This window comes from Leopardus geoffroyi, chromosome A2, assembly GCF_018350155.1.
Source record: "Leopardus geoffroyi isolate Oge1 chromosome A2, O.geoffroyi_Oge1_pat1.0, whole genome shotgun sequence".
In the NCBI taxonomy this organism is placed as follows: Eukaryota; Metazoa; Chordata; class Mammalia; order Carnivora; family Felidae; genus Leopardus; species Leopardus geoffroyi.
Window position 1 is genome coordinate 56,761,538 of NC_059331.1, and position 243,793 is coordinate 57,005,330.

At 48.2% G+C, this 243,793-nt stretch overlaps 4 protein-coding genes and 1 long non-coding RNA gene across 20 annotated transcripts in view; 3 read left to right on the top strand and 2 right to left on the bottom strand.

The window, feature by feature from the left end:
• IQSEC1 (IQ motif and Sec7 domain ArfGEF 1) overlaps positions 1–30,497 on the top strand; it is a 470,459-nt gene extending 439,962 nt beyond the window's left edge. For 6 of the 12 annotated variants that reach the window (XM_045493960.1, XM_045493965.1, XM_045493963.1 and 3 more), the window contains 11 exons: positions 2,466–2,627; positions 5,409–5,531; positions 7,066–7,232; positions 11,913–12,052; positions 12,545–12,574; positions 14,101–14,226; positions 15,442–15,541; positions 18,078–18,239; positions 19,084–19,260; positions 24,679–24,728; positions 26,025–27,839. In XM_045493960.1, the coding sequence (XP_045349916.1) occupies positions 2,466–2,627; positions 5,409–5,531; positions 7,066–7,232; positions 11,913–12,052; positions 12,545–12,574; positions 14,101–14,226; positions 15,442–15,541; positions 18,078–18,239; positions 19,084–19,260; positions 24,679–24,728; positions 26,025–26,588 (1,801 nt within the window). In that variant the 3' untranslated portion in view covers positions 26,589–27,839. Of the gene's footprint in view, positions 1–2,465; positions 2,628–5,408; positions 5,532–7,065; positions 7,233–11,912; positions 12,053–12,544; positions 12,575–14,100; positions 14,227–15,441; positions 15,542–18,077; positions 18,240–19,083; positions 19,261–24,678; positions 24,729–26,024; positions 27,840–28,224 lie in introns of those variants that run through there. The other 6 variants (XM_045493967.1, XM_045493971.1, XM_045493970.1 and 3 more) reach the window with 4 other exon arrangements.
• Positions 30,498–58,961: 28,464 nt separating this feature from the next.
• ACAD9 (acyl-CoA dehydrogenase family member 9) lies at positions 58,962–107,035 on the top strand. Of its 2 annotated transcripts, XM_045493980.1 has the most exons (18): positions 58,962–59,202; positions 65,108–65,201; positions 83,824–83,925; positions 87,932–88,038; positions 88,987–89,087; positions 90,157–90,235; positions 91,238–91,412; positions 93,984–94,057; positions 97,502–97,577; positions 99,138–99,208; positions 99,467–99,586; positions 100,714–100,842; positions 102,767–102,846; positions 103,577–103,703; positions 103,919–103,996; positions 104,459–104,587; positions 105,223–105,295; positions 106,148–107,035. In XM_045493980.1, exons 1-18 carry the CDS (start codon positions 59,053–59,055, stop codon positions 106,246–106,248), a joined length of 1,866 nt encoding a protein of 621 aa, XP_045349936.1. In that variant the 5' UTR covers positions 58,962–59,052; the 3' UTR covers positions 106,249–107,035. The 2 variants fall into 2 exon arrangements, with proteins under 2 accessions (XP_045349936.1, XP_045349937.1); XM_045493981.1 differs by lacking the exon at positions 65,108–65,201 and having other exon boundaries at positions 59,110–59,202.
• On the bottom strand, positions 104,731–184,497 carry CFAP92 (cilia and flagella associated protein 92 (putative)). Of its 4 annotated transcripts, XM_045493976.1 has the most exons (17): positions 183,953–184,497; positions 173,755–174,009; positions 172,847–173,138; positions 171,588–171,778; positions 170,800–171,004; positions 168,585–168,716; positions 167,576–167,651; positions 166,130–166,251; positions 161,766–161,909; positions 157,616–157,800; positions 135,799–136,703; positions 130,279–130,473; positions 128,041–128,338; positions 109,468–109,632; positions 108,702–108,914; positions 108,470–108,611; positions 104,731–104,843 (listed from the first exon to the last, which is right to left on the bottom strand). In XM_045493976.1, the coding sequence occupies exons 3-17, from the start codon at positions 173,103–173,105 to the stop codon at positions 104,806–104,808; spliced, it is 3,270 nt and encodes a 1,089-aa protein (XP_045349932.1). In that variant the 5' UTR covers positions 173,106–173,138; positions 173,755–174,009; positions 183,953–184,497; the 3' UTR covers positions 104,731–104,805. The 4 variants fall into 4 exon arrangements, with proteins under 4 accessions (XP_045349932.1, XP_045349933.1, XP_045349934.1 ...); XM_045493977.1 differs by lacking the exon at positions 183,953–184,497 and having other exon boundaries at positions 167,576–167,648; positions 173,755–175,463; XM_045493978.1 differs by lacking the exons at positions 104,731–104,843; positions 108,470–108,611; positions 108,702–108,914; ... (1 more) ...; positions 135,799–136,703; positions 183,953–184,497 and having other exon boundaries at positions 173,755–175,467.
• On the top strand, positions 183,606–225,580 carry EFCC1 (EF-hand and coiled-coil domain containing 1). Its single transcript, XM_045496376.1, has 9 exons — positions 183,606–183,632; positions 184,411–185,385; positions 186,731–187,014; positions 215,624–215,781; positions 217,527–217,665; positions 218,856–219,021; positions 220,844–220,984; positions 222,738–222,807; positions 223,632–225,580. Exons 1-9 carry the CDS (start codon positions 183,606–183,608, stop codon positions 223,766–223,768), a joined length of 2,097 nt encoding a protein of 698 aa, XP_045352332.1. The 3' UTR covers positions 223,769–225,580.
• LOC123606054 lies at positions 193,194–210,603 on the bottom strand. Its single transcript, XR_006716070.1, has 3 exons — positions 209,323–210,603; positions 206,871–206,960; positions 193,194–195,785 (listed from the first exon to the last, which is right to left on the bottom strand). It is a non-coding gene; the product is annotated as an uncharacterized LOC123606054 (long non-coding RNA).
• Positions 225,581–243,793: the final 18,213 nt, after the last annotated feature.

The following is a 243,793-nucleotide window of genomic DNA, read 5'->3' on the forward strand; positions in this document are numbered from 1 at the left end:
TTGAGCTGTGTCTGAACACTGGCTGCTCTCCCCACCTCCTGCACTGTAGTCTGGATGCCTGTGGGAGCCTCCTCACTGGGCTCCCACTTTGGACCTAGCCTGGCTCTTTACAGAGCAGACAGAGGGAGCTTCTCAAGCATGGACATCAGATCCCATCATTGCCCTATTCTTAATATACTGGGGCTTCTCACCCCACTCAGAGGAAAACCAGATTCCCCCTGTGGCCTGCACAGTGCTGTGGGGTCTGGCCCACCCTCCCTGCTGCTCTTCTGCCCCTCCCCTCACGCCCCCACTCTCAGCCACCCTCAAGCAGCTTCCTGGTCCTCAATCCTGCAAAACCCATGGCTACCTCAGGGCCTTTGCATGCACTATTGCCTCCACCTAGGAAGCTCCTTAATAACTTAGGTGCCCAATGTCACCTGCTCAGAGAAGTCCTCTGATTCACCCTCAGGAGAACTTCCCTACACCCTCCTGCCATCATTCTGTCCCTTTGTCCTTGAGACCAAGGGTTAGGGCCTGCCTTTGTGCTAGGCATTCGTTCACGACCAGCCCTGTTCACCACTATCATCCTGAGCTGGGCCTAGTGAAAAGTAGACTCTCTGTCCTTAATCTTTGAAGAATCCGCATTCCCCTGGCCCCTTGTAAGACTCTCCCTCCAGAGGGCATTCCGCTTTCCCTCTGCATTCTGCTCCTCCCCGGGTAGAGGAGCCCAAATCTTGGAAGTCTGACATGCTGTGTGATGTTGGCAGGCTGGGCCTGGATCTGGGCCCCATATTGGGGATTCAGGGGAGGGACCAGGCAGGCCCCAGGGTGGGTGGCTGATGCAGGGTGCCTGAGCGAGGAGGTCCAGCCCAGCTCTCCAGTCATTGCCACACGGGAGCACAGGCCCAGGAGTGCCAGACAGCCTGATTTTTCAAGAGAAGCCAGAAATCTGGATTCTGTGTTGAGCTTTCCCAATTTCTAAATGCTGGCGACTAACTAGAATTCTTTCCGCTAATGTCGCATGAGCTCAAGAAAGCCCATCTGCGGGCTTGCCGCGGTGACCCCTTGCCACAGGGCTGGGGTCCTGTAGGCGCTGGCGTGGAGCAGGGCTGTGAGGGAGCATGGCCTGCCCTGACCACAGCATGAGCAGCTGAGTGGCTGGGGAGGCCTGGGACGGGAGCAGTTCTAGGTTGGATACAGCAGAGTCATGGGGAGGAATGGGGTATGTGGCAGGGGGTGGAGATGGGGTCCCACCAGGGGTGGGGGAGCAATGCTACTCTGTCACCACTTCTGTGCTGGGCCCAGCTGGCCAGCAGCTGCTCCCTGCCAAAACTCCTGAAGGCGATGTTAGGGTGTGTGGTCATCCTGGGGTAAAAATAGCAAGGTCACCTTGCAGCAGGAAGTTTGCTTTCGCTGGCAGGTGGAAATACGGTATCTGCCGGACGCTGCCGTCAGCCAGGAGCTGCATGGTTTACGGGGACAGGTGGACACTGACTCTCACCTTCCAGGCTCCTGGGGGACAGCAGTACACGGATCTCTACCTGCTGGAGCAAGGGAGGGGACGGCTCCCAGTTAGCGGGTAGCCCTGCTGACCTCACCCCTGCACGGTGCCAGGTACACCACAGCGGTTCCACAGCTTCTCGGGCCCGTCTGAGGCTCGGGGGTTGTCAGAGGACACCTGCTTTCCGAGGGTCACACATGCGGCCCTGTCACACCACCCTGTGAGGTCAGCCAAGCCTGTCCTGGGCCTCCTGCCCAGCCCCTGAGGGGGCTCCCTCCACCACAGCCCACCAGGGCCCCATGGCTCCCAGTGCAGGTGGACACACTCAGCCCTGCAGGGCCAGCCCAGCCCTTCCCGGAAACTCCCTTTGCCCAGGAGGGGTCAATGCTGCACCTTTGCTTCCTCTCCCATAAGTTGGAGCTAGTCACGAGAACCTTCCACGGTGCTTACCGCACAGATCATTCCAGGCACCTGACTCTGTTCAAACTCAGGAAGTCCTTACAAGGGTGGTTGAGGCCCCTGGTGAGGTGACGGGGCTGTCAGGCTCCTAAACAGCCCAGGTTACAAGAGTACTGACTGGCAGGGGGAGTGTGAGAAGTAAGTTAATATGTGTAGGTGCTTGGACGTCGGTGTTCAGAGTAAGTGCTCAGCGCCTATTAGAGACTATTTACTCTCGGTGGGTGGAGGGCAGGCCAGCATATGCTGGGCAGGAGGTTCCAGTCTGCCTGGCTGTGAAGTACAGGGCAGTGCAGAGTGGTAGGGGGGTGGGGAGGGTCCCTGCTCCAGCACCCGTGCCCACACTCCTGCCAGTGGCCCAGTCCCAGCCCATGCCCGGTGCACAGTCTGGGCACTCCCGGGTTCCCCCATATTGCAGGCTCTGGGCAGAACAGGATAGGGCACTTAGGGTACCCAAGGAGGAGAGAGGCAAGCCAGGAGGGGCTGGGACACCCAGGGCTAAGCCTTTCTCTTGTCCCATCCCCAGGAAGCCTGAGAAGGGCGTCCAGTACCTCATCGAACGTGGCTTTGTGCCTGACACGCCAGTGGGGGTGGCCCACTTCCTGCTGCAGCGCAAGGGCCTCAGCAGGCAGATGATCGGCGAGTTCCTGGGCAACCGACAGAAACAGTTCAACCGAGATGTGCTGGAGTGAGTTCCATGGCTGGGGGGGGTGGGGGCAGGGACCTGCGGTGCACGCAGCGTCAGATTCGCCTGCTTGCTGGAGCATACACTCAATCCTCCCCTTATCTCTTTATTGCTCTGAGACACAAACGGACGCCCCCCACGGGTTCATACATCACACCCTGCCACATACGTGTGTGCTTGCACCCTCCAGCACCGTATGTCACACACGGACCCCACGGGTCCCCTGGCACACACCCTCAGCACCTCCATCCCTCTCCAGCAGAGCTGAGCCACTGCAGGGCTGGGGGGTTGGAGGTCTGGGCTCCCTTCCCCAGCCTGGCTACCAGCTGTCCCAACACGCCCTCAGGGCGAGGGGTGGGGAGCCCAGAGAGACCCCCAGTGCCTCCCTCCCCTGCCTCTTTCCTGCCTCTCCTGGCTGCGAGATCTCAGGGTGAGAGTCCAACCATGGCTGACAGCCAGAGCCCTCCCAGCTACTTGGAACTCTGCAGAAAGCCGGGTTTCCAGCTCCCTGGAAACTGCTGACAGTTTGAAAAGCTCGGATCCCAAATCTCTCCATTCCTCCTTGAGACTGCCCTGAGTAGACAGGTACCCTGCGCTTGGACCTTTGGGTCTGTTGTAGTGCAGTTACTGTGCACAAGCCCTGTGTCTTCCCCTCACACACAGGGGTCGGGGGATGCCAGGTCTCGCTAACTCCCTCTCTCAGAGGAGGAGCCAAAGCTGCAGAATAGCATGGCACAGGGTGGCTCAGGGCCTGGGGGAGCACCTCCAGCCCATTGAGGATTTTCCTGACCAAGCAGCTGCACAGAGATGTAGGCCAGGAGCAGAAATCAGAGCAGGGTAAAGAGCGGACCGTTAGTAACAAGGGCAGCGCCCTGCATCCGTCCAGCTCTGCCCCCATGGGATGAAAGAACAAAGCAAGGGGGGCGGGCTCGGGCCTGCTGGGGCGAGGCGCCTCTGCAATAAGGAAGAGCCTGGCCATGCGTGTTCCCGCCATCTCTACACTTCCCTGGGAGGAGGCAGGCATCTGCCCGGGGCCTCTTTTTTGGCTCAGGGAGGGGCTGGCCTCGGTGCTCCCCCCATCCCCACACACACACCCGGACTCACGTACACACGTTTGTCCTCATTCGGGCACACGGACGCCCACTTGTACACACAGGTAGATGCGCAGGCACACAGGATGCAGTGAGCCAGGCCTTTGGTGGCAGCTGGCTGTGCCTGGCACCGGGAATGCCCACCTGGGCTGCTTTCTCCCTGCTTGGCATTTGTGTTCCCCCATCAGGAAAAGCCTGCTTCATTGTTAGTGTGGCTAGTGCCCCTCTCTCCCTTTAACCCAGCCTCAGGAAGCAGTCCAGGGGAAAGCAGATGAGGTCCTTAGAGAATTGGGCCTAAGGCTGTCTTGGGCCAGCCCCCCATCCCCTGCCCCCGTTCCTGCATTCCCCCCCACACACCCCAAGCTGGCTGCTGGTGGTAGGAAATCCAGGCATTGTTCTTCCCCATCAGAAAATAGCAGCAGCCTGAGGAAGTAGCAATCCTAACCCCACCCCCCACCCCCCACCCCAGGCGTCCAGCTCAGATGCTAGTCAGCAAAATTACTCCGTGTGGCCCCATCCCCCTCCCCCACCTGCTCTGCCCCAGCCTCCGAGGATGCTGCCCCCAGAGCCGTGAGCACTCAGAGAAGTTGGGGGCAGCACAGTTTATGCCCAAGCCCATGGCACCCAACAGAGGGAGGGTGGCCCTGGAAGCGCGGACTAGGCCCCCCATGGCCGAGGCCTCTGCAGCCACACCTGGGGTGGCCATGGCTTTGTTGCAAATGGATACACTGGACACCAGAGCCTGCTGAGTGGGTCCCTGGTGCAGACCCCGCCTTCTCTGTTCAGGAAACGGAGCATGCTGTGCTGGGGGGCAGCGCTGGGATGAGTGGAATGAACCAAAACCCGGTTACCAGCGCCTTCTGTCAGCTCCGCCTCCACTCGGCGGATTGGCAGATGAGGATGGCAGAGGTTCTCCAAGATGCCCCTCGAAAATCCCCGGCAAAACCCAGGCACCTCGCCCCAAACCCTCCACGTGGGAGGACCGGCTCAGGGCAGAGTCACTGCCCGGCGAGTTAGCACCCTGGGCCTCCGCTTCCTCCTGGAGAAGATGGGCACGTGCTCCTGGCATCCCTCGCGGACAGCCCAAGCAGACCGGAGCAGTAACGTCTCGCTTTGTGCCCTGTGGACCGCACACCCCGAGAGCCGATTGTTTGTGCCCCAGCGGCCTTTATCAGGAGCAGCCATAGGCTCTGTCTGGCTCCTCTGTAGAAAATCACACACGTACGAGGCGCCCGGGTGGCGCAGTTGGTTAAGTGTCTGACCCTTGATTTCATCTCGGGTCATGATCTTGCAGTTGTGTGAGTTCAAGCCCCATGTCAGGCCCTGCGCTGGCAGCACGGAGCCTGCTTGCGATTCTCTCTCTCCGTTGCTCTCTGCCCCTCCCCTACTCACGCTGTCTCTGTCTCTCTCAAATAATTTTTAGAAAAAAGAAAAAATTACACACATAGATATAAGCACTAATGTCTTCCCATAGTTTCAGGGGGGTCTTTGGGCTACATAATCTGAAGTGTTTGCTGATTGGAGGAAGCCGGGCGGAGGACCCTCCTGGACAAGAGGCGGCCAGCCGGCCCGGCTCCAGGCAGCTCAGCACCTGCCCCTGCACTGACTCCCTTTGCGCTCCGCCCCTAGCAGGAAGGCCGGCAGAGGCCCTGCGGGCAGCAAGCGCTGACGTGGCCTTGGTGTCTCTTTCCAGCTGCGTGGTAGACGAGATGGATTTCTCCGCCATGGAGCTGGACGAAGCTCTCCGGAAGTTCCAGGCACACATCCGGGTCCAAGGGGAGGCTCAGAAGGTGGAGCGGCTCATCGAGGCGTTCAGGTCGGGGGAGAGGCAGGGCGTGGGTGGGTGTGGGCAAGAGGAAGGTTGCTGGTCGTGAGGCCCAGGGCCGGGGCCCGAATCCCCCTTCACCCCCTCCCCTAAGCAGGGTCAGGTGGCCTTGCCCTTGCCTGGGGAGATGAGGCAGTGGCCCCTTCTGCATGCCAGGGGCTGTGCTGGTTATTGCCAGAAGCAGACTTTTGGACAGTCCGTCTCCCTCCAGGTCCTCATGAGCGTCACTCACTCATGAGCCTGTGTCCCCATCGTCCGCCCATTCACAGAGGGCAGCCAGTCTCACACAGTGACCCAGAGCACAAGCTGCAGAGCCACACGGCCTGGCTGTAGCACCCGCTCCACTGCTTACTAGCTGTGTGACTTTGCACTAGTGACTTCATCTCTCTGTGCCTCATGTCCTTGCCTATAGAGTGGGGATAACGAAAGCACCTACCCTGGACAGAGTGGAAGGACTGAACCCCTTTGGACGTGTGGGCACGCTTAGCCCATGCCTAGCCTGACAGAGCCCACAGTCAAGGGCAGCTACGACCCTACAGTCATTCATCCTGGGACTGTGTGCACAGTGACTGGGTGGGATCCTCTGTGCCCTTGCTGGATATGGGACACATGAGTCAGCCACTGACCCAGCCCTCCAGGCTCAGCACCACTGGTGGGGCCAAGGTGGGGAATGAGGACACAATAGGAGGACAACTCTGGGGCCCTGAGGGGGGGGTTGTTCACGCACTTCCTTCCAGAAGGCCTTCTTGGAGGTGGTGGCACTAATGGAAAAGGCAGGATTGAAGCCCACGTCATCTGAGCTGTGATAGCCACTGCCTTAGTCCTGGCACCCCATGGTTCCTCTTCTCTGATCTGCCCCCCTCACCCAGCTCCCCCTGAAGTCCCCAGTGGATGGGAGCCTCTTGGAGTTTGGGGCAGGGGCGCACATTTGAGGCAATGGGAACAATAAGCAGAATACATTAGTGAGGCTGTTGCTTCAGCTGCTGTATCAAAGATGCTCCAGCAGCCGTGGCTGAAACAAGATGGAAGTGCATCTCCCTCTGAGCTGGCATGAAGGAGGCCCAAGCCGGGCTCCCTTCATCTCAGGGTCCCAGGGAGCAGGGCCAACACCCACCACCACAGGGGAGAGGAGTGGGCTCTGCCTTTTAAGGTACAGCCTCGAAGATGCCCACATCCCATCTGCTCTTATCCCATTGGCCAGAACTTAATCACCTTCTGGGCTGCATCCAATCCCGAGGGAGACTGGAGCATGCAGTCCTCGTCCTAAGAAGGCATTGCCAGCCTAAATACAGGTGGGAGATGTAACCAGTGTGAGAAGGAGAGAGTGGATAGAGCGGCCCTCTGCCTGGCAGGTGTTATTTACCCCCGTTTACCAGATGCAGAAACTGAGGCTTATAAGGCAGCACCCGGCCTCAGCCATTAGGTGCCAGGGCCTAAGTGATGGTGGCTGCCGTGCATGAGGGCTAGACCCACTCCCTGCCCTGACTGAAGTGGTCCTGACCCTGCTCCCTCTCCTGGCCCCCAGCCAGCGGTACTGCATCTGCAACCCTGGGGTGGTTCGGCAGTTCCGGAACCCAGACACCATTTTCATCCTGGCCTTTGCCATCATCCTGCTCAACACAGACATGTACAGCCCCAACGTCAAACCTGAGCGGAAAATGAAGCTGGAGGACTTCGTCAAGAACCTGCGAGGTGAGTGGCCCCGGGACCCAGGCTGTGGCATACAGTCGTCCCACACTCTGCACACACACCCGGCTGGGCATGGGGCCAAGACGGGAGTGCTCTGGGCGCAGGGCAGCGCAAGGGAGCTGGGCTCCAGCGCACCCAGCCATCGCACACAGGGGCCTTGGGCAAGCACTGGCTCCACAGACACGGCACAAGTCATCCTGAAGAGGGCAGACTCCTGTCACGCTCCGTGACACACACTGGGAGCATGGACGGAGTGACCTACACCCGGGTCTTGTGCTGTGATGGTTTTAGCTTGTTTTGCAAAGAGGCACAGGGATTTGACAGGTGGGCAAGCTCAGCCCAGCTCGGGAGGGCCAGGCCAGACATGGTCCACAGAGGCCGATGGGGTGATGTGAGGGAGCACAGTTGGGAACAGGGCAGGAGGGGGGAAGCCAGGCAGGGGAGGGGCCGGGCAGAGAGTCTGTGCCACCATCACTGCTGTGCCCTCTCCTACACTCCGTGTTCCTCATGAAACTGACTTGACTTTTTTTTATGTTTATTTTATTTTTGAGAGAGAGAGAGACAGAGTGGGAGCGGGGGAGGGACAGAGAGAGAGAGAGAGAGACACACACACACACACACACACACACACACAGAATCTAAAGCAGGCTCCAGGCTTCCAAGCTGTCAGCACAGAGCCCGACATGGGGCTCGAACCCACGAATCGTGAGATCATGACCTGAGCCGAAGTCAGACACAACTGACTGAGCCTGACTGACCCAGGCATCCCCTGACTTGCCTTTTGTGTGTATTTTTAAGAGGAACCTTATATAAGCACACTGTAAACAGGAAGACCGTATCATTTGCCACACGTAGGCAGCCATTGTAAAAATGAATTCAGTGGACAAAAACACCAGGCCGGGGCAAGTGGCCCATGTTAGACAGGTGCTAACGGTAGGCAGCAGGAAGGAAGGCCTTCCTGGTGTCATTGCAGAGGAAAGGAATTGGAAAGGAGACGGCTGTCTCCCAAGTGGCACCATGTTAGCTGACAGTATGTCCTCGTTTACCTGGAGTCCCTGCAAGGAGGAGGAGGGACTATGTCCTTTTCCTTGGGAAACACCAAGCTGCAGCAGGCTGAGATCCCCTTAGGGTGTCATATTTTTTTAAAAAAAGGAAAAAAGTTGGTCTGAATCAGGTCCAACTTTGTCAGCTTGTTGAGCTATTTTTTTTCCTATCCAGTTCTTTAAGTCTTCTGAACTGATGACAAAACTTTAAGTTTTTGATCTTTGTTGCGCCATTTAAATTTCCTATAAAACCACCGCTCTGTCGTCCCCTTTCCTGGGGCAGGAAGGCCCTCCCCTCCCCCCGCCAGGGTTTGAACTGTCCTGATGCGCCCCCTGGTGGTGGGTACCCTGCAACAGGCCAGCTAATGGGGTGCCCATCCAGAAGAGTGCCAAGCTGCCCGCTTTTCCCAGCTGGGCTCCAGGACCTGATCAGTCAGGGAAGCCAAGGGGTAGGGCTTGGTTCAGACCAACCAGACAGCCATCCCCTGCCCAGAGCACTCATGGTTGTGTGGCCCTCTGCTAGATCTCAGGGGTGCTGTGGACCCCAAGGAATTCAGGTCTTAGCTACAGTTCCCAGGAAGCTAAGGAATCTGGGAATTTTCTTAATGGCAATTCAGCACCAGAGCGCGAGAGAGCAACCAGCAGATGCTTTGATGGGATAGGGGCTGTCTCTCCTCACAGGGCTGAGCCTGATTCTGGTCTTCACAGGGTTCCCCGTGGCCTTAGCGTGTAGGCCTGTGCTCCCTCGCTGCCCAGAGAGCAGGCTGTGTGCTGCATGCTGTTGGTGACCCCATGTGCTGCAGTTTAAAGGTCTTTGCGATATGACTCTGATTTTTTTTTCTGCCTTTAGACCTCACCCACATAATTGGGACTCCCCTGTATGGGGAACAACAGGAGGAGCCTGAAATGATTAGCCCAGAGGAGAGAAGGCTCGGGGAGGGAAGGGTTGCTCAGTCAGATTCTGCCAGTCGGCCACCCTCACATCAGTGACTTTGTCGTTTGTATCCGGCCTTGCACCCGACTATCCCAGCAGTCTGGGGGAGTTATCATCCCACTTCTCAGGAGATCAAGCTGTCGGCTGTCTCCCAAGCCTGGACCGTTCCCTCCAAATCCCATCTTTTCAAGCCAGGAACTCAGGAGTGTTCTGTTCAGTCTTCCTTGTGTTCAGAAGGGTAGCCAAGGCAGAGGGAAGGGATCTGCCCAAGGTCACGTCCACGGGGGCAGGACTCTGGTCTCCCACAGCCTGGCTGGTGCTCCGTACCAGGCAGACGTCCAGCTTGGTGTTTGTAGAGGAGACCTTCCCCCCTGCACACACTGGGTGCATTTTCTCTGGAATTCCTCACTCTGGTTCCCCTGGGGAGACCCTCAGTAGGAGTGCCTTTGGGGGGTTGGAGGGTAAGCGGGGGAGGAATCGCTCACCAGCATGGCAGCCAGACGAGCAATGATTTTCTTTTATTGATGTTTGTTTTTAAGTTTTCTAGATTGATTTCTTTTAATGGCTATTATCCTCACATAGTTTCAAAAAAAAAAAAAAAAACACAGAGTAAGACAAGCTAGCAATCACATTCTTTGGTATTTACCCAAAGGAATTGAAAACCCCGTACATCCACACAAAATCCTGCACAGGATGTTTATAGCAGTTTTATTCATAGTTGCCAAAACTTGGCAGCAGTCGAGAGATGTCATTTGGTGGGGGAACGGATACATAAACGGTAGTCCATGCACACAATGGAATATTATTCAGCACTAAAAAGAAAAGAAGCCATGAGAAAACAGGGAGGAACCTTAAAAATGCATACCACCAAGTGAAGGAAGCCAGTCTTAAATAGTTGCATACCATAGGAGGCCAGCCATATGACCTTCTGGAAAAGGCAAAACTATGGAGACATAAGAGATCAGTGGTCACCAGGGGTTGGAGGGAGGAGGAGCGGAGGAGGTGGAGCACGGAGGAGTTTTCGGGCAGTGACACTATTCCACCTGACTCCGTGGTGTTGGAGACGTGTCGGTAAACGTTTATTATCGAACGCACAACACCAAGAGTGAATCCCAATGTAAATTATGGATTTTGGGTGATAATAGTGTGTCAGTGTGGGTTCACTGTTTCTAATATATGACTCTGGTGTGGGAAGTTGGTAGTGGGTGGGGGCCGGTGTTACGGGGAAATCTCTGGGCTTTCCCCTGAATTTTGCTGTGAACTTAATTGCTCTAAAACACAGTTCTAAAAAATAGTCTGGTTTTAAAAAATGTGTGGGGTGCCTGGGTGGCTCAGTCAGTTGAGCGTCCGACTCTTGATATCAGCTCAGGTCATGATCCCGGGGTCATGGGATTGAGCCCTGTGTTGGGCTCTGCTTAGGATTCTCTCCCTCTCTCTCTATCCCTCCCTTCCCTCTGCCACTCTCCCCCGCTCTCACACTCTCTCTGTAAAATAAAAAAAAAAAAAAAAAATTATGAACGGTGGGTAGCAGAGCCCCTCCCACCCCTACCTGTGTGCCCAAGGCCACACCCTCCCCCTTACAGTTCCGTGTCGGTTCCCTGTGGTCGTCCTCATTTTCCTGGCAGCTGTGTGGTATTCCATTGCACCCGTGCAGGAATGGCTTAACCAGTCCCCTATTAATGGGTAAATGGGTGAATCCCAGTCTTCCGCTCTTTGGAAACCATGCTGCCATGAGTGACCTGGTCTGTGCATCATGGCCCATGGGATAAATTTGCCCCGGACGCAACCAGTGGCCCAGAAGGGCTTTAAGTGTATATTTGTGACCCTCCCACCAGCAGCGGTTGGGAGGCCCCTTCCCACAGCCTCACCAACTGCTCAGGTTACCAAACCTCTGGACCTCTCTGCCAGTCTGTGGTCTGAGGACTGGTGTGGGGTTGCGTTCCTCTCTTGAATGGGGCCGAGTTTTCCTCGCAGCAGTTTTTCAAGGTATAGCAGAAAGGGTGCATGCCTGTCGTCAGAACAACCCGGCTTCAAGGCCAGACCCCAGCTTTTGCGCACGTGACGTGGGACAACAGCTGGTGGCGCTGCTCAGGTGCACGGAGTTCTCACTTTCTGGGAACGCACCGCCGCTGCTCTGTCTTCCTCACGAGACCTCCGTGAAGTCACCCGTGCTCTTGGTGGCCCACTTCACAGAGGACCCCCAGCGCAGAGACTCGGTCCCACGGCTCGTGAGGGGCAAAGCAAGAACTTAGGCCCACGCCTGTGGGAGCCTGAAGCCACAAACACCAGCTTCACAGCCACCCCCAACCCCGGGCCCTTCCCCGAGCCTCGCTTTCCCAGCTGCGGGATGGAGACGGTCACACCCACCCAGCGGGGCTGTGGTCAGGATTAGCAAGCTGATGTTTATAAAGCCCTTGGAGCATGGCTGGAAGCTGGCACAGCCCTCTGCGTGCTGATCTGGGTGGCTATGCTGGCCTTGTCCTGGCGGAAGGATCCTAGGGCATTTCATAATTGACTGAAGGTGTTCAGTGGCTGTGGGTCTGGAAGGTCTTTGGTTCTGCTGAGGATTGATGAAAGGGATTGATATTCTGATTGGGTTTAGAAACTTGGCAAACCAGGGGTGAGCCTGGGGCCCCGAAGCTGAGCGGTGCCACAGCCACCCGGACCCTGGCCCACCCTGATGCCTGGCTACTGTCTCCTGCACAGGTGTGGACGATGGTGAGGACATTCCCCGGGAGATGCTAATTGGGATCTACGAGCGCATTCGCAAGCGGGAACTGAAAACCAACGAGGACCATGTGTCCCAGGTGCAGAAGGTGGAAAAGCTCATCGTGGGGAAAAAGCCGGTATGTGGTGGCCCTGCATCCCTGGCTCCCTCACTCCCACCCACCCCCCCTCCATGTGACCCCAGGCCTGCCCCACTGGCATTAGCTTTGGACAGGGGCCCTGATGCCATTTGGAACCTGGCTTCTTCGGGGCATAGTTGGGGGGGGGGGGGGCGGTTCCTTTAGGTTTAGGGTGGCTCCTGCCTGATATTGGGGAATAATAACCATTGGCCCTGGGTTATATTTAAAGAGAGCCTGAGGCTCTTAAGAAACCAGCCCAAGTTGCGCAGTGGTCCCTTGGTGGCCTGGGAATGCCCTTATCGGCCTTTCCAAGTTCTGGCAGCAAGGAGGTCTCCTGAGCTGTGTGTGGCATGTCTGGACAAAGGCTATGGGAACGTGCCTCTGGAGGGGTGCTTACCTACTCAGATGTCATCCCATTAGCTCTCTCAGGTCCCAGGTGCATGCTTTGGATCATTAATATCTTTTCTTGTTTGTTTAATGTTTCCCACATAGATTGGATCCCTGCATCACGGGCTTGGCTGTGTGAGTATCCCTCTGCTTTTACATCCTGGCTGATATCCCGCCCTGGGTTGGGGTTGGGGTGGGGGCGGGGAGGTCCACCATGTTCTGTGTTCACCTCCCTGCATCCCCTGGTTCCCAGATCCACAATTCTGGCTGCTTGAGTTCCTTTCCGGAGTGATAAGAAATTTGATTTTCATAGTTTTCCCAGCCTCGAACCTCTGCAGGCCCAGACTGCAGCCACTTGGGGAGGGTTGTGTACTGTCAGGCCAGGGCAGATGGTGTCCCTTCCTCTCACCCGGCCCGGTTGAGCGCAGAGGCCAAGGCTTGCCTCTGACCCGAGGCACTGTGCCCAAAACAGATGAGGCTGATGGGCCATTGCAGGCCTGCCCACCCAACCTGCCCTCTGCCGCCCACACTCCACTGTCACCACCTTGAGCAGGTCTGCCTGCCTGCTCACCCCAGGAGCAGCAAGGCTAGCCTTGCAGTCACGTGGCACTTTCCTTATGTGTCCGTCTTTACCCTTCACCGGGCAGCCTGCACTGCAAGAGTCAGCGTCACAAACCTGTCTGCTCCCCCCTCTTCCCACCTTGGCCTAGAGACAAACCACTAGACGCTGCCGCGGCCAGCCCTCACCCACCTCTCCGGCCCCACCGCCTGCCACCCTCTCCCCTTCACGCTTTTATTCCAAACGTTGCCCCTCCCTGAGCACGCCAGCCTGGGCCAAGCCCTTCCTCCCATCTTCCTGATGCGCTGAGCTCGGGCCTCCCACCACCAGGGCACGCATTGCAGAGTGAACCCTCCCTGCCAGCACATCCCTTTACTAACCTGCTGTCTCCTGCGTGAGCCTGGGTGCTCTCAGAGCCGCCACTGGGCCTCCCCAGTGACTTGTCACCGCAGCCCTTAGACACCATACAGGTTGTACCTGGCCTTGTGAGTGGCTCGGGCTTCGGCAGAGTGGGGGCTCACGTGAACCCATGGCAGGCGTGCTCCGCATGGAGGCCCAGGCCAGGCCCCACAGGGTGGTGTGGCTGCCGGCCCAGGAGTTGGGGCAGGGAGCCATCAGAAGCGTCGGGATTCTTTAGGAGGGGCCTGGAATCCTCTCTCGGCTCTGCACCTTCCCAGTTGTGTGGCTGAGGCAAGTTGCTCAACCTCTCTGTGCCTCAGTGTCCTCATCTCAAGTAGACACTCTGGAGAAATCTTTGCCGGGACTAACAGGCTTATGTGTGTGATGGGCACTTTGTGGGCACTGAGAAATCACGAATTCCTCACTGTGGGGGCTCCCGTGTGCACGTGATGCTCTAAGACGTCTGGGACCTGCCTGAAGGAAAGGAAAGGAGGTGTCACAAGAGGCAGGGACGCTTTCCACGGCCCTTCAAGAGAGCTCCTGAGGAAGAGCAGGGAAAGTTGCAAGGAGTCCAGACACGTCTGCTGTGTGCGGTTGGTGGGAGAAGGCGTTTTCGAAGGCCAGGCCCACAGGCTGGGTTCCCAGCGCACAGGGACTGCAGCGGAGGGGCCGGGGGCTGACGCAGCGCTTCCTCCCCATACAGGTGCTCTCTCTGCCCCACCGGCGGCTGGTCTGCTACTGCCGGCTCTTCGAGGTTCCAGACCCAAACAAGCCCCAGAAGCTCGGGCTGCACCAGCGAGAAATCTTCCTGTTTAACGACCTCCTGGTGGTATGTGGTTCCCCAGAGCGTGTCGTGGCTGGGACCCGTGGCTCGGGGCGGCCTTGAACTGCTCCTCCGGTCTCCCATCTGGCCTTGTGCGCCTGCGCTTGGGGAAAGGCACCCACGTGCGTGGGGTTGAGGTGAAGGGGATGGAGTCAGCCCCACGGTCTTGGGTTACAAGAGGCAGAATCTAACTCACAGCATGGCCGACGAAAACGGGGCTTCGTCAGCTTATGTAAAAGCCCGGAAGGGGGTGTGGGGCTTCAGCCCCAACTATTTCTAGAAGCTTACACAGCGTCAGCGGGACTCCTTTATTAGGCTCTCTGTCTCTCAGCTGCGTGGGCTCCCTTCTCAGGAGCTCTGTCCACAAAGAGAAAGTCAGTCTCGGCAGTTGCAGGCTTAATCCTGCCCCCTCCCTGCATCCCCGGCCACCAGGGGGATTTTCTTGGGAAGAGTCCGGGCAGAGGTCTCACTGGTTCCTGTGCCCATGCCTGAGCCTCTCACAGGGGCCAGGCAGGTGCAGTGTTGTCTCATTGGCTAAACCTGGGTCACTGCTCACCCCCAGGAGTGCCGGGTGGCAGAGAGGGGGTTCCCCAAAGGGAAACTGCGGAGCTCTTGCCCAAAAAAAGGTGGCATGGATGGTGGCCACCGGGGATAAAGATGCCCCTGGAGACAACGGGGGGAAACTGTCCCTTGGGTCTTTGTCTCTCCTGCATGCCCCGGGCTTTCTTGCTAGAGGCCCTTGTCCCTGACCCCTACCTGCCTGAGGACCAGCCACTTCTCTCTGACTGCTGAGGTTGGAATCTGGACCTGTGGGTTTCAAGTCTTTGTCAAGAGTCCCTGACCTCAAGCAGTGACTTCAAATTCCTGAGCCTCCGTTTCCTCCTCCAAAATCTCTCAGGCAGTCACAGAGCTCAGGTGGGGTCCTGGGTGTCCGAGCCCGGCCTGGTGCCTTTGGGGTCGTGTGCAGCATGGCGCCTGCCACCTCTCTGCTGAGGGGCTTCATCGCCAGCCAGGACGACAGCTGGGATTCACAGGAGCGGAAGCCAGCATCCATGTCAGGATGTGCCTGGACACACAGGCCTGCCCTGCCCCAGAGGTCTCCCGACCTCTGCACTGCCGAGAGGGTTTTGACGTTAGTCTCGGTCAGAATCCCGAGCACCCAGAGTTGCCCCTGAGAGGTGCAGGCGATACGACTCAGCCTCTGTCTCTGGCTGCCCCCAGGTGACCAAGATCTTCCAGAAAAAGAAGAACTCGGTGACGTACAGCTTCCGACAGTCCTTCTCCCTGTACGGCATGCAGGTTCTGCTCTTCGAGAACCAGTGTAAGTCCGTGCTGGGGGCCTGCCGCGGCCCGGCCACGAGTGTGCGTGCTGGAGAACTCGTCCACACGTGGCCGTGTGCCACGTGGCAGAAATGGTGTCACAACTCCCACCTTGTAGTCACGAAGTGCTGTGCTCCCCAAGGATCTCCCCCTGGGGATCTCCCCCAGCTCTCCCACGTGTGTTCCATATTCCTGCTTCGCCAGCAGAGACAAGGTTGCAGGCCAGGGGTCTGATGAGCAACAGTACCTGGGGAGAATTTGATAACATTGTACATGGTGGTGATCGCCTTTGCTCCTACGTCTTCTTACCGTGTGGTTAAGATTTTTTTTAATTCAGGGCGGAGTGGATTTATGCCAATAAAATGTTGCCCGGAAGACACCAAGTAAATGGCACAGGTGATGTGCAAACACAGGCAAACAAACAGGTGCAGGCAAGGCCTGGGGGGCTGTAGGACAGGAGCCTGGTCCTGAGCGGAGAGCCCGGGTGCAAATGCGTCAGGACCTAGCGGTCCCCGGGCCACATTCCCTTTGTCTGTAAAGTGGGGTGATAGCACCTACCTCAGGGACTTAGGTGTGTCCATACATGAAGTGCTTAGAGCAGGATTTATTCTTAGGTGTTATTGGAGTCTTCTCTGGGTATGAGTGGGCCATGGGGCCTGAGGACTTGGGGGAGGAGCTGACACCCCCACTGACTTTTTTCTGTTGACCTGGTCCTTCTCTGATACCCAAGCCCTTCCCTTTACCTCTCTCCCTCTTTGTCCCGTCCCTGTTGAAGGTCCCTGAGATGTAGGCTGAGCCAGGCCTCCTGAGATGGGGGGTGAGGGGGAGGTCCTGTTGCCCTGCCCATTCTGCACTGGCCCCAGGGGAGGACCGTTCCAGTCGAGCGTCATGATATCTCCAGCAGCAGGGAAGCCCTCATCCTCTCGGACAGGTTGCCAAGCTACCATCTGATCCGCTTTCAATCTGCAGGTTGAAAAAGAACCAGGGACCTGTGCCTGGGCCATCCCTGCCTTGCCTTGGTTTCTACCAGGGTGGAAGGTGGCCTCAGGGAGCATGGTGCCACCCCACATCGTCCTGACCGGCAGGCCCTCTCTCCGAAGGGGTGGCAGTGGTTGTGATGCTCCCAGCAGTGGGCCCGACCAGACTGAATCCGCAGGCAGAGGCTGTGCCCTCCTCGTTTTTACATTCCCAGGGCTCAGCCCTCAGCCCTGAACCCAAGGTCCTGGCATAAGCCCAAGAGTCAACACTGACATTTCTATGGGACATGCCTTCGTAGCAGGGATCTCAAAGTGGTAGCCGTGGGTCAGTCGCAGCCCGGTTATGTATTTGGTTTACACATTTTAAGAAATTTGTTGAGCTGATACTTAATATCTAAAATTACTAAAATTGGGGGCACCTGGGTGGCTCAGTCCGTTAAGCGTCCAACTTCATCTCAGGTCATAATCTCACAGTTCGTGAGTTTGAGCCCTGCATCGGGCTCTGTGGTGATGGCTCAGAGCCTGGAGCCTGCTTTGGATTCTGTCTCCCTCTCTCTCTCTTTGCCCCCTCCCCCCTCACACTCTGCCTCTCTCTCTCTCTCTCTCTCTCTCTCTCTCTCTCTCAAAAATAAATAAACATTAAAAAAATTTTAATTAAAAAATAAAATAACTAAAATTTTAGATATTTTTGAGTTTTCTTGAAAACCGAGAAGGTTTTTGCTAGGCCCACATTCCCACGTCATGTGGCTGTCATGGGCTGCACGCTCCTCCCCCCCACCCCACCCCCACTCACTCTGTTGCTCAGTCTCATCTGGTTTACTTCCTACATTTATGGGAACACACTAGGCATTTGAGTTCCCAGCCTTGACTTAGGTCTGAGCAAAAGTGGGATTGGTGTGTGGACCAAGAACCTCCAAACACCCAGTAGCTGATGCTTGATTCCCGCTGAGGAGAGAGGCGCTACCAGGGGACCAAAGCCACAGAGACTCTGTGAGCTCGGAGGTGGCACCAGGCAGGTCACAGGCCAGAAAGACAGAGCACTCAGCATAGAGTGCATTGGGTATGGGGCGCCCATGAAGCACCCAAGGGAACTGAGGGTCTGGAGGCCACTTGTGAGAGAACAGAGCTCAGTGTGCACTCAGAATTGCCCAGGAAGACCAGATAAGACTCCCCCCCCCCCCCCCCCCCAGCACAGGACACTGACTCTGACTCCCGGACTCCACCCCTGGCCATTCTCGAGCTTCAGGCAATGACCAAGGACCTTGACTTGAAGGGTCTAGGCTCCATGACCTTCAGGTTGAGGAAGGATGGGGGCCCTGACCTCTGTTCAGATTGGCCAAATCTGCCCCAGACTTCTGCATAGAACAACACAGACCCAAGTCAGGAGATGGGGATTTCCTGGCAGTCTCTCTGGTCTGCCCTGTGGATGCCTTTCCTCCCTGGTTAGACGTGTCTGCTGAGAGCCTGGACCCTTAGACTTAGCATTTTCTTGACCGGCAGAGAGAGTGCAGAGAGCACCCAGGGATCCATGGGTTCTTCTCCTCCCCTTCTCCTTTGTAGACTACCCCAATGGCATCCGGCTCACATCTGCTGTCCCCGGAGCAGACATCAAAGTGTTAATAAACTTTAACGCTCCCAATCCTCAAGACCGGAAGAAGTTCACCGACGACCTGCGGGAGTCCATCGCGGAAGTGCAGGAGATGGAGAAGCACAGGATAGAGTGTAAGTCCCAGGCCCCCTGGAGAGGAAGAGGCAGCAGCCCCGGTATCTCATGGGACTTGCTGGACGCGGCCGTTGGCTCCCATCTGGTGCCAGGGACTCTGGGGGCCCACAAAAGTGAGGTGCCCTGGTCTCACCTGGCCTTCCCACAGCCCTGTGACAGGGCAGCCCCCATACCCGGGCCAGAGGAGGTGGCGTGGGGAGGGCAGCAGAGGCCTCCGTGTGAGAGTGAGGGCTTCCGCGGCCCAGGCCCATCCTGCCTGTAGGACCACATGGCATGCCCTGAGAGAGCCTGGTTCCCCCATCGCCCCACGAGACGAGATTTCCCGGAGATCCAGAGCTGATCTCGTTGCACCTTGGTGTGCTTATTCTTCTTTCGTCTTCCACGTCAGGGAAGTCACCACCAAGCCCATCCTGTGGATTTCACTGGACTTGATTATCATCTTTTCTCTCCTGGCTCCAAGCCTCACTCCCTGGAGACACACAACTACCCCCACCTTTGGGCCCCACCCAAAGGGTGGGCAAGGTCGGGTTACCCCTTGCTCGTCCGCAGACCCAGGCCAGCCAGTCTCCTTCCCAGCCCTCAAGCCTGCAAAGTGACGGTCTTTCCTGCAGACCCCAAGGCCCGTGCCTCTCCAGCCTCCCTTTTAGAGTTTCCTTCTGGCTCCCTTTTGTCAAAGGCAGCATTCATACCTTCTCTTTCTTTCCCAACACAGCCGTGGGCCCTGACTTTTCCTCAGGCCCAACAGATGGCAGCTGGGCGCGATGCCAAGCCTGCACAGAGGGCCCAGGGCCTCCCCCTCAAGGCTGTGTTTCTCTCACTGGTCCCTCGCCCCCTCTGTTTCAGCGGAGCTCGAGAAGCAAAAAGGTGTCGTGCGGCCCAGCATGTCCCAGTGCTCCAGCCTCAAAAAGGAGTCTGGCAACGGGACGCTGAGCCGAGCCTGCCTGGATGACAGCTACGCCAGCGGTGAGGGCCTCAAGCGCAGCGCCCTCAGCAGCTCCTTGCGGGACCTCTCCGAAGCGGGTAAGAGTGGGCCAGGACCCCCTTCCTAGCCCAGCACACACAGGACTCAGACCGGGCAGCTGGGGCACACGTTGCGTGCCGGGAAAGGACCGCAGTGGCGGCTGGTGGCAGCAGGGCTCGGACGGAGTGCTGTTGGGTTTCCCGTGACTGTCCCCAGACCGTAGTAGCATCTGACCACACAGAGAGGGCGTCCCAAAAAGGCCAGAGGAAACAGGATCCGGTTGTCAAGGCAGAACAGCCAGGAGGTTACCCCTATTCTCCCTTTCTTCTTCTAGGGGTTTTATTTATTCTTTTATTTATTTTCCGGAAACTGCTCTCACACAGAGCGAGCCAGGCCCCACTGATGGATGTGTCCCTTGTCCTCTGTGCTGCCGCGTCCCTGTGTTTTATGCTGATGAATGAAATGGAGTGAAGCCCTCGAAACTGTGTTTGGAGACCCCCCTCTCCCACTGTCCCTGGTCTCATTTCCCTCACGGAGGTCTCCCTTCCTGGGAAACCCGGGCCCCCATCCGGCCCAGAGGCAGTGGCCGCAGCTGCCCCCTGGATGTCGGGGCAGTGGGGGGAGGGGGGGGAGCCCTGGCACAACCGTGGTTTTTGTTACTGTTTCTTTGTTTCTGTGTGTGTTTATTTGCTGCCAGCCTCTTAACCCCTAGCAAGCAGCACCCCTCAAGCCTCCCAGATTGCCCAGGGGAGGAGGTGTGTCTAGAGTGTCAGGGAGCTTTTGGGGGCAGCTCGCCCGGCCGGGTCCCCTGGGCCAGCCGCCTGTGAGTGTTGTTTAGCCTGCTTTGCCTGCAGTGCTGTCAGAGAAGCTGTGGAGGGACAGCCCCTGAAGCCCCCCAATCACGTCTCAACAGGCAGCTTCTCCTGGGAGGAGGCTCCAGCTACAATGGAGCAGAAGTTACAGGACATTGTCCCACAGAGGGCACGTGGCTCTGGGTGTCCCGGCTCTAGGAGCCTGATTGCAGGCCCTGGGTTGTCAGAAAAGACCCTCTCGGGCCAAGATCAGCCGCCTCCTCTCCAGGGGCCCGGCAGCCCCCTCCCCTTCTCGGGGCCTCACCCGCCCCATGCTGCCTCGGACATTACCTCGTGGCCAGCCCTGGGCCCCACTACTAAAAGAGCCCGCTCATGACTCCATCCCACACCTGCCCCACCGGCCACACTGCCTCCCTCCAGCTTACTCATTTCCCAGAAATTTTTTTCTTTTTTTTCTTTTTTTGAGTTGGAATTTTTTTGTCCTTATTTTGTCCTGTCATTTTCTTTTTCATAGTAAAAATCAGAAATCCATTGCCAGCATGAGGGTTCACCCAGGGTTTCTCAACCCCAGCACCATTGATGTTTTGTGCCAGATAATTCCGTGCTGTTGGAGGGTGCTGTCCTGTGCACTGCAGGATGTTTACCAGCATCCCAGGCCTCTACTTATGAGATGCCAAGAGTATCCTCCCCCCCGCCCCCCCGTGTCATAACAGACAATAATATCTCCAGAAATTTCCAGGGGTCCTCTGGGGGGCAAAAATCACCCCTAGTTGGCAAAGTGCCACGGGTTGAGAACCACTGGTTTTCCCTATGGCTTGTTAAACCCAGCTAAACGTAATTGGACAGCTCTGGGCCTCTGCAGGCTGGTAGCCGGGACCTCTGTTTGGGTTTGTGCAGTGGCGTTAGGCCTGGCCTCTCTGTTCCCTGATGCAGCACCTGGAGGGCGGATGGGTCCCGTCCAGTCCCTCAGGTAACAGTGGCTGTGTTGAAACCGAGGCTCCCAGCGTGGCCAGCCACACCTAGGACTCCAGCTCCTGGGGGTCAGATAGAGCTGCACCCCCAGGCCTGTGTGAGGGACAGAGCGCTGAGGTTCAGCTGCTTTCCTTCTATCGTTGCTGTTGCCGTTGTCATTTGGACATTCTGAACTAAGAAAAACTCTAGGGATTGAGTCTTCCCAGGAGACCATGTGAAGAATCCCCCGGGAAGGCAGCCCCCTGTCCCCAGGAAGCCTGGAGGGTGTGTTTGAGTCCTGGCAGCTGCCAAGGCCCCAGACTGGGAGCCCTCCACGTGCAGTCTCCAGAGGGAGACCGGCCAGTGTCGGCAGCCATCCAGGAAGATGCTGAGCTCAGCACCCGAAGACGTGCCCCGGGCTGGGTCAGAGTGAAGCTCTCCGGAGGCATCATCGCTCTCCCCACCGTGGCCCTCACTAAGAGGGCTGCTGGAGAAGAGGCAAGGCCTCGGGAATACTCTCTCCCTTCGGGAAAGCTAGCGCTCAGTTGTTGGCACGTCACTGCTCTGGGGGCGTCTGCCCTGGACCTACAATCACATGTCATTCTGGGTGACGACACACCTCAGACGTGGATCCCCCCACCCCCCCACCACCAATTCTCTCCACACGGTCTTCCTTCGTCCAGGATCCATGCTCATTTCAGTGGCACCAGAGCCCTGTCGGCCTGCGATCAAGGGCCTGCGTGGACCAGGGACACAGGTGTGACTGGGGCCTTAACCCCTGGCCCAGATCAGTCAAGTCATGATGGACGCTATCCCCAAGCCCCCAAGGTCCTCCTGCCTCTCCCAGCCAAGCTGCCCAACATCAGTCTCCAGAGAGAGGATGTCTCCCAGAGGCCATGGGACCTGTCTGCACCTGTCATTGCTCCGGGACCTAGCCAGAGACCTGCCATGTTCTGCCCCAGGGAACCCGGGAAGCCCTCTCAGGGGAGATTTGGTGGCTCCTGGTGGCCAGTGTCCAAAGCAGCACCTGCTCAGCCTCCAGCATTATTAAGGACCACAGGGTGGGACCCTGGGTTGAGAGCCCTTGCTGCATTCTGTGCCGATACCGAGAAGCAGGAGAAGACTGTGAAGAGCCATGCTGGGAACTCCTTCCAGATGTGGTTACTGATCCTGGCCACAGTTGGCCTGGCAGGGCCTGATCAGGTTCGGGAGAGGCACTGGGCGGGGCAGGGCTCACCTGTGGCTGGTGCAGGACCCCCCCCCCAAGAGAGAGGGAGCATAGCAGGAGATAGAGTGCAGGTGAGGGATAGTGTGGGTGCATGGGCGAGAGCCACTTTCCCAGCATGCTTCACCTCCATTAGCACATGATGTGCACCTGTGTGCACACACCCAGACACAGGTCTATAGTGAGCAGGTGTCTGTGGGGTGTGCCCATGACTAGGGGCTCTGGGACTGGACTGCAGACAGCAGTGAGGTAGGGATACCTCACATCTCATGCTTATTTGGGAAATTGAAAAGATGGATTCTGAGAAACTTAGCATCACTCAAAGACATCCAAGTTAAAACTGTCCTAAGTCTTGGCCCACTTGGGGGCAGGAGGAGGAGGGTTTTGTTGTACTTCAGGTCAGATACCACACAGAGCCCCCAAACCTAGCTCCAGGCCTGGCCTAAGTCCCCTTGAGAGAAGCACATCAGTTGGAAGACATTGCTGGGCACTGGTGGGGTGGGCTGGCCTTACTGTGTCCCTGGTTTTCAGTTAGGGGAGCCCTCTAGGCTTCGAGGGGCCAGAGAGCTGATTTTAAAACTGCAGAGACAGCAGAGATCTGACTTCAGCATTTCTGCATGGTGCCACAAGATCCCGAGTATCTGATGCTTACGTCTACCCTACTCAGAGGAAGGCACGTACCCATTTCACAGACGCAGAAACTGTGCTAAAGAATCAAAGGAGTGCCAGGTGGGGTTACCTCTTCAGCCAAAGAGCCTCATTCTGCTCTATGTCCCTGGACCACTGTGTTGGGACAAAAAGCAGGAAGGGAAGATGGCCAGCCTCTCTTCTCATACGAGCTGAAAGATGAGGATATGTGACGACGCTCATATTTCTTCCAGCTGGGAAAAAGGGCCAGGTCCTACGTGGTTCTCCCTGGTCCTCAGCAACTGGTGGAAAACACTCTTGCCCTAATCTTCTGTGTGGCCCTGTCCTGAGCGAGCTCTGAAGCCCTCTCACACATGCCAGAGTCAAGCAAAGTTCCCAGCTGGGACTCAGGTTTGGGGGTTGGCAGGCCAAGCAAAGGGACCGAATGTCCCCCGAGTCCACTGTTGTATGCCCAAGATCAAGGCTCCGCCCCAGTACACTCAGACGCCACGATGAGGCCTGAACCCACAGACCCACTCTCTATCCCGCACAGGGCCAGCTTCTTGGCCACAGAGAGGCATGTAGCAGCCTTTCCATCTTTCAGGCTCCTGGGCTCACTCAGCCTGCATTCCGCTCAGAAGGCAGCATGGCCAAGCTTCCCAGCCCCAGAGATGGACAGGCAGACCTGGGTGTGAGTCCCGCTCACTCACTGTGGAATTGGACAGTCGGTCCATGAGCCTCAGCCTCCACCTCCTCCTCCTCCTTGGCACAAAGGGACACCTGTACTGCATTGCTGCGGGGCTTGACCAAGAACAAATGTGTTCGGCTCGTGGCCAGGGCTGCACAGGTGGAAGCCTCCAGAACATCAAGTGGGCGGCCCCTTCTCTGTCCCCTCTTCCTATCTGCTTTCCTGAGGGCTGGACAGAGACCGGACCCCAAAGCTTGGGCACCCACCATTCTTGCCAGCCTCGGTGTCCTGCAGGAATCCATGGAGAGGGCTTCCAAAAGGACCCTGGAGGCCAGGCTGAGCCATAGGCCTCCAGAACCAAGAAGACACAGCCTTCTCGTAACACAGCCAACATATATTGAGTGCCTACTATATGCCATGTGCCGGGGGGTAGTAGAAAGCCATCGGCAGGCAGCGCTCACAGCTGAGGGAGCACTTGTGGCATCCGGAAGGGCGGTACCCGCAGAAGGGAAGCAGGACTCTGGGCTCTCCCAGCAGACCCTGACCCTGCCTCCTGCCCCTGGCCAGGGCACTGCACAAACCAAACAGTTGGCTCCAGAGGCACCAGCACATTTGAGCTCCCCAGAAGGAAAAGACAGGACACCAAGTTTAGTTTCCTCCTAACCATCAACCCCACCCTGCCTGCAAGGGGGGAGATGTATATGTATGTGTGAATATGCATATACATATGTATATGAAATCCACGCAGTCAGGGCCGCACAGGACCACATCTTGTTTGTTTTGAGCCATTGGAGAAGCTGCCCCTGTCCCATCCCCTGTTGGCAGGTGGCTGAAGCACAGGGTACCTGGCCCCCGCTGTGCACGCTCCCCAGCCCACCTGGAGGCATCCCCCCACCCCACCCCCCACCCCCCACCAACAGACTGCCAGTCCAGGAGAAGGGGTATCAAGTTGGGGCTGGTTGAAAACGAGTTTTTTTCTTTGAACTCCCCCTCCTTTTTTTTTCTTTTTTTCTTTTTTTCTTTTGAAACTCATTACTGCCCTCCCACGGGCTTCCCTACGGAGCCAGTCCTCCGACCCTCCCCCCGGCCTGCGGCAGTGGTGACCCAGGGCCAGGCAGGCGGCGGCCCGGCCTCGTGTCCGTGTCTAACCTCTGGTATTGCATGTTCTGGGCAGGGAAGCGAGGGCGTCGCAGCAGTGCGGGATCGCTAGAGAGCAATGTGGAAGTAAGTAGGAAGCGCCTGCGTCCAGCTGGCTGTCGTGTGTTGCCTCCCCAATCCTTGGTTTATATCTGTTGTCTTTTTTTTTTCGTTTTTTTTTTTTTCCCGTTTTGCTCTTCCTTCCTCCTACTGCACAGAGGCGCAGACACGCCCCGTCCCCCATGCCTGCCTCAGCCCCAGTGCATGCCAGCTTCCCCCCTCCTAGAATCGCCCGAGCCTCTCACTGCTTGTTTGGGCTGGACCCATGGGAGGTGGGGGTGGTTCTGGATTCCGTGTTTTAGTTCCCGCTTAACCCCGCCCCCTGTGGCCCCCCAAGCATGGTTAACATCCCGGCTTCCTGGCACTCCCCCGCCCCCACCCCGGGGCCCCCGCCTGCCGACACTGCTCCTGGGTGGGAAGCACCGCCCGCCAGGCATCTGTGCACCCTCCACCCGCACTGTCGGGGGCGGGAGGGTGGGTTTTGCCCATCTCTTGACTTCCATGCTCCGCCATCCCCATCGCTTCCTTCCTGGAGTTCCGATTGCTGTGTGTCTGCAGTCAGGACATCATGGAATTGCTTAGCCAGCTCGGGGGGAGGAAAGCCATGAGAGGAAGAAAAAATTCCGTGTGGATTTCATGAGATTTCATTCATCTGCCAACCATTTCTATATTACTGTTCACATCGTAACCTCAGCTTGCAGACCTTTTTGTTTCCTTCTTTTTCCTTGTTTGGTTTGCAGTAGGTAGCTGCAGTGAAATGCCTAGGCAGCCCCCCCGCCCCTCCAACAAGGACAAGGTTCCCCGAGCCCCCCGCCCCGGTCCCTACCACCAGCTTCCCAGAAAGCTCGGAGCCCCACACAGGCAGAGCAGATGGCGCAGTTTCAGCAGGAACGGGGTTCTTCTTCATGCACATCAGCCCAGCCTACTCCACGCAGCACATGGCGCTCACAGGCACCCCCGGGCCGGTCGTTCTGATCCGAAAGCTCAGGCCGCCTTCCGTATCAGGACGAGAGCAGAAGTCACACTTGTGCTGCTGCTGCTGCTGCTTTGACCAGACAGGAGCGTCCCTCATCCCCTACCCCATCCCCACTCCTCTCAGTGGAAGGCCACCCTGGGTCCCTGTGGCCCCCAGTCGCATGAGCGGAGGTGGCACTGACCCAGCCTCACCCAGCCCCGCCCTCTGCAGCCAGAGAGTTAACTAAGGCTTAGCAGTCAGTGGGTGAACTTTTTACATCAAAAAAAAAAAAAAAAAAAAAAAAAAATCATTCTGACATAAGTGCTGTAAGGTCTTTTAATTTTGATTTCTATGAATTTCCTTTTTAGGGGTCCATCATTAGCAGTCCTCACATGCGCCGGAGAGCTACATCAACACGAGAGTGTCCATCTCGCCCACACCAGACTATGCCTAACTCATCCTCCCTCCTGGGCTCCTTATTTGGGAGTAAGAGAGGGAAGCCCCCTCCCCAGGCCCACCCGCCCTCAGCCCCTCCCCAGCCACCCCCCCACCCACCGGGCCTGCCCCACGCGCAGCACTCTGGGGCCAGCCACCACCAGGGGCCTGCTGAGGGCCCGCCGCAGGCCCAGGTGCACGGGCACCACGCCCAGTACTGCCACGTGCAGCAGAACCCGCCCCCCTACCACCACCACCACCACTACCACCCCCCCCAGCACATCCAGCACGCACACCAGTACCACCACGGCCCCCACGGGGGGCACTCACCCTACGGGGCCCACGTGCACAGCCACCCACCGCTGCCCTCGGCCCACGCCGGCCACCCGGGCCACACGGGCCACGGCCACGCAGCGCACCACCATGGGCAGCCCCCCGCCCCGCCGCCCCCCACCAGCAGCAAGGCCAAACCCAGCGGCATCAGCACAATTGTGTAGACAGCCTGGGCGGGGTCCCAGACTGCCCCGGAACACCTGCACACCACACAGAGCCATGCCCGGGGGCGGCCGGCCTCAGACCAGACCCAGGGCACCTCTGTTTCCACCTCTCCCCTCTGCTCCCCGCGGCCTGGATGGAGCCCTCTGAGCCCACGGGGCTTGTGTTGCAGGGAACAAAGTTCACCATCTCACTTAGCGTTGGTGTCCTGGGTTCCATCCACTTGGACCCAAGGGGTGGGCCTCGGCCACCAACAGCCTTGAAAACGGCGCCACCGGCCACGTAGATGTTGAGCTGTCCCCCACCCCAAAGCAGCCCTCAGCTCTGCTCCCCAACTGTACACGCATATGAAAACCCAGCCTAGGAAAAGAAGAAACGAGACACAAAAACCAGAGACAGAACAAAACAAAACAAAAACAAAAACAAACCAAACTTGCTGCATTTATTGCTCTTTTATTGACAATGGGCAAAAAATTAAGTAGACCTGATATGGTTGATGAAAATACGTAAGTAAACTTTATATAATATAAATATATAAATATATAAATATATATATATATATACTGTATAGGTAGTATTTGTGTGTGAAAGGAAATGTCTCAGTCCACAAAATTAGCAATATAGACTTTCCAAGGAGCTCCACTTACCCGCTAGGAAGACAGTATCTTACATGAATGTGAGAGAGTAAACCAAAAACGTAAACGCTAGGAACAAACTCAGATACTTCCATATTTTCATAAAAAAAAAAGAGGAGAAGTCCCTCCAGGGACTGGCTAAAATCTTGACGCAATCATTACTAACTGTGCCAAGTAACATAGCATCTAACTGTTTAAAAAGTCCAATATTGCTTTGTATAAATCCTTATTTTATTAACAGAAAACTATCATAAGTAATCAGTATTATAAACTGCTCTGTTATTTCAGGTAAGCAAATAGATACAAATGCAGGAAACTCTACAGTAGCAACTCAGGACAACTGGTTAGGAGCTGGTTGTCTGAGGATATTGGTTCCACAGATTCTTAGACACTTTAATGGCTGCGATAACTGTGAATTTCCATGATCCATATTTCTTTTATATGCATATGATTTAATGCACACTCATTCAGAGTCCTCTCGGGGGGCACCCATCCACGGCAGAAGTGTTCATCTCCAACATGAGGGCGGCCAGCTCCCATACTCGCCTCCCCAACACCATAACTAACTCATCCTGTCTCCAACTGCCACAGGCACCACCCCCACCCCCACCCCCACCCCACCCCAGCGAGTTTCCGCCGGGAACCGCTCCAAACCCGAAGGCTGATTCTAGCATGTAGCAACCCAGGGCGGTGTGTGTGTTTCCCATTTTGTTTTCTGAGCGGTAGCCGCGATCATCGTGATTCCATGTGGCCATGTGCTAGCACAACCCCTGTGTCCTCACCGTGGCCCCTCCGACCCCCACCTCCCGGCCGACGAGTGCCGGCCCTCGCCAGCGAAGCCCCCGCTGCCTTCTCATGGTCCAGTTAGCTGCCAGGGCATCACATGACTCTCAGCTGTGCTCTTGTCGCTTCCGTGTTGTGGTGACACCATCCGCTCCCCCGGGGCCGGGCGCCGCACGCGTCCGGTTCTGTGACTGAGTCACCCACGGGCCGTACTTTGTAGTTTCAGCCTTTCGAGCCACTGCAGCCGCCAGTGCTGTGCTCCTAAGCCGTGGGACCGGAGGACTGCCCCGCGGCCCCTGCCCCGGCGGAGAGCCCTTTCAGAAAGGGCGAAGCTAGTGCTGGACTCCGCGGGCCACAGGCTCCGCACGCCGTGGACGGCGTGGTGCGCCGTGGCCAGACGGCAGGACGACCGAGGGGAGCCCACCTGGCGGGCCGGCCGGGGGCCCCGCCCGTTTCCCTCCCCACCCGCCCCTTTGTCATATCATCGAGGCCACCATACCAGCAAATCTGCAAACCGAGCACTTTGTTAATCTCCACAGAGAGCAAAATACAGCAATCTAGAGTTTAGCCTTTTTTTTTTTGTTTTTGTTTTGGAAGAAGTGTGACTTTAACCTGCCCACCTTTATCTTCCCATCGTGTCGTGTTTCTCTCCCGGGCACCTGCTCGGAAGGAGGGACGTGTACAAAGCACGGGTGCGTCTGATCTGGTCCAGGCCAGGCTGGTGGGAGGCTCCCCGCTTCCACCGGCTCCTAGATTCCTTGGTTTTCCTGCAGAATCAGGCTCCCCGAGGCGTTCTCTGTCTTGCGGTTTAAAGGTTGTTGTTCTGACCAGGAGAAGTCAAATTGTACTGCATGCCATCTGGCGTCAGTCGTGTGAGGCCACACTCTATGTATTGTGTATTTGCAAACTATATCAGTGTTACTGTTGACAAATAGTTGAAGTAAAGTGATAACATATTAAATATGTCGGCCTTTCTTCACCCTCTGTACCGATAGTAGAGTCTACCTGTAAACTCGAGGTTGTTCCAGAAAAGATACAGGCTCTTTGGCACAAGGTTGCCCTTTCTGAAGGGGTGACCACCGATGAAAAAGGGTGGACAGCAAAGCCGATGGGGTCGGGTTGGGGGGCGCTGTCTCCATCGCCGTCCTTCGTGCACCACGGGCCACTCAGAATCCTTACTTCCAAAACTGCCATCCGTGTGTCCTGAAGCGTGGTCTGGCGGCCACACGGCCGGATCTAGCGAAAGGGGGTTCTCGAACCAATTCCCTTACTCCCCATGTGTCCAACTTTGTATAGCGTGTTGGGCTCAGGTCAGCGAGGCTTCATCATTCTTTGTTTGAGTTACACGCTTACCGTGGGAAGCGTCTCCAGGGAGTGTTTCCAAGGAGGCTGGAGCCATGCTGCCCGGAATCTCGTTTGGGAAGCAAAAACTGCCGACAGATTGCTTTCCCGCGCCCCACCCCCACCCCCTGGGTGGCGCTCTCATGGGACTGTTCTTTCTAGACCCCAGCCTGCCACAGGGTCAGCGCTGTGGGGGCCTGCCATCCACCCCCCACCCCGGGGATAGGCAGCAGGACGCCGAGCAGGACGTTTGTGTCCTCCTTCCCCACTGTCAGGACACACTTGGGACCTTTCTCTCAAGTTGTGCAAATTGTTCCAGTGAAACGGTCATTTCCGACATGAACAGGAGTAGAGGAAGCGGCAGGTAGCATCACAAAAATCTTTTCTGGGACAACAATTAAATCATGTGTTTGTATTTTTTTTTAAGTTTACGAATGAATTGTACAACAATGTAAAAATAAAGTTCATCCTAATATGATGTGCACATCTTGCTTAAAAATGTCTTCAGTCACCCAGCGTAGAGCGATGTTTCCATCACGCGCTGCATGCCGAAGAAGCCTCTTGTTTGTCTTTAAAACGAGCTGAAAAGACAGCAGATATGTAAACACGACCCTAGGTGTTGACTCAGCACTCCCTGCAAAGCTGGGTCTCTACGGGTAAGCATGCATCTTACGGTTTCGTTGTAAAATACCATCACTCTTCCTGCCTGAAAACTGAGGAATTTTGTAAAGTATCTCCAATAACAACAATAATCCAGGAAACAGATTTCGAGACGGATCAGTGCCAAGTGGGGGGTGGTGGAAAGGGACAGGTGGGAGGAGGGGCGTGTGCCTCTTTCTTACCCACGAAGGGGCACACGTTAGCCTAACCGCGGTCGCATCGAGGTCCCGCACAGGACCCGTCTCCTCTTGGGAACTGTCGTCCACCTTCTAGTTGTTTTAAACGGTTAGCATCAGGTCTTGGCTGCAGACCTTCCAAAGACTTCGAGAGACACCTCCCTCGCCAGAGGCCCGGCACCCGCTGTGTAACTTTGGGCAGGAAAGGAGTGCTTTTGTTTTAATACGCATTCTGTTTGTGAGTAGTAACAGACTCTATTGATGTAAAACCATAGCTGTGATCATGTGGAGAAATCAAATAAATCCTTTAAAACTCTTGGGTTTTTACTGTTTCTGAAAAGCCCAGCTGTTTCCCTATTGAGCAGACACAGCTCTCCAGGTGACCAGCATGGCCCATCCTCATCATGACTGCTGTGGGCAATAGCTCTCCTGGAAGGTGTGGGTCTGGCTTTCATCGAGGGTGCTGGTATATGAGACTTAAAGGTACATGTCACAACATAGGCACGGATGGTGTCAAAGGTATTTAATTTTTTTAATGTCTATTTTTTTTTTTTTTTGAGAGAGACAGAGCTTGAGTGGGGGAGGGGCAGAGACAGGGGAGACACAGAATCCAAAGCAGGCTCCAGGCTCTGAGCTGTCAGCCCAGAGCCCGAAGTGGGGCTCGAACCCACAAACCGTGAGATCATGACCTGATCCAAAGTCTGACACTTAACTGACTGAGCCACCCAGGTGCCCCATCAAAGGTAGATATAATTTCTAGCAACCTGCAGCCAATTTGAGGGCTTCCATTGAGTTAAAGAGGAGATGGGTCCTTTGGAGTGTTGAGATGGACTGGGAATGACGTGGGGGAACCAGTCCTCAAATGGTTGAGGAGAGGTTATTTTACAAGGTCAAAGCAGCCCATTCTCCCATGTGGTGATTAATGCGATGTGCAAAAACCAGGAAGGTGAGGGGCACCTGGGTGGCTTAGTTGGTTGAGCATCTCACTCTTGACTTTGGCTCAGGTCATGATCCCAGGGCCGTGGGATTGAGCCCCATCAGGCTTCACCCTGAGCGTGGAGCCTGCTTGGGATTCTCTCTCCGTCTGCCCCTCTCCCCTGCTCACATGCGCTCGCTCTCTCTCTCTCTCTCTTTAAAAAAAATTTTTTTTTCAACGTTTATTTATTTTTGGGACAGAGAGAGATAGAGCATGAACGGGGGAGGGTCAGAGAGAGAGGGAGACACAGAATCAGAAACAGGCTCCAGGCTCTGAGCCATCAACCCAGAGCCTGATGCGGGGCTCGAACTCAAGGACCGCGAGATCATGACCTGGCTGAAGTCGGACGCTTAACCGACTGCGCCACCCAGGCGCCCCTCTCTCTCTCTCTTTAAAATAAAAAATAAAAACAAGAAAAGGAACCCAGGAAGGTGAATTCTGCTTTACCTGTGAGAATGTGATTGGCCTGTGCGATTTCTCCTTTCCTGGAACCAAATTCAGCTCCAGGGAATGCTACCTTAAAGTTTCCGTTTCATTCCATAAAGTGAAGCAAAACCGGTAGATCTAATTTGTGGACGACAAGAAAAAAGGTTAATCTCAGTGACGGAAACTAGCTGTGGCCTGCCCTTCATAGAGAAGTGAATTGTGATCGGAAGATGTTCTCAGATTTCTGCAGCTGGGCCGTCATTCCTTTCCCAGCTGGTGAGAGGCTCTTCAGCAGGTGAGGCTGGTTACTGAAAATCCTGAGACACTGAGCTCTGGTTTTGTCTGGTGCCACCATTCACGGGGCTGCACTCGCCAGCTGCTTGGTGTAGGTGAGCGGCTAGGCCAGTGCTTCGAGGTGATGATTCTCGGTTTTGTGTTGTCTCCCCCGCCCCCACCGACAGACTGTGAGCCCTGTGGGGGCCAGGGCTGCATCTGATGCACTTCTCTGTGTCCGAGGACTGTCAGATGTCAAAGCGCATCTGAAAACAAACTGATGGTTACAAGGAGGAGTGGGGTGGCAGGGGGGGTGGGTGGTGGTCACAGCAAAACCACTGGCTGATCCTAGCGTATCATCATCATGGGGTACCCGAGGGGGCTCAGACGGTTAAGCATCCAACTCTTGATTTCGTCTCAGGTCATGATCTCACAGTCTGTGAGTTCGAGCCCCACATCAGGCTCTGTGCTGACAGCTCAGAGCCTGGAGCCCGCTTCGGATTCTGTGTCTCCCTCTCTCTCTGCCCCTCCCCTGTTCACTCTCTGTCTCTCTCTGTCTCAAAAATAAATTTAAAAAAAAACATTAAAAACGTTTTGGAAAAAAAATAAAAAGTTCCTTTGTGTGGCCTTCGCGAGGCCTGCGTGATCTGGCCCCATCACCCTCACTTTCCCCTTGCTCTCCAGCCTTTCAGATGCCCAGACAGCCTGTGTCTCCTCCTGCCACTGGGCCTGTGTAGGCGTGTTCTCTCCTTTCCCCCAAAGGTGGGATGCTTTTCCTCGCATCTTTGTTTAGTCAGCTCCCGTTTCATCTAAGGAACTTTTTAGTTCAGCCATTGCTCCCGGTGAGATGCGTTTCCCATAGTTGTATATTCAATGGTGTGATCGTTTTGCGACAGCATAGGTCACGAGATCAGGACAGTGGGTACTCTTGCGCCCTGCCATAATCTCAACCCGAGGCTTGAGCAGAATGGCCATACATGTTTGTTGAATGAATAGATGAACACCATAGGACCAAAGATGAAATTTAGTGCTAAAACACATGAGGCAAGTTAGCGGCTGAGAATGAGCTCAGGGGCCTGGGGAAGTGGTGTGGGGCCCGAGGGCTGGGGAGAGGCCGACTGGGCCTACGGGCATGCCTCATTACTTCCAGGAGCACTTGAGGCAGCAGTTGGAGGCTATTATGTTTTAGACCTTGGGAAATGTGTTTTAACATTTAGAGCATTTGGAAGGAATAGATCCATACAAAGCAGGGGAAAACATCACCCACAATCCTACCACCGGCTTCTCCACACATGTATTCTCAGCTACCTGGTTCAGATCTTCTACGTGTGTCCCAAAGGGTTTGTTAAGTGTTATTTGGTGCCCGCCATGACAAACAGTTCACCATCAAAAAACGTGTAGGAAATGCCAGATTAGACAAAGTTAAACTGGCCTTTTACTACAGGACTTCTCAGAGCCTTTGAAAGGATGATGTGCGTTGTGAATCTCTGAAAGCTAGACAGTCTGTGCCACGTTTCCCAGGCTTACTGCGGAGCTGTTGCATTCTACGGCATACGGTTTAGTACAAGTTTGTATGTGTAAATTGTATTCTTTTTTCCCCTTAGTGCGAAAGACTCGACCAGTTTATAACGTCTGCATGACGGCCCATCGTATGGATGTCCCATGATGTACTTGACAGACAGATAGTGTTATTTTGGTGAACAAGGAACAAACAGAAGAAAATAATAGTTTCTGAGTGGATTTGGTGAGTGGCTTCTGGTGATTCTGGTAAGGATTTGAGACCTGGATCAGACCCCTGAATCTAGCTTCAGTGCTGGGTTCCTGGGGTGAACGTCGGCACCGTTTTGGTAACTGGGTAGCCACGTGGCAGCTAAGATGCCGCTCCAATCAGTATATTGAAGTCAGTGCTCACTTCCCAAGGGGATCCATCCCACTTCTCAGCACAGAATGGGCTGTAATAAAGATTTATTGGCCGGCTGATGGTAGGCATGTCGTGAGGGCTGATTCCCCCCATTTCTAATGTGCAGCTTCATGTTAAGGCATTTCTCGAATCTTTTCTTCCTTTCCTGTTATTTGCAACCGTGCTCTACCCCTACCTCCAGTGTGACCAGTGTTACTCCTCATCTCCCATGGAGTTAGCAGGGAGGAAACCGTTCCACGATAAAAATGCCAGCGGGTAATCCCGGCCACCTCAGTTGAGATTTCGCCCTACATCCTTTAAGAACTGTTCAGGAAAAGGGGCGCCTGGGTGGCTCGGTCGGTTAAGCATCCAACTTCGGCTCAGGTCGTGATCTCACGGTCCGTGGGCTGGAGCCCCACATCGGGTTCAGGGCTGACAGCTCAGAGCCTGGAGCCTGCTTCGGATTCTGCGTCTCCCTTTCTTTCTGGACCTCCCCCACTTGCGCTCTGTCTGTCTGTCTCTCTCTCTCAAAAATAAATGAACATTAAACAAAATTTTTAACAAGAACTGTTCAGGGGACACCTGGGTGGCTCTGTTGGTTAAGCATCTGACTTTGGCTCAGGTCATGATCTCACAGCTTATGAGTTCAAGCCCCACGTCAGGCTCTGTGCTGGTAGCTCAGGGACTGGAGCCTGCTTCAGATTCTCTTTCTCTCTCTCTCTCTCTCTCTCTCTCTCTCTCTTTACCCCTCCCCTGCTCACTCTCTGTCTCTCAAAAATAAATTTAAAATTTAAAAAAAAAAAGAACTGTTCAGGAAAAGAATAAATAAAGTCACTTGTAGCTCAGACCTACCATTTACCAGGGAAGTTTACTGACGTTTCAATGAAAGGTCAGTGGGAAAATAAACATCTTCGACTAGAAGAGCTGACATCAAGCCCCAAATCAAAATATATAAATCCAGGCGGAGACTGTATGGGAAAGAGAAACTGGTACCATCCTAATGGCGGTAAAAACAGGCCACATCTAGGGCTCATGCCCATCAGGAGAGAGACCACCTTGCTTGGAGAAATGCTGAGGGAAGGCTTGAGACCTGGTGGAGTCAAAAGGAAGAGATATGGAAAGGTTTGGACCCAGAGGCGACAGAAGACACTGCTGGAGAACAGGGGGCACCTTAGAAGTAGATTTCCCTTGGAGGCGTGGCAGTGAAGGAAAAGAAGGAGCTAAGAGAAGAGCCCTCTTCAAGCAAGATGCTGTCAAAGAATCAGAAGACGTCAAAAAAAAAAAAGTGTCTTATTAAAGGAAATGCAATTCAAACACATAAAGCATGCAAAGTACTTTCAGAAGAAAACTTGGAAAACTGTTCAGCAAATAAAAATACACAATACATACAATCCGGATAAAAAGCCAAAAGCAGGGGAAAATTGTAACAGCATCCCCATCACTAGTTAGGTATAAACAAGCAGCATCACATGAAGGAGGATTGCAAACCGTAGCGTCCCGAGCTCAGAATAAAAATGGACAAGTACCATGTGCAATGGGAGCTCACTGAAGTCAGGGAGAAAACTGAAGAAAAACACAAAATTGTCTCACATGCCCAAAGGAGAGCAGATACAACAAAGTATGGAAACAGACACCAAGGATGGCAATAAAAGGACTCAAGAAAATGAAACTGTAGGGAGGCGTTAGAGATCAGAGGGGAAGCATAAATTCAGCAGATGGAAAAAAGAGTGGTTAACACTCATATAAGTGAAATCCTAGAAGAAAAACAAAATAATGAAATAGACCTAAGATGTAAGACTATAAGTGAAGACGATGTCCTGTAATAAAAACCTGAGACTTCATCCTGAAAGATTCCACTGTGTCCTTGGGAAAAAGCAAACCCAGAGTTACCAGTTCTGAAAGACATATCACGGGAAAACTTAGTGAACTTTGAAGATAAAGAAGAAAGTCGCTGGATCTTCAGGCCATAAAATCAGGTCAGATAAAAAGAAAGGAAAATCGTATTGGTCTCAGGTTTCTCAAAATAACATGTAAGTCAAGATAACAGAGAAGCAACATTTAAAAATTTTTTTTTTCAACGTTTATTTATATTTGGGACAGAGAGAGACAGAGCATGAACGGGGGAGGGGCAGAGAGAGAGGGAGACACAGAATCGGAAACAGGCTCCAGGCTCTGAGCCATCAGCCCAGAGCCCGACGCAGGGCTGGAACTCAAGGACCGCGAGATCGTGACCTGGCTGAAGTCGGACGCCTAACCGACTGCGCCACCCAGGCGCCCCGAGAAGCAACATTTTAAAAAGACTCGAGGAAAGGTGTGAGGCAGGGATTTGGTATCCAGCCAGGCTGGCTTTCAGGTTCCAGGGTCTAGACAAGTAGCTTCAAACTGGTTTTGAACATACAAGAGTGAGTATACTATTTATGAGTCCTTTCAGGAGGGATCTTTTAGGACAAACCATCCATCCGAGAGATTTGACAAATTTGGGCAAAAGGACTGATAATGAGCACTGGATTCACTTAAATGTAGATCTAAAACATAATGGATAAGGATGAATGAATACCACACCATGTCACATGCCAAGACAAGTAGACATAACACAGTGTTTTAATGGGAGGAGAAAGGAGAGAGAAGAAAAGTAGAATAAACTTATTCACTGCTGTCTTGTTAAAGCATGAGACTTAGACGATATTATTGAAACCTGGTGAAGCCAAATATAAAAGTAGGAAAAAAAGGGACTGAGAACATTATTTGAAGGTGTTATTATAAGGATAATCCCTAGAACAAAAATGTGAGCCTTCCTAAAAATAAGCCCAAAACAAAGCAAAAAGGGTGGGGGGCAGGGAGAGAAGAGACTAGACCTTAGCGCAAAGGATACACAGTAAGTGTAACAGGATACACCCAGAAACTGTAAAACATAAGAAGCACAGAACAAGTACCAAAAGTATCACTTGTATCAAGAAATGTAAATATGCTTAGATCCCTGATAAGATTTTAAGATTGGCTCCTGTGCCACTCAGCTATTACCATGATAATTCTGTGTGGCCAATAACCCCAAAAGTCAGCAGCGTTAAACAATAAATATTTTTTCCTCACCCGAGCATCTGCAGATTGGAATTTCCTCTGATCTAGCCTGAGCTCGGCTCTGAGCTTCAGGCTGGGTCTAGGTCTGCTCCATGTGTCCCTCATTCTCCTTGGACCAGTGCCTATTTGAGGCATGTCCTGGCCACAGCAAAAGGATAGAGTACAAGAAGGCAAGCCCAACGGTGCTCACATTTCCAAACTTTGCTCATGCAATGTCCACTAAAACCCAATTGACCATATCAACTCCATGCCCAGTCCCAAAGTCAAAGGGTTGGAAATTATACCCTGCCTTTCATGAAGTCAAGGTAAGGGTATAGAACACCACTATAGTCAATCTATCCCAGATCACAGAGCAAAGCCCAACAAACTCTATGCCAATCCACTCTAGGCACACCCAACATAAACATTCAGAAAGACTAAACATGAAGCAATGGATATGCACAGGCAAATGCAAGCCAAAAATGGCATGGGGGAGAAATTACAATCTTGGTATCTGACAAGGTGGAATTCAGCCTCAAAAACAATAAATGAGATGAAGTGACTTAATGCTAAAAGCTACAATTCCCGGTGAACACATGATAGGTAAGAGTATCTATGCATCAAATAACACAACAGCAACCCACAAAAAGCAAAAACTGTAGAGATGCAAGAATAAATAAAAACATATTAATAACCGGTTAACCCACCTTTCTAAATCCAAGACAAGTTAGGAGGACAAAGATAAAAGTTTCCTCCAGACAGGTACGGAACTTCATATCCTGATAGCAGAGAAAAATGCCTTCTTTTCAAGCACAAATGGAACATTCATGAAAGTTGGCCTTCTATTAAGCCACAGAGAAAACTTCAATATATTCCATAAGGTAGAAATGATACAAACATATTCTCTAATCACAATGCAGTAAAACCAGAAATTAACTGTATAATCAAAGAGTCCCTTCCAACTGGAAATGTAATTAATTCTCTATTAGATTACTCTTGGATCGAAAGACAAATACAAACTAAAACTGTAGGATTTCTTTAAATATGATAAAACCTTTATTTGAATCAAGGGGAAATTCCATTGGCAAAAAATGAAAGAATGAAAAGAAACATCAAGCTCAAAATTAGGAAGGGAACAAAGGAAACTAAGCAGAAAGAGCAAATAATAGAAAAATATTAGAAAACTGTCACAGTAGATAAACTGAGAGTTGACCAAGTCAAGCTGAAAAGAAAGCACAAACACACCAAAGAAGAGGGAAGCAACTATTGAAAAAAAGGAAACTTTTTAAATCTGAATTCCAGTGTTGTTAACATCAGTGTTATATTAGTTTCAGGGGTACAATATAGTGATCAAGCAGTTCTGTACATCACCCAGTAACCCATTCCCTCCCCCCCCCCCCCCATCTCCCCTCAGGTAGCCATCAGTTCTCTATAGTTAAGAGTCTGTTTCTTGGTTTTTTCTCCTTCACTCATTCGTTTTGTTTCTTAAATTCTTCATAGGATTGAAATAATATGGTGTTTGTCTTTCTCTGACTTATTTCACTTAACATTATACTCTCTAGATCCATCTATGTTGTTCCAAATGACAAGATTTCATCCTTTTTGTGGCTGAACAATATTCCATTATATATACATACCACATCTTCTTTAGCCATTCATCCATCCATGGACATTTGGGCTCTTTCCATAATTTGACTATGGTAAATAATGCTGCAATAAACACAGAGGTGCATTAGTGTTTTCATATTCTTTGGGTAAATACCCAGTAGTATGATTACTGGATCATAGAGTAGATCTAGTTTTAATTTTTTGAGTTTTAGTTTTCCGCAGTGGCTGTACCACCTTGCATTCCCACCAACGGTGCATGAAGGTTCCTTTTTCTCCACATCCTGGCCAACACTTGTTGCTTCTTGAGTTTTTTATTTTAGCCATTCTGACAGATGTGAGGTGGTATCTCATTGTGCATTTCCCTGATGATTAGTGATGATGAGCATCTTTTCATGTGTCTGTTGGCCATCTGGATGTCTTCTTTGGAGAAATGTCTGTTCATGTCTTTTGCCTATTTTTTAGTTGGATTATTTGTGGGGTCTTTTTGTTTTGTTTTGTTTTGTTTTGTTTTGTTTTGTTTTGTTTTTTGGTGTTGAGTTATATAAGTTCTTCATTTATTTTGGATACTAACCCCTTATCGGATACATCATTTGCAAATAGCTTCTCCCATTCAGTATGTTGTCTTTTAGTTTTGTTGACTGTTTCCTTTGCCATGCAGAAGGTTTTTATTTTGATGTAGTCCCAATAGTTTTGTTTTTTGGTTTTGTTTTTTGTTTGGTTTTTGGTTTTTTGTTTTGGGGTTTTTTTGTTGTTGTTGTTGTCGTTGTTGTTTTTGCTTTTGTTTTTCTTGCCTCAGGAGACATATCTAGAAAGATGCTGTTATAACCAATGTCAGAGACGTGACTGCCTGGGCTCTTTTCTAGGATTTTTATGGTTTTGAGTCTCACATTTCAGTGCTTAATCCATTTTGAGTTTATCTTTGCATATGGTATACACATACTGTGTATGGTCCAGTTTCACTCTTATGCATATAGCTGTCCAGTTTTCCCAGCACCACTTGTTAAAGAGATTATCTTTTTCCTATTGGATATTCTTGCCTTCTTTGTCGAAGTTAATTGACCATATAACCATGGGTTTATATTTGGGCTTTCTCTTCTGTTCCATTGATCTATGCATCTGTTTTTGCACCACTACCATACCGGTCAGATTACTATGGCTTTGTAGTATAACTTGAAATCTGGACTTGCGATAGCTCAGGTTTTCTTTTTCTTTTTCAAGTTACTTTGGCCATGTGGCGTCTTTTGTGGCTCCATACACATTTTAAGGTTGTTTTCTCTAGCTCTGTGAAAAAAATGCTGCTGGCATTTTGATAGGGATTGAATTAAATCTGTAGATTGTTTGGGGCAGTATGGACATTCTAACAATATGTGTTCTTGTAGTCCATGAGCATGGAATTTCTTTCCATTTGTATTGTCTTCAGTTTCTTTCATCAGTGTTTTATAGTTTTCAGAGTATAGGTCTTTCATCACTTGGGTTAAGTTTATTTCTAGGCATTTTATTATTTTGGGTGCAATTGTAAATGGGATTGTTTTCTTAATTTCTCTTTCTGCTGCTTCATTATCCGTGTATTGAAAGGCGATGGATTTCTGTACAGTGGTTTTATATCCTGCAACCTTACTGAATTCATTTAGCAGTTCTAGTAGTTTTTTGGGTGGAGTCTTTAGGGTTTTCTATATACAGTTTCATGTCATCTGCAAGTAGTGAAAATTTGACTTCTTCCTTACCAATCTGGATGCCTTTTATTCCTTTTCTTGTCTGATTGCTGTTGCTGTGGCTAGGCCTTCCAGTACTATGCTGAATTAAAGTGGTGAGAGTGGACATCCTTGTCTTGTTCCTGACTTAGAGGGAAAGATCTGTTTTTTTCATCTTTGAGTGTGATGTTGGTTGTGGGCTTTTCACCTAAGGCCTTTACAGTGTTGAGGTATGTTCCCTCTAAACCTACTTTGCTGAGGGTTTGGTTTTTTTTTATCATGAATGGATGTTGTACTTCATCAAATGCTTTTTCTGCATCTATTGAAATGATCATACGGCTTTTATGAAATGAAGGATGTTTTTTGATATGATGCTACTTTGAACAACTTTCATGCAAATACTTCTGAAAAACCCAGATAAAATTGATAATTAGCCAAAACTGACCTCAGGAGAGAGAGAAATCTTATGCAGACACATTCCCATAAGAGAAATAGAAAAAGTAACAACCTGCTGGGCCCATAAGGTTTCATAGAGGAATTATTCCAAACCTTCAAATATCAGATGATCTCAGTGCTACTTAAGCTATTTCAGATTATAGCAGGAAAACTTCCAAATTCTTTTTAAGAAGTTAACTCTAGCAATGTTTCCTAAACCTGAGAAAAGTTGCATAAATATAAGACCATCTATGCAAAACTGTGAGTGAAATAATGGCAAACCTCCAATGGCAGGTTAAATGTAAGCTAATGTACTTCATGACCAAGTAGGGGTTTACTTCAGGAATGCAAGGATGATTCAATATCAGGAAAATCACTAACACAATCTATAATTTTAATTGAAATGAGAATAAAAATCATATCACCTCGAGATGCCTGGGTGGCTCGGTTGGTTAAGCATCTGGCTTTGGCTCAGGTCATGATCTCCCGGTTCATGGGTTCAAGCCCCGCATCGGGCTCTGTGCTGACAGCTCAGAGCCTGGAGCCTGCTTCAGATTCTGTGTCTCCCCCTCTGTCTGCCTTTACTACACTCATTCATTCTCTCTCTCTCTCTCTCTCTCTCTCTCTCTCTCTCTCAAAAAAAAATGATCCCAAGGTTGTGGGATCAAGCCCCACATCAGTCCTCATGCTGAGTGTGGAGCCTGCTTAAGATTATCTCTCTCTTCGGGTGCCCCCCTCACCCGCTTACGCTCGCTCTCTCTATAAATTAATTAATGGCAACGATGTATGTTTCTCAGTAGGTTAAGGGTTGGCTGGGCAATTCTTCTGGTCCCAAGGCCCAGTCTCATTGGAGAAATGGTTGTGACCCACCAAACGGTGGTGAATTGTGCTGGTTACTCCAGGCCCCAGCTGGCCCAGTCACTGGGCTGAGGCTGGCAGGCAGGAAATCCCCCGCTAGGGCGCTGGCCCACGATGGGGGACTAGAGGTCAGAATTCACACTCAGAGAAACTGCTCCTTCTGGGGTCAGGCAGGCCAAAGCAGCTGCAGTGCAAAAAAAGCGATGGATGTGCAACACAACCCTTCCTCCCACAGCTGCCCCGCTCCAGTGTCCTCTACTGCTGAAGACGGGCTCCATTATCACAGAATAAGGACTGAAGAATAGATTTGGAGCACCTTCCTACATGCATTTGGACTTCGGCACAGCAAAACAGCTCCGTGTTTCCGCCTCCTAAGATTTACAACCACACTTCAGAGACGTGGAGTTTCTCACCTTCTCCCCAGAGTGAGGAGCTGCACAGTAGAAGCGGTCCTCGGATCCATCGTGAGCCGTCTTAATGACCCTCAAATTGTCAAAGCTTCACGGGAAATTCTGTTCCCTAAAGGCAGAATTGTAAAGTTCACCTCCAACAACTTGTAAATAAAGTGGAAAAAACAAAAACAAAAACGGGAAGGAGGAGAGTGAAGACAGGAACAGCATACGCAAACAAACACCCACAGATGGCAAGGAAAGAGAAAATGCACAAAGCTAACTGCAATCCTCAGTTCTGAAATTGATCGGGAGGCTGTGTTTGGCATCCATGGCTTCCTTCTTCCATTGCCGATTCCATGCGTCCCCTGCCCTCGGGCCAAATTTCAGCTGGCCAGAGTGGACTGACAAGCCATCGTTCTTAGACGGTGGGAGTCTTCCAAGTGTCCTGCCTGTTTTGGTTGCCATGGCTTCTCATTAACCATTGCTTTTGGGTGTGGAAGCACTAAGAGGCGCCCCCAGAGAACCCCGTGGTTGCAGACCTTCTTGCCCCATTGTGTAGCAGCAACCCAATGCCCCCTTGGTAATTGGGGTCAATCCCTCCAGCAAGTGGAATAAACCCTTTTGCTTCCTGTTGTTGTTGTTGTTGTTTAATTCTATGGGGGGGGGGGCTTTTTTTTTTTTTGGTTTAATTCTGTTTGGGGGGGGGCATATAAAGTACCTGGTTCAAAAGTCAAAACCACATAAGAAGGCATTTTAAGGAAATCATGCTTCGATCTCCACTCCTTCTAGCCTTATTTCACTCCTCACTGCTCCACAGGTAACCATGTTTACTAGTTTCTAGATGTATCATTCCAGTGTTCCGTTGTGCAAAATTAAGCCAAGACACATAATTTCCCAGTCTTGCCTCCGCAGAAGACAGCACACTGTGCACAGTTCTGTGTCTTGCATTTTCACTCATAATCGCTCCATTATTATCACTTTATTGACAGTTCCACATCCACCCTCCTCGCCTTGCTCTGTGACAATAGACCTGGGTTCTACATTTGCCACCTGGCCTGATGGTGAGCTTTGTCGATAGAGGGCGCTGGAGGGACACTGCCAGAGGAAGGAGATTTCTTCCAGGTTCTGGTGAGTTTCTTGTTTGCACGGCAGGTAACTCAGTTTTCCCTGTTTGCAGGTTGCAGCTGACAATGCCCTGCGATGTGATAGGAAGTACGCAGCGTTACCTTTTGCCAAATGGTTTACCCTGAATCTTGCCAAACATTTAGACTTAACTTCTAATACGGCAATAATAGGGGATAGAAGGGTTAGATGTAACCATGATGGGAAAAGAATTAGGTCTAAAATGTGTGGAAAATTAAAAAAAAATTTTTTTTTGTTAATGTGTATTTATTTTTGAGGCAGAGAGAGACAGAGCATGAGCATGGGAGGGGCAGAGAGAGAGGGAGACAGAATCTGAAGCATAACATATGGGGAAAATTTTTTTTAATGGGGGGCCACGGGGCTAGAGTCTTCAAAAAGTCGATGTTGCCCTATCCTTCCTTCTTCCGCCTTCCAGGGAAATACAATCCAAGGGTCATTAACAGGGGCCAAGCAAGACAGGTGTTCAGGGGCTCCTTGGTGGCTCAGTCGGTTAATCGTCTGACTCTTGATTTCAGCTCAGGTCTTGATCTTGTGGTTCTTGAGATGGAGCCCTGCATCAGGCTCCACACTGAAGCACAGAGCCTGCTTGGGATTCATTCTCTCTCTCTCTCTCTCTCTCTCTCTCTCTCTCTTTCAAGATAAATAAACTTAAAAAAAAAAAAAAAAAAAAAAGACAGGTGTCCAGCCAGGCTTGGGGAAGGAGACTGGAGGCCTGGAGCGAGGTGAGGAGGGCATCCACGTGGCGGGGGAGGGGGCGTGCAGCCACCTGATGAGCATGTTAACAGATGAGTTGGATCAAAACATAGGAGAGGAGAATAAAGCGGCAGCAGCAGTGAACATTGGTTGCATGGAGGGAGACTGACAAGCAAATCAGTCTTAAGGAAAATGGGAGCCAGGCCTCTCATTGTCAGAGAAGGGAGTTACAAATATGGAAAGAGAGAAATCAAGAATGAACCCCACAGGGATGGACTGAAATTGGACAATTGGAGTGTATTTGTTATTTTTTTTAAGTTTTATTGATTTAAGTCATCTCTACACCAACATGGGGCTCGAACTCACAACCCAGAGATCAAGAATCACATGCTTTTCCACCTCAGCCAGCCAGGCACCCTTGTGTTAGCTATTTGTTGTTGCATAAGAATTACCTTAAAACTTAGCAGCTTCAAACAATACATATTTTTGATCCCCCAGTTTCTGTGGGTCAGAAATGCAGGAACCGCTTAGCCTGTGGTCCTGGCCCCTGGTTTCTCACAAGGTTGCAGTCACAGTGCCAGCCAGGGCCACACTCATCTCGAGGCTTGACTAGAGCTTTCGAGCTCACTTATGTGGCTGTTGGCCAGGGGACTCTGCTCTTCACCATGTGGCTTTCTCCATAGCACAGCTCCCAGCACGGCAGCTGGCTCCCCCTACAGTGGGTGATCTAAGAACCGAAGCAGTGCCACATTGCCTTCTAAGACCTAGTCTCAGTGACACAGGGTCACTTCTGCCTTATCTTGTTCATTAGAAGCCATCACTAAGTGCAACCCATATGCAACGGATGGAAATCACACTGGGGTAAGAATGGGGACCATCCTGAAGGCTGCCTGTCAATGTCTGCCCTCTAGTCTGCAATGATTCCTGTGGGTCCCACATGCAAAATATGCTCACCCTTCTTCCCCAAATCTCATCCCAGTGTAGCACCTGCTCAAAGTCCAGGATCTTGCCATCTGAGTGCAGATAAGGCTCTTCAAACGCAGTTCCTTTGACTCATGAACTGAAGACACAAATTATCAGCCCCTCCCCACCCCACCCCTTAAAGTACACACACCAACGCACAAATGGTGAGATATAGGCGTAGGATAACTGTTGTAGACCTATTCATAAAGGGGGAAAATGGGAGGCACACCGCAGTCAGTGGTCCAAGGCAGTTTGAAATGCAGCCAAGAAAATATTGGGAGCTTACTGACTGGGATTCAGTTCTATTCCTGCCCAGGAGTGACTCTCCATGGCTCTTTGCTCCTCCCTCTGGGGCATCTTTCCTTTTTCGTGAAAGGTAGTATGTGTTTGCAGCTGTGTGATTTGCTCCACCTGTTTTCTTCCAGTAGACTTCTGGATGCCCAACAGCCTCTCTTCATTTCTTACAGTCTCTGTGCCTTTCAGACAAGGGCATGAATCCCAGGAGGCAGGGTCATCAAGGACCATCTTAGAGACTGGCTACCATTCGGCGTGAACTCAAGGTTTTCAATATAGAAAGATAAATGATAGGAATAAATACAGATGTAAATAGGTTAGAAATACGTATATTCCCTGTGTCCACTGACAAGAATTGGGAACAGTGAGACTTCAGTAGCCGCAAGTGCACTTAGTGCCCAGATCTTGGCTTCTAAATCCTATTCTCTATGAACAGGAGCCAGGGCTCCAAGGGGTAATGACTGATTCCAGGACGAGGGCAGGGAAAATACAAGATGAGTCTGGAGCACTTCGTTGTGCCAGAAAGTAAGGACATGCTCAAAATGACACAGGAGCCAGCTCAAAAGGGCTCCTACTGCACAAATATGGGATAATTTGAGTTTTAAAATAAGTAATTATAGTAATGATTATAAAAATCATTGGATGCAATAGGAAACTGTATTATCAAGTTAAAAATTAATTAATTAAACATCTGATAAGGATTGGGATATTTACATGGTCCAAAGTACCAGGGGCACCTGGCTGGCTCAATCAGTGGAGCATGTGACTCTTGATCTCAGGGTTGTGAGTTCAAGTCCCGCATTGAGTGTAGCGATTACTTTTAAAAGAATGTACTTTCCTACTACCCTTATGTTTATTTCAGCATTATTTACAGTAGCCAAGATACGAAAGCAATCCGAGTGCCCATCCATAGATGAATGGATAAAGAAAATGTGGCATATATGTGTGTGTGTGTGTGTGTGTGTATATGTGTGTGTGTGTATGTGTGTGTGTGTGTGTGTGTGTGTGTGTATATATATATACACACACACATACACAAAATACAACGGAGTACTACTCAGCCATTAAAAAAAACATTGAAATCTTTCCATTTGCAACAACATGAATGGATCTAGAGGGTATCTTACTAAGCATAGTACTTTCCCACAACATACTTATTAGTTCCAACGGGAAAAAGACCAACCTTTCCGTGAGTAAGCCTGGCAGGTGCCACCTCAATCATGCGCCAGCCAGGAAAATGCAACGAGAAGAACACAGCGTTGTTTCTGTGATATTCTTGTCAAAGCTGCTTGTTCTGACTCTAATGATGAGGTGTCAGATGAAGCCACTTTGAGGGACATTCTACAAAATCGCTGGCCTGTAGGCTTTAAAAATATGGAAGTAAAACAATCGAAGGTATGAAAGTAAAGGAACGACTGGGGCGTTTTTCTAGAGTGAAGGAACTAAATGCAACCCGTGGTTTGGGGCTTCATTCTTTTTGCTGGGAAGGTCTTGCTGGGATGGTAGGAAAAAGCCTGAAGGAGGTCCGAGGATTATTAGATCGTGGTACCGCATCAAAGTTAGCATCCTTATTTTGGTGCGTATGTCATGGCTCAGCGCCTCTCGTGAGCCTGGAGTCAGGATGTCAGCAGGAGCTGGAGGCTCCGAAGCCTTGAGTGGGGCTGGAGGACCCACTCCTGAGCTTGCTGTGGGCAGGGGGAGGCTTCTCTTCCTCACTCGCCAGGTGAGGGCTTTCTATAGGGCCGGGTGTCATGACACAGCTTCCCCCAGCGCATGTGATAACTCTTGATAACTTGGGCAGGGCGAGAGAGCCCAAGATAGAAGCTGAAGTGCCTCCAGTGTAATCTGGGAAGTAATTTACCAGCACTACTGATCACACAGCCATGCAGGAAGGGGTTACACGCGGCTGTGAAGTTGGGGATCATCGGGGGCCATCCTTGAAGGCTCCTGCCACACCCCCATTCACTCTGCTCTCCTTTCAGGGGCAAACATTTTAATGAGTTGAAAATCAGCTTTAAATTAGATGGAGTTATCGATTATTCTCCTTTCAGTAATAAAGCCTATTAGACCAGCAGGGAAATTGCTTGGGCACGGGAAAGGATCCTATTTTCCAAGTTAAAGGAAAGAATGGCAGAGAGGAAGAGCATGGCACCTGTTAGAATGACTCCTTTGGATGCTGTTGATGCTGTGGAAGCATCTCCCCCTATGCCAGGCACTCTGCTGCCTGCTTTCATCCATACCGTAGTTTTGTATTCTCATATCACTCTTGTCCAAGAGGAGGAAAGTGGCTCGGACGGCTTGTCACTTGCGCACGGTGACACCGTTAGTAAGCACAGGAGCAGGCACAGAAAACTACTTCTGTCTGGGTCCTCCTAGTTGTGTGGTCTTTCTTTTCCTCCCAAACCTTCAGATTCACAGATTCTCCTAGGGGCAGAACCAGCGGCAGGCAACGCTTTTTTGTTTATCGCATGGACTTGTTTATCCAAGTTCATTGGCTTGAATGTCCCACTCACCTTGGTGAGACGGCCAGAATAAAATGTTTGCATTAGAGTGTGGGAAATGCTACAATAACCTAGCAGGTTATTTTGTAATCCTGCCCTCAAGAATTCTCATTGGCAGAAATCCCAGTAAAGTGATTAATAGTGACAAGCATGATTTGTTTAGATCTATTTAGTCTCGTTAACTTATTTTGAATAATTCATGCACATGATAGAAACTTCAAAAGGAACAACAACAAAAATCAAATGGTGAAATAGTCTTCTTTATTCCTCCTTCTTCCCAGCCTGCCAAATCTCTCCCCCAAGACAACTATTGTTTCCAGCTTATTGGGATTCCTTCCAGAGCTATTCTTGCATATAATGCATGTGTGGTTGAGAATTCCTCTTGTTAGGTAGCTTCATATATACATATATATATACATACATGCACATATATATATACACACATATATGCGTATTTATACACATATATATGTCTATGTACATGTATATAAATATATAGGCAGATGTATATTTTATTCTGATATAAAATCTATGAAGATCAGAAAGTTCTTGCCAGAATATTCAGAGAGAGGCACCAGGCTTCAATGCAAGCAAGCATTCACATTATGCTTGGGGATCTTATTGATAGAACGGAGCTTTCAATTATTTTCATGGATGGAGACAGATACAGAGCCCTACACTTTCCTTAGTTACACATGTTTGAATCTTCTTAAATGTCGAGGGCTTACTCTCTAGGACTGTTGAATGGTAACCCACCTAGGGGTTCCCCTCACACTCTCCTGTACTGGATCCCCTGTTTCCTGAGTGTCATGTCCTTTTTCGTGGTCTGTTCCTCGCTTTGATGGAGCATATCCTCCAGTAGCTTCCTGAAAAAGGATGACACATGGGAGATCAATTATTTGAACCTTTGCACGTCTGAAAATGGCTTTTTTTTTGGGGGGGGGGCACCTGGGTGGCTTAGTTGGTTAAGCACCTGACTCTTGATTTCGGCTCAGGTCATGACCTCAATGGTTTGTGAGTTTGAGCCCCGTGTTGGGCCCTGCACTGACAGTGCAGAGCCTGCTTGGGATTCTGTCTCCCTCTCTCTCTGCCCGCCTCCTCAAAATAAATAAATACACAAGAAAGAAAGAAAGAAAGAAAGAAAGAGAGAGAGAGAGAAAGAAAGAAAGAAAGAAAGAAAGAAAGAAAGAAAGAAAGAAAGAAAGAAAGAAAGAAAGAAAAAGAAAATGCCTTTTTTTCCCCTTACTTTACTGAGAAATTAACTTTCAGATTACTGCCAGGATCAGGGAGAGGCAGTTGCCCAAGCAGATTTGGAAAAGGCCCAATTTGACTCTTCCCAAACACCTTTTACCCAACCCTCCATATTATAGCCATTCCTTACCCCCATTTCAGGAGATACTGGACTTTCCAGTTCCTGAGCTTTTGAGAAATCTGTGGTATAAAGATTGCTTCTCAGCTGTCTCCACTGCCAGCTTAGGGTTTGGCTACCTGTGAAGTCACTTATGACTTGTCCATCTGCTTTCCAGCTTCCAGATTGTTAGTGTATTGTCTCCTCTCCTGTTCTCTTCAAGACGAAGGATTTATCTCCAGTGCTGTTGTTGTGAAAACACTTATTCCGGTTTTACTGGGAAGGGAGCAAATATAGATGGACGTGTGCAACCCGCCCCTTGCCCAGAACTCCAGCCTGATGTTTTGATTTGTGTATTTTGAGTTTTGAGTTTTGTGCGTTGAAAAAGATGGCTAGGATGTATTTGCTATATTCCTGCCTTTCCTTTTTCCACAAAGGATTTTGTAGTGGGAGTGTTATTTTGGACAGTGTTTAGATCTTGTTCCTCAAAAATGTTTCTGACCCCATTATGGTATATTGTTGGTAAACTTAGGACTCATCAGAGACATTCGGGTAGTTCTTTTGCTCCAAAAGTCGAACTTTAGAGCGTGCTGAGAAGCACCTAGCTGCTTCTGTGTGTTAAGAAACACATTGCCAGCCAGGACACCGTTGGGTTTTTCAAGGTATTTGCATTTCTCACTGTTCAGAAACCAAGTATTCATGCTTTTCGGTTGTTCATAGTATTTCCTTGGGTCCTGTAGCCTTGCCTGGCATCAAAGCCATAGCAAGGGAAAGGTGTTTTGGTTTTTTTTAATGGCTATTTATTTTTGAGAGAGAGAGAGACAGAGCGTGAGCAGGGGAGGAGCAGAGAGAGAGGGAGACAGAATCTGAAGCAGGCTCCAGGCTCCGAGCTGGCAGCATAGAGCTGACGTGGGGCCCGAGCCACCGCACCGTGACATCACGACCGGAGCCGAAGTCAGACGCCCCACCGACTGAGCCACCCAGGCGCCCCAGTAACAAGGGAAAGGTTTTGAAGGAGAAACAACACTGCATCACCTTTGGGTCTACAATCCATCCTTTACCCCACAGTCCTCCTTACTTTTTGAGTTAAAACCCATTTCACACATTTGGAACTCAGGCTAACTTCATTATCCTTAACACCCATAAGGTGATCATGTTTTACAACACCCGATAATGTAAGTTTACAATTAGCTTTTACTCCCCTAGAAATCATTTTGGTAAGAGGCGCCTGGCTGGCTCAGTCGGTGGAGCGTGAGATTCTTCTTGACCTTGGGGTCGTGACTTCGAGCCCCACATTGGGGGTCGAGTTTATGTAATAAAGAAACTTTTTCTTTTTGAATTTTGGGATCCACAGAAAAAATATTGGTGACTGAATACTGCTTTCTCTCCCTGGCTGAATTCATACACTTAACTGGGCTTTGTGTTCAAGGCAGGGAGGTATGTACTCATTCACGTGTGGTAGACACTGAGAAGACACAAGTCTTCATTCTAGGGAATATTTCTTGGTAGATGGCACCCCAAATGGCCTTTTCACTGTGACCTGGAAGTCAGACCCAGATGTCTGACACCTTTGGCTGGACGTCCTGAAACCCACTGTTACAATGCCATTTGCAGGTGAAAGCTCAGAGCAGAGCTGTTTGCACGGGTGCTGGCCACTTACAGTTGATAGACCACAATCTGGCCAGCCGTTGAGTGTTGGATGTTCAGGAAAACAGGGGGAAAAAAACTATTAATTACAACGTATTACAGGGGAAAATGTAAAATTGGCTCCTCAGATGAGTTTCATGGAGTTCTCTCTCCTATAAAATACAGCTGGGTTGGGGTGCCTGGGTGGCGCAGTCAGTTAAGCGTCCGACTTCAGCCAGGTCACGATCTCGCGGTCCGTGAGTTCGAGCCCCGCGTCGGGCTCTGGGCTGATGGCTCAGAGCCTGGAGCCTGTTTCCGATTCTGTGTCTCCCTCTCTTTCTGCCCCTCCCCCGTTCATGCTCTGTCTCTCTCTGTCCCAAAAATAAATGAACATTGAAAAAAAAAAATTTTAAATACAGCTGGAGGAAAAATGAATCCAAATAAATGCCAAGTTCTATTAAGTGATTAAGAGAAGTAATTGTCTTTAAAAGGGAACAGATACAGTTCCCTTTTCCAATAACTTTTTATTTAATGCCAAATCTCCGCAGTCCTATACTCTGCATTTACAACCTCCAGGAACAACTGGGAGGAGTTTTTCACACACGTCATTCCTTTGATGGTGTGTGAATATACACTCCAGATCCTTCTAGGAGGCAGACAGGGTAGAAATGATAAATGAACGAACGTGGAGGACAGAGCTGATTATCAATTCTCTGCATCGAAAATCACATCGTCTGCTAGGTATTTTATGGAGCTTTAACGTGGAGCAAACTTTATTCTTTATCAACTCGTGCTGAGTGAGAATTGAAAGCTTTTTGTTTTTTTGGTTTTTTTTGTTTTTTTTAATATATGAAATTTATTGTCAAATTGGTTTCCATACAATACCCAGTGCTCATCCCAAAAGGTGCCCTCCTCAATACCCATCACCCACCCCCCCTCCCTCCCACCCCCCATCAACCCTCACTTTGTTCTCAGTTTTTAAGAGTCTCTTATGCTTTGGCTCTCTCCCACTCTAACCTCTTTTTTTTTTTCCTTCCCCTCCCCCATGGGTTTCTGTTAAGTTTCTCAGGATCCACATAAGAGTGAAACCATATGGTATCTGTCTTTCTCTGTATGGCTCATTTCACTTAGCATCACACTCTCCAGTTCCATCCACGTTGCTACAAAAGGCCATATTTCATTTTTTCTCATTGCCACGTAGTATTCCATTGTGTATATAAACCATAATTTCTTTATCCATTCATCAGTTGATGGACATTTAGGCTCTTTCCATAATTTGGCTATTGTTGAGAGTGCTGCTATAAACATTGGGGTACAAGTGCCCCTATGCATCAGTACTCCTGTATCCCTTGGGTAAATTCCCAGCAGTGCTATTGCTGAGTCATAGGGTAGGTCTATTTTTAATTTTCTGAGGAACCTCCACACTGCTTTCCAGAGCGGCTGCACCAATTTGCATTCCCACCAACAGTGCAAGAGGGTTCCCGTTTCTCCACATCCTCTCCAGCATCTATAGTCTCCTGATTTGTTCATTTTGGCCACTCTGACTGGAGTGAGGTGATATCTGAGTGTGGTTTTGATTTGTATTTCCCTGATAAGGAGCGACGTTGAACATCTTTTCATGTGCCTGTTGGCCATCCGGATGTCTTCTTTAGAGAAGTGTCTATTCATGTTTTCTGCCCATTTCTTCACTGGGTTATTTGTTTTTCGGGTGTGGAGTTTGGGGAGCTCTTTATAGATTTTGGGTACTAGCCCTTTGTCCGATATGTCATTTGCAAATATCTTTTCCCATTCCGTTGGTTGCCTTTTAGTTTTGTTGGTTGTTTCCTTTGCTGTGCAGAAGCTTTTTATCTTCATAAGGTCCCAGTAATTCACTTTTGCTTTTAATTCCCTTGCCTTTGGGGATGTGTCGAGTAAGAGATTGCTACGGCTGAGGTCAGAGAGGTCTTTTCCTGCTTTCTCCTCTAAGGTTTTGATGGTTTCCTGTCTCACATTCAGGTCCTTTATCCATTTTGAGTTTATTTTTGTGAATGGTGTGAGAAAGTGGTCTAGTTTCAACCTTCTGCATGTTGCTGTCCAGTTCTCCCAGCACCATTTGTTAAAGAGACTGTCTTTTTTCCATTGGATGTTCTTTCCTGCTTTGTCAAAGATGAGTTGGCCATACGTTTGTGGGTCTAGTTCTGGGGTTTCTATTCTATTCCATTGGTCTATGTGTCTGTTTTTGTGCCAATACCATGCTGTCTTGATGATTACAGCTTTGTAGTGGAGGCTAAAGTCTGGGATTGTGATGCCTCCTGCTTTGGTCTTCTAACCCTAACCCTAACCCTAACACTAACCCTAACCCTAACCCTAACCCTAACTGATACATGAATTCAGCAAAGTTGCAGGATACAAAATCAATGTACAGAAATCAGTTGCATTCTTATACACTAACAATGAAGCAACAGAAAGACAAATAAAGAAACTGATCCCATTCACAATTGCACCAAGAAGCATAAAATACCTAGGAATAAATCTAACCAAAGATGTAAAAGATCTGTATGCTGAAAACTATAGAAAACTTATGAAGGTAATTGAAGAAGATTTAAAGAAATGGAAAGACATTCCCTGCTCATGGATTGGAAGAATAAATATTGTCAAAATGTCAATACTACCCAAAGCTATCTACACATTCAATGCAATCCCAATCAAAATTGCACCAGCATTCTTCTCGAAACTAGAACAAGCAATCCTAAAATTCATATGGAACCACAAAAGGCCCCGAATAGCCAAAGTAATTTTGAAGATGAAAGCTTTTTGAAAAGCAGGCACTGGTTTGGGAGCCTGAACAGCCTCTGCCTTCTGTGCTCAGTGGGTGAACCATTAAAATGAATTCCCCACATCGCACTTCATTATCTGGTTTGCAGTCCCACCGTCACTGGCTCAGAGGATTACACAAAATATTGTTAGTGCTGAGTGCTAACTGCCGTTGCTACAGCCCCAGGGTTTTCTGGGAAGAGGTTGGCTGTCGCCCTTGCTGACAGTGACCTGCTGTGTGTCCTGCTTCCACTGCCGCAGGCACCAGGGTGATGAGCTATGCTTTCCCAAATATGTTTCCCGGTATTTATTTGTTCGAGTTGAAGAGGAACACAGTGGTCCTCCCTTATCCACAAGGGATGTGTTCCGAGACATTTAGCGGATGCCTGAAACTGCAGATTGTACCAAACCCTATATGTATATGTGTGTGTGTGTGTGTATATATATATATATATATATATATATATATATATATATAGCTTTTTTCCATAGACATGCATGTCTGTGATAAAGTTTAATTTATCAATTAGGTACCCTAAGGGATTAACAACTATAGAGCAATTTTGGCAATATACTGTAATAGAAGTTATGTGGTCTCTCTCTCAAAATATCTTTTTTTATGTTTATTTTGAGAGAGAGAGAGCGCGCGAGCATGAGCGGGGCAGGGGCAGAAAAGGGGACAGAAGCTGAAGTGGGTTCTGTGTTGACAGCAGACGGCCCGACGCAGGGCTCAAACTCACAAACTCTGAGATCATGAGCCGAAGTTGGACACCCAATGGACTGAGCCACCCAGGCGCCCCTCAAGTTGTCTTCTTGTGACGATGTGAGATGGTAAGATGCCATGTGATGAGATGAAGTCGGGGGAACAACGTAGGCATTGTGCCGTAGCATTAGGCTACTAGTGACCTTCTGAATGTACATCAGAAGGAGGATCCGATGCTTCTGGACTGCAGTTGACCATGGGGAGCTGAAACCATAGAGAGCAAAACCGCGGATGGGGGTGCTGGGCGACGACAGTCCTCCATAATATAGTCCCTTTAGCCAGGACTGGTATTGCATTTTATGTGTAGTTTCCCACGAGTTAAGGTTTTTCCATGCTGGCTCTGCTTCCTCACCATCTTGAAATGCGATTTCACTCTCCTGGCTCTTGTGCAGATACAGAAGATCCCAGTGGGTTAATGTGAATACCTAGTTCTTACTTGCAGCAATTACTTCGAGAATTCTAACACTTTCGACACAGCTTTGTGTTACTTTACACAGTTTTCATGCTGTAATAGTGGGGGCCACATGCTCCAGAACTCGGACCTTAGGCTATTTTGGCTTTTGAAACACAAGAGAAAATCAAAAGTACTTTGGTTTCGTTGTTAATGCTCTTGATATTTCAGCTCTCCCGAGGTTTTGAAAGGCCATCATTAGGATCAAGTCTGAACTGGGGCACCTGGGTGGCTCAGTCAGCTAAGCGTCCGACTTCAGCTCAGGTCATGATCTTACAGTTTGTGGGTTCGAGCCCCGCGTCAGGCTCTGTGCTGACAGCTCAGAGCCTGGAGTCTGCTTCGGATTCTGTGTCTCCCTCTCTCTCTGCTCCTCCCCTGCTCACACGCTGTCTGTCTGTCTGTCTCTCTCTCTCTCTCTCAAAAATAAATAAATATAAAAAATTTTTAAATTTCCAGGTGCCTGGGTGGCTCAGTCGGTTAGGTGTCTGACTTCAGCTCAGGTCATGATCTCTCAGTTCATGAGTTCAAGCCCCACGTCAGGCTCTGTGCTGACAGCTCAGAGCCTGGAGCCTGCTTCGATTCTGTGTCTCCCTCCCTCTCTCTCTGCTCCTCCGCCACTCACGCTCTGTCACTCTCTCTCTCTCTCAGAAATAAAAAAAGATTTAAAAAAATTTTTAAAAAAGGATCAAGTCTGAACTTAAAAGCCCCTATTTTTGGACTTTTTTTCCTTTTTAGCTGGCTTGCTAGATTCTGAAATCTAGGGTGGGTGGAACGAGAAGAGAAGCCAATGTTAATCTATTTAATCTTATTTAAAAATACATCCTTTTTATTGACTTCATCATTTTATGAAGGAGGAAGAGACTGAGATCCTGTGATATGTCTTGCCTAAGGTGCGATGGCAGTGATGGAGTGGGAAGAACAGGATAACGTGTCTTGTCTGAAGATACGTTGCTAGGCAGAAAGATTCCTTAGACAAATCCAAAATATTGAGACTGGGGCGCCTGGGTGGCTCAGTCGGTTGAGCATCCGACTCTTGATTTCAGTTCAGGTCATGATTTCACAGCTTGTAAGTTCAAGCCCCATATCGGGCTCCAAGCTGACAGTGGGGAGCCGGCTTGGGATTCCCTGTCCCTCTCTCTCTCTCTCTCTCCCTCAAAATAAATACCCTTAAAAAAAAAAAAAAAAGAGCTTCAGAATATTCAGACTGATGGTTCCACCTGAGAAGGAATAGCACATGCATACGACGAGAACCTGGGTACCAGGTGCTGCACTTGCCCTCTAATGCAATCTTGACCTAAAGGTGCTGTCGCCTTGGATGAGTTGGCAGGGGTGGAGAGTGAGAGACGACCTGATGGGGCTCCTGACCTTATCTGTTAGACTCATTTGGCCATATTTCAGGTCAGTCAGTAATGGGGGAAAAGAGCACAAAGAGGGCTACGCGTCTCTCTTGACCTCGCCTCCCCTTCCATCTCAGGAAGACGGCAGAGGAAGAGGGACAAGAAGACGTGGGATCAGGAGCCAGTTGGAGAGGCCCCGAGTCTGGCTTTGCTATTTAGGGCTGTGCGACCTTTCAGTATGTTGTCACGCTTGTAAAATGGGCATAAAGTAACAACGCTGAACTCCCAGGCGGGTTTGGAGAATTCAATGACACAGCACAGGTGAAGTACATGAAACAGTGTCTGGCATAAAAAAGCGCTAAGGGGGCGCCTGGGTGGCTCAGTCAGTTGGACGTCCGACTTCAGCTCAGGTCACGATCTCGCGGTCCGTGAGTTCGAGCCCCGCGTCAGGCTCTGGGCTGATGGCTCAGAGCCTGGAGCCTGCTTCCGATTTTGTGTCTCCCTCTCTCTCTGCCCCTCCCTGGTTCATGCTCTGTCTCTCTCTGTCACAAAAAAAAAAAAAAAAAAAAAAAAGTGCTAAGTATTAGCTGCTACTATCACGGTCTTTGAGGCACTGTCTCCAGTGACCAAGACGGGGCTTAATAATACCAGTGTGGTTGCCTGGGACTCAATTAATGTGTCTGATGAATGTGATGGGCTCTTGGAATGATGGCTGTATTTACGCTGTAACTTACCCTACTTCAGTGTTTTCTTTGAAACTTGGGAGGTATTTTTGTCAACACTGGTTGCCATAACAAATAAACCCCGAAATGTCAGTGGCTTACTACAACGGCTATCTCTTGCTCGTGTTAACAGTTCAACATGGGTGTCCCTATTCTGTGGCTGGCTGTTCTCCATATGATTGATTCAAAGACCTAGGCCCCCTCCGTCTTGTGCTGCCGTCCCTGGGGCCCAGAGCCCCCAGCTTCCAGCTGGTAGAAGAGAGGATGCTTTCATTTCTTAAAACAACAGAAGTCACACATCACTTCCATTCACACTGGGTTGGTGCGAACGTCATTCTGGATGCAGGGGGCCGGGGGAACGTAGTCCCAGGCTGGCAGCTGCCTTGCACTGACAACTGGATGCTAAGGATGTGGCAGGCTTTTTGGGCCACTTTTTTGGCAAATGCACCGCTTCCAAGTCGTAGGCAATACGGTTGAGGCTCCGAGGCGAATCACACAGCCGGCAAGTGACAGAGTTGGGGCTCGGTCTCTCTTGAAGCCTCGTGTTGTTCTCACATCTTGCGTCTCTCCTCTACCTATACCACAGGCTGTGCTGTCAAGTCTAAGGGGCTTCCCCAAAATGTTTAACTGTGCCAGGCTCCTATCATTTACGAAACTATTGATTCCAAACCGTAGCAAAAGCTGTGGGCGTATGGGTTCTAAGACACAGTCTCAGTCCTGCAGTCACTATTAGGCCCTACTTATTTCTAAAAACCCTGTGTACCAAGGATCACAACATGTCTTGTATTAGTCTGTGAGGGCTGCTCTAATAAAAACCACACACTAAGAAGAAGTTCGGCCTCAAAATTGGAGTGTCAGCTCCTGCTTGAGTTTCCAAGTGGGTTGGCATGCCTACAGTTTGACTCGCCAGTCCCTACAATCATGGAAGTCAAGGCTTTGACATAAATCTCTCAACATATATTTTAAAGAAAGAAAAGAACCGCAGACCAGGTGGCTTAAACAATCCATGGTTTCGTAGTTCTGGAGGCTAGAAATCCAAGATCAAGGTGTCAGCAGGGTTGGTTCCTTCTGGGGGCTGAGAAGAAAATCTGCCCCAAGCTTGTATCCTAGCTTCTTGTGGGTTGCTGGCAATCTCTGGTGTTTCTTGGCTTATGGAAATGTCAACCCAGTCTCGGTCTCCATTCTCACATGGGGTTCTCCTAAGGGCACCAGTCATATTCGATTAGGGGGTCACACTGCTCTAGTGTGACTCATCCTAACTTAGCTAATTACAGCAGCAACAGAATACAACAGCAAGTCCTCTTTCCAAATAAGGTCATATTCTTCAGTACTAGAGGGTAGGACTTCAACAAATGAATCTTGGGGGTACACAATTCAACTCATAACACTCTATTATCTTTGTGGCTTTTAAACCAATGCCTTCCATATTTCTGTAAGAACTAATGTATCCCAAATGGGAACAAATATACATCAAAAAGGGAGTAGCCCCTACTAGGGGCGCCTGGGTGGCTCAGTCCGTTAAGCCTCTGATTTCCGCTCAGGCCATGATCTCCCGGTTCGTGGGAGCCTTCTATATATTTAGGAGCCTGCTCCGATTCTGTGCCTCTAAGTAACACAGGTTGCATTAGATACTTGCAAAGATTTTGCAACCGGAAAAGTTTTTGAGCTCTTTTCCCCTGATGTTGTGTCATCAAGTCAACCTTTTATTGGGCCGGGTCGGCAAAGCACGCTGAGACCGACTGCGATTTCCCACTCTTCTCCAGGAGTTCACAGGGTGGCGGCAGAAAGCGTTTTCCAATACTGTGTCAATGCCAGAATCAGGGTACAAGCACAAACAAGAAATGTTCCTGGAGGAGGCTGACTTAAAACCACGAGAGAATGCCCACTTGCCGCGGGTCAGGCAGGCATCGCTGCGCAAGGACCTGGGGTGCCACGGGGCTGCCGGCCCTCCTCCCTGGGCCCCATCGCCTTGCCCGTGCCAAGTGTACACACCCCTTCTCGGTTCCCTCTGGAGCTTCTCTTCCTCCGCCTGCCTTTTAAGTTGCTGTTTCCCAGGGAGAGTTTTGTAACTCAGGATTATATCCAGACCCCTTTCTGGCAGAACAAGCTTTTTATTTTCCTCTTGCAAAATAAGGATATGTAACATACACGAAAGCCATGAATCAAAAGGAATCCACCATTCACTTTTTTAAAAAACATTACGCCTACTGAGCTCCCCCCCAGAGATAAACCAATACTGTAAATTCCTCCCGCCCCATTTCCTTTTCTTTCGCTATGCGGCGTCCTCAGCGCCACAACTGGCGAGAGGGAATGGGCGTCCCTGATAAGTTTCCCCCGGCTGGCAGGGACACAACCACCCACCGGCATTTGAAAACAAACACTTCGCAGCAGCCCCTCGAAGCCGAGCACGAAGCCGCCAACACGGCAACAACCCCACCCCCTGCGACCTCCCCCTCCCCGGCGGAAGGCCGCGCAAGCGCAGAGGCGGCGGGCGGGGCGGTGCAGACCGGCGGCTGGGCTCAGGCCGGTGACGTCATCCGGCGGCGCGAGTCGCGTGCACGTGACCGGGGCTTCAAAAAGGAGGCCTCCGACGCGGGGGTGGCGCGGTCGACTTCAGCAGCATGAGTGCGGTGGCGCTCCTCTTGCGCAGGGCGGCGGCGGCGCGTGCCTGCCGGGCCCTGGTGGCCTTCGCAGCGAGCCGGCGCCTGCTGCGCACTAGTCCGCCGAGCCGGGCTTTCGCCAAGGAGCTCTTCCTGGGCAAAATCGAGAAGGTAACGCCGAGCCCTGGTCGACCCTTGAGCTCTTGCCTCTCGCTTTTTGCCCTTTAGCAGAAAAGAGGGGTCGGAGTGAGTGAGAGTCCCCATACCTGGCTGACCTATATACCCGTCGGGGCGGCGGGGGTGGAGGGGCGTGCTAAAGTTCCCAAGTTCCTGAGCCCCGCTGGAACCTTTCCAGGGAAGGGGAAGAGTCCCGGGGACGGGGTCCTGAGAATCCATCTGTGGTTGTGACATATGTTCCAGCTAATTCTTGTTAGCTCAATTTGGGAAACCCTAGGCGAGGTGGTCACTCGACTCGGCGTTCTGGCCCCGGAATGTGCGGTGGTTCCTATCTGATTCCTAAAACACAGCTCAGACCCTGGCGCTCTTCTGTCCTCTTCCAGGGGCCCCTTAGCTTTCACGGCTTGAGTTCCAGCGCGTCCCTCTGTCACTCAGGCTCCCAGGCTCCCCGGCAGTCTGGCTTCAAGTTGCCTTCCCTATCCCTTCCCTTCCATAGGTCGTACAACCCTGTCAGTAGTAACAGCTACATTATCAAGCACTCACTGTCCTCTTAGGGATTTGACCTTGGTCCTTGGTCCTGTAACTTTGAGCCTCAGTGCTTTCAGCCTGAAAGTGGAGCTAGTGATGTGTGCTGTCTCACACAGATGTGTTGTAAAGTGACATTTATAGTGTGTGGAAATGCTTTGTAAACTGTCAGGTACCGTGCTGATGCAAGAGGCAGCAGGGTAGGTAATTAATGCCGGCTTCACTCACCACTTGGATTAGTCACTTCACTTTCCCGTGCCTGAGTGTGCTAATCTACAAAATAGTAAAAGTAGTACTTGCCCACTCCTAAAAGTGCAGTGTAAAGCAGACATTTGTGTCAAATGCTTTGAGGTAGGCTGAAATGTTGGCGGATACTGTATTATTTAAAGTTACTCCCTGGTGTTTTCTTTTAGACTGTTCCTCTAATCAGGCATTACAGTTGCAGAAGCTGAAATTCAGAGTGGTTTGCCCTGCTAGGAAGTACAAACCCAGGTTTTAACATTTGAGAAACCATTTTTCCCAGAACCTGGGGCCCTTGGGCACTCAGCCCTGGGATGTCATGCCTTCCAGCACATGAGTGAAAAAACCCCGAATCTTTCATGCATCTCTTTCTCGAAGCCTCTTGCACCACCTCCCCTGTCTTCACACCCCCCTGTGAACTTTGCTTCTTGTTTCACTGAGAAAGTACATACAGTCGGGTGAGAACCTCCGCCACATTTACCCCTCTTCCCCACACATGCCCATACGGTCTACGCTCTTACTGTGGACGAACTATCTACTCTTGGCAAAGACCAACCTCATCACTAGACCCCCTGCCTTCTCACCTCCTCGGGGATTCATTGATCCAGTAATTCTCTCCTTTCTCATCTACATCAGTGATTGTTTCCTCTCTGCTGCGTCTTGCCCCCATACCATTCAGGCTTCTGTCCTTAACAATCTGCTAAAACTGCTCTCCTGCAAGATCAGTGGTGACCTCCCTGTTGTCAAATCTAGTGGTGGTTTCTCATCTTACTTGATCCATCTCTGGCATTTGACACAGTTCATCACTCCTGCCTTCTAAAAAAAAAAAAAAAAAATCTCTTCTGGCTTTTCTGTTTACTTCGTTGGCTAATGCTTCTCTGTCACTTTTCCTGGTTGTTTCTTGGCTCCTTACCCTGTAAACAGTGGCCAGTCTGACTAGCCCAGTCAGAGTTGGGAATTTTTTTTTTCTTTTTGTCTAGGTTTTTAATTTTAGTTCCAGTATAGTTAACATGCGGTGTTATGTTAGTTTCAAGTGTACAATACAGTGATTCAGCAGTTCTAATCATTACTCAGTTCTCATCATGGTAAATGTACACTTTAATTCCCATCACCTGTTGTAACCATCCCCCCTACCTACCTCCCCTGTAGTAACCATCTGTTTAGTCTCTGTAGTTCAGAGTCTTTTTCTCAGTTTGCGTCTTTCTCTTGTTTCCCTTTGCTCGTTTGTTTTGTTTCTTAAATTCCACATGAATGAAATCATATGGCATTTGTCTTTCTCTGGCTTATTTCACTTAGCATAATACTCTCTAGCTCCATCCATGTTGCCAGTGGCAAGATTTCATTTTCTTATGGGTGAATAATATTTCATTGTACACATATGCCACATCTTTTTCCATTCAACTATCGATGGGCACTTGGGCTGCTTCCATAAGTTGGCCATTGTAAGTAATGCTGCAATAAATACAGGGTTGTGTGTATCTTTTTGAATTAGTGTTTTTGTATATTTTGGGTAAATCCCCAGTAGTTCGATTACTGGATTGTAGGGTGGTCCTATTTTTAACCTTTTTTTTTTTTTTTTTAAAGTAATCTCTATACCAAATGTGGGCTTGAATTCATTACCCCAAGGTCACGAGTCAGATGCTCTACCGACAGAGTCAGCCAGGCTCCCCTAACTTTTTATTTTTTTATTTATTTATTTTTTAATTACAGTATAGTTAACATAACACTGTTATATTAGTTTAAGGTGTATCTTTTTTCTTTTTTTTTAATTGAAGTATAGTTGACACACAACGTTACATTAGTTGTAGGTATACAACATAGTGATTTGACAAGTCTATATTTAGGCTCGTCACAAGTGTAGCTGCCATCTGTCACCATACAACAGTGTTAGAATACCATTGACCATGTTCCCTTTGCTGTACCTTTCATCCCTGGAAACCTATACCTCCCACTCCTCTTCACCTATTTGGCCCATTCTCGTACCTCCTTCTCTGGCACCCTTTAGTTCTCTGTATTCATGGGTGTGTTTTTCAGAGTTGGAGTTTTCTGAGACTCCGTCTGTAGACTTCTCTTTTTATCCACAATTCTTCCTTTAATCTAATTTAGTATTGTGGCTTTAAATATTGTCAATATCCTGGGGCGCCTGGGTGGCTCAGTTGGTAAGCGTCAGACTTCAGCTCAGGTCATGATCTCACGGTTCGTGAGTTTGAGCCCTGCATCGGGCTCTGTGCTGACAGCTCAGAGCCTGGAGTCTGCTTCAGATTCTGTGTCTCCCTCTCTCTCTGCTCCTACCCCACTCACACTCTCTCTTACAAAAATAAACAAACATTAAAAAAAAAATTAAATACTGTCAATATCCTGGTGACTCAGATCTATTTCTCCAGCTCAGACTTCCTGAACTCTAGGCTCTTGATCTCTGCCTTTATACTCAAAAACTCCACTTAGATGTCTAATATGCACCTCAGATTTAGCGATTTAGCATACTAAAATTGAGTTCCTGGTCTTTCCACCCAATCTTATTCCTCCCACCAGTCCTCTTTATCATAGATGGTGGGGCCTCTGTTCCACTTGTTCAGGCCAAACGCCTGGAGTCTCCTTTGATGCCTCTTATTCTCGTAATCCGCATCTAAGCCAACAGCAAATCCTGTTTTCTCTACTTTCAGGATATATTTAGAATGTGACCACTTTTAAGCCCTTCCACTGCTACTGCCCTGATTCAGGCCAACCTCCTCTCACAGCATCATTGGGGTTTGAGCAGAAACATGGCATCTGAGATGCTAAGAATCTCAGAAGAGAGAAAAACCTTCAAGATCCTCTAGGCCTGTAGCTGTCACACTGCCCGCAGTTCGACCCTTGCTATTCAAGGAAGTGTCCCAGCGGCTACTGCAGGGATCAATGGAGAGTCGAATGGGAGGCGTGTGGGTGACCTCCCCATCCCCCACCACAGCAGCTTCGCTTTTACCTGTTTTTCATATTTGGCTTCTGTAGTAGATTTATTTGTTTGTTTTTGTGGGTTTTTTTTAACTTTTTTTTTTTTTTTCTTTCAACGTTTATTTTTGGGACAGAGAGAGACAGAGCATGAACAGGGGAGGGGCAGAGAGAGAGGGAGAGACAGAATCGGAAACAGGCTCCAGGCTCTGAGCCATCAGCTCAGAGCCTGACGCGGGGCTCGAACTCACGGACAGCGAGATCGTGACCTGGCTGAAGTCGGACGCTTAACCGACTGCGCCACCCAGGCGCCCCGGTAGTAGATTTATTTGAAAAACAGGTTCCACTGCTTTAAGAATGTTAAAACTGCTAAATAGAAATTAAGCCTAACATCTATAAGGCACCCCATTAGGTTTTTGAACTTTGCTATCAGAGATCTGTTCTTAAATGCACTTGAGATCTCTTTTCCTGTAGCAGTCCTACAAATCCACATCCAAAGGGTTTTGGTTATAGGTGCGGCCAGTTAGCTCAGGCTGTTCTCTTGCTCACTGGTACCAGCACTGAATAATCTTCCTCTAGCACAGCCTAATGCACAAGGCCCACAGGAACTAATGAGGCTGTGAAGGGCCTGGGTTGAGCCTCTAGATGCTCTGCTAAGCAACCGGTTTTGTTCTGAGACGATGAAAATCTCAGTGTATTTTCCTTCTAGACCATCTTGAGGGCAGAGTAAGGGATGGCCTGGGGGTGGGGGACAGGAATTCCTTTAAGTCTGCTGTCATTTTTGGATAGGGATCCACCACAAGCCTGGAATCATGGGTCCTGAGAGGAGAGAACAGACCTGGGAGCATGTTACTAGAGCGGACAGGCTTCAGTGGCTGATGAGCCACACGAGAGGCTGGAGGGGGAAGATTGATGACTCCTCTGCTTTGAAGACCTTTCTTGAACACTTGGTGGGAGGTGCCGTGAGGAGAGGCAGGGCTCCTGGAGGCTGGCAGCCTGTGATTGGCGACCTCACTTCTCAAGTCCCAAGTACTTGTGCTGTGCTGGCAGCTGAGGGGTAGCAGGAGCCCAGAAAGCCAGAGGGCCTAAGAGCACAGCAGGAGATTTTAGGCAATATATGGTGACGACCCAGTGAGGAATCCTAGACCGGCCAGAAACATTGGGCACTTGACAGTTTGAGACAGAGACTTGAAGCTCAGCTGTTTTCCAGGCTGTGAGGCCAGAGACCAGAGCAGAGCCAGTATCTCATATGGATAATCAGTTACTTTGGGTTCCAGGATACACCTTGTCTCTTGAGAGCCTCACCTTCTGAAGTGTCCTCTGTAACAGAAGAGAAACTGACACTGAGAAAGGCCAAGTCGCACATGTAAGTGGAAGAGTCGGAGTTGAATTCAGGCTGATTTGGCTCAACCTGCAGTGGCCCTCCCTACAGGTAGCAGGTGTTATCAAACAGGAGGGATGGAGGCCGGCGTACGCAGCCGGGTGAGAACCTGGCGGGATGCGTGGCCTTGTCACCACAGTGTGTTCTTGTCGGCGTAACATTTTTGAACTCACAAAATAACCAGTGTAGAATTTTACGTATCGGTAGAGAGCTTTCCCGTCTATTCCTTTTCACAATCCTCACGACACCATTGAGTAAATACTACCTGCATGTTATGGATGGCATACGAAGAGGTGAAGGGGGTTGGCCAAGACCACCCAGTTAGCAGGCTGCAAAGCAGGGAACAAAACCCAAGGCTTTGAAGTGTTGGGGCCCTTTGCTTTGTGGGACACTCCACATAACTTGTTGCTGATTGGGAAAGCTGATCCAAATCCAGAATAAACCTGCTCAAGTTGGAGGGAGGATCTCCATGGGTGGTGGAGTCCTGCGCACAACTCCTGTTCTAGAATTTGCATTCTGACTTCTTCAGTGAGTAAGGCCCCGCCTACTGGACACAGAATCTACCAACTGTTTCCTACCTCTGCCCTTTTTTTTTTTTTTTTTTTTTGAGAGCGAAGGGGGGAGGGTGGAGCAGAGAGAGAGAGAGAGAGCATGAGAATCTCCAGCAGGCTCCACACTCCGTGCAGAATCATGGCCTGAGCCAAAAGAGTCAGAGTCCAACCAACTGAGCCACCCCGGTGCCCTGTTTCCTCCCCTTTTGACTGATATTACCACTCTGGGAGGTTGTTAACCATTAAATTTTTAGTCAATGTTTATCATTTTTAGAAAGAAGTTTTCCCATTTCCAGAAGTTAGCCAAGATGAACTTAATGAAATCAATCAGTTTGTGGGACCTGTAGAAAAATTCTTCACTGAAGAGGGTATGTATGATCTTTATTGTTACTCATTTCCATTTTAAGGATGGTTGTTTAGATATTTACATTAGAAGCAATACTCATATGGGAGCTGTCTTGAATATCATTAATCATGGGGAAATAATATCTATTGATAATATTTTGCTTTGAGAATCATCCCAGTTTATAAATGCTATTTAATTACAAGGCATCTAGTTTAGTGCTTCTCAATGTTTCTGTGATGAAGGATCACATTTCCAAACTGTTGCAGACCAACACTTTCGTAAACTATAATAAAATGAACAACTAGAAAAATGAAAAGAAAAATAACCAAAGATCTATAGAATATAAATCCATTGATCATGTGCTTGGTTGTGTGGCAGTATAAAAATGCTGTAAATGTTTTTAAAGATTTACTCTCTATTAGCTCATTAGGAACCGGGAATAGTCCGGCAGCCTGCGGAGCTCAGGTTTTGACGGCCCCAGTACAGCCTGCGGGATGCCTCCCTTAGAGCTGGCAGCCAGCCCTGGGATGGAGCTGCGGCCCCTCGGTGGACAGAGCTCTCTGGGGAGCTCAGTGATGATTCACACACAGCCGGGACTACCTCTCTAGCACTGAGGACTCCAGAGTTCTTTTTGATGTGGGTTTTCTCTAGGGACATGTGCCCTGCTAGAAGATCAAAACTGGGAAATTTAAAAATTACTGTGTTCATTTATTACTTTATTTAAAATTATGAAAAGCCCATTACATGTTAACAGAAACAATATTTTAAATGACAAGTAATATTTCCTTTTTTAAATTATTTTTTAATTTTTTTTTTTTTTTTTTTTTTTTTTGAGAGTGAGAGCGCAAGCGGGAGAAAGGGGCAGAGGGGGAGAGAGAGAGGGAGAGAGGGGTAGAATCATAAGTAGGCTCAATGCTCAGCACAGAGCCCAGTGCAGGGCTTGATCCCACGACCCTGGTTTCATGACCTGAGCCAAAATCAAGAGTTGGACACACGGGGCGCCTGGGTGGCTCAGTTGATTGAGCGTCCTTCGGCTCAGGTCACAATCTTGCAGTTCATGAGTTCGAGCCCCGTGTCGAGCTCTGTGCTGACAGCTTGGAGCCTGGAGCCTGCTTCGGATTCTGTGTCTCCCCCTCTCTCTGCCCCTCCCCTGCTCACACTCTGTCTCTTTCTCAAAGATAAACATTATTAAAAAAAAAAAAGTTGGATGCTCAACTGACTGAGCCACCCAGGTGCCCCTAATATTTAATTCCAAACAAATAAACAAACAAAAATAGGAGTGGTATGGTTTTACAGTTTTGCAGATCTTTTAAATATTTGGCTTATTGTTATATGCAACAGATATCAGAATCTAACTGGAACCAGGATCCAGCTGGATTCCCAGAACTGTTTCTGCATTTAATCTATGATATATTTCGTGTAGTCCTTGGAAAACCCCACTGTATACTCATGACAGGAATAGAATTAAAAAGGCAAAGAAAATTTTACCATTGCTAAAATAGCTTTGGCCCTGTGGACTCCCTGGAAGCATGTTAGTCCTCCCCTCTCCACCCCCCCCTACACATTTTGAGAAATTTTGTATCACTAAGTGTTGTTACGTTGCTAGTTTTAAAAGTTGCTTAGTTGTGTATAAATATCTTTTATTTAGAAACACTTCTGTTTTTGGTTTAGTGATTATCTTCTTGTATCTTTTCTTAGTTCCTTGCTCTTTTACTTAAACTTTTACTATGTGATTTGTCAGGGTTTTCATAAGCTTTATGGAGGTGTAATTTGCACATATTTAAAGTGTAATGTCTGATAAATTCTGATATATATGTACTCCCAAGGGACCATCAACATAATTACGTTAATAAACCTATCCATTACCCCTCAATATTTTCTCCTGCCCTTTTCATCCCCTCCTGTCCCCAGGCAACCAGTGATCTGATGTCTGTAGTAGATAAGTTTGCGTTTCCTTGAGTTCTGTTTAAGTGGAATTCTACATTACATATGTTTTTGTCTAGCTGCTTTCAGTATAACTTTTCAGTTTTCGTCTGTGTTGTGTGTACTAATAGTTCATCCCTTTTAATGCCACGTAGTATTTCTTTGTGTGGATATACCGTAGTTTATTCATTCACCTATTAATTGACATTCATTATGCATCCAGACTTTAGCTATCACAAAAGGTGTTGTGAGTGTTTTTCTATGAGTCTGGTGCACATATGCTCACATTTCTCTTGGGAAAATACGAAGGTGTGGAATGTCTGGATTACAAGATAGGTTCACATTTAACTTTATCCACCAAACTGTTTTCCACTGTGGTTACCACTTAACATTCCCACTAGTGGAGTATTATACTTGCCGTTGCTCCAAATTTTCACTAACACTTCATATGGTCTGTCTTCTTTTTTTTTTTTTTTTTTTTTTTTCAACGTTTATTTATTTTTGGGACAGAGCGAGACAGAGCATGAACCGGGGAGGGGCAGAGAGAGAGGGAGACACAGAATCGGAAACAGGCTCCAGGCTCTGAGCCATCAGCCCAGAGCCTGACGCGGGGCTCGAACTCACGGACCGCAAGATCGTGACCTGGCTGAAGTCGGACGCTTAACCGACTGCGCCACCCAGGCGCCCCTTTATGGTCTGTCTTCTATTTTAGCCGCTTTAGTGGGTGTCTTGTGGTAACTATTGTGGCTATACTTTTCATTTGCCTGATCACTGATAATGTTAGGCATCTTATGTGCTTACCTGCAATCTGTGTATCTTTTTTGGTGAAATGTCTTTCAGATATTTTATACATTAAAAAAAAAAATGGGATTGTCTTACTGTTGAGTTATAAGAAGTCTTTATTCTCAGTGCTAGTTTTCTGCCCAATATCTGTTTAGCAAAATTTTTCTCCTTCTAGTCTGTGGTTTGACTTTTCATTTTATCTTTTTTTTTTTTTTAATTCATTTTTTTTTTTAACTTACATCCAAGTTAGTTAGCATATAGTGCAACAGTGATTTCAGGAGTAGATTCCTTAATGCCGCTTACCCATTTGGCCCATCCCCCCTCCCCCAACTCCTCCAGTAACCCTCTGTTCTCCATATTTAAGAGTTTCTTTTGTTTTGTCCCCCTCCCTGTTTTTATATTATTTTTGCTTCCCTTCCTTTGTGTTCATCTGTTCTGTGTCTTAAAGTCCTCCTATGAGTGAAGTCATGATATTTGGCTTTCTCTGACTAATTTTGCTTAGCATAATACTCTCTAGTTCCATCCACAAAGTTGCATATGGCAAGATTTCATTCTTTTTGATTGCTGAGTAATACTCCTTTGTATATATGTACCACATCTTCTTTATCCATTCATCCATCGATGGACATTTGGGTTCTTTCCATACTTTGGCTATTGTTGAGAGTGCTGCTATAAACATGGGGGTGCATGTGCCCCTTCCAAACAGCATCCCTGTATCCCTTGCATAAATACCTAGTAGTGCAATTGCTGGGTCATAGGGTAGTTCTATTTTTAATTTTTTGAAGAACCTCCATGCTGTTTTCCAGAGTGGCTGCCCCAGTTTGTGTTCCCACCAGCAGTGCAAGAGAGATCCTCCTTCTCCGCATCCTCGCCAACATCTGTTGTTGACTGAGTTGTTAATGTTAGCCATTCTGACAGGGGTGAGGTGGTCTCTCATTGTGGTTTTGATTTGTACTTCCCTGATGATGAGTGATGTTGAGCATTTTTTCATGTGTCACTTGGCCATTTGGATGTCTTCTTTGGAGAAGTGTCTATTCCTCTCTTTTGCCCATTTCTTCACTGGATTGTTTGTTTTTTGGGTGTTGAGTTTGACAAGTTCTTTAGAGATTTTGGATACTAACCCTTTATCTGATACGTCATTTGCAAATATCTTCTCCCATTCTGTCGGTTGCCTTTTAGTTTTGCTGATTGTTTCCTTCTCTGTGCAGAAGCTTTTTATTTTGATGAGGTCCCAATAGTTCATTTTTGCTTTGGTTTCCCTTGCCTCTGGAGACGTGTTGAGTAAGAAGTTGTTGCAGCCAAGATTGGCCTGCTTTCTCCTCAAAGATTTTGATGGCTTCCTGTCTTAACATTGAGGTCTTTCATCCATTTTGAGTTTATTTTTGTTATGGTGTAAGAAAGTGATCCAGGTTTGGGTCGTCTGGGTGGCTCAGTCGGTTAAGCGGCCAACTTCGGCTCAGGTCATGATCTCACGGTCCGTGAGTTCGAGCCCCACGTTGGGCTCTGTGCTGACAGCTCAGAGCCTGGAGCCTGTTTCAGATTCTGTGTCTCCCTCTCTCTGTACCCCTCCCCTGTTCATGCTCTGTCTCTCTCTGTCTCAAAAATAAATAAATGTTAAAAAAACAAAAATTAAAAAAAAAAAAAGAAAGAAAGTGGTCTAGGTTCATTTTTCTGCATGTTGCTGCCCAGTTTTCCCAGCACCACTTGCTGAAGAGACTATCTTTATTCCATTAGATACTCCTTCCTGCTTTGTCAAAGATTAGTTGGCCATACGTTTGTGGGTCCATTTCTGGGTTCTCTGTTCTGTTGCATTGATCTGAGTGTCTGTTCTTGTGCCAGTACCATACTGTCTTGATGATTACAGCTTTGTAATACAGCTTGAAGTCTGGGATTGTGACCCCTCCTGTGTTGGTTTTCTTTTTGAAGATTGCTTTGGCTCTTTGGGGTCTTTTCTGGTTCCATACAAATTTTAGGATTGTTTGCTCTAGTTCTAGGAAGAATGCTGGTGTTATTTTGATAGGGATGGCATTGAATATGTAGATTGCTTTAGGTAGTGTTGACATTTTAACAGTATTTGTTCTTCTTATCCAGGAGCATGGAATCTTTTTCCATTTTTTTGTGTCTTCTTCAGTTTCTTTCATAAGCTTTCTATAGTTTTCAGTGTAGAGATTTTTCACCTCTTTGGTTAGATTTATTCCTAGGTATTTTATGGTTTTGGGTGCAATTGTAAATGAGATCGATTCCTTGATTTCTCTTTCTGTTGTTTCATTGTTGGTGTATAGGAATGCAACCAATTTCTGTGCATTGATTTTGTATCCTGAAACTTTCCTGAATTCATGAATCAGTCTAGCAGTTTTTTGGTGGAATCTTTTGGGTTTTCCGTATAGAGTATCTGCAAAGAGGGAAAGTTTGACCTCCTCCTGGCCGATTTGGATGCCTTTTATTCCTTTGTGTTGTCTGATTGCTGAGGCTAAGACTTCCAATACTATGTTGGATAACAATGGCAAGAGTGGACATCTCTGTCTTATTCCTGACCTTAGGGGGATAGCTCTCAGGTTTTCCCCATTGAGGATGATATTAGTATTGGGTCTTTCGTACATGGCTTTTACGATCTTGAGGTGTAATCCTTCTATCCCTACTTTCTTGAGGGTTTTTATCAAGAAAGGATGTTGTATTTTGTCAGATGCTTTCTCTGCATGTATTGAGAGGATCATATGGTTCTTGTCCTTTCTTTTATTGACGTGATGAGTCACACTGATTGTTTTGCGGATATTGAACCAGCCCTGCATCCCAGGCATAAATCCCACTTGGTCGTGGTGGATAATTTTTTAAATGTATTGTTGGATCTGGTTGGCTAATATCTTGTTGAGGATTTTTGCATCCATGTTCATCGGGGAAATTGTTGTGTAGTTCTCCTTTTTAGTGGGGTTTTGTCTGGTTTTGGAATCAAGGTAATGCTGGCCTCATAGAATAAGTTTGGAAATTTTCCTTCCATTTTTGTTTTTTGGAACAGCTTCCAAAAAATAGGTATTAACTCTTCTTTAATTGTTTGGTAGAATTTCCCTGGAAAGCCATCTGGCCCTGGACTCTTGTCTTTTGGGAGATTTTTGATTACTAATTCGATTTCTTTACTGGTTGTGGGTCTGTTCAAATTTTCTATTTCTTCCTGTTTCAGTTTTGGTAGTGTATAGGTTTCTAGGAATTTGTCCATTTCTTCCAGATTGCCCATTTTACTGGTGTATAATTGCTCATAATATTCTCTTATTATTGTTTTTATTTCTGCTGTGTTGGTTGTGATCTCTCCTCTTTCATACTTGATTTTATTTGGGTCCTTTCCTTCTTCTTTTTGATCAAACTGGCTAGTGGTTTATCAGTTTTGTTCATTCTTTCAAAGGACCAGCTTCTGGTTTCATTGATCATTTTATCTTTTTGAAGAGCAAAAGTTGGGGCACCTTGGTAGCTCAGTCGGTTAAGCATCTGACTCTTGATTTCGGCTCAGGTCATTATCTCACAGTTCATGAGATTGAGCCCCGCATTAGGCTGTGCGTTGACAGCACAGAGCCTGCCTGGGATTCTCTCTGCCCCTCCCCCCCTCTTAAAATAAATAAATAAACTTTTAAAAAGAGAATAGTATTTGTTAAGTAAAGAGCAAATGTTTTTAATAATTGATTTAAGTACAATTTTATTTTCTTTTGTAGTTCATATTTTTTTTTTGTATTTTATGTAAGAAATCTGCCAAACCTAAGGTCTTGGTGATTTCTGTCTATATTTACTTTAGAAGGCTTATATTTTTAAGTGTTAACAGTCAGATTTATGACCCTTTTCCGGTTAATTTTATATATGATGTGAGGTAAAATTTGAGGATTTTTTGCATATGACTGTCTAATTGTTGCAGCAATATTTGCTGAAAAGATTATCCTTTCCTCATTTAATTCACTTGGTACCTTTGCCAAAATCAATTGACCAGAGAATTCTGGGACAATAGCAGAGTGGTAGGAAGCACCAGGGATCTGTCTCCCCACCTGGACAACAGTGGCAGAATCTGTGTGATGTAACTGTTTTGGGAACTCTGGAGTCCATTTACTTTAGCTCTGAGCACAGCTACCCATTCCCCACCCCAGCCCCAAAGTAGTCAGCTGTGCACTTGCTCCTGGAGCAGCTTGCACTCAGCTTGTGGGAGCCAGAGGAGACAAAAACACCTTGGCCGTCAAGTATTAGGGATCTGTGCTCTGATTGCTGCTTCTGATCACAGAGATACAGACCAAAAGGCAGAGACCATTTTTTCACCTTCTCTTATTGTTGCAAACCCTTACCCCTGTAGCAAAAGTGACAGTCAGGGGATGCTGTGTCTTTTCTTGTCTCTCCCCCCCCACCCCCTTCATTTTTCTTTTTCCTCTTTTGGGAACCAGATTGAAGACCAGGACATTCAAAAGCAATCATATATACAGGGGGAATTAGAAAGTCACCACATATGCCCAGGGAAAGGCATAGACTCAGGAAGGACCTGAGAAGGCCTTAGATTTATACCTGGGGCTGATCACTGGCACTGTTTAAAAAAAAAAAAAACAAAAAAAAAAAAACAGTTTCTTAAAATCCAAACATCAAAAGTACAATCAACAAAAGCAAAAATCAACGTATGGGACTGTAGCAAACTTAAAAACTTCCACACAGCAAAAGAAACCATCACTTAAGAATTGGGAGAAAATATTTGCAAACCATATATTGGATAAGGGATTAATATCTAAAATACGTAAAGAACTCTTACAACTCAGTAGCAAACTCAGGCAATCCAATTTAAAAAAGGGCAGAGGAACTAGTCATTTTCCAGAGAAGACATACAGATGGCAAACAGGTACAAGGGGTGCCCAACATGAGTAGTCATCAGGGAAAGTCAAATCAGAAGCACACTGAAGTATCAGCTCACACCTATTAGATCAGCTGTCATCAAGAAGATGAGATAAAAGTGTTGACACAGATGTAGAGAAAAGGGAATCCGTGTACCCTTTTGATGGGAATGTGACTGTTCCCGACATCGTGGAAAACAGCATAGTGGTTCCCTGAGTGAAAATACGGGGCGCCTGAGTGGCTCGGTCATTAAGCATCTGACTTCAGCTCAGGTCATGATCTCACGGTCCAGGAGTTTGAGCCTCACATCTGGTGAGCTCAAGCCCCAACTTCTCTCTCTCTGCCCCTCACTCACTTGTGCCCTCCCCTCTCCCCCACCCAAAAAAAAGAAAGAAAAAGAAAATAGAATTATGGAGACACCTGGGTGGCTCAGTCGGTTAAGTGTCTGACTCTTGATCTCAGGTCAGGTCTTGATCTAAGGACTGTGGGTTCAAGCTCCATGCTGGGCTCTATGCTGGGCATTGAGCCTACCAAAAAAAAAAAAAAAAAAAATTACCAAAGGTTCCATCAGTTCTACCTCTGGATATATATCCAAAGAAAACAGAAAATGAAAACAGGGTATCAGAGAGATGTGCACTCCCATTTTTATTGCAGCATTAATCACAGTAGCCAAGCTGTGGAAACAACCTAAGTACCCATCAACTGATGAATAAAGTGTGAGTTATGTGCGTATATAAACACACACAAGCCTGCTGTTTGCAACAACATGGATAGACCTTGAGGATATCATGCTAGGTGAGATAAGCCAGAGAAAGACAAATACTGTAAAACATCACTTGGGGCGCCTGGGTGGCTCAGCCGGTTAAGCGGCCGACTTCAGCTCAGGTCACGATTTCGTGGTCCGTGAGTTCGAGCCCCGCGTCGGGCTCTGTGCTGACAGCTCAGAGCCTGGAGCCTGTTTCAGATTCTGTGTCTCCCTCTCTCTGACCCTCCCCTGTTCATGCTCTGTCTCTCCCTCTCTCAAAAATAAATAAAACGTGGGGCGCCTGGGTGGCGCAGTCGGTTGAGCGTCCGACTTCAGCCAGGTCACGATCTCGCGGTCCGTGAGTTCGAGCCCCGCGTCGGGCTCTGGGCTGATGGCTCAGAGCCTGGAGCCTGTTTCCTGATTCTGTGTCTCCCTCTCTCTCTGCCCCTCCCCCGTTCATGCTCTGTCTCTCTCTGTCCCAAAAATAAATAAAACGTTGAAAAAAATTTAAAAAAATATATATATAAAAAAATAAAAAATAAATAAATAAAACGTTAAAAAAAATTAAAAAAAAAAAAACAAAAAACATCACTTACATGTGGAATCTAAAAAAGCCAAGCTCCTAAAAACAGTAGCATGGTAGTTACCAGGGGCTGACGGTACAGGAGAGATGTTTAAGGATACAAATTTGCAACTACTAGATAAATAAGTCTTTAGCAGTATAGTGATTATAGACAACAAAACTGTATTATAAACCCCAAATGTGCTAAGGCATAAGGTCTTACTCCCACCACAAAAAAGAAATGAAAAATATATGATGCGATAGAAGCAGTAGCTAAGGCTACAATGGCCATCTTATTGCAATATATAAATGTATCAAATTCAACATGTGGTATCCTTAAGCTTTTAAAAAAATTTTTTTTAAAGCTTATTCATTTTTCAGAGGGACAGAACACAACAGGGGAGGGGAGAGAGAGAGGAAGACACAGAATCCAAAGCAGGCTCCAGGGTCCAAGCTGTCAGCACACAGCGCAATACCGGGGCTCAAACCCATGAACCGTGAGATCATGAACTGAGCCAAAGTTGGACACTTAACAGACTGAGCCACCCAGGTATCCCTAGTATCCTTAAATTTAGACAATGCTACATATCAAATATATTCAATTAAAAGAACAAAAAGCAGAAGCAGAAACCCTGCAAACTCTGGGGGAGAGGGAAGATCTGATTTCCAGAGTTACCACATTTTATCAGATTCACATCTCCAGTAAAAAAAAAAAAAAATCACAAGGCATACAAAGAAGCAGGAAAGAATGGCCTGTTCAAAGAAAAACAAAACAAAACCAACGAAACAGTAGAAACTGTTTCTGTAGAAGATCTGATGGAGGACCAGACTTTAAACCTGCTGTCTTAAAGATGCTCAGAGAACCCATGGTAGACATGAAGAAAGTCAAGAATGTATGAACAAAATGGAAATGCTAATAAAGAGAAAACCTGGAAAGAAACCCCTTCTTCAACTCATTTATTAGTGCTAGGAGTTTTTTGGGTAGGTCGTGGAGGATTTTCTGCATAGACAGTGGTGTTGGTGAAGGGCAGTTTGCTTTCTTTCTTTCCAGTCTGGTTTCCCTTTCTTTACTTGTTTCATCGTGGTGGCTAAAACCTCCAGTATGGTGTTGAACATAAGTAGCAAAAGCAGACTTCCTTGCCTTGTTCCTGATCTTACGGCGAGGCAGTCAGTCTTGACCGCTAGGTGTGACGTTAGTTGTGCTTTTGTCCACGCTCTGTATTAGGTTAAGGGAGGTTCCTTTCATTTCTAGTTTGCTGACCATTGTCATCATAAATTGTATCGAATTTTGTCCAGTGCTTTTTTCTACATCTCTTGAGGTGATTATTTTCTGTCTTTATGGACCTGGTAAATTGCATGTTGATTGCTCACCCACCTCACATTTCCAGGATAATTCATACTTGGTCGTGATGTTATTACGCTTTCTTACATTGTTGGGTTCAGTTTGCTAAAATTTTAAGAATGTTTGCATCTGTGTTCCTGGACATATTTGTCTGCAGTTTAATTTTCTGTGATTTTTTAAAATCAGAATAACGCTGGCCTGCCATATAGACTAAGTCAGGAAGTGTTTCCTCCTCTTAAAGTTTCTTTGAGGCCTTGTGTAAGGTTGGTGTTATTTCTTCCCTAAATATTTGGCAGAATTCAGCATTGAAGCCATTTGAGCCTTGAATTTTCTTAATGGGAAAGTTAACTAATTCAATTTCTTTAATAGATATAAGGCTATTTAGATTATATAATTCTGTGAACTTTGATGGTTCATAAATTTTAAGGAATTTATTCATTTTATCAAAGATGTTGAGCCTACTAACTTGAAGTTGTTTATAATCTTATCTCTTTATCCTCTTTTTTCTTTTTTTTTTTTAATTTTTTTTTTTCAACGTTTATTTATTTTTGGGACAGAGAGAGACAGAGCATGAATGGGGGAGGGGCAGAGAGAGAGGGAGACACAGAATCGGAAACAGGCTCCAGGCTCTGAGCCATCAGCCCAGAGCCCGATGCGGGGCTCGAACTCACGGACCGCGAGATCGTGACCTGGCTGAAGTCGGACGCTTAACCGACTGCGCCACCCAGGCGCCCCCTCTTTTTTTCTTTAAACAAATTTTTTTATGTTTATTTTTGAGAGCAAGAGAGACTGAGCATGAGTGGGAGAGGGACAGAGAGGGAGAGAAAGAGAGAGAGAGAAGAGAAGAGAGCGTGAGCAGGGGAGGGGCAGAGAGAGAGGGAGACACAGAATCCAAAGCAGGCTCCAGGCTCCGAGCTGTTTGCATGGAGCCTGACATGGGGCTCGAACTCACAACCCGTGAGATCATGACCAGAGCCAGTCAGAGGCTTAACTGACTGAGCCACCCAGGTGCCCCATTATCTCTTTATCCTCTTAAAGACTGTAGGCTTTGTGCTGATATTCCCATTGTTGATTTCTAAAAAGTGGTCCCTTGTGGTCAGAGAACATTGTATAATTTGAGTTCTCTTAGATTTATTGAAAAATTTTTATGGCCATAATATGGTCTACTTTGTGGGTGTTCTTCCATGTGCACTTGAAACAATATTCTTCCATCGTTTGGTCGAGTGCTCTATAAATGTCAATTAGGACAGATTGGCTGTTAGTGTTGTTCTAACGTATCCTTACAAATTTTTTTAGCGACTTTTTCCATCAGTTAATGAGAGAGGGATGTTGACCTTTCCGGCATGGTTGTATGTTTTTTTCCTTTTTATTTCTATCAGGTTTTTTTCATGTATTTTGAGGCTTCGGTATCAGGTGCATGAAAATTCAGGATTATTTGTCTGCTTGTTGAGTTGCTGAGTCCTTATGAAATGAAATGATCTTTTTATCCATGATGATAGCGTTTGTTCAGAAATCTACTTTGCCTGGTGTTGCTACTCCAGCTGTCCTTTTTTTTTTTTTTTTTTTTTTCTTTGCTTATTTTGAGAGAGGGAGAGCAAGCATGCATAGGGGAGAGGCAAAATGAGAACCCCAAGCAGGCTCTGCACTGCAGCACAGAGCCCGATGCAGGGCTCGATCTCACGAACCATGAGATCATGACCTGAGCTGAAATCAAGAGTCAGACACCCAGCCCGACTGAGCCACCCAGGTGCCCCACCAGCTGTCCTTTGATTGGTGTTAGTATAGTATGTTGTTTTCATCCTCTTGACCGATTTGTGTTTTATACTCCAAGTGGGTTTCTCTTCCACTTAATAAGCATAGAAGGGATTGTAGAAATACAAAATTATCATGAGGCACACCCTATAGTAAAATTGTTGTAGCCAGGTTCCACTAATGGATGCTAGTGTTACCGGGTTAAAGTTTGAGGAGAAGCAGTTTGTTTATATGATCTCAAAGTAGTTTCCCTATGATATTTACTAATTCCAAAGGGGAAAATAGTAACTTTATATAGAGAATCTTGGCAAACACCACCTTGCACAAGTATTCAAGGTTAGTATCACCAGTAGTGAGACTTAGTGACATCATGTACCCCCTGATATGATATACCAAATCATGAGAAGACTTCATAACCCCTGTGATACTCTTGCCCAAAACATATAACCTCAGGCTAGTCGTGTCAAAACATCAGGCAAACCCAAATTGAAGGACATTCTACAAAGTAACTGGTGTTTCAAAAGTATCAGGGCCACAAAAGACCAAGAAACACTGAAGAACTCTCACAGACTGTAGGATACTAAGGAGACATCACTAAATACAATGTAGAATCCTGGATTGGATCCAGGAACAGAAAAAGGACATTAATGGATAAGAAGTGAAATTAATTCTGGAAGTGAGTTAGTAATATTGTATGAATGCCAGTTTCCTAATTTTGAGAATTTTTTCTAGTTCTTACAAGGTTCTCTTAAAAGCGGGATGAAGAGTATATAGGAACTCTATACTATTTTTGTAACGTTTCTTTAAATCTGAAATTATTTCAAAAAAAAAGATTTTTTTTAATGTTTATTTATTTTTGAGACAGAGAATGAACGGGAGAGGGTAGGAGAGAGAGGGAGACACAGAATCCAAAGCAGGCTCCAGGCTCCGAGCTGTCAGCACAGAGCCCAACATGGGGCTCGAACCCACGGACTGTGACACCATGACCTGAGCTGAAGTCGGACACTCAACCGACTGAGCCACCAGGCGCCCCTGTCTGCCTGCTATTTCTAATCTTCATTTCCTCCAGTGTAACTGGATTTCTTTCTGGTACCATCCCTTTCCATGGGAAGACTTTTTTGATATTTCTTGTGTAGCTTTGCAGGATGAATGTTTTCAAGTTTTATGTGTGTGAAGTTTATTTCATCAGAAAAGATTTCTTTGTTGACGGTATTGTTCTTCTAGCCCCTTGAAGGCTTTGCTCCACTGTCTTTTGACTTAATGTTTCCAGCGAGGTGTCTGCCGCTATCTTATCATTCTTACATAACGTCTCTTTATTCTCTGGCTGCTTTTGATTGGGTCTAGGAAAATCAGATTATAATATGTGTTGGTGTAGTTTTCTTCCCATTTCTTTTGCTTGGGATTCTTTGAACTTTGGTTCTTTGGTCTGTGTGTTCATAGTATTGACCAACTTTGATTAGCTTTTGGCCATTATTTCTTTAAAATTTTTTTAGCACCACATCTCCTGCCCTGTCCTCCCCCACCCTCCTTTGGGGACTCCAAGTGTGTGTGTGTGTGTGTGTGTGTGTGTGTGTGTGTGTGTGTGTTCTCTAGAAGTTCAACTTGTATGTTTCTATTTCTTCCATGTCTCCTTAACATGCTTGTATTTTTTCTAACTTTCTCAAGCATTTGGAATATAGTTATAGTGGCTCTTTTAATGTCTTTGTCTACTATCTGTGTTGTTTATGAGTCGTGTTCAGTTGATTGTTGTTTCTTTTCACTGTCAGACCGTCAGTCATATTTCCCTGCTTCTGCATGTGCCTGGTAGTTTCCTACTGGGTAGCAGTCACTGTGGGTTCCACATCATTGGTGCCAGGTGCGTGCATGCATGCGTGTGTGCGTGCGTGTGTGTGTGTGTGATGTTAAGCTTTGTTCTAGGGTACGGTAAATTACTTTGGAACAGTTTGATCCTTTGAAGGGTTGCTCTCTCCCCCACTACCCAAAGAGTAAGTTAAAGTGTTTTCGTTGTGTTCATGTGTTGTCTGAAACCATTCTTTTATGTAGAAATGAGAGCACAGTAGGAAATGTGTGCATTTTATGTACCAGTTAACAAGGAATGAGATATAAAATACTCATATTTACATACCAAAATTATTGCAAATAAAAAGTCCCTAGACACTATTGATAATGCCTCTTAAAATTATTTTGAATATAAGAGAGGGTCCTATATTGTCTACAACAGCAGAATTAAATTGGATTGCTTAATACTGCCTGAGGACCAGTTTATCCTTTTTTATAGTTAAATGATCATTTTATTTTATTATATTTTAATTGAAGTGTAATTAACATATATTATTAGTTTCAGGTAAACAATCTAGTGAGTGATGCAACGTTTATGTACATTACAAAGTGATCACTGGTATAAATCTAGCTCCCATCTGTCACCATACAAAGTTGTTACCTATTATTAACTGTATTCCTTATGCTGTACATTGTATCCCTGTGTCTCCCCCCACCGTAACTGGAAGTTTATATCTTTTTTTTTTTCAACGTTTATTTATTTTTGGGACAGAGAGAGACAGAGCATGAACGGGGGAGGGGCAGAGAGAGAGGGAGACACAGAATCGGAAACAGGCTCCAGGCTCTGAGCCATCAGCCCAGAGCCTGACGCGGGGCTCGAACTCACGGACCGCGAGATCGTGACCTGGCTGAAGTCGGACGCTTAACCGACTGCGCCACCCAGGCGCCCCGGAAGTTTATATCTTTTAATTCCCTTCCCCTACTTCTGCCTAGCCCTCCATCCCCCCTCCCCTCTGGCAACCACCTTATTGTTCTCTGTGTCTGTGAGTCTGTTTCTGTTTTGGTTGTTTTGTTTTTTAGATTCCACATATAAGTGAAAGCATATGGTCTTTGTCTTACTCATTTCACTAAGTATGATACCCTCTCCATCTATCCATGTTGTCACAAATGACGTGATTTCATTTTTTTTATAGCTGAGTAATATTGCATTGTATATGTACATACCACATCCGTTTATCCATTCATCTATTGATGGACACTTAATTTGCTTCTGTATTTTGGCCATTGTTAATAACGTTGCAGTAAAGATAGAGGCAGTATGTACTTTTTCAAATTGGTGTTTTTGCTTCCTTGATACAAATACCCCGAAGTGGAATTACTGAATTGTATGGCAGTTCTACTTTAACATTTTTGAGGAACCTTCATACTGTTTTTCCACAGTGGCTGCACCATTTTGCATTCCCACTAATGGTGCACAAGGGTTACTTTTTCTCCACATCCTCACCGACACTTGTTATTTCTTGTCTTTTTGGTACTAACCATGCTGACATGCCTGAGGTGACATTTTATTGTGGTTTTGATTTGCTTTTCCCTGATGATTAATGATGTTCAGCATCTTTTCTTGTGTCTAATGGTCATCTGTATGCTGTCTTTGGAGGACTGTCTAGTCACATCCTCTGTCCATTTTTTAATTGGATTGTTTTTTGACATGGAGCTTTGAGTTCTTTATGTATTTTGGATATTGATCCCTTATCAGATCTCTTATTTGCAAATATTTTCTTCCATTCAGTAGGTTGCCTTTTATGTTGATGGTTTCCTTTGCTGTGCACAAGCTTTTTATTTTTTTTATATGTTTACTTTGAAAGAGCATGCACGTGCATGAGTTGGGGAGAAGCAGAGAGAGGGAGAGGGAATCCCAAGCCGGCTCCACTTAAACCTCATGAACCAACTTCTGCTAGCTTCACACTCAGCTGTGGGTTTGTCATCTGTGGCCTTTATTATGTTAAGTTCCTTCTATCCCTACTTTGTTGAGAGTTTTAATCAGAAATGGATGTTGAATTTTATTAAGTGCTTTTTTAAGAAATTTTTTTTTAATTTTTTAAAATTTACATCCAAATTAGCATATAGTGAAACAATGATTTCAGGAGTAGATTCCTTAATGCCCCTTACCCATTTAGCCCATCCCCCCTCCTACACCCCCTCCAGTAACCCTCTGTCTGTTCTCCATATTTATGAGTCTCTTATGCTTTGTCCTCGTCCCTGTTTTTATATTATTTTTGCTTCCCTTCCCTTATGTTCATCTGTTTTGCCTCTTAAAGTCCTCATATGAGTGAAGTCATATGATTTTTGTCTTTCTCTGACTAATTCACTTAGCATAATACCCTCTAGTTCCATCCACATAGTTGCAAATGGCAAGAGTTCATTCTTTTTGATTGCCAAGGAACACTCCATTATATACATATACCGCATCTTCTTTATCCATTCATCCATCGATGGGCATTTGGGCTCTTTCCATACTTTGGCTATTGTCGATAGTGCTGCTATAAACATGGGGGTGCATGTGCCCCTTCGAAACAGCACACCTGTATCCCATGGATAAATGCCTAGTAGTGCAATTGCTGGGTCATAGAGTAGTTCTGTTTTCAGTTTTTTGAGGAACCTCCATACTGTTTTCCAGAGTGGCTGCACCAGCTTGCATTCCCATGATTTTTATCCTTTTTGTTAATGTGATGTATCACATTGATTTGCAGATATTGAACCATCTTTGCATCCCCGGATAAATCCCACTTGATCACAGTGAATGGTCCATTTATTATATTACTGAATGCAGTATTTGTTAGTGTTCTGTTGAGGATTTTGCATCAATATTCCCTCAGGGATATTGACCTCTAACTTTGGTGGTGTCTTTGGTTTTCGTCAAGGCCTGCTTTTAAGTGTCGGTTGGTGGGAGTACAGCAGCCTGTAGAACAGTGTTTCTCAACCTGTTTTTCATTATTGCCCCCTCTCCTCCAGTCCTTTATGTCCCCCTATTTACACCCTACTAATGAGACTTTAATGCCACAGTTGTAACAAATATCTGTTTGTGTATTATTTGTATTTCTGGTCTTTATACATTAAAAATATATTTTTGGCTGCTCCACGCCAGACCCAGTTTTTTTATACCTTGGGGAGTGCTGTTGCCCTTGTTGAGAATTCATGATCTAGGGCTAATTCTCTACTGGTGACATGTTGCTCTCCTGTGTGCTGTGCCCAGTGCCCTGTGCATTTAGTGTGTTGTGGAAGGAGATCATTCCAGTCCCTGGTTCTCCATCTCCGTTGGAAACAGAGCCCCCCCCCCCCCGCCCCGATCCTGGCGGTTTCTTATTACACATACTCTACCGTACAGCCCAAGCATTCCACTCCAAAATAGTGATGCAAGAGAAATGAAGACAGAGCTGTGCAAAATGAGCATATGAATGTTCGTGGAAGCTCTATTTCTAAGAACCAAAACCTGAGAGCCATCCAAATGTCCATCGAGAGGTGAATGGATAAGCTGGTTTTAACCATACGGTAGAGTATTGAACAGTAAAAAGTATTATGATAAAGTACTGAAACATGCAGCAATATGGATGAATCTCAAAATCATACTGAGTCAAAGAAACCAGCCCCCCAAAATACATTCTGTGTGATCCCATTTATATAAAACTCAAAAATGCAAACTAATCTACAGACAAAAAGGAGGTTGCCTGGGGTTGGAAATGGACTGAGGGATTGATCACAAAGGAGCATGAGGAGACTTGGTGGAAAACGAAATTTTTATTCTTTATTTATTTGGTGGGAGTAGTTTCATGGGCAGATGTCAGAACTCAACAAATGAAATACTGTAAATATGTAAGGTTTACTATATGCCACTTGTATATGTCAGTAAAGCTATAAAAAAGGTAAATAAAAAAATGAGAGGTTTGGAGTTTTGGGGGGAATGTGTATTTCTCCTTTGTGACCTCTGTGCATAAAAATTCCCAAGTGCAGGTTATGATAGTTTTTCAAATTTATATTAGTAGTGAAATTTAATTTGCTGACAGTTTGAAAGAGCATTTGAACTTGCTTCAGGCAAAATTGTGTATGTATAAAGTGCACAATTATAGACTTAATGCCGCTGGGGCATTAATTCTGCTCTAAGGGAAGTGAGTAGGTGTTAAACAGATTACGCCACCCTCAGAACCTGTGGGCTGTGGTGAAACAGTTGTGATTTCTGTAGACTAGGTGAATGTGGGTCCAGATAGTGCCCAGAATTTGGCTGTCTAGCCTCACATTTTTGGACAGTTTTGGAAGTTGCATGCTTATTTTCTAATTTTCTAGAAGGTAATGGTAATAAAAAATTCAGGTAGAGTATGCCTTCAGAAAAGTTTATATTGTATAATTTGCTGGAGTTTTACGCAGGAAATACACCCATGTGAATAGCACCCAGACACAGAACACTACCTGGTACTGGTCATTTTTCTTTATTTTTTTTTTCTTTATTTATTTTTTTAAATTTTTTTTCTTCTTAACGTTTATTTATTATTGAGAGACAGAGAGAGACAGAGCATGAACATGGGAGGGGCAGAGAGAGGAGGAGACACAGAATCTGAAGCAGGCTTCAGGCTCTGAGCTGTCAGCACAGAGCCCGACACAGGGCTTGAACTCACAAACCGCAAGATCATGACCTGAGCCGAAGTCGGACGCTTAACCGACTGAGCCACCCAGACACCCCTGGTCATTTTTCAAAATCAAGTACTGGCTGGACTGATTAATTAGGTGAGCTTGAGCACCTGCTGAGTAACTGACCAGACCACTCCGTTTTGAAGTTTCTGACCTGGGGAAATTGTTCTGTTTACTTTTATTTGTCTAAACATAGCTTCTGTTTTACTTAATCAAATATTTTCTCTTGGCAGTGGACTCTCAAAGAATTGACCGGGAGGGAAAAATCCCAGATGAAACATTAGAGAAACTGAAGAGCCTGGGTCTTTTTGGGATGCAAGTCCCAGAAGAATATGGTGAGTAAAGGAAAGCACCACCCTGCTGGCTCTTAAGAAAGTGCTTCATATTTGCCCCAAAAAAGGGTTCTGTTTGGGAAAGGTGGCCTTTAAATGCAGTATGTCCAAGATCAAGCTCTGAGAGTGCTAGAATTAATAAAAACCCACATCGTGGATCAAATCTCGGGTAGCTGGCAGGTGAGTATGTGGACTAAGGGACTTTGGGGCAGGAAGAGCTGCTGAGGCCTGTACTTTGTTCATTTGACATGGATCAGGTCCGCTCAGGGTGCCTATGCTCTCCAGGTCCTTGTGGGGCAGAGAAGGAGGTGTGTATCACCTCGGAGCCTCATTGGCTGATTTCAGTGTCTTCTGCACCATGAGGCCCTTTGGTCTCTCTGCAAAGGAATTGCCCCAGAGCTGCGAGCCCTTTGTGGGAGGGACGACTGTGGGGTGAGAGCTCAGGTGTCAGGATCCGCCAGGGTGCTTCCCATCCTGGTGCAGAGGAATAAGGCACATGGCTATAGGACACAGGTGCCTGGAGACAGGAGACTAGATCAGTGAGAACATTCAAGCACGGACTGTCCCTGTAATTCCTGGATCATTGTAGTGATATTTTTAGCCCCCAAATGAAAGACCCTGTCTTTCTCCCCAAGATCCTTGTGTAATTCTGCCTTCTGAGATTTGGTCAATGACTACTACTCTCCCTCTCTCTTCTGCCTAGTCTAGAGTTGGTGACCTAAATTCTGTAAGGGTTAAGGGGACAGGCAAGAAGTTGGAGGGGGGGGCTCGGGTGAAGGGCACAAGGAATAGAGAAAGTGTCACATGAGCAAAATACAGTCCCACACAGGTGTGTGCACACTCAGTCCCCTTCGACATAAAAGTGTGGCTCCAGGCTCCACAGCCTGTAACCTGCACCCATTACTCTGTGAGCCCTCTGCCTGAGCCTTCTCTGGTGTCGCTTCCCCCTTTGATCAGCTAAGAGCTATTGATGGTGCTTGAAGGACCTGGGCCTGTTTCGTGTCTGTGAGCTGGTCATTTGGACATTTAACATTTTGGGCATTTTTCCAACCAGGTCATGAGTTAGGTTTTGCAGAGCAAGACACAGAAGTCAGGAGCTTTTCTCGATATTTTGTCTCCCTACCTGGTTTATCTCCAGAAGTTACAGTTAGGCCTGTGTTGTTCCTCTCCCACCTCTGTAGCCAGGCACCCCTGGGGGGCCTCAGTGTCTACAGAATAAGTTCCCACTGGTACCCAGTCTGGAGCTGGTCCAGTCTGAGACCAAATGTGAACATTTAGGACCACCTAGGTGTAATGGAGTGCAATGCTGGATTGATTCTGGTGTGTGTGTGTGTGTGTGTGTGTGTGTGTGTGTGTGTTTTAAGTTTACTTATTTTGGGGGAGGGCAGAGAAAGATGGGGAGAGAGAGAGAATTCAAATCAGGCTTTGCCCTGTTAGTGCAGAGCCTGACACAGGGCTTGAACTCATGAACCCCGAGATCATGACTTGAACTGAAGCCAAGAGTCAGACACCCAACCAACTGAGCCGCCCGGGCGCCCCGATTCTGAGGCATATTTTTTTTTAACGTTTGTTTATTTTGGGGAGTGAGAGCATGCACGCGCAGTAGAGGAACAGAGAGAGAGGGAGACAGAGGATCTGAAGCAGGCTCTGCCCTGACAGCACAGAGCCCAGTACAGGGCTTGCACTCACAAACCGTGAGTTTACATGTGTGTTTATTGCAGCATATTAAGGGATTAAACAGTTGTCATTTGTCCTTTATGAAATAGCTCTCCTCACATCCCTCAATGTGTAAAAACAGCCCCCTGCAGAGGCCACGAAGCCATCAGTGATGCTGCATCCCCTGTGGCAGGGCATGGCAGCATGCACGGCTGCAGAGGACGCGACATGTCCTGGGTTTCCTTGCCAAAACCTGTAGCCTCTGTGTGCGGTGGGGGGAGACTGAGCTCTGCCCAGACTTGGGAGGCTTGTCCATGTCCGAGCTCACAAGGGACACTGTCCCCCGTGGTGTGTGGTCCTTGGTAAATACTAGAGCGGAACGAAGGTGCAGGCAGAGCCAGAGAGCTAAAGTGGGTCTGTCATCAGCTATAAATACATACCTACCTACCTACCAGCCTACCAACGAGCCGCTTGGAGAAAGCATAAGTGGGGAAGAAAGCCTCTAAACCTACGCAGGTTAGTAATAGTATATATTTCCCCTTCAGAAGCATTTTTAAATTCCCTCTTGCTTGGTGAAAAGGACTTCGTTTTTTCTGCAGACACTTTGTGTCCGTTTGGGATGTGACTTCACCTGTGCGTGTGTGTTCTGTGCCAGCACGTATGGGCGGGGGTGTGTGTTGGCATGAGGTTGGACAACTCTGCACCCCTCGTTTTGGTTTACGTGCTGTTCGCTGGTGTGAAAGTGTTCGTTCTTGCCTGTGACGAGTTTGGGCCTTTTCTCTTTTCTTTTTTCTTTCTCTTTTGTATCCTTTCTTGGGAATTTTAAGACAAGCACAACCTTATGTGTGGGCCCCAAATTTTTGAGGGAAACATTCCCAGTCTGGAGTATTCTAAAGACTGACTGGAAACCACCATCCTGGAAAACGGGGCCCTTTTGCCAACCGAGCCTGGATTTTCTCCCCCAGGCCCCTGTGTGCTGCCCAGTGTGTGACCGTTTCCTGTCTCAGCCCCTCCCCAGCCAGCCGTCTCCGCCTACCCGTCATCTGTCTCCATGTGATTGCGTTCCCCCACAATTGTAGTGATACTTACATCAGGGGAAAAGCATCAGAATTTTTTTTTTTACATTATGTATTTATTTTTGAGAGAGGCACAAATGGGGGGCTGGTTACAGAGAGAAGGGGACACAGAATCAGAATCCGAAGCAGCCTCCAGGCTGTCAGCTGTCAGCACAGAGCCCGACGCAGGGCTCGAACTCACAAACTGTGAGATCATGACCTGAGCCAAAGTTGGATGCTTAACTGACTGAGGCACTCCAGTGGCCCCCCCCCCGCCCCCCACCAGCCATTTTCTTTTAAACAAACAGTACTGACTCCCTCAGTATATGAAATGAGTAAGACCAAAACTTTTATTTGCAACTGAGGCACAGATGGAGTAGGGGGCGTGGGGATGGGATACCGTGGAGCCCCGGCCTTCCCTGGGTACTGATCCCAGGGGACTGCACGTCAGGCGGGGCTGCCCTCCCCTTTATGTGCACCTTCCGCATTTGGGCCGTGCAGGGGGCTCCAGGGCCAGGACCCCACCCGAACTCAGGGCCCAGCTATGCTGCGTGTTGGCCACATGACCCTGGGCCCCAGTTTGTCACTTTTAAGATGCACATAGGCCACCCAGCCTCCTCGAGGTTGAAGAGGAAATGCAAAATACATGAGTTCAATGGAGTTATTTTTTTAAATCTTTGTCTTCTTCCTAGAAAACTTCCATCCAGGGTGAATTACTACCCCCCCCCACCCCCCAGGGAATGTTTGGCAATGTCTAGAGATGTCTTTGGTTGTCAAAACTGGGAGAGGGGGAGCTATTGGCATCTCATGGGTGGAGGCCAAGGTTGCTGCTAAACATCCTGTGGTACTTTGAACAGTCCCCCACAGCAAAGAATGATCCATCCCAAAATGTCAGTAGTACTGAGGCAGAGAGGCCAGCCCTGGAGTCCACTGGATACCAGGAGTGGGATGCTGGACAGCTGTCTTGTTTATAAAGATCTAGGTCTGTGACAGAAGATATTCACAACATTTTAAATGGTTTAACGCATGTGAAGGTACTCTTTTTGTATTAAATGTTATGTTTTTATGATAAAAATATATGCTTATATACCTAAAAAAAATCTGAAAGGAGGTACACAAAAATGCTCTGGTAAGTTTATGGGTAATTTTTATTTTCTTCCTACCTTTCTGTAAGTATGACTTCTTAAAATAGTGATCTGGTATTACTTTACAAGCAGATAAAACAGTCAGGGTCTTTGCCTTCAGTGGGAGGAATTTGGAGCTGGACCATAAGTAAAGCTGGTCTGTTTTTTCTTCAGGTGGCCTGGGCCTCTCCAACACATTGTATGCGCGTATGGGAGAAATCGTCGGCCTGGATGGGTCGATTGCCGTGACCCTAGCAGCACACCAGGCTATTGGCCTCAAGGTCAAGTGTCTATGGCTTCTGTCTGATGCTCTCTGTTGGTCTGGAGTCACACGGTGGCATTGAGGCAGGAGCCTTGCTCGTTTTTACCAAGAAGTGAATTGGGCTCGCCGTGTCGGGTCTTGGAGGGGCCCCTGCAGCACCCCCTGGTACACCTCCTCTCTCCGGCCACACTGGCTGATGCTGGGTCCCCACACAAGCAGTGGTGCTTCGATCACACTGTCCCTCCCCTTGGAATCCTCCTGTCCCCATCGCCTTTGACCCATCCTTTGAGGCCCACATCAGATACTCTGAGGAGCCTGTCTTCACCTCATGCTGGAAGCGAGCCTCCCCTGCTGAGCTCTTGAGTCACTAGGGGCCTGAGCATGTCCTCCCCTCCTTGCTGTCTGTGCACATGTCTTCTTCACCTCTGGGCTTGGAGCATTTTGGGCAGGTCCACGGTCACACTCAGTGACAGTCCCATTACTCAGGCTGTCTCTGCTCAATGGAGAAAGTGAAGGGAGCCAAGTGAACAGTGTACTTGGGCCCCCCACCCCCCACCTGTGCTCCGAGTGGTCATTGGTGGAAAGAGCGGACTTCTCCCCAGGGCACCGACTGAGAAGGGGTCGGACAGTTCTGACATTGACTGCACACCTTCTTTATGCACTCCCATGTATCATCCAACACCCCTCCCCGGTGGGTAGGATTATCCCCAGTGGCATGGAGTTGATGGCATGGAGGCTCAGAGAGGGGACATCCCTTGCCCAAGGCCACCCAGCCTGGTGGTGACAGTCCCTGAGTCTGGCTCCCATACTCATCAGCACCTGTTAATTTCTCAGCTGGGGCTGCTGGCTCTAAGCTCAGAGTGTTTCTTCTTGTGTGAAGTATTTTCTCTAGAAGGGACCACATTCTGCAAGCACACTTCACACTTTCTTTTCCCCACAGCTGATAGCCTGTGTGTGTTTGGTTTAGGGGATCATCCTGGCCGGCAGCAAGGAACAAAAAGCCAAATACCTGCCCAGGCTGGCATCTGGAGAGCACATCGCCGCCTTCTGTCTGACGGAGCCTTCCAGGTCTGCCCCCTGACAAGAGGTGCTGCACGGCAGCCTCTGGGGAACCTTCCAGGGCACCCTGGGATGAGGGCTCTGGATTTTGGCTCATAGCTCGTGGCTTTTCTTTCTTCCCTCCCTGAATCTTCCAGAGAGTCAGCTCAGCAACTTTTCTTGCCAGTTCTCTTATCTTTACCTTATTTCTCTGTCCTATGGATACTTACGAGGGAGATAACATACCTGACGGCACCTATCAAGTAATTGTTTTGTGTCCACGGCACACCTTACACAGGATAAGCATTCAGGCTTCTAAGCAGCTTTGCAAGTGGTATCGTCCCCACTGAGCATGTTAGGAACCTTAGTTCAATGGGGTTGTGTCATCAGCCCAAGATCACACGGCCGGCTTAGGACTCAGGGCTTCTGCTGACAAGTCCGTTACTTGGGCCGTGCTCCATCCGGAACAGGGGGTATCCTGCACTCCTCACAGGAGCTCACATGAGCCTGTTCTCTGCACACATTCCTGTGTTTAAACCTAAGCCCAGGAGGTTTTCACTGCCACTTTTTTTTTTTTTTTTTAAAGCCTAGGCCTGTTGTTTCAGAGTCTTTGTTTTAGTTTTTAGAGGAGGGGGGCAGAGGGGCAGAGAGACAAGGAGAAAGAGAATCCCAGACAGGCTCTGTGCTGACAGCACAGATCGATACAGGGCTTGAACTCACAAACCGTGAGATCATGACCTGAGCTGAAGCGGGACGCTTAACCGACTGAGCCACCCGGCTGAGTGCCCTGACACTGCCACTCTTTGATGTGATAAAGCCGGGGTGGCCGGCCGGCCCCTGTCTTTGTAAATAGGGTTTTACTGGAGCACGCCATTTGTTTACAGGTTGTCTGTGGCCACCTGCGTGCCGCAGCAGCAGAGCTGAGCAGGTGGGACAGACATCCTGCGGGCTGCAAAGCCGAATAGATTTACTTTCTGGCCCTTTATTTTTAAGTCGGCGGACTCCCATGTTAAAGTACCAAACCGTCCGTTTGTAGCCCCCCAGAGACATTGTTCATCCCAGCATCACTCGCTTCAGCCACGTGTTTCTGTTTCTGCAGTGGGAGTGACGCGGCCTCCATCAAGACCAGGGCCACGCTAAGCGAGGACAAGAAGTACTACATCCTCAATGGCTCCAAGGTAGCGCTCCGTGGCCTCTGCGGCCTGCTTGGGGTCTCAGCCACGGCCTCCGCCACGTACTGACCACTTCCTGCACCCCGCGGATCCTAAAGCGTGTACACCTCAGCTCTTGACTGGCAGCTCTTGGGTGGATGCTGCTCTTTTTGAAAGAAGAAACTGGCTCGAGGTGAAGTGACTTGCCAGTGGCCTGTGTCTGCTCAGTGGCGGAACCAGGATCGGAAGCAAGCTGTCCTGCCTCCAGACCCTACACGCCTGTGCAGAACTAGCTGCCTTCCAGTAGCTGGGGCTGGTGTTGTGTGTTTGTGTTTTAATTGATTGCACAAAATTTCAAACAGACGCAACAGTTCAGTGTAGTGAGGCTCCATGCAGCCGTCACCAGCTTCAGCAGTTACTCTCCCACGGCCCGCCGTGTCTCTTCGGTCAGCATTGCCCCCTCTGGTCGCATCCCTACGGTCTGAGCGTGTGTCTCGGCCAGATAAGACTATTTAAAAAAACCCGTTGGTCATTTCTTCGTCTCTGGTCAGCATTCCAGACTCTCTGGTCGTCTCGTACCTTCTTATTTTTCAAATAATTTGTTTGAACCCAGATCCGATTAGGTTCCGTACATTGCAGTTTGTTGAGGAGTCTCTCTCTTGCCCTCTCCCTCCTTTTCCCGTTTCTTCTTTGCCTCTCCTCACTCCTTCCCGCCTGCTCTGTTTTCTTGAGGAAACCTGGCTGCTCGGTTCTAGAGCCTGAGCCGTCTCGGTTCCTCTGGCGTCTCTTCCGTGCACATGTGCACACACACACGGCCACTTGTGCCTCTTGGGGAGATCCTTGCTCTTGGGAGATTGCGGTGATCCCCTGTCTTCTGCCCATGCAGGCTTGGCTTCCCCCGAGCCGAGGGCTTTACGTCTGTGGCCTGAAATTCGACAGGCCCTGGAGCATCCTGTAGCCAAGATGGAGCTGAGAGGTGATGCGTAACAGTCTTGCTTTCTCCAAAGCCCTTTTTCTTTCTTCCCTCAGGTCTGGATCACCAATGGCGGACTGGCCAATATTTTTACCGTGTTTGCAAAGACGCAGGTTGTTGATTCCGAAAGCTCAGTAAAAGACAAAATCACAGCATTCATAGTAGAGAGAGACTTTGGTGGAGTCACTAACGGGAAACCTGAGGATAAGTTAGGCATACGTGGCTCCAACAGTAAGTAGCACACGTGTGTGTGTGCCTGCGGTATGTGTGTGTGAAAGAGAGCCGCCCTTCAGCCCCATCCAAATGCAAGATGGTGTTGGTTTCACATAAGCATGTCAGCAAAATCACGTTAAGAATGCCACAGTGAGAGGCAGCTGGGTGGCCCAGTCGGTTAAGCATCCAACTCTTATTCTCCACTCAGGGCATGATTTCACAGTTTGTGGGATCGAGCCCCGTGTTGGGCTCTGCTCTGGCAGCGAGAAACCTCCTTGGGATTCTCTCTCCCCCTTTCTGCGCCTCCCTTGCTCATGCATTCTCTCTCTGTCTCTCTCTCAAAATTAAAACAAAACCAAAAAACCACAGCAACTTCATGGCAGTTCAGAGGAGCCCTTGAAGCTAATTTATTCTTTCAGCTCATTTATGCCCCTCCCCACACAGCAGGCACTGGCGATCTCCACGGGAGCTCATCACAGCCTCGTGGAGCGCTCCGTCCTGTGAGGCAGGTGTAACGGACACCAGAGAGGCAGAGAGGTGTCTTAAGGAAACACTCCACTGCAGGACACCCCATCTTTCCTGCCTGGAACCTCCTCCTTCCTCTGGCGCTCCCTTGTACCCGCCCAGTGCTGCTATGGAGTCCTTACAAGACTCTGCCTCTTGGGGATCCTAGCTTAGATCGTGGGGTGTCCATGATGTGGGGACCAGCATGCTGCCCTCGGCACCTCTGGACCTGCTTCTTTGCCACTCTGTGTTCTGGCTGGCAATATTTGCCACAGCAGCCTGGTTCAGAAGGGTCAGAGGGGCCCTGAGCTCTAACCGGACTCCACCGCCTAGAAACTCTGTGACCTTGAACCAGCTAGCTTACTTTCCTGTGCCTCTGTTTCCTCACCTAAAGGAAAGGGGTGATAACAGAACCCACCTAGTAATGTGACACGGGAAAGAGGTGTTACAGCGTCTGTACAATGCTTAATGCACACGGAGGCAGGACAGCGTTAGCTCCTGCCATGTTCCCAGAGGGAAAGGAGCACGCTCAAAGGCCCAAGGTGAAGAGCTTGGTGTGCCGGTGAGGGAAAGGGGGCCCTGACAGGGGAGGGAGCAGGGTGGCAGGCCTGCACACTGCTTGGGCAGTGTCCACACTGAACTCAGGGTAGGTGGTGCCCCTGGGACCATGCAGTGGCCCCGCAAGAGTGGAGTAAGTGACACAAGTTGAGGTCAGAGAGGGAGGCAGAGTCCTTCCCACACTCCGCAGCTTGGTGAAGGAATTCGAGCCACTGGGACAAGCGCCTGGCCCCGCAGCCAAGGTGGTAAGCTAGGACCCGGCGGCCAGAGAGGTGGAGATTTCATTGTATTTCACAACCAGGCTGTTGGAATAGTAGAATAAAAGGTTAGTGCGCCCAGTTGCCCACACTTGACTTGCCTGCTATGTGGCTGCTCTTGAGCCATGACCTTCTTTGTCCCGAGTCTCCCTTTCTTCCAGTGTTAAGTCGCTGGGAGTTGTAGTGTTTATGTGACAACGTGCAAAAGCACGCTGCTACAGAAAACATGGGTCAAAAGCCCCTGTTCTGTCCTGCCTCTGTCGTCACCACTGCCATGCTTTTTCCTTTCTCTGCCTGCCTCTGTCACCTTGACCTTGGCTTTCTGCTTCTGCACACCAAGTGCTTCCTCACTTCAAGGTCTGCTCGTCCTCCGTCACCATCGTCACCTTTGTGAGAAGCCACCCCAGCACTGAGCTGACAGAGCGAGCCGTCCTCTCACTCGGCCTGCTTCAGGCTGTGGTTTGGCTCCCTGTCTGCCATGTGCGTGCCATGTTGGGACATGTGTTCCTCACAGCAGATCACGGCCCCTGGGGGCCAAGCTGGCTCACACCTAAGGCCTCGGCTCACGTTGGGTCAGCTGTGTGTCCCTGGCGACAGCTAACGGGGAATCGCAGTCCGCTTCCACAGAGTCACAGCGTAGGGTGTGGCTGCATCCAAGCTAAGTGGGACCCGTACTCCCATCAGATACAGGGACCTTACAAAGGCTGTGCTGTCCACTTTCATTGTTCCGCCTTTGGCTCTTGCTCCTCCTTCACACTTTGCTGAATGTCAGCTTAGAAAATCCTGATGTAAGCCCTTGTCAAAAATATTATTCACCTCCTCTCCAACCTCTGATTTTGTCACCATGCTCTATTTTTTTTAAATATTTTTTAAAGTTTTTTAGAGAGAGAGCACGAGCAGAGGAGGGGCAGAGAGAGGGGTGGGGAGGGAGCGAGGATCCCAAGCAGGCTGTATGCTGTCAGCTCAGAGCCCAATGCAGAGCTTGAACTCCCAAACTGTGAGGTCAGGACCCAAGCTGAAACCAAGAGTCTGATGCTTAATGGACTGAGCCACCCAGGCATCCCCACCATGCTCTATGTATTTCCTCTGTAGCACTTACAACACCAACATGTTCCTAGCAAAGTATGAGCTCCACGCGGACAAAACCCTTGTCTTTCTGTACTGTCCTGTCGTAGCTGGAGAGTGAATGAGTGAATGAATTTGTGCCTATGGGTCAAGTGCAGAATGGTTTGCATTTGTCAAGTAAAGCCTGCAATTTCATCTTTTTCAGCTTGTGAGGTCCATTTTGAAAACACCAAGGTGCCGGTCGAGAATGTCCTTGGAGAAGTCGGAGGCGGGTTTAAGGTGCGTGGTTAGAGCAGGCCCTGTAAGGGCTGCGGTTTACGGTTTAGCTTGTTGGCCCCCCAGTTTCCTGTACCCTCCCTGTTTGTGGCCGGCCAGTGCACTTGCCAGGTGACTGCATAATTCTCCACTGGGAAATCGGAGTGGAGAAGAGTTGGTTCCCAGAAGAGGGAGTGTGTAGTTGGAACTCCATCTCCTTCCTCTGCAAGGCTTTGTTTGCCTTGAGGAGGGTTAGGAGTCCTCTCTCCAGCGAGGGTAAGAAAGCAGGCCAGTGGGCGTTGAAGAAGCTCCAGTTCTCTGAATGCACAACCCTGGGTCCTGAGTCCCTGCCCTAATTTTTCTTGGAGTCAGATTTAGTATTGTTTTTAATTGACATGACTCACATAACATAAATTTACCGTTTTCAAATGTACACATGGATGTTTATGTAATATATTCACTATGTTGTATAGCCATCCCCGTGGTCTAATTCTGGAACATTTTTATCACTCCAAAAATGCCATACCTTCTCATTGCTCCTCTCACCATCTTTGGTGTCGCTATTTTTCTGTTTCTGTGGATTTGCCTATTTTAAACGTCGCATACGCGGAATCCATATGTGATCTTTTGTGTCTGGCTTCTCTTCACACAGCAGAATGTTTTCGAGGTTCACCTACCTTGTGGCACGTGTCATTCCTTTCTGTGGCTGAATAATACTCATCGTGTGGATACACCACACTTGCTAATCCATTCATCAGCTCATGGACATTTGCACTGTTTCCACTTTTAGACTTGTCAATAATGCTGCTGTGAACATGGCACGTATAAGTCTTTGCGTGAACAATGTGTTTTCAATTCTTTTAGGTATATACCTAGAAGCAACATTGCTGGCCACGTGGTGACTATATGTTTAACTTTTTGAGGAACTGCAGACTGTTTTCCAGTGGCCGCACCATGTTACGTTGCCAGCAGCGATGTAAGGAGGTCCATTTTCTCCACATCCTCACCAATACTAATCTCTGCACCCAACATGGGACTCAGACTCACCACCTTCAGGTCAAGAGTTGCACTCTCCACCACATGAGCCAGCCAGGTGCCCCTCCTTTACGCAGTTTTATACTGGGCTATTTGTCTTTACTGTTGCCCTGCCCTAATTTCATGGGTGACCCAGGCAAGCATCTTTGCCCTGGGGAGCCCCACCCACCTTGGCTATGAAGCGGGGATCACAGCAGTAACTTTCTCCCTTTCTGGGTGTTACAAGAATCTGATGAGTGCCATTAGCCAAAGCTCCTGGCCCAAGGCTGTCCGGTAAATGTCTACCAGAGGACTTTAGAGGTGGGCAGACAAAAAGGGAACAGTTGTATGCACACGATGGTATGTTTATCCCGGATGTTCTGTACAGGTAAGAGAATGTAGATGGGAAAGATGAAATTACTGAAGGTTGATTCCCAGAGAGTTGATATTCATCGTTCAGTTTGGGTGCTTATCTTCCTAGATTTTGATCTTTTTAAAGAACATCCATCTCGTAAATATTTGGTAACGCCATTTGTGTAATACAGCCCGTAGTTTTTCGCTCACCAAGAATTCCAGTCTTGTCTTCGTGCCAGTGAATATATGTTGCTAATATTTCACGGTGCAGAATATCTTTGGGACGGCGCCTTTGATGTTCCCAGTCCCTGAGATCGGGCACGCGGTACTGTTCGCACACCTTCCCAGCTCAGAACCAGATTGTGTGGTGTATGTCCTTGCTTGTAGCTGTACACACTTGTCCTGAGTTTAAACATCCAGCAGGAGACTTGCCAGGTCGGAGAGCACTAACGTTTTTAGTTCGTGGCCCCTGCTGCCAAGCTGCGTGGGGAGTTGGGCCAGCGCCCACCCACCAGCAGCGTGTGGGAGTGCCCCTTGCCCTAGTCCTTTCCACACTGCATTAACACATTGTTCCCATCGTGGTAGATGAAAAAAACAATTGTTTTAATATACAAAAGAAAGATTTCCAAGGCCCTCTCTTTGTTATTAGTAGGATTACTTGCCAGTTAGCCTAAACGCTAAACAGTGAGTGATTCCAGAGACCACAAAATGAGCAAAGGCCAGGGGAACATTGCCTGGCTGATGTGGGAGAAAAGTAAGCCTCTTCCTGTGGACAGTCAGAGGTTTTGTCCATGGTCAGATCTTTGAGGCATGGAGGCAGTGAACGGTCGGGCAGGGGCTGTTGAAAGCGTGGAGTATGTGTCTTGCTCGTGGGCAGTCCGCGATGTAGAATGCAGCTTAGAAATTATGGACGGAGAGGTCTGCAGTAGGGATGCTGTTGCAGCATTCTGGGGCTGCACGGGCTGGGGCGGGGAGGGTGGGGGGGCGGTGATCCCGGGGTTAAGTAGGATTGACACTTGAGCTCGGGAGCCCCTCTTGAGAAAGGGTGAGATCTGTTAGGTCGTTGGTCCTCTGGGGAATGAGACCTCGTCTCAAATCTTTTTTTCCTTCAAAATCAATTTTTTTAATGAGGTTAAGAATAAACTCTGAAGAGGCCACAAGACGGATTTCATTCGTAAAACCGTGAGCCGGCTTTCGCAAGCCTGTGTGGGCAGAAGGAATGAAGGTGGGGTGTTTGCGTCCTCATCATAGTCCTGGCAGGTCTAGACTGGCGCACACCCACGGCCCGAGACTCAGGGAGTCTGAGGCCAGAGGTGGCCCAGGAGGAAGCAGGGCAGGATCTGGGTGTCGGTCACACTGTGGTGGCGCATAACGGCACCCTCTCCTCCATCCAGCACCCAGGGCTGGGCCTTGTTCCCGCATTCCCGTGGGAACCGCACTCGCCCCTCCCAGCAGTTGTTGCCAACCTCACAAAGTCTGCTTTGAGATTCTCCTGTTCAGGTTAACAAGTAATCATAAATTCAGATTCAGCTGCATGATTTATTCATCCAAGTCCTCTATAAGTGTTCAGTCAAAAGCTGTAATACGCTTGAAGTTGAGCTTTTAAGGAAACTGTGGTGTTCACAGACTCCTTCTGCCCTCAGCCCCAGCCTGCCTCTGAGGCATCACAGGCATGGTAGGGGCGTGGCAGGTCACTATTTCTCAGGAGTGGTGGGAAAGTCCCAAGTAGCTTGCAGGGGTACCTGGTAGGTCTTAGTTTCTGCTCCTCTCCTCTGAGGACTAAGAATTGTCCTGTTCTGGAATAATGTTCAGTTCCTTTATCAGGGGGTGACTCCAAGGATGTTTGTGATTGAGTTACCCCACATGAGTAACATGTGGGGACTACACTGTCTCCCAGCCCGGTGGGGATTGGCAGAACAATTAACTTTCCCAGATGCTGGCACAGAATTCTGTACCAACTTGCCTTTTGTCTTCATGAAACCTGGTAAAAATAGACAAGCAGTGCTGTGGTCTGGCCCTTGGGCTTTTCCCAGTACAGCAGGGGTGAGCAGGACACTTGGGCAGTGCAGTCCCAGTGAGCCACCCCCACTCTCCCTGCAGGTGGCCATGAACATCCTCAACAGTGGGCGGTTCAGCATGGGCAGCATTGTGGCTGGGATGCTCAAGAAACTGATCGGTAGGTACGTTGGGGACAGGAGCCTTTTGTGGCACAACCTTGCTCCTGCGGCCCCCACTCCATCCCGGAGGCTCTGCCACGTCCTCACAGCAGGCCGGTGCTGAGCCAGGCCACTGGACAGACAACCCAGCTGCAGGTTAAGACGCGGGCTTTGGTTTAGACCAAAAGTCGTAGTCAGTCTGCGCCCAGGTGGCTGATGTTCCCATTTCACACTCCTCTGTTTTACTTACAAAGGATGGGGGGAGCCGGTGTAGTCTGCCAAAGGTCAAGAGGGGTTGCTACTCTGACCACTAAGAACAGAGCTACTTAGCAAACATCCAGATGTGAGCAGCACAGTAGGGCTATTTCTCACAAGATGCCCATTTTGTAGTGACTCAGTGGGTGAGGAGTGGGACTCCTATCACTTGGTTTCAGGATGTTGCCTTTGTTTTTTCCATTAGCATACCTGAAACCTAGAAGTTTTTGCCAGCGAACTTAACCCTGTAGGATTTTTGTTGGGCAAGGATGTCAGCTTTGTGGAAGTGACTGAAGGGAAAGGCAGAGAGCTGAGGGTTACCTGGAGGCTGGTAGAGTGCTTGTGAAGTCCTCAGAGTGCAGGGCCAGGTGGGGACAGAGAGGCTTTGTTTTAGGCTCTTCTCTCCATTTCATAGATGAGGAGCCTGAGACTCAGAAAGGATCACTCATTTGCCCGAGGCCACTCACCTGGGCCAAAAGCTGACCCTGTCAGACTCCAAGCTCCGGGCTCATCTCACTTTGCTGAGCTGCCACGGCCCCTGAAGCCGTCTGGGCCTCTGCTTCCCCTTCCCCGTCAGGAAAACTCAAGAAGCATGAGGAAGCAAGAGCTTCATGGGGGCGCTCATGGTTAGTCTGTCTCCAAAGGATGTAGACTCTTGCGATCCCGAGGCCCAGAAGGAATGTGTGAATGTGGGTGCATGTCTACCTCCTGAACCCATCATGGGGGCCAGACCGTGGTTGGATCATGCCTATGAAACGTTCAGAGAACACCGCAGGGGGCGGGGCTGGCCTTTGCTGCTGACTACTGGGAGGCTGCCGTGTCCTCTCAGGTGACCTCAGAGCTGGGCGCCTGTTCACAGCTATACACAAAACAGGCTGCCCTCCTGCTCTGGTGAGGGACGGCTGGGACAGGCGTGAGCCTGCTTCTCTTGTCGGGGTGCTTCTGGGGCCCTGGCTCTCGCTAGGTGCCTTACACCTTCCTCTCTGATAACCTTGGCAGCCATGCTAGGAGGCCGGTAGTGTTGCTCAGGGATGTTGGCTGCTTGGCCCGGCCTACTATCTGGTAAGGAAAAGCACCAGGGTCGGGCTCGACTCTAAACTCTGTGCTTGTGCCCCTGTCCACTGCTGAGGCACCCGGAGAGTGGACGGCCGCTCCTCCGACCAGATACACTAGGAAGGGGCAGTGCCATCTTGCAGGGCGTTTGGTCTCAGCCGACCTGCTTCTCATAGCTCCTGCCTGAGTGTTCGCAGGGACGTGATGATAGCCTTAGGAGATCATTCTAGGATAGCCAGAAAATGGTTTGTGATGACTCTGCTCTTCTCCAGAAATGACTGCTGAATATGCCTGCACAAGGAAACAGTTCAACAAGAACCTCAGCGAATTTGGATTAATTCAGGTACTGAAGGTTGTGGGTGCTGCGTGTGTTGATTTCACGTGTGGGCGTTACACGTATGCTTTCGTGGTCTGTACTGGGGACTCTCATGCAGCGGTTCGGAAGACGGCAAGATAACCTGCCTCCCTGTTCGGGATACCGGGGCTTGGTTCTCTTGGGCACCGAGGCTTTGGCCTTAATTGCCTTCTCTGCTGGCTGGCACATCTGGGTCTCAGCACATGCAAATCGTTTCTTGATTGTGTTTTTTTCTGAACACCCCAGGAAAAGTTTGCCCTGATGGCTCAGAAGGCTTATGTAATGGAAAGTATGGCCTACCTCACTGCAGGGATGCTGGACCGACCAGGGTTTCCTGACTGCTCCATCGAGGCTGCCATGGTGAAGGTAATCCCCGCACAGCCCGGGAGAGAGCAAGAACAGCTCCTTAGCTGTGGCCTTTCAGACCCAGTGTTGCCTGCCACCTTCCTCTTCTCTTTAGCCGATAGGCCAGTTTATCATCGACCCAGTATCCGTGGTGTCCCCACCATGTGCCAGGTACCGCCCTAGGACGCACATGGAGAGACGAGGATAGCATAGGAGAAGCAGCAAAGAACAGTGCCCAGTTGAGTGCATTTCTAGGACAGGTCAGTGTCTCCTGAGCACAGTTTGTGCCAAGTTGTCTCCGGTCTGTAGCAGATGGAGAAAAATCTAGGCCACGTATGTAATTTCACGTCAGTGTAAAACAGCAGCCAAGCTTTCTTAGGACTTTTGTTGTGAGTGTTCAGCCTTCCTGTTTTTGGGTAAATACTAGAGTTTTCAGTACCTTCATTCTGGGGAGGGGGGCGGTGAGGAGTGTCTTTTTTTTTTTTTTAAGCTCCAGTATAAAAGAGGCATCCCTGGTTCAGGAGAAGTGGTGAGAGGAGCTCAGAGGAGAGACCCTGCAGTGTCTCGAGGCGCTTTAGAGGCATCATCAGTAGGTCTCTGTGCCGGGCACTTTGCATTCACTGTGCCCCCTCATCCTTCACTGACAGCCAGACACAGGGACGGCCCCTGGACGCAGCCCCTGCCCGGAGGCTGAGCTCCCAGCCAAGCAGGACAGTGACTCTGCTGTCCGGGTGCTCACGTGTGGACAGACGTGTCTTTGTGTCACCCACAGCCGGGTGTCGGGCCAAGCAGCTCGCGTGCAGAGGGGCGAGCTGTGGGTGAAAGGGCCTGGGCGGGCAGGGTCGGGCCTCGTGGAGGAGAACAGGAGATTCCTCTGTGGAAGGTGTAGAGTGGCCCCTTCCACTGTAAGGAAGCCTCAGAGGTAGGAGGAGTCACGGTGGGTGGGGGGCCAGAGCTGGTCATTGTGGTCTAGGAAGCAAAGGACTTGCCTGAGGCCTCCCCGGGAGATTGCATCAGGGCTGCTACAGGGTTGGTCTCATCCTAGAGACCAGTTCCCGTGCCAGTCACCCCGCCCTGGCTAAGGCTCCCTCGTGGAAGGGACTCGGCCCTGCCGCCCCCGTGCTGAACGTGTCCTGGGTCTGTGGCAGGTGTTCAGCTCAGAGTGTGCCTGGCAGTGCGTGAGCGAGGCACTGCAGATCCTCGGGGGCTCAGGCTACATGAGGGACTACCCGTACGAGCGCATGCTGCGTGACGCCCGCATCCTGCTCATCTTCGAGGTGAGTGCCCGCCACTCCGCCCCCCACCACCCACCCTGAGTGCTCTCGTTTGTCCCTCCTCACGGAGCCCCTTCCCCAGGCGTGGAGGGGAGGCCGAGGGGCCAAGCAAGGGCCTCTTCCGAGCCTGCCGCTTCCGTTGGCTATGTTGAGACAAGCAGAGATCTCATGGGAGGGCCTGGTTCTGCCTCCAGGGCTCTCTCTGGGTCTGGGTTTCCTTCTCTGGGTATTGAGGCAGCTGAGGGTCCTCTCCATGGGCTTCCCCAGTCCTGACCGCTCCCTCTCTAATTACTGCCCCCTTCCATGGGCTCACAAGCCTAAAGAGGGACTTCAGTGAGTGGGGAGAGGCCGAGTGGGGTAAGGAAAGGGGACGTGGGGGCCGCCGAGCAGCTCTCGGGGAGCTCATGGTCTGACTGCACGGCCAGACTAGTGCAGTGAGGGCCTGAGGTGCCCCTCCCCCTAGAGCAGCTGGAGTCTCAGGAAGCAAGTGCACTGGGCCCCTGGCGGCAGAAACAACTTGGGCCTGGCCTAGGGGAGGGTGGTTTGGGCCAGGCAGAGGAGATGGAATATGCCAGGCCCAGACAGGGCCTTGCCTGCCAGCACTAGGTAGAGTAAGCAAACCTTTGTGGGAGCAGCGGACAGTCCTGGTTGAGGGGAGCTGGGGCAGAAGGTAGATAAGAAGGAGAGGCAAGTAGCCAGGCTGTGGAGGACCGTGGCCAATAAGCAGAGTCTGGATGTTACTGTGAAGGTGCTGGAAGCCGTCAGAGGTTTCTGGGCAGGGAGTGACTCGGGTACATTCCTGTTGTGGGAGATTCCCTGGGGCTGACATTGGGGGTGGGTTGCAGAGGTGAGACCAGAGGCCGGGTGCCCGCAGCAGAAGAGAGAGGTTGAGTCCAGAGGCTGTGGAGATGGATGGGATTTCAGGATGCACGCAGGCTGTAAGAGAGGCAGGCCCATGGACCAGGCTCGGAGCCTGAGCAATTGGTGTGGTTTCTGAAGGGCCACCTTCAGACCATGTGCAGGTGGGGCCCCGCTCCTGGGCTACCAACTCAGGGGAAGGCCTCAGGGCGTGCTCCCCACATCCCAGCCCCTGTGGTCCTCTTTCTTAGTGGATACACAGGATATGACCAGCCTGAAGTCACGAGTCCCAAGGGCACGGGGATGCGTCACATCCCTGCTGCCCCAGGAATGCTTCTTCCGAGGCCCCATTCCCTCGGCCTGGTTGAATTCAATCCTGTGTGACTGGGTGGGGCGGAAGTTCTGAGGGGCACGGACCCCTCAGTGCGAAGCAAATGCTCTAGTCTAGACTGCGAGACGGGGCATGGCTTGGCCTGCAGTCCTCCAAGCTCTCCTTCCTCTCCCATGGGAGTCTCCCGTCCATGGCTCAGCCTGGCTGTAGCGCTCAGTGCCCCACGCTGGCTGTGTGACCCGCAGCCCCACTGGCTCCCTGAGATAATCCCGGGGCGTAAGTGGTGTGCGTGGGCACAGCAGCAGGTACTGACACCTGGTACTCGGGCACGGTCGGAGGCTGCCCCGAGGAATCTGGTGGTGCCCACACAGCACTTGCTGCGCCCTGGGCATCAGCATCCCTCCCCACTGGGGAAAGTGGCTTCTCTCATAAAGAAGCCGAAGCAGAGGCTTGGAGAAAGGAATGACTCCTGTGCAGTTGGTCATAGAGAATTGGTAGGTCCCTAGGGAGGCCATGGTTCTCTGGTCAGCCCGCAACTCCTCCCCATGGAGGTGGTAGCTAGCGTGTTGCCCTGACCCTCAGGTCACAGCCCTGCTCCCTTTGTGAGGCCGCTTCCAAAAACGGCAGCTTCTGTAGCACTGACAGGTGGGCAGTGGTGTGGCCTACCCAGTCACGTGCACAGCACAGGCAAGGCCATCCCGAGGGGGCAGCCTCTGACCTCCATACTGCTGGCCACAGGGAACCAACGAGATTCTCCGGATGTACATTGCCCTGACAGGCCTGCAGCACGCTGGTCGCATCCTGACCGCAAGGATCAAGTAGGTGCCAGCCCCACTGTCTGCTCCTCGGGTCCCACCTGCCCGTCAGAGGCCCATCCCAGGGCATCTGGAGGAGGGAGGCCACCCTGTCCCGGTGAAGCCATGCAGTGCTCAGCTCAGTCGTAGGCTGGCTGGAGGGAGGGAAGGGGACAGGAGCCTTGAAATTAAAAGCCGGGCTCCAGAGCTTGGCCTGCACCTGCAAGTGACGGGAGGGTCCGCTGCCTCAGGAAGTCACGGGCCGCCTCCACTGGCAGCTCCTGCCTCCCACACTGAAGGGAGCTGTGTTCTCAGAACCTAGGGAATGAGAGGTACCCCTCAGGTGCTGGGCTCCCAGGCTAACAGGAGACCACTTCCTTCTCCCCCTCATGGCTCCCCTGGACCCCTGTCATGGGCTCGGAGCAATTAGAAATCACTGCTGGAACCCCATACGGGTTGCTGACACTATTTGCAGACTCCTTAACCCGAGAGCACCTGGGGGCCGGCTGTGACTGCTGCTTGTGGAGAGAACTCGTGTGGCTCCACTCCGAGGGACCAGCTGCTCTCTGACAGGCGTGCAGCAGGCCCAGGCCAGGGCGGGCGGCACGTAGGTCTTGAGTAGGTCCCTTTAATGCTTTGGATAGTCCTAGGGAAGAGGTGCCCTGCAGTTCTGGTGTGCCACTAGGGACCCTGTTGCTGGGCAGTGGAAACCAGCAGTGGGGCCTGAGTTCGTGGGGCCATGGGCTTTCTGCAGTGAGCTTAAACGGGGCAATGTGAGCACTGTCATTGAGACCATCAGCCAGAAGCTTCGAGACTCCGTGGGCCGAACCGTGAACATGGGGCTGACAGGGAAGCTGGGAGCTGTGCACCCCAGTGTCACGGTGAGTGGGCACAGCTGGCATACCCCCCATCTGGGTGCCCTTCTGGGGGATGTCCCTTTCCAGAGGGCTGTGCCCAGGGCGTTGGGGAAGACGGCCCCTGCCTGGTAGCAGAGCCTGGGCCCCAGAGCCCCAGCCGTGCCGTGTCTGGGTAGGATGGGCACCATGGGGAGGGGACACTGAGCAGTGACTCCTCTGACACTCCTCTGACGTACTAGGACAGCGCCAGCAAGCTCGAGGAGAATGTGTATTACTTTGGCCGCACTGTGGAGACGTTACTGCTCCGCTTTGGCAAGGTACCTGGGCCCCTGCCAGGTCTGGGGAGGGCAGGCCCCCTCCGACTTGGGAGCCAGGGAGATGGGCTGTCTAAGTGTCTGCCTTTGGGACCAGGCCTAGAAAGAAATCTTGGTCACCGTGGAGGCATGGGGTGGGGCTGGCTGTGCCAGGGGCCACTTGGGTGGGTGCCTTCCAGGCAGGGAGAGGCTCCTTAGAGCCCAAATCTAGGGCTGTTGCTGCTCCCGGTGACATGAAGCACAGTAAGCACCAGCCTGTGTCTCAGTTTCCTGGGACCTGGTCTCACCTTGACCCCTGCCCAAACCGAGACAGAAGGGAAAACCGGGCATCCGGTGAGCCAGCCTCCCCCAACCCAAAGGGAGAGGCTGTGTTAGGCATGAATTGAGGCCTGGAGGTGGGTGAAGATGTGCCCAGGGAGGGAGGTCGTGGGCGGCGAGCCTCCACCCTGGGCTCTGTGCTCCCAGACCATCGTGGAGGAGCAGATGATCCTAAAGCGGGTGGCCAACATCCTCATCAACCTGTACGGCATGACGGCGGTGCTGTCGCGGGCCAGCCGCTCCATCCGAGTGGGGCTGCCCAACCATGACCATGAGGTAAGTCTCCCTGCCCGCTTAATCCTCTGAACTTTAATGAGGCCAGTGGTTGGAGGAGGGGGTCAGCAAGCGGCATGACCCAGTCAAGGAGTCTCGGGGGCGAGGGACTGGGCAGGTCAAAGGCCTCAGCCCGGTAGTGGTCCAGGAGGCTGCTGGTTTGCTGGGTTGTGGCCGTGGCACGCACTGGCGGTCAGCTCCGAGGAGGAGGTCTGTGCTGCTCAAGACACAGGGCTACTCCCTTTTGTCTTCCTACCTGAGGGAAGAGGAGTGGGTGAGTGAGGAGGGTCCCAAAGCTGTGCCCTCCTCCGGCTGCCTTCCTTACCCTGCCCCAGGGGCCAGATGCCGTAACAAGCACCTGCTGCGTGCATTGTCCCACAATAGCCTGTGGGCACTAGGATTATGATGGCCTTCCTGCCACAGAGGAAACTAAGGCTCAGAGTGTCGCATAATTAGCTAACTAGTTGGGTCAGGGCTGGAATTAGAATAACGACTCTGGCTCCTGAGCAAGGCCTTTTGACCCCAGCCAAGCTGCTTAGTTTGGCTGATGGAGTTCCTTAAAGCTCACACACCAGAAAGGGGGTTCCCTATGTCATCTCTAGGTCTCTATGTCAACTCTTTAACCTTGGTTCTGGCAGGTTCTCCTGGCCAACATATTCTGTGCCGAAGCTTATTACCAGAATCTCTTCACCCTGTCCCAGCTGGACAAGTGTAAGTAGGGTGGCCTTGGGGGTGGGAGGGGAGGGCCTAATTCCAGGTGACTGTTGATGGTGAGCTGCTCCTGGCCCCTGTCAGGCTCCCAGGGCCTGCTGGCTGTTCACCAACCTCTCCCTTGAGTGACGGAGGGTCAGCCGGGCTGGCCTGCCGGGCAGGAGCAAAGGCTGTCAGAGTCCCCACAGGTGTCTGCCCAGCATGCCTAGCCCCAGTCTGGCAGCTGCCTAGTGAAGGTTTGCAAAGGCAGGCAGCATTTTACCTGCCCCTTCACCCCCTGCACTCCGGGGAAAATCAGTCTGCCTTCTAGCAGAAGTCCCAGGCTTTGGCTCATGCAGCTGTTGGTCTGGAATGCTCCTCTTCTACTGTAGCCACTTGGCCAAGTCTGGGAACACCCAGCTCACATTCTTCTTCTGACCCTCACAGTCATTTGGCCTCAAGGCTCCGTGTCACGTGTCCCCTGCAGAGCCCACCCCTGTTGCCAAGTGACGGAGGAGAGGAGCCCGTGATCGTGTACAGCTCCTGGCCCTGGGTGCTGGCATGTCTGTTACGTGCGGTGGGGGGAGACACGCTTGCTCCTCTGGCAGGCTTGCCTGGTGAAAGGGTCCTTCTCCAGCCCCTGCTCCCACAAGATCCAGGGTTCTTCAGGGTTACCAGGATGAACCCTTTGGTTTGCGGGATGAAGCCCCTCTCCCTCCTTCTCCCTGTAGCCAGAATCACCTCCTGGGGGTTTGGAGGAAGAGGGTCACCTTCAGGACTCCCTTCACAGTGGGTGGGCTGTTCTTTGAAAAAAAAAAAAAGGAAGTTCCAGGAATATTTCTGTTATCACAAATCTATTCATTTTCCTCCCAGATTCTCCAGAAAATCTAGATGAACAGATTAAGAAAGTGTCCGAGCAAGTCCTAGAGAAGCGAGCTTACATCTGTGCCCACCCCCTGGAAAGGATGTCCTGAAGCAAGAGGGCAGTGTTCCTTGCTGCCCCCAAGCCATGGCCCGTCGCTGGACAACTCTTTCTCCAGAAGGTGGAGGACTTGGGGTTTTTTACAAGTGGAACCGTTTCTTCCCAGTCTATACCAAAAGGGCCTTCTCCTGGCCTCAAGGCACCTCTTTAGGCTTTGCCCTGCAGGCCCTGCTGCTTGACCTGATCCCAGGTGCTGAAGAAAGGGAGAGAAGGCAGTTGGTGACACCTGGGATTTGAGGGGCTTCTGCTAGTTTAGTGGGAGACGTCGCTGCCTGTGGCACGAGGCTTGCGGGGACCTGTTTTGGGCTTGGGGAGCTGCTTCTGCCGGACCACACATTCTTCTGGTGGGCTGTGCGTTCTCCAAGAAACCACCTGCCAACTGTGTACATGGAACGTATACACTTAAAACATATACTGGGAACTAACGAAAACCAGGAAATGTAGTTTGTTTCAGCCTTTGCCGCACTGGTCACGTTTTTCCTCAGAGCCCTGGGATCCCCCCTCTGGTGATGGCCTCCAGTTCCCTTTGTGTTCACCCCGCAGGAAGAGGAAGGCCTTGAATGCTGAGGGGCAGGTGCCCAGGCCACAATGCTCCAGAGAGTACCAAGTCCCTGTCTCTGGGCTTTCTCGGGTGATGGGTGAAAACCATATGGTCGGCTGCATGACAGCATATGCTGTTTCTTGCCTGGGGCCTGTCTCTATAGAAGTTGGCCTTCACTCTTGAAGGGGGGACAAAAAGGAATCTTGAGGTGACACTAATAGACCTTTGCATTTCTCTAGACTCTTTTCTGATGTTGTTAGCCAGATGCCTTGGTCGCTGCGTGCTCACACTGGCACGCTTCCAGGCTTCACCTGGTCCTGAGAAGTTTGGGGCTCCAGAAAGCCCTCTTTGGCCATCACCTGGAGGTGGGAGGAGAAGGCCAGGCCCTTCCCTTTCCCTTCAAGTACAAGTCAGTCTGCGCGGACGGCTAGCCTGAGCACTCCGCCAGGGTTTGGGGAACTAATCTTCAAGAGGTAAAAGTTTACAAATCTTGTGACATTGGACGTGACTTTCCAGTGAAACCTGACGTTCTTAGTGTTTTGTTCGAAGGGAAGCATTCTGTACAAAATGGAGAGTACTAACCTTCTAGTATAGTGCCAGGACTGGAGGCTGCATGGAGCACCTTTGCCAGGGAAGCATCTGTTCAGACCTCCCGCCCTGAGGGCAGCCCTCGGGAAAGGGGGCTTCATTGTAGGCCCAGAGTCATGGTCGCCCCGGGAGGCAGCTGGTTCTCTGCATCCAGCTGAGTTTCAAAGGCTGGGGCCCCTGGTTCAAATCTCCCTTTCCCACCTGCCGTTTCTGAGTTTTCCTTAAACACATTGTGGGGAGGAGAGGCCCCAGTGTGCGTCTGTGGCCTGCTGTCAGCTGGCACTGGCTACCCACCGCGCCCAGGAAACGTGGCTTGGGAAGGCCTGCAGTGGGGCCTGGCATCGCTGGGCCAGGCCAGGAGACCTTCACGCAGCCCCAGAGCCTGTTCCGGAGGGAGGCAGCGAGGGCCAGACAGGAGGGTGGCCAATTTCAGCAGCCTGCCAGCATTTCCTCCTGTTTCTCAGAGGTGTTACCCACTGCCCTCGGGCCTTGCGGGAATTATCTATCTGGTCTAGCTTTCTGAGAAAGGTTTCTCTGGCAAACCAGAGAGGAGTTTCTCTCTCCTCTCTCTCCCTGAGCAAAGGCTCTGGCAACCAACAAGTCTGGATTCTCTGTTAAATGAGGCCCATCTTCATAAACAGGGTGAGAGGGACCCATGCTCCTAGGCTCCCTCCCTCCCCCAGAGAGGGATGGCAGCATCTTGGAATAGGAAGGGAGTCAGAAGGTCCCAGAGGTGCCCAGAGCCCCTGCCCCCAGCCGCTGGCCAGGCATCTGGTCCTGGGTAATGTGTGTTGGGGCTCAGAAAGCCCTTAGACCTATCCTCCGACTTCTGCGTTTTGTAAGAAACCAGACCCAGAGCAGTAAAGTGACTTGCCCAACGTCACACAGCAAGTTAGCATGACAGCTGGAATTAGAATCCAGAGCCCCTGAGTTTTCACCCAGCCCGCTAACGCCAAACCCAAATCTGACTCTCAGAAAGTCTGGGCAGCTAAAGCGAAATGGATCCTGCCACAAACGCACAGCAGCAGAGTTCCCAACTGCCCATGGCATCGGGAGGCTCGGCCCTGCAAAGGCCTCTTACCCATTCTGGGCTTTAGCACTGGAGAAGGGGGCAGCTCAAAGAAAAGTGGTGGCTTCCCGTACAGGTCAAAGTCCTGGTGGCGCCGGTCCCACGTCCACCTCCTTCGATCCAGCACGTTAGCGAGCGGTGTGTTTTCCCTCCACTCCTACGTGGAGAACGGCACAGTAAGTTAGGAGGGAGGTTCCTGTGCACACCCCGCCTGAGGCCCTACTCCCCACCCCCTCCCCCTGTGGACCTCGTTCAGCTCTGTGACCATGCCAACGGGCGGCAGCCTGATGTGATGGTCGCTTTCGGTGCTTTTGTGAAGACCTGTCAGTTGGAATCCGTTGGCTGTGAGCCAGGCCTGGCGGGATTGCTTCTTGGCTTTCTTTTCCTCTTCCTCAGAGTCCTGGGGCTCCACCATGGCTGAGAGGTAATTCTGGGAGTACGTGAACCTCTTCCTTGGCTCCTAGAAACAAGGGGCAGACACGAGGGTAGAAGGGCTGGTAACAGACACGGACGGGGCCAACTAGCCCTCCAGTCTCAAGCAGGTGTCAGAAACGGTGGCATAGGGGGGACAGAATGACAGTCCCTGACAACCAGACCTCCAGAGTAACTGAACCTGAGGGTGGCGTGGGTGTTCTCGATGGAAGCAGCCCTCTTCTAAAGGTCATGTGCTGGCAGCCTCAGCCAAGGCTTTTCCTTCGGGGTGACGGCGACAAGAGCTCTCTAGGGAAGGCGAGGCCTCCGCACTTGTGTGCAGACAGGTGCCTGGGAGTATGTGTTGAGGATCGCTTGGCTCTCCCACATGTGGAGGATTCACGTGTAGCATGGGAACAGAACACCTCTCCCTCCGGGGTGCGACCCCCCCGTCTCCTTCCCCTCACTGGTTGACTCTCTTGTGCACGTCGGAGAGTGCCTGCTGACCTCCAGGCAGCACGGTCACAAGAGGAGAGGGTTCACTGGGTTAGCTGTTACTCTGGAGTGTAAGCATCCACTGCCTCCCTCTCTGGGCCTCTCACCTTGGCCATCTCTCGATACAGCTCCTTCTTGGCAAGCTGTGTGGAATTCAGGGTCTGGATGCTGTAGTTATAAACTGCGTCTTTGGCAGGCGCTGCGATTCTGATCACCTTCACCACAGACTTCGGAGGCTTCTTGCCGACCCGGTAGACCCCGGCAATATTTTTCTGAAGAAAGAGACACCGGTCACAACCTGCACACAGGCCCCTCGACACCAGCTGCCAGCTTGTGTGAAGCAAGCGGACCCCTGGGACATGGCTGTGGTTCAGGTGTCACTTCCTGAGCACGAGGGCGGCCATTCCATCTCAGAACACTGCCAGAGGGCCATCAGGTCCAACGCCTCACCGTCCGGGGTGGAACTCGGGACCAGAAAGGAGATTGGTATAAGTAAGGTCAACGTGACTGGAACACACAGCACCCAGCCACGGAGAGAATTTGTGGCTCAGATGGCCAGAAGTGGGAGAAGCTTCAGGTTTTCGTGGTATATACCATCCTTGCCCGTGGTCACCTTTCAGTGCTGACTACATAGGGAGCGTCCCCATCTCTCCAGAGCCCCACGATGGTTTGTCAGCTCCCTTTGTGAATGAAAACAGCAGTGAGGAAAGAGAACAACAGTGCAGGGAAAGGTGGCGGGGCCCCAAGAGGAAGCTGCACTCCGTACTGTGCAGCACACATAGCCTGGCCTTCACTTGCCTGTGCACCTCCAGCAAAGTCACCATCTTTTGCTTTGAAGGAACTTTTTTTCTTAACCGAAGATGGTGACCTTGACTCACATACTAACCACTACTTCAGGCCAAGCCCCAGTGTCTTAGTCTCTGAGCAGTTTCTGTAAGAGAAAGCAAAGTAACCAAGGGAAAGATTAAATAAATCTGTGACTCAGACACGAAGGAAAGGTCAAGGCAGTAGGACCCTCATGGCTGAGAGCAACAGGGACTGAAGGCAAAGGCAGGCCACACGTCATCGGGTGAGGGACAAAACTCTTGCCTTGGAGCACCTTCCAGATGACCGTGCCAGACGGGCCATCTGAGCTAGGACCCTGTGGTGGCACACACATGGCTTCGTCAGAGCACTGAGTATTTATTTGGTCCAGTTTTTCCTGTGGGAGGGTTGGTCGGAATGAGTCCGTCTGCGTTAATAAAAGTGCAAGTCCTCAGACCTAAGGGAGACCGCTTCTTCCTTTTATGACTTCCTGGAGTTTGAGGTTGAAGTTCCAACCAAAAGAGATTACGTGAGGTCAAAACAGTGGTCAACGGTGTTTCTGGACGCCTGGCGTTCTCTGCCCTGGGGGTGGAGGCTGCAGGGAACGTTGGACTCTTCAGCCAAAGTAACTAGATGCCTGAGGAGGAGGACCAGTATCCAAGACCAGAGGCACAAATTGAACTGAAGCCAAGCTATTGGAAGGGATGGGATAAAAATTTATCATACATGCAATCCTAAAAGCGGCAGACAAAAGAAACAAATATTGGGGGCAAAACACGAGAGTTGAGATCAGGGGCGCGGGCGAGTGAGACGCCGCAGAGTGAACTCGTGAACTGGAATCCAGGCTCAGACAGCAAGCCTGAGTTTAGGGAATGGGAGCCAAACTCAAAATGTGTGAATAACAGAAGCCCCAAAAGGAAGGGGGAAACGGGAATCGGAACTTTTAAGAAAGCAGGAACATCAGAATAGATCAGGAAACTTCCAAGCCTGGACACACTGTTCATGAAGTGTGAGACCCCAAGAGACAGCAGGCCACCTGTGAAGGGAAAAGTACCAGACTGACCTCAGATTCTACAACAGCAGGAAACAAGGTGGAGAACTTGAACCTAGGACTGTACATCAGTTGAGGTGAGAGTGTCAGGTGTGCAAGGTCTGGGAATTTAGGCAGAGACTTTGAAAATACACTCGGAAGAAAATTCAGAAGGGAGGAGGAAAACCCAAGAGTTTGGACAAAGGTACCAAGTGATGTTTTCTTGTCTAAAAAGGAGCAGAAAAGCATAGTAACCTAGAACTGAAATTCTGGAGACAATATATAAAAGGGATGGTAAGGTGTGCATAGGAAAAGATAAAAGGAGGGTATTAATATAAAAAGTTTCAGGGACCGCCTCTGGGTGGCTCAGTCATTTGCGTGTCCGACTCTTGATTTTTGCTCAGGGCATGATCTCACAGTTCGTGGGTTAAAGCCCCGTGTTGGGCTCTGCACTGACAGGCCGCAGCCTGCTTGGGATTTTCTCTCTCTGTGTGCGTCTTCCCCTTTTGCACACACTCTCTCGATCTCAGAATACACTTTATTAAAGTTTCAGAATTCAGTAGGAATTTACAAAAATGAATGTAGTCTTTAGGACAGCCACCTTAGAAACCAAGAATGTGTAACTCTTAAATCTGGTCTAACCAAAGAAAGGAAGAATTTAAAAGAAAGTGAGCCTCAAAAGCTTAATCTAACAATACTCTCAGTAAATGGCTTGTTTGCCAACTGGCAAGTCTCGGACTCAATTTTTTTTTTTTTTTTTTTAGCTAACATGCTGTCTATAAAAACTGCTTTAGGAGTGTCTGGCTGATCCAGGGTCGTGAGTTCAAACCCCATGTTGGGTGTAGAGATTAATTACAAAATAAATCTTTTTAAAAAGAATGGCTTTAGACCAAAAGATACAGGGTGCAATTAAAGGGAGGAAGAAGACAAACTAGGCAAAAAGGAACCACAAAACCAAGACGAGAAAAACTGGAGTGGCATTCGGAAGACTGGACCACATAATTCAAGATAAAAATCTATCAAGAGGCACAAAAAGACCTTGTATATTGAGAAACCGAGCAAGAAGGTATAACTGTCATGAACATTTGTGCCCCTTAACAATACAGCCTCAAAGTTTATTAAGCAACTGACAGGACTGCAGAAAGAAATGGACATCTGCTTGACATCACTGGATAGTGATCAAGGAAGTCAGAATTCGAGGGGCCAAGAACCTGGAGAGAAGGAGAAAACATTGAATCCTTCCCCACCCACCCTACACAGTTTACTCTCAAGGTATTTATTTGCTGATTCCTAAATTGCTCATGAATGAGATGAATGGAGCAGACAAGAACCCAGGCAGAAAAAGCAGCCAAGAGGTTCGGGGCACCTGGGTGGCTCAGTCAGTTGAGCGACCGACTTCAGCTCAGGTCATGATCTCATGGTTCGTGGGTTCGACCCCCCACGTTGGGCTCTGTGCTGACAGCTCAGGGCCTGGAGCCTGCTTGGGATTCTGTGTCTCCCTCCCTCTCCGCCCCTCCCCAACTCATGCTCTGTCTCAGAAATAAACAAAAGACATTTAAAAAAAAAAAAAAAAAGCAGCTAAGTTCAATGTTCAGCAGGTATTTTGGAAAGTGTCACCATGCTGGGAAGCAAAAACTGGATTTCAGAGTGTGCCAAGGAGGAAGGCACCTGTTTACACCCTAAGCTTATAGTTGAAAATTCAGAAAATCTGTGCTTAGAAATAAATGCAAACAAGGGATAAGCCTTTTTAGGGGAATTTGTCCTTCATTGGCCTGCTAGAAGAAAATTAAATCCTCTCTGTAGGAAGATACAGTTTTTCCTATACAGTGTTCATCATTTAAGGAAACACCCCAAGGCAATCTACCAATTCAATACAATCCCTATTAAAATTCGAATGGCATTTTTGACAGAAATAGAACAATTCTAAAATTTTTACCAAACCACAAAAGACCCCAAAGAGCCCAAGCAATCTTGAGAAAGACCAAAGCTGGAGGCATCATTTCCTGATTCAACTATATCACAAAACTATTGTAATCAAAACAGTATGGTATTGCCATAAAAATAGACACAAAGTTCAATGGAACAGAATAGAGCCCAGAAATAAACCACACATATATAGTCCATTTATAATAAAGGAGCCAGTAATATACAACGGAAAAAGAATGGTCTTTTCGATAAGTGGTGCTGAGAAAATAGGACAGCCGCATGCAAAAAAAAAAAAAAAGAAAAGAAAAAGAAATTGGACCACAGTTCACACCATACACAAAAATCGATTCAAAATGCATTAAAGACTTGGATCTAAGACCTGAAACCATAAAAATCCTGGAAGAAAAAATAGGCAGTTAACTCTTTCACATCCATCTTAGCAATGATTTTTTTGGATTTGACAAAAGCAAAAATAAACAAGTGGGGCTCAAACTAGAAAGCTTCTGCACAGCAAAGGAGACCATCAACAAGATGAAAAGGCAACCTACTGAATGGGAGAAGGCATTTGCAAGTGATACAACCAATAAGGGGGTTAATACCTAAACTAAATAAAGAACTCCTATAACTCAATAGCAACAACCAAAAAACAACAAAACACACCTGATTAAAAATGGGCAGAAGATCTGAATAAACATTTTTCCAGAAAAGATACACAAATGGCCAACAGGTAAATAAAAAAATGCTTAACATCACTAACCATCAGGAATATGGAAATCAAAACCACCCCACACGTTTTAATGACTATTATTTAAAAGACAAGAAATAACCAGTGTTGACAAGGGTGTGGAGAAAATGGACCCCTTGTGTACCCTTGGTAGGAATGTAAATTGGTGCAGCGGCTATGGAAAATAGTATGGAAATTCCTCAAAAAATTAATAATGGAACTACCATATGATCCAGCAATTCCATTACTGGGTATTTATCTGAAGGAAATGAAAACACTAACTGAAGAAGATATACGGACCTCCATGTTCACTGCAGCATTTACGATAGCCAAGACGTGGAAGCAGCCTGTGTCTATCCATGGATGTATGGACACAAAGATGTGGAGTGGGGTGTGTGTGGGTGTGTGTGTGTGTGTGTGTTACACAATGCAATATTACTCAGCCATAAAATAGAAGGAAATCATGCCTTCTGTGACAACATGGATAGGCCTTGAGGGCATTATGCTACATGCAATAAGACTGAGAAACCTCACTTGTGGAATCTAAAATGAACAAAAACACGAATTCATAAATACACAACACATTGGTGGTTGCTAGAGGTAGGGGGTGGGTGAAATTAATAAATGGTCAAAGGGTACAAACTCTTAATCATACAATAAGTAAATCATGGGGATGTGATATATAGATAGCATGGTGACTACAGTTAATAGTACTGCATTGTATATGAAAGTTACTAAGAAAGTAGATCTTAAGAGTTTTCCTAAGGAAAAAAAAAATTGCTATATGTGGTGATGGGTGTTAACCGGACTTACCATGGGGATCATTTCACAATATACACAAATATTGAATCATTATGTTGTGTACCTGAAACGAATAGAACATGTCGGTTATGTCTCAATTTTAAAAAACTAAGAGACATGCCAAGACACAGGACCAAATAGGAAAACGAAGAGAAAAGGTAGGTAATAGAAAGAAACCCAAGATAATCCAGATATTGGAATTACGATTAATATAATAAGCTAAATGAAAAGGTGGAGAATTGAACTAGATACCTGGAACCCATAGAAGAATCAAATGGAAATCTTAAAATTTTTTAAATCATTAAAATTATAATTCACTGGATGGGTTTAACAGCAGAATGAACATCCAGCAGAAGAGATCAATGAGTTAAGATAGATTAGTTAAAATTTGTACTGTATACTACCGTATGGTATAAATTGAAGACGCCTGGGTGGCTCAGTCAGTTGAGTGTCCTACTTTGGCATGGGTCATGATCTTATGGTTCATGGGTTCGAGCCCCACATTGGGCTCTCTGCTCTCAGTACAGACCCCACTTCAGATCCTCTGCCCCCCCCACCATCCCTCACCTGCTCATGCTCTCTCTTAAAAACAAACATTTAAAAAAATATCCAGATTGAAGAACACCCACTAAAACATATGGAAAAATAAAAGCATGAGATATATAAGTAATATAAGATATAAGTCATAGTGAAAATATCTAACTTGTCATTAGAATCCCAGGAGGACAGGGAGAGAGAACTTGACTAGAACAGAAGTATTTTTGGAAAGAAATACTGGTCTAGATTTTTTTAATGTAAAGATATCAAGCCGCAGATTCAATCAGCTCTACAAACCCATAGCAAGATAAATACAAAGAAAAATACACCTAGGAGCATCATAGTAAAACAAAAGGAAAAGGAGAACAATTTTGGCGCAGCTGGGTGGCTCAGTCAGTTGAGCGTCCGACTTTGGCTCAGGTCATGATCTCACAGCTGGTGGGTTCGAGCCCCGTTTTGGGCTCTTTGCTGTCAGTCCAGAGCCTGGAGACTGCTTTGGATTCTGTGTCTCCCTCTCTTTCTGCCCCTCCCCTGCTCGTGCGCTCACTCTCGCTCTCAAAAATAAACACTAAAAAATTAAAAAAAAAAAAAAAGGAGAACAATGTTAAATGCAACCAGGAGAGGACAGTATCTTAAAAAAGAGCAAAACTGACAGCTTTAAAGTGTGAAAATAACTGCCAAGCTAGCATTCTGCCAAGAAAAATGTCCCCCCAAAATTAACCAGAGAACCATGATAAATGGAACTAATTGAAGCACGTCTCCTCAAAATAGGACACTGAAACAATGCAAAGGCAAGCCACGCACGCAGATACTTGTAATGCATGTAACTCACAGCTTATCTGGATTTAAAAAAAAAAAAAAAAAAAAAAGCAAGATCCAGATGAGCTGGAGGAAAAACTGCATTTGAACAGACACCTCACAAAAGAAAATATACAAATAGCCAACAGTAGGTGAAAATAGATGCTCAGTATTATTATTCATCAGGGAAAGGCACATTAGAATTAAAATGTAATACCAGTACAACTCACCAGAGTGGGTAGGACTATAAAGATGGACAAATTCAAGTGTCTGCAACACTGCAGCACAGATGGAAAGCTACACTCCTGTATTTGCTGGCAGAAGTGTGAAATGGCACAACCACTTCGGAAACATGGCAATTAAAAGTTAAACACATGCCTACCCTATGACCCAGTAAGTTTACTCCTAGGTATATGCCCAAAGGGATGAGTAGATGGGTCCAACAAAGAGGATCTGTACAAAAACACCATAGCAACTTTAGCCATAATAGCCTCCCCCAAAATACCCTGGAAAACAACACAAATGGAAATCAGGAGAACAAATAATTGTGGCATACGCATAATGGAAAACTGCACAGCAACAAATATGTAATAACATAAATCTTTATATTTGTGTAGCAAAAGAAGCCAGTGTGAGGATGCATGCTGTATGGTTCCATTATATAACATCCAACAAATAGCAAGCAAACCTATTCCATGATGACAGAATTCAAGATAGTAGTTAATTGGGAAGGAGTGTGGTACTTTTGGGGGTGATAGAAACCTTCTACCCCCGATCTGTGTAATGGTTTCACAGGTATGTGCATAGATGGAAATGACTGAGGCTATATACTTAAGATATATGCATTTTACGGTATTTGCTCTAAAAAGTATTACCAGAGACAAAGAGTCTTATCATATTTATAAAAATCAAATCAACAGGATAAAGCAGTCTTAAATTTGTGTATATCTAAAACATAAGCAAGCAGATAGAAAGCAAAACCAGGAGAGAAGAAACAAATCCATAATCCTATTTGGAGATTTTAACAGACTTCCCCTAGTAACTGAGAGAAGAAACAGAATTTAAAGATCAGGATAGAGGTTTGAAAAACAAAGCAAAGTTGATGTATTTGGAACACTGTCAACAACTGCAGGATATATTTTTTTTTCTCAAATACTCTGGAACACTTTCCAAAACTGACCTTGTCTGGATTGTAAAATATCAACAAAGGATGGAAATTATACAGAATATATTCTCTGACAGCAGTGCATAGAACTGAAAAACAAACAGAGGTAACAAAAAGCCCAAAGTATTTGGAAATTACAGAATATACTATTAGCTAATCCACTGATCAAACAAAAAATGAAAATGGATAGTAGAAAACATTTTTAACTGAGTCATGAAAATACAATGTATAAAAATGGGGATGCACTTGATGTTCATAGGAAATTTTTAGCCAAAATAAACACACTAAGATAATAAAATGACACATATCTGAAAATAACCAAAACATCCATCTGAAGAAATCAGAAAAAGCAGAGCAAATTCAAGCCAGAGAAAGTAAGAAGAAGGAATAAGAGCAGAAATCAATAGGAAATAAGTGTACAATATGGAATCAAAAAACAACAGAGACAGTGGTTCTTTGAAGAAAATAATACATTCGTAAATGCAATTTCAATAAAGATCTCAGTCTCCCATAAACAAACTCATGTATGAAAAGCAACTTGATCTGACAGAACAGGCAACATAAATCATTTGGGAAGGGATGGGCATTTAAGCAAAACGCTGGTACCATTGATCATGTGGAAGAAATGAAATTAGAGTCCTACCCTCATACAAAAAATACATTCCTGATAGATCCAAAATGTAAATATGATGAACAAAAATTTAAATCTTTTTAGAAGAGGGGTGCCTGGGTGACTCCGTCGGTTAAGCATCCGACTTCGGCTCAGGTCATGATCTCGTGGTTCGTGGGTTCGAGCCCCACATCGGGCTCTGTGCTGACAGCTCAGAGCCTGGAGCCTGCTTCGGATTCTGTGTCTCCTCCTCTCTCTGCCCCTCCCCCACGTGTGCTCTGTCTCTCTCTCTCTGTCAAAAATAAACGTTAAAAAAAAATTTAAAGAAAAAAAAGGGGGGTTGCACCTGGGTGTCTCAGGCGGTTGAATGTCCAACTTTGGCTCAGGTCATGATCTCACAGTTGGTGAGCTTGAGCCCCACATCGGGCTCTGTGCTGACAGCTCAGAGCCTGGAGCCTGTTTCAGATTCTGTCTCCCCCTCTCTCTCTGCCCCTACCCCACTAGTACTCTCTGTCTCTCTCTCTCTCAAAAATAAATATCAAAAAAACCTTAAATACCAACAAGTACAAATTAAGAGGGCAAACAAAATGAAGGAAAGCCCTTCAAGCTTCAGTGAAAAACAAAAAGCTCCCACCTCGACACCGAGGTGAACACTAAGGATTAAGGGAAAGTTTTAAAAGATTCCAGAGGAGATGACAGTCTAGTTAAAAAGGAAAAAGGATCAGGTGGGTATCAGACTTACCCACAATTCTTGATTTTAGAAAGCGATGGTTTTGGTGGGTGGTGGGGGGAAGGCTGCGTGCAGGGATTTGAAAGCATAATCTCAAAAACAGTTCAGGTGCTATTCAAGTGCAAAGACAATGATAACCATTGACCTGCAAGCACCCTGAAAGTTCATTATCTACAAAAACTTTCTGAAAGAAAAAAAAAAACAAGTAAAGCAAAGGATTAAGTAGACACGACAAGCACACATCATCGCAAGAATAGAAATAAGTAAAAATTTGAAGTTAGCTAGGAGAAAGACAGGACTTCTAGTACGGTGGAGTAAGGAGTCCAATCCTTCCGTCAAAAAACAATAAAACTGGACAAAACCATCAAAAGCAACCACTGGAAACTGTCTTTTTAATGTTTACCTATTTTTGAGAAAGAGACAGAGTGCAAGCAGGGGAGGGGCAGAGAGACAGGGAGACACAGAATCTGAAGCAGGCTCCAGGCTCCAAGCTGTCAGCACAGAGCTCGAACTCACAAACAGCAAGATCATGACCTGAGCCAAAGTCGGATTTACCAACTGAGCCACCCAGGTGCCCCTTAGGTGTCCAGTTTTCAACCAAAACTTAGGAGACATGTAAAGAAATAGTAAATTGTAAACCTTATTCAGGAAAATAAAGTAGTCACTAGAAACCGTCCAGTAGGTCCAGCTGGTTGACTTTAGCAAAGATTTTGATGTGGCTATTACTACAAAAAAAAAAAAAAAAAAAAAAAAAAAACCTAAAGAAAATTATTTCAAAAATTTAAAGAAAGTATACCCCAAGTCAAGAAATACACAAAATCTGAGGGGTGCCTGGGTGGCTCAGTTGGTTGAGCATCAGATTTCAGCTCAGGTCATGATCTCACAGCTCGTGAGTTCGAGCCCCACTTTGGGCTCTGTGTTGACAGCTCAGAGCCTGGAGCTTGCTTCGGATTCTGTGTCTCCCTCTCTCTCTGCCCCTCCTCTGCTCACACTCTGTCCCTCTCTCAAAAAATAAACATTTAAAAAAAAGACATAGGTAATCTGAATTAAAAAAAGCTACAGGAAGACTCTGCATTTATATCATACAGTCACTGAAATGAAAAATGCACTAGAGGGACACAACAGATTTAAGCAGACAAAGAATCTGAACCCGAAGATAGAGATTATCCAAGCTGAGGAACAGAAACAAAAGAATATATTTTTTTTTGCATTTGTTTATTTTTGAGGGACAGAGAGAGAGAGAGCGTGAGCAGGGGAGGGGCAGAGAGAGAGGGAGACACAGAATCCAAAGCAGGCTCTAGGCTCTGAGCTGTCAGCACAGAGCCCGACGCGGGGCTCGTACTCACAAACCGCGAGATTATGACCTGAGCCAAAATCAGACGCTTAACTGATTGAGCCACCCAGGTGCCCCAAAAGAATATTTTTTTTTAATTAATAGTGCCTCAAGACGTATGGGATATTAATAAGTGAACCAACATGCACATAATGGAAGTCTGAGAAGGGAGGGTGGGGAGAGAGGAAGAAGCCGCAAAAAGTATTGAAGAACTAAAGACCCGAAACATTAATCTACTGATCTAGGGAAGCTCAATAAACCCCAAGTAGGATAAATATAGAGAGATCTACACCTGTACATATTAGAGTCAAACAGTTGAAAGAAAAATGATAAAAATCTTAGAAACAGCAAGGAAAAAAAATGACTCATGACTCATCATGTACAAGGAAATATGATTTAATGGCTAAACATCAACAGAAACAACAGAGACACAATGTAATAACATTTTCAAAGAAAAAAAAAGTTCTTGGTAAATATACCATGAATTCTGTGTCCCGCAAAAACCATCTTTCAAAATCGAAGGTCAATAAAGATATCCTCTGATAAAGGTAGAATTTGTTGGTAGTAACCTGCAAATTATCAAATATACTAAAGGAAATCCTTTAAAGCTGAGAATAAATGACATCAGATGGTAACTAGAATTTACATTTAAAAAATCACTGGAAGGGGTACCTGGATGGCTCAGTCAGTTGAGCGTCTGACTTTGGCTCAAGTCATGATCTCACAGCCCATGAGTTTGAGCCCCTCCTTGGGCTCTCTTCTGCCAGTGCAGAGCCCATTTTGGATCCTCTGCCTTCTCTCTGCCCCTCCCCCCTCAAAAATAAATGTTTGAAAAATCACTGGAAAAGATAAATATGTGGTAAATATAAAATATTATATACATTTTTCCTTCTCTCAACTTTTAAAAGACCTGACTGCATAAAACAATAATAACACCATATTTGGGGATTACTGCATATATAGATATAACAATAATAAAATAAAGGAGTGGGAGGAAACAGCTATATAGCAGAACAGTTTCTACATTTACCCAAATAAAGCTAGTGATAATCTGAAGTAGATTGTGCTTAAGATGCATATTATAGATGAATCCTAGAGAAACCACTAGGAAATCATTTTTTTAAGAAAAAAATCCATGAAGGAATTAAAGTGGTACAACTTTATATCTGTTCAACACAAAAGGAGGCAGTAAAGGAACAACAGAGAATCTAAATTAATATTAAATATATAAAAAACAAGACATAAATCGAACCATATCAAAAATTATATTACTCATAAATGGACAAACAGCAAAGATTGTCAGACTGGACTTTAAAAAAAGGATGCAGATATCTGCTGTCTACAGAATACACATATTAGATGTAAAGGCACAGTTTGAAAGTCAAAGGGGTGGAAAAATATATAGTATGCAAACCAGAAAAGAGCTGGTGTGAGTACATTAATATAAGACAAAATGGTGTTTTAGACAAGACATGTTATTAGAAACAAAAGAGATATTTCATAATGATTAAAGTGTCAGTTCATCAAGAAGATATAAACACAAACACGCCTAACAACAGAGCCCCAAAAGACAGTAAGAAAAATTTAACAGAATTGACAGGAGAAATAGACAATTCGACCATCAATAGAGACTTCAATACCTCAATCCAATCATTGAAACTGAGAAAGGAAAATCAATGACACAGAAGACCTGAACAACACTATTGCCAGCTTATCATCCTGCCATTTATACAACATTCCTCCCAATGTCAGAAAAGTATATATTCCTTTCAAGCCTGAGGATGTATCTAGGCCATAAAACAAATTGTAATAAATTTCATTCAATAGAAATCATACAAAGTACATTCCCTAGTCACAACGGAATTAAATTCGAAATTTCTAAAAGCCACAATGGAAATTATAAAATATTTTTTGGTGAATGAAATGAAAATACTACATACTAAGTTTATGGGATGCATCTAATGTAGAGTTTAGGGGGAAATTTGTAGCTGGAAACACATGCATAAAAAAAGATCCAAATCGAAAACCTGACTTTACTCCTTAAGAAACTAGAGTCACAGGGGCGCCTGGGTGGCTCAGTCGGTTAACTGTCCAACGTCAGCTCAGGTCATGATCTCACAGTTCGTGGGTTGAAGCGCCACATCGGGTTCTGTGCTAACAGCTTGGAGCCTGGAGCCTGCTTTGGATCCTCTGTCTCCTTCTCTCTCTGCCCTTCCCCCTCTCGTGCTCTTTCTCTCTTTCAAAAATAAACATTAAAAAATTATAAAAAAAAAAAAAAAAAACCTAGAGTCACAAAATGAATCCAAATAAGCAGAAGAAAGAAATCATAATACAGTTTAGAGCAGAAAAACATGAAATAGAAAAATAGAGAAAATGAACAAATTCCAAAAATGTTTTTTGAGGGGCGCCTGGGTGGCTCAGTTGGTTAAGCATCTGACTTCGGCTCAGGTCATGATCTCACAGTTTGTGAGTTCAAACCCTGTGTCAGGCTCTGTGCTGATGGCCCAGAACCTGGAGCCTGCTTGGTTTCTGTGTCTCCTTCTCTTCTCTCTGCTCCTCCCCTGCTCACGCTCTCTCTCTCAAAAATAAACATTTAAAAAAAAAATGCTCTTCCTGCTGTTCCTGTTTTTTCAAAAATGGTTCTTCAAAAAGACCACCAACATTGGCAAATCTTTAGCTAGAATGACCAAGAAAGAAAAATGTACAAATTAGTAAAATCAGGAGTGATAGAGGAGACACTCCACTGACTTTACAGAAACTAAAAGGATTATAGGAGAGTACTATGACCAAGTATATGAGAGCAAACTGGAGGGCTTACATCTAATGGATAAATTCCTAGAAAGACACAAGTTATCAAACCTGTCTTAAGAAAGAGATATCTGAATAGACTTATAACAAATAAAGAGATCAAATCAGCCTTTTACCCACCAAGGAAAGCTCAGGCTTGGACGGAGTCACTGGTTCATTCTACCAAACAATGAGAGAATGAATACCAACAGTTCACTTGTTTCCAGAATATAGAAGGGGAGGAAACACCAACTCATTTTACAGGGCCAGTATTCCATGGGTACCAAGGTGAGGCAAAGCTATCACAAGAAAAATACAAAATATTAGCAAACTAAATTCAGAAACACATAGATAAAAAGCCATGCACCATGATCAAGTGGGATGTATTCCAGGAATGAAAGGATGTTTTAATGTCCAAACATCAAGTAACGTCATACACCATATGAATAAAAGACAAGAACAACAATGTGTGCAGGGGAAAGAAGGCATTTGACAGAATCCAACATTTATTCATGATGAAAACTCTCAACACACTAAGACTACAAGGAAACTTCCTCAACCTCAAACCTGTAGCATACCCCAAACCTGTAGTTAATATCCAACTCCATGGTCAAAGATTGCTTTCCCCAAGATCAGGAAGAAAACAAGCATGTCTGCTCTTACCGCTCCTATTTGACACTGACCTTTATACTACAGGTTGTAGGCAGTACAAATGGAAGCGAAGGGAGGATTATAGAATGAATGCCCCCCCGACACCCCATTCATGCATTGAATCCCTAATCCCCAATGTGGCTGTATTTGGGTAAGGAAGCAATTACGGTTAGATGAGTAAGAGTGGGGGGACTCTGATCTGACAGGATTAATGTCCTTATGAGAGGAGGAACCAGGGGGCCCACTGTCTTTCTCCCCACGCCAAAGAAGAGCCACAGAGAGGGGCGCCTGGGTGGCTCAGTCAGTTGAGTGTCCGACTTCAGCTCAGGTTGTGATCTCATGGTTCCTGAGTTTAAGCCCTGCGTCTGGCTCTGTGCTGACAGCTCGGAGCCTGGAGCCTGCTTTGGATTCTGTGTCTCCCTCTCTCTCTCTCTCTGCCCCTCCCCTGCTCATGCTCTCTCTCTCTCTCTTTCTCAAAAGTAAATAAACATTAAAGAAAAAAAGAAAAGAGCACACAGTGAGATGCAGCCACCTATAAGCCAAGAGAAGAGGCCTCAGAATGAGATCTACTCTACCAGCATATTGATCCTGACTTCCCAACCCCCAGGACTGTGAGAAAAGCACTTTCTGACATTTAAGCCACCCGACCGTTGTGTTCTGTATGACAATCTGCATAGACTAATGCAGGAAGGAAGGGTATCCAGCTTGGGAAGGAAGAAGTAAAGAGATCTTTATCCAGGGATGACATGATCCAGTTTCCAAAGATTTCAGGATAAGAAATCAATATACAGAAGCCAACTGTATTTCTGTTATTGCAACAATTCAAAAATTAAATAATTCAGCTCACAACAGCAAAGATTTCATCAGGTGTAAGGCCTGTGTGTGACAGCTACAGAGCTTACTGAAGGATATTACAGAAGACCCAAAAGAAGTCTAGACGTTCCATGTTCATGAATCACAAGCCTCAAAACTGTCAATATGGCAATTCTCCCCGAAACTGATCTACATATTCAATATAAGCCTCAGGAAAATCCCCACAAGTTGTTTTTTTTTTTAATAAATTGGCAAGGTGATCCTAAAATTATATAGAAATGCAAGGGACCCAAAATAGTCTAACAATTTTGAAAAAGAAGTTAAAAGACTTTATACAACCCATTTTCAAAACTGCCTGTAAAGCTATAGTAATCAAGATAATGTGGGGCTCGTGTAAGGACAGGCATCTAAGTCAATGGAGTATAACAGAGCCTAGAAATAAACCTTTGCATTTCTCATCAATGTATTCTTAGGGACGGTGCGGGGATAGTTCATCTTTTTGAAAAGCGGTGCTAGAACGATTGGATATCCACATGCAAAAAAGATGAATTTAGATCCTTACCTTCCATTATGCATGCACACAAAAAATTGGTAAAGATGCTTTAAAGTCTAAAAGTAAGCCAAAACTCCAAATCCCCTAGAAGGCAGCACAGGAGAAAATCTTTGTGAGCTTGGGTTAAGCAGAGCCCTGAGCTATGTCACCAAAAGCATGATCAATAAGACAAAGACACTGATAAACTGGAATTCATCAAAATTAGAAGCCTTTACACATCAAGAGTTTTTCCTACCACAATTAAGAAAGAGACAAGCCACATATACAGAGAAAATATTTGCAAATCATAGTTCTGATTAAGCAACTATATCCAAAATAAAGATCTCTTACAATTCAACAAGAAAACAACCTGATTTTAAAACATGTAAAATATATGAATAGTTACCAGAGATATATAAATCATTAATAAGTACATTAAGAGATATCCAATGGGTATCTGGGTGGCTCAGTTGGTTAAGCGTCTGACTCTTGATTTCAGCTCAGGTCATGATCACACGGTTCATGGATTCAATTTGACCTGGCATTTGACCTGGCATCAGGCTCCATACTGGCAGTGTGGAGCCTGCTTTGCATTCTCTCTCTCTCTCTCTCTCTCTCTCTCTCTCTGCCCCTCTCCAGCTCATGCCCTCACTCTCTCTCAACATAAATAAATGAATGAATGAATGAATGAATGAATGAATGAAAAAAGACTGACAGTAACAAGTGTTTGCGAGGATGTGGAGAAACCAACTCTTGGAGTGCTTTTTGTGGTGTAAAATGGTACAACTTCATTGTCAAACTGCTTGAAAATATCTTAAAATGTTAAATTTACCACATGACCCAGCAATTCTCTATCTAGGTTTCTACTTGAGAGAAATGAAAATACATTTTCACATAATGATCTGTATGCAAATGTTCAAACCAGTGATACTCATAAGAGTCCCAAACTAGAAACAATACAAATTTCACCAAGTGGGGAATGAATAAGTAAACATGTGATACACCCATGGGTGCCTGGGTGGCTCAGTTGGTTAAGCATCTGACTCTTGATTTGGGGTCAGGTCATGATCTCACAGTTCGTGAGTTCAAGCCCTGCATCAGACTTCACGCTGACAGCACAGAGCCTGCTTGGGATTCTGTCTCTTTCTCTCTCTGCCCCTCCCTGCTCGCTCTGTCTCACTCTCAAAATAAATAAATACACATTAAACAAAACTTTCAATGTGATACATCCAATCAATGGAATACCATTCATCAATTTTAAAAAGGAACTATTGATACATTCTGCGACATGGATGAACCTCAGATTATACTCAGTGAAAGAAGCCAGACACAAAAGGTCACGTGTTGTCTGATTCCATTTACATGAAATGTATAGAAAAGGCAAATCTGTAGAGACAAAAAGTAGATCACTGGTTACCTAGGGCTGGAGGTGGTAACAGGGATTGACTTCAAACAGCAATAGGGAAAAATTTTATGGGGATGGAAATGTTCTAAAACTGGATTGTGTTGTACACAACTCCACAAATTTGCTTAAAAATTACTGATTTATATACACTTACAATGATTAAATTTTATGGTATGTAAATTATATCTTAGAGTAAAAATAGAAAAATTAAGTTATGGCTGGGTTTCAATGATTGATTATAACATGGATAAGCTACTTAAGGCCATTTGAAATTAGCAATAACTGAGATAATAGAAACAATATTTCCAAGTGGTTTCAATAAAATACAGATGATAGGAAGATATTAATTGTACAAACATATTACGAAATTCTATACAGGCATATTTTTATAAAATCTTCAAGGCCCTGTGTTAAATGGCATTAACAAAACAGTGTTAACCCATAAATGAATGTGATACATTTGTGTACTTGAATGCATGTGTGCGCAAGTGTGTACCTGTGTAAGTGCATTGAGAAGGTAGAATAAGGGGGTCAGGGAAGACTGCTCATAGTCTCAGTGGTTTGACTTTTTTCTAGGACTGTATCTAGGTCTTGTTTTGTTCTGAAATTTCTAAGACATTTCAGGCAAATAACAATCGCAACATACAATACATGTAACACTTTACAGAATGTGGTCAAGGATGTGTACAGAAGAAAATGTGTAGCCTTTCTTATTAAATAAGGAAGAATAAAAATGAATGAAATAGTCAACTCAAGAAGCTAGAAAGGTGCAGCCACTGTGGAAAACAGTATGGCGGTGCCTCAGAAAATTAAAAATAACGACTACCATATGATCCAGTAATTCCACTACTGGGTATTTACTCAAAGAAAATGAAAACACTAATTTGAAAAGATACATGCACATCTATGTTGACTGCAGCAGTATTTACAATAGCCAAGATGGGGAAACAGCCCAAGTGTCCATCAACTGATTAATGGATAAGGAGATGTGGTATATATGTACAATGGGATATTACTCAGCCATAAAAAAAGAATGAGATCTTGCCATTTGCAATAACACGGATGGGGTTAGAGAATATAATGCTAATTACAGTAAGTCAGAGAAAGACAAATACCGTATGATTTCTCTTATATGTAGAGTCTAAAAATAAAGCAAATGAACAAACAAAAAACAAATAGACTCTTAAAACAAACTGGTAGTTTCCAGAGGGAATGTGAGTGGAGGGATGGGTGAAATAGATAAAAGGGATTAAGAGGTACAAATGTCCAATTATAAAATAAATAAGCCACAGAGATTCAAATTACGACATGGGGAATATGGTCAATAATACTGTAATAATGTTTTTTGGTGACAGATGGTGACTACACTTACTAACCGTATGCCAATTATACTTCAATAATAAAATTTAAAGAAGCTAGAAAGAAGAGAAAAAGTTTTAAAAGATGATAACAGATAAAAAGCTGAAGTTAATTAGAAAACAGACCAGAGAAAAAGCAGATTGATGAATCCAAGAACTGGTTCTTTTGAAAAAAACAAAAACCTGAACACAAATGGGAAAACAACCTCTTTGCTGGTTTTCATAAACAATATCCACTTGCAAAGCTCACAAACTTCTTTCTGAACTTTTCTCTCCCTGGAGATTGGGGGGAGGGAGGTGCTTCAGACAGACCATGGGTGGACAAGTTCAAGTCATACCTTGGATGTCAGTGTTTTAAGCCTTCTTGGTGGCTGTGGAGAGAAGGAGATTTTCCTTAGCGCCCAGCCTTCAAGGTGAACTCCGGGGCCAAGGTAAAGGTGAGAACACCTAAGAGCGTTCCTTTTCACTTTCAGGAATGATGGGTACCTGACGGCTGGGAGTGAATGCTTCTGACCTGGTTCAGCCCCCAACCCGGCACCTCTTAAGCAACCTGCCCGGGATCCCAGGAGAGCAGGTACAGGAACTGGTCATCTGCCCTGTATCCCCTGTGGTGACTGGACAGCCCAGGTGGGGCAAAGGCCTGGGACCCCTGACCCGGGGAGGAGAGAGTGCCCACCTGGATCAGGCTGCGCTCCTGGCCTCTGTTCTTTAGCGCCATGGCGTTCCGCCACCGCAGATACTTCTCCTGGTGGGCTTGGATCTCATAAGCGAGGTCAGATTTCTGACCTCGGAAGTCCTCGAGATTGGGGGCGGGAGGAGTTGGCAAGACCGACGGTTTTCCATCTGTGAGGCCTTCTTGTGAAATGGGCAGCCCCAGCTCTTGGCTCAAGTCTTTGACCATGGCGGAGGATGGCAGCAGGTCTCCTGTGATCACCTCCCTGAGTTTGCTGCTGTGATAGCAGATGCAGTAGATCCTGAAATGCAGAGGGCCCCCCCCCCCGCAACACAGCCTCGTCTAACCTTTCAAGATGGGTGAAAGCAGCCCCATTTCACAACACCAAAGGAAGCTCAGAGGTTGGCCAGCTGGTCCCAGATCACAGACCTCATACACGCAGAGTTTAGACTCCACTCGGACGAGCCCACAAAACGCAATGCCCCCTTTGCCCTCTCCTCCCAGCCCCCAGAAATTAAGGGCTTTCCACAGTCCACTCTGATTATTTTTCTGCTACCGTGGCCTTATTCCACGCCTGTCACCAACCTGTGCCCCATCAAGGTATAGCCCCAACCAGCTAGCTGGTCAGGGGTGTGGATCTCAGAGCTCCTGCCGCAGGAGGAAGGCACTACACACACAGCCTCATGTCTCCACAAAGCTCAGGACTGAGCGGCCACCACCCACGCCCCCCCCCACGTCCCCTGCCCTGAGACTCCTCCTCGCTGCCTTCTCCTGGGGGGGCCGGTGCACCTTGGGCACTTGGCTGACGCTGATGTTCTACAACATACACATAGCAGCTGTTACTTGCTGCTCACTGTCTCTGACACTCCCAAGGTCCACCGCGAGGGGGCATGCCTGAGAATGGCGGGCTCTGCCTCTCACCCGCTGAGCTCTCTGGCCACCATGGGACCTTGCAGATGGGAATAAAGCCACGATGAGGGCAGCGGCCCAGGATGCAGCCAGCACTTCATAAATAGCGGTTTTCTTCCCTTTCCCCAACACCTCCCCACCCCAGCTACTTCCTGTCACCAGCAGGGCAGGACAGGGCAGGGTCCAGCCTCCTCTGACTGACTGCCAAGGCTCTGGACACCCCCATGTCCCAGCACCTCCCCACCATGAGCCTGAGGCCCACTGCACACACGACCCTTCCTGAGTTGCAGCTTCGGCCTACTGTTTCAGGGCTACCCTGCCTAGCCCCTCAGGCAGACCCGCACATGGAGAAGTGGGAAATAATAGGACTAAGTCCTCTTTCTCCACGTCCGGGATCTCTCCCTTCCTCTCTCTCTTGCCTCTGCCCTCTCCTTCATTAATACATTCAATCAGCTGGGCGCCACGTCTCGGCCACGGCTGTTGCTGCTTTTAAAGGTGTAAAGAGACAGTCGGTACCCCTGCCCCAGACGGCAGTGAGAGGACTTGTCCACCTGATGAATGCCCGCTCACTGACGTTCAAGGTCAGCCTTTCCTGACCTCCCGAAAGAACCAGCCACAGTCCTTCGCTGCCCCCACGAAGCCTGGCACAGGCTGGCCAGGGTCCCAGGAGCCCCACCGCACTATGCTTTCTCCGTCTCTGCTTCCAAACTGGGTGTGCCTCATTCGGCTCCACTGCTACCGGGCAGTGTCTGTTCCCTACGTGAAGGGAGGAGGTCCTCCTGGAGCACGAGCCGTGCTCAACCCAGCTGGAGCAGCACACAGCTTCCCAGGGTTGAGCACAGATTAAGGCATGCCCTGTTTAAGATCTAGATCTTTGGAGGATGCCTTTCTGACGGTGGCTTTCTGGACAGGCCGCTGGGGAAGAAGCCAACAAAAGCAAACATCCAGTTGGTAGAGACAACTGCTGCAGGCCTGGTGGATCTGGTTCCGGTCCTCATCACTCACTGGGAAAAGGGGTTTTAACCCCCCCCCCCCCACCACGCACTGTTCACGCTGTTCTAGGCTATTATTCCCCAAGAGCAGCAGAGAGCATCATGTGACCCCTGTTCAAGTCAACCGCCCTCCCTTCCCCAGTGCGATTCCAAAACCCCCTCAGTGGGGGGGGGAGGGGCATGACAGAAGCTCGGGGTCCCTCGAAACTGTGCTCCACTCCTGGTTCAACTCCTTTGGGCATGAAGAGTATCAACAACTGCCCCCGGAGGGACCCCCCCACGAGGCCCCGGCACCCGCCCCGAGGGAGGGGACCTTCATCTCCGTGACAGCCGGGCACACCTGGTCAGGGCCTGGAAGGTCTTCTCTGGAACGGTGTTGCGGACATAGAGCACCGAGTGCTTCATGAGCTGCGACAGCGGCTTGAAGAGGTGCACTTGGTACAGGACGGTCTCCAGGTCTGCGTACAGACGGTGGCGAAACAGAAGAGCGGAGTTGTAGAGCACCTTGCATTTCCCGTGTTCTGCTTTGGTGTTTCTGCAAGGAGCCCGCAGGGCAGGGTTTTACCAGCACCGCTCTGCAGGCCCCCAGAATGCTCCGCGGTTTTGCCCTTTGGCAAGAGCCTTTTCCTTTTCTTTTCCCTTCCTTTCTCTTTTTGCTTGTTTAAAAACACACAAGCAGAGGGGCGCCTGTGTGGCTCAGTCGGTTGAGCATCCGCCTTTGGCTCAGGTCATGATCTCACAGCTCCTGAGTTCGAGCCCCATGTCAGGCTCTGTGCTGACAATCCTACTTCAGATTCTATATCTCCCTCTCTCTTTCTCTGTCCCTTCTCTGCTCATGCTCTGTCTCTCTCTCTCTCAAAAATAAATAAACATTAAGAGGTACAAACTTCTAGTTATAAAATAAATAAGTCACAGGGATGTAATGTGCAGCACAGGGAATAGAGTCTATAATATTTAATAAACTTTGTACAGTTACGGATGGTAATCCGATCTACCATGGTGATCATTTTGCAGTGCATACAAATATCAAATCACTGTCCTGTACACCTGGAACTAATATAATATTGTAAGTCAATTATAATTCAATTAAAAAGAAAAGAAGACTTGGGGTGCCTGGGTGGCTCAGTCGGTTAAACGGCCGACTTCGGCTCAGGTCATGATCTCGCGGTCCGTGGGTTCGAGCCCCGCGTCGGGCTCTGTGCTGACAGCTCAGAGCCTGGAGCCTGTTTCAGATTCTGTGTCTCCCTCTCTCTCTGACCCTCCCCCACTCATGCTCTCTCTCTGTCTCAAAAATAAATAAACGTTAAAAAAAAAGAAAAAAAAAAGAAAAAAAGACTTATGTCCACGTAAAAACCTGTACGTCATTGTTCACGGCAGCTTCATATGTAAAAGTCAAAAACTGGGAATAACCAAAAGGTCTCTCAATAAATGGATGGTTCAACTGTGGTACATCCATTTCATGAAATACTAATCAGCAACAAAGAGGAATGAGCTATTGACATACACAAAAGCTCGCATGGACCTGTCACAATCTATACTGAGTGGAGAAAACCCAATCTCCTAACGTCATATACTGTATGATTCCATTAATATGCAAGATTATACACAGATGAAAAAATTAAGGAGATGGAAAACAGGACGGAGAAAGAGGGTGGAACTTCATTAGCGTAGTGGTCATACAAATTTGTATTTGACCAACTGGCACAGACAACACACACATTGTATTGGTGTCAGCGTCCTGGTTTAGATATTGTACTGTACTTAGGTAAGATGTAACCACTGTGGGGAAAGGGTCTGTGAGATCTCTGTGACATTCTTTAAGCTTCCTGTGAATCCATAAGTATCTCAAAATAAAAAGTTGAGGGGCGCCTGAGTGGCTCAGTCGGTCGAGCATCCGACTTTGGCTCAGGTCACGATCTCGCGGTTTGTGAGTTCGAGCCCCACGTCAAGCTCTGTACTGACGGCTCGGAGCCTGGAGCCTGCTTCGGATTCTGTGTCTCCCTCTCTCTCTGCCCCTCCCCTACTCGTGCATTCTCTCTCTCAAAAATAACCATTAAAATTTTTTTTAGAAAGTTGAAAATATACACAGATTTTTAATCCAGCTGGAATTGATATGTGTGAATGGTTCAATGTAGGAAATTATTTTCCTTTTTTCTTCTGGATAAACAATTATCCCAACACCATTTTTTGAAAAAATTTTCTCCTTTCCTCAGTTTTTTTTTTTTTTGCCCACTAAAGGTACTTTTCTTTTTTATTTATAACGTTTATTTATTTTGAGAAAGAGAGAGAACATGAGCAGAGGAAGGCAGAGAGAATCCCAAGCAGGCTCTACACTGTCTGCGCAAAGCCCAACACGGGGTTTGAACTCACAAACTGTGAGATCATGGCCTGAGCTGAAACCAAGAGTTGGTCACTTAACCCAACTGAGCCACCCAGGTGCCCCCCAGAGGTATTTTTCAACTGAGATTTAATTCACACTCCATACAATTCATTCGTTTAATGTGTATACTTCAATCGTTTTTACTCATGAAACATGAGATTATGATCTGAGCAAGAGTCAGATGCTTAACCAACTAAGCCACCCAGGTGCCCCCCAATGGCTATTATAATCTTGTTATAAAGTTATATACTGTTTAGCATGGATATATAGTCTCATTTACCTTGGGCATTTACCTCGGAGTGGGGCTGGTAGGTCAAATAGTAACTCTTTTGAGGAACTGCCAGACTATTTTCCAAAGTGACTACACCATCTAATTCACCTAATTCTTACCAGCAGTGAATAACAATTCTGATTTCTCCACATCCTTGTCAACACTTGCTATAATCTGATGTTTTTATTCTAGCCAGACTAGTGGGTGTAAAGTGATATTGCATTATGTAAATTCACGCTTTTAATGCATTTAAAATTCATTCCCACTGATTTTTCAATCTGCATATGTCATATGTCAAGTTACCACTTACATGTAGGTCTCTTTTTGGATTTTCTATTACATCCCATACATCTGCTTGTCTATCCCTGAACCAATACATGATCTTAATCACTGTGGTTTTATCATGAGTCCCGATATCTAGTAGAGCAAGTTCTCCCATCTTGTTCTTATTCAAGAATGTATTTTTTGCAGGCTGATGTAAATTCATAAATCAGCTTTTCAAGTTCCATACTTTTGAAAAAGTGGCATTTTTAAATTGATATTGCATTGAATCTATATATCCAATTTGGGGATAACTGACACCTCTACATTATTACGTGTTCAAATCCATGAACATGGTATGTCTCTTCGCTTATTTAGGTTTTCTTTAATGTTTCTAAAAGTTCCATAGTATTCATGATAGAGGTCTTCCACTCCTTTATGTTGAATTTATTCATGTGAATTTCATATTTTTATGATACTTAAAAGTATTAACTTTTTTAAAAATGATTTTTGTATGTAGATAGTATTCAGACATTCAATAGATTTTTACATTAACTTTTATATCCAGAAACCTCTAAACTATCTCCTCTGAAAACATTTTTATATATTTGGAATTTCTTGTACATATTTAAGTTTATTGACATAGTTTACAATGCTTATTTCAATCTCTGCAACATCTATCAATCATTTTCAGCCTTTCTTCTTTTCCTAATGTAAGTATTTAAGTCTATAAAGTTTCCTCTAAATAACACTTTAACATTACCCCACAAATTTAGATATTATACTCTTTTCATTAGTGTTCAATTCAACAATGTCTAAATTATATTACAATTTCTCTTTTGACTCATGGGTTACTTGGAAGTATTTGCTAATTTCCAAGCTTGTAAAATTTTTTCTTGGTTAGTAATTTTTTATTTGTAGTTAATTTAACTGGGGTCCATGAACATACTTTATATCATTTCTCCTACTGGGAAAATACTGTTCATTGAGATACAAGATCATACCATACCCCCCGACTTAGCCAAACTACAACATTTGAGGTCATAGTCCCCAAAACTGCCCTGATTTCTGATACCAACTGAAGTTCAGGGGGTTCCTAATACCACCCCCAGGCTCACCAATTATTCAACTTATTGAAAGCTGTTATACTCACACAGCTTATTACAGGGAAAGGATACAATTAAAATCAGCCAGAGGAAGAGACATAGGGCAGGGTACAGGATGGTTCCAAACACCAAGATTCCATTGCTCTTTCCTCATGGAGTCAGGATGTATCACCCTTATGACACTGATGGGACAATATGCAGAGAGAAGTTCCCCCAAGCCCTAGTGTGTAGAGTTCTTATTTGGGCTCCATTACAGAGACATGACCAATTTACTGCGTGATTGCCCACATGGCAATCTCAGTCTCTAGACCAACCAACACTGCAAGACCAAAGCCCCAATCCTAACTCACACTGTTGGTCCATCTGGCATGGTCAACCTGTATCCTATGATTATCAGGTGAGACTGGTCCCATTCTAAGATCTAGTGCAGTCAGCCCCCATCCTAAACAAAGGCACTTATATACGGTATGACATATGTCACCTCCCAGAAGCCAAGGAAGGGCAAAGGCCAGACCTTTTAGGCAAGGCCAGATTCTTCACCACACACTGTAAGTCTGCCCTTTTTAATTGTAACAATTCAATGGTTTTGAGTATATTAACAATGTTGTGCGATCGCAAACATTAATTCTAGAAAATTTTCATCACCCCAAAAAGAAACTGTACCCATTATCGGTCACTCCCCACTTCTCCCTCATCCTTCCCCTGAGACCTTGGGAACCACTAATCTTCTGTCTCTGTGGATTTGACTATTCTAGACATTTCGTATAAACAGAATCATTCAACATGTGGCCTTTTATGCCCAGCTTCTTTTACTTGGTATGTTTTCAAGCTTCATCCATGTTGAAGTACGTGGATCAGTACTTCGTTCCTTTTTCATGGCTGAACATTATTCATGTGTATGGATATATCACATCTTGTTCATTGGTTGCAGCACATTTGACTTGTTTCCGCTTTGTGACTATTATAAATAATGATGCTGTGAACATTCCTGTACAAGTTTTTGTGTGGACTTATGTTTTCAGTTCTCTTGGGCAGGTAACTAGACATATTGCCACCTTCTCCACAGTGCCTCTTGGCCCACTAGCACATCAAGACAGGTCCCCACAGGGCCGCTCTTCCCTCCTGGGTGGATGCACTCAACCTCAGGACTACCTGCTATTGTCATCATCTGGGTCCTGGGGCATCTGAACTCCAAAGACAGAGAGAGGGTGTTCCCAGACTAAAACAGGGAGGTCCTTTTAACCCGAACTAGGATACATGCAAATAATGAAAGGAAAAGAGAATTGTCAGGAAACCAAAACTAAAGAATGGAAGGACCATAAGGGGCCACCTGCTCTAGCCCCGAATCAGACACTTGAATTGCCTCTCCAATATCCCCACTGAGCAGTCATCAGGTGCTCCTGGAGGCCATCAGGGAAGGGAAACCCTCTGCACCTGAGGCAGCTTTCCCAGCCCCAAAATAATCAGAAAGGCCTTCCTTGGGGTGAGTTGAAATCTATTTCCCTGTAGTGTCCATCTTACGGCCATATAGAACATTCTTCTCCCTGTTAGCCAAGTAGGCCCCTCAGAAGTGTGAAGGCAGACCCATTTTCCTCAACCACCCTCTCTTCTAGATGCCCCTAAAGTCTTCTCTTCATCCAAAGGCAAGCAACTGCTTCTGTGATCAAGGCCAAGTACAGAGCCCTGTAAAGTGCTTTACAATAAACCCCAAGAAGAACTGAATCAGCATATCCTTCTCACAGATGAACATACTGAACTTGATCCTGGCTTCAAAAGATTTCCCCACTCACTCAGCATCCAGACATGATGACTTTTACATGAAACACAAAACCACGCACTCACCGGCTTTGATGGCTGTCCCACAGCCGCTTTAAACCTTGGTCAGCCAAACCTTCCAGAATGAGAAGATGGATCTTCCCATCCAGCAGGTGGAAGCCAGTGAGCACATCCAGGTCCTGCCTTTCCTGGATCCTCATGTGCATCTTAAAGGCAGACAGAATCTGCTGGATGTTCCCAGCAGAGTAGGCGTCCAGATCAAGGGCCTTGGCATTGATCATGGAGATGTCCTGCAGCAGGCTGGAGAGGAGGGAGATCTTTCTGGAGTCAAACACGAAAATTATGCGGCCAAACAGGGTGCCTGTAAGTTCAGGGTCAGGGGCTTCGGCTCTGGCCCGCAGTGGCACTGCAATGTCCACCCGCAGCTTGAGCTGGGAGTTGGCTTCAAGGTAGTTGCCCATGGGCACTGAGCTGTGCTGAAAGCCATCTGTGGGGACCCGAAACCCCACAACCTTCCTGCTCCTGCCATCCCGGCCATGGTGTGTGGGCTTGGGCTCACACCTGTGGATGGGGACAACCAAGTTCAAGTACTTGTGGCCAAGGAGAAGGTCGGCAAAACTGACCTTGGCAACCCCATAAGGGTCCCATATCTTGTTTTGGGATTCAAAGGGGTTGTTCTCTGTCTCTTCCGGAGAGATGAGGGCCTGGAGGTTGAGGTGTGAATCCAAGGGGTCATCCCCAAACAGGGTGGGCTTCCGGGAATACTCTTCTAACTTGCGGTCCCTGTCGTGAACCTCCACAACCATGGGGGGCCCCTCCAGGTATTCCCTCAAGTCACTGGGCTGCATTGGCCCAAGAAAGATGACATTGATGTCCTGGAAGTAGATGTGTACTCCATGGGGCTTCCCCTCCGTCTTGTGAACTGGAGTCTTAAAGAACTTGTACTTGCAGTACACGGGGGTGCACAGCCTCTAGGAGAGAGTAAGGTGACGACAGATCACCAGGATGCAGTGGCAGTCATCCTGCCTCCTCTTTAAAGAAAGAATCCCACACGGGCTCAAATCCTAATGTCGCATTTGTCACCTGCAGCCCCTGTGGCCTGGATTTCCTCATCCACAAATACTGATGAAAAGCCTGCTCTGCCAGGTAACCCCTGGGATTAGGTGACATATGTGAAAGCACCAAGATGGTGGCTGACACAAGACAAGGGCTTAATAAGTATTAAGTCACTATTTCCTCCTCCCAAACTGAGTGTCATGATGACAGTCCACGTGCATTTTGCACACCTGTATTTTTACTTCCAAGCCCAGGGCTAGGTGCAGAAAAGGCGGAGGTAAGTGGTTTTTAGGAAAGGTAATCCATATTTCCCAGACATCCATCTGGAGGGCATGGGCTCACCTTCAGCATATCACTAGGTATTCAAGGAGAAAGATACAAGGTGAGGAAAGGCTCAAAGGTTTGGGGCTTAAGAGGGCATGGAGAATGAGATGGAAAGGAGGGACAGAAAACAGGGAATCTTGCAACTTAACCTTGGGGCTAAGATTTTATTATCAAAAGTTATCCCTTATGCAAGTTTATGATCTGAATTCATACCCCAAGTGTACTACTTATTTTACACAGAAACTGAAAATTTACTTTTAAATAATCCTGGGCTGGTATGCTCCCAGGTACCTGGGAGAAGCAATCAAGAAACCTAGAGAAATCCACATTCAACCTTGGCCTCAAAGAATCCCCACAGATAACGTCCAATTAAATGTGAGCTCATAGTAAAAAATCACAAAATAACTAAGGTAAAAGGTACTACTAGCAAAATTGGTTGCACGAAGGCATAAGATATTAGAATTATCAGATACATATAAACTAAATATATTTGGTTATGTGTATAAAAAGGAATATCAAGGTCAAATCTATTGTATTTCAATTTACTGGTGATGAATAAAGATATCACCTAGAATACCATAAAAACATAAAATGCCTAGAAAGAAATGCAATAAAAGATGTGTAAGACCTGTACACACTGAAAACTACAAACTATTGCAGAGAGAAATTAAAGAAAATCTAAATAGAGAAATACACAGTTTTCATGGTCAGAAAAATGCAATTAATTCTAGATGAATCATAGACCTAAATACAAAAGCTGAAATTTTACATCTTCTAGAAGAAGACATAGGAGAGAATCTTCATGAACGAAGGATAAGATCTCTTTGACAGGACACAAAAAAGCACTAGTTATAACAGCCAGAGTTAATAAAATGGACTTTGTCAAATAAAGTCGAGTCCTCAACTGTTATAAAATATGGGCAATACCTAAACATCTGATAAAGGACTTGTATGCAGACTATAAAAAGAACATCTATAAAACAATAATAAAAAAGAAAAATTAAAACTGGTCAAGATGAACTTTAAAATTTGGCTAAATGGAGTAAGCACATCTGCCACATATCTCCCGGTGAATGCAACCAAAAATTGTAGACAGAATGCATGGAGCTGCTGTCAGAGGTCTCTGGAAAGTAAAAGGTAATGGGCAGATTGCAGAAAGAGAACAAACTCAAAGTACAACCAATCTAGCTGTGAGTTTCCTGGATTTTATCTTCCTCCTGTATGTCACAGACTGGATTCAAAAGGAAGCTGAATCCCAGAATTGTGCACCAGGCATTGACAGAGGTCTAAGAGAAGCCCTTTCTTTCTGTTCTAAAGAATGGGAGGAGGGACTCCCCCCCCACCCCGCTCCCCCGCCACTACAGGATACAAAGAGTAGAGGTTGGGGAGGATCTCCTGTTGTCTTTCTCTCCTGGCCCTGCCCTCATTCAAGTTCAAGTTCCAACGCTGCAATCTGATGGCAGTGGCAGCAACTGGGCAGGCACTGAAAAATCTTTTGTTTGTTTTTTGAAGGTTTTAAGTAATAAATACACCCAATGTGGAACTCAAACTTACAACCCCGAGATCAAGAGTCACATGCTCTACCAACTGACCCAGACAACCACCCCAAAGGCACCTAAAAATCCAAAAGAGGGAAATCCTCTTTGACCAAAGGAACTGTGATACGAAGTGTGTGGCACACCCTCGCTATTGTTTTTACTCTACATATCTTCCCACCACCTATTCTCAGAAGCAGTCCAAGTCCCAGGAAAGGCATGTTAGAGTGGAAACACTAAAGATACACCTTTCAAGCCAGCAGACCAGGAAGAGGATTCCTGAGGAACTGGAGAGTGTAGATAGGAGGAAAATCAAGAAAAGGATTCCATAAAGCTATGTGTAAACTTGAGCTTATACCTGAACTATGCATGTGTGGATCTGGCCTTAAGCAGCATACCAGGCGTTCTGAGAACTGAACTATAGAGAGACCACTGCACAGGTCTCAGAATAGCCCCTGAGTAGTGCACATGCAGCACAGGCTTAAATATCACTACAAAATCTTTGAATACTGAATTGGCCTTAAAACCACAGCTACAGAAGGTAAACTGGAAATTACACCTTCACCCTAACTGTGGTTATTGTCTAATAAAACAAAGAAACCAACATTCTCCATAGGATTTAAAAAGACTCAGGCGCTCATAACATAATATTTAAAATGTCTAAGATATAATCCAAAATTACTTGACATACAAAGAACTAGGAATTATCGGGGGAGAGACAACCAACAAATGCCAACTCTGAGATGACATGAATAGTGGAGTTATCAGATGAAAACTTTAAGACCACAATTATAATCATTCTCCAACAAGTAACTGCAAACATTTTTGAAACAAATGGAAGGTAACCAGTCTCAGCAAATAGAAACAATAACAAAGAACCAAAGGGAAATTTTAGAACTAAAAAATATAACTGAAATTAAATATTTGCTGGATGGCCCAAAGAACAAAATGGAGACGGCAGAGGAACAAGTATGTGACCTTGAGGATAGATCAATAGAAAATATGCAACCTGAACACATAGAGAAAGAGAGACTGAAAATTAAAAGTAAACTGAGCCTCAAGGACCTGTGGGACAATATGAAAAGGTCTCACATTTGTATCATCAGAGCTCTAGGAGGAGAGAAGAAACTTGTATAAAAGATATCTGAGGAGGCTGGGAAGATGGCAGAGTAGGAGGACCCTAAGCACACACTTCTTCCCACAGATACAACGAGATAATGCTCACATCAGTGTAAATAACCCAGAAAATGATCTGAAGACTAACAGAACAACTCCACAACTAAAGGTAGAGAAGAGGTCACATCAAAGAAGGTGGGAAGGGGAAAGACATGGTTTGGGAAAGAGACGAACTGTGTCTGTATGTGGTGGGGAAGGAGCCAATGTTGCAGAGAAGGCCAAAAAATAGACTTTCACACCAGGGAGCCCACGAAGGGAAGACGAATCCCCATAACATGTGGTATTGAAAGAAAGAGGGGCTGAGTTTTGTGACTGAGACTTAAAGCCTAGAATTTTAGAAATCAGTAGATTCAGCCCTGGGAGAGCCCAGAAGACATTAGAAAGTAGAGTTCTCACCCTTAAAGAGACAGCATAACAAACAACCCAGGCAGACACAGCCTAGAAGCAGCAGTTTGAAAAATGCCAGGGGTGGCGGGGGCAGAGAAGAGGGAGAGTGATTCACTCATCGCAAATCATGGCCCAGAGAGGCAGGGATAACAGGGAAACCTCTCCAGGAACAAAGGAGCTGGCAGGTGCCATTTCCCTCCCCTACCCCCAGCAAAAACATACGGCCACCTGCGGGAACCAGTGCATCACTGACACTCACTACCTAACTGGCTTACACCAAGGTCTCCCCAACTCCACAAACTTTGGTAGACCTACCCTTCCCAGTCATGCTTGCCTCAGTCCCCACACTGCAGGGCCCCTCTCCCAGAAAACGGGCACAAACTGCACCAACACCTCATCTCCCGACCTGCATATTTTGTGGGACCTTAGTTCTAGCAAGAGCAGCTGTGCTGGCAGGTCTCATTTCACAAGCAGACCAGTGCACACCTTATTAAAATGCACCCCACTCCTGCTGGGAGCCAAACACTGCCCACAACAGGCAAAAACAGCCTCTGCAAGCAACTGGACTGAAAAAAAGGGAGGGTGCCAGGACTCAACAGCAGGGTATAAACAACACACACAGGAGGCACTCCCTGAAGCGCCAGGTCCCAGGGAACAGGGGACACTGCAGAGCCACTATAGGACTTTTTCTTCATAAGACCATTACCTTCAAGAGCAGGAGAAGTAGCTGACTTTCCTAACACAGAGAAACAGTCACAGAGAGTTAGACAAAATGAGGAGACAGAGAAAGATGTCCCAAATGAAAGAACAGGACCAAACCATAGCAAGAGACATAAGCAAAATGGATAGAAGTAATATGCCTGATAGAGAAGTTAAAGTAATGATCGCAGGGGCGCCTGGGTGGCGCAGTCGGTTAAGCGTCTGACTTCGGCCAGGTCACGATCTCACGGTCCGTGAGTTCGAGTCCCGCGTCAGGCTCTGGGCTGATGGCTCAGAGCCTGGAGCCTGTTTCCGATTCTGTGTCTCCCTCTCTCTCTGCCCCTCCCCTGTTCATGCTCTGTCTCTCTCTGTCCCAAAAATAAATAAACGTTGAAAAAAAAATAAAAAAAATAAAGTAATGATCATAAAGATGCTCACTGGAGAAAATAGTGCAGGACTTCAGTGAGATCCTCAACAAAGAGATAAAAAAAGAATCAATCAGAGATGAAGAACAAAATAAGTGAAATTTAAAATACATTTGATGGAATAAACAGGAGGCTAGATGAAGCAGAGGAATGATTTAATAACCTGGAAGACAGTAAAGTAACCAAGATGAGCAAATGAGACAACAAAAATTATGCAAATTGAGAATAGTGTTAGGAAACTCAGCAACTCCATCAAGCATAATAACTTTCATATTATAGGGATCTCAGAAGGGGGCGCGTGGGTGCTCAGTCAATTAAGCATCTGACTCTTGATTTTGGCTCAAGTCATGATCTCACTGTCATGAGATAGAGCCCCTTGTCAGTCTCGGTGCTGGGCATGGAGCCTGCTTAAGATTCTCTTTCTCCCTCTCTCTCTCTCTGCCCCCCCCCCAACACGTGCTCTCTCAAAAACAAACAAGCAAAATTTTTAATAAAATATAAGGATCCCAAAAGAAGAAGAGAAAGAAAAGACATCAGAAAGTTTATTTAAAGGGGGGCCTGGGTGGCTCTGGCGGTTAACCGACTGACTTCAGCTCAGGTCATGATCTCGCACTTTGTGAGTTTGAGCCTCTGCACTGACAGCTCAGAGCCTGGAGCCCATTTCAGATTCTGTGTCTCCCTCTCTCTGCCGCTGCCCCACTCATGCTCTGTCTCCCTTCCTTCGAAAATTAACAAACATTAAAAAAGAAGAGCCCATGCACCAAAAACCATAAAATACCTAAGAATAAATCTAACCAAAGAGGTGAAAAATCTATACACTGAAAACTATAGAAAGCTTACGAAAGAAAATGAAGAAGACACAAAAAAATGGAAAAAGATTCCATGCTCCTGGATAGGAAGAACAAATATTGTTAAAATGCCAATACTACCCAAAGCAATCTACATATTTGATGCAATCCCTACCAAAATAACACCAGCATTCTTCACAGAGCTGGAACAAACAATCTTAAAATTTGTATGGAACCAGAAAAGACGCCAAATAGCCAAAGCAATCTTGAAAAAGAAAACCAAAGCAGGAGGCATCTCAATCCCGGACTTCAAGCTGTATTACAAAGCTGTAACCATGAAGACAGTATGGTACTGGCACAGAACAGACACTCAGATCAATGGAACAGAATAGAGAACACAGAAATGGACCCACAAATGTATGGCCAACTAATCTTTGACAAAGCAGGAGAGAATATCCAATGGAATCAAGACAGTCTCGTCAGCAAGTGGTGCTGGGAAAACTGGACACACTGACATGCAGAAAAATGAACATGGACCACTTTCTTACACCATACACAAAAATAAACTCAAATTGGATGAAAGACCTAAATGTAAGGCAGGAAGCCATCAAAATCCTCAAGGAGAAAGCAGGCAAAAACTTCTTTGATCGTAGCTGCAGCAATTTCTTTTTAAATATTTCTTTTAATGTTTTTTTTATTTATTTTTGAGACAGAGACAGACAGAGCATGAGCAGGGGAGGGGCAGAGAGAGAGACACACACAGAATCCAAAGCAGACTCCAGGCTCTGAGCTGTCAGCACAGAGTCCAACGCGGGGCTTGAACTCATGGAGTGTGAGATCATGACCTGAACCGAAGTCAGATGCCCAACCTACTGAGCCACCCAGGCGCCCCTAGCTGCAGCAACTTCTTAACACGTCTCCAGACACAAGGGAAACAAAAGCAAAAATGAACTACTGGGACTTCATCAAAATTAAAAGCTTCTGCACAGTAAAGAAACAATCAGCAAAACTAAAAGGCAAGTGACAGAATGGGAGAAGATATTTGTAAACAACATGGCAGAGAAAGGGTCAGTATCCAAAATCTATAAAGATCTTATCCAACTCAACACCCAAAAAACAAATAAGCCAGTGAAGAAATGGGCAAAAGACAGGAATAGACACTTCTCCAAAGAAGACATCCAGATGGCCAACTGACACATGAAAAAATGCTCAACATCACTCATCATCAAGCAAACACAAATCAAAACCACAATGAGATACCACCTCACACCTGTCAGAATGGCTAACATTAACAACTCAGGCAACAACAGATGTTGGCGAGGATGCAGAGATACAGGATCTCTTTTGCACTGGTGGTGGGAATGCAAACTGGGGCAGCCACTCTGGAAAACAGTATGGAGGGTCCTCAAAAAATTAAAAATAGAACTACCCTACAACCCAACAATTTCAGTACTAGGCATTTATCCACGGGATACAGCTATGCTGTTTCGAAGGGCCACATGCGCCCCCATGTTTATAGCAGCACTATCAACAATAGCCAAAGTATGGAAAGAGCCCAAGTGTCCATTGATGGATGAATGGATAAAGAAGATGTGGTATATAGATACAATGGAGTATCACTCAGCAATCAAAAAGAATGAAATCTTGCCATTTACAACTACGTGGATGGAACTAGAGGGTATTACGCTAAGCAAAATTAGTCAGAGAAAGACAAATATCATATGACTTCACTCATATGAGGACTTTAAGACACAGAACAGATGAACACAAGGGAAGGGAAGCGAAAATATAAAAACAGGGAGGGGGACAAAACACAAGAGACTCTCAAATGTGGAGAACAGACAGAGGGTTACTGGAGGGGGTGTGGGAGGGGGTGGGGGGGATGGGCTAAGTGGGTAAGGGGCACTAAGGAATCTTCCCCTGAAATCATTGTTGTACTATATGCTAACTAACTTGGATGTAAGTTTTTTTTAATTAAATTAAATTAAAAATAGCCTATAAGGCTACCAGCAAACTTTTCAGCAGAAACTTTACAGGTCAGAAGGGAGTGGCATGATATCTTCAAAGTACTGAAAGGGAAAAATCTGCAGCCAAAAATACTCTATCCAGCTAGTCTATCATTCAGAATAGAAGGACAGATAAAGAGTTTCTCAGACAAACAAAAACTAAAGGAGTTCATGACCACTAAACCAGCCCTGCAAGAAATATTAACAGGAAATCTTTTTATTTTTTTAATGTTTATTTGTTTTTGAGAGAGAGAAAGAGAGAGAGAGTGCAAGTGGGGGAGGGCAGAGAAAGAGGGACACACAGACACAGAATTCAAAGCAGGCACCAGGCTCTGAGATGTCAGCATAGAGCCCGACGCAGGGCTCGAACCCATGAACCGTGAGATCATGACCTGAACCGAAGTCAGACGCTTAACCAACTGAGCCACCCAGGCGCCCCTTAATGGGAACTCTTTGAGTCTAATGGAAAGAATACAGGTGAGAGTATGAAAAATAAAAACTACACAAGCATTAAAAATAAGTATTTCTTTGAATATGAGTCAAGGGACTCATAAAGTAAAAGGATGTAAAATATGACATCATATGACACTAAAACATGGGAGGGAAGAGGAGTAGAGAATGGGTTCAAACATATGCAACCATCAATTTAACAGACTGCTCTATGCAGAAGATGTTATATACAAACATAATAGTAACCACAAATAAAAAGACACTAATAAATATGCAAAGAATTAAAAAAAAGAAATCCAAATATATCACTAAAGAAAACCATCAAACCATGAAAGAGAGAAAGAGGAGAAAGGATCAGGGAAAATCTTCAGAAACAACCATAAAACAAGTAATAAAAAGGCAGCAAATACAAAACTATCAATAATTACTCTGAATGTAAATGGACTAAATGCTCCAATCAAAAGACATAGGGTGTGGGGCACCTGGGTGGCTCAGTCAGTTAAGTGTCCGACTTCGGCTCGGGTCACGACCTCACAATTTGTGAGTCCAAACTCCACACTGGGCTCGCGGCTGTCAGTGCAGAGCCCACTTTGGATCCTCTGCCCCCATCTCTCTCTGCCCCTCCCCTGTGTGTGCTCTCTCTCTCAAAAATAAGTAAATATTTTAAAAATTAAAAAAAAAAAAAACCTTCTCCAGAATAGATTACATATTAGGCCACGAGACAAACCTCGAGAATAGTGAAGTCATAACATGCACCTTTTCTGATCACGACACTATGAAACTAGAAGTCAATCACAAGAAAAAAACCTGGAAAGATCACAAATACATGGAGGTTAAATAACATGCTAGTAAAACAATGAATGGGCCACCAGGAAATAAAATAAGAAATTTTTTAAAAATACATGGAAACAAATGAAAATGAAAACACAAAGCTCAAAACCTTTGGGACACAGCAAAGGTGGTTCTAGGAAAGATGTTTATAGCAATACAGACCTATCTCAAGAAACAAAAAAATCTCAAATAAACAACTTAACCTTACACCTAAAGGAGCTAGAAAAAGAATAACAAAACCTAAAACCAGCAGAAGGAAGGAAACAACAAAGATTAGAAAAGAAAAATGATACAGAAACTAAAACAAACAAACACTAGAACAGATCAATGAAACAAGCAGCTGGTTCTTCAAAAATAATAAATAAAATCGATAAGCTTCTAGCCAGACTTATCAACAACAACAAAAAAGTGGAAAGGAGCCAAGAAAATAAAAACATATAAAAGAGAAGAGAGATAAAAATAAAAAATTAAATTAAAAAAGAGAGCAGGGATAACAACAAACACCACAGAAATACACACAATTATAAGAGAATATTATAAAAAACTACATGCCCACAAATCAGACAACTTAGAAGAAATGGATAAATTCCTAGAAACATATAACCTACCAAAACTGAATCAGGAAGAAATAGAATTTGAACAGATTGATTACCAGCAAAGAAATTGAATTGGTAGTCACAAAACTCCCAACAAACGAAAAATCCAGGACCATTTGCTTCACAGGTGAATTCTATCAAACATTTAAAGAAGAGTTAATACTCCACACCTGAAAAACAAATAACCCGTGAAGAAATGGGCAGAAAACATGAATAGACACTTCTCTAAAGAAGACATCCGGATGGCCAACAGGCACATGAAAAGATGCTCAACGTCGCTCCTCATCAGGGAAATACAAATCAAAACCACACTCAGATATCACCTCATGCCAGTCAGAGTGGCCAAAATGAACAAATCAGGAGACTATAGATGCTGGAGAGGATGTGGAGAAACGGGAACCCTCTTGCACTGTTGGTGGGAATGCAAATTGGTGCAGCCACTCTGGAAAACAGTGTGGAGGTTCCTCAGAAAATTAAAAATAGACCTACCCTATGACCCAGCAATAGCACTGCTAGGAATTTACCCAAGGGATACAGGAGTGCTGATGCATAGGGGCACTTGTACCCCAATGTGTATAGCAGCACTCTCAACAAGAGCCAAAATGTGGAAAAAGCCTAAATGTCCATCAACTGATGAATGGATAAAGAAATTGTGGTTTATATACACAATGGAGTACTACGTGGCAATGAGAAAGAATGAAATATGGCCCTTTGTAGCAACGTGAATGGAACTGGAGAGTGTGATGCTAAGTGAAATAAGGCATACAGAGAAAGACAGATACCATATGTTTTCACTCTTATGTGGATCCTGAGAAACTTAACAGGAACCCATGGGGGAGGGGAAGAAAAAAAAAAAAAGAGAGGTTAGAGTGGGAGAGAGCCAAAGCATAAGAGACTCTTAAAAACTGAGAACACAATGTGGACTTTTCAGTAAAAAAATAAATAAATAATAAATAAATAAATAAATAAATAAATAAATAAATAAATAAAAACTGAGAACAAACTGAGGGCTGATGGGGGGTGGGAGGGAGGGAGGGTGGGTGATGGGTATTGAAGAGGGCACCTTTTGGGATGAGCACTGGGTGTTGTATGGAAACCAATTTGACAATAAATTTCTTATATTGAAAAAAAATAATGAAGAGTTAATACCTATTATTCTCAAACTATTTCCAAGAATAGAAAAGAAAGGAAAACTTCCAAATTCATTCCATCAGGCCAGCATTACTCTGATACCCAAATCAGATAAAGACATCACAAAAAAAGAACTATAGGCCACTCTCATTGGTGAACACAGATGCAAAAATCCTCAACAAAATAATAGCAAACCAAATCCAACAATACATTTAAAAAATTTTTTCACCATGATCAAGTGGAATTTATTTCTGATTTGTAAGGGTAGTTCAATGTTTGCAAATCAATCAACATGATGCATCACATCAATAAGAGAAATGATAAGAACCATATGATCATTTCCACAGAGGCAGAGAAATCATTTAATGAAGTATGACATTTATTCATGATAAAAAAAACCTCAACAAAGTAGGTTTAGAGGGGAAATACCTCAACATAATAAAGGCCTTCTATGAAAAACCAACAGCTAATATCATTGCCAATGGTGAAAAACTGAGAGCCTTTTCCGTAAGGTCAGGACCAAGACAAGGATGCCCACTCTCACCACTTCTTAAATGACAAATGACAATCAACAGATGCTAACACCAAATGACACCTCTTGGAATTACCGGACAAGAATTTTAAAGCAAGTATGAACATTACTGAATCAAATGGAAAAAAAAATTTTTTTTAAGTCTCAGCAAAGAAATAAAGAAGAACCAAATGAAAATTTTTATTTTTTTAAGTAGGCCTCACACCCAGCATGGAGCCCAATGTGAGGCTTGAACTCATGACCCTGAAACCAAGACCTGTGCTGAGATCCAGAGTTGGAGGCTTAATTGACTGAGCCACCCAGGCACCACCCAAATGGAAATTTTAGAATTGAAAAATACAATAACTAATATTTTAAAACTCAATGGATGGGCTCAATAACAGAATGGAAAGGACAGAGAAAAGATCTGGTGAACTCGAAGATAAAACTATATACATTATCCAATCTGAAGAACATAGAGGAAAAATAAGCTAAAAACAAATGAGCTAAAACTTCAGGGACCTGTGGGGACTATAACAAAAGAACTAAGCTTCGTGTCATTGGAGTCCTAGAAGGAGAGAAGAACAAGGGTAGTGCTAAAATGTATTTAAAGAAATAATGGCTGGAATGGGGGGAGGGTTAAGATGGCAGAGGAGTAGGGCAACCCTAAGCTTGCCTCCCCACACCCCAAACAGCTAGATAAATATCAAATCGTTCTGAACACCCAAGAAATTGATGGAAAGTCTTAGAGAACAAAGCTGCATATTTACAAACAGAAAAAATGACCCGTGGAAGGTAGGAAGTGCAGACTTGACTTGTGGTAGAAAAGAGCCCCAGGTGCTGTGGTGGGAAGGGAGCCCTCAATGCGGAGAGAGTAGCTAGAGAGAGACAGAGAGAAACGATGGGTAAAAAAAAGAGTGAAAATGTGCATGGGGGATTCCACAAGAAAACTGCCCCCCAAAACCATTGACAGGAAAAAAGGAGAGGATTTCAGTACTGCCAGTTTTTTTTCAGTTTGTTTATTTATTTTCACAGAAAGAAAGTGCACACGTGAGCAAGGGAGGGGCAGACAGAGATGGAGAGAGAATCCCAAGCACGCTCTGTGCTGTCAGCATGGAGCCCTACGTGGTACTCGATTTCATAAATTGTGAGCTCATGACCTGAGCCAAAATCAAGAGTTGGATGTTCAACCAACTGATGCAACCCAGGTGCCCAACAATATCACCAGTTCTTATAAACAGCAGAGCACGCAGAGTCTGAAATTTCGGACTTCAGCCCCTGGTGATGCTACAGCAAGGAAGTGGGGTGGAGCCTTAGGAGCAGGCAGCACGTCTAAAGATCCCCTGGGTCACATGGGGAAAAGCAGTTCCCCAGCTTGGAGTGCATTTGGTAGAGGTGATATGGCCTCTCCATGGTTAAAAGACCCAGTGGGCACCATAGAGCTGCCCCGTTCACCAGTATAGGAATAAAGACACCAGCTGAGGGCAGCAAACCCTGGCACCAGCTGTGTGTTGCGATTTACCATAAATACTGAGCCACTACTGCTGCACAATCACACAAATGTTTTCTGGGACAAGCTGGCACCAGCCACAGCACAGCGAGATCCTCCCCCAGAGGATTAGTGCTGGTCTGAAGTGTGGGGATCTCTGAAGTGTGGGGTTTTGAAACACAGCCATACCTGAGAGATAAGGCACAGAAGGGCAGCAGCACCTGGCAGGCAGACAGCTTGGACACAGACAGGGTGAAGGTGGGGATCTAACAAAAGCTGGAGATACAGGAAGGCTGACTGATCGCATGTCTGTGAGGGTATGGACCTTCCACTCCAGAGACTAGAGAGAGGGCTGAAGTCATTTTCACCCCTAGCCCACCAGCACTGACTGACTTCAGTGAGCTTAACAGCACCACCAAGTGGAGAACGGAACCATTACACCAAGCCGTGCCCACTGCTCCCTCCAGGCACATCTCCAATAGGGCAAGTCCACCTGAGAATCAGAACAGCAGTCCCCTCCCCCGAAGACCAGCACAAACCCCTTGCCCACACCAAGTCTACTGATCATAGAGTGCTGCAAAGCTTCAGTTCTAGGGGAAACAGGATCTAGCTTCCTTCAGGTTTTTGGTTGGTTGATTGGTTGGCTGATTCTGTTTTTGTTTTGCTTTGTTTTTCTTAGATACAGAAAGAGCAAGTTTTGTTTACTTACTTATTTTTTAATTTTTGTCTTTTTTTTCTATCAAGCTTCTCTTAACAAGCAGACCAAAGCATACCTAGAATCTAGCTTTCTTTATTTTATTTAAAATTTTTTTAAATTTAAATTAAATTAAATTTAATTTTTCCTCCAAAATGACAAGATGGAAGAATTAATCCCAAAAGAAAGAAGGAATAAATGACGGTCAGGGATTTAATCAATACAGATATAAGTAAAATGTCTGAATCAGAATGTAAAACAATTATAAGGATTCTAGCTGGGCTTGAAAAAACAACAACAACAACAACAACGACGACACTAGAGAATCCCTTATTGCAGAGATAAAACAGCTAAAATCTAGTCAGACCAAAATTTAAAATGCTATAACCGAGATGCAAATCTGAGTGTATGCCATGCCAGTGTGGATGGATGAAGCAGAGGAACAAATTAGTGATACAGACGACAAAATTATGAAACACAATGAAGCTGGAAAAAAGTGGTAATGGATCAGAAGGTAGACTTAGGGAATTCAGTGACTTATTAAAACAGAATAACACTCATATCATAGAAATCCCAGAAGATGGAGAGAAAAAGGGACAGAAGATTGATTTGAACAAACTATAGCTGAAAACTTCCCTAATCTGGGGAAGAATGCAAACATCCAAATCCAAGAAGTACAGAGAATTCCCATTAAATTCAACAAAGGCTGGCCATCACCAAGGCATATCATAGTAAAATTCACAAAATACACAGACAAGGAAAGAATCCTGAGGGCAGCAAGGGGAAAAAAGTCCTTAATGTACAAGGGAAGACAGATCAGGTTCTCAGCAGATCTGTCCACAGAAATTTGGTACACCAGAAGGGAGCTGAAAATGGGGCTCAAACCCACGAACTGTGAGATCATGACCTGAGCCTAAGTCAGACACTCAACTGACTGAGCCACCCAGGCATCCTGACCATGCATATTTTCATACCACAATGCTATGAAACTTGAAGTCAACCACAAGAAAAAAAATCGGAAAGACCACAAATACATGGAGGCTAAAGAACATCCTACTAGAGAATGAATGGGTTAACTAGGAAATTAAAGATGAAATAAAAAAGTATACAGAAGCAAATGAAAATGAAAACACAAGTCCAAAAACCTTTGGGATGCAGCAAAGGCAGTCCTAAAAGGGAAATATATTGCACTACAGGCTTACCTCAAGAGCAAGAAAAGTCTCAAATACCTAATACTTTAGGTGTAACCTAAATTTACACCTAAAGGAGCTAGAAAAGGAAGAGCAAATAAAGCCTAAAGCCAGCAGAAGAGCAAAAACAAATGATATAGATACAATAAACCCCAGTAGACTAGATCAACAAAACTAAGAGCTGGTTCTTTGAAAGAATTAATAACATTGATAAGTTCCTAGCAAGACTTATCAAAAAAAAGATAAATGACCCAATAAAATCACAAGTGAAAGGGGAGAGATCACAACCAACACCACAGAAATACAAACAATTATAAGAGAATTTTATGAAAAATTATATGCCAAGAAACTGGGCAATCTGTGGAAGAAATGGATAAATTTATAGAAACACACAAACTACCAAAACTGAAACAGGAAGAAGTAGAAAACTTGAACAGACACATAACCAGAAAAGAAATGAAAATTGTAATCAAAAATCTCCCAACAAACCAAACTCCAGGGCCAGATGGCTTCCCAAGAGAACTCTACCAGACATTTAAAGAGGATTTAATACCTATCCTTCTCAAATTGTTCCAAAAAAATAGAAATGAAAGGAAAACTTCCAAATTCATTCTACAAGGACAGCATTACCTTGCTTCCAAAACCAGATGACCCCAATAAAAAGGAGATTTACAGGCCAACCTCCCTGATGAACATGGATGAAAAAATTGTCAACAAGATACTAGCAAATTGAATAAACAGTAAATTAAAAGAATTATTCACCATGATCAAGTGGGATTTATTCCTGGGCTGCAGGGCTGGTTCAATATTTGCAAATCAATCAATGTGATATAACCTCATTAATAAAAGAAAGGATAAGAATCATATGATCCTCTCAATAGATGCAGAAAAAGCATTTGACAAAATCCAGCATCCTTTCTTAATTAAAATGCCCATCAAAGTAGGGACTGGTGGAACATACCTCAACATCATAAAGACCATATACAAAAGACCCACAGCTCATATAATCTTCAATGAGGAAAAACTGAGAGCCTTTCCCCTATAGTCAGGAACATGACAAGGATGTCCACTCTCACCATTACTATTTAATACAGTAGTGAAAGTCTTAGCCTCAGCAATTAGACAACAAAAAGAAATAAAAGGCATCCAAATGGGCAAGGAAGAAGTCAAACTTCGACTATTTGCAGATGACATGATACTCTATGTAGAAAACCTGAAACATTCCACAAAAAGATTGCTAGAATACATGAATTCAGCAAAGCTGCAGGATATAAAAGTCAATATACAGAAATCTGTTGCATTTCTATACATCAATAACAAAGCAGCAGACAAAGAAACCAAGGAATCAATTCCATCTGCAACTGCACCAAAAACAATTAGATATCTAGGAATAAACCTAATCACTTATGAATAGGAATTCAGTAGGACTTAGGAATAAATCCAGAACACTTATGAATGAAATTGAAAAGGACACAAAGAAATGGAAAAGCACTCCATGCTCATGGATTGGAAGAACAAACACTGTTAAAATGTCTATACTACCCAAAGCAATCTACACATTTAATACAATCCCCATCAAAATACCACCAGGGTTTCTCACAGAGCTAGAACAAACAATCCTAAAATTTGTGTAGAACCACAAAAGACCCCAAGGAGCCAAAGCAATCCTAAAAAAGAAAAACAAAAGTATCACAATCGCAGACTTCAAGCTATACTATAAAGCTGTAATCATCAATACAGTATGATACTGGCACAAAAACAGACACTAAGATCAATGAAACAGAATAGAAAACCCAGAAATGGACCTGCAACTATATGGTCAACTAATCTTCAAAAAAAGCAGGAAAGCACATCCAATAGAAAAAAAGACAGTCTCTTCAACAAATGGTGTTGGGAAAACTGGAGACCAACATGCAAAAGAATGAAACTGGACCACTTTCTTACACCACACACAAAAATAAATTCAAAATGGATGAAAGACCTAAATGTGAGACAGGAAACCATCAAAATCCTAGAGGAGAACACAGGCAGCAACCTCTCTGACTTGGCCATAGCAACTGCTTATGAGACATGCCGCTGGAGGCAAGGGAAACAAAAGAAAAAATGGAAGTATTGGGACCTCATCAAGGTAACAAGTTTCTGCACAGCAAAGGAAACAATCAACAAAACGAAAAGGCAGCCTACAGAATGGGAGATGATATTTGCAAATGACATATCTGATAAGGGTTAGTATCCAAAATCTATAAAGAACTTATCAAACTCAACACCCAAAGAGCAAATAATCCAGTTAAGAAATGGGCAAAAGATATGAATAGACATTTATTCAAAGAAGACATCCAGATGGATAACAGACACAGGAAAAAATGCTCAACATTACTCATCATCGGGGAAATGCAAGTCAAAACCATGATGAGATACCACCTCATATTTGTCAGAATGGCTAAAACTAACAACACAAGAACAAAATGGTGTTGGTGAGGATGTGGAGAAAGGGGAGTACTCTTGCACTGTTGGTGGGAATGCAAATTGGTGCAGCTACTCTGGAGAACAGTATGGAGGTTCCTTAAAAAACTAAAGAGAACCATACAAGAGACCCCAGCAATTGCTCTACTGGGTTTTTACCCAAAGGATACAAAAATACAGAATTGAAGGGGTGCATGCACCCCAATTTTTATAAGCAGCATTATCAACAATAGCCATACTACAAAGCCCAAATGTCCATCAACTGATGAATGGATAAAAAAAGATGTGGTATACATATACAATGGAATATTAGCCATCAAAAAGAATGAAATCTTGCCATTTGCGACAACATGGATGGAGCTAGAGTGTATTATGCCTTGCAAAATAAGTGAGAGAAAGAGAAATACCATACGATTTCATTCATATGTGGAATTTAAGAAAGAAAATAGATAAACATATGAGACAGGGGAAGAAAGAGAGGGAAACAAACTGTAAGAGACTTTTAAAGATAGAGAACTGAGGGTTGTTGGAGGGAGGTGGGTGGGGAGTAGGTTATACAGGTGATAGGTAGTAAGGAGGGCACTAGTTATGATGAGCACTGGTTGTTGTACGTAAGTGATTAATCACTGAATTCTACTCCTGAAACCAATACTGCACTGTTAACTAACTAGAATTTAAATAAAAATTTTAAAAGGAAAGAATAATGAAATAATAGCTGGAATTTCCCCAAATTTGGCAAAAGATGTAAGCCTAAAATTTCCATAAACTGAGTGAATCCATAGGATAAACCCAAAGAAATACACACCGAGTCATATCATAGTCAAACTTCTGAAAACCAGAGACAAAGAAAAAAAAAAGTTGAAAGCTACAAGTAATAAATGCCACCCAGCCTATTGGGAAAGACAGTTGATTTCTTACCAAAAAACCATACAGGTCAAAAGGAAGTGGCACAACTTCTTTCAAATGCTCAACCCCCAATTCTAAATTAAGTGAAGTTAGCCTTCAGGAATAGAGGAGAAATAGACATGCTCCGACAAAGAGAAACTAAGAGAATTTGTTGTTATCAGATCTACCCTAAAAGAATTACTAAAGGAATTTCTTGAAACAGAAATATTTTTTTTAAATCTTGGAACATCAAAAAGGAAAAAGAACACTAAAAAGAGCAAACCTATAGATAAATACACTTTTCTTCTCTTGAGTTTTCTAAATTATGTTTGACAATGAATCAAAAAGTATAATATCATCCTGTGGTGTGTATACATATACAATGGAATACTATTCCGCATCAAAAAGAATGAAATCTTGCCATTTGCAACAATGTGGATGGAGCTAGAGTTTTCGCTTATGCTAAGCAAAATAAGTCAGGCAGAGAAAGACAAATATCACATGATTTCACTTATATGGAATTTAAGAAACACAGAGGAACATAGAGTAAGGGAAGGAAAAATAAGATAAAAACAGGGAGGGAGGCAAACCATAGGAGGCTCTTAAATACAGAGAACGGACTGGGGATTGTCAGAGGGGAGGTGGACGGGGGGGATGAGCTAAATGGGTGATGGGCATTAAGGAGAGCCCTTGTTGGGATGAACACTATACATAAGTGATGAATCACTGGGTTCTACTCCTGAAACCAATACTACACTGTATGTTAACTAACTTGAGTTTTAAAAAATAAATTAAAAAAAAAAGTATAACATCATCTGATGTGGTTCTCGCCCATGTAGAGGAAATATTTAAGACAATTGTAAATGAGATAGGGTAAACAGATTTGATGAAAGGTAAGGTTTCTACATTTCACTCAAACTGGAAATATGTTGACACCAGTAGGCTGTGATAAGCTAGGTATGCATAATGTAATTCCTATAGTAACCACTAAAAACCTATATAAAGAGATGTGTTCAAAAATGCTGTAGATAATCAAAATAGAGTTCTAGAAAGCTTTCAAATAATCCACCAGAAGGCAAGAAAACAAAGAAACAGAAAGCAAATATTAAAATGGCAGACCTAATCTCTAAAATATCAATAATTACACTAAATGTAAATGGTCTAAATAAACCAATTAGAAGAGCTAGTGAATTTTAAAGAAAACTGCACTAAATGCAAGGGCATTATGCTGAAGCAGGGGAGCATATCTCAAAATGTCATACACTGGATGTTTCCATTTATATAACTGTTCATTTCCCAGGGCTGCCATAATAAATTACCACAAACTGGGTGGTTTAGCACAACAGAAATTCATTGTCTCACAGTTCTGGAGGCTACAAGTGCAAAATCATGGTGTCAACAAGGCCATGCTCCCTCTAAAGATGCTAAGGAAAGATTCTTCCCGGCCTCCTCCAGTTTCTGGTAGCCTGACACACTTCCTGGCTTGTGACAGCATAACTCTACTCTTCACATAGCATTCTCCCTATATCTCTTCATATAGTCTTACCTCTATGTTTCTACATCCAAATTTTATAAGGACAGCAGTCATATTGGATTAGGGCCCATCCTCATGACCTCATTTTAACTTGATTACCTCTGTAAAGGCCCAATTTCCAAATAAAGTCACATTCTGAGTTGCTAGCAGTTAGGTGTTCAACATATCTTTTTGAGGGAACACAATTCAACCCACAAAAATAACATTCTCAAATTGACAAGATTATAGAGACGGAAAACACATTAGTGGTTAGGGGTGGTGGGAGGTTAAGAAGTGGTTGTGACCATAAAGCGATAGCATGAGAGATCTTTGTGGTGATGTAGTAATTCTGTATCTTGAGTGCAATGACAGTTACATAAATCTACACAAAAGATAAAATGGCATAGAACTACACATACATTTATCAATATCTTGATTTTGATATTACACTATAGTTATATAAGTATAACCACTGGAAAAAAAACTGGACAGGGGTACCTGGTGATAGTTGGTTAGCATCTAACTTCACCTCAGGTCATGATCTCACAATTCATGGGTTCAAGCCCCACATCAGGCTCTGTGCTGACAGCTCAGAGCCTGGAGCCTGCTTCAGATTCTGTGTCTCCCTCTCTCTCTGCCCTTCCCCCATTCGTTCTCTCCCTCCCTCTCTCTCTCTCAAAAATAAATAATAAACATGAAAAAAACTGGGCAAAGACTACATAGGATCTCTCTGTACTACGATTGTAACTTCATCTGAACTTTTATTTCAAAATAAAAGTATAATACACAGATGTGGATATGCCCAAGCTAAGATACATAATTAATCAGTTTCAGAAGACAAGAAGAAGATTCTAAGTTAAAAACAACAACAACAACAACAACAACAACAACACACACACACTCAGGGGCGCCTGGGTGGCTCAGTTGGTTGAGCATCTGACTTTGGCTCAGGTCATGATCTCACAGTCTGTGAGTTCGAGCCCCACATCGGGCTCTGTGCTGACAGCTCAGAGCCTGGAGCCTGCTTCAGATTCTGTGTCTTCCTCTCTCTCTGCCCCTCCCTGGCTCATGCTTTGTCTCTTTCTCTCTGTCAAAACTAAATAAACATTAAAAAAAAAAACCACATTCAAAGCACATACAAAGGTTCAAATGGAACATAAAAGATGACAGAACAATGCCTTCAAAACTCTGAAGAAAATTAGAATTCTATGCCTAGCTAAACTATAAATCAAGTGTAAGGGTAGAATAAAGATATTTTCAGAACATGAGACCTCAAAACAATCACCTCTCATTAACCTGTTCTCAAGAATCTACAGGAAGATGTCTTCCAGCAAAACCAGAAAGCAAACAAATCAAGAGGAAGACAGAATCCAGGAAACAAGGATCCCACCAAGAAAGGAAAAAGGGAACTCCCAGGATAAACATCAGTGCTAAACCTGGTTGGTTCAAAATGAGTGAGCATCTAGGTGAGTGCTGTTACTGTATTCACGAAGCCTGGCGGGTGGGATCTGAAGGGAGGATCACTACCTGCACTTGAAGGACACCTGTGGTGCAGTGGGGAGACATCAAGAGTTGGTAGCTCTTAATCCCAGGAACCTAATCTCTCTCATATCTTGCTATGAGATCCTAAATGATTATACATCTCACATAAGGTCATGGTGGGGAAGTAGAGATGACACGGACAACTGGATGGGAAAAAGAGCTCTCAAGTCCATTTTTCTGGCTCACTCTTACCTCTAGTTCATGGATTGGCACAGGTTGTGATGGAAGGCAGGACACACACTTGATCTTTATGGTCAAAGGGTTTAAATCCTGCTTTTGCTCCTCAGTCATGATAGGAACTTCTGTTTTAAAACTCAAATAACAATCTAAAATGCTGGCAGACTTCCAACAGCCACAACTCATGACAGTTTGCCATCCTAGGAGGGACATACACAGAGCATTAGACTGTTACTCTTGAAAGCCCCACCACAAATACAGAGGGATCGGGCAACCTGACAAAAGCCAATGATAAATCGTAACTAAAAGAAGAAAACTTAAAAGAAAAAAAAAGCGAATTGGCAAACACCTACGGGCAGCATAGTATATGTCAGTTTCTCAAACTGAGGCCCCATAGGTCTCCTAAGGGAATTTACTTGTTGTGATTTAATCTTGATGATCACCTTGTAATATCAGCATTTCCTGAATCATCTACAGGAATACCAATGTTTGGGTGGTACCTTCAAGCAGTCTCATGTACTTGGTCTGGGATGTAGCCTCCACACTAAGGTTTTTAAAAACTTCTCAGGCTCAGGCGCCTGAGTGGCTCAGTCGGTTGAGCGACCGACTTCGGCTCAGGTCATGATCTTGCCATTTGTGGGTTCGAGCCTTGCGTCAGGCTCTGTGCTGACTGCTTGGAGCCTGGAGCCTGCATCGGGTTCTGTGTCTCCCTCTCTCTCTGCCCCTCCCCCACTCACTGTCTCTGTCTCTCAAAAATGAATAAGTGTTAAAATAAATAAATAAATAAGTTCTCAGGCCATTTGTGGCTGCTGAAATTTACACTTAAATATAATTTAAAGGGGCGCCTGGGTGGCGCAGTCGGTTAAGCGTCCGACTTCAGCCAGGTCACGATCTCGCGGTCCGTGAGTTCGAGCCCCGCGTCGGGCTCTGGGCTGATGGCTCGGAGCCTGGAGCCTGGAGCCTGGAGCCTGTTTCGATTCTGTGTCTCCCTCTCTCTCTGCCCCTCCCCCGTTCATGCTCTGTCTCTCTCTGTCCCAAAAATAAATAAACGTTGAAAAAAAAAATTAAAAAAATTTATATATATATATATATAATTTAAAGCGCAGTTCCTTCACCACACAAGTCACATTGCAAATGTTCAAGTGGCCACGTGTAGCTAGGAGCCACTGGCCTGGACACCACGGATACAGAACATTTCCATCACTGCAGAAAGCTCCACTAGAGAGTGCTGCTCCAGGCAATTATTTTAGAACACAACACATAATGTCAGTGTCTCTGTTACAGGGCCCAGTGGTGCCACTTTCACTGTCGCAGTCCAGTGAGAAAAGCCTAGATGCTGACGTAGAATATAACTGGTACCAGATCAAGCATGGCGCCCCTTCCCCAATGGCTGCGCGATGGCGCAACTAGGGAAAAGGGTGGGTGAACTGAGCCACCGCGTGGCACACGGGTAGCAGTGAGAATATTTTCTTGCAAAAGGCATCTCTACATTTTACCAGGTGGAGACATACCAGGGTGGGGTGCGAGGGGAGGGGAAGAGGGAAATCCTCCAATTTAACAAGCAGAGAGGCCTAGGCTTAAATCCCGGATTAGATTCTCAGCAGCCATGAGAGGTACAAGCATAGGTTCTTTGAGGCTTCATGTCCTCATGGGCAAAACAGGCACAGATCCCAGCTTTCTTGGTCAGGAAGGTCAAGAAGGCTCATACATGTGAAGGTGCTGGGGATACCACCCAGCATACAGTGGGTGCTCAAAAAAATCAGTTCTATTCCTTTCACGACACTTGTAAATGCGTTTCCAGGGCACACAAAAACCCAGTCAGTCACACTCAGAAAGAGGAGTCACTTCCAGGAGCCCCTGCGTGGCTCAGTCATTTAGGCTTCTGACTTGGGCTCAGATCATGATCTCACGGTGTGTGAGTGCGAGCCCCGCATCATCTCTCAACTGTCAGCACAGAGCCCTCTTCAGACCCCTGTCTCCCTCTCTCGCCGCCCCTCCCCCTCCTCAAAAATAAACAAGTGTTAAAAAAAAAAAAAAAAAAAAACAAAGAGTAAAGAAAGAAAAGAGCAGTCACTTCCAAAACAAGTTATGGGCCCAGCGTGTCTGGCTATGTGCACAGGCCGTGAGCGTGGGGCCGTGTGCAGCTCCAGGGGAGCAGCCCTCAGTGCTCCCACATCTCTCTTTTCAACAGAGCTGACTCATTAAGGCCATAACTAATTATGATTTGTGTTCTAGAATTTTGCAAGCCTCTTCGTAGAAAAAGACTGCCCAATTTAGAAGAAATCTCCCGTGCAAACATGCACTCAAATCATCATTCAGAAATTTAGGGCAGGGAGAGCCATAATTCCAGGGTAGGGTTTCCCAACCTCAAAACCACAAACACTTGAGGACAGAGGGTTCTCTGTCGTGGGGACCATCCTGTGTATCGTGGGGCAGTTAGTAGCAACCCTCTAACGCTCTGCTCCCACCTGTGACAATCAAAATACATTCTCACACTGTGGGGGGTGAAGTGGGGGGAGGCACACGTGCCCAAGCCGAGGAGAGAAAAGGAGCGGGGGAATGAACGCCACACAGTGTGTGCACCGAAACGGCCAGACCTGAGCCTGCATTCATGCCATTTGATCCTGAGAACAGCCCTGCGTGGCCACCATAATGTCTGCTCTGTAGATAGAGAAACCAAGGTCCAGAAATGGTGAGACGCCATCCGAGGTCTCCTGGCCCATAAGTGGCAGAACCCATGTCCAAGCCAGTCCTGCCTGGCTACGCTTGGCCCCTCCGCTATGCAATAATAGAAAGTTAAGAGCTCATTCCAAACACAGAATCTTTCTAGAATCTTAATGTGTTACTAGCCAACCAGCATTCATCACTCAGGGATGCAAAGCCTATGGCCTAATTTGAAATTGAAGATGATTACCAAAAATCATCATGCTGGTCTTGGAATAGTCTTATGCTATTATTTTATGGCAAAAACAAACGTATAGGGGTACCTGGGTGGCTCAGTCAGTTAAGCATTCAGCTTCAGTTCAGGTCATGATCTCACAGTTTGTGAGTTCAAGCCACCCGTCAGGCTCTGTGCTGACAGCTCAGAGCCTGGAGCCTGCTTTGGATTCTGTGTCCCCTCCTCTCTCTGCCCCTCCTCCATTCATACACTCTCTCAAAAATAAATGTTAAAAAAAATTTTTTTAATAAATAAAAGTAAAAACTAAAAAGTTAAAGGTATTTCCTCAAACTGTATCAATATCAACCCAAGAGCTTGTGAGAAATGATTTTCCAGTCACTCGACACTGACTTTAGGAGGTAAAACCCCAAGCAGCTGCAAAGGTGGGTTCCATCCCAAGACGGAAGCCTAAATTTCTGCAGATTGGCCAGTAGAGGGCGCACATTTACCCTGATGGCCAAAAAAAATTTACAATGAATTAGTCTTGAAAATTAACTTCTCTAAAAAAAAAGGGTTTCCCCCCATATACTATTTCAGAAACGAAGTCACATAATGTTACCCAAAATATATTCTGAGCTTTCCATGAGCACAACCTATGGATATAACATGCCTACTATTTATTATTTAAGCCAGAGAAAGCCTCATTTCTAAATTGTGATAGATCTTACAAAGCAGAAAAATGAAACCCCTGTCCTGCCACTGAGCTCTGTGACCTCAAGTAGGTTGCTCTGACTTTTCTGAGTTTTGGTCCCTCACAGAATAAAGGAAAGCGAGCCCAATATCACAGCTACAAGTTCACCGGGAGGATCAGAGTTTGCCATGAGCAGTAAATGATCGGCCAGGAACACTGGTTCCTTTTCCTCATTTCCTTTACTAGATGTTTTTGTAAAACTCTGCAGGAAGGCGTTTATAAAAAGCAGCATCCTATTTAGAAAACAAAATCAGGGCAGTTATTCTCACAGGTTTCTTTGGACTTCGGAATCAGACCTGAGTTCCAATCCTGGCCTCGCCTTTACTTGCTGGTGTGATCTCGGACAACCCAGCTGACCTCTCTGCGCCTCTTTTTCCTCCTCTGTGTAATGGAGACACCTCCATTTTGCTGAAATGGCTGTGAGCATGGAAGTAGGTGGCAGAGGAGAGGCTTGGGCAATGCAAGCATCCTGTTTATGGACATTCTAGCCACGTGGGACCAGACAACTAAGAACTGCTGGGAACAGGTGTAACTACCTGCGAGGAGCGGCATCAGCACCAGTTCAGTAGAGAAAGCTCCGTGCTTCCAATTTCCTGCCCCCTTGAAATCACTGTCTTCCACTCGAGATTTCCTCTTTCTCTTCTGGCTCTTCTTTTTCACCTCTGACTCTTTCCTTTTACCTGTAAAATCAAAGGAAGGAAATCAGTGTTAAGAGGAGCACGTATCCAAGCTACCATATATGAATTCTTACACGCTGCAGATATTCGGAAAGGTTCTGGAACAGGGGCGCCTGGGTGGCTCAGTTGGTTAAGCATCAACTTTGGCTCGGGTTGTGATCTCGCAGTTCATGGGTTTGAGCCCCGCGTCGGGCTCTGTGCTGACAGCTCAGAGCCTGGAGCCTGTTTCCGATTCTGTGTCTCCCTCTCTCTCTGCCCCTCCCCCGTTCATGCTCTGTCTCTCTCTGTCCCAAAAATAAATAAACGTTGAAAAAAAAATTCAAAAATAAATAAACATTAAAAAAAGAAAGAAAGAAAGAAAGAAAGAAAGAAAGAAAGGTAGGTAGGTAGGTTCTGGAAGATCCTTGAAGGCAGAGGCTGTCCTTGGTGCTGCCGTTCCCCAGCAACCAGAAGAGGTGTCTAAATGTAGATAGCAGACCAGTTATCAGTTACATTCAGGAAGAATGTGACCTCCCAGCCTCTCCTACCTAAGAACATGGGCAGAAGGGGGCTAAGATTGGATGATGACCACAGCACCATCACATACCAAAGTTCTCCCCCAAGTTAGCCCTTAACCACAGTGTAGGGTTGAGGTTTGGGCTTCGGAGTTGAACCACCAAAGTTCCAGAACCAGGCCTCCCCCTCCGTAACCATTCTGAGCCTCGATTTGTAGAATCTGTAGAATGGGAGCTATAGTGCTTACCCTGTAGGGTGTTGAGAAGAGGAAATGAGCAAAGGTACATAAAATACTCAGCTCTGTGCCAAGCTCAGATCCAGGGATTAAAAAGGAGACAATAAGACATATATTTCTATGGTAATTAAAACCATGAGCTATTTGTTCCGTGATATAACGACCAAGGGAACAGAACTTAGAAAGCCCAGAAATACATCTGCTAGCATAGAGGGACTTAATAGATGCCAGAGGTGGCATTTCAGATCTCAGGAAAGGATGGATCAGTCGGTTAATTATATTGACTATCCATTCGGAGGCAGATGAAATTATCAGGCATCTCATGCCATATGCAAAATGAATTGCAGACTAATGATAGAAAATAAAAACTTCAAACTCATTCGGAGAATACAGAGAAGACTCTATTGACATCTGGATGAGAAATGATTTTTTTTTTCCAATGTTTATTCATTTTTGAAAGAGAGAGACAGAGTAGAGTGTGAGCAGGGGAGGGGCAGAGAGAGAGGGAGACCCAGAATCCGAAGCAGGTTCCAGGGTCTAAGCCGTCAGCACAGAGCCCGATGCAGGGCTCGAACTCACAGACCGTGAGATCGTGACCTGAGCCGAAGTTGGCCACTTAACCAATTGAGCCACCCAGGCACCCCAAGGAAGGATTTCTTAAACATTACCAAAAGTACAAACTAGAAAGGAATAGTCAAATAAAGGGTGTGCAAAACAAAACAGCATACATAAAGTAACAGGGTAAATTGCAGACTGCGGGCTGTGATGTTTATAGTGCATGTAACTGACAATGCATAATTATCCAGAAGATGTCAGAAATAAAGCTTACCCGTCGCTAGGAAAAAAATATAAAACCCAACAGAAAAATAAGCAAAGAAATCGCAATAGCCAAATCACATAAGACGGTGACCAAATAGGCACATGAGATGTTCTCAACCCCACTGGGAATCAGGAAATAAGGCCCTGAACGCACCATGCACAGCTGATGACATGGAAAAACTGGAATTCTCAGGACTTCTGTCCAGAGAGCAAACTGGTACCACCCAGAGAGTAATAAACCTGAATACCTCCTGAGGAGGTCAACGTGCATTTCCCATGCCCTGTGATCCCTCTGGGCAAATGCCCTAGACTCTCTGGCAAGGGCACATGGAGACCTACCCAAGAGTGCTCGCTGTCAAAGCACTGGTGACAGCAGGAAACTGGAGACAACTCAAATGTCCCTCAGTGGGGACCGCATGGGTGAAGGATGGCACGTCCATCTAACAGGGCATTCTACAGAAGTTCCAAGGAAGGAGCTGGACTTAGGTATACGGACACGAATATCTCAAAAATCAAGCTGAATGCAAAGAGCAAGCTGCAGGAAGATATGTACAGTATGAAATCATTTCTGTGACTCACAAAAATACAAATCAATACAATGTTGTATGAATGTGTCAGAAAGAAAGGGGTGGCAGGGAAAGGTCACACCAATTTATCTGCAGGACAGGGTATGCTTCTTAAAAGCACAGGGTGTAAAGGAGACAAACTCTATCTGTAAACTTTTCTTTCTCAAGAAAGCTGTGGTTGTATTTTACTGTGTACTTTTACAAAGTAAAAAGGAGGGTGTGAAAAGCTCATTAAAATGCTTAAAGAATATTTTTCAAAAGCAAGGCTGTTTAGGGGCACCTGGGTGGCTCAGTAAATTAAGTGGCCAACCCGTGATTTTGGCTCAGGTCATGATCTCATGGTTCACGGGATCAAGCCCCATATCAGGTTCTGCATTAACAACATGGAGCCTGCTTGTGATTCTCTCTCCCCGTCTCTCTCTCTGCCCCTCCCCCGCTCATATGAGGGCTCTCTCACACTCTCTCAAAATAAATAAATAAATATATTTTCTTAAAAAGCAAGTCTCTTTAGGGGCGCCTGGGTGGCTCAGCTGGTTAGGCATCCTACTTCAGCTCAGGTCATGATCTCACGGCTCGTGAGTTCAAGCCCTGCATCGGGCTCAGAGCCGGGAGCCTGCTTTGGATTCTGTTTCTCCCTCTCCCTCTGCCCCTCCCTGCTCTGTCTCTCAAAAATGAATAAACGTTAAAAAAAATTTTTTTTTTTTAAGCAAGCCTCTTTAATCTGAAAAAGAGAAAACTCAGAGTTGAAGGTGTTCCGATGTGAAAGTGTTGACTAGACTTTTAGGGCCTTAAAAATAAGAACATGAGGGGCGCCTGGGTGGCGCAGTCGGTTGAGCGTCCGACTTCAGCCAGGTCACGATCTCGCGGTCCGTGAGTTCGAGCCCCGCGTCGGGCTCTGGGCTGATGGCTCAGAGCCTGGAGCCTGTTTCCGATTCTGTGTCTCCCTCTCTCTCTGCCCCTCGCCTGTTCATGCTCTGTCTCTCTCTGTCCCAAAAATAAATAAAAACGTGGAAAAAAAATTAAAAAAAAAAAAAATAGGAACATGAACAACTGTGTTTCTGACACCTGGCAGAGAGCCGACTCAAGCAGCCACTTCTTCCCCCAGCTTCAGAGTGTTGAATGCGAACCAGGAAAAGCAGATTAATTGATAGAGTGTTAAGGAAATGATCTGTAGCAGTTACAGCTGAACAAACAGGAAGTAGTCCATCCCAGAAGCAGCAAGTGCATCAGCTCTAGAATATTCCACCTCATACTGGAAACCCAACTGCTTACTGAAAAACTGGTGAGGAGAACAAGGTCAAGAATGAACAGGTCCACTTAGTGGCTTCTGACGACACTATGCCTCTTGTCTGTCACTAAGATTACAAGCATCTGCATGAGCAGTTCCTGTAACCTGGAATGCTATTTCCCTTATTCCACCATAAGAAGCAAATAACTTATCTTCCAAGATTATTTCCATAACCCCAACTCTTTTGTGCTTCCCCAACATGCCTACCTACCCTACCACAGCATCTATCACATAGAACTATCATTATTTATTAGAAAGTCTCCATCAACATTAGAGATTTTCATGCTTCCCATGTTCACGACACCATGAGTCAGGAGCACAGAAACATTGGTGGAGTGGAAGGGGGATGCAGTGTGGATGGGTGGGATCACGCAGGTAACTGAATGGGATGAGGTCGGTTGGAATGGATGGATGGGGTGGTAGGGATGGCTGGTTGAGGTGAGACAGAATGGGTAAGTTGAATGTGTATGTAGTATTCTTTTACTTTTGAGTCACATTTGGTCAGATATCAAAGAATCTTTCTGAAGTATTCTGAATTTAAAATATTTCATAATCCCAGGTGCCTGGTTGGCTCAGTCAGTTGAGCATCCGACTCTTGATTTTGGCTCAGGTCATGATCCCAGGGTTGTGGGATCGAGCCCCATGTTGGGCTCCATGCTGGGCATGAAGCCTGCTTAAGATTTTCTCTCTTTCCCTCTCCTTCTGCCCCTCCCCCCACTCATGTGCACTCACTCTCTAAAATATATGAAAAAAAGAAATATTTCATAATTCTTCCAAGTCTAGTTACGTTATAAAATTCCAAAATCCCATCCTAACTTACTTTGAAATTTTTGCTTTTCTACTATGTTTGTTAAACTGCTAAATGATCTCTCCATTAATTCCTTCATCTCCATCCCAGGTGCTGTCTCCAAATAAACAGTTGGTTCTCTTGAAATACTCCATCTAGAAAATTCACAAAGAGAAAAATAAATGAAGGTGAAAAAAATCAGGGACCAGACCTAAGAATCTATTTACTGGACCAAATGTGAGCAGATTTTTTTAAATGACACTGTATTTCTCTAACCAATGCTTCATAAATTTCTTGTGCATATGAATCACCTGAAAATGCTGTTAAATAAAAGTCAGGTTAGGGTTCAGTAAGCCTGGAGTGGACCTGACATTCTACGTTTTTAACAGGTTCCCGGGAATGCTGATGCTGTTGCTCTGCAGACCACACTTGTACTATCAATTTCTAACCAACCAGAGACATTAAGGAAAATATTATATTTTTTATAAAAGCACCCAAACTCTAAAAACATCCAGTAACTCGCTTATAGGAATTATCCAACATCTATAGGAAGAAAAATTTTTTAACTCTATTAAAAATCATAAAGAAGGAACTGAATTAGGTGAAAAGGTATACCATGATCATGGACAGGAGAACTTCTCAATGTAAAAATGTCAGTTCTTCCCAAATTAACGCATAAATTCAATGCAAAAAAACAATTTTTTAAAAATCGAGATTCTGTAAAAATTTTTTAAATGTTTTTATTTACTTTTGAGAGACAGAACAAGTAGGAGAAGGGCAGAGAGAGAGGGAGACGCAGAATCTGAAGCAGGCTCGAGGCTCTGAGCTGTCAGCACAGAGCCCGCCCGACGCAGGGCTTGAACTCACGAGCTGTGATACCATGACCTGAGCCAAAGTTGGATGCTCAACCGAGCACAGAAGCACCCCTAAAAATCGAGATTTTTTAACGACATGGTCTCTTGGGTTCTCCCCATCCTATTCTCTCAAGCCACCAGCTGGGCCTCCACCCTGGTCCCCACATCATCCAAGGAATCTCCTTCTCCATATCCTTCTTAGGCTCCAAGAGCAACTGCACTCAGCAGGAAAGGCTGTGGACTTGATGATCCAAAGGTATGGAATGGGGTCCTGGCTTTACCAACACTCCCAAGATTCCAAAGAATTCCAATTTTAAAGCTTTGTGCAAATTGCTTTACCACCACTCTGTTAGCTTGTGAAGACAATGGAGATAGTAATACCACCTCACGGAGTGACCATGATGAGGATTAAGTGAGATAAACTACACATGCAAAAGTACAGTACATGTTTACACTCATAAACACAACCATTCCTTTCTCTATTCCTTTAATTTCACCTGGATTGTATGAGTTCTGACTTAACTGAAGTTACTAAAACCCACATAACTCTTGGCGAGAGTTTATAGGGCCAGTACAAGAGGGGGTTCCACTCCCACTCCCCAAAATAACATGGGTCCATCCTTACCGAACTGTGCCAAGATCATCCATTCGGAGTGCCTTTTCATATTCCTCGGAGCTCCTGGAAAAAGTTTCAGGCTCTGCTGAGTGAGAATCAGATAATATTTATTAGTAAATGGACTTCTTGTCCCATTCTAGTTCATTAAGAAATGAGGGCCCTTGACCCATTTTGCAATGCCAGTCACCAGACAGAGGGCTTGGTGTGTGGTGAGCATTCCATAAAAAGATTAGTTAATAGTGAATGAGTAAATGAGTGAATGTAATTGTAAATAATTACAGTTATTTGGACAAATGGAGGCAAGACAAAGCCTCCGATTTCTTATAAAACATGCCATGGAGGGGGGGAGAAAGAAAGTCTATTCAGTTGTCTGCTTCAGCACCATTTACATCAGAGAATACTGAAAACATTTCCAAGACCCCCAAGTTTCCACCTACAGGGAACAATTAAGAAACGTATAGTGCTACCAGCAGCTGATATATTATGTAGTCACCACAAATGGAGTTTATGCAAAGTTCTTAAGTAAACAGGAAAATGCATGTGGTGACAGGTTAATCTCAGAATACAAAATTCGGAATCTGGGACAACCTCATCTAGGCAAAAGAAAAAAAAACAACTTACAACAAAGGTATTTGCCATAATATAATAACCAAAATATCACACTGCTTGTTCCTGGTGATGGAATTATAGACTGTTTTCCCTGCTTGTTTTGTACTTTTCTATATTCACTGAATTTTCTTTAAAAAAAAAAAAAAGCCTACAAGTGTAACTCCTACAGTTAGAAAAATTGTATAAGTCACAAAATAAACAAAAATAAAACAAAGAAAAAGGATCAACAACAGAAAGTGACTCCTGCCCTGAGAGCATTGTTTGCTTCAAGGGTGAAGCAGCACTAGCAGGAGTTGCTGATACACGTGAAGGGTACCAGTGCACGTGCACAGTACCAGCAACACCCATCCACCTCGTTCTCTGCCATCGCCCTACACTCGGTTTGTCCACGGAGGTCATCTCCACTCACCATGCGAAGGCTTTATGTGTTTTCCTGCCTTTTCTGCTTTTTCTGGTGCATGCTCCTGGTTCCACTCCTTTCTGATGTGTGCGCCCTCTTCAGACAATCTTCTCTGACTTAAAACCAAATTTTTCACTTCCTCTAGAATGCAGGAGGAGAATCATTGACTCAGTCAATCAGAAATACTTACTGAACACCTTCTGTGCATACGGCACTCTCCTAGTGCTGCAGATGGGGCAGTGGACAAGACAGGCAGGACCCCTGCCTTCCAGCAGCAGTTGCCTAGGGGGCTCCTTCAAAATACCAGGTAATTCAAACTTCAACTGGCAATGACTTCTTCCAAATAAGACCATTAAGGATTTGACTTGTGTTGGTCCATTTAATCATCACATTTCACTTGAAGGCACTTCCACTTGCCCTACTTTACAGATGGGGAATATGACACTTAATGGTAACTTTCCCGTGATCACAGAGCTGGCACTTATTAAGCCAGAACTACCCTCAGGGCTCAGGGCATCGAGCTAAGGAGATGGGCCCTCTGTTTTTCACTTCTATCAATACAGGACTCTGCAGGAACGTAGCAGTAACCAACACGTATGGAATAATGAATGAGCAGAGGGAGCGAATGAATGAATGGAGATAATGGAAGCTACGAGAAAGAGGTGAAATGGGGTGCCTGGGTGGCTCAGTTGGTTAAGCATCTGACTTCGGCTCAGGTCATGATCCCACCATGGTTGGTGGGTTGGAGTCCCGCATCGGGCTCCAGCTCAGAGCCTGGGACCTGCTTCGGATTCTGTGGCTCCCTCTCTCTCTGCCCCTTCCCCCACTCACGCGCTCTCTCTCTCTCTCTCTCTCTCTCTCTCAAAAATAAATATACATTAAATTTTTTTTTTTTTTTGGTTGTCACAACAGGGAGACTATTGGCATCTATCAGGTCAAGGTCCCAGGACAGTCCCCACGGAATGATCCGGGCCAAAATGCCAACAGCACTGAGGGCAAGAAACCCCAGATAAAAGTGAAAGATGAACAGTCGGAAATGCCCCTCCCCCACCCCCCACCCCCTGTCAGACCGGCTCCTCAAGAAGGCAGGCTGGAAACCCAGAGAAAGGAGAGGCTTTCCAGTCACAAACAGAATGGGTTCTGATTGCGGCACTGCCTTGCCCTTCAAGCAGGTGTGGGTCTCCTTTGCTCCCTGTAAAATGGGAACAACTGTACTTGTCTGCAGCCACCACCAACAGTGCTCTCGATGGTACTCCGACCAATCTCAGACGCACACTGCCGCGACGTTTCAAGGTCTCTAAAAACTGGATGCATCTTATGATTACTGCCACAGAGTTTAACTGGTAGCATTTTAGGATGCTAAATGCTTATTTATTTATTTTGATAGAGAGAGGGAGCACAAGCGGGGGAGGAGCAGAGAGGGGGGAGAGAGAGAATCCCAGGTTCTGTGCTGCCAGAGCGCAGAGCCCATTCACAGGGCTCGATCCCACCAACTGTGAGATCACGACCTGAGCCGAAATCAAGAATCAAACGCTTAACCGACTAAGCCACTCAGGCGCCCTAGTTTTTAAATTCTTTATAGACAACACACACCCTCTTTATTGTGGGGTGGGGGGCATTCCCATCATCCTGCCTCAGGGGCATATAACCACCGGAAGTAGTAAGCTGCCCAAGGTCAACATGGAGACAGGTTGAAGTCAGCTATCTGACTTCAAAGCCTGGATCTTTCCACTCTCCTGGCTCTCTCCTTGGAGGTGAGCTCAAAAGGACACTTTCTGGTCCTTGAGAGAATATTCACCCAAGTAAGAATCTAGAAGGTCTATACGAAAATGTTAACATGGTTGTGTCAGGGGTGTGGGACTTTCAGGTTTTCTCTTTTGTTTCTTGGTGTCGTGTGTGTGTGTGTGTGTGTGTGTGTGTGTGTGTGTGGTCAGCGAACACCCATTACTTGGCCAGAAGACAGGCCAGTGGGGACTGCACAGGTTGCGCTGCCTGGGGACAGGAAGTCCAGAAATGCGGCGGAGGTGGAGGTGGGGACCGTGTACATGCAAAACAGATGCTGTCCACCCTCCGACACAGCTCCACCGGGCGGTACTCCCAAGCTTGTCCACAAAGTAACATGTTCCCCGAAGTAAATGATGGAACACTGGCTTTTATCCTATAAACAGTGAGAAGCCACACGCCTGTAGAAACGTTTCAAATAAAACACAAACACCCGACTTACCAAAAGATCCTGCTTCTTCTGAATATGCAGGAGTCTTTAACCGATAATACCTGACTTTTCTTGAAACCTTGTCCTTGGTGTCCCAGACCTTCAAGGTGATTTTGTGAACATTTATTTTCTTTAGTAATTCCTTCGTCATGTTGATGTTGAAAGTCTGGGTCCATGACACCCAGATTTTGTCCCCTTCCTGCCACGGCCTCACCGTCTGTGTAAAAGAACACCAAGGGGTTTGAAGCGTGCAAGGCTGGGAGGCTTAAAGGCCACGACTACCCATCCCTGCCAGCCTTGCCCTTCCGGGGACCAAAGCCCGGTGCTGCTCTCCACCTGTCTGCCTTCTGGGCCCGGCCCTCCCTCAGCTCCCACCCCACATCAGGAAATGGGTGTCCCGGCCTGGGCCCTGTCACACCTCTGGGTTCCTCGGGAACCCAGAATCAAAGCAATTACCTGCAAATAGCACCCTCTCTAGTGACTTCGAAGCACTGACCCACAGCCAGGCCTCGGGCAGGAGGGTGGGTGTGTGCGCGGGCAAGCAGGTGTGCACACACATGGGTACCCAAAAAAGAAATCGTAAGAGGGGCAAAAACTTTTAAGACACCAAAGAAGCTACCTGACAAAGATACCAAAATAGAAAGTCAGGTAACTGGTATTATTAGGTCAGTGAGGATTCTCATTCAGTACGGCTGGGGTGGGAACTTAATATCCTGCGTTTCTAGCAAGCTCCAGGGAAGCAAGCATCCTTGGTACAGTATTAGAGTATATGTGAGGTGCACACGCATACACACACACACCTTTACTCCTGAATCCAGGAACAATTTGGCTACCGTTGGAAACACCACCATGTCAATCTTTTTAGGCTCTCCATCATCCGGCAGAAGGAAATACTCCATGTGGTAGTAACAGCGAGCCTTGGAAGCATGCTTGTCCATTCGAGAGTGTTTCCTATGTTTTTCAATAAAACATGTATGTTTTCCTCTATGACCTAGGAGACACGATTTCAGGAGTCTTGGTTGAACCTCACACGAGAAAGCAGACCCCACCCTGCAGTGCCTGCTTTGCCTGCCTCACGGCGGTCTTGGCAGTAAAAAAGTTCGAGTCACCAAGACCGTAGGTCAATTCTAAACATGGTATATACATCTAACCAAATAGCATCCAGAGTATCTGAGGCAACAATGGATAGAACTACAAAGGAGAAGCTGAAATTAATCTTCTACCCGGGGCGGGACGGGGGGAGACCAAGTAGGAAAAAAAAAAAAAAAAAAAAAAAATATATATATATATATATATATATATATCTCAAAACATGGAGTTCTTTTCTCTGCCCCTAATCTTGGGGTTCAACCATGTGACTGGCTTTGGCCAATAAAATGCTAGCAGGTGGGAGGTGCTCAAAGACTTGAAGAGTTCTTGGATGTCCGGGCTTGCCCCCTTGGTGTGCCTGTGCCTTCCCATAATGAGAATGTGTCTGGCTAGCCCCCATGTCCCGGAGGAGGGTGAGAGGGGCACGAAGGGTGACAGGGGCACGAAGCAGAGCAGAGCCACTACAGGGAGACCCGCCTGGAACCACCCACCTGCTCATCCAGAATGAGGGATTCCTGTTCAAAGCCCTCGACTTGTGGAGTTGTTTGGGTTTGTGACACCGCATTTGTGTGGCAAAAACCAACTGATGCACCTATACACCCAGAGAGCTGGATCCCGTGCATCTGAGAATCTGTATTTTCAACAAGGAATTAGGTGATACACAACCAGTTGAGGGGAACCAATGCCTTCACCTCTTCCCCATGTACTCATCTGCAAAAAGTAGAAATAATACCACCTACCTCTTAGGGTTATTGAGAGGATTAAGCACGTGAAGCCCATGTAACCGCTTACTTGCTGGCGCACTGTGGGCCCCTGAAATTGCAGCTGCTTTTCTGATCTCTGCTGCTGGCATTGGCCACCTCACTTGGGGAAGCCAAAAGAGGGAGCTCAGGGGCCCCAAACTTCTAGGGGCAGGTCATTGGCGCACCCCTTTCTGCAGAGGGTGTTGGGACTCTGCCCTACCACTTACCAGCAGTCACCGGGAAGGCCAGTGAGATGACGAACTTGCAGGGGACAGCCTGGGGCACATCAGACTGGAAGCTGTTGGCAGGCCCATGTGAGGACTTGCTACACGGGTGGTCGGAATCCGACTCCGGGACTTGGGCTCTGACCTTCAGGTACTCCTCCGTGTCCCACTCACTGCCAGACTGGTAAAAGCTGCCCATGGAGGACATGGGCCCCATGCTTGCCCTGTCCTCATCTTCCCACTCCCAGGCGTGCAGGGACATTCCGCAGAGCACCCACAGGCCCGGCACTCCCGGCTGGAAGACGATGAAGGCACTGCTGTCACCACCCTCTGTTCCCCGGAGGCAAGCCCTGCCTCTTTCAGGATTACCCTTCCTCTCCTTCCCTTCCTTTCCCTTGTCCTGTCTGGGGTGAACGGCCAAGGCCTGGAACACCGCCTGGCACACAGTAGGCGTGCAACAGTGAGTTACAGAGAATGACGGCTTGCAGGACTCACGATAAGCAACACCAACTCCAGCTTGAGTCTCCCTCCTCCCCCAGCCCCAGCTCCTCCCCCTTTCGCCAAGTCAATCATTGGCACTTCTGGAGAGCTAGCCCCAGGTGAGTGCAATTCCCTAAGAACCGAGAAGCTGGGAGAGAACCGGGTGTTTCCACTCCGTGGGGCCACTGGTGAGCAATGTCAAAGCACAGTATGCGTTTGCCACGTAGGGACAGGCGAACAGGGCCAGGGGACGGCAGTGCAAGGGCCTGGTGAGGTCAAAGAGGGCGGGAACCCCCCCGGGGGCAAGACACGAATGGGCACTGAGTGCTGGGCTCAGGGCATAAACTCTGGGTCCATGGAGGAGGAACTCGGGCATATGCTCAGAAAGGGATGCCCAGCAGGACGGGCAGGTGGCAGGGGACCCTCGGTACCTGCGACGCGATGAGCTGGGCAGCACCCTGGGCTCAGACCCTGAGGTCGGCCAGCTCGTACACCCGCTGCACAGCTGCCAGGCGAGAAGGCTCGGAGGATGCAAGTCGATCCACCCAGGCAGGGAGGCCCGGGGGGCGAAGCTGCGCAATTCTGTTTACAGTTGCTAGGAGACAGGCGTGGGTACGACCCTGGGGCGGGGCCCCTCTGGGGGCGGGGCTCCTGGAGGTGGGACTTCCGTCCTCAGCCTCTGGTCCCTGACCAGGTGCAGCCAAGGTGTGGCAAAAAGGTGTATCCAAATCCGGAAACTAGTTGGAGCCCTTGCATGTACGCATTCATCCATTCATCCATCCATCCACTCATTCATTCAATCTTTAAAGAATTCCAGATCTGAACGTGAGCGCCTATTACACACCTCGCCCTTACCTGCAGTACAGGGGACAAGGATTGTGGCCCTGCCTACACCGCCATCAGCCCCCACCTTCCATTCTTTGATAAGGGCGAGGGAAGTAATAGGCTCTGAAAACTCTGGTATCTCTAACCCTACCCCAAACCTCTTTCATATAGACTCTGCTTCTGTCGTTGATGTCCTTAAAATATCATGAGAATTCTGTTTCGTGATCAGGAGCCCCAACTCAGAGATGAGAAAACTGAGGCTTCGACTGGTGCCACGACTTGCCGGAGGTCACACAAGCGAGTGTGTCGCAGCACTGGGTGGAAATCCAGACTATCTGACGCTAAAGCCTGGGCTCGTCTGCAAACACCACCGCCACCCCCAAGCTCCCCAGCTGAGAGAACACTGGCGGCTGCTCCCTACGTAGATCACAGAACATCCAAGGGGCTAGGGTGGAGGGACACACCGCAGAGGTAGCTGGCAGTGGGGGCCAGGGGCAGGCTTCATGGAAGAGGTGACAAAAGCCAAACTTCGGGGCTTGCCAGGAAATGAACGCAAGAGAAAGTATTCCAGGCAGCGGGAAGAACCTATGCAAAAGCCCAGAGGGGGTGAAGGTGCCTGCACGTTCTGGGAAGGGATGATGAGGCTGGAGTGGTGAGCGGAGGGCCCCTGAGACCCAGGTGTGAAGGGCAGGCAGGGCTCAAAGATTAGGGTCAATGAGGAGCCACCTCGGGTTTTCTGTTAAGGGAGAGTAGCTCCACTCAAGAGAATGGGAGCTGAGACTCCACACGTGTACCTGTTGGGGAAACTGAGGCTCTGAGCTGAGATATGACCTACCCATGGTTAAAGAAGCAAAACTGTGGCCCAGCTGGAGCTGGAACCCAGGTCCCCTGCCTCCCACTTCCTGCCTCCCCAGACCACCCCCTTCTAGAATCCTGCCCACTGACTGGGGCCCTCCAATAGTCCTCAGGTTGAATCAATCTAAAAAAACCTGAGGCTCAAGAACAGCTATGAGGGGAAGGCCCCAGATGGCAGTGAGCACCCTGGAGAGGAGAACTCAAACTCTCCCCACTAAATGCCATACCACCCTCTCATACTGTACCGCCAGCAGCCTAGACATCACCATCTACAAACCAGGAAGTGCTAAAGAGACACACACAGGGTTGGAAGAAAAGAAGGCTGCTAGGATGCACCAGCTCCCAAAAGGCCCCATTAATAAGGGCAGGTCGAGGCACCCAGGTGGCTCAGGTCATGATCTCACAGTTCGTGAGTTCGATCCCCACACTGGGGCTCTGTGCTGACGACTCAGAGCCTGGAGCCTGCTTCAGATTCTGCGTCTCCCTCTCTCTGTGTCCCTCCCCTGCTCACTCACTCTCTCTCAAAAATAAACATCAAAAAAAATGTTTTAATAAAAAAGAAAGGCAGGTCAGTGACACCACCCTCCCCTGCACAGACAGCAGGCCTCCTGTTCCTCAGGTCCCCCTGCTGACCCGAGGCTGGTTTCTCTCCAAAGTCCATCTCCCCAGCATCTCCTGTGGTGTGGACAGCTCTGAGCTCAGAATTGAGAGGCCACAGGCCTGAGACAAAGGGCCACTTCCTGGTCCTGGTTATGCACCAGAATCACCCAGGAACATGTCAAAACTTCAATCCTGAGGCTTCACTCCAGACTTTCAGAATTCATTCTCCAGGGGTGGGGCTTAGGAACCAGTCACTGTATTCTCCAAAGACAGCCACCTCAATAGATCTCCCACACACTCCCCTTACAGAATGATGTCGGACTCCTCCCATCCAGTGGTAGGTCTAGTCCCTTCGTCCTTGGATCCAGGTAAGACTTTCTGCGACCACCTCAGCCCACAGAGTATGGCAGAAGTGACTCTGTAACTTCCGAGGCCAGGTCATACAAACCCCATGTGCTTCTGCCTTGTTCTTCTGGGGAGCTCACTCTGAGAATTCAGCCAGGATGTTGGGGGGCAGCCCAAGCAGCCACATGGAAGGTCCACATGTGGATGTTCTGGCCAACAGCACCAGCTGAGTTCCCAGCTGCCTCCCAGCCTCAACCACCAGACGTGCAAGAGTGCCAGACTTCAGATGATTCCAGCTCCCAGCCTTTGAGTCACCCCAACTGACACCGTATGTAACAGAAACCGGCTGCTATCACCAAACCCTCCCCAAATTGAGCTTTATGACCGGAGCAAATTATTGTTGTCTTAAGCCACTAAGGTTTAGGACGATCTGTTGCACAATAACAAATAACCGGGCGGCGCCTGGGTGGCTCAGTCGGTTGAGTGTCCAGCTTTGGCTTAGGTTATGATCTCTGGCGGTTCGTGAGTTCAAGCCCGGCCTAGGGCTCTGTGCTGACAGCTTGGAGCCTACTTTGGATTCTGTGTCTTCCTCTCACTCTCTCTCTCTCTCAAAAATAAACATTTAAAAAAATTTGGGGAGCACCTGGGTGGCTCTATTGGTTGAACGTCTGACTTCAGCTCACGTCATGATCTCACAGTCCATGAGTTCAAGCCCCGCGTCAGGCTCTATGCTGACAGCTCAGGGCCTGGAGCCTGCTTCGGAGTCTGCGTCTCCCCCTCTCTCTGCCCCTTCCCTGCTCATGCTCTGTCTCTCTCTGTCTCTCAAAAATGAATAAAGTTAAAAAAATTTTTAATTTTTAATAAAAAATTACTGGAACAGACCCCATATTTTTTAAAGTTGCCTCCACCAAGATTCTATCGCACAGCCAAGGTTTAGAACCGCTGCTTTGAGAGAAATGGTGTCTAGGTCAAGACCCAGAGCATCATGGGAGGGAGTGAAGGCACACGTGTGCTTGCTGGTACTTGGGTGTGGGAGGTGGGTCCACAACCTCACCTCAACAAAGGTGCCTTCAGGACAGGCAAAGTCAAAGGAAAGCAAAGCAAAGAGGGTATATGTTCACAGTTCCATAGACCAGTGACTCTCCGATGGTGTGGCCTGGGCTCACTCACTGAGCTGGATCATCTGTATCCTCAGGGCTGGGAGGTCCAAGATGGCCTCACATGTCTGGCCGTTGGTGCCCTTGCCTAGGGTCCCTCAATCTCCCCCTCCCCGTCCATGTGCCCCCCCCCCCCCGCCATGCTCCACCAGGCTGGACTGGCTTCCTCAGATGGCATTCTCAGGGCAGGGTTCCAAGAAAGCAAAGGTGCAAGGTCTAGGGCCTCTTGAGACCAAGGCTTGGGAAATAGCACAGGGTCACTTCTGCCATATCCATTGACCAGAGCCAGTCACAAGGGCCAGCCAAGATTCAAGGGGATGAAGAACAGACTCCACCTCTGGATAGGAGGAAGGGTGAAGCCACATTGCAGACAGATGTCCCATGGGTGGGAACAATCTGAAGGCATTCTATCACTTCCTTCTTCCTCCCAGAGTAGGGGAGCCCCAAAGTTTCCATGGGCATCCAGAAGAGCCTTTCTGAAGTTCTCCTAAGCCTCTGGCAGAGGATGCATCTTTGGGGAAAAGCTACACCCACCTTCTTCTTGGCATCTCCAACTTCCCTTTTTAACAGCTGTAATGAGGTATATTCTATATCATAAAATGCACCCATTTCGAGTGTAGAGTCCAATGGTTTTTGGTAACTTTACCAAGTGATGAAACCATCCATCTCCCTAATAAGAGCCTTCGTGCACATTTACGATGAATCTCTGTTCCCAGCCCCAGGCCCAGGCAACCAGTAATCTACCTCTGCCTCTAAAAATTTGCCTTTTCTGGATATTTCATACAATTGGAGTCATATGTTACATGGTTTGGCTTTGTGACTGGCCTCTGTCACTTAGCATGTTTTTGAGGCTCATTCATGCTGTAGCATGAATCAATACTTCATTCCTTTTTGTGTCTAAATGTGTTCCATTGTGTGATAGACCACATTTTGTCTATCCGTTCATCTGTTCATGGAAATTCAGGCTGAACACTTAGACATTTATGAAAAATGCTGCCATGAACATTCCCCTAAAAATCTCTGCGTCATCAGATACGTTCATTTCTGTTGGGCAGACACTGGGAGTAAAATAGCTGGGTCGTGTGGGGAACAAAAGCAAAAGAAAAAATAAATTTCCTTACAACTTACAGCCCGTTGGCAAGTCCTTGAGACAGGCAGGGTGACCTTCCTCTAGAAGATCAGATGCTTCGACGTTAATATTTTGCTAAGAACAAAAGGCAATCTTTGCTTAACATTATCTCGCCCCTCCAAGATCCTGTGAGTCTCCTTTAAAATTCCTTTGGAAACTTCCTTTATCTCTACCCCTCCCAGATATATGTTAGCAATCATCCTCCAAGCATATGGCCCACTGATACACATCCGAAGGGTCTCATGACCGAGGTTTTACTAGACAGTAGCAAATGACCTTTTCCTAACAACAGTTAGTCCTTCAAGATCCTGGAAACCTTGCTTCCAAGTTCCTTAGAGTCTTATGCTATCCCTAACCCCCTCCCAACTTGAATGTGTATAATCAGTCACTCCTCACAACCCGAGTGCAGCTCTTTCTGCCCACAGGTCCTGTCCCCGAGCTTTAACAAGACCGCCTTTTACACCAAAGATGTCTCAAGAATTCTTTCTTGACTGCCTGCTCCAAACCCCAACATCTCCACGTCAATAGTTTCATGTTTCTCTCTTTGAGAAATTGCCAAACCGTTTTCCAAAGTGGCTGTGCCATTTCACATTCCCGCCATCATAGGAGGAGGGTTCCTGTCCCCCCCCCCCCATCTTCCAGAAACCATTTATTGTCTGTCTAACTTACTATAGCCATTCTCATGAGTATGGAATAGTATCTCGTGGTGGTTTTATTTTGTATTTCACCAATGACTAATGATATTGAGATCTTTTCATGGACTTATTGGTCATCCAAAATCCTCTTTGGTAAAATGTCTGTTCCTGTCTTTCGCCCACTTTTTGATTGGATTGTCTTACTGAGTTGTAGGAGTTCTCTGTAAAGTCAGAATACAAGTCCTTTAATTGCAGGGCCTATGTTCCGCAAATACTTCCTCCTGGTCTCCTGCTGGTCCTTTTATTTTCTTAACGGTGTCTTTACCATTGCAGTTTGAAGTGCAAAAGTTTTGTATTTTGATTAGGTCCAGTTTACCAATTTTTTTTGTTTTGTTTTTGGATCATGCATTTGTTGTGTCTAAGAAAACTTGACTAGCTCAGTCCGATTTTTAATAGAGAGAAGAGTAAAACTTGGAGTCTGAAAGCTAAGCAAATCCACTGACCAAGACTCCCGAAAATATAAAAGCTTTGTCACGGAAAATGATGGCTCCCAGACATTCCCAGACACGCCAGGGGGCTGTATAGAATGACAAAACGTTTCTGAAAAACAGTTCGACAAAATCAGGAGCTTACAAAATGTCCAAACTCCTTGGCACAGTAGTAAATCACTCAGGATGGAGAGTCAACAGTTTACGGTGTTGTTTTGATGGAGAAAAACCACAAACCACCTTGATGTGCATCGGTGGGGGATGAGGAAACACCTCGCAGCTCCCAAGAGGCAACATGAAGCCGTCTCAAGAACATTTGCAAAGGAATATTAATGACGGCAAAGCTGTTGAGGAAGTATGGCTGATGTGCAAGGAAAGATCCCAGCAAGAGCATCTCAACTGTGTTTCTCTAGGTTGAGTTTAATGAGGTACAATTCACATCCTGTAAAACTCGTCCTTTTAAGTGCTTTGACAGATGTACACAGTCCCATAACAACCACCCCAGTGGAGTTCTTTCAATGCATGGAAAACGCCTGGAAATAAATACATCAGAAGTGTCTATGGTCCCCGCTTACGGGGGTGACTTTTGCTGTTTAGCATTTTTCGGGGCTGTTGAAAGGCACTTTAAACAATATACTGTTTGAAATGGCTCAAACAACAGTGAACCGACTTCAGAAAATCATCTCTTCGCGGGGGCCTCGGCTCTCCCCTACGCAGACACACACCCATCCCCCAGCTCAGACAAAAGAGCACAGGAGACCTTTGAGTTTGCTCACTCCGAACCTTAAACAAAAACCTTGTGGGTCCAACCGGAATGATTTCAGAGGCGCCTGGTAACCCTGCCCCACAGACAGACAGGCCTGACAGCGCACCATTATAAACCCCGACTTCCCTGGCCCCTGCTGAGCGGCGGGGGGCAGAGGCCCAGGCAACGCTCCATGGCAAGATATTTAAAGGCTTTCTTTTCAGCGTTGACCGGCCCGGGGAACGTTACTGTTCAAAGGATTCCCTCACCAAGAGCAGTCCCCAGCTGCAGGGACAGGGGGTAGGGTGGGCGCTGTGGTCTGGCTGGGCGTGCCAGCTGTCAGCACCCCCATGAAATCAAATCCCATTTCATGCAGAAGTGCGACCCGGAAGTCCAGAGCCAAGATCCAGAGTCCTGTCCTACACAGCAAACCCGCAGACCAGGGGACTCCGGGCCCAGAAGCTTCTGCGGCCCAGCTGATCCAGTCAACTACCAACATTTGGAGTCTCACGGACTCCAACACCAGTGCATCAAAGGACACCGAATCCCCCCACCCACCCACACCCCCCCCCCCCCCCCGTGCCAGCTGGAGGCACTCTTCCCATTCGATGCAGTGACTTCACGTGTTCGGTCAAAGCAGCGTTATTAGTCCCTACTCTGTGCCAGGCCCCTGCTGGGACTGCGGGGCACCAGGTTGTCAGACCTCCTGCGAGGCCCACAAATAAATAACAGTGTGGTGTAATAGCTGCCTTTAAAAAAAAATACACATAAAAAACACACATAGCATTTGTAGGCAAAGAAACTATGTGGCAGGTAACACACATCGCCATACCCAGGGTGGGGACAAGGGAGGTAGCCGGGATGGAAGCTGGAGACCCTCTCTCCTTTCGGCGTGCCTGACACTGTTCCAGGGCAACGGACAAGTGCTGCTACCCTCATGGCTGACGGACAGTTTCGGACAGGGAGACAGACACCACACACAGGCAAGATAGCCTGTCAGAGGTGCAGGGTTCATTCGATGTCACCAGAGGCCTCCCCGAGGCGGTGATGTTGGAGCAAAGGCCGTGGAGGTGAGGGGGCTGTAAACAGCTGGTGGAAGCAGATGCAAATACCCTGAGGTCAGAAGAACTGAGAGGAGGTCGGGGAGCAAGTCCATAGTAATGGCTGAGGAATGTGACTCTAGGGATCCGGGGAGGACTTAGCCTCTAGTCCCTGTGAGAGGGAAAGAATTAGGGGGTCGTGAGCAGAGGAGGGGTCCTCTGGCTATGGAACAGACTGTAGGAGTCCAAGGGCAGTTCTTGGGGGAGTCTGTTTCAATAATACAGGTCGGAGACCCTGGGGGTTTGGCCCAGGGTGGTACCAGTGGAGGGGGCTGTGGGAGTCGGATTCAGGATGTTCTGAGGGTACAGCACTGGATGGCCCGACGGTCTAGAGGCTGGGCGTGAGCACAGAGAAGAACAGAAGATGGCAGGGACTTGCTGAGGAAGGCTGGGGGCACCGCAGACTGACATGGAAGCTGCAGGAGGCCGGCATTGAGACCGGTCATATCACTTAACCCATCAAGAAACAGGAAAACATGGGGCGCCTGGGTGGCTCGGTCGGTTAAGCATCCGACTTCAGCCAGGTCACGATCTCGCGGTCCGTGAGTTCGAGCCCCGCGTCAGGCTCTGGGCTGATGGCTCAGAGCCTGGAGGCTGCTTCGGATTCTGTGTCTCCCTCTCTCTCTGCCCCTCCCCTGTTCATGCTCTGTCTCTCTCTGTCTCAAAAATAAATAAACGTTAAAAAAAAAAAAAAAGAAAGAAAGAAACAGGAAAACACTGCGGGTAGGAAGGTAAATGGTGCAGCCATTTTGAAAACCAGTTGGGCAATTCCTCAAAAATTAAACATAAAACTACCATCCAGTGGGGCGCCTGGGTAGCTCTGTCGGTTAAAGCAGCCAACTCTTGATTTCAGCTCCGATCATGATCTCATGGTTGGGAGATAGAGACCCACGTTGGGCTCTGTGCTGACAGCATGAAGCCTGCTTGGGATTCTCTCTCTCTCTCTCTCTCTCTCACTCGCTCTCTCTTTGCTCCTCCCCTGCTGGTGCTCTCTCTCTCTCTCTCTCTCTCTCAAAAATAAATAAAATGAACATTAAAAAAAAAAAAGCCATCTAAGCAGCCTTCCCACCCCGGGTCTACACAACAAGAGGAATGAAAACATGCCCACGTGAATGTTCACAGCAGCACTATTTGGAATAGACAAAAGGTGGGGACAACCCAAATGTCCATTGACTGATGAGCGGATAAGCAAAAACGTGATCTACCCACACAATGGGATATCACTCATCCGTAGAAAGGAAGAAAGTACCGATACATGCTACAATGTGGGTGAACCTGGAAAACATTATTGTTAATGTTTTCAAAAAGGAGCCTGTCACACACTGTATGATCCCTTTTACATGCAATGTCCAGAAGAGACAAATCTAGAGACACAGAAAGTGGTGGCTGCTGAGCACTGGAGGTTGGAGACGTACTGAATGGTTACGTACTGAGGTGGAAGGTGGAGACGTACTGAATGAGTTAAGTAGTACAAAGGTTTTGGGGAAACGGGGGATGAAAACGTTCTGAAGTTAGACTGTGATGGTTATACACTCTACAAATGCACTAAAAGCATTTACTTATACCATTAAGTGGGTGAATTTTATGGCATGTAAATGGTAAATAAGGTATGTCCTCCCTGGAAAGAAAGAAAGAAAGAAAGAAAGAAAGAAAGAAAGAAAGAAAGAAAGAAAGAAAGAAAGAAAGAAAGAGGAAAGCAGGAAGGAGGAAGGAAGCAAAGAAAGAAGGAAGGAAGGAGGGAAGGAAGGAAGAAAAAAGAAAAAAGGAAGGGAGGGAGGGAGAAGTCATCTTGTCAAAAAGAGAAATGCTATAGCAAAGGCTAAATATCTTTGATCCTCAGAAATAACCACTAAATCAGTTTTGAATCCTCCCATCTCTCTCTATGCATATATACACGTCTTTACCGAAAATATTTACCACCGTGCTGTGTGGTTTTGTTGTTATTGTTACATGTAAGTCTTAACATTGTACATAACAGGTTTCAACTTGCCTTGCTCACTCCTTTTTTGGTGATTCATGGAGGCTGATGGTACTAGGTTGTCTCTAGTTTCTCAATATTATAAACAATGATGCAGTGAACATCCTGTGCACATGTATTTTTCTAAGGTAGGAGCCAAGAAGTGAACTGATGTACACTTTTTGTCAAAATGTTATTACTTTTATAGTTTAAAAAAATATGTCCAAAATGGTTGGGGAGAAGCATCTAAGTCCTTCCTTTGGGCAAAATCTTCAAGAATGGGTAGGAGCTTACCAAATAAACTGCTGACTCTGGGATACTGCCGAAGAGGAGACAGAATTTTAGCGCTTTTTCAAATTCCAGGATTTAGCATTTAAATTCCTAGAGTTATACACAAGCCCACATTCTGCCCATCTTAAAGCCAGTTGAATAAAGTCTGCTCCAACATGGCTGGACAACCAGTCCCAGTGCCGGTAACAGATGCATGACATCTCTCTGGTGAAAAAGAAAGGAAAAGCAACCTAGGTCTCCCGGAGAGGGTGGTTTTCCTTTCACCTGCCAAAAACGTGTTGTAAGGCACCGGAGAAAGTGTTGGCCAAACAACCTACCAGCATAACCCCAGCTCAGAGATGGAACTCAGGTCGCCCCGCCAACTCACTACCCACAGGCACACAGGTGAGGGCCGGAAAAATACCTTGCTTTCCCCGCCTCCCCCCACCGCCACCCCACCCCTCACCGAACACACACGCAGCTTAGAGAGCGAAGGTCTGTCCATCTCAGATCGACTTCTTACCGGCGCGATGCCGCTAAAGCGGTCCATTCACTCCTCCAACCTGCCTCTCCTCGGCTCTAATTACACGTGAGGCTCCCCGCACCGCCTGCCGTGGAGCGACGTGTGAGTTTAAGACCCCAGTATCTGAACAGACGGGGAGAGGGGCTTCTCTGCACCGGCGCGGGGAGAGGACGGTTGGAGCCAGCTCGTGGGGCTATCCTCGGAAGACTTTCCTTTCGGAGGAGAAGGGGTGGAGTGACACGTGGGCTTGGGGGGCACGCCCCCAGCCACAGGACCTGGCTGCCACCGTCCCGTCCCGCTCCGGCTTCCTATCCTGCGCCCACGCCTCGCGCCTGTCCCCGGGCAAACTCTGAGCCCAGGGCGGGTGGGGCCGAGGGTGAGGGAGTCGAAAGCCGACAAAGCCAGGAGTGGGAGGGGAAGACGAGACGCCAGGAACGCCCCCGGAGTGATGAGGGGAGGAGAGCGCGGGGGCCACCCGGAGAAGCGAGACAGAGAGAGGGACCCGGCCCCCTACCCCAGTCCCCTCCAAGCCAACCGGGGAAACACTGACGACCCGCCAAGCCGGCGCAGCTGCGGGACACGGCCCCCCGCGCCGCTCCAACCAGACCGCGACCGCTAAGCCTAAGCCCCTCCTTCCGAGGAACTCCGGAGCCGCCCCTGGAAGTGGCGGGGCGGAGGCACCCGAGAAGCGACGCTCGGCGGCGAAGGAGCCGAACGGCGCGGGCCGGGAGGCCGGCATGGAAGGCGCGGCGGGTGACCCGTACCGGCGACCCGCGCGGCGCACCCAGTGGCTGTTGAGCGCCCTGGCGCACCACTACGGGCTGGACCGCGGCGTGGAGAACGAGATCGTGGTGCTGGCCACCGGCCTGGACCAGTACCTGCAGGAGGTCTTCCACCACCTGGACTGCCGCGGCGCCGGCCGCCTGCCCCGCGCCGACTTCCGCGCGCTCTGCGCCGTGCTGGGGCTGCGCGCCGAGGGGGCCGCCGCCGGGGAGGCCTCCGGGGATGCGGCCGCCCGAGACGCGAACCCGGGGGATGCGGCCGCCGGGGACGCGGCCGCCGGGGTGGCCACCGACGGGGACGCAGATGCCGAAGAGGAGGCGCGCCTGGCGCTGCGCGCGGAGCCGCCCGAGCTCACCTTCCGCCAGTTCCACGCGCGCCTCTGCGGCTACTTCGGCACGCGCGCGGGGCCCCGGCTGCCCCGCGGCGCTCTCAGCGAGCACATCGAGACGCAGATCCGCCTGCGCCGCCCGCGCCGCCGCCGCCGCACCCCCCACACGCCGGGCCCGGACGGCGGCCCCGACTGCCCCGACGGCGGCCGGGACGGCGAGCGCCTGGCGCGTTTGGAGGAGGAGAATGGCAGCCTGCGCGAGTTGGTGGAGGACCTGCGGGCCGCGCTGCAGAGCAGCGACGCGCGCTGCCTAGCGCTGCAGGTGCGCGCCGGCGCGGAGGGAGGGGGGCGGCAACGACTGGATGGGGGCGGGGGTCGTTCGAACAGCCGGGACCGGGCACAGGAAGTGGAACAGGGGAGAGAGGGCAGCCCCACCCCACTCCAGGTCGCTGGCATCCTGTCCCTCTCCCGCCCCACTCCAGCCCTCCTCTTCTCCTCCCCCGTGCCACCTCCAGAACCGCTGTCACACCCAGATCACCAGCCCACCCCGTCTCCCCACCCTCCCTGTCCCTTCTTGCCTCTTCTAACCCAGTAGTTGCATTCGCCCCGGAAACCTGGGCCGGTTCACACATTCAGTCATTAAAAAGGCATCTTGAGCTCTCCGTGGTGGCAGGCTATGGGGGTGCGGGGAGAGGTTAGGAGATAAGGGGTGAAAGAGGCCCTGTCCCCACCCCCCCTTAAGCAGCTCATTGGATCATTCAGCAAATAGTGATGGGCCTCCCTCGGGGCCAGGGCCTGGTGTTCATCGGGTAGTCACTGGCCACCAAACACCTGTGGGGGTCAGGCCTTCTCTGGGATATTGAGAAGGAAGCAGTGAGCGAGATATGGACCCAGCCCAAGCATCTGGGATTCAGTCAACAAACACTTCTGCACTGTGCCCAGCCCTGTGCCAAGGGTGACAGGGGTGGGAGGAGGAAAAGAGCAGCCCCAAGGAAGCCTAGGGCAGGAGGGAACTGACCCGTATTGGCCCTGCTCTGCACTCTGCCCAGACACCAGCCCTGAGTGGCAGAGGGGTGGCAGGGCGCTGCTTTGAGTGGCCGTAGCTATGGACCAGGCAGGGGCTGGCAGCCAGGGAGCACCAGAGAAGCAAAGGGTGGGAGTGCAGAGTAAGAGGGTCCAGGATCATTCACTCCAGGTATTTATTGAGCACCTACTGTGTGCCAGGCCTGGTTTAGGCGTCAGGGACACCGCAGTAAACAAGACAGACAAAACCCCATCCTCAAGAACAGTCTATTGACCAGACCTTGGGGAAGTCCGGAAACGCCTTTTTGTTCCTCGAGTCTAGGGATCGGAGGCGCCACGGACGGTCGAGTGCCACCAATGCAGGCATTCGGCAGGGAAGAGTCGTAAAGTTTGGGAATTAATTGATACCGCGCCAAGATGAGAACATGGGTGTTGTGGCTCAGTTTCCATCACCCAGGCAAAGGGGGGCTGATCAGAGCTCCTGTCTCATTAGGTTTATTGCGAGCAATGAACCGAGTTCAGAGCAGCCCGGGAGCGGGAGGCAGTGCGCGCAAGAAACGTGCACGGTCGGTGCTCCTGGGGGAGCGGGAATGGTGAGCGCAGCGAGGCGCTCACGGCTGTCCCCGCGGCCCTGTCCCCCGCAGGTCGGCCTCTGGAAGAGCCAGGCGGGCGCGCAGGAGGCGGGGCGCGTTGGGCCCGAGGTGGCGGCGCGGGAGCTGCGGCAGGCGCGGGGCGCCCTGGCGGTGGCCGAGGCCCGCGCGGGGCGGCTGCGCCAGGGCCAGGTCGAGGTTCGGCGACGCGCCGAGGAGGCCCGGGAGGCGGTGCTGCGCAGCCTGGGCCGCGTGCGCGAGCTCGAAGCGCTGGCGAGACAGGTGCCCGGCCTGCAGCGCTGGGTGCGGCGGCTGGAGGGCGAGCTGCGGCGCTACAGGTGAGCGGGGGGTGCGGTCCCGGTGCCCCAAGTCAGCTCCGCGTGCCCCAGACCACGGGCGTGTACCCTCGCCGCACGCACGCTGGTACTCGCGTTACCATTTGTTTGTTTCGTGTATCCCTCCGCTCGCTCGGCCGTTCTTCCCTTTCCTCCGACGTTCATCCACTCCATCGCTTGCCCCCCACCCGACCACTCCTGTGCGTGTTCACCCACAAAGGCCTTCCATTTGCCCATGCGTGGGTCGCAACAGGATAGAGTTATTCGTATCCGTTCTTTGATCAACCCAGTGATGATGATGATGATGGTGGTGGTGGTGGTGGTGATAGCTAACAGTTGCTGAGTCCTTTAACGTGCACCAGACGCTGAGCTAAACACTTTCGTGGCCTGACTGAATCCTCACGGCAGCCCTGTCACTTGGTACCATCTCATCCCCGTTCGGCAGATGAGGAAACAGATGTACAACGATCCCTTGTGCCAACTCCACCAGGCAGGAAGCCGGGCTTGGGACCAAGTTTAAATCCTAGCAGGGCCTCTGCCAGATGTGCGACCTTGGGCAAGTCACTGACCCCTCTTGGAGCTTCTGTTTCCCCTTTGGTAGAACAGAGTGGAGTCCCTGCCTGCCAGAGTGGCTGTGAAGAGAGCGCGAGGTCCTGCCTGCCACGGGGCAGGCGCTCAGTGAGCAGCCCCCTCTCCATTTTGAATCCCAAGGCACACCTGCCTGCCTGCCTGCCTTCCACATTTACTGAGCACTGACTCTGTACAGAGGCTACACCAGGTACCAGGAATGTGACTGGGGGCAAGACAGCCCGAAGTCCCTGCCCTGAGCAGCCACTACCGAGCATGTGAGATCATGTGATGAGATGTAGGGCAGCCGGCTGGATGAATGCTGTGGGGGAAGAGCAGGGCTCAGCCAGCACCTGAAGTGACCCTTGAGCTGAGAGCTGAGAATAGGATGTTACTTGGCAAGGTCGGCCGGGGAGAGGGACAGGGGAAAGGGGGGCGGGGGGTTAGAAAATGGGAATCGTGTGGGCAAAGCCCTGAGGCAAGGGGAACTGTGGCACATTCCAGAAACTAAAAGGAGGCCAGAGTGGCTGGAGCGGCCAGCAGAGGCCAGGCCTTCCAGGGCCTGGAAGGGTGTGTCGGGGCTTTAATCTTTCCCCCAAAGGGAGCATGAAAGACTTCAGCAAGAGGGGGACAGGAACAGATTTGCATTTCAAAAACAGTGGCCCTGGCTGCAGTTGTGACAAAGAGATGGGAGGAGGGAAGAGCAAGAGCCTGTGGGGAGCCCACAGAGGGGCTGTTGTCATCTTCCAGCCCAAGGGAAAGTGGCCTGGCCTAGGCTGGTGGGCAAGGCAACCAGAAGGGGAGGCTCTGAACCTAGCCCCTCAGAGGAGGGACCTCCTCCTTGACTTCTGAGGTGCTCCCAGCTGGAAGATGAGAAGACACAGTGTGGAGAGAGGCCTCCGGGAGGAGGCCCACCCCGGGGCCAGCCTCCTGCAGCTCCAAATGTTTGGGTAGTCACTTCCTGTTTGCATAGCTGACCGACCAAAGAGCAGAGCTGGTTGGCTTGGGGCCTGTGTCCAGCCTTAGAACTTTCTCCAAGAGGAGAAATGAAGGGGCCCTTCTTTGTTTCACCCTAAAGTAACTATGGTCTCCCACAGCATGACTACAGGAGCCACCACAAACATTGGGATAGCCCTTTGTGCTAGAAAAGGTGGATTTGTATCCAGGACGCCACTTAACCCTCACAAGAACTGTGCCAAGGTAGAGGTTTTATCCCCAGTTTACAGATTGTGGGGAGTGAGGCTCTGAGAAGTGAAGTAACATACCCAAGGTCACACAGCCAGAACATGGAAAAGTAAGGTCAGCCTGCCCCTACCACCTGTGTTCTTTCTTCCTCCCTTCCTTCCTTCCTCCCTCCCTCCCTCCCTGCCCTCTTTCTTTCTTTCTTTCTTTCTTTCTTTCTTTCTTTCTTTCTTTCTTTCCACTTTACCTTTTCATGTGTGTGGACTCACAGTTACAAGATGGCTGCCACACCTCCAGGCCTCACGTCTGTGTCCAGGCATCAGAAGAAGGATGGGCAATGCTGAGGGTGGGGAGAATTTTCTTCAAGTGAGCTTTGACTTTGTTTCCAGGGAGAGACACCCCTTCCCCACCAGAATGTGCATCTCCATGTCCTGGGCCAGCACTGTGTCACATGGCTGCTCTTATCTACATACTGAGGCCCCAAACAAAACTGGGTTCTCTTGGTGAGGAGAAAGAGTGACACTGTGCTCAGGTCGCGGTGATTAGGAGATGGCTCTGTCACTCGCTCCCCTGCCCCTATAACAACATGCCCCCTAAACCACGCCCAGCCCCAGGAGGCAGACCTCCTCTGCCCGTTTTCTACGATCAGAGTTTGTGGGCGACTTGCCCCAAAGCTCTCCTTCTTTGAAGAAAGGAAAGGGCGGGCGGGTGGAACAGCCAAGGACATGCGTTGAGCATCACGTGTGTACCAGGCATGATGCAAGGCACTTTCCCCATGTAAGTACAAATGAGCCCCTCAACTGGCCTCAGAGAAAGGTATTATTATTAACTCCACTTGCTGGATGAGAAAACCAAGGCCAGACAAGCCAGGATCCAAGCCCCAGCCCGAACAGCCCAAAGCCACATACCCCAGGCCAGTCTGGCAACTTCCACAAGTCCTCCTGGAGTCTCCCCGTGCCCCCCCGCCCCTGAAACACCTGAAGGAATGTCACAGCCTGCAGAGGGGCTGTGGGCTACAATTTCACCTCTGTTTTTGCGTAAGTGTCAGGAACTCAGGTGTCCCTCTGTGACCAGACGCATGGAGCCTGCGGTAGGGTCCGAAGGAACTTGTGGGTTGAAGAGGCCTCACACCCCAAAGACTAGAGCCTGTCATGCCCTCTTAAGTGACATCGCTCTGGAATGCCTCCAGGTGTTCTGCAGATGTATCTTTGGGGAGAAAAAGCCAGTGACTGAAATCCCTGCTGGGAATGACAGCTTGAAGCCATTTGGTTAGAATGAATGACACTTTTCCAGCACTGTGGCAGGAAGCGACACACTCTGACCTTCTCATAACCTCTGAGGTTGGTATCTGAGCCACCTTTTCTCACACGAGGAAATAGAGCCCTGGAGCGGGGGTGGCCTCCTAACGAAACCTTGGCTGTTCCAGGGCCCTGGTGAGTTTCCCAACTCCGAGTAAATGTCCTTTCCCCTTCCGTGCCGTCACCCTAAAACGATATCTCAGTGACTCCCTTTCTCATTCCCTGGGCTTCCATTTACTTCTTTTTCGTCCCCCTCTGTCCTTGTGTTGTGGATGCCATCCTGCCCGTCATGTCTTTCCCAAACGTCCTTCTTTTCCAATCTCTTTGGGATCGCTGCAACCGCTCAGCTTTCCCTGGTGTTTTACCTCTCTGCCCTTTCCGTGCTGATGGCAAGGTCCTCGGTGTGCCTCGTGATGGCCAACTGCGAGCCCATCTTTGGCAGAAGCCACGATCCGGGAGAACCCACCCATCCCCAGGGCTGTGGCGTTCCTGTCAGAGCTGTTCCCCATCTGCCTCCCCCAGGGCCCGATTCCGGGCCGGCTTGTAACTTCATTTCTCAGCTTGAAGCTTCAGAACTACACAGGTCGGGAGAAATTGAGTCCATATATAGGGACAACATCCCAAGGCCAGTAAGAGGGGTTTTTCTCACCTCTGTTCATGGATGAGGCAGCCCCGGGCTGGCCCCTGGCTTCATGCAGGAGCCTCCTTGCATGAACTCCCCAGGCAAGCTCCCTCTTGTTTTTGACCTTGGCTCTGTACTCCTTTAAATGGTTATATTTTATCCAGTTCTTCTGTGTGTTGGTACATGGGAAGGGAACCTTGCACAGCACGTCAATTCACCACCCTGACCGGGAACCTAAGAGAACAGACAGTAAACATTTAAGCAATTGAGGATGTTCTCATATTCCACATTCTCTACGCACCTTCCATGGAGAAAGTGGATACGTCGGGTACACGGGAGTGACACAGACATGTCTGCTGCCCCCAGAGGCTCCTCTGGGGCCCGGGGGGAGCAGGCCATGAACACCCATGTTAGGATACAAATGGGCTGTGTGCAGACGGGCCCCACGGAAGAACTTCTGGTTTCACAGCTGTGGGACTGAGTCCCAGACCATATGGAAGCTTTCCAGGAATCAAAGGGGTCTTCGGGCCTCTTGGAACCGGACAAAAACCCAGGGGCTCACCGGACCCAGCCCAGTCTGCCAAGGAGGATTACCTGCTCCATCACAGCCACATCAGCCTCTGGGCTCCTGCTTCCCACAGCTGGATGCACCACCTCATCTCAGACGAGAGACTCGGCTTCTTCAAATCCCCGAAAACAGTCCCCCCCTCCCAACACATTTTTGAGCAGCGTAGACCTTACTGATGACGGGAGGGAGAAGAGATGACATTACAGCGATCATTTTTTATGAATATTTGCCATCCCGAGTCATCAAATGTCATTTAACCCCACATCCAACCAGGGTTTTCACTGTTACTTCTCCCAATCTACACCCAGCCACTCTCCACCCTTCTCTTCTCTGTTTTCTTTCTTCCCATCAGCCAGCTCTCTTAGATGAATGCCTGGAAGTCTGACTCTAACTGACTTGGGTTAAAACAGTGGCTTCTGGGAAAGTCTCGGCAGACCAGTTTCAGGCATGGCTAGATCAAGGTACTCAAACAATGTCACCAGAATATAGAAGCTCTGCTTCTCCCTCAGGCAAGTTCTCTCTCCTGGTAGCCTTTGGGGCACTTACCTCCTCAAAGGTCTAAGTCCAATAGAAAGATCATCTCTCGTCTGAGACATCCCAGTGAAGTCCTGGAACTGGAAATCATTGAACCAGCTTGGAAACATACTCATCCCTGAACCCATCAGTGGGGGTGGGGAGCGGGAGGTAGAGGAGGGGCGAGAAGATTTGATGTTCTGATTGGCCAAAGCTTAGTCACATACCCACTGCTGGAGCCACAGCCAGCCCCATCGGACTGCGGGACTGAGCCCCTCCCAGGACAGTCAAGGAGGAACATATCCCATATGTGTTAAAAAAACACATATACCCCACCCATGCCTCTCTCTGGAGCCTGCAGCCCAAATCCCCCTTCTTGTCTTGAAAAATAGGCCCTACTCTGGCAGCTGGAGACTCCCCGGACAGTGGAGGCCCCGGGGAGGAAGGCTGGTTTAGCTGCAGAACAGGCTTGTCTCAAGGTTGGCTTTTCCAGGCTGCTGAATGCTTTGGGTGGTTAGGGGCATTCCGCCCTCGCCATCCTGTGCCTGTACAGGCGCTTCAGAACTTGCTCGGAGAGTGGGCAAAAAGGGTCATAACACTACGTGTTGGCATTTCTGTAGCCAGGCACCCAGCCCAGGGCTCGCAGTAAGATGGTGAATGAATGGACGCGTGAGCATGTGGATGGATGCGCCCACAGACGTGTCTTGGTGAGAAGGGTGCGGGCACAGGGGACTCCAGCACAGGGTCAGCCCTGGGTGAGGTAGATCCTGCTTCAAGGCGGGTGGTGCTCCTGGAGGAACTGCCCTTGACTCAGTGACCGTGGGTTTCTGGCATCTCCACCTTGAAGCCCGCCTGCCCCTGCTCTGTGCTGAGCCTGGGGCCAGTACCTCTGGGCAGGGGCTGAGCTGAAACTTACAGAAAAGAAGACAGAAAGCTCAGCTCAGCTGGAGCAGGGAGGAGGGGCTTCCTTCTGGCCTCTGTGGCTTTGTTGTCCAGGAGGGGAAAGATGAAAAGGCCCCGTGGGGGTGGGGGCGAGTAGGAGGACAGCTCCTTCGGCAGACCAGACCACCGTGGAAGGGACACAAAGATGAGGCCATTGGAGGGCCAGCTCCTTTCTTCTGCCCCACTGCGGCAGCCCAGCCTGACCTGGGGGGGGGGGGGCCGGGAGCGCGGGGGGCCAAGTCAGCAGGTCAGGGGAGGGAGGAAAGCAGACAGGCAGAGGCGGGGCAGTGGGGCATGGGGTACCATCTGGAGCTAGGAGGCGTCTGGTCACGGATTCCATTAGTCTTGGAAGCAGGTGTGTGGGTGGCCACTGGTGGGAACCGAGGCCTTTCTCTCAGGGACAATACCCAGGGCTCACAAAGAGGCAGTGGTGGTCAGGCACCTGCCACATGCCCCGGCCTGGGACCCTCCACAGATGGGCTTGATGGGGGGACGGGGGGTGGGGGCAGGCTCAGGAGGCCCAGCCTGACCTGCGTTTGAATCCCAGCTTTTCCACATATTTTCTGTGGGACTTGGAGCCCTTCCCTTTCTCTCTGTGAGCCTCAGTTTCCTCATCTGTAAAATGGGGATGACGAGACTATTACTACTAATAATACCCATTTCCTGGGGTATTTGAAGATTCAGAATGCTAACATGTATAAAGCACCTAGAACAGCGCTTAGCATTGAGAGAAAGCTTAATGAATATCATGTTACTATTATTATTGATCCCTTATCACAGTACCCCCCATAAATAGTAACGGTCATGGTGGTTGGTGTTAATAGTAACAGAGCCCAGCCCCTAGAGAGCCTTCTGTCTGGAGACCAGCAGCAAACAATGGACAGTCTCAGCTGATTGTAGACAGGACCCTAAGGACCCTAACCAAGTTGCAGAGTGTAGACAAGCACGGAGGAGGCATGAATGAGGCAAGGGGGTCAGGGCATCTCTTGGGGTTATTCCATCATCCAACCTGGGTATTGAAGGATGAGTAGGAGTTTTCTCAGGCATTGCAAATGCAGGTTGCAGTGAGTACAAAGGCTTAGAGATGTGAAGGGCTTGGGTGCCTCCTGCGAACAGGGAGACTTACGGTGGGAGAGGGTTTGAAGTGGAAAGTGGCAGGAGAGGAGGCTGGAAGGCAGGCAGGGGGTGGCCAAGGACCCTGAGCACCAGACTGAGCATGAGACCTTTACCCCAGAGAACAAGGGAGACAGAGAAGGGCTTAAGCAAGAAAGGCCTAATCAGATTTGAGCTTCACGGAGACCCCTCTGGCTGTGTCTGGAAGACAGATGAGGCAGGAGGGGTGGCGAGAGGCAAGGAGACAGGTGAGGAGCATATATCTGGGTCCAGGGAAAGAGAACGCAGGGCCTGACCTCCAGCCCCTGAGAAGGGACAGACCCCCAGTCCCATACCTGGAGGCCTTGCCAGGAGCTCGGGGGGGAGCCTCAGACCTGCTATTCTCTGTTCCAAGACAGAGCTTTCTGCAAGGATGGAACCTTGGGATTTGCGGGCTGAAACAGACTTTAAAGTTTATTTATTTATTTTGAGCAAGAGAGAGAGAGTGTGCACACACGTACACGAGCGGGGGAAGGGCAGAGAGAGAGGGAGAGAATCTCAAGCAGGCTCTGCCCTGAGAGCTCAGACCCCGACGTGGAGCTGGGGCAAATGAGTCTTTGCAATGTTCCTTCAGACATGTGGCCTCCACAACTCTATTAAAGGCAGAAAGAAGGGGGACATCTGTTCTTTTCTATCCAAAAAAGCAAAGCCTGCTGAGAAACCACTCACCAGTGGATGTCTATGTGAACACAATGGCCAGAGCGGGGTCACGGAGGCGCAGAAGGGCCCGAAGAAGGAGTGAGGCCTTTTCAGTCCCAGGAATGGAGACAGCGAGGCCAGAAGAGCTGCGGCGTTCTTTGCTCAATAGTATCTCCGCAGAGAAGTCTCCCCTCAGGCAAAGCATGCCCCCAGCCAGATTTCTCTGAGAGCAGAGCTGAGCCCATCCTTATGGCTGACGGCCCAGAGTCTGGGACTTCATGTGCCTACCAAGGAGCGGGATCTTGACCGTACAGGCTAATGTGTACAGCAAACGTGTCCTTCAGAGAAGAAGCTGGAGCCCAGAGACGGACAGCGATCTTCCCAAGGTCACCCAGTAGGACAGGGCAACCCCCAAGCTAGACTCGGTCCTCAAGAGTCCCAGAGTCTAGGGCTGTGTGTGCTGCTTCCCTTGGATGGTTGGGAACAAGCTGCAGTTCCTGTGTCTTTGTGCTCAGATTAGGGGATGGGCTCTGCGATCCCCTGCTTTCCGGTCCCAGCTTGTCCAGTTCCCAGCCAGGCAGGTAGCCTGAAGCATGCAGATGGGTCCCAAGTGGACGGGGGTCCCCAGGTCAGAGCCAGCCACACGGACCCAGGGTGGCCTGAGGGGCCGCACCAGCCATGTTTGGTCACGACCCACCTTGTCCACTTACCTCTATGTGCGTCTATTTTCTTTGGTGCCTTGACACTTCTTGGGAAGCTCTGACTCAACCTATCGCGCCTCAGTTTCCTCATCTGGAAAATGGGGTTAATGTTAGTGCCTACGTCACGAAGAAAGAATTAGCCAGGATGCAAAGGGCACTTCAGATTGTGCCTGGCATGTACTTGGCACTCAGTAAATGTCACTGTCATCAGTTGGCCTCCCGTGGTGGGGGCCTTCTCGTCTGTGGGGAGCATTCGTGCGTCTGTCTGCTCCACACTCTGGAGCAGATTTAAATCCCCATGCCGCCAGCACACTCTGTGCATCCTGTATCTCTGCTTGTCCCTGCTTGGTTTTACCCACGAACGTGGCTGCGGTGAGCCCAGCTTCGGTGACCCAACATCCTGCTTTCTAGCACCTGTGGATGATGTCCCAGGGAAGAATCCATGGCTGGGATTCCTGAGGCCAGGGTGCTGGGAGACTCCATCTGGCCAGGGCCGGAGCACACACTGAGCCCTGAGGTCTGGGAGAGGTGGGTGCTTAGCCTGGGTGTGGGGGCAGGGGAGTTCCTCAAAGCATCGTGGGTGCCGTTACCTGGAGACAGACGAAGGATGCAGGTCAGACAAAAACAACAAACGTCTAACCTGTGAGCTTCCTTTCTGGAAGTGAAAATCCAAGAATCATAAAGGCCGCAGCATGGCACCAACGAAGCAATTTTTTTTTTTAATGTTTATTTATTTTTGAGAGAGGAAGAGACACAAAGCACAAGCGGGGAAGGGGCAGAGAGAGAGGGAGACACAGAACCCGAAGCAGTCTCCAGGCTCTGCGCTGACAACAGAGAGCCCGATGTGGGGCTCGAACCCACGAACCGCGAGATCGTGACCTGAGCCGAAGTTGGACGCTCAACTGACCGAGCCACCCCAGGCCGCATGGCACCAAGGAAAGGGAAGATGAAAAAGCGGATGTTTGGGCCCCTGAGCCAGATGTGGGAAGTTTTTTTGGAAGTTTGTTGTGTAGTGTAGTGGTGTTCCAGAAAGCCAGAGGTCCTTGGTACATGTGGATGGTTCCCCTCGTCTAGGGTGGTCCCGACCACATAAGGAAACACAAGGAAGAGGCCAGTGCCGGGGTGGAGGCCTGGCAGGCCTTGTTGCTTCAGAGGCACTGTAGAGCCAGGATCCTGACATCGCCTGTCTCGAGTTCTGGGTGGTGTAAATGGCTTCTGCCTGAGACCCAAGCCAGAGAAACCCTGGAGCACATGAGGGAGTGGGCATCATGGTCTCCAGGATGTTCTGATGCAACAACCTGGGGTATAGACCATCAAGGTGCTCTCGTGTGGGGGAAATGGTGAGAAATAAATGTGTGCTTTTTTGGAGGTAGCGGAATATCTCTGTTATATCGGACACTTGTCACCAATGGCGGAAACTAAACTCAAACTGGCTTAAATTTAAAAGTTGGTGGGAGCGGGGTACATGATCTGCTGAAAAGCACAAGAGTATGGCTTCAGGCATGGCTGGATCTAGGAGTACAAATAATGACATGTGGAATCTCTCTATCTCTTACCTCTGCTTCCCTCTTGTGGGCTCCACTTTCAGACATTCTTCCTATATGGGAGCAAGAGGTCTGCCAGCATCACCAGGGTGAGTTTCCACCCTCTGAATCACCCCCAACAGAAAGAGCTTTTCTTTTCCGGTAGTTCCAACAAAACCCTTAGATTAACTCTGATTATCCTGACATGGTTATATGCCCATCCTTGAACCAATCATTGACAACAGGGACACGGAAGGTAGTGATGGGCCCAGGTGGGAGTCGTGTAACTACTCGGAACCAATCACTGTGATTGACCAGGCCTGGGTCCCATGCAGGAAGTTGAGGCAGGAGCTCCTAGACTGGGAACTTCTTGTGGGCAATATGGCACCCAGCGCCCCTCTTTTCTGTCCCTGCTGCCACTGAGCCTAGCAGAGGCCCAAGCCCAGGAAAGACGAGGGCTGCCTACTGGCTGGCAGGTGCTTGGACTGTTGGAAACATCTGAGGATTCCCACTGCCTGCTCTGAATTGGGGGCAGTGGGGACACTTCTCCCAAGAGGACTGAGGTGACCTGGAGAAGCTTGGGGCCAACAGCAGTCAGAGACCCAGTAAGCGTGGGGGACAGAGAATCTTCCCTTAGTCTCTTCATCGTCTCCGTCAGACATAACTCCTGACTTTTCTTTATTCACCCAAATTTTGTTGCATGCCCAGAGAGTGCTGACGCTGTCCTGGCAGCTATGACCGAGACAAAGTCTCTGCCCTCATGGGACTGACACCCTGGGTAGGGGATATGGTCAGCCAATGGGTGACAATAAATGGGATGAGTAAGATATGGGCAAGGTGGAAGAGGTTTCTTTACTATGGAGCTTGGGACAGTGTATCAGTCAGATTGGCTGCGTGACAAATACTATTGCCGGCTTAAACAGACATGCATCATTTCACCGTCCTGGAGGCCAGAAGTCCAGGATCAAGGTGTGGGCAGGGTTGGTTCCTTCTGGAGGCTCTGCAGGAGAATGTGTTTGCAGATGGCCGTCTTCTGCTTCTGTCCTCACATAGTCCTCCCTCTGCACATGTTTGGGTCCTAATCTCCTCTTCCTATAAAGACATGAGTCAGATTGGATTAGGGCCACCCCAGTGACCTCATTTTAACTTGATCGCCTCTGTCAAGACCCTGTCACCAAATACAGTCACTTTCCGAGGCTCTGAGGGTGAAGACTTCATGTAAATTCAGTCCTGCCTGGCAGAAGGCTTCCTTGAGGAGGTAATGTTTGAATTTGAAGTCTCCAACCTACCTGCTCCCCTCCAGCCACACCTGCCACCCACCAGCATCAGCACAGATGTGACTGCTGTCCCTAGCTCTCTAGCCCACTAACCAACCACACAGTGGCTGGTGGGGCGGGGGAGGGGGGGAGGCTTTCTAAACCCACATCTAACCTTGTGGCTTCCTGTTGCCCTTAGAATAAACACTGGCCTCCTTGCATTGACTATCGTGGACCTGAGTGATCTGGCCACCACCCACGGATCCAGCCCCAGCGTCCTCCACTCCGCCCACTGTGCACGTCACTCTGGCCACAGTGGCCCTTCTGCTCCTTGGTCGTTTAGTTCCTGACCGCTCTCAGCCCTGCCTTGCCTAAGTCACCGGCCTAAGTCATCCTTACCGCCGGTCTCCTCTGCTATGGCTCACTTCTTCAGAGAGGCCCCAGCCCCATCTAGCCTGCTCCCCTGTCATCTCTCACAGCCCCTGGCTTTTTCCATCCTTAATTTACTGTCGTGACCCCTTGATTAAGGTCTGTGTCCCCCAGGGGAGGGTGAATTCCATGAGGCTAGGGCTGTCTGCTGCTACGTGCAATACCTCTGGCACTGGGTGCGGTGGCTGGCTCAGTAATGCATCTGTCGGATGAATCACAGAACAAAATTGGCAGCTAGGCGGAGAGACGCCTCTAGAGACCACTCAGTGGCAGCGTGACCCCTGCACCGAGACCCTGATGGACACACTCCCATTGCACCTGCCTCCCACCCCAGGAAAGGCAAGTAGGAGTCAGAGTTGAGGAGTCACGGACAACCCTTCCCAGGCCCAAAGCACCCCTGAGGACTGTCCCACACTCCCCTCTTCGTGATTTATTTTCAGCTCACCCTCCACAGCCCCCTCTCAAGCTCTTCTTCCTACTGTTGTTCTCTTGTTTTCACATGCTGGCCTCCGTTTCCTGCGAGGCTTCGCTCAGGAAACGCCGGCACGCAGCAAAGGAAGCACGGTGTGCAAGCCCCCGGGCCCTCCGGGGCGGGCTCAGCTGCCTGGAAGCCCCCACCCGTCGGTGGGCCCTAGCCGGGCTCTAGACGTCCTATCCGCCCTGCAGCTCCCCAAAGCACACAGAGGGGCTGAGTGGCTCAGGCAGCTGAAAGCAGAAAGGGAAGCAAACGCAAGTGACATTTTCCAGCCATTCTAGGAAAAGCCGGGCCGGGGAGCGGTGACGGTCTTCTGATGTGTCACTTGGTAACAGCACCAGGCAGTCCAAACACAAATCGAGGCTCACTGTGAAGGCATTCTGCAACTGTTATTAAAGTCTGTGATCAGTTGACTTTCAGCAAGGGAGGTGATCCGGGATAATCTGGGTGAGCGCAATTTAATCACTTGCAAGGCTGAGAACTTCCCTGAAAGAAAGAAGGTTCTTCTTTCACAGGTTCCGCCTGTGACTAGAGCTTCTTTATGCCCAGGGATCCCAGCCTGCCTGTGATCTCCCCCTCTTAGGGATTTCAGACTGGCTGAGCCAGCCCCCCAATCACAGAAGCCACTTCCTTATAATAAAGCTCTTGAGACAGTGCTGGAACTACAGACATAGGCACAGATCAATGTCCCCTGCTGGCCCCAGTCCTCCAGTTGAACCCTGACTCACCCCAGGGCTAAGGCAGGAGGGGAGAGGCACTAAGACTGCAGGCTAACATTTCTGAGCACCTGCTGGGCCTGAGGCTCTGCGCTAAGGACTTCACATACACAACCTCACTTAACCCCCAAGCAGCGCTGTGAGCCGTTTTCGGTGACAACACTTTAGGCTGCAAGAAACAGAAAACGCAACTCCAAATGGCTTAAATCTTAAGGACGCTGATGATCACCCATAAGAAGTCCAGGGAAAAAGCAGTTTCTTCGAAACTCAGTGATGTCTGCAAAGATTACAATTCTTCATCTTCCCACACTGTCTTCCTCAGCTTGTCGTCTTGGCCTGTCAGCAAGCCTCCCTCATGGTCACAAGATAGCTGCCATGGCCTCAGGCATCACTGCCACATCCACAGACAGAAAAATAACTTCCTCCTTGGACTTCCCTTTTCCCAGAGATCGGCCTGGAACACTTCCCTTCCCCTCTTATTGGCCAAAAGCACATAACATGCCTATCCCTAAACCAATCCCTGGTAAAGGGGAGGAGTCACCATGATCCAACACAGACCAATCAGATCTCTTCTCCAGAAGCACATGGCCACTCAGTGCCTGAAAGGGTAATTGAGGTTGTGTGTGCAGATGGGGCGCCTCTGTTTGGCAGTTGTGTTTGGTTTCTATGCAACCGTAACAAATTACCATAAACTTAGTGGCTTGAAACAACACCCATTGATGATCTCACATTGTGTAAGCCAGAAGTCCAGGCAGGCTTGGCTTGGCTCTCCTTAGGCTCTCACGAGGCTGAAATCAAGGTGTCACTGGCCAGGTATAGAGGCTCAGGGGGAGAACACGTGTCCAAACTCCGGCGTCGGCAGAATTACATTCCTTTCGGTTGTAGGACTAAGATCCCAGTTTCCTTGCTGGCTGTCAGCTCCAGGGTCACTGTTCACACTGCACCTCGCATGTCCATTCACCTTCTGGCCAGCGAGGACCCAAGTCCTTCTCACACTTCAGGTCTCCCTGAAGTCCTCTTTGGACCGGAGAGCTCTCTGTTATTAATTTTTTTTTTAATGTTTATTGATTTTTGAGAGAGAGACAGAGCACGAGCAGGGGAGGGGCAGAGAGAGAGGGAGACACAGAACCCAAAGCAGGCTCCAGGCTCCGAGCTGTCAGCGCAGAGCCCGATGCGGGGCTTGAACCCATGAACCACAAGATCATGACCTGAGCTGAAGTCAGATGCTTAACCAACTGAGCCACCCAGGCGCCCCAAGAGAGCTCTCTGCTTTTAAAGGGACTCGTGTGACTGGATGGGAACGTTAACCCCCCTGACATCAGTTGTAACAACATAACACCATCAAGTGAATGATACCTCCCCACAGTCAAGGGCTGCAGGAACCTTTGAGTCATTGCTAGAAACTCTGCCCACCCTGCCGTAACCATGGTGCACACCATGTAAGTAAGACATTTTTGTGGAAAGAAAGTTGAAGTTGAGAAAGGTGATGTGAATTGCTCAAAGCCATACCAGCTGGGGGGCCATGGTTGCAAACAACAGGAAGTGACGCTGGCTCACTAAAGCCGGAAGGGAATTATTTGGCAGGGTGTCAGGGGCCAGCACATCGGAGGGCCAGACTCAGGCCAAAGGAAGGCAGAGCTGACCCGGCTGGTCTAGGGGCAGGCTGCCAGCGTCCCCTCCTGCCACCCACCGCTCATGCCTTCTGTCATTAGATGCCACCAATGAGCTCGAGTGAGCCTGCACCTGTGAACATGTGTCCCACAGGCTGTCAGCCACCCACTCCCTTAGCATATCAGCCACAAACAACATCCCTCCCTCCTGCTGACCCAGATGGATACGCCATGCTGCCCGTTCAGGGGGTCCCCACTCCCCTCAGGGTGGTCTTTCTGGCCCCAGCCAGATCGTTGCTCTGTTCCATCTCTCATTCAGTGCTCTTCGCAAATCCAGAAGGTGCTGGCTGGCTGGCCTTGGGGGCAAGGTGAGCCCTCAGTCTACCACACCGATTAAACACATTTTCTCTGGATGAAATTCTGTCCACTGGGGGCAAAAGTCATCAATTAAACCAGGAGTTGGCAAACTACAGCCTGTGGGCCATATCTAGCCCCATGCCTATTTATGGACCTTATGCAAACTATGATTTCAACCTTTTCACGTGGTTGAAAACGCGAAAAGGAACAATATTCCTGGCACAGAAGAATTTCATGACGTTGCAAATTTCAGTATCCATAAAATAAAGTTTGGAACACAGCCATGTTCATTTCCTTGTGGATTGTCTGTCTGTAGCTGCTTTTGCACCTGAAAGGCAGAACTGAGTAACTACAGCAGTGGCCACATGGGCTGCTGAGCCTGAAATATTGACCCCCTGGCCCTCTACAGGAAAAGTTTGCCAGCCCCTGAGTTCAGTGATAGTGTCCTACAACCACCGTGCTGGTCATCGGTGAACATGTATTCTGACACTTGGAAGGTTGTGTACTCGGAGTGGGAGACTTGGGTTGGAGCAGGGGTAGGAATGGATACTTTCTCCCCTTCTCTTCCCACTTCCCTGTCCGCCCTATCGGCAACCCTCCTCGAGTGACTTCCAGGCATCTTCTTTTCACTGTGCTCCGGCAAAACGTGTGTTTCTGTGTCTGCGTTCGGCGTCTGTAACGGCACTGTGTTCTGTGTCTCACGCCGCGTCTTGCATTTTTCACTCAGCCTTGCATGTTTCAGGTGCCTTGGCTGTGTGCACGGCTGCCCCTTGTCCCTCCCTCCTGGTGAGTCTCCCGCCCAATCCCAGAGCCGCCTCCCAGCTGCCACCTCCCCAGATGACACTGATGAGCATTCTCCTCCATGCCACCCTGCAGACGGGTGCGAGAACTTCCCCCAAAAAACAATACCCCGGGGCGGAATCACTGGGTCGTGAGAGGCTTGCACAGAACTTGACCAAGGGACGCCAGCCGGCTCCCATGTGTCCTTTGATTAATCAAATTCATCAAATGCTTTGGGCCTTGTGATTTTTGCTTTTGAGTTTTTGTTTGAGCTGTCCCCCACCCCTAGGTCTCAAAGCCACTCATCCTGCTGTATGTTCTATTTTTATTCTGCCCTTCATATTTAGGTCTTTAATCCACCCAGAGTCCACCCCTTCAGTGGGTGTAGACGGGGACCCAGTTTGAGTTTTTCCATGTAGAGAGGAGTGCATTGGATTATGGCAGGAACCCACTTGTGATATATTTTGTTTATACATACAACAGGGTCAATTTCTAGGTTCAGATAATTGCAATTTAAGCAGAATTATCACTGCACGAACGTAATAGTGAATTGGACAGGCGACTTACAAGTCAGAATTATGGTTCAAGGCAAAATGACTGTGAAGTATTACTTTACCTTCTTACCATAACCTCAGTGCTGTCCAACAGAACTTTCTGTGATGATGTAAATGGCTTATATCTGCACTGTCCAATATGGTAGCCATAAGCCACATGTGGCTGCTGAGCACTTGACATGTGGCTCACATGCTGAGGAGCTGAATTTCACTGTAATTAGTTTAAATTTCAGTAGCCCAGTATGACAAGCGGCCACCATATTCATCGGCACAGGTCAGATTGAGAAATTGGGCGGCTATCCCTGCGCTGAAGCATTTATTTGAGGTTTTTAGAAAACAAAATGAATAGAGAAGGAGGCGGTTGTGAACAGAGGATGGGAGCTAACGAGTTGGATGCGTGCCTACAGTGTGAACAGGTGCACACGTCCCTCACCTAGCCCCAGCTCTCATCCATGAGCAGGGGCGACTTCCCCATTTAAAAGCTTGGGGCTGCTGAGTCTCAGTGAGGGGAAGGGACTTGATGAGGGCACCCTTGCTTGAGAGGCTGGCCGAGGAGTAAACAGATACAAGCCAATCCCCCATCCTTCGTGGCTCTGCAAGCCCAGAGACCACATGGTGGTGGGGGGCGGGGTTTGGCCAGAATGGCTGCAGGCCAGAGGGCACTGGCCAATGGAGATCCTGGGTGCTTCCCCAGGGCATTGGCATGGTCCAAGTGGCCGAACCGGCAGCCTCCAAGTCCAAATCCATCACTTGGGCACCTTATAGTCCCCCCATGAGGCAGCCTAGAGCCAGGTGTGGGTGGAGGCTCCCATAGCCGGTGGGACCTGAGGTTAGAACAGGAGCAAGGAGGGAGTCTGCAACAAGGCATCTCTCTGGAAGCAGCTTCCCTCCAGGGATGTTCTGGAAACTTGTGGGGAGGGAGTGTTTGTCTCAATGAATAGGGGGACAGTGTTCCTGGCCCTTGAGGGGGGCCTTCCCAGGGACGCAAGCCTCTGCACAGGTCCCGTACAACCCAGGATTGCCCTGTACCCCACACGGCTTCCAAATGTCTGGACATTCATTCTGTGAAAAACCTGCTGTCACTACAATTGTCTGAGACTGGGATCTAACGCTGCTTTACATATAACCACAAATTCTTTGCATAGCTTTAACGTACAATGGATTTTCCAAGAATGTAATGCTGCGTGAGTAGTGGGAAGGTTATACTTTGTTTTGTTTGGAATTTTCCAAGAATTGCTCATCATTTCAAAACCACATCCTAGACACTGACAACACTTGTGCTTAACCAGCTGATAAGGAATGTCTGTGTCCACTGGCATTCATTATGCTGTGTCCCAGTGAGTCTGCTTATCTATCAACCCATCTGTCCACACATCCATTTACCTATCCATCCACCCATGCATCCATCCATCCATCTATCCATCCATTCACCTATCCATCCATCCATGCATCCATCCATCCATCTATCCATCCATTCACCTATCCATCCACCCATCCATCCATCCAGTCACCTATCCATCCATCCATCCATCCATCCATCCATCCAGTCACCTATCCATCCATCCATCCATCCATCCAGTCACCTATCCATCCATCCATCCATCCATCCATCTATCCATCCAGTCACCTATCCATCCATCCATCCATCCATCCATCCATCTGAATATATTTTCTTAGCCCGTATTTCAAAATGCCAAATATAGGGAAAGAATGCCAACAACATGCAATTGAATATTACCTCATGACTCTCAAATTCAACTGTAGCTGTTATAACAAAACAAACACAAAGCAGAAACAGACCCATAAATACAGAGAACAAACTGATGGCCGCCAGAGGGGAGGGGTGGGGGGATGGGCACGATGGGTGAAGGGCAGTGGGAGATACAGCTTCCAGTTATGGAATGAGTAAGTCATGGATGAAGGTACAGCACAGGGAACATGGTCACTGGTATTGTAACAGTGTTGTATGGTGACAGAGGACAGCTACACGTGTGGTGAACACAGCAGAATGTGTGATCACTGTGTCATACAGCTGAAACTAATGTCACATTGTGTTAAGTACACTTTAACTTTAAAAAAGCCATTATAGGTAGGTTTAACCATCTAAAAGTATCATTACGTCTGAATATTTACATGTTGAAATGTGTATTATAACCTTCCTTTCTCCTTTAAATCACTGTTAGCGCATCACATTAATTTTTTTTGAATTTTTTCGAATATTTGTGAGGATTGAGTATATTATTTATCCAGCTCATGTGGGGCCATTCCGAAATAGCCATCATTAAAAGAGGGTGCCCATATTTAGAGTTGGGGTCCTTTCCCCTGAGGGGCTAACCAAGTGGCTGAGGCCGTAAAGAGCGCAGCTCTCATAGCTCCCGGAGCTTACCGTGTGCTGGTCTAAGGCTCGCCAAGCTTCAGACATTCTCCTAGGCTCCGTGTCACTTTTTGCCATTATCTGCATAGCACCTGTGCTATTATTATTTACTATTTTTCCTTAAATCATCTCACTCTTTTTACTTAAATAAATTTATTGAAAAGGAAGGTAGGGGCCCCTGGGTGGCTCAGTCTGTCGAGCATTCAACTCTTGATTTCAGCTCAGGTCATGATTTCACAGTTCATGAGTTCGAGCCCCATGTCGGGCTCTGTGCTTACCGTGTGGAGCCTGCCTGGGATCCTCCTGCTCCCTCTTTCTCTGCCCCTCCCCCATTCATGCTCATGCTGTCTCTCTCTCTCTCTCTCAAAATAAATAAACATTTTTAAAATAAGTAAATAAACATTGTTTAAAAAGAAAAGAAAGGGGGCGCCTGGGTGGCTCAGTCTGTTAGGTGACCGACTTCAGCCCAGGTCATGATCTCACGGTTCCTGAGTTCGAGCCCCGCGTCGGGCTCTGTGCTGACAGTTCGGAGCCTGGAGCCTGCTTTCGATTCTTTGTCTCCTTTTCTCTGCACCTCCCCTGCTCATGCTCTGTCTCTCTCTGTCTCTCAAAAACTAAATAAATGTTAAAAAAAATTTTTTTTTTAAAGAAAAGAAAGGTATAACACTGTCATACACAGAAAACTGAAATTGGTGTGCTTGTTATTTGTGCTTCATACAGTCAAAATGAATGCTTAGCTGTTTAAAACACACACACGCAACTGTCCATCTGAGCACCACCTTGGATGGCCTTGAATGTTAGTGGAGGCCGGGGCTCCCCAGCTTTGGAAGTACTGTGTCATTTCATGTCACCCTCATGGGACCCAGGGCCCCTCCGTGTTTACTCATGTATGAATGGGGGGATGAAATGGAGACCTGGGGGTCACACTGCAGAGCCACAGTCCTGCGGGACGCGACCCAGATCGGGCAGTTCCCGAGACCCCTGTCGGCATCGTGGATCCCAAGAAGGGGCCTGTGTGTTGGGGACCTCGAGCTGAGACCCAGGAGCCGCAGGACTGGAGGAAGGGAGAAAGCAACATCTGGCCTTTGTCACATTGCATAAGCCGCCGGGCTGGTGGCCAGATGTGGCCGTCGGCCTCCAACAGGAGGGAGACATCAGAGGTTCACCCCAGCCTCCGGGAAGTGCACAGATGCGGCCAGCTGGAGGGAACGCCCAACCGCACACGAGGACTCGGGTCTGTCCGGAAGCGAGGGTGTAAGGGGACAGTGGACAGCCTCCAGGGCCCACCTTGCCCCAGAACCGCCTGGAACTGGGAAGGAGGTCCTTCTCCAGTGCTTGCTGAGTGACAGGTACCTCTACAGTCACAGGAGTCCCCCCTCCACCGCCCCCAGTTCCTCCATGGCTCCCAAAGGAAAGTGGCACCGAGGCGCAGAAGGGGTCACAGGCCAGGGAGGCATGGAGCGAGGAGGCTGGGCCTCCTCAGTCCTGGTTTGGAACAGGCGAATCTCTAGCGCCTCCGGGCTAACCCACTTTAAGGGAGAAAAAGCAGTCTCGGGTTCAGAGGCAGACAGAAACCTCAGGGCTAGGTAGAATCGACTCACTTTGTTTTGTTCTTTTATGTATTTTTGTTGCGGTTGTTACTTTCTATGTGGGACGAGATACCGGCTTTCCACGGCTGGTAATCGTGTTTCCTAGGAAAGGAAACCTATATTAGTAAGCAATAGGGTCGGCGGCCAAAAAGGTGTGAAGTTTAAGAAAGCACGACACCCTCTCACTTTGAGGGTCCGCCCCTCAGTGAGGTGCGCAGGAGATGAGCCCCTGATCCACAGGAAAAGCTGATCAGAGCTGGGGCGCCACCCAGGCCTTGTGGCTTCACATTGAGTGCTCTCCTCTCTGTCCTTTCTGGAACAATCCAAGAGCACAAGGTGAGGGAGGAAGCTGGGATACTCACCCAGGCTCAGGACTTGTCCAGGCCTGACCTACCCTTCACACATTCATGCCCTCATTCACTAATTCATTATTGGGCCACTCTGTCCCTGTGATGCCCGGAGGAAACCTCTGTCTGGTGAGGGACATGTATCATAACAGGACACCTGAGAGCATGTGAGCTCTGGGAGTCCAGGTGAGAGAGAGGGGAGTCCTGAGAGGAAGTGGTATTTGCATTGCAGAGGGGAGAGCAAAGGGCCAGTAGGATTTTCCAGGCTGAACTTGCTGGGCTCGGGTTGCACATTGAAGATGGGGCAATCTGTGTGGCCTTGGGCAAATTGCTCTCTGCACCTCAGTTTCCTCATCTGTAAAATGGCAGTAACAAGAATCACTCCTTCAGGGGTGCCTAGGTGGCTCAGTCAGTTGCGTGTCCAACTCCTGATCTTGGCTCGGGTCGTGATCTCATGGTCGTGAGATTGAGCCTCACCCAGGGCTCCGAGCCACCAAGCACAGAGCCTGCTTGGGGTTCTCTCTCTCTCCTTCTTTCTCTGCTCCTCCCCAACTCATGCACATTCTCTCTCTCTCTCTCTCTCTCTCTCTCAAAATGCGCAAACTAAAGAAGAAGAAGAAGAAGAAATCATTCCTTCTTAGGGTTACTGGGAAGAATAGAGCAGTTTGCATTAAAAGACTCAGAATGGTGTCGTGTCTGGCACACGGTGAGGCCATACGGGTGTTGGCTGTGGTTGTCACGCGCAAAGGCCCCAAGAGCAACACACAGGAGTTCGGTGGGTCTGGCTGTGCTATGCCCGGTGGTCATCACCAGTGATGAGCCTGGAGGGTTAGGTCAGATCTTGGAGGACCCTTGATGTTGTGTTAAGGATATTGAAGTTCTTCCTGGTGGCCACAGAGAGCCACTGAAGCATTTCGAAGGCAAGAGACACGGGGTCAGAGCTGACCTCTGCTCCCTTACTGTACTCCCGTAGAGTGGGGACTGGAGGGCAGGACGGGGGTGGGGAGGGAGCAGAGGGACTTGTCCCCACCCAGAGGGCCCTCCTGAGCAAAATGTGTTCTTTCCTCCGTCGGATCTTTGCTTTGCAACTTCAGAAACTCCTCCATGGAGGGGTTCAGATATCAGGGGATCTGGACCTCTCCAGTTGGCCATGGGAGCCACAGAGGGCTTTGGAGCAGGGTCAGAGCTGTCTTCCAGAAAATGACCATGATAGCAAGTACTGATGGCCCAGGGGGTGGAGAGGGAGGGTAGAGATGTAACATGATACAGTGTCTACATGATACAGATGTAACATGATACAGACTGTATCAGGAACACCAGACTGGGGCTGGTGTTTTAAGGAGGCTGGACCTGTAGGTCGGCAGTGTGCGGGGGGGGGGGGGGGGGCGGGGAGGGCGGGGAATAGCACCCAGCTCATTCAGCAAGATGACAGGTGACCCTCTGCCTTGTCCCCAAGCAATTCCATCTCCTGCCCAGAGCCGACTCGAAGGGACCCATTCTTATGGGAAACACTCCTTAAACCACGGGGCTATATGGCCCAGTCCTAGGGTGGATGGCTATCAGCTTTCTAGGCCCAGAAAACCCTTTTTTTCTTTTCTTTTTATTTCTAAGTAATCTCTATATCCATCATGGTGCTTGAACTCACAACCCCAAGATCAAGAGTCACGTGCTCCACCGACTGAACCAGCCAGGAGCCCTGTAGGCCTAGAAAATTCTAACAAAGCCTCTCACAAACCAGGGTACTCACCACTGAAGTGACAGATTTGCAACCGATCAATTGAGAGACCTTATCCATACACATCCTATCAGATTGAACCATTTTAAATTCCCCTTTGCAGGTCTAAATCAGCAAAATCAGCCTGGGTGGCTCAGTCAGTTAAGCGTCCGATTTCGGCTCAGGTCATGATCTTGTGGTTTGTGGGTTCAAGTCCCGCATTGGGCCCTGAGCCAACAGCCACAGAGCCCACTTCGGATCCTCTGACTCACTCTCTGTCACCACCCACCCCCCACCCCCGCCCCTCATGTTCTCCCTTCTCTCTCTCTCAAAAAAAAAAAAAAAAAAAAAAAAAAAAAAAAACCAGCAAAACCCAGCAATTCCATATGGTTCAACCTAATACCTGCAAACCTCTGCTTGCTTCCACCATCTATAAGATGTGGGACCTTCCAAGGCCTGGTGACCTAGGGAATGGGACAATGGAACAAGGCGAGGTCAGGCTTTGGAGAGGAGGGACCCAGGTCCGGATCTCTGCTGGCCCTCAACCACCTGTGACTTAACCTTTTCCTCCTCTGAGAGATATCGACCTCCTAAGTCCATAAGCAGTACTCAAAACACCACACATAAGGCCCAGCCCAGAGTTGGGGTGCCCAATCAGGGCCTGCTCAGCCCTTTCTGGTCTACTGTGACTCCTTTTCTCTGGCCCTGCTGCCCCTGATCTGTCCCCAGAGACACCTGCTGCCTTTCCTCTTCCGCCCAAGCCTCTTTCATTCTGTTCAACCCCAAGTCCTGCCTCCTCTAGGACACCTTCCCTGCTTTGCAGACCCAGCACCCTCCTTGTCTATGAGGGTCTGGCCCCGAGTCCAGTGGGCACTGCCTTGAAGAGTGAAGGGTCTGGACTCCCTGTCACCCAGAAATCCACTGAGGGCAGGGACTGCACTCCCCCTGCCTCCTTCCCACTTCTGTCCCCACCTGCCCAAACCCAGCATGGGAGTGGCCACACAACAGCATTATAGAACGGCCCTCTGTCTCCCTCCAGCACCCCTGGGCTGGACATGGGGTCAGAACTGAGTGACGGGTCAGACTCTCCGCCCTCATGTATGACCTCCACTTTGGGGGGCCGAGTGAGTGTTGGCGCTTTTCACGGAGGGCGAACAGAGGGAGCAGACGGAGAAAGACAAGGGTGCTCGGAGGCATCTGCAATGCCTGTGGGACATCCAGGTTGAGATGCCAAGGCAGCAGTGAAGCTGGGTGAGGCTGTCATAAAACTGGATCCCAGAAGCCAAAGCTGGAGATGCATTTGGAAGTCATCGGCTCTTACGGCCACAGCATTGGCTGAGACCCCTTGAAGAGTTAAATGATACAAAATTCTCAGGTGGGGTCTGAGGGCATGCCAGCCAGCACAGAGGAGTAGGGAGGAAGAGGAGGAACGAGCCAAGTAGACAAGGAGGAGCACCAGGGAGGGATGAGCTGTCTCCTGGAAGCCACCTGAAGAAAGTGACCAGGTGAGGGAGTAATGTAGCATCCGTTGCCTTCTATATAGTAGTGTTCGTGAAACGTACCCCGTGAAATGTGCACTATGAGGACACCGGCTGGCTCAATAGGTTGAGCGTTGAGGATCTGACTCTTGATTTTGGCTCAGGTCAGGACCCCAGGGTTGTAGGACTGAGCCCCGAGTTGGGCTCCACACTGAGCTTGAGATTCTCTTTCTCTCTCTCTCTCTCCCTCTGCCCCTCTTCCCTGCTTGCTCTCTCTAAAATTAATTAAAAATAAATTTGAAAAGAATGAAACGTGCACCATGACGTGTGCACTAGGAAGTGTAGTGTTCATTTCACCGGCCAGATGAGCACTGAGAGGCAGCCATTGGGTCTCACAGGACAGCCGTGGTGGGTGACAAGGTGAGATCGGAATGGCATGTGTAGCCGAGGCAGCTCTTTCTAGAAGTTCTGCCCTAAACCGGACAGAAAGAGGGGTGGTAGGTGGGGGGAACCTGTATGCGGGAGAGGGTTATTTCATTGGTTGGCTTTCATTTTTGGTTTTAAGGTGGAGATATTACAGCACATTTACGTGACTATGCGAATGACCCTACGGAGTGAATCAGCAGGGGGGGGGGGGCGGGGCGCGGTAATGACAGACTCGGTCAAATACCAGTTACTAGACCAGGTAGCACACGCTCGGCGTCCCTGGGGACACTCTGTTGCTTTGCAGCCACATTTTATTTCTTGGAAAATTCCGAGGCATATCTGCTCCTGTCCCACTCTCCACACTGTTCTCGGTGGCTTCCTCTTCCCGACTTCATTGCCTGTGGCCTATAGTCACCTAATGAGAATGGCGGCTGGGCTGGGTGATTCCAGACCTTGCCTCCCAAAATTCCTCCCACGTGGCAGGGCCAAGGAGGTGTGGGCCCGGAGCCAGTGGCCTGAGCATGAATCCCAGCAGCTCCAGAACTGAGTTGTGAGGCTTGAGGAAGTTACTCTGGCTGTCTGTGCCTCTGCAAAATGGGGGTAATGGCAGTACCTACTTCCTAGGGTTGCTGCGAGGAAAATGTTTAAAGCACTGAGAACAGTGCCTGGCACCTAGTAAGCATTCTGAAAGATTTAGTTGTTGTTTTTGGTTATTGTTGGTAATGCACAAAGTTGCACTTGGGGCAGGGTTTCCAAGACTCAAGTGGCTGTGGGTGTGTGGGGAGAGGAGGGACCAGGGTGCCAGCGCTAGCCTATACTAGGAAACTTGTAAATAAGGGCTGGGTCCCTCCGTCTCATATTGTTTGTTGAAGCCCTTAAATAATTTAGGGGGGAAAGCAGCATTTCAGAGTGGGAAGACGTAGATATTGTTAAGTTCGGCCTCCAACTCTGTTCAAAATTCCAGCCCACTGAAGTCCCTTACCTCCTTACATACCTCCTTGGCCCAGAAGCTCATTACCTTACAAGACAGCCCATTCTGTTCTTGGTCAGCAATCCCTGTGAGAAAGTCATTCCTCACAGTGAGCTAAAACTGCCTCCTTCTGATTCTCCAAATCCCATCTTTGCTTCCCCCTCCTTCTCTCCTTCTGGGCAAGCATCGCCCTCTGGGGCCATAAAAAGGCTACTTGTCTCCACCTTTGAGTCTTGGAAACAGTGACCCCATACCCTCGTGTCTTCTCCGGGCGGTATGAGCCTTTGGAAACCTCACATGGTGTCATGCTTAAACAAGAATACCCGCCCATGGCCTTTTCACACTGACGGCTGCCAAGCCAGATCCCTGTTCTCGGCTTGCATTACAGGAGCTTGAATACAGGACTTAATCAGTCAGAGTTATTGGCCCGTAAAACACAAAAGTTTAGGGGCTCCTGGTGGCTCAGTCGCTTGAGCATCCAGCTCTTGGTTTCTGCTCACGTCATGATCCCAGGGTCCTGGGATCGAGCCCCGCGTTGGGCTCTGCACTAAGCGTGGAGCCTGGTTGGGATTCTCTCTCTCTCTCTCTGCCCCTCTCTCCCAGTCGCGTGCTCGTGCTCTCTGCCCAAAATAAAACATTTTAAAAACACACACACAAGGGGCGCCTGGGTGGCTCAGTCGGTTAAGCGGCCGACTTCGGCTCAGGTCATGATCTTGCGGTCTGTGAGTTCGAGCCCCGCGTCGGGCTCTGTGCTGACAGCTCAGAGCCTGGAGCCTGTTTCAGATTCTGTGTCTCCCTCTCCCTGACCCTCCCCCGTTCATGCTTTGTCTCTCTCTGTCTCAAAAATAAATAAAAACGTTAAAAAAAAAAATTTTTTTTTTTTAAAAACACACACACAAAAGTTTAGGGTTAGCCCTGATCCAGCAACCCAACTCATGTCATTAAGGACGTCGTTTCTGTTGTCATCTTCAGGCTCTCTCTGTAGCTCCCTGCATCTCCAGCCGGCCCCCTGGGCTGTCACATCTCCCTACGTGTCGTCCTCAGACCTCACCAGGCAGGGAGCCAGCGCGTCCGCTGGAAACCCCAGCAGACAGTTCCTTTGGTCTCATTGGCTGCCTGTGCAGGCCTGGGCCAATCACGGTGGCCAGGGATGGACCATGCTAATTAGCATGGGGAGGAGCCACACGCCACGCCCTCCTCTGAGCAGACTAGCTACTGGTGGTAGGGGTAGGTGAGCAGGTGAGACATCTGGGTGGCAGTCGGGGAAGCTGCCACCAACGGGGAGGAGGTGCTGGGTGGCCCCAGGCAGCCGATGCCCTGCTCTGGGTCCCGAGCGCAGTCCCGCAGATCCCCTCTTGTTTGGCTCAGCAGACAGTCCCCCTGATGCTGAATCCACCCAACAAACACTGGGCACCCACACCTGCTAGGACTCTCTGCAGTGCCGCGTCCCCGTGTCCCAATCACTCTGGAACGGCTGCTGTCGTTTCCCTGACACGCATGCTGGCCAAGCTGGCTCCTCTGAATACTCACACAGGCCTGATCACCAGAACACAAGCAGAGATGGGAGGACCTCAGAGGTCATCAGCTCCAGCGACCCATCTGCAAAATGGGGACCAAGTCCCACTGCCACTTCCTCATTGGCAAGGCCAGGGCTGGCACCAAGGCCCCCGCTTCATCCACGGTGTCGTGTGGCTTCTATCTTTACAGTGGTCTGTGTGGGCAAGGACTGGCCGGTGACTTCAAACAGCAACTCCTGAAGTGAGCAGAAGGGTCCTCGGTTTCCAATAGTACTTGGCCCCGGAGAGATCCACTGAAGTGAATCTGCACAAAATGGGACCAAAGAGAGTGGCCTGTGTCTGATTTGACTGAGGCTTTAACTTGAAAAATAAACCCAAAATGTATTAAAGTGAGTTTCTTGTGCTACTTAGCACATAAAACCAGGTGATGTTTTCAACTACTTATTCCTTCTTTTTTTTTTTTCCATTGTAACATGTATACATAACATACAACTTAACCATTGTAGCCATTTTTTAGTGCACAGTTCAGTGGCCGTTAAGTACATTCACACTGTTGTGCAACCATCCCCCCACCCATCCACAGAACCTCTCTCATCTTCCCAAAATGTAACTTTGTCCCCATTAAACACTAACTCCCCATTCTCCTGGCCCCCAGCCCCCCCGGCACCCACCCTCCTACTTTCTGTCTCCAGGAATCTGAGCGCTCTAGGGACCTCACAGAAGTGGGATCATACAGCGTTTGTCCTCTGATGACTGGCTTCTTTCGCTGAGCACCATGTCAAGTCTCGTCCGTGTTGTAGCACGTCGGTATTTCCTCCCTTTGGGAGGCTGGATAATATCGCATTGTATGGATAGATCACACTTTATCCATTCATCCATCAATGGACACTTGGGTCACTTCTACATTTTGAATCATGCTGCGGTGGACAAGGGTGTGTCAACATCTGCTTGAGTCCCGGCTTTCAGATCTTTTGGGTACATACCCAGAAGTGGTCTGCCGGGTCACACGGCAATTCTATTTTTCACTTTTCACTCCTTTTTTAAAAGCAATCTTCATGACTGTAGGCCAGTGTATTAATTCTTAGATGTAGACTGTTTCCGGGTTGATTATATTCCTTTTGGAATAATTTTCCCAACAAAACTGTGTGAAAACACAATGGGGCGTCCTTAACGTCACATTTTCTTGTTGTTGCAACTGGGTCATGAGGAGGGTCTCTTATGCAAAAGTATTCGAGACTTTTGATCGTTTTTCTAAGGGCTTTTCCCAGTCCCCCGAGTCTCTTCTGGTGCTCCTGGCCCTTCCTAACCCTGTTGATTTTTCTCTTGTTCGGTTGTAAACTGGCCCAACTCTGCCACATTCCCACCATCAGTGGCTTTGCCTGTGAGTCCCATGGTTCCCCAGTACCCCTTCAATGACACCCCCACAGCCTCTTCTTTTCCAAGATGTGAAATTTCACTTCACAGCCCTTTCTTTTCTATTGGGCTGTTACATCTGACAGGGAGAGGTTGAGTAACAACAGATTCTGAAGAGATGAGAGACAGATGTGGGTATAAAATGAAAAAGGAGGAAAGGACTAGTTTAATAAGCAGCCAGTTCATTACTGAATATTTTCATGCTAGGATAGATTTGTTTTTCTTTTTTTCCCTTGATTTTGTAAGGGCAGTGACACGGACCCTGAAGATTCAAGTGAGGACCTTAGAATATCAAGAACATTGATTGATGAGGGTGAAGTAGGTTCTCCAAAGCCCAATTAAAAGTAACTGAAACAATTAAGACTTTTAAAAAAATCTCTCCCATAATAAGAAGTCCCGCGGTGGGAGGTCCAGGACTCTCAGCAGCTGAAAGATATCAGGGCTCTTGTTCAACTACTCCATAATTCTCTCAGCCATTTCCTCATGGTCACAAGATGGCTGCCAGTGTTTCAAACATATCCACACGACAAAGTCCAAAGGCAAGAAGGAAGGGCATTTTCTTTCCTGATTTACTTTTAGTAAGGGATAAAAATCCATTCCAGAGGCTCCCCAGAAGATTTTTCCTTTAGCCTCCTTGGCTAAAATTAGATTGCAGCCTGTGCGTTAGATGCAAGGGACACTGGGACAGGGAGTGTCTGTCATGGAAGTCTGACTCTAACATCCTGGCTGTTGGGTAGAGAGCCAGTAAGGTCAACCACATGGTCTTCTTCAGGCACATCATAGCTCACCTGTGCAGAGTAAGCAGTGGCAGAGGGTGGGTCCACATCCCACACTGCCAGCAGGAAGCTGGCCAAGCCCCCTCCTCCCTCTCAGCACCTGTGTCTTCTCCCCTGCCCACAGGTCAGAGGGCACCCAGCTCCCAGTCTCCTCACAAGGCAGCCCAGAGCCAGAAGCCAAGAGTGGTGAACCTGAGGAAAGTGGGACCAGAAGCCCAGACACCTCTCCAGAGGGAGCCTGGCAGTCGGACAGCAGCTCCGGGAACAGACCCCTGGACGAAGGTTTGTCCCTGCACACAGTGCTCGCTGGGCTCAGCCATGGGCAGGTGCGGAGGGGCCACTGGGTGCCATCTTTCCAGTTCATCTTCAGAGCCCCTTGCCTGCCCCTGCCTCGGGCACCAGGACGTGTTAATGACCGTGACCATAATGATACCACACACGCGCGTGCATATATACATGCACACATACACAACACACATACACACAGCACCAGGAAATCCCGAGGACGAGAAACAAACCGTCAACATTGGGAACACGATTCACGCAACCAAAACGTCATGGATCAGTCACCTCAACCCTGGTTCTGTTTGGTCTGGGACAGTTTCTTTTTTTTCTTTTTTAACATTTATTTATTTTTGAGAGAGAGAGAGAGAGAGAGCGTGAGCGGGGAAGGGGCAGAGCGAGAGGGAGACACAGAATCCAAAGCAGGCTCCAGGCTGTCAGCACAGAGCCTGACGTGGGGCTTGAACTCACGAACCATGAGATCGTGACCTAAGCCCAAGTCAGACACCCAACCGATTGAGCCACCCAGGTGCTCTGGTCCGGGACAGTTTCTATTGAAACTAAACGGAAGGGCCCTGAGCCCACCCAGCTGGGACAGTCAGGCTGGAGAGACGGGTGTCCCAAGTCAGGATACCTGAATCAGTGGTTCCCAAACCTGCCAGGTGGCCCGGATCACAGATGCCCAGGCCCACCTCAGATCTGCTGCTTCTGATTCTCCTCTCCCTCTACGGGGGGGAAGATATGCACAGCTTTGCTGCTCAGGATACTGTCTGTCTGCGAGGGTCAGGCCATTGTCACTGTCAAACTGGCTCGAGTTAGATGGAAGGTACGGTGCGGGGAATTAAGTCCAAGTAGGCTTTGGGCACAGCCGAGATGTCAGCAGAACTGCACCCCTTGCTGCCTTGCCTTCGTGGACCTATCGTGCGGAAGGCGCTCCCCTCTTACTGACCAGACAGCCCCCAGGAGCTCCAGACCCACACCCTCCAACTCCCAGGCCAGGGGAATGCAGGCCCTTCTCTTCCCTGGAAGTCTGAATCAGATTTTGGCCTGACTGTCCTCGGCCCGCCCTGGGTCCGCTGCCCTGGCTGAACCAGTCCCATGGCCGTCTAGTCTGCACTCTGCCTGGCCAGGCTGGACATCTGTGTCCCCGGGGCTGGGGTGGAGTGGGGAGGAAAGGGAGGGCTCCCCTGGAGAGATATTCAGGGGCTGCCCCCCCCCCCCTGGAGGCAGAGCCTGATGCTGGGTGACAGGACGCCAGGAGGCCACAACCGACCCCGGGGTTTCTGATGCACAGCCAGACTGGGGGACACCAACCAGACACAGCCATGCTGGGGATCACACAGAGTCACGCGTATGACTGCTCTTCTTCTGCATCCCCCGCCCCCCCCCCTCAAGTGTCAAAGGCATGCAGCCCCCTGCGAGCTGAAAACCTGTTCAACCTCGTGTGTGTGCCAGCAGAGCCCCAGCCCCTGCCCCACAGCTTTCCTGGCTGGGATGGCCATATCCTCAAATGGGAATAATACTGCATCTCTGAGGGCAAAGACAGGTCCCGGCTGGTTGTGTCATCTTAGAAAGTGGAGAAGAAAAAGGGCTTCTCTCTCTCAGGGTCCCTGGGTAGAATGTCAGGGAGGGGCTCTAGGTGGCCGGCTCGGCTCCTGGTGGAGCCTTGGTGGCTTCCCCCTGGGGCGGGCTGCCTGGTTCCCTCCCTCTGTCCCTTGTCCCCGCATCCCGTGTTTCTCCAGCAGTGGACGGGCAGCTGTTCCGCTCAGTGGAGGGCCAGGCCGCCTCCGACGAAGAAGAGGAGGCCGAGAAGTGGCAGGAAGAGCAGAGGTCACTGGCCAAGGTCAAGACGCTGTTGGCTCGCCTCTCCAGCTGCAGGAGTGGGTATGTGTGCCGCGGGGGGCAGCGGGGGGGCGCAAGAGGCCCAGAGCCCCTTCACACAGTGACAGAGCTTGAGCTTGGGAGGCTGACAGGCCTGATTCTGTCCCCTAGTCCATAGGAGGGAAGTGATCAGATGCCCCGCCCCCCACCCCCAGCATGTGTGGGGATGAAATGAGGGGACTGGCAAAGGCACACTTTGTGGGGGGCTTTAATGACCGTTGGTGTCTTCTCAGTCCCCTGGCCGCTATCCCAGGACATGGCCCACAGCTCCATGTAATTCCAGGACATACCAGACCCTTCCTTACCCGGTCGCTCCTGCAAGAAACAGCGTTTACGGTGCCCTCCTCCAGCCTGGCCCAGGTCAGGGGCCTTCTGACTCCCCAACTTATGTAATCCTCACGACCACCCTAGAGGGGAGAAAGACCCAGATGCCTGGGGCACCTCAGACAAGTCTCCTGACTCCTCTGAGCCTCAGCTTCCTCATCTCTAAGGCAGGCAAGAGGTTTGTGAAGATTTGTTGTCAAGGCTATGAAATGCCTAACAGGTGCCTGACCGCAGTAGGTACGCCACCAAGGGGCAGCGCTGATGTTTATTATTATATTGTATAGTGCTGTCAGCTTTCCAGGACTATTGTCACCACCGACCCTTAAGTCAACAACAAGCATTTATTAAGCACCTACTTCGTGCCAGACAAATCTGGAGGCTCTGAGAAAACGGCAATAAACAAGACAGCAGCCCTCCTCTCCTGGAGCCCCTATTCTAGTGAGTGGTGACAAGTAGGAGGAAAATAAAGTGAAGCAGCAGAAGAGGGAGGGGCGAGGAGATGCCAGGAAGGCCATTCTAAGAAGGTGCTATTGGAGCAAAGACCTGAAGGAAAGAGGGAAGAGCATTCCAGGAAGAGGGAACAGCAAGAAGTGCAAAGGCCCTGAGGCATGTTGGAGGGGCAGTGAGGAGGTTTCTGTGGCTAGAGCACAGTGAGTGAAGATGGATGAGAGGGAGGCCAGGGAGATCAGAGGGACACATTGGGTGAGGCCTTTGGCTTTTCCTCTCAGTCAGATGGGGAGCCATGGGAGGGGTACTGACCAGGGGGTGCCATGGCCTGGCTTTTAGACTCGGTGGCAACACCCACTTTCTGAGGCTGGAGCAGACTCTGGAAAGCAGCCCCACAGTGCTGGTGCTCTCCTTTGCTGCAGGTGTGATGAACAGACAGCCAAGAAGCTCGTGACTTACTTCGGCCACTTTGGCAGTGCTGACCATGCCTGTACCCTGGGGGAGCTGGAGGCTCGCATCGCTGTGCTGGTGGAGCAGCTGGGGACCCAGGGCTGCAGTGAGAAGACCCTGGGGACACCTGGGGAGGAGGTCAGCTGAGCCCCAGAGGTCGAGGTCTGGACCAATGCTAAAGTCTCTCATAGCTGGAAGAACCCTGAGGGATGTCAGCCAAGTCCTGTGCCCTGTTCACAGATGGGTAAACCAAGACTCAAAGAGATGTGCCTTCCTTTGTCGTAGATTTAACGAAGAATATTTTGGTTGCAAGTTAAAGGAACCGTCTCAGAACAGCTCGTGTGCAGAATAGGTATTTATTAGAATATGGAGCTGGCAAGAACAGCTGAGGAGATGAGCGTCAGAAACAGCTGGATCCAGCGACTCAGACCAGATTGTTGCCGCCTATCTGCTCTGTGTTTCTCTTGGCGCTGGCCTCATTCGCCCTACTTCAGAAAGGCTTCCTCCGTATGGTGGGGAAAGGGACCAGAGACAGCTCCAGCCTCCCACTGGCCCACCTAAGAAAGCCCAGGGGGTAAGAGCCCAATATACTAAACCTCAGGGAAGAACGCCAACCGGCCCAGCCTCGATCATGTGAGTGTCCCTGGGCCAGTCCCTGTGGTAGCCGGGCAAGATTCAGTGATTAGCAGCTCCATCAAAGTCAGATGAGGGGGAGGAGGGACACTGCCCCCCAGGAGAGTTATGGAGGGTAAGGGAGGGATATACACCAACAGCCAATGGCGAGGTGTCTCCGTTTCAATGAGACCACTTGGCATTTTTTCTCATCTCTCCACTCCGAGCAACTTCTCCATCCCACAGTAATCAAGTGTGGAGTGCTACTGAGAGTCGCCATTTCATTAAGCCCCAGCACATTGCGCTTTTGCAAACTGTCGTTTTGATAGAAGATCGTTTTATATTTGTATACCTGAAATTCTAAACCCATGCTGTCTTTGACGTTGGTCTGATGCAGTTCCACAAGGCATAGCCACCACCCCTTTTCTAAGTAAATTTCCAGGAAGTGGGGATCAGGAGAGTTACTGAGGCACACGAGCTGTGTCCCCAAGCCCACCTTCCAGGCCCGTCTGCAGGAGGCATAGGCACCACGCCTTCTCTGTCCTGCCCAAAGCCAAAGAGGACTCAGAGTGTCCAAGGGCACCACGTCTTCGGCTGCTTCTCTTTCCCTCCATCAGTGCTAAGAACAGGGACCACCTTACTCCTGGCATCCCTGCTTTAGAAGGCAGATAGCCGTGTGACACTTTATGACTGCCTGGCATCTGCCCCCTCGTGGGTATCCCAGTGGATACCCACGGTCTCGGTGCTCCCCTGGCCAAGGGTGGGCCAGTGACTCACACTGGCCCAATCAGGCCCCTTTCCTGAGGCCTTCCATCTTGAGAGAGATGGGAGAGTTGCTGGAAAGTGTTCTTCTCAGCTCTGGCCCCTGGACAAGAGGCCTGAGACCGTCCTACTGTCTCAGACCCCACTGCTGCCCCATCCCTGAGCTTCTCCAGCCACCGGTCTGTTCTGGGAATGACCCATAGCCCACTAGTGAATTTTTTTTTCTGTTTAAGCTAGGCAGAAAAGTTTCTGTTGCTTGCAACCAAAAAAAATTTTTTTTCATTTAAATTAAAAAAAAAATATATATATATATATATGTATGTATATGTATATATATATGAAAAGAAAGCATATGGATAGAGAAGGGAAAATGAAGTTCTCCACTAGAAACCAAAATATGCATATTCTTACATTAACCCAACACACTGTGCGACCTTAGGCCAGACATGCAGCCTCTCTGGGCTGGGGGGGGGGGGGTGGGCAGAGGGGGCCAGATGACCTCTGAGAAAGGGTCAAGGCAAGCTGTGGGTCCTGACCGGAGACAGCACGGTGAGTGTGGGCGCTGAGTCCCCGTTGGTCCCCGCAGGCAGAGCTGCAGTGGAAGGTGGAAGAGAATGAGCAGCTGAGGCTGGAGCTGCAGATGGTGGAGACAGAGAGGGTGCGGCTGTCCCTGCTGGAGGAGAAGCTGGTAGACGTGGTGCAGCTCCTGCAAAGGCTCCGGGACCTGGTAGGCTCACAGGAGGTGGCCCACCCAGGGCAACGAGAGGGGCTCTCAGGAGGGGGCACCGGCCTATGTCGGGCACCTGGCTCTGAGCTTTCCTCACATTAGGCAGGTGTTATCTCCACTTTCCAGATGTAGAAAAGGAGGCTCAGGGAAGGTAATTAAAAACAAAAGGAGGCTCTCTAATTTATTCTATAAAGCTAATCTAACTTTGATTTCAAAACCACAGAAGGATGAATATAAGAAAGGAGAATCATAGGGGAGCCTGGGTAGCTTAGTTGGTTAAGCATCCGACTTTGGCTCAGGTCATGATTTCAGTTTGTGGGTTCGGGCCCCGCATCGGGCTTCGTGCTGATAGCTCAGAGCCTGGAGCATGCTTCGGATTCCGTGTCTTCTTCTCTTTCTGCCCCTTCCCCATTTACACTTTGTCTCTCTCTTCTTCAAAAATAAATAAACATTAAAAAAAAAAAAAAAGAAGAACAGTAAGGACCCTCCTTTACCAGATAAGGAGTCTCAGCCAACTACGTCTCACAAACCTCACAGATATTGGTGAAATGTTAGAAGGAATCCTTCTAAAGTCAGAATCAAGACCAACATGAGTGTCCTCACTGTCTGTATTCCAGTTAGTTGTTCTAGCCAATGCGATAAGACAAGAAAAAAAAAAGAAAAGGTGTAAGGATTAGACAAGAAGACATTAAGCTATCAGTAATTATATATCATATTCATCTACACAGAAATACCCAAGAGAATCCATAAGCAAATTATTGTAATTTCTTGGCAAGGTGAATGATAAAATATCAGAGTACAGAAATCAAGCGTGTTCCTAAATAGCATCAGCAAACTAAAAAAAAAAATTTTTTTTGAGGGGTGCCTGGGTGGCTCCATCAGTTAAACATCCAACTTTGGCTCAGGTCATAATCTCATGGTTTGTGGGTTCGAGCCCCACATCAGGCTCTCTGCTGTCAGCACAGAGCCTGCTTCAGAGTCTCTGTCCCCACTTCTCTCTGCCTCTCCCCCAACTCATGTTCTCTCTCTCTCTCTCTCTCTCTCTCTCTCTCTCTCTCTCTCTCAAAAATAAATAAACATTTAAAAAATTTTTTCTTGAGAGACAATTAACTTAGGATTACAGCCACTGTAAGGTGAAAGTGGGATCTGAACCCGGCTTGCCTGAGTTTTAAGCAGGCTCTTACCTGTGCACCAGACTGCCTAGGATACAGAACCAGCAAGGCCCAGGCCAGATTAGCACAGCCTGGTAGAAGAGCTGAGGGGCAGCCAGCACCAGCAGGCAGCTTCTGGCCATGCAGCCTGTGAGTAAATGCTGGTTCTTCTGCCTCCTTGCTGGGTGGCTATGGCCAAATGTCTCATTCTTTCTCAGCACTGCTTTTTTCACCCATTAAAAGGAGCCTAATAATATAAGCTGTTGCAAAGGTTAAATGAGACCATGCATAGAAATGCTCTTATTCATGTTTATTTCCCAAGTGCCTACTTCTCCTTGGGCACATGAGTGGTAATCCACAAATATGTGATCTTTGATGGAATGGGTCCCACATACCACTCGATCCACCCACCAAAAGTCTCTGAGAAGCCCAGCAAGCAGTGTTGCCAGCCTAGGGCCAGGGGGCCAGGAAGGGAGGGGGGTAGTGACTCTCTGTGCCCTAGGGAGCCATACAGAAGTCCGTAGGGGCCACCAAGTCCAACCTGCTGAACGAGGACACAGCAGCCACAGTGCAGTCCAGCACTGTCTCTATTTCTTTTTCAGAACATATCGAAAAGAGCCCTGGGGAAGATTTTGCTGAACACGCTGGATGCTTGCAAGGACCCCACACATGGTAGGAGATCTCTCCTATCTTTCAGAGCCTGGACAGCATCTGACGGTGGCCTGACTCAGCACTGTCTGTCCTGAGTGTCTTGTCTGCAAAATTCCACTGTCATTACCACCCTGAAAGTACATCGTCAGGAACAGTTCAAAATGCTACTTGACAAGAGCAGGGGAACAGAAGTCCTGGGGAGAAGAGCCCAGCAGAAGCCAGCAGGGCCAAAACCCCCAAGGGAACTGGGCAGGGTTCCCTGCTCTCAGTTCAGTTGGCAGGCTGACTATGGGCCAGGCTCTGGAGAGGCACCTCACATGGTTTTAACCCCCTGCGTCATGACAGCAGCCCACTGAAGAAGGTTCTGTTATTGTGCCCATTCCACAGATGGAGAGACTGAAGCACAGAGAGGCCAAGTGCCAGCTGCACCCAAAGCCTTAGGTCTCTCCTTTAAGCACTGAGCTACATGGTCGCCATTTTTAGATAAAGTTCGGGGGCAGTAGGATTACATCAGGGCCAGATTGTGTCTCGTGAAATCAAGACGAGCCAGGCCAAGCTCTCTCCTCAAAGGGCCTCACACGCTAATGGGATGACCAACTGGTCATAAGCCTTTGCTCGCTAGCCTCACAGGGCATTGCTGGGCAAGGCTTGGGTATGTCTAGCACCCGGAATGGCCCCTGGAATCGAGAGGGAGGTCAGAAATTATGTGCTAGCAGCCGGCTTCTCTGGGGTCCTCAGTGGGAGTGAGACAAGAGAGAGCTGGGGAGGGCCCCAGAAAGAAAAGTGGCTCTGTGGGCCATGGTGAGCAAACTGACGTGCCCTCCCTGTCTACTCTTCCCTTCCAGAGGGGAGATCTGGACCCTCGGCCATCCTGGACGCCCTGCACACAGCTTTGGCTGGCTGTGAGCTCTTGAGGAGAGAGCCCTCGGCACCAGCCTCCACGGCTCCTGCACTCGCCAACCCCCTCCTCATCTCCTGCTGAGGCCACTGGCCCAACATGTGGGCACCTGGGTCAGCCCGACCTCCATCAGACCAGCTTCCATGTCAGCCTGACCAGCATCACATCTTCAGAACCCTGGAGACCCAGACTCCTTCTGAGACTGGACTTAACCCCAGAGCCTCCCACGACAGAGCCTGACAGACATCCTTTCCTTTCGTTCCTCACAGATTCCCTTACGTTCCTGCTGCCAGAGTTCACGTTCAAACCCTGGGGCTGCTGGATCAGCCCATACCTGCTGCTGCTTCCCCTGCCCTCAGCGCAGAGTTGCCTACATTCATGCACAGCCTGGCCCAGAATCCCCTCCCTGGGCTCCTGGAGTCTTTTCCCCTTCCAGCACTGCCCCCTTCCTGTCACCCATGTGCCTGATGCAGGCACACTGTGCCCAACTTCCAGGCCACACAGGCTGGGGAAACATAAGGAGGGGGTGATCACTGCAGGCTTCCAGGTAGAGGCTGCCCTTGAACTAGCTCTAGAAGAGAGGCAGGATTTCGATGGACAGAGAGAGGAGAGAAGGACATTAAATGCTAATGTGAGGAAACAGCAAGAGGAAAGTGTGGGGCCAGAAAGGGCCCCCATTAGTACAGTACCTGGAACACCTCTTTCACAAGCATGCAGTAGGTACTGGGTTTCATGCGGTCACAGGAGAGAGTAAGACAAGCTGCCCATTGTCACCTACCTTAACATCTCATAGGAGAGAAAGATACGTTGGCAAATAGCGCAACATGCATGAAATCAGCACTAAATCAAGGTAAAATAGTTACTCAGGAGTCCAGCCTAGAGGGGTTCATCCGAGCCAAGGAGGGCAGATGCAGCACAGAGGGGAATGGCAGGGGTGAGGGCAGGTGCCTGGGGGGACAGTGGCAAGGTCAGGGGTGGGGGAACCCAATAGCAGATGAGGATCCGGGACTTGCTTCCACAGGCGATCAGGAGCCATTGGAGGATTCTGAGCTGCCCCATGGAGCATGGATGGAGATGAGGGAAGAAGAGGCAGCCGCAGGTCCATGGGAGGAAGGCAGCACCAGCAGCTTGGGGCCAAAGCTACAGGGACACAGAAGGGGATCATGGGAGGAGCAGCGGACACTCCGGGGCAGGGCAGCAGGGACTGGAGACAGACAATGACCGACTTCCTCTCTGACCTCAGACACTCAGCACCTTGGATGGGGCCAGAAGGCATCAGGGAGCCACTGCACGCTCCTAAGCAGGGTGACACAGGCCCCAACCCAGTTTCTCTATGGTTCCTCTGGGAATGGAAGGAAAGAGACCAAGGCCAGTGGCCATTCCAGGGGGCTACCTCACCCCTGGTCCTGTCAGATGAGCCAGGCTTTTTTGAGAAGGCCCCTAGGACTCTTCAGGGGCCAGTGGGCAGGGAAGAGCCTTGAGGAGGCTGGTCTGAGCCCTGAGGAGGGGGCTGCCCCCAGCTTGTTCCTCTTGGCTCAGCCTGAGCCCACCAGGCCCGCCTCCCCCAGCTGTGCTGCTAAGGACTGCATGACCCAGGTGAGCCTCACCTGTGCCCCGCCCAGTGAGAAGGGCCAGCTGTTCCGTATCCTGACCATGGCAGCGAGCACAGGACGCTACACGTGTGTTAAGATTCACAGACCTGGAAGCTGTCCTCAAAAAAGTCAACTTGACCGTTATGTTACTAAAACCCAAGAGCCACCGGAAGACACATTCCTACAGTGCCTCCAGGTCTAGCCACCTGAAATCTGCAGACAGAGGCACAGAGGGCTCTCATAGGCTATAGTCACAGTAAGCTTCATCCTCAGGATGTCCCTCATTAAAATCTGCTCTTACCAACTGCCCAGCCATCCGTGGTTCATCGCCACACTTGTATGCCCCTCAGCTCATTGGAGGCAAGTTGAGGTGGATTAGGATGGAGAAGTGCCCAGAGAGTGTAGGTGAGCTACCCGGTAAATCAGCATCCAAGCCTGGAGCAGGCCTGTTTTCGGCCCGTATCTCATGTGCTTTCTACCACAGCCAGCTGTCTCTGGCTAGGAAACTCTGGGCTCGCTAAGGGTTTAGGGTCTGGATTAGTTAGGGTACAGGCTAAATTGCCTTGATAAAGAGACCCTAAAATACTCTGGGTCCAAGAGGATAGAACTTTACTTCCCTGCTATAAGAATCCAAAGGTGCGTGGTCCTGGTTGGCAGAGCAGCTCTGCTCTATGTGGTCACCCACGGACCCAGGTCCCTTCCACTTTGTGGCTCTGCCATTCTGTAGAGTGATGTCCTCCCTTGCACAGTGGAGGCCAATTCGTCAGAATTGTATCTGCCTTCCAACCCATAGGAAGGAGGAGAGGGGAAGGGAAGGAAAGGCTCTCTGGCTCACAAGGTTTCTACTTACACCCCACTGGCCATGCCTAGCTGCAAGGGAAGCTGGGAGATGTAGTCTGTGGCTGGGCAACCATGTGCCCAGTTTCCAGTCCAGCATGTAAGGAGCTTGGGAGTCATCAGCCCACCCTAACGACAAGTAAAAAGCTGAACAAGCTGGAAATTCAACAAATCCTCTTAAATCCATGAACGTCACAGGACAAAGGCTGCCCCCCAAATTGGAGAGACAGACTGCCGAATGCAGAGAATCACAACTTGCCAAAGCAGAGGCCACCTTCTCAGGAACCGGTACCAGAATAGGAAAAGCTCAACTGTGATTGACAAATTGGTGGAGGCTCAGTGTGGACAAATATGAGAGTTAAAAACTCCAGGGTGACCCAGTCATGGAAGGGGTGGAGTCCCACACCTTTGTGAGCTTTACCTTCTGAAGCTCTATCAGGTCCTCACGGTGAAACTCAGGAAAAAAACCTGCTTCTCACAGTAGAAGGAAGTAACCATGTTGAAATACGCCAGAACACTCTGTGTTTCTTAACAAGGCCCTTAAGAGAAACTATTTTGCCAGAGCTTAACTCATTGGGGTTTTATCAGAGCCTATATTAATTTTAGACAGAGCAGACTTCAGAAAAGGAAAAATGTTGAGGCATTATGTAATGCCTCTTTTTATAATGATGATAAAGGGTCAGTTCTCCAAGAAGACATAACAGTCCTTAATGTATATGCGCCTAACAACAGTGTCAAAATATATAAGGCAAAAACCAGTAGAACTACAAGTTGAAATGGATGCATCCACTATTATATATGGAGACTTCAACTCCCCTTTAACAGAAATGGGCAGATCCAGCAGGTATAAAATCAGTAAGGACACAGTTGAACTCAACAGTACCATCAACCAACTGGATCTAATTGATACCTACAGAGGACTTCATCCAGAAAAGACAGAATGCACATTTTTCTCAAGATCACATGGAATATTCACCAAGATATACCATATTCTGGGTCATAAAACACACCCTCACAATTTCCAATGTGTTCTGTATGCTCTCAGACCATAATAGAATTAAACTAGAAAACAATCAACAAAAGTAGGTGGAAAATCTCTGAGTATGTAGAAATTAAACAACATACTCCTAAATAACATGTAGGTGAAAGAACAAATCTCAAGGAGACTTAAAAATGCCTTGAACGAAATGAAAATGAAATAAAATCTACCAAAATTTGTGGGATGCAGTGATTACAGGGAAGTTTATAGCATTGATGCATATATTGGAAAAGAAAAAAATGTAAAATCAAAAACCTAAGCTTCCACCTAGGAAACTAGAAGAATAAGAGCAAATTAAGTCCAAAATAAGCAGAAGAAATACTTTTAAAAATTAGAGCAGAAATCAATGAAATTGAAAATGAGAAAACAATAAAGAAAAACAATGAAACCAAAAGGTGGTTCTTTGACAAGGTGAATAGATTCAGTAATCCTCTAGCCAGGCTAATTGAGAAAAATAGGAGAAGACACATATTGCTAATATCAGACATGAATGAGGATGTATCACGATGGATCCCATGAATATTAAAAGGATAATAAAGCAATGTTATGAAAAACTTGAAGTCCCCAAATCTGATTACCTAAATGAAACGGCCCAATTCCTTGAAAGACACAATCGGCCAACACTCACACAAGAAGAAATCTGAATAGGCCTGTATCTACTAAAAAGGTTGAATCAGGGGCACCTGACTGGCTCAGTCAGTAGAGCATGTGACTCTTGATTTTGGGGTTGTAAGTTCAAGCCCCACATTGGATGTAGAGATTACCTAAAATTAAAATCTTTTAAAAATTAAATAAAGGGATTGAATTAATAATTAATAACCTTCCCAAACAGAAAGCACCAGGCCCCAGATGGGTTCACCAGTAAATTTAAGGAAGAAACATTTAAGGAAGAAATTCTTCCAATTTCCTGCAATCTCTTCCAGAAGACAGAAGCAGAGGGAATACTCCCTAACTCATTCTGAGGCCAGAATTACTCTAATACCAAAATTAAACAAAGCTATTACAAGAAAAGAAAACTACACGGGATGCCTGGGTGGCTCAGTCTTAAGCGTCCAACTCGTGATTTTGGTTCAGGTCATGATCTCATGGTTCGTGAGTTCGAGGCCCCTATCAGGCTCTGCACTGACAGGCTGCTTGGGATTCTCTGTCTCTCCCTCTCTCTCTGCACCTCCCCCACTCATGCTCTCTCTCAAAAATAAATACACATTTAAAAAAAAAGAGAGAAAAATTAGAGCTACATCATGAACACAGGTGCAAAAGTCCTCAAAAAAGTAAATCCAACAATGTACAAAAAGAATTATACACCATCACCAAGTGGGATTTATCCCACGTATGCAAGGCTGGCTCAACATTCAAAAATCAACGAATGTAATCCAGCACATCAACAGGCTGAAGAAGAAAAAAAATCTCATGATTATATTAACAAATGCAGAGAAAGCATTTGACAAAATCCAACACTTATTCATAATAAAACACCAACCCATCAGCAAACTAGGCATAGGGAACCTCCTCAACTGGATAAAGAACATCTACAGAAAACCTACAGCCAACATCACACTTAATGAGAGAAAAACTAGATAATTTCCAACTAGACCAGCAACAAGGCAAGGATGTTCCCCTCTCCTTTTCAACATCTTATTGGAAGTCCCAGCCAATGCAATAAGACAAGAAAAGGAAATGAAAGGTGCTATGGACTGAAAACTTGCATCTCCTCAAAGTTCATATGTTGAAACCCTAATCCCTAGTGGGATAGTATTTGGAGCAGAGGCCTTTGGGAGGTAATTAGATCATGAGGGTGGAGCCGTCATGATAATTAGTGCCGTTATAAGAAGAGACCTGAGACTGCTTGCTTCCTCTGTCTCTCTGTCTCTGCCATGCAAGGATACAAGAAAGTGACCATCCATAAACCAGGAAGAGGGCCCCCACCAAGAATCCAATGATGCTGGCACGCTAATCCAGCCTCCGGAACTGTGAGAAATGTTTGTCATTTAAGCCCCCCAGTCCATGGTGTTTGTTATTAGCAACCCAAACTGATTAAGTCAAAAGATACACAGATTGGAAAGGAAGAAATACAACTTTCTTTGTGTGCAGGTGACATGATCATCTAAGTAGAAATCCTAAAGAATCAACAACAGCAACAAATTGTAACTAATAAGTGACTATAGCGAGATTGCAAAATACAAGGTTAATATACAAAAGTCATTTGCTTTCCTATATACCATCAATTAACAAGTAGACCTTGAAATAAAAAACACCACACCACTTACAATAGCACCCCCTAAAATGAAATACTTTGATATGAACCGAGCAAGATATGTGCAAGATCTACATGAAGAAAAATACAAAACTCCAATAAAAGAAATGAAAGAACTAAACAAATGGAGGCATATTCCACGTTCACAGACAGGAAGGCTCAGAAGTATCAAGACATCAGTTCTTCTCAACTGATCTCTCCATTCAGTGCAGCCCCAATCAAAATCCCAGCAAGATATTTTGTGGATATTGACAAACCGATTCCAAAGTTTATATGGGGAGGCAAAAGGTCCAGAATAACCAACACAATATTAAAGACAAGGACAAAGTTGGAGGACTGACACTACCCAACTTCAAGACTTACTATAAAGCTACAGTAATCAAGACATACGGTGCTGGCAAATAAATCACTGGAACAGAGTGGAGAGCCCAGAATAGACCCACACAAATATAGTCAGCCAATCTCTGAGAAAGGAACAGAAGCAGTACAGTGGAACAAAGATAGACTTTTCAATAAATGGTGCTAGGACAAGTGGACGTCCACATGCAAAAAAAAAAAAAAAAAAAAAAATTTAGACACAGACCTTACACCCTTCATAAAAATTCAACTGAATCATAAACCTAAATATAAAATGCAAACCTACAGGGGCACCTGGGTGGCTCAGTCGGTTAAGCGTCCGAGCTCGGCTCAGGTCATGATCTCACAGCTTGTGAGTTCAAGCCCTGTGTCGGGTTCTGCGTGGACAGCTCAGACCCTGGAACCTGCTTCGAATTCTGTGTCTCCCTCTCTCTCTGCTCTTCCCTCACTCATGCTCTGTCTCTCTCTCCTTCAAAAATAAATAAAAACATTAAAAAAATTTTTTTTAATGCAAACCTACAAAAACTCCTAGAATGCAAAACAGGAGAAAATCTAGACGAACTTGAGTATGGTTATCAGCTTTTTAAATATAATACCACAGGTGTGATCCATCCAAGAAACCACTGATACTCTGGAATTTGTTAACATGAAAATCTCCCGATCTGAGAAAGACACTGTCAAGAGAATGAGAAGAAAAGCCACAGCCTGGGAGAAAATACCCGCACAAGACACATCAGATGAAATTATTATCTGAAATATACAAAAGAACTCTTAAAACTCAATAATAAGAAAATTAACCACCTGATTTTTTTAATGAGCAAAGACCTTGAATAGACAACTCCCCAAAGAAGATACAGAGGAGGCAAATACATGTATGGAAAGATGTTCAACAACATGTGTCATCTGGGAATTGCAAATTACAACAATGAATTCCACTGCTTACCTATCAGCATAGCCAAAATCAGAAACACTGACAGCACCAAATGCTGGTGAGGATGTGGAGAAACAGGCATTCTCATTCCTTGCTGACGGAGATGCCACTCTGCTGGTTAGGAATGACACAAGAGCTACGGCCACTTTGGAAGACGCTGTGGCACTTTCTTAAAAATTTAATATGTTCTCATCATACGATCCAGCGGTCACACTCCTTGGTATTTACCCAAAAGAGTTGAAATGTACATCCATACAAAAATTCACACAGGGATGTTTATGGCAGCTTTAATCATAGGTGCCAAAACTTGGCAGCAGTCGAGATGTCCCTCAGTGGGGGATCGGATACATAAACTGTGGCACATCCAGACAATGGGATATCATTCAGCACTAGAAAGGAATGAGCTATCAAGCCATGGAAAGACATGGAGGAACCTTAAATGGATATTACAAAGTAAAAGAAGCTGGTCTGAAAAGACTATATACTGTCCAAGTGCAACTATAGGTCGTTCTGGAAACGGTAAAACTTCGGAGACAGTAAAAAGAGCGGCGGTTGCCAGGGGTGCAGTGGGGAGGGATGACAGGGTGGAGTGCAGAGTAGTTCAGGGCAGAGAAACTATTCTGTATGAGCCCATGGTAACAGGTATGTCTGTCAAAACGCGTAGAACGAACAACCCCAACAGTGGACCCTAATGTAAGCCGTGGACTTGGGGAGGTGGTGGGGGAGGCTGTGCATGTGACAGGGGGGCGGGGAGTATAGGGGAACTCTATGCTTTCTGGCCAGTTTTGCTGTGAACCTAAAACTACTCTAGAAAAATAAAGTCCACTTAAAACTAAATAAAGGAGGGGCGCCTGGGTGGCTCAGTCGGTTAAGCGTCCAACTTCGGCTCAGGTCATGATCTCGTGGTCTGTGGGTTCGAGCCCCGCGTCAGGCTCTGTGCTGACAGCTCAGAGCCTGGAGCCTGTTTCAGATTCTGTGTCTCCCTCTTTCTCTGACCCTCCCTGTTCATGCTCTCTCTCTGTCTCAAAAATAAATAAATGTTTAAAAAAATTTTTTTTTAACGAAATAAAGGAAGAATGGGTACAGAAGGTCTCTCGGCCACCTTGGCAGTCAGCCCCGGGGTCAAGTGCTTCCTGGCCCCTCAGCATTGCTGACTTGCCCCTGGGCGGCCTTCCTCTTGCCCAGTGGGGAGAGCCTGGGACCTCCTCAACTTCAAGACCCTGAACGTGGGTGTGACCTAAGCATCTGCCTGATGCTCTGTTCTGGGTCAAGGTCGGCCTGCTGCCCCCGGCCCCGTGGAACTTGGCCCAGGGAATCTGGCCCCATGCTGCCTCCAGGCGTGACATCCTGAGAAGACCAAGGGATTTAGGGACTTCCCTGGAAAAAGGCCCAAATCAGGGACCAACAGAAGCCAGGCAGGGTGGGGGTGGGCAGGGTTTCCTCTCACCTCCACCTCTGACTAATGGCGGCCCTCGTCCACCGCCACACGGCTCAATAGCAGAGCCAGCATTCAGGCCCCAGCCTGTCGCTGTGATAAGCAGGCAGGGCTTGTACCGAGCACCAAAGCCTGAGGTCGCTGACAGAAAAGAAGGTCAGAGGGCACAATTTCACCAAAAGATGGGGCACACCTTTGCTGAGCCGAAGACCGGGGTGATGTCTCCCGGGGGAGAAACCGTGGAGCCCAGGGAGCTGCCATCACGGGAAACTTGGGGTTTCCTCCGGTCAGAAGCAAAATAAGTGTTCAGCTCCTGAGAAGCCCTCACTGGAAAAGGGGCCTCCCCTGATATTTGGGCCTGAGGATCAATCCCAACTCTGACCCAGAAGTTTCCTGACAGCTGAGCCTCCTGGGAGCTACCATTAACTAATTAATCCCTGGGTAGATGCCTCTCAATAAAGCTTTAGCGTTTCCTTGAGAGCAACCTTACAACTGTGTTAAAGTGTCCACAGTCTTCGATACTCTTCCTTCAACCTGTAAGGCCGAACTCCCTTCCCCGTGAGCATGAGCTAGACTTAGCAATTCAGTCTTCTTTTTTTAATGTTTATTTATTTTGAGACAGAGAAGGAGAGCACACGCACAGGCGCGAGGGGCAGAGAAAGAGAGGAAGAGAGACAATCCCAAGCAGGCTCCACGCTGGCAGTGCAGAGCCCAGTGCGGGGCTCGATCCCACGAACCGTGAGATCATGACCTGAGCCGAAAACCAAGAGTCTGACGCTTCAGCGACTGAGCCACCCAGGCGCCCCAGCAACTCAGTCTTAACAAAGCCATTGTGGCAGAATGGGTGGTGTGACTTCTCCTACGTGGTCATGAGAGGCCCTGTGCTCCCTCCTTGCTCCCTGTGTCATGAGGGCACCCAAGCACCCCATGAAAGAGGCCGTGTGACCGGGATCTGGGTCTCCTGTCAGTAGCTTGCGAGGAACCGAGATCTCAGACCAACAGCCATGGCTCACGCTCAAGAAGCAGATCCTCTAGCCCTAATCAAGTCTTCCAGAGAATGTAGCCCTGGCTGAGATTCCAAACAGAATATCCAAGCCACTCCCAAGCTCTCAAGCCACAAAATGGCGAGATCATAAACAAACACATGGTATTGCTACCAGCTGCCAGTATGGGGGACGATTTGTTATGCAGCTGGAGATAACAGATACATTTCCTAATTTAAAAAAAAAAAAAAAAGGCTTGGGGAGCCTGGGATTCTCTCTCTCCCTCTCTCTCTCTCTCTCTCTGTCCCTCCCCTGCTTGTGTGCTCTCTAGCTCCTTCAAAATAAATAAATAAAGATTTTTAAAAATTAAAAATTAAAAAAAAATTTTAAACAGAACACAGGATAATTTGGATGTGTCTGTGGTGGGTGTTTAGGTATATTAGTATATTAGTAACCATTGGAGGCCTGACAATAATCACTAGCACGTTGGAAGGAGGACAAGGGTCCCCCCCAGGCACAGAGACGGCTGACTAACATAATACACCCTGGCAGGAGGGCAGCATGGGAGTCCAGGGGACCAGTGCGGCACGGGAGGGAGTAGGCAACCAAGAATCAGGGAGGTGACAGGGTTAAATTGTAGCGTAGGGCTAACCTGTAGCCTTAAGAAATAACAGCTTTGTTTTAACACTGTAGGTGAAGAGATAACAGCCTTATCCTGTCCACCAAGGGAACAAAAGTGTAAGGAAAATCAACCGGATTAGTGTTTGATTCGATTGGGGCAAGGGCACGTCTGAACTGTTTCCAACCCCATCCGGGAACTATTCCTTTGTTCTGTTCCCAGGTAATAAGACGATGTGGTTGGCTATAAAAACTCTGTACCCCGGCTGTTCGAGACCGCACTCGGGTCAGGAGTGTCAGTCCCGATGGATCGGTTTGCCTTGCCTCTCATTGCAATAAACTTGGTTGTGACTGTCACTGGTGCCCGCAGCCTTCTGTTTCAGGAGTCGTGTGGATGCAACAGTATGTGTTAGCCAGGCTCCAGGTCCCCAGTGCCTGCACCATTGTCCTGTTAGATTTCGCTTACAAAACAAATTCAAAGTTAAGACAATTATGAATTTCAAGACAGAAGCCACAGAGCATTAAACCCCAATCGTAGGGCCTTTCTGAGTGGGGAGCCCTTACAACTACACTGGATACATGTCCTGAAGCTGGCGCTGGGTAGGGCGAAAAGCAAGGAGGAGGTGGGGAGTGGGCTAGTAATCCTACCGTGTTTCCGGGAGAAGAGGAGAATGGAGTATTTGTGAATAGCCTCCACATCTATCACTCTTCTCTTGCCTTTTTTCTAGAGAGAATTCTTTGGGATTGTTCAAATGGCCTGCAACTAGTTAAAAATGTTTTTCTGGGGGGGAAATGTTTTACTGGGAATGTCTAACTAACACACTTTCTCAGCTTCTGGTGACAAAATTGTGTCGACCTGAAATTGCTCCCATTTCTCCAAACATCCTGTAATTTCATACTCTTGCCACTAGGTGGCGAGCGCACTCACTGAATAGAGGACCGAACAGAGGGTTCAAAATCGCCTTAAGCATGAGGTCTGGGAATCTGGGATTGAACGCATTCGGGTGCCCCTCCTTAGATATTTGCCGTATCTTTGCACTACTTGTGCTATTACCAACTCGATATTTTTCTTAGAATCAGCCCCCTTTTTAAAACTTATGGAAAGGTTTTAGGACCTTTAGGACGAAAAGTTGTTGTGCTCTAATTTAATTGAGAAAGCAGTCCCGCCTGCCGAACCGAGAGGGTAATGTAACAGGAAGTTCACAGAAAATACGACGACTTGTAGCTTCTGACCAGATGCATTTGCCGAGCCTGAGGAGACAAGCAAGGGGCAAAGCCCCAGTGCTCAGGGGTGCCAAGCTAGACTGTCTGATCCTTTCACACAACTGATGTGCAACGCAAAGACAAATGAAAAATTAAATTTTCTTACAATTTACACCCCACTGACAAGTCCTTGAGACAGGCAGAGTGACCTTCCTCTAGGAGCTCAGCTGCCAGATGATGACACTTTGCTTAAGGCAAAAGGCAATCTTGGCCCAACCCTCCAGGATCCTATAAGTCTACTTTAACATGTAAAAATTCCTTTGGAAACATCTTTTATCTATTACCACCCACTCCCCCGCCAAAATATATGTTGGCAATCATACTCCAAGTTTAATGGCCCCCTGATACACATCTGAAGGTCTCATGACTGAGGTTTTACTGAACAGTAATAAATGACTTTTCCTAACAGAAGCTAGCCCCCAAGGTCCTGGAAACCTTGCTTCCAAATTCCTTAGAGATTTACACTATCCCTGACCCCCTCCCAACCTGAAGGTATATAATCAGTCACCCAACACAACCCCAGTGCAGCTCTTTCTGCCCACGGGTCCTCTCCCCATGCTTTTAATAAAATCACCTTTTTGCACCAAAGACGCCTCAAGAATTCTTTCTCAGCCGTCAGCTCCGGACCCCCACCCCCACTCAAAACCACATCACAACCAAAGAGACAAGAATCCTCTGACACCACAGACAGATCAAAGGGTGTCAGGCCCACCTTTTATGCCCTGATAGCAGACAGTGCCTTGCCTGTGGCTGGCTGGCCCAGCTCGGACTGTACCAGGCTCCAAGCAACGCGCTTCAAGTGCCTGACTCACGCGGCCCTCATGGTTCCCCAGAGAGGCAGCTTCTTTTAGTCCTCCATTTTACAGATGAGGAAACTGAGGCAGGGAGAAGCTGAGACTGTTGCCCCAGATCACGGAGCTAGGAAAGTTAGCAACAGGTGGGTTTGGAGCCATGCACGCTGCTCTACAGCCTGGCCCCAAACAGCTTTATTGACAGAGATGTGTATCCGCAAAGAACCAGCCAGCAGAATTTCTGGTCCAAGGGGCCCCAGCAGCTGGGGCAAGGGTGATCCTTTCACTGCCTGGTTGCACACCGGCTAAAAATGCTAGGGAGTAGTGGGGCACCTGGGTGGTTCAGTCAGTTAAGCGTCTGACTCTAGATTTCCGTTCAGGTTGATGGGGTTTTGGAGTGGTGGGGTCCAGAGCTGATGGCCAAGAAAGAATTCTTGAGACACCGTTGGTGCAAAAAGGGGGGTTTATTAAAGCACCGTGACAGTGCCCGTGGGCAGAAAGAGCTGCCCTGGGGTTGTGATGAGTGACTGGTCATATACTATGGAGTTGGCGGAGGTCAAGTCAAAAGGGAGGCCTCCAGGAGGACTTTCACGTGCTAAAGAGGACTCAGAAGATGCCAGGGGCCTTGCTATTGTCAAGCTAAGGGTGTTTTCCCTCTAGTAGGGCATTAACATGAAGACAGAAGGGAGTTCCTGGAGAAATGTTCTACTCTGTATTTGCCTCAAGTATTTGTCAGGTTAGCTGCAGGTTACAAGGAAATTTAATTTTACCTGCCATTTCCTTCTTGTCCCCCACATCAGTACGGCGGGGAGGGTGATGTTGGGGCTCCAGGAAACTGAGTCTCTAAGTTTCTGGAGATCCGGCTACTGATAAGATGGCCTTTTTCTTGCAATTAACTAAGATTTGTAAACTGATCGAGACTCGGTGTCCTGAAGGACTGTGATCTCTATCGGTTAACCATTTGTTTCCTTTCCTTTCCCAGGAGAGCCTGGGGAATGTCACACACATCCCACCTGGGGCGTGCTGGCTGTGCATTGCCCTGTTTGCCTTGCACTCCCTTATCAAGGTCATGATCTCACGGTTTGTGAGTTCAAGCCCCACCTGGGGATCCGCGTTGGCAGTGTGGAGCCTGGTTAGGATTCTCTCTCTCCCTCTCTCTCTGCCCCTCCCAGCTCACTCTCTCTCTCTCTCAAAGTAAATAAAGTTTTTTTTAAAAACCCACAATTAAAAATGAAATGCTAGGTAACAGTAATCACGTCTTATTCTCCTCTGCTTCCCATGAGAAGAAAAAACTATTTCAGGAGGATAGTGAAGGATCCTGGGGCCCCCAAATAAAGGGTTTCTAAGCAAAGAGACCAAGGCTCTCTGCGGTTTTGGAGTGGTGGTGGGGTCTGGAGCTAATGGCCAAGAAAGAATTCTTGAGACATCTTTGGTGCAAAAAGGTGAGTGTATTAAAGCTCGGGACAGGACCCGTGGGCAGAAAGAGCTGCACCGGGGCTGTGAAGAGTGACTGATGATATACTGGGGAGTTGGGGGAGGTAAAGCCAAACGGGTGGTTTCCAAAAGGGCTTTCATATGCTAAAGACTAGACTATTCCTAAAATACCTGAGGCCTTGCTATTGTCAAGCTAAGGGTGTTTTCCCTCTAGTGAGGCATTAACATTACAACAGTAGGGAGTTCCTGGAGAAATGTTCTACTCTGCCTAGGCAGGTTATAAGGAAATTTAATTTTACCTGCCATTTCCTTCTTTGTTCCCCACATCACTATGGAGGGGAGGGTGAGGGTGGGCTCCAGGAAACTGGGTCATAGGTTTCTGGAGATCAGGCTATTGATAAGATTGCCTTTTTCTTGTAATTTACTAAGATATTTGGAAACCGGTGGAAGCTCATGACTGTGATCTCTATCAGTTCACCATTTGTTTTCCCCTCTGCTTTAGCTTTAGGGCAGCCAGGAGTGACTGAGGAATGTCACACATGTCCCACCTGGGGTTGGGGGGGAGGGGCTTGCTAGCTTGGGCTTTGACCTCAGCTTGCCTTATGCTCCGACATCACCTTTGGGTCAGGGGATGGGAGAGGAGTGACTCTGTCCCTCCTGTGTCTCAGTATGTATGTCAAAGGCATGTGTATCTGCTGAGATCACCTGAGAAATTCAAACAGCTTTGAGTCATTCCTCACTCTGTGAAACTCATCCATTATACCTCTGTGGGTGCCTGCAGTCCCCAAGGAGCTGGGCTTATGGGCAGACAGACAGGCAAACAGCAGGGCCACTAACTCAGCTGGGGAAGCAGGTCTGGGAGGACTTCTGGAAAAGAGGTCACGTCCTAGGTGAATATATGTATATATTTTTTACATTTATTTATTATTGAGAGACAGACACAGAGTGTGAGCAGGGGAGGGGGAGAGAGAGGGGAGACACAGAATCTGAAGTAGGCTCCAGGCTCTGAGCTGTCAGCACAGAGCCCGACGCGGGACTCGAACTCACGAACTGTGAGATCAAGACCTGCGCCAAGTCGGTCACCCAACCAACTGAGCCACCCAGATGCCCCTGAATATACATATATTTTTAATGTTTACTTACTTTTGAGAGAGAGAGACAGAGAGAAAGAGCATGGCGGGGGTGGGGGGTGCAGAGAGAGAGGGAGACACAGAACCCGAAGCAGGCTCCAGGCTCTGAGCTGTCAGCACAGAGCCCGATGCAGGGCTTGAACCCACGATCCATGAGATTGTGACTTGAGCCAAAGTCAGGTGCTTAACCGACTGAGCCACCCAGGCGCCCCTCATCCTAGGTGACTCTTAAAGAGAGGAGTGTGACAGGAAAACCAGCTGGAGAGGGGAGCAGACTCCAGAAAGAGAGAGGCACATAGAGGGAAACCAGCATGTGGGTGGGGAATAGCATCAGAGATGACCTACCCTGGGGCTTCTGGTCAGGAAGAGATGACAGGGGAGCCTGGAGTGGATGGCCGAGGAGAACTCTGCGGAGGAGTTGGACTTCATCCTGAAGATAACCAAGGAGCCATGAAAAGATGTTGAGCAGCTGAGTGTCAAGGTCAAACCTCTGTAGCCAGAGGCAGAGACTGGCATCCAGGAGACAAAAGTCCTGGAGAGATATGGACTAGCCAGCACCGGAGGAGAGCTGGTCAGCAAAACTGACAAATATGTATTAGGCACATACTATGTGCCAGGCATAGGTGTGGTTATAAACAGTAGTTAACAGAGTCCCTGTCCTCTTGAAGTTCAGCGTCAGGGGCACAGACATTTAAGAAATGCACAAAAATGTACATAGAAGGGGCGCCTACGTGGCTCAGTCAATTGAGCCTCCAACTTCCGCTCAGGTCATGATCTCAAGGTTCGTGAGTTCAAGCCCTGCATTGGGCTTCTATGCTGTCGGCACAAAGCTTGCCTCAGATCCTCTGTCTCCCTCTCCCTCTGGCCCTCCCCTGCTCGTGCATGCTCTCTCTCTCAAAAATAAACATTAAAAAAATAAAAAATAAAATAAGATAATCTTAGGTCCCATCAAGTGCTATTGATGAAGAAGCATAAGGCAAGCTGACACCCTTCAAGCACCGCCCCCCCACCCCCGCCCCAGGTGGGATGTGTGTGACATTCCCCAGGCACTCCTGGCTGCCCCCAGAACAAAGGAAAGGAAAGAAAACAAATGGTTAACCGATAGCACAGTCCTACAGGACTTGAGTTAACAAATCTTAGTTAATTACAAGAAAAAGGCCATCTTATCAATAGCCGGATCTCCAGAAACCTAGAGACTCAGTTTCCTGGAACCCCAACATCACCCTCCCTGCCGTAGTGATGTGGGAAACAAAGACAAGAAGGAAAAGGCAGGTAAAATTAAATTTCCTTATAGCCTGCAGCTCATTGACAAATACTTGAGGCAAATACAGAGTAGAACATTTCTCCAGGAACTCCCTTCTGTCTTCATGTTAATGCCCTACTAGAGGGAAAACACCCTTAGCTTGACAATAGCAAGGCCCCTGGCATCTTCTGAGTCCTCTTTAGCACGTGAAAGTCCTCCTGGAGGCCTCCCTTTTGACTTGACCTCCGCCAACTCCATAGTATATGACCAGTCACTCATCACAACCCCAGGGCAGCTCTTTCTGCCCACGGGCACTGTCACGGTGCTTTAATAAACCCCCTTTTTGCACCAAAGATGTCTCAATAATTCTTTCTTGGCCATCAGCTCTGGACCCCACCACTCTAAAGGAATTGAATGGAATACTATGGGGCAGAATAATGGAGAGCTGCCTTAGCGGGTGGGGGGAGGGCCTTTGAGAAGGAGGTCACTTCAACTGAGACATGAATGACGGTCAGGAGGAAGCCATGGCAGGGTCTGGGGGAAGGGTGCTCCAAGCAGAGAGATCTGGGAGTGCAAAGGCCCTGAGGCAGGAAGATACTGGAGTGTTTGAGGAACAGAAAAAAAGGTCAGCGTGGCTTAGATTAGGGAGCAAAGGTCAAGAACTGGGTGGGGGTCAAGCCACAAAGGACCTCATAAAACACGGAAAATGGAGTTTATTCTAGTTGCAATAGGAAGCTGAGAAAGTTTACAGAAGACCAGGGCAGTGGCAGTACAGTGGGTAAATTCTGTATATTTGGGGGCTGAGACAACAGGAATTACTGATGGGTTGGATAGCAGGTGAAACCAAATCTTTGGAGGAATTTCGTGATGGAGAGAGGCAGGAGAAGTGGAGGAGACTGGATTAAAGTGTGGCATTAGGGAGGGTTTTATAAAAGGACGATATTATAGACCATTTGCAATCTAATGGGAATGGTACTGTAGAGGATAAATTTGATGATGCGGGAGAGTGGCTAACTGTGGGAGCAATGTGCTTGAGAAGGTGAAAGATGATGACCTTAAAAATAAAACTATCAGTTACCTTGCCAGCGAAAAAATGGGCTTATTCGGGAACAGCAGAGAATTGCAACTGGAGACAAAGAAGCTACTGCAAAACCATAGGCAAATCTGCAGAATAAAAGAGAAGGCTCTTTTATAGAGGAAAGGGAGGAGCTGGGCGGGGCTGTCTTAATTAAACAAAAAGCCCATTGGCGTAAACTAGGAGCTCAAAGTGTAGTGATTTCTCATTGGCTGAGTTGCGACAGCCTCTCATTGGCTGGGCTGTTGCGAAGGCGGGGCAAGAGAAACCTTCCTTCCACCTGCTAGATAGTAAAGTAGCATTCAAGTGCCAGGTCCCTCTCTTCCTATTGGGTCTATAATTGACCATGGGTGGTAGGGCATGAGCGCTCCCCCTGCCCGCCTCCCCGCTCCATTCTGAACAAGATTTCCTTTCATGACTTTTCCCAAAGGGGATAGAATGCAGAGCACCTGAGCGGAGCCTGCCCTTGGCGTTGGTTTTCTCTTGCTGCTGTGAGAAATTACTACAGACTTGTAGTAAGGCTTACAGCAACACTCGTTTCTTATCTCACATTTTTCAAGGGGCAGAGGTGTGGGCCCAGTGTGGCTCTTGGTTCTGTGCTTAAGGTCTCACAAGGCTGAAATCAAGTGTGGGCAGGGCTGCCTGTGTCCCTTCCCAGATGCTCTGGGTTAGAATCCACTTGCTGGCTCATTCCCACCATTGGCAACATTCAGCTCTTGCTTTGTCTTCAAATCGGAAGTCTCACATCAAGTCCTCGTGGTCAAAAACCGACCTCTGTGCTCTGGAGCCGAAATATAACAGGAGGACAGAGTTTGGGGATAAAGAGAAACAATTGTATTAGTTTGCCAGGCAAAAGGAGGCTGCAGCAGGCTTAATGCCTTCAAAATTTGAATGCCTTCAAATGCCTTCTAATGCTTTAGACCTGCCCAGGGTAAAAGGCTGAGGGGTTTTATAGGGAAATACAGGATCTGGGCAGTTTTGATAAGAATCTGGGACACTTCAGTCACGTGTGTCATGTCTTCGAGATGGTCTTATAACTGGCACTGGCACGGGCCATCCAAGCCTCATTATTAAGTATCGATACCAAGTTCCAGAACAAAGGATTCTACAGAAAAACAAGTGAAGGGGAGGGGGGAGGCCTCAAGAATGAGGAAGAAGGGGGCACCTGGGTGGCTCTGTAGGTTAAGCGTCCAACTCTTGTTTTAGGCTCAGGTCCTGATCTCACGGTCGTGAGATTGAGCCCCGCATCCAGCTCCACGCTGAGCATGGAGACTGGTTGGGATTTCCGCCCCCCCCTCCACCGCCTCTCTCTCTCTCTCCCCCCCCTTCCTCTGCCCCTCCCCCACTTGTGCACACACTCTCTCAAAAAAAAAAAAAAAGTGAGGAAGAGAAACATTTGTTCAGTTTCAAGTCCCCGTTCCTGAAGAATTAGTGTGTCCACATTAATTTCTATCCACCTTGACATTTCTAGAGCGATTCCATTCTTACACTCCGGATCTCTCCAGCTTCCCTTTCTGCCGCATCTCTCTCACTTCCTCTTCTGCCAGCAGCCACAGAAAGTTCTCTGCATTTAAGAGCCCACGTGTGTGGATCAGGCCCTCCTGGAACGCCTCCCTTTGTACGGTCAACTGTACCATAAAACACAGCACCACCATGGCAGTGATGTCTCATCAGATTCACCAATTCTGGGGATTCGGGTGTGGGATCTTGGAGTTAGGGAGGCATTCCTAGGAATTCTGCCCACCCAGCCTTATAACAGCAGGACCTTCTTTTTTTTTTTTTTTTTTTTTCTTTTTGAGAGAGCGAGAGCGAGCGGGGAGGGGCAGAGAGAGAGGGAGACAGAGGATCCGAAGTGGGCTCTGTGCTGACAGCAGAAAGCCCAATATGGACTGAGCTAAAGTCAGATGCTTCACCAACTGGGCCACCCAGGTGCCCCAGAACCGCAGAGCCTCCTTGCACTGTAGCAGGTGGCATGGCAGAATGTGTGAGGGCAAACCTACGGGCAGACTGGCGGGGTTTGCCCTCAGAGGCACATAGGCTGCTGAGGCACATGCCTGAGCCTGATGGCAGTTCCAGAACCATCAAGAACCCGGGCTCCTTCTTTTTGCTCTGCTATCGTAGCCCATGAGGGCTATTCCTCATGGACCAAGATGGCTTTCCCTGCCCTATGCAGCCAGTGGGAAGCAGAACTGATCACTTCTTCCTCTTTCCCCATTGGCCTACACTTGGTCACATGACTACACTGAAAGGCAAAGGAGGCTGGGAAATATAGTCTTTAGCTTGACGGCCACATGTCCAGCTAAAATTCTATTTGTGTGAGAGAAAGGAAGAGTGGACACTGAAGGACAGTGGTCATCCCGGAGTCAGCCTGTGAGGCCATGACATTGAGAGTATAAAAGGACCCATGATAAGGCCACTGGCCTGGAGATCTTGATGAGGTCAGAGAAGGACCAGAGCAGGTATGCTCAAAAATTTGTGCTGGAATGGAGAGGTGTAGTCAAGGGGTGGGGCACTTGAATCAAGGGTTGGAGGAGGAGCGGTTGCTGGTGATGGCCAGTCTGGGGTAGGATTGTGAGGTTGAGTGGCTGGGGTGGGGCAGAGGGCAGGAGTACAGTGCAGGGAGAGGCCAACGGACTGTGAGGCCAGGGGGACCAAGGGTCATCCACGTGGATGCTAGAATTACAGAGAGGGAGGGCAGTGTTCATGGTGGACAGGAAGCCAAGTACCCGAAGTGGGGGGTCACCCAGAAGAGGAGTGACCGGGATGGGAAGCTGCTGGCAGGAGCAGGTGGCATGGTAGACAACAAGCATCAGGAAGGAGCAAGAGGACAGGGTCCTAGGGAAGAGCTGGGTTTCCATTCTAGAAGTGGAGAAGGATGTGAGAGGAGAAAGGGGAGTGGTGAGGGTTGCTTGAGAGAGGTGGAAAGCAAGGCCAGAGGAGGGGGACATAGAGTGAGCAGAGAGCCACCCAAAAGGGGACGAAGTCTACAGATATGTGGGAGGCATTTGGCCAGCTTGGAGGCCAATGGGATATGAGAGTGGGGAAGAGAGGACATCCCTAATGGTATCCCAGGTTTCTGGTTGGGTGACGGGGTGGACGAAGCTGGCCCTCCCTAAGGTGGAGAACA

What these genes read in the sequence shown, in the direction of transcription:
- CFAP92 (XM_045493976.1), bottom strand. Translation starts at nt 173,105, where the DNA reads ATGTCCCTGCACGCCTGGGAGTGGGAAGATGAGGACAGGGCAAGCATG. An exon ending in ACCTTCCAGGCCCTGACCAG is followed by an intron (nt 128,339 to 130,278) that starts GTGTGCCCGGCT and finishes TCTGCATTTCAG; the next exon opens with GATCTACTGCATCTGCTATC. An exon ending in TGTATCGAGAGATGGCCAAG is followed by an intron (nt 108,915 to 109,467) that starts GTGAGAGGCCCA and finishes CCTTGTTTCTAG; the next exon opens with GAGCCAAGGAAGAGGTTCAC.
- ACAD9 (XM_045493980.1), top strand. Translation starts at nt 59,053, where the DNA reads ATGAGTGCGGTGGCGCTCCTCTTGCGCAGGGCGGCGGCGGCGCGTGCC. An exon ending in GCAAGTCCCAGAAGAATATG is followed by an intron (nt 83,926 to 87,931) that starts GTGAGTAAAGGA and finishes TTTTTTCTTCAG; the next exon opens with GTGGCCTGGGCCTCTCCAAC. An exon ending in GATGCTCAAGAAACTGATCG is followed by an intron (nt 97,578 to 99,137) that starts GTAGGTACGTTG and finishes GCTCTTCTCCAG; the next exon opens with AAATGACTGCTGAATATGCC.
- EFCC1 (XM_045496376.1), top strand. Translation starts at nt 183,606, where the DNA reads ATGGCTGGACAACCAGTCCCAGTGCCG. An exon ending in GACAACCAGTCCCAGTGCCG is followed by an intron (nt 183,633 to 184,410) that starts GTAACAGATGCA and finishes TGATGAGGGGAG; the next exon opens with GAGAGCGCGGGGGCCACCCG. An exon ending in TTGCAAGGACCCCACACATG is followed by an intron (nt 222,808 to 223,631) that starts GTAGGAGATCTC and finishes CTTCCCTTCCAG; the next exon opens with AGGGGAGATCTGGACCCTCG.